General features: G+C 43.9%; 4 protein-coding genes and 3 long non-coding RNA genes across 22 annotated transcripts; 1 reads left to right on the forward strand and 6 right to left on the reverse strand.

The window, feature by feature from the left end:
- Positions 1-3,670: 3,670 nt before the first annotated feature.
- On the reverse strand, positions 3,671-130,749 carry WNK2 (WNK lysine deficient protein kinase 2). Of its 10 annotated transcripts, none has more exons than XM_064518883.1 (30): positions 130,406-130,749; positions 129,296-130,081; positions 83,600-83,772; positions 82,463-82,683; positions 78,425-78,582; positions 67,452-67,540; positions 66,329-66,548; positions 63,161-63,449; positions 59,365-59,561; positions 56,549-56,701; positions 52,095-52,286; positions 50,524-51,069; positions 47,607-47,918; positions 44,459-44,508; positions 41,575-41,740; positions 41,374-41,490; positions 41,050-41,217; positions 40,790-40,835; positions 39,509-39,625; positions 37,298-38,382; positions 35,456-35,528; positions 33,476-33,531; positions 32,716-33,398; positions 31,416-31,630; positions 28,973-29,185; positions 27,986-28,084; positions 22,918-22,962; positions 21,133-21,386; positions 12,698-12,809; positions 3,671-4,871 (listed from the first exon to the last, which is right to left on the reverse strand). In XM_064518883.1, the coding sequence occupies exons 2-30, from the start codon at positions 129,992-129,994 to the stop codon at positions 4,750-4,752; spliced, it is 6,870 nt and encodes a 2,289-aa protein (XP_064374953.1). In that variant the 5' UTR covers positions 129,995-130,081; positions 130,406-130,749; the 3' UTR covers positions 3,671-4,749. The 10 variants fall into 10 exon arrangements, with proteins under 10 accessions (XP_064374953.1, XP_064374957.1, XP_064374955.1 ...); XM_064518882.1 differs by lacking the exon at positions 3,671-4,871 and adding an exon at positions 5,689-11,336; XM_064518887.1 differs by lacking the exon at positions 12,698-12,809 and having other exon boundaries at positions 21,188-21,386.
- Positions 130,750-182,319: 51,570 nt separating this feature from the next.
- NINJ1 (ninjurin 1) lies at positions 182,320-202,702 on the forward strand. Its single transcript, XM_064518889.1, has 4 exons — positions 182,320-182,800; positions 190,573-190,807; positions 195,374-195,535; positions 198,959-202,702. Exons 1-3 carry the CDS (start codon positions 182,729-182,731, stop codon positions 195,526-195,528), a joined length of 462 nt encoding a protein of 153 aa, XP_064374959.1. The 5' UTR covers positions 182,320-182,728; the 3' UTR covers positions 195,529-195,535; positions 198,959-202,702.
- Positions 202,703-210,666: 7,964 nt separating this feature from the next.
- CARD19 (caspase recruitment domain family member 19) lies at positions 210,667-235,512 on the reverse strand. Of its 7 annotated transcripts, XM_064518891.1 has the most exons (7): positions 231,884-231,961; positions 225,188-225,346; positions 224,185-224,327; positions 222,493-222,646; positions 218,693-218,752; positions 216,556-216,627; positions 210,667-214,672 (listed from the first exon to the last, which is right to left on the reverse strand). In XM_064518891.1, exons 3-7 carry the CDS (start codon positions 224,293-224,295, stop codon positions 214,560-214,562), a joined length of 510 nt encoding a protein of 169 aa, XP_064374961.1. In that variant the 5' UTR covers positions 224,296-224,327; positions 225,188-225,346; positions 231,884-231,961; the 3' UTR covers positions 210,667-214,559. The 7 variants fall into 7 exon arrangements, with proteins under 7 accessions (XP_064374961.1, XP_025958619.2, XP_025958618.2 ...); XM_026102834.2 differs by lacking the exons at positions 225,188-225,346; positions 231,884-231,961 and adding an exon at positions 235,374-235,512 and having other exon boundaries at positions 218,711-218,752; XM_026102833.2 differs by lacking the exons at positions 225,188-225,346; positions 231,884-231,961 and adding an exon at positions 235,374-235,512.
- Positions 235,513-235,743: 231 nt separating this feature from the next.
- LOC135329586 (uncharacterized) lies at positions 235,744-240,671 on the reverse strand. The gene is made up of 3 exons (XR_010391146.1): positions 240,605-240,671; positions 237,601-237,674; positions 235,744-236,971 (listed from the first exon to the last, which is right to left on the reverse strand). It is a non-coding gene; the product is annotated as an uncharacterized LOC135329586 (long non-coding RNA).
- A 3,356-nt stretch (positions 240,672-244,027) lies between these two features.
- SUSD3 (sushi domain containing 3) lies at positions 244,028-276,357 on the reverse strand. Its single transcript, XM_064518895.1, has 5 exons — positions 276,228-276,357; positions 259,567-259,755; positions 257,900-258,047; positions 254,989-255,156; positions 244,028-244,688 (listed from the first exon to the last, which is right to left on the reverse strand). The coding sequence occupies exons 1-5, from the start codon at positions 276,313-276,315 to the stop codon at positions 244,475-244,477; spliced, it is 807 nt and encodes a 268-aa protein (XP_064374965.1). The 5' UTR covers positions 276,316-276,357; the 3' UTR covers positions 244,028-244,474.
- Positions 268,410-275,567, reverse strand: LOC112984755 (uncharacterized). The gene is made up of 2 exons (XR_003259578.2): positions 274,606-275,567; positions 268,410-274,508 (listed from the first exon to the last, which is right to left on the reverse strand). It is a non-coding gene; the product is annotated as an uncharacterized LOC112984755 (long non-coding RNA).
- Positions 276,358-279,867: 3,510 nt separating the features above from the next.
- On the reverse strand, positions 279,868-284,713 carry LOC112984754 (uncharacterized). Its single transcript, XR_003259577.2, has 3 exons — positions 284,552-284,713; positions 284,374-284,444; positions 279,868-279,938 (listed from the first exon to the last, which is right to left on the reverse strand). It is a non-coding gene; the product is annotated as an uncharacterized LOC112984754 (long non-coding RNA).
- Between the last annotated feature and the right edge of the window lie 3,645 nt (positions 284,714-288,358).

The following is a 288,358-nucleotide window of genomic DNA, read 5'->3' on the forward strand; positions in this document are numbered from 1 at the left end:
AAATACAGGGCTGTTCTGTCCAAAACACCAAGTGTGTTCGCTTGCCATTTCAGTAGTAAAAAGAACAACCCAGGTCTCAAGAGAAAAGCAGAATTGTCCCGTAACATTTAAATACACCTGAACCCTGTTTATAGCAGTCCTTGCCCAACAAAGCCCCGTGTGCCCCCATTTTTCTTTGCAATTTCTTTGCTCTTCCCTTGGAGACCTGCCACTGCCAAGGTTGGAGTCTCGGCTCCCCCGTCCGCGAGGCATCGGCACATGCAGCCCAGGGTGGAGGAGTAGGTTCCAGAAACTTAAGCCCTTTTCCTAACTGCATTTAAGGGGCTGATCTCAGGACGGCCCCCAGCGCTTCACTCTGGCTCCCTTTGCCGAGCTCCGGTGCCGCTGGCCCCGGCCACGCAGCCGGACCCGCCAGGCAGCAGCCCCAAACATCGCAACTCCAACCTCGCGCAGCGTTGGGGTACTTACTCTGCGTTTTGCGAGCAGATCTCCCAGAACAACCCGCTGGACGAGGCTCCTCGCTCCCGGGGTCCCTCTCGTGGAGCACGCGCGGGTACCGTCCACACGTACCTGCTTCGCGAGGGGCGGAAAGCCTCAGCTCCTGGGCGGCTCAGCCACCGGCGCCGGGTACCAGCGAGCTTGGGAGCCAGCGCTCCGCCTCGGCCAGCAGCTAACAGTGCATCGCATTCGCTGTGCTTTAAAATACGCCTGTATAGCAGCATGGCTGCGGGCTTGTACGCAAAGGCTTTGCTATTCCTCCAGCATTTCTGATAGCTAGCAGGAGTAGCCGGTAACTCTAACCATTTTTCCTGAAGGACTAACTAACTAATTTACAGGTCATAGTTGCATCTGAAGAGAGCCCCAAGGACAGTTTGAGTATGTAAAGATGCCCAGACACGTAACCCAGAATGAACTTTATTGAAAATTGCCCCAAGACTGGAGCTGTCTCACAGCTGGGTCTTGGGGATGTATTAGGTGGAAGAAACAAGGGGACTTCATGAAGTTGGTCTAAAATATAGCTAAATACAAGTTGTTTTATATTTTAGCTTTGTACAACTCTACCTAGACTTAATAACTATGCTGTCAATAGTTAGATTGCAATAAATCATTTATTTTTTCCTTAAACACTTGTTTCACATTCCAAGTCATTTCAGCAGACGCCAAGGAGTACTGTTCTCAGGGGCACGGTTATGCTTAAACCGAATGCACTGGATTGCTTTCATAGCACCTAGCATCCACGCTTAGAGACTTTTCTTTCTTTCAAGGTGTTTTTTCAGGGGGTGGCACACACCAGTACGAACTGCAGTGACTCACAGCTAGCGTGGAAGCACGTCTTCTGCATTAGTCAGACCTCCTGATACACAGCGAGATGGCAGAGGGGCCTGCAGGGCTTCCCAGCACGCCGAGCTGCAGCAGCCCATGCAAAAGCAGCAGCAGCACCACGTCTGGGCTCCAAAGCAGCATTTTCAGTGACACTACCCAGGAAAACCACAACAGCTTCAGCAGAGAGTTAATAACGTTAGCACAGGCAACACATATCAGGTATTCAGAGGAACTGTCTGGTCCCAGGAGATGGCGAGACCAGCTGCAGCTCTGAGCGGACAAATGGGGCTGCAGACGTTACCAACCCCTTGAAATGTTCAGGGGCGCCACGAGCTCAGCACAGACCTGCTTTAGGTGTCCCACCAGCTGGGACGGCTGTTCCAGCCAGGGAGCAGTAGCAGACAGACACAGTTAATCTCTCTCATCGACTTCAGTAGAGAAATCAGTTCACACGCCGAAGGAGGCCGCAAACGATTTGCCCCCCAAATCCCTCGCTAGCCAAGGTGGGAGCAGTGGGTCAAACCTGGCAGGCTCGAGGGCAGGAGAGAAGCCAGCGCCGCTGGCTCACAGCTGGGCCCGCACCGGCTGCCTACGCCACCTCCAAGCACCGTCCCACCGCTGCCCACGGCCGCTGCCCGGCGGCGGGGAGCTCAGCACGGGCGCGCGGAGCAAGTGCTCCCAGCCTCTGCGGGAGGAGCCACGGCAGCACCGCCGCACAGGCAGGCATTGCGGTTTAGTGCCGAGTTAGGGCTCCAGTCGTCTCAGTATCTCTCCTTTTCACGTTTGTGTTATGTTAAACCTTGCAATGGTCATACTCCTCTCCACGGGTTTCGATTAGACTTGAGCTTTGGTTTGGCTAAGCATTACTGCCAGGGAAAGCACGGAGAAGCACGTGCTGCCTGCTGCTGAAGCACATATGGGGAACATACCGAGCTGTGGGAAAGCAGCAACAGCTGGTGGCAGCAAGACAAAAACCACACGCTCTGCCAGGCCCAGCTACGGCACCTGGGAGGGAGCTGCGTTATCGAATGCCTGGTTCGTGCTACACACGCTTCAGAGCTGCTGAAAGCTGATGGGTCTTGGACGACACCCCCGGCCAAACCCCGCTATGTTGAGGCGGCAGCTCCGAAGTCATCGGCTGAAGTTCAACATTGCAGTACGCTCGGCAGGAAGCATTTCTGATCAAACTCTAAACCAGAACGTTAGCTTTGCCTCTAATAGATAGGACAACATTGGTCATTGCTCTGCAAGGAACAGAGAAACTTGAGATACCAGGTACAGAGAAAACCCACCCGAGCACAACTCTTCTTCCTTAGAGGATCCTGTTTGGTGGGTCAGACTAGAGGAGCTCAGCCACCCTCAGCACTTCCTAGGGCTTTCACTTCCAACTATAGCACCAGCAGCAAACACGTGGGCTGCACCCAAAAACCAAGCAGCCTTTTGCAGAAGAGATTAACTAAAGCTAGGAGGACTTGGCAGAGGGGGGAGCAACAACCATCTAGGCTTTGCCAGAATTTCCAGTTCTGATGTTTAATCCCAATATTATATTTAATCTGAATATTAATGGATTATTTTCAAAATGCTCATCTGGAGATGGAGGCCCATCGGCTTTCTGGAGTCTTATCCAGGGCCACGAAGGAGCCTAAGGGTTTACAGAGAGAACAGAGAGGTCAGAAAAACTATTAGAGGCCCAAAAAGCTGCCGGACAGCGAGGAAGACCTGGATCCTGGGAGCTCCACCACGAGATTTCCCTGGGGAAAGGAGCCTTTTCAACTTTCAGGGAATAAAAATACCAGGCGGCTGTGCCGTGCTGTGTTGCTATGATCACCGGAGCGGTGATTCATCGCTGGCGAAGCACGGCAGGGACACGACACCGGTCCCCCGTGCAGAGCAGGCTGGCGACTCCCACAGCGGCGGGCGGCAACTGCCGAGGAGGGAGAGGTGCCAGACCCCAAACCAGAAAATGAAGGGCACAGTGCGCAGTTGGACCCCCTATCTGCCACCCATAGGAAAGGGACATAAATGTGGCCCTTGCTACAAGCAGAACAGCCAACAGCAAGCAAGAACCTAGCAGCAGCTCCAGCCCCTTCACGAGCTCCCGTGTCCATGCAGGAGATCACTCCCACCGCCCTCGCCGCGGACAGGGCAGGCACAGCCGACAAGCAGCAAGTTAACCCAAACCTCCGTTTTGGCCCTGGTGTTTCACCTCCGAGCCTACAAAACGTTTGGGTGGCTCCTGAGCTCAGAGCAACACATCGACGTCAACCTGCATTCCCATCCTAGCTCACGAGGGAAAGTAACCTGACAAGTTAGAGCCTAGGTGGTAACGAAATAGTGAACAACGGCATCAAAATAAGATTTATTATTTAGAGCTGAGATTTGGAAGAGACAGACATAGCAGATAACAATGAAACAATATGCCAGGCTCCGGATGCGAGAAAGGAAAAAGACAATGATACTGAAAGGCTTATGGGGAGATATAAATTCATATTTCTCTGGTATCAAAAACAGAGAGCGAAAAGGTCAGAACATCATAGTCTGAAACTGCCTAAGGGGGAAGCAAATGAAGTCTTTGGGCGCATAGCAGCAGAAGGCTGGAAGAGTTTAGGGCCAAAATGTAACAGCAAGACCAGCACTCTTTCCTAGTCATTAGGAAAAGTGCTAAAAAACCCACCTGTCTAAAAAAAAGTTGAGCATAACTTTATAATGAATGATTACTCATGAGATTATTGCTACAAACTACTTTGTATGTCACCTCAACCCAGGAGACAGCTGAAACCTACCTTCAGTGAATCAAGAAAAAGAAATCTCCCACTACATAATTTTAGCTTGTTGAAGGCACTTTAAAGTCTTTTAAAAATTGCTCCAATTACTGACTCGTCTGTAGAAGGATTTTAGTCTTACATTTAAAATTAGAAGTGACTCGAGAACTGTATTTAACTCTGGCAAGAAAATGTGTCCACTCTATAAGACAAAGAAAGAGGAAAAAAAGGAAGTGACAAGAACGAGCTTGCTCTCCAGCCAAGGCTCTGTGGGTTGCTTTACTTGATTTAACCAGATTTAAAAGAGAGTATTATCTTTACAAAAGAACTGTTCTGACTGAGAAATTTAAATGGAATTGGAATTTATCTTCTACCAGAATCTGAATGCATGTGCCTAGCGTATCTTTTTGAAAACTACTTAAATTACAATTAACTGTGTGAAACAAAACACATTTGAAAGAATGCCTCCTACTCCCTCTTCTCGAGGAGCTGCTCACGGGAACCTGGCTCACAACAGAAGGGAACAATCTGGAACAAAATCCTTTTTCCCCCAAAATATTTTTCCTTTATTTTTGCATAACATTTTTGTATTTCCAACTATAAATAAAAAATGATTAGAAAGTTACAAAATTGTGTAGAATGGACCAGCACGGCACAGAACGTCTCACGCACGATAAATCATTTCCCCTCCGGCTCTTCCTCCTCCCCGGCTGCGGCAGGACCTGGCGCTCGGCACGGCAGCTGCGGTGGCCACGGGTCGGTCGCCGGCGTTCGCGGTTTCAGGATCTACGAGACAAAATGGCCGCGTGAGATGGCAGACCCAGCGCGCCGAAAGCCCTCCACGAGGACGCGGCCGCTGGCGCCGGCATCGCCGAGCCCTGGGCAGCCAGCGGCGGGGCGTCGCGCTGACGCCTCTGCAGCGCTATCGTCTGGGGAGCTCCTTCTCCAGGGCGCCGCGCAGACCCACGGCACCGCGCGAAGGCGTCCGCACGGGGCCCGCCGCGCTCCTCCCAAGGGAGATGCCGGCGCCAGACGGAAACGCGGCGCGAGCGCCCGGAGCGCAGCGCGAGGCTGAAGCGGCCGCAGCGCCGGGGCTGTCGAGTGCCCGCACGTCCTGCGCGAGCCACGGGTCCGGCGCGCTGGTGGCTTAGCGACATGCGCTCACGTCCTTCAGGCCCCGTCACAGCAACATGCATGCTCGTTATTGGGTCTGCAAGCACGCGTGGCTTATGCAATGGACAGCTTGCTGGATTTTTTTGGAAAAACTACAGTGAGCTGTTTCGAAGGTCAGCTCTTCGGAGTGGGGGACCTCAGGAAAAAGTGCATTGTGCAAAGAGACACTGTTTGCTACAGCTCCTGGTGGGTTTCCATGCTTTAGGCTTTGCTTTTATTAACATAGTCCCAATTTCCTCCCTCCTGTCTTTCCTGCTCTGCCTGTTCATAGCAATAAGTGCTTTTAATGGAAGCAAAATCGTGTTTTCACCATAAATCTCCCACAAGCTTCTGAGCAACAACACTTCTGCAAAGACTTGGACCCACCCCAGCTCTCAACAGCTGCTCACTACTCGCAACCACCGCTTGGCACAGCAGCTCGTCCCAGAAAAGAAAACAAGGCAAAATTAATGACCTCCAGGTAAGAGGGGAAAAGCGTGAGAGCGCAGTGGGACTGGCCCCTGGCTACATGACAGCTTAGCCACAAAGTCCCAAGCAGAGCGAGCTCCTCCGGTGACTGGCCCCTTGCAGGTAGCAGCCCGCGCGCCAGGGGCGACCTCACGGTTTGGCGGCAGTCTGCACTTTTGCGCAGAAACTGGAAGGGCCCCGTCGACAGCACTGCAGAGACCAGCGAACTCAGCTCTGCTAAAGTCTTCTGTGTGCTGGGGACAACTAGGGAAAAAACGCAGTTATTGCACAGAACGTCTTGTAGCCGCTGAGTAGAGAAGGCAATAAATGCCGAAAGAGGTATCCGATGGAGTTTATCTAATCAGATAGATAAACAAAACTGAATGCTGAAAAATAAGTTTCTACCTTATTTGCAGAGTAATTCCAAACAAAAACCATGAGTAAGCACTTTTTGGGGTATTTATGTCAGACCTAAAGAACATCTGTTTGAGAAGGACTAGCAGCCAGTTATTTCTTTTTAAACTTTCTAAGCTTTTAAAAGGTGTCAAAGCACCTGAATATCTCAGCAGAAATGATGCCAGATCCCCAAATCCCCAGCACAGCGGCTCAGAGCTCCTAGAGCACGGAGCTGCCGCAGTTGCCCTTGGTGGTGACGGAAGGCAAAGTACGGGGATCCGCTCTTTTCCAAGGGCGGAAAAAAATCCTGACTTTTCCTTCTGCCTTATATGACAACTTGCTAATGTGCGACTACAACAACATGCTAAATATATGCTGTGAATCCATCCAGTGGCACTACATCAAAAGAAATTAGTCCAAGTTTCTCTTGGTCACCAGGTTTTGAAAAAAACAAAAACTCATCGTAAGAACTTCACTGTTATAACAGAGGTTTAATCAATCTGCAAGGTCTTCTTCTATGCATACTGCTTGCGTACTTGTCAAGGGAAACCCAAAGCTCAGTGAGGCTTTGCGTGTAAGAGTGCATACTGAAGTTATGCAGCCTCTAGACTTCTTGTGGGGAAGTTATTTCACGGGAAAAATTTTATAGACAAATCTAGATCCAAGCATATCTAGCAGCAACCTTGAAAGTACACTTCAACTATCACTCTGAAAAAAAAGCAGAAGGGACCACATAATTTACAAAAATTACTGTCTGCTTGTATAAGCCCGTCTTCCAGAGGAATCAGTCACAAGTAATCTATTTACCAACACAGCTAAAATCAGCATCGCAGCACATGCAAATCCCTCTGAGCAACAGCTTCTTTCATAATGCAGAATTCGTAACCCGACAGCTCCTAGAAATCCACTTCGTTAGGCTGCACTCCTGCAACTTAGCTGCATCAGCAGCAGAGAGCGCACGATCGGGGCTGAGGAGCTGCCCTGCCTGCTGCCGCCGAAGGGGACGGCTCCAGGAACGGACCTACCTGAAGAAAGAAACATCCCTGCAATCAGAAGTCACTGACACGGGGAAGTCACAACACAGTCCACACCTGAGCAATGATTCGTTTCAGGGATACAGACTAGGCCCTAACTGCATTTACCACGTTCATTCAGAAGAAACAGTGCAAGCATCGGCCCCCCAGACGCCTCGCACAAATACTCGACTGAAGCTCAGCTCCGCTCAGCACTGGCCTGGCTGCATAATTACAGCCAGAGCCCAGCACCACAAAACCCAGAATATTACTCAAAGATTTAATAAATAATAAACAACGATGGCAAGAAATGCATATGATTATGGTTTTGCTGTTTTATAAATTCAATCCCATAGCAAGTTATTCATCCATCTGTCGTAACGAAGAGCGCCGGAGCCTCCCGTTGGCATCCTCTGCAGAGATCTCGCCCCTACGCCGCAAACACGCTCCGCTCCAGCACCACCATCCTCTTCCACAAACATCCCCCAGAATCAGGCAGACGGGGAGACAGGAGACCGCAAGAAACCTTACTAGGTTATTATTAGAGGTAGTCTTGAACTATTTCATTTGCAACTTCTGCCTCCAAGCCCACTCCTTCAACAAGATCTACCTGAACTGACCTCAGCGGTAGCTGGTTGGCAGCAAGCCAGAAAACTATGCAGGTTTTTGCCATATTAGTTAACATTTGAGATATCAATCTTGCTTAACATGACTTGAAACCTTTGTTTACTTTGGGGGGGGGGTGGAATATTGAGGTCAAATCATTTCAAAAAGGAGACCACTGATTACGCCTCTCCAAAGCCTACTTCCAACCAGTGCAGAAGGCTGGATGTTTTTCCTACTCAGCGCTACCCACAAGAACACGCACGCTAACTGAACAGCACAAACACACTGAACTCCGAGTCCACAGGGCTTTTCTGGAAAAATTGTGAATGTTTCTGAATTGAAAGTAGAGCACTGGGACCACAAAAACTACTTTAAGGGAAAAAGCAACCATTGAAAAAGCCAAGTTAAACTAATGACTGACTAGAACATATTAATGATTTCCCTCCACAAATATCAAATGGCAAAACCTGAAATTTGATTAAGAAATTTGATTTCATTTGGGAAACACTAGCATTTAGCATTAGAGACCTGTTCCCAAGCACTAGTATTTTTGTAGGACTGAAGGGACTGGCATATTTAGCCAGACGAGTGGCCCATTTAATCCATCATCTTTTTTTTTTATGCCAGCTGATACCAAATATTTCAGAGAAAAATGCAACTTATACAGCAGACAGTGAAGGAACAGGAGAAAAAGGAGCACTCAGCAGAGAGATGTAAAGTAATAGTTCAATAATAGTATTTACTCTTTAAAACTATAGAAGGAAGACCAGAATTAAATACACAGAGAAACTGCAAGGGATAGTTTTTGCACCATTGGCTTAAAGTGAGTCAGGGAGATTGGGCTGAGACTTGCAGGAGAGCATTAAGTGTTCAAAGTTGTCTCCCCGCGACGTCCTGCTCCGCTCCCTGCCCCTTGCGAGCCCTGCAGCGCACAAGCAAGCCGGGGACCGCGGAAAAACAGGCTGTGATTATGCATTTAGACACTATCATGATATACAGCAACTGGAAAGCCAAATTAAGGGGCAGATGGGCAAACTTAATTTGGCATTTCCTAAGTACTGAAGGTATGACTTGGCAGCTTAAAATGTTCTTTCAATATTTGTATTAAGTTCCTATCAATTTTTAAAGTTAAAAAACTGGGGACCTCCCAACTCCCTGGCCCTCTCTATCCCCATCAAAACCTCACATCTAATCATAAGGATCCACCCTGGTGCCACACAGGTCCTTATGGAGCTGCTCTGGGAATGTCAAGATGACACAGCTACAGGACACAGCCGTAGGCCAGCTGTTAAGGAATGGGGAAATTTTGTCCAGGGTGTTTCACACCTGCTTGCTAGACATCAGAGGAATATTCAGAGTCAGGAACAAAATCACTCCAGTTCTGGGATCTGTAGGGGAAGGGGTTTTGTGCACAGGCCCTCCTTGCTGTGCCCCCCGCTCCGGGGCTGCAGCACAGACCCCGCTTACGCCTCTCACCCCTTCTCCGAGCTACGCAGAAAGGTTTGGGCCCAGTTGTTTAAATCTGGCAAAACTTCCAGGCCACTGAGACCAGTGTTACATACTGTAGCATGCCAGAGCAAGTATTGGCACCTGCAGTACATATGCTTTTCTTTCTGAAGACTTTATATAAAACACATGCATGCAGCTAAATAAAATATCATAATCTCACTCACCAGTCTTATTTAAGTGGACTTAATAGAAATACAGATTGATTTTTAAGGAACAAAAAATGGCTCTAAGCATGAGGAAGATATTCAATGACAAACAGGACTTTGGAGCTTTTTTTTTTTTTTAACGTTAAAAGATGTGGGCAGAGCAATGCGGCCAGCACTTTTGCTCGAATTCTGCTCAAGAAGTCCCATTTGTTTCATCTCACGCCGTTTAATTGCTACTGAGGGTTGAAGCAGCCTTCAGCATGATCAAGGATAAGAACATGTAGCTTAAATTTAACAGTCAGAAGACTTGCAGCGACGATGGCTATCAGGGAATTAAAATGATGAATGCTGCAATGAAAACATCAACCTCTGAGCCTTTCTTTGGCCCCAGCACTAGCTAAAGATACAACAGTTAGGAATGCAGATGCTAGAAACGTGAAAGCTTCATTTTAACAGAGTAAATGAATATGCATACGTCTCAGAGTCAGAGGCGGCTCCTGCGGGCCCCACGCACCAGCACATCTCTACGCGTACCGCGCCACTCGTGCCCACGGCGTGTGCCCTGCCGCAGGCTGCCTTTGCATGGAAGCAAGAGACAGGATTTCTGGAGAACTGCAGCACAGATACGAAACCGTAAAACGTGTGCAGCAGGTACAGCAGAGCCGCGCGGGTTGGATATACGGACACGCAGAAGTATCAAACCTCCTCCCACACTCCCTTTCCTTTCTTAACTTCTGCAAGCCACATAAACCAAAGAGACTTCCAAGGGCGCACATAGCACAAAGTTACGTCAAGGCTGATTTTCACACCTTCCCTTCACCACGTTTCACTTCTGCCAGGACCAAGCTAAAAGGGTTTCCATAGCGCCCTCCAGCACGGGAGATGCACGGTCCACGCGCCTCCCTCCCCACCTGCCAGACTCCAGCATCCTAACCCGTGCCACCGGCAGTACTAAGGATACCACCTGCTTTAAACAGCCCCTTTAACGTTGCAGCCTGGTCTGCTGTGCAGCACCACAACGCCGGCAAGGCTGCAGAAGGCCGGAGACCCGGAGCGACGCGGCCGCCGGAGCGCTGCTTCGCGGCTGCGAGAGGCGGCGTGGCGGCACTACGGGCAGAAACCGGGCAGCAGCGAGGGCATCGCTCCTGCTCCTTAAACGCAAGGAAAGGAGTAAAAGGCAGGAAAACAAATGAAGAGTTACCGGAACAGCTAGAAATGGACACACTTCTATGTTTTAGAAAAACACTGTTTTTTTCGCACAGTTTTCAAGCACAAAATGTTTATTTTTCTTCTTTCCAATCTATACAATTTCTTGGGGTTTTTAGTGCCACTGGCTCTGTCAGTATACAAGGGATGGACTATACAACAGGCAATAGCAACATAAACTGCACGGTTCGGTGCAAGCTGAAGGAAAACTGGTGTGAGAACATATTTTCCATGGTTGCTCATACAGACATGAATCTAAAAAACCCAAACAAATTAAAGATACATGTTACAGAGAGCAGAAATCTCTTACTACAGTAAGTATTTTGCCCAGGCAGAAGACTCTGCATAATTGTCTATAAAATCCAATTCTAACTGAATTGATGGAATAATATATTCAAAGGGTACAAACAAAATAACTTAGACAGATATAATGCTCAAAATACAACAGAACTATACAATTCACAGCTTGGCAGCACAAGACACCTCTGCCCTTCCGCAGACAGCATCAAACGTCATTGCAGTAGAGATACAGAGCAACGTGCCTTCAGATTTGTCCGCCTGTTTTGTCACCGGTGCCTGTGAGGATCGCCCTTAGTGCTTCCCCGTTAAATTGAACTTACCATCAGCAAGCCCGGTGTAGTGGTCACCTTGTGCCTTTAGAGCGAGAGGTGCAGGTGCAGATTCTATGCACAGTAAAATGGGCAAAAAGCAACTTTCAAACAGGAGAGAGGTGTCCGTGCCACCTACAGTGCAAACTTAACGAAAATTAAAAAAGAAATTCAAACAAAAAGTGGTCAGACTCCAAAACTGAAGTGTTCATTGGTCATATAAGAAGAAAAATAACAGCTTCACATTTTTATTCCATTTCAGTGTGAATACTGCTAGCACTTCAGTGACAAAACACCATTCTTAACCGAGATTGCTGAACTGAAGGCAGAAGACATGCAAGTACTGTACTTACACGGTTCTTACAGTAACCCGGAGACACGTTCTCCTATAGTCAAGATTTCAGTTAGCTTTTCACTTATGAAACATGCATGGATTTGTAATTTAACTAAAGTATAAAAGCCCAGTAAGGAAAAGAAAATGTAAATCAAATTTGCTGCAGATCTAGAAGAAAACGGTGTTTGCCCGTCAGCTAGCTCCCTGTTACAGAAATGGGTTGCCACCTACAACAACTTTACCAAGGACTGCGTAACAGAGTGAATTGCACTGCCCAAAGCTACTACCTGTTCTTATATGCAGCTTACTTGGATCACTCTGCAAATGTGCATTTTGCTACTCCTTGTACAAACACAATTAAATTTAGGTCACTGTCTCAAAAAACCCCTCACCTCGCAATTTTAAAAGCCTCAGAAATGACAGTTCAATCTATGAATTAAAATAACAGCATTTACAGTGGAACAAAACCAATGAAGAACTTCAACTGTAAACCTTCAGTATCTTTGCAAATAAAAACTTTAACGCCCAAGCAGATTGTAAATAAAATACACCTTCCAAATATTTTTACATCTCTTTCCAGCTGGAACTGAAAAGCTTAAATTCAAGGCACTGTACTCCTGCAGGGGTTAGTACACTTTTCTAGTCATCAATTCAAGTACATTAGCTTTAAGGACTGCAAGTGTAAAACACCAGAACACAACAGAATAAAGTGTCTTTAGCAATGGAAGGAAGCAAATATTGCCGTAACAAACGAGCTATCTCTGTGGGAACGTCTCACAGCGGCGGCTGGATGCGGGGCATGGCTGCGCGTGCGCGGAGGCCTGACGTTGCGCCGCGGCGGACCCGCACCGCTTCCCACGCACGCGGCAGCCGCGGGGCCAAACGTGCCGCGTCACCGTCTCAAAATCATCGTTGCCCATCGAAAGGCAGCGGAGCTACGTCGTTCTCACGGCGGGGCCGGGCGGATCGGCCGCGGGCGGCTGCAGCGGCGCCGGGGGTGTCTGCGAGCGAGGCTTCCCCAGGGCCGAGAAGGGGGCAACGCGCTGGCCTCCCACCATCCCGCGCTGGGCCGTCGCGCCCGACCACGGCACGCCGAGAAGCGGTGCAGGGAAAACTCCTCCGTACGGACAGAGAGGCATCACGTAAGGTGTTACCGTGCCAGAAAGAGGAGTACCTGGCATAGGCACCGGCAGGGGTGGCGAAACTCCCGCAGTTAACGCAGCGGACATAGGACAAGAGACTGGAACAACGCACTGATTCCCCAATCCTGTTCTTACTGAATTAACCTACAAAAAGAAAAATAAAAAAGCATATTTCTTCTATTAATAATACCTATTGAGCTTCGATTTTCCTGCCTGACGAATGCAGTGCCATGCTGCTGAGCTAGGAGGGCCTTTGCAGGATCAGTCGCTCGCAGCGGAGCGGCGGCGGGGAGCGGGGGTCCCGCGTCAGGCGCGCTCCCTCCAGCGGCCAGGGCTCCGCACGGGCTCCGCCGCACGGGACGCCCGCGCTCGCAAGCGGCTCTGCTCACTGCTGGTGAGCTGCGGAGCGTTTGCAATAGTCCCTCAGCCTGAGAAGGCACGGGTACGTCGAGGCATCCTTGGGGTTTGGGCTGTTTTAAAGGCTAAAGTAAGAGTTGGAAATTAACAGCACAGGTTGATGCGGATGGGAGGGGGAGGGTGTCTTGAGTACAGTCTTAGTATTCACAGAGGCAGGAGACATCCTCAACATGTGAGAACTTAACACCATAAAAAAAGCCACAAAACACTTTTAATGTCTAAAGTGCACAAGTATCCCTCATTAGTGCTGGATCTTGTGCTTAAAAGATAAATGAAGCCAAATGCAGACTTAAACTAAATCACATATTGTACTGTACTTCTGACTACCCGATGCACAGCAAAAGGGGCAAGTTTTAAAATGAGCAAGTTTAAAAAAATTCTAGGGTATATTTTTGCAAGAAGTGGTTTGTGCTGGATGGTGCAACCTTGCTGAGCAAAGGACCAGGAGAGGTTTTCTGCAAAGGTTAAATATCCAGCCCTGCTCATCATTAAGAACAGGTTTAGGTAAGTCTAGATACCAGCAACAGCCCAGCTAGGCTTAATCCCATTGAAGGGGCTGCTGAAATCAGTTCCAGCTATTTTCTGAGATTCTATTAACATTCATTTCAGTTACTCAGATTTTGCACACGAAGGTCAGAGAAAGGACTCTCCTTTCCAAACACAGAGGACCGACGGGCTTCCAGAATTATAAGCTTAATAATACACACCACCATAACAATAATTATACAAAATGCTGCCTGGTTTCTCTTTGGATGGGGCAAAGAGGTTTTAGTACATTTTTAATCTCACACCATCTACAAATTCCTGCAGGGAACCCACAAAGCCAGCACCCATTCATGAAAGGAAAAAAAAAAAGTATTCTTTCAGTCTGGGAATCTCACGTGAAATTGATATTTCACATTAATTAAATTGGTATGAATGCGAAATTTAAGTGGAAGCATGAATGTGTGTGTAAGGCTGTGTGGAATGCTCACTCTAAGTTTCTGATTGTAGTCGCTGTTCTCAATTAAAAATAAAAATGGCAGTACCATTCTAGCATTTATTGCTTTGGGGTATGAGCCTTTGCTCCCAAGAAAATTCTAGTAAAATAGAGAAATATCCAGTATCTTTCTTTGCTTCACAGTCTCCAATTCTAATCTGAAACTTGAAGCTTATGATGATCATCAAAAATATCTACTCTGGTGCAATGAATTTAAAACCATTAATGCATAAGAATCCACCCAAATTAACAGCAGAAACTAAGAAAACAATGTTAAACACAAGAACTGAGGACATCTTTATAAGACTGTTATCTCTTTAAGCTGTTATTACACCTAACAACCTCAAAATGATGTTTTATACCAACCTAGACAACTGTAAGTGGTTAACACGGATGCCTTGCAAATGCACCACATTGAAATACATCATTTCCTATACAAGCAATAAGTTATAGCAGCATTTAAAATCATAAGGTGACACTTTAGCAAGTAGTTCTGTACAAAAATTATAATTTGGGAAAAAAGTTCATTGTCAATTATTTTAAAATGCTGTAAAACCTACACAATCCGTGTTTTGCTACCTCTTCATTCGCAATACATTACTCAATAAAGAAGCAGTTGTGTTCAAGGCTATCTATGTGGAATAAGGAATAAAGCTAGGAATAAAATTAATCATGCCCCAAAACCAAACATCACACAGATTATAAAACTTGGTAACGTTGTGACAAATGCACACGAATGCTTCCAGGTTGCTTCTCCTACCTTTGCTGCATGCTTCAAGTGAACAAATAAACACACGCTTTTAAGAGGCAACATGACTCCTAGCTCTTGCATTCCCCCCATATAGAAGTTTCTTGATCACAGTTAAAAAAGTGTTTGACCTTTTGACCAGCTATGATGAACGACAACCGCCAGAGGCTGACATAACCTGTTTCCTCCTGCACGTAAACACTGACCGAAGCGTCAGAACCCGCGGGCACCACCACGGTCCTCAAAACGGGGCACGAGTAGTTGTGGATTTTGCGGGTTTAGAAAGCTGTCAAGTCACTTTGTTCATCAAATTCAAAGCAAAACGCACAGACGTTCACGCAGCGACGAACAACTTTTCACACCCACAGCGGGGTCAAAGAGGAGGCCGTAACCAGAGCCGGCCCCAGCTACCACCTCGCTACCCCCCTCAGCGACCCCCCTGCCCTTGCTGCCAGCCCCTCGGCAAGGTGCACGCGCTGGCACTGGCTGATGATCCCAACACGCTCGTTCATTACACCACGGCGCTTCTTGGTCACGACAAGCCTTCAGCTGCGACAGCACTGCCTGGATTTTGGTGCTCTACCCACGGCTTGAAGGTAGGCACGAATCCCTTATTCTATACTGAAATTATTGTGGGAATTGAAAGCAATTGGTGCAACATCAGGATCCTGTACCAGCTCGAGCAATCAATGTCTGCAGATGAGTGAAAACCAAAAAGCTTTATAACAACAGCCTTCAGTCATAGAGGACGTATACATACATACACACACAAATATATTTTTATTTATATATAAACATAAATATATATCTCCAATTCTCCTGCAGGAGGGTAAAGCAGAAGCAGTGTTTTTCCTTCCTAATTGAACTCAAGGTGATGCAACACTACCAACGAGGAACGAGACCAATTTTCTGACTTTGCTAACTATGGATGGCATTACTTCGTTTTTAACATTTCAGTACTAATTTACCTCTGTTTGTTCAGCTCCTTGTCCAGACCTTTACTCAGTCAGCTCACCTGGCCTTCAGCAGGCCGAAGACATAGCCACAAATTCAAACTTACTGAATCTACCAAACGCACTGCAAAACTGGCATCTAGCATCACCGCGCAAGAAAGCCCACCGGCTGGAGACGTTTCCTAGGGATTTTTCCAGGGCTGGCAGTTGATGTTCTAAAATACACCAGTGTTGTAAGGGAAAGAAGTGAAAAACCATTCTCCTCTTTCCGTTCCCACCTCGAGCAGCCTTCCCTGGAGGAGCACTGTCCCCCTGCCCGCGGCACAGCCCCGCGGCGACACGCGGCCCCCAGCGCTGATGGCACGCACGGACAGCACGCTCGTCCGCCTGACCCAAGCGTAACCAAGCCAACACAGAACAAGCAGCAAAATACCGCTGTGACAACCGCCACGGGTGTAGGGAGAGCAAGAGCAACCTCTGGCACCGGCGGGAGACAGCCCTGGCCCCGGCGCCGAGCCTGCCGACACCAGCCCGCGGCGTCGAGGACGGGAGCCGCATCGCCCCCCTGCCACGCTCCTGCTGCCAGGCTTCTCCCTGCTGCCGTTCAGTCCTGCTCCCCAAAAGCCTCGTACGCAGGCATCTAGATGAGCATAATATGCACACAAACAGGAACCTCCTCAAAAACATGTAGAAATGAACCAAAACCAAACTGGACAGAAGCTATGGCTGTTCAGAAACAAGTATCTGCTCTTCGGACTCCCTTCCTTAACCCTCCACCTGCCACCCTGCTTTGCCAAGCTAGCTCGAACCTGCCGCCGCAGTGTTGCTCAGAGCCACGGCACTGTGAAAGCACATCGCTAGTAGTTATACGTTATTTATATAGGCCGTAAGTATGTGTATTTTTGTATTAGAACAGAACAAACCATGCAATTCTGCTGTGAAAGCTGACCATAAATACCACAATCAGTTCCAAAAATTCAGGATTTAGATTATTTTTCATTCGGCTACATTTTGATGGCTAGGCATTACTGTTTCGCCTTTGCCCGGTAAAACCATCACTGCAAGAAAACTGTCTGAATAGCCGGACAGGGTTAGTGCTGGCTGCCAACACGAGCCGGGCAAGGATGCTAATTCACCCCTCATCTTCCCTCTCACCTGTTTTCAGTTTACTAAAACCACAAAGTTATTAGGTGCTACTGAAGATTTGTGTACGTACTCTTCTGGGTTCCTGGAAAGCTATTCTGCTATTCAGAGTGAGAAGGCCGTACTGAATACCTTCAAGGACAGTTTCATCATATTTGCTTTATTCTTTCAATCCAGCGGACGTGGAGGACACAGTACAAGGTGTTAACAGTCCTTCTGCTCCACTTTCCTGCCCACAGCTCCCCCCAGGACGGCGGCTTCCCAGGCAGCCAGCTCATTAAAATCGAGATGCACCAAATGCAAACAGATGTGCGGCTATTACTGTGTCAAAGCCACAACAGAAAGCTGCATGTTTCACAGACTATCATATTATAGACTCAGAACATGTTTACAGCTTTTCCTTTTCTGTAATACTTTTTTCTTTAAAAGCTGTGGAGCCGTATAACAATATGAAGGACAGAAAGCGTCTTGTTGGTACACCCTTTTTTCCCAGACACCTCCAAATAATACCGTCAACTACAGAATCACCAGTATAGTTGCACACAAAGCAGCTCACGTTCCTAGATGTATGCCTTTATCGGTGGCACCCATAATTACCTGTAAGAAAGGGTTTCATCATGTTTTCAGCATGGATGAGCATGAGAGAAATTACTATTTTCAGGAAGTTTGGCTTCAAATTCTTCCTAATATCTCCCTTTGCATTTCAAACTACTGATGATCAGGATCAATTCACACTTCCAAGTTTAAACAGAATCGTTGAAAAGGAACATTTCAGTGCTCCTGTAATATAACTGGAAGCCTAAAGGTTCCCCCACAAACCCCTAATACGTATCAATCATAACTTGCAGCCAAACTGAGAGGCAATATACTTTTTTTTCCTGAAGGAATTCTCATTTCCACAAAACAAAGCAGAGTTTAAAAAGTCTTCACTTGCATCCCAATTATATTTATTGCATCCTATACTTTTGGTGATAAAAAGCAAGAAAATAAAATCACTGCAACTTTTTAGGCAGCTTATTGAGCACATAACCCATTTCTCTTCTGAGCTGATTTCCACCTCAGAGTAGCTGTCCTCCTCCCCCCCAAAGTTACCAATAATACATATTGTATTCACACAGCAAACAATCGATGGATGGTGGTAGAAGTGTCTCAGAAAAAAATGTGAACTCAGGAAAGTTAGTTCTCTACATTCTAGAGTGAAAGAGAAGACTTGAAATGAGTCACACAGCTACCCTACATATTGATAGCAGTAGCAGAACAGTAAGAGCAAATAAAAAAAAATAGGTATAAAAAACATAATTAGACCACATAACTCTACCCTACCAATAAAGATTTTTGCAATTTTTCATTGGCGTAGAGGCAGGAGGGGAAAAAAAAAAAGAAAAAGAAAAATGACCAACTCGGAGTAGCAAGCGGCCATTTGGTTTGCTGCCTCCTGGCTTGTAGCTTGGCCAACGCCAGAGCTAGCTTCTCACCCCAGGCAGACGTTGGTCGCCTACGTGACCTTTACGTCATATATAAGCACCCTGTGCAATGACAGCTCCACGGGGCCTTTTCTGTGATCAGCAGAGTATCATGGGACGATTTCCATAAACTCTCCTCCCATTCAGAAACATCTTTCCTTCCAATAACCTATAGAGGCAGCCTAGGAAGCAAAGGTACAAATATTGCCTCCTGTCCTTTATTTTCAATCATCACCGCGGACCAACACTAGCATCTCCTAAACAAAGGCAGTTTGAAGACATGAGACAACCTGTCCTACCAATTTCCTGTTAGTTTGTTCCAATGCTTACTCATCTGCGCTGTCAAAAAAAGAAAGGGAGGGAGGGGGGGGAACCCACCACATTTCCAATTTGTCTGGCCTTTATTTCCAATATAAAACACTGTAATAGCTTTCTTTGATGGGTGGGGAATCTGCCTAGTGCTCCTTGTTCTTTTCTTGCAAAGGTATTTTTATATTTAATCAAAAAGATGACTAAAAGACAGATTTAACAAGGACAGCCAGAGCTTTATATGCTCCCTACTGGAAAGCTATTTTTTCCACCCATTATGTGATTTTCTTTTCTTTCTTTTTTTTTTTTTTTTTTTTTTGGTCTTTCAATACCATTTTAGAACCTGGACTCAACACTGATTTAGTGCAAGTATAACATCTTCCCAGATAAACTAATTTCTCCAAGAGCTGCTGTTATTGGGCCACTTCAGGTCTCCCTTTCACACAACTTCCTTGCCTGCAGCCACAGCTCTGAAGTCACCCGTGGCAAATGCCGCGCCAGCTTTGTGGCCAAACATCCCAACGTGAAGTGGGCTAGGAGGATTCGCCATCCACCATTACTCCGCTCCTGCAGCCCACGGGCCCCCTGCGAGGGCTTTTTGCACAAAACTGCCAAGGGCAAACTGGCACAGCGCTGGCACCGGGGAGTCTCTGCCCGACTGTGCAGCTTGGCCAAGCACCACGTAGTGGCATCAGCAGAAGAGCAGGGTACTCAGTCCTTTTAAGCTCTTTGTAGATAATCTCTGCGATGTCTCAATCAGCGTTGTTAATTCCTTGGAACAACAGCTGTATTTCAGAAAGAAAATAAAGCCTCTCAAAATCAGCGTGTTAACACAAGGACATTTCTGTTCCTCTCACAGTGATATTCTGCCTTCTCCATGGGCCTTGAAACAGCACGCAGCAGAGAAACCACGACAACAGAAGATAAACCTTATCCCTAAGTTGATGCTATGACAGTTGATCTAGATAAGCAAAACGACCACGCTTTTCTCCAGAGTGCTAACATGCCCACCAAACACTTCCAACTACCGCAGGAGTCTCAGGCAGAAGAAATCCAGCTGCAAAAAGCACACAAGAAAAGGGGAAGAAGTGACTTAAAAGGAATAAAATCTGTGCCCTCACCATCACTTTCTCCAGCAGCTCTAGGAATCTTCCCGATCTGCACTTACTAGCACCTTCTTCGACTTACCCTGTGAGAACTAATAGGGTCTTAAGTAGATGTCCCTATGTCTGCAGAACATGTTTATACTATTTAAACCATTGCTACACAGAAGGACTATTTACTGCCAATTTTTCTTAATTTATGGCCACTAAGAGTTGATGGAAAATTGCTTAATTAAATTGCAAATGCTTTTCCCTGGGAAGTCAGTGACCTAATGCAGAAACCAGCAGGTACCAGAGAAGACACATTAGCGTAGTACCTGCTTCATAGGTCTCACCTCATGATCAACTGCAGAGCTACCACTGCTGCAGGTAGGCTTTTTCCCTTCTTCTACACTAAAAAGGGCAATTTTTTAAATCCAGGTCCAGTTATCTCTGTTTTTAAGGGATTACTGAACAGTCCCTTATTAATTTTATCTTCACTAGTTCTTTGCTTTTAAAACTCACTTATTTTCCTCTACTTTGGCTCAATTCCCATTCTTTGCAAAAATGAATCCAGCAAAAATGATTAGTCAAGGAATGTGACTCCATCTGTGAGGAGGAGGAAGAGGTCTGGGAAGCTGCAGGGCAGGAGAGAATCTCAGACCGAAATCTGGGACCTATCTTCACTCATTTTTGTGCCTGCCTCCATATTGTCACTCAGCCATGAAGACAAGCTCAAATGCAGACACAAATGCATGTCACAACCCTTTTTTCTACCACTGATAATAAAAGAGGGTGAATGGAGGCATTTCTAATTTCCACTTTGTTTCAGTTCATTTTCACCACATTTCTGAAGTGGGTGTTTTCATGAGGCAGATAGTCTTAAAGGTGCATGGGATTAGTACTGCACAGCCCAGCGTGCTTTTTGCACACCATGAGCAAGGGTGAGAGAAACATCCAGCTTTCCCCTAGCTTGCTTTGAAGCTTCTGCTAGAACAACAGCTTGCTGCCACCAAGCCACTATCCCTGCCACTGCTCTACCTGAGGAAGATTAAACATCAAAATGAAGAAAACTTAGAAGTCAAACAAGATATGGTTGCTAGTATGTATATTGCTGTATATTATTGGTAATGAGCACTTTGCAATTTAAAAATATATATATTTTACATATATATATTTCAGCCCATATATCTGTCAAGATTAATTCCAAAAGACAAAATTTTAAAATCTGTTTTAGTACTTAATGAAAAGAGATGGACATTTATATGAAGCATCTATCTGAAGCAACTTCAATTTACGTTCTCCAAATCTGAGTTCTGCAACGGCTTTCAGACACATAGCAAAATGTATGTTCTTCAAGGAGTGCCACTTACTCCACATGTCTCATTCTGGGTTTGCATGGGATTAGCCTTTGGCTCCATGTCTTGCCTTTTTTGGTTCTGCTTCAGTTGGTTTAAAGAGGGTTTTGTCTGTGCAGCTCCAACAGTTTTGCTTGTCCACTGGTCAACCAGCTTGTGAAGGTCGTCGGTGAAGGTGCCCTTCTTGTTGTTACTGTTGTTGGCCTGGACATGCAGGGTGGATTGCGGCAGGGGCTCCGGGCACGGTACCAGACTGTTCGTAGAGGATCCTGAAAAACCACACACACACAAAGCTGACAATAGCAACTCCATTTCAACATCTTGCTGCTTGAATAGTTTTTCATGTCCTGCAATTCAAATGGTGGCTTTTCTGACTTTTACCCCTCCCACTTCTTTCTACAGAACACCTTTGCTTAAAGAAATGGTCCAAGTCCAATGTACTCATATTTTCTGTTATATCACCTGAGCCACCAGCTGTTGTGCCCACAGCCTCTCTCTAGGTGAAATTAATGGCTGAGGGAAGGAAAGACCGTATTCCCATGACGCTCCCAGCATCAGACTTGCAAAGTCTCTTCACACAAGACCACCTCAAGAGAGCGTGAGGCAGTACGTGTTAATTGTTTAGAATTTCACTTGCTCAAATTACATGCATTTTAAAAATGAATGTTACCATTTATCTTACTTGCATGAGTTTACTGTCCTCCTGGAAAAGCTGAAGAAGTGTCACATCAGCTACAAGTACGGTTGGCCTATTATGCCTCAAAGGCTACAAAAAACTTACAGTCTCGCTCTATGCATTAAGAGCATTTACTCTGCCATCTTCATATTACTGAAAAAGATCAGGCCCGTGAATGTACAGAAGAAAGAGAAGAGAGGAGGACATAAGTGGGTGTGCTAGTTTCTGACACACAGATTTGGTATAGACAGACAGAAAGAGCATTGACAGATTTAATGTGCTCACATATTTTTAGAACAACTAGAAAAATATCTGTCCTATTCACGCATTGGTACCTACAAGTCTGACACAGCAAGATTAGCAATAAGCAGCAACTGGAGGTGCATGAACTCAACCTCAGCAGAAAATATAAAGCAACTTACTTATTTAACAAACATATTTGATATATCTAAATATTTTAAATAAAGACCATCTCTCCAAGCAAAAAGTTCATAGAACTGTAGTCAAATTATTTATATAAGCAAACAACACCAACATTCAAGTCTTTTTTCTGTTAATCAGTTTCCAGCCAAGAAACTCAGTAAACTTATTAGTCCTACAGTTACATAAAATATCTGAATAACCTTTAAATGATCATGCATTCAACCTGCAGTGTGCCTGCTAGTGAATCCTGCTCATTTCCTTTTCCTTTTTTGGGGGGAAATGGTCCAATGAGAAGACAAGTATTTTGACAAAAAAGCTCTTCAATTAGTGTTTAGCATTTCATGCATCTCAACAGGAACAAGATGATTCTAAGTTATGAATTCCTCCAGCTACAAAACTGCAGTCATGTAAAGCTGTGTATTTAACACCAGACATAACACTGATCCAGTTTTCTCGCCGCATGCGTGCACAGTCTCACACACAAAGAATACCACAACTGTCTTGCAGCATGCGTGGTTCCCGAAACATCACAGCACATGCATTATTATGAAGGAATCCTAATTTATATAGTCTATTTTCATATCTGTACAAGTGCACCAGCTCTATTTATTAAACAACTAGCTTTTAGTAAAAATAAACAACGCCCCCCAAACATCCCATGCCATGAAGGAAATACTGAGAAACAAAAAAGGGATAGTTACTACTACTGTGATCTTTGCCTAGACATAGTCGTTTCAAGGTAGACCCTACAAGGTAAAACAATACAAGACACACAGAGTTAGGTAAGACTAAACACGACAAATCTGATGGACAAGCTTCTGTACTTTTAAGCAATCAAAAAGTAGTTATTATGCAAGAAAGGACAGACAAAGTCAGCAGTTCAGGTGAGAAAAGGAAGTCTAAATAACTGGACAGCTCAAACCTTTATTAATGTGCAGCCATTCAGAAGCTTTAAAAAGTACAATAGCATGCCAAAAGCAAGGTCCCATGGCTTGAAGGTGCATTATTTTTTTTCCCCCAAATTGCCTTGGCTTCCTAATAGGAGATTTTGATTCCTACTCTATTTATGCAGGAAATGATGTCAATTCAGTTTGTGATAGGAGGCCAAAAATGCTTTCAGGAACAAGTCAAGCTAGTCTGGCTGCAAAGACAAACTGTAAAACGACCCCAAAAGTCCTGTTTTACAAGTCCAAAAAGATACATTGTTCTGCAGGTCTGAGGCCAATTTTTTTTTCAAACATTTTATTAGTAGGATTTGTGTCTAAATGTGAGATTCTGAACTTAAATTAATAGCAACCATGAACGAGTTTCCCTTATGTCCTGTCCAAGTGCAGGAAGATAATCCAGCAGAGTAGCTGAGTTTTCATTTAACCAAACTACGTGGTTTTTCATTATCTTGTTACATCTTTCATCGTTCGTTTAGGTATTCAGTTGGATAGACAGTATCTACAGTGCCAGCAGTGTACAGAGCGCCCTATTTGACTGTCAGATCTTGCCAGACATGAGCACCATTTGCTATTTGAGTGCCAAATTTCCTGAAAGGTATTTTGGACTTGGGTAAGAAGAATATCATTATGGTATGGGAGGAGATGAACATCTGGCATGGGGCATGGCAAGTTTATTGTGAAGAAGCGCTTGAACACATGAGCAAAAATCAGAGGGCTGGGCAAAAAACAAAATACAAAATGTATGTGCTTTTCCTGTATGGTAAACTGGTGTTAATATACTGTGCTACTGTGCCAGAAATGCAGCTTTAAACTCAGAGATTTCAGGTCCACGTTGACAGAGGCTCTGAATGAGTCTTCAAAGCAGAAAGGAGACATCACTCAGAGACTGAAGAAAATAGAGGAAAGGGGGGGAAAAAGGGAGAAAAATGTTTGTGTTTTGATATAGGTGGCATGAGGAGGAACAGAAAGATTGCTTTGAAAGATTTTTCTTATTATTTCATAAATATTTTAATGAAGTTGTCTATTCTGTGAAAATCAAAAGGACATCACTACAGTAATGTCTTACGCAAGTACGACCCAAAGTTTAGTCAACTCAAAGCCTACAATATGACAAATACAAGTCACATCCACGAGTGAACAATGTGTTGTGTTTTTTATATAGTTTTCTTGCATTTTTTCCTCAGTCATACCTTACTTTGCCTATTTCTAGAAGTAAGCTAGCAACTCCCACTATAGCTACATCAGGGTAGTAATACTAGACTGCTATTTTCTTAACTGACCTGCAGCAGTCTGCATGCAGCAATTGGTAGTTTTGGCACTATATGCATGCAAATGAAAAGCAACTGCCTGCAAAAAATAAAAGCAGGTAGCTGACTGCTGTACATCCTCAAAGGCACGTAGAAAAGTTTAATCACCAACCCCTTCCCGTCCTGAAAACCAAGTTACAAGCATATATGCACTTTGGATGCCAACTCCAGCATAGGGAGCCAGGGAACAATAACCCTGGTCACCTTTGCAAAGCAGCCACACGAAGGCAGCCTACTTTAGTAAAAATACTATGGAAGGATCAGTGGCCAAGAGGAGAGCTATTTCTTCCAAACTATATCACTCCAGCATTTTGCTTGGGAAATGACAAACATTATCTACATGGCAATATTGCCTAAAGTGGAGGCTGACAATCATCAGCTAAGATTTTTTTTTTTTGATTTCAATTAAAAAATGCACTTTACCATAAAGGCAAACCAAATCACCACATTAACTGTATTACTTCCAACAAAAGGTGTTTAAGAGTTGAGAGGCTACAGCGATGGACCATAAGTAATTAAGATTTGAAATCTAAGACTGTAATAGTTAAGCAGAGTGTTTTACCTCTGATTCCATATTTCATGTCTGACAAATTATGTAGCTATTCTATCTTACAGGACAAAAAAATCCATTGTCCCATATTTGTACTCTAACAAGCTGCCAAAAAGCTTGAAAGCTAAAATAAAACTGAAATTGCAATAAATTGTTAGACCATTTCCATAATCATGTATTCACATACAATAAATTAATTACTTCAGAACTGACAAAAATGGCTTGACATCAGATTACAAGTCTAAGCCAAATGGAGCTCCTGAAAATGTCAGTTATAACTAGTGCGAAATCTTGCCTAAGGTGCCCTTGCAGTTTAGCGAGTGGAAGGAGCTCAGGCAAAAATGATGCTGGATCCCATCAAGACCTTTTATTCCATGAAAAAGGCAAAGGAAAAATCAGCATTGGACCTGGGGATTGTCAAAAAGCAGTTGTGGGAGAACACTGTGAAAGCGCTCAAGTTTGATAGGTCTGGTAAACCAGGAAAGATATAGGAAAATCTGTCTTTAAAGCAACTGATTTTTTTTTTTTTTTTTTTTACTAAGAGAGAAGGTGCTAATTTGCCTGCTAAGACCCTACGCGCCTCACTGGGATTTCCAGCCCCCCCAAAGCACTGTTTGTCCCGAACCAGCCGTACGGATCCGGAGCAGTTCTGACAACCGAGCTCAGCTTTTCCCAGCACCTCTCCAAAGGAAACCGCGACTCGTGGCAGAGACCCGGGACGGGACTGAACTGCCGAGATTCGCCAAAGAGCTGCCGTGAGCTACCTGCCTTGGGAAGCCGGGTCCCGGCCCCGTGCCCAGCCTTCACCACCACCTGGCCCCAGAGCAGGCGCCCCCGAGAAAAGAACCGGCCGGCGTTCCCGTCCCCGCCGTTACCGGTGCCGCTGCTCCCACGGCCAGCGCTGCTCCGCTCCTGCCAGCCCCAACTGCTCCGTGCCCGCCGCCTCCGCAGCCTCTCGCACCTCGCGCAAAAATGACCTAAAATAACTGGCGATCCCCATCGAAACCAGCCTCACGCGGACAACTGTCTCGCGGCTCCAGTGATAGACGCTGCTTTAAACGACGCCGCGCTCCCCGCACTGGCGGGATCTTGGGCGGCTGCGTCAGCACTAGGGGCCTGCACCTCTGCCCTGGTCCCCGACGGCTCGGGGACGGGGAGCGCAAATCTCGTCTGCAAACACCTTGCCCAAAAGAAACAGAGAAGAGAGCGTATGGCCTGAGAACTGACACCAGTTAGTCGTGCTGAGTTATTTAGATGGGATGTATATTGAAATATTTACATATTCCCTTGGTTTCATTCACAATAACCAAGTACCCAAACATCTTTATTTGTTTATTTATTTTAACTCCCATCTCCCTGTCTTTTTACATCCTACTGAATAGTAATTTTGTGAAAGATGAATGCAATCACTTCTGGGAATTATATGTGCGGAGGAAGCAACTACTGTGTCCATTATAATACCAAATGGAAAAATCTGTGCATTGAGAATTCCTCTCAGGTTCTCAGAGAAATCCCTGACTGCAAAATTGTCTCAAGGCTTCAGCGGCTGTTAAAAACTTGCATGATAAGTTTAGTACACTGAGCAGTAAAAATCAGTCTTCAGGAACCTGGGTGCCTGGAATTTTGGAGACCTCAAAACAAAAAAATTTTTTTTAATATTGTTTATTTATAAAATAGAAGGAATATATTTGAGTGGTCTTGTGCCTTTGATCTGTATCACTTGGATAATGATGAGCAATGTATAACTCCAATGGGAGATCTGATATTAATGCAAATAAACACTTAATTAACCAAACATTTCGTCAAGAACATTAGCCTCACTAACGTTATATGTAAGTGGCCTATAGTACCTGTTCAGCACAACATATCTTTATTGTACAAGCAAAATCTGTTTGCCTAAAAAGCAGCATATAGGATTAGGAAAAAAGTGTCTGCATTTTTTAATTTAATAGCTTTATATAGTTTGGGTGAATTGCCAATTACTTTGAAAATCATAGAAATAAGGTACAAATAGCAGGTGCACAATTACTTAAAATAAAAAGTACTGGATCCTAGCTATCCGTTTTGAAGTATCATATAAAAATCTGATATCACTTTTTACTTCTTTATGTTTTGATGAACTGCTAATTGACTTCATCTCTGAGGTCACATAAGGTCATAAGAAAATAAACTGAGTGTAGTACTTCAGCCAGATCAATTTAGACAAAAAAGTTGATGGCACTCTCCTTTGGAGTAACCAGATCTTCCCACTACTTACAAGTGCATTAAGAAGAGCTCACTTAGCTAATTAAAATAAATGAATGGGGAAAAGCCCGCCTAGAAAACAGATTTTGAAAGAACTAGCTGGAGCACTATCGTCTCAGCATTTCCACATGCAAAGAGCAGGAAAAAAATTAAAGAAAATAGAGTGGATATAAACAGTACTGTATATTGTGTTAATACAGCCCTTGTATGGAAGTTATACCCTTCAGTGACCTTCTAGTATTGTATCAGCTTGCTACATGCATGTCTTCATAGTCCAAACATGTGTGAAAGAGACCATTCGTCTACAGAAGGATGGATTTCTTTTTGTTGTCGCTGGAACTGGGACAGCAGACATGTATATTTGCCACATTGCAAATAAAAAAATTACTTCAACATAAATCACATAAAGTACAAAAGCTTTGATAAATCCAGGGTAAAATTTACCATAAGGCTATATAATAAATGATGAGATCTTCCACACATGCTTTTGGTGCCCAGCATGAGCCAAAAGCAGTGCAAAAAAAGCTTTCATATGAAAAATTAATATAAATAAGGTGTGTTCATGATGATTACTTAAAAGAAAGAAATATAAAAAGAAAGAAAAGATGGTTCAGAAAAAGGGGCATCCTGCCAAACATATTAGAGATATAAAATATGAACTTGGAAAAAGGTGGTAAAAGAAAGATGAACTGTGATAAAATACAAAAGAACAAATACAAACAGATGGACAAAGACACAGGTCCACTGAGGAATCTGGTACGAGGTTTGCTACTAGATTTATAGGTCACTCTCTCAGACGTTTGGTGGAAAACCGTCCAGCCTGCAAATGAATATAAAGGGAAGAAAACAAAGACACTTATAAAGTACAGGTAGCTGTGATCAGATGTCCTATACCATCAGTCAAATCAGCTTTGTTAGTTAAACATCCACATCTCCATTTTAACTTTGCCAAAGAGGAGTAAGTTAATTGACCATAGACATAGGATGCAATAACAGCAGAAGAGGACAGATAGATATTTTGCAGATTAGTTTGGCAGGATGTGCAATGAGAGGAAGGTATTTTAATCATCATTATAACTTCCAATACATGTGGCAACAAGATCAGTCAAAGCCTGCGGAGGTGTGCACTGCACAGAAGTATCAGAAGTCAGGCCTGGGGCATGCAGCCCATCTACCACTCTCCAGGCATTTACCTGGGATACTAAGGTCATGCATGACCTTAACCCCTTAAATAATGCAAACATAACTTGGTCCTCAGCAATTTTCCGTACCCCAGATGGACTGATACTTTAGAGTGAGGAACTCTGGGTCTACCAATATCAAGGGGCTAAGAAAAAAGCAAAATGAACCAAAGGAAACAATCTCCTGTCCTTCTACCTTCCCCCCACCCGCAAATCCAGAAGGCAGACTCCAGAAAAGATGTCAGTGTAAAGTCACTGCTGCCAAAAATAAAGTGCATTTCCTTCCTAAAAACTAGTATGCTTTCTTAAGTGTTGACCCTTAACGTTTTGTAAAATACTTTATTTTGTTCTTCTGACAATACTGCAACGATATTTTTAAAGATAAGCGAGTACTTTGGGCTGCCAAAGGCTCATGTTTTTATATTGCTAGAAGTGAAATCCACTCCTAAAAGTTTAAGCATAAGGGAACCAAACTAATTTTAGCATGTGCTGGAAGACATGCTGAACAGTTGGTATGAAAAAATCACCTTGGCCAGAGCTCGCATTCACGTCTCCTCCTTCAGGGCCTAAGCCGGAGCAGATGTCCGAAGACAAAGAGGCTTTGACAGAGCATGGCTGCTGTGTCTGAACCGACTTCCCAAACGTGGCCGATGTAGAAGTTACTGCTGTTGTTTCGGGAGATCCAGATTGAGTTTTAGTTGTTTCTCTGTGGGGAGAGTCTTTAGCGTCTGACATATTACCTGAAAGAACAAAAACAAAAAACATGCATGCAATGGCAAATGCTGGGAAGATATTGAAGAAAATCACTGCCTAAAAATAATCATTAATTTTCCACTACAAGGAGCAACAGTTTAAAATTCTCAAGTAGAAGCGTAGACTTTAAGGGTAACCTACATCAGAAAATAATGTACACATACTGTCATTGATCCAGATTCTCAAAGAAGCTTATGGAGTAAATCTTTTTTTTATATGGTTTTTCTGCTTTTTTTCAGAAAGACTGAGCTGGGAACTCAGAAAGAGCACTGTTTAAAAAGAGCGAGATTTGCAGACGTGCCTTACGGGGACAATGAAGGTACAGAACGGCTGAGCAGACTAAGTAGGGTCGCACTCAGATGTCTAAAGTGAATAGAAGCAAATAAAAAGTTGCTGCAAAGACAATCAGAAGTTTTTCTTTATCTGTACTAGCTATATAGTTATATATAGATAAAGAAATAAACATATCTATACATAAATATCTGTATCGATACATCTATCTGTATATCGCAGGTTAACAGGTTTTAACATCAAAGTAATTCTGGAATTTATTCGCAATATGGATGATTATCAGCAAAGATTAACTAACAATGGGAATGCCAATTAGTGCACATCAATAACCATATCACAGATTGTCTGTCCTCGACCCCAGACAAAGGTTCTAGAAAAGCCAGAACTGCAGGAATCTAAGTAGTCAAGAACAAGTGAGACCCAGGCACGAATACAGACTCTCAGAGACAACGTGAACTTTACACAATGCCTCAAAAAATTGAGAAATAACACAAAGAAAACACATGAAGGAAAGCATGCACCAACGAAGCACTCTGATGGAGCAGATTTCTGTCCTCTAACTAAAGGTGACTATGGAAACACAGCAGAGAGGCAGGACACTTTATGCAGGGACAAGCTTGATCTGTTCAGAAATGAAGGTAACGTGTAAGTATGAGCTAAGACAGATCTGCGAGTGGAGACAGATAAGAGTGTTGTGAGTAGACAGAAGGGAAAAGGCTAGAGACAACCCAAGAACAAACTAGAAAATAGATGGACGTAGGATTAGAGACATTCAGAGTATCTTGGCACAAGGAAAGGAGGTAAAACCTGTGGAAGACAGCCAAGCTGTAGCTAAAAACATATGAAACAAGAAAAATCTGCTCTCTTATTAATTTCAATGACATTATCAAAAATAAAAATCGCACGTAGTGAATTAGGCTATTTTTCTTAATGTGACTAATGGTATCACTTATTATGTTAGTTATACATTCAAAAATTATTCCAGTGCCATTCTGAGTTTTCATTTAATTGCTTGAATATTGCTTCTGTTTCTATATGAAAGAATATTGAGATTCGAGGTTTCCCACAGAATATCTTGCCTCTCAATTTCTTTGCTTTCCTATCTTAATTGAAATTCTTAAACGCAAAACCTCTTAACCCTCCCTGTCTATAATTAAGACTGATATAATGAAATTTTAAGTGGCTCTATGATGCAGTGGCTTTGAAAACAAGACCTACCAGATTTGAAATACAAGGTTAATGTTGGGAATGCTACTACTCTTCTAAATAACAGAATGAACTAAGCTGAAAAAAAATATTCACATCTATTCTACATCCTGCAGAACTAGGCACTGGGGTTTATCAAGGTTTCCCATGTGAATTGCATCTTCATACTTTCCAAACAGATGACTCAAGACTGTTATACTGTTGGAGAATATTTGAAAAAATCTCAAAGCACTTCTGATAGTCAAAGCATCCATCACCACTTTGGAACTGCTTTTACTCCCATCCTTGGGGGGAGGACACAGAGCAAATGCAACCCAATCTTATTTACAGGACACCTTTTAGGAATAATAAACAACAACAAGATACAGCACACAATCAATATGGAATTGCAGTACCTAAGAAGTGAATACAAATATCAATAAATTGCATTTGGAGGAAGGATGAGAAAATGTAAACAGGCTGTATTCCAAATTAAAGTGGGATGCTGTTTCCCTGCCAAGCATTATAACTGATGCAGAGAAGATATGGATCAGCACTAGGCAGCTGTAACAAGATGGTCTCACAGGAAGCCCACTTCAAACACAGTCCACAATATGCAAACTTGAGTCACAGGAATAAAAACAATAAAGATTCAGTACCTTTCCTGCAGTCCTTGCAGTTACACAGCAGAACCACAACATACAAACAACAGGGGTAGGGAAAGCAACCTAATGTACCTACTTGTGCTTGATGTTCCACTCCTGAGCTGCTGAACCAGAGGGTTTAATAGTTTTCCACCTTTCAATTTATTTTTGCTGGTTCTTCGGCGACGGCCACTTGGTGGGGCTGAGTGCAGAAAGCCCAGGTTGGGAGGAAGGGGTTTCCCTAACCGAAGGTACAGAGCCTCTATCTCGTTCTTCTGTTGAGTCTGAAGTTCAGCAATTTCTTTCATATGTCTAAATTAAAAAAAAAAAAGAAGAAATAAAAGCACAAAAAACTTCTGCTAGCAGTGTATTTGATAAAGCACCACATTGTGATGGTATAGTTAGCTATAAAAAGAAACAAAACATTCTTCGGTTACACAGCAAGTCACTGCTCACCCAAGAGCATGCACAGCTATAGCAATTTATAACAATGGGTTTGGAGGAGCTCAGCATGAGGAAAACCAAATGTGCTTCCGCAGAATGGCACTAGAACATGGATCATCACCTTATGCATAATGCAGAGTGAACAGTGCCATAAAGTCAATTTAAAACCAGAACTATAATAATGCAAAAACAGATGCATCATCTGTTTTCAGTAAAACCATTACCTAAATTAAAGTTTGACATTTTGGTAAGACTGCAGTCTAATGCTAGTTTCTACTCATCATGTGCGAGGAAAGAAAGAACTGTTCAAATCTCTAAAAACCTAGCTCTTGGGACCAGCAGCATGATGGGCTCCTGCCAGGCTCACCCAGTCTAGCTCTGAGGCTGGGCAGAGGAGACAGGGCAGCACCCTGAGACCTGGTGTGAGGTGAAGTGAGGGGTTTAATCTAGCATCTGTAAAGCAGGCATCTACTTTAAAAATGACTCCAGGAACAGAGATGGGTCTGTAGGTCTGACAGTTTAAAGCACTCTTGCAGAGAAGAACAAGAAAGGACACTGGTACAGCTGTCTACGCACATGTAAAATCCAAATTATTTTTACACAGACTTAAATAGCATCCAGATTGGAACCTAATACTATATATGAACATACAACAAGTGTTAAGGCTTGCTACCCAATCAACATACTTTTCAGTAAGGAAACTGAGAGTGCAACTAAATTGGTTATCAAAAAAAGCTATTTTTGATTCTACTTATAAAAGGAATCAAGGAATAAAATTATGCATAAAATAATGCAGTGTGACATTTAGGGGAAGGTCCTAGTGCTGTTTAATTTTCCCAGCACCTATTTACTCAGTATTGCTATTAAAACACGCATTCACTTAGCATATGCGGAGATGCTGCGTAGGTATCTTAACACAAGCTATCCCAGCACTGTCCACAAATCCAACATACTTTTCTCTCAGATTCTGCAATTCTTTCTTCATGTCTGCATCTTCGAATTCTGAATCATTGTCACTGCTCATGTACGACGACTGCGAGTGGAAGGATGTTATGTTGATGGTAGGAATTTTTGTTCCCTGACCGTTAGGTGAATCAAGGCCTTGTAAGCCAGGTTTTCCAGATCTTTGCAGAAAAGCAGCTGCTTTTTTAATTAAGTCAGTGGCCGCACTACTGCTCGGTGGGGATGGCTGAGCAGCAACAGGCTGCCTGCGGAAAGACTCATCAGCAGAATCGCTTGAACCCTGGTCACAGAGGACGTCGACAGAAGAGGCTGTCTGCACGCGTCGGACAGCCGCCTTCAGGTCAGGGCTGGAAGGCAGCTCATCCAAATAGACGTCTGGGGGTGCGGAGAACCTTAAGCAGTGTGGTGATGCTAAAGTTAATTCATCTTGTGTGCTGATTACTGAAAACCTGCCAATAGTTTTGGCTGGTGTACTGCTATCATGAGTTTCAGCCTGTTTTCCATAGGAACCGGAGTCTAGAGAGGCATCCCTTTGAAGGTTATTTATCATCCCATCTGCTGTAGATATCTGCATTAAATTATCTGTGTGTGCAGATGAAGCTGTGGTCTTTGCCTTCTCATTTCTTTTAGAAGTTTCCATCTGCTTAGCCATGCTTGATGATGCAGATGCAACCTGGAGAAAATAACGGAGATTAATTTTGATAGTAACTATAACAATCAAACACAAAACTGCTCATAGTTTCTGGTTACCTGAGGGAGACCTTTCGCTGTAGCAGCAGGAGCTGAAATGATGCTTGTAGCTGAACCTGTTTTATAAGTTGGGGAAAAAAAAATCACATGTAGAAAAAAGCCAATATGTTTATTCTGGTAAACTGTAGTGCAATAAAGCGTAGCACTGAAGAATTATTTAAATATCAAGTCGCTGTAATACAGGATCTAGGAAACTGGGTTTTTTAAATGCGGTACACAATAATGATAACACAAAATATCCACAAGAAGGCACTCTGCTCAGTCTACTGATTCGGGCAATCCAAATAATAGTTGGAGAGGGAAATTTTATTAGCAGACTGGAAAATTTTAGGGAGAAAAACGGAAGGAGAATGATATCTGCATGGTACATTGGGTTCACATTACTAAGGTATTCTTGATGTCTGAAAAAAAATTGCACTAAGATATTCATGCACATAAAATGCTGCAGCTGACCACAAACGGACTGTTATTTCACGCCTTTCACTTGACAGTTACCTACACCAACAATTTAACGTGCCTGGAATGAAGCTAAACACCACACTGCTAAAAGCAGAAATTACAAGCTCAAAAGATGACCGCTTGGACCACAAAAGCACATGTGAAGCAAAATGTAATTGGCAATGTTCAAGACGACATTATTTAACAAACCGGACACTGTTTTTGAAGTCAAACCAATAAATGCAAGCTTTTCGGAAAGCTGTTTTCTTATGGCACATTACACAGAGTGAACATAAGGTAAAAATCTGTCACTTCATAGTTCTGGAACGGTGAAATATGTTAACTGATTTATGGCATCTAAGCCACATTATTTTAATGCAGAGTGCTACATTTTACTTACGTATTTTCTTCTTTTAGTGAGACAAACGAATGTGAAAAACCCACGCAGAGTTTTCCTTTCATATTGGCTTAAAAGCAGTGGACTCCAATGACACAAGTGCCTTTTTGACAATTTACACCATTTAAGGCCCCTTATTTCTCCTGCAAAAATTATATTTCTGTGCAGTTTGAAGGAGGCAGAGAACTAGCCTCAACTCCGCAAGGCCAGTCAGATTCTGCAGGCTGCCCTGATTACCAAGAATAATGTCAGGCAAAAGAGCTGCAGAAAAAGCAGGTTTTCCCAAAACAAAGCAGGACATCACACGCCCTTGACAAGGGACAGACTAAGTGTACTTGTAGTTCAGCCTTGGACCAGAGTAGCCTCTCAAAGAGGACCAGCAAAGGCAGAGCTCAGCTGTGCGAGCGAGCCCACTGCATGCTCCCGGCAACTCTGCTTTTGGGACAGACCAGTTTGAGGTACACACGCGCAAGAACGATCTGCGTTGTCGCAGAAACCTGGTATCCAGCTTTGCCATGCCAGCCTTAAAGAAATGATAGCCTCGCACAGGACAGCAGCAGCAGAGCTGCACGTTCCTCAACCCTTAAAACTTCGACGAGTTACACGACAGGTAGGAGGGTTCATTACCCATCCTAAATAGTTCCTTATGATGGCTCCAACTACGTTATTGTGGAAAGTGCCATCGTTATCTACAAGCACTGTAAGAAAAGTATTGTTCACTAGTTCTCCTGGGGACTCTCCTGAAAATCCCGCAGGCTTGCCCTGGAGGGGCTACCCCCAATCACGTTATTTCTGTCAATTCCTTTTTTACGCAGTTTGGGAAATCCAAGCAACTCTCTGCTCAGGCTTTTTAATGGCACCGGAAATCTGCTATTCAAAGTGTAGCAGACCATGTGACTACCCCATACCTAACACCATGGAAATACATATATTACTTGTTCATGGTTTAAAATAAATTTGCCTGTGAGGTAGTTTATTTCTGGTAATCTTGACAAAAGTGAGAGATTTAACATTTGTTATATGACAACAGGTTCACAAACACACTGTAGTGAACCAGAAGGGTGAGCAGAAAGGGGGCACGGGAGAAGAGGAGCATGCACTAGTGCAGACATCTCATTACAGTTAATCATTAAAACTAGTGTTACCTTTTCTGCTTGCTGACCCACCTCTTGCTTCTGAGGAATCAACAGCGGCGCCAGCGACCCCAGACTTTTCGAACTTTCAGTAAAAGGAAATAAGAAAATGAATTTCAGTCTCACATGCACAAAGCAGGAAGCCAACGCATTCTCACTCTCTCTCTGCAATCGCACGATGTGGGATATGAAACACTAACAGTGCTTGTGGAGCTTGCCTCAGTTTTTCCTTCAACTCTTCCATTTTTTTCTCCCTTGGAACGCAAAAGAGGTGGCAGTGTCACAGAGGGGACGACTGCAGCCTACGCTATTGAAAAACAGGCCCTGAATTATGTATTCCAATTTTGATTTTTGTTTTGCTTTTCCAGACAGACTCTACACTTTAATGCTCATTTCTTCAGAAATTCTATGTATCTCTTTTCTTCTTGGCACAAGTTTTAACAGGACAAATTCAAATTACTGCAAAGACATAACACCTTTCATAGCAAAAGAATTTTAACTGTTCTAAAAAGTCATTTATCATTACAAGCAACATGCTCTAATCATTCACTGAAGTGCTGCCATCTCTCCAGTGAAATACTGCATCTTTCAAGAAGTTTATACAGTTTATCCAGCTGACACTACATGCAACAGCTTCATCCTTGGTACTGCTGAGATAACCATCTTCAGAAATGCTACTTTTCAAGTAAGGTATACATTGATCTTCTAGCAGAAAGTGCTGCAAAATTTCTGATTTCATAAATTCAGCATTTTGTCTAAAAGACTGCAACGCAGGACTGCATTTAAGACAGAGTCAATAATGACCTAAGCCACCTGCTCCAGGAAAAAAGCTCAGCTTTCCTTTGAGGCCCCCCAGTGAAGTCTTACTCTGTTAAGTTCACGGGAAGACAAAAGAAATCATTCCTGGAAGCAGAACAAGCTTCTGCCTATAGTGTGTCTCATTTTAGCTGTAGCATTTGAACAAAGCAAAAGCTCTCGATGTGCTTATTTTATTCAGACCGACTTAGGACCAGGTATTGTGATCTGTGCCATTAACTTATATAGAGAATTGCTATGGAAGCATAGAAATCTCATTTTTTTACTACTGTAGTTCACTTTCAAAGTGACAATATAGGCCAGGTTTGGAGCCTAAAATATTTCAGCAACCTACTACGTATTCTAAAATTAGTTATAAATGCACAATAGGCAATTAGACATTATTGCTAACAATGTGATAATCAGTACTAAGCACAACTATTCATAGGTTATAGTCTGTCTTTAAAGGAGTTCTGTATAACTACTGTATTCTATCTCACCTACAAACGTGACATGTTTTTTAACAGCTTGACTGCTGCTATTTGAATTTGCTGCGGTGTGATGAAGGGGTGAAGACTAGCCAACTGCACACATGAACAAGCAATAGAAGATACAATGTCAGAGCCAGTGATCAGCCCAACACTACCTTCTTCATCAAAACTTGGAAAGAATACACTCCCTGAAGCCTTTTAAATTATTAAACTACAAAAAATTTTCACATCTCTGCCTTCTTTACAAAACAAATAGAAGAAAAGGAGAATGAATTAAAATATTATACTGCTTTTAAACTCAAAGGCAAAATTTAGCTTTCACTAGAAAGCGTTTCTGTAAAATGAGGCAGGATGCATCTGGCAAGGTAAGAATTAGGAAAACTTACATGCTGGAAAGCAGTCAGCACACAAAGGGTAATATACCAGGGAGCAGAAAAGTAGACTGTTTAGGGATGCAAGTAATCTACACATCTCCTACCACAGCCTCTTTGATCCTTAACTCTGCTCTGGTGCTGTCCATATCAGCTGCACTTAGGGGTGTAAAGGGCAGAGTCACTGGAGGACTAACCGGGATGGGGCAAGGTGAGATCTCTGATGGCACGAGTGACACAAATTGACTCTCAGCAGCTTTCACTTCCTGGCAGGTATCTGCAGCTTTAGGGGCTGGTTCTCTTAAACCCAACACCAGCGTGGGAATTTGATCTTCTGTAAGAGGCGGCAGGTTAAACTCGTTGTCCCCCTGTTCTAATGGGACAAAACTGTCTGGAGTTCCTGCTGATGCAGAAGAAGTTGGAACATATTCCTGGTAAAGTAAATTGCGTAACTTCTCATCGAGGCTTTTTATCGTGTTGTCAACAAAGTCTACCCTGGGCGGTCCTTCTCCGTCCGACTCCGCGGTGCAGGGCGGCTGCTGCGGCAGCAGCCCGATGCCCATGCCAGAGCAGGTGACCGGCTGGCTCTGAGACAGCAGCATGTGCTGCTGGGATGCCACCACCGACGCCTGAGTGGGACTCTGCAGCTGAGACCCTGCCAGGTTGAAGGAGTCGGCTGCAAGAGCTGCAGGGAACACATGGTTCACGAAGGGGGGCTGCATCGCCCCGGGCTGGCCGGCCTCGGGCAAGTGGGGGACTTGCGCTGCAGGCTGCCGCTCCAGAACGACGTTATCCGGGAGCGCAGGGAGCGGGCAGAGCTCTGCCGCCTTCGCGGGGACTGGCGGGGCCGGTTTGGGTGGCCCGACGCTGCAGCAGGCTATTTCCACGTCGGGCATGCACAGGCCCTCGTCCGCCTGCGGCTGCGCGTGCTGCGGGGGCAGCTGGGCATCGGGGGGCTCCTCCAGCAGGGCCGCGCGGAGGGCCAAAGCGCCGGGCGGAGCAGGCACCGCCGCCTTGAGCGGGGAATACTCCAGCTGACCTCCGGTAGCCGCCGCCTGCTCGAGGATGTTGGGAGCAGGTGCCGGCAGTGCTGGAGCGGGAAAATCCGCCTGGCTCTGTAAGGCGGCCGAGGACGCTGCAGCAGGAACCTGCGCCAGGGACGGAGCGGCGCCAACGGGGCTGTCGCATACGCTCGCTTGAAGAGGAAGCTGCTGACAAGGTAAGACACCAGGCGTATCTGTCATCGCAGGGTTCGCCGGCTGATCATCTGGCTGCTCCAGGTCTAGAAGGCATACGAGCATCAGCTTAACTTTTTGCGAGCCAAACGGAGTGAAACACAGCAACTGCAAGACTTCCTGGCTCATTTTAACCACAGCAAGACTTATGTCCAGCCTTAACTGATTAGGGTTTCCTCTCAGAAAAATCACCAATATATAGTTAAATTAAAACATTAAATTGCAGACTATGCAAAAATATTTCACTGAAAAGACATTGCTTATTGAAACAGCAGTGACCACAGCTTGAGCTGCCCGACAGCGTAGGGTACAGTTTTAAAATACAGGGACTTCTCTATAACTCAAACATTCCCAATTTTGCTCAATACCATACACTCACTTAAAATGCCTGACTCAGATTTGACATGAAAGAGATCTGCACTCATTTCGAGTAGTAACCGTTATATAACGAATAAGAATTTCACTTATAAATTACTCTGTTTCAACACTTCAGCGTAAACAGCAAGGCCTGGATTCCTCAAATTAGGTGAAGTCCCTAGCATGCAAGACCACTTGTAAAATAAATACAGTAAGGTCTAGGCCTCATGAAGCATATTGGTTTTTTGGATAAGGATGAGGTACTTTTCTGGATCTCAGGAGCTTTCTGTCATCAACTTCAAACTAGCAGCTGATAGGTGCAGCCCAAAGCCAAGGCAGACCTAGGGTAGGATTTCTTCCTGCCTTCCTCCACCCACCATAGCTTTCTAAGACAATGATGGCAGCAAAGAGGATTTTTTCTTTTTGCTAGCTTATTAAGCAATTACCTGAGAATTACAAAAGGATTTTTAGAAGCAAAAAGTTACTGCAGTTACTGCAGCAGCCTTTTTTGCCATAAAGCATGAACTATTAGTTACCAACTAAATATCAGGTAGTAGTATAGTAATAAACTGCCATAGCACAGAACTGGTAGATTGCAGCCCTCTGGAATCAAAATAACACTGAAGTGCCACTATAAGCATGTCTTCCTGCCATTATTAGGTAATTTATTGAATATTGCTACCCAAAGATATTCTTCATTCTCTTCCTCTGCCTAACCAAAGTGAAACAATCGCAATAAAATCACAGGAGAAGAGAGATGACAGAGCAACTTCTAAAAAAAAGATATTTTCTGAAAAATGTGAAGTTCATAAATACCTGGGCCTTCAGACTGCTGTGTACTCTGAGGAACTGGTGGAGAAAATTCTGGTGCATCAGTAGTAGGATTTTCCACAACAGGACATATAATAAACCATCTTTTTCCAGTATGCAAGACTAGAGATGAAAATAAAATGTTAACACAATAGTTTATACGCAATCCAGATCACCTGTCAAAACCTAGTCTTAATTCCTACATTAAGAAAATCAGAATTTCTATAGTTTTAACAGAAATTAAAACAATGGCTCCTATTTGAGTGTCATTCCAGAGAAGTTGCCTTCTGGAAGGGGGATAGTGATGCATTCTGGTTCTGCCACATATTTTAAGTTGCTTGCAAACTAGTTCTCAAGTGCTCATACTTTTAGAAGGATAATAGTTACATACACGAAAATTTTATTGCAGGTACTGTAAACAGTTTTCTCACAACTGAAAAATTCATTAATTTTTTGAAGTTCATCCAACTTAACTTTTCTCTGTAGGAGGTGTTATAGCTACTATTTCCTTCCTGGCATATGTAAATGGCAAAATAGAACTATACACACTTTGTAGCCTCCATTAATATAAATATAAATGATGTGTTAAAACTGTGTGCTGAGAAAATTATATGACTTTTATAGGCAACCCCTCCAGGTCTTTTGAGTTGAGAATCTAGTTTGGAAGGATCATCCAGTTTCTACACTTGCCAAAGAAGTTTTGATTTATTCTTCTTCCCCTATAGACATGAGGAAACACAAAGCACTATACTCAGCAATGTGAGTTTTCGAAACGATGCTTTCTCCAGCAGAAGTTTATGTCGTTCCACCAGCATACTAACGCAAAGTGCCTATTCCATTCCCTTCCATTTATCTGTAAAACCAGTAGATACACTTCGGTTCAGATGGCCAAGACTCGCTCTGGTAATACAGAGGTAGCTGAAACGTATCGGTTAGAAAATTCAATGAGATTACCTCAGAAATGCAATCTTTCAGCTCCCTTTTGCAAATGTAGTTATTGTTATGAAAAACGCGTATGCTTGCCTACACCTTTTCAACTTTTCCACCTTCCATTATCAGCTTGTGTGATTCAGCAGTTCCCTACACATCCCCACACGATAATTTCATCTGATTTAGGCCTGCAGTCCTTCCTGAAGGTTGCTAACAGCAACAGACACTGCTGTTACATCCCTAGATACGTTTCCAGTCACTGGTAACAGGTGGATGACTTCCTCCATATAGCAAACTTCTGCACAAACTTCTTCCTTAGAGCTCAAAATTAAGCTTGTGTTCAAAAGGCGCTTTTACCATTTTGTTGATACACAGGCGTCTTCACTTGAGACTGCCGCTTCTCCTATTAAAACACAAAAACAAGACAGAAGAACTAGTTGTCTTGGTATCAGTGCAAAAGCAGCATTGTTCCAAAGAACGGTCATGTTGCAAGCCTCAGCCGAGGAAAAGTATTACTCCTCTGGCTAAGAAACCTTTTATAATACAGGATGTAGAACTAATCTACACTAACTATATATCACAAAAAAAGGATTTAAACTCTATTTCACATTTCTTACCTCATTCACTTCCAGTCTGTCAGTATCTTGTTGGGGACTTGTCCCCTGATCAGAACTTCGTTCTCCTTCTGTATCTTCACTGAGCATATCCTCTGCTTTATCAATGATATCTTTCATTTGTTCAATAAATATCTCTTTTTCACTCTGCAATATGAATTCATTCTCTACCTATAAGTATACATAAAGAGCAAAACAATCATGTTGTGGTTAATGCTCAGTTCCACAGCTACCCAAAAGCTTGCAACAAGCGCACTTTGAGAACAAGTTGGCTGAAGCAATTCATTATGTTAAGAGACTTTGGGGAGCTGCATCACCAAGTCTTACCATGTAAGTAGCAATTTCCTCCGGTGCATCACCATCCAAATCAAACTTAAAAGTCACCATTTTGTGATTGTGTGTTTCAAGCTGACACTCCACCATCTTATCCCCTGTGTTACAGACCTGCAGGCAAAGATTAACAACGATCATTTCTGGCACCACCAAACTAACTCAAAAGTTACCCTCAGTCAAAGAGGCTGTACTTGCATTTAATATGGTCAGTTTTGGTCTGCTGGACTTTTCCTGGCGTGAACGAGCGCGGGTAGATTTCTTATGTTTCTTTGAAGGCTTTCCTTCTTGTTTTCCACTTCCTATCGCTCCTTCAAAGCTGTCACTCATTTCTTTACCTGAAGCAACATCTGGACTCATGTAGCTTTATAAGAGAAAGGAGAAAAAACAAACAAACAAGCAAAAACACCAACAGGATGGAGTTATACAAAGATAAGATACAAAAAAAACAGAGAATGCAAGAACACTGCATGTCTGTACTTCTGGCCCAAATTAGGGCCGCTACTGAAAGACGCTTGGTAAGGGAATAGAACTACTCCAAGTCGGGCACGTACTTTGGCTATCATGTCTAATCAGAAATGATCTATAAAGGTTTCTGTTAATAACAGTGAAAGTCCTGTCACTTGCAATACATCACTACATTCCCCGATCCCTTTTCTTCAGCGATCCTTAAAGTCCCTCTCCCAACTGCAAGGATTCCTTCCTATTTTTCTAAGCTTCAGTTTTCCCAATTCCCATCTGTTCACTCTCACAGCAGAAAGTCTAAATGTGGTCAATCTATCTTAGTCAGAGATGAAGGAAAAGAGTGAGCAGTTGGTACAGCCCCCAGTAAGATACCACGTCTCCTGTCCCTGCAGTTCTCAGGAATCTGAGAGAGGGCATTATGCCACGATCTCCCAGATGACCCATGTCCCAGCTAGTAACAGCACATTATTTTTAGTAACCAAAACACTAACTGCTAACTTTATTGCAATGTGACATGTACAGAAAACAAGCTTGCAAGTCATTTGTGAAGTTGCAGGAAACGTTCAGAGGTGCATAGTAAACATGGCAAGAAGAAACCTTGTAAGGTTGTCTAGTCCATTTATTACCCCAAGGCATGATCAGCTCTGTCTAAACCACTCCTGACAGACATTTGTCTAAACCAATCTTAAAAACCTCCTGTGAGATTTCATAACCTCCCTGGATAATTTATTCAAGTGTTTATATACCTGTACAGGCATACAATTTTTTTCAAGTCTGACCTATGGCTCCCTTGCTTGAATTTAAGGCCTTTACTTCTTGCTCTAACTGCACTAATCATAGGGAACAGCTTATTTCTATCCACTCTGCAGCTGTTTCGTATGTGCAGCTCTTGTGGTAGCAGAGGGAGCACATTTTGTGCACAGAATATATTCTAGCTCATACCTTTGCTGCAACTACCAGCCATTTTACTTCAATGCCTTGCCCCTCTGCTCTGTGAAAGTGCAACCCAACTCAAATGTTAGCAGTTACATGTACACCTGGAAAACAGAGACCTCCCTTTACGACTGTGAGACATGTTCTGACACAGACTCTTCATGTTGCCACAGTCATGACAGTAAGTTTCTCAAACACACCTCTGGAATAGGCAAATAAGAATTCAATAGATTATTAAATATCTGACATGCCTTTCTACAACAAATTAGATAGCTGTCTTCTCAGTGGGTGCGAGTGAACTCATTCCAACTTATTTATAGCCAGAGCTAACCCATAGCCAAAAAAAATTAGATTTCACTTCCCCCCTAAAAAGTGTAGAGGCTCACTGAAAGTCCAAATTGAAAACAATTTTCCCACTCACTTAAAACCTCCACCTTTCCTGGGAGTCATGGTATTTTTCCTTCACTAGGATGCTACTTCTTCTCCAGCAGGATTTAAAAAAAGGGAATCCTTAGGAAAGACGGTTCAATTTTAAGGTTGTAGGGTTGCATTCACACTTGTGTCTGACTGACCTTTTTGGTGGGGCAGAAGGAAAATCAGTAAGAGCCAGAAGCCTTCAAGTGCATAAACTTAGTTCATCTTGTCTACTCAGGAAAACAGAAAAGGGTCACTAAAATCCTAGCCCAAAGCACAGAATCCTGTAGCTTTACAATTAGTAAAGATGAATGCGGTGCAAGCACCTGCAATGGGCAAAGCACTCGGGTGCTGATGGATATACACTTTCATGTCCACTTTATCTATATCTGAGTGCTGAAAAGTCTGGCGCTCTGTTGCCGGGGGGTGGGAACTGTGGTGTGTTGGGGGGCAGCGTGCCTGGGGAGGGAAGTCCTGCCCCACGAACAGGTGCCTCCGTTCATCTCACATGCCTGTCAAGTAGCCAAAGCAGCGAGCCTTCCTCCCCAGGGCTCTTCCTCACCTCTTCAGGCCAACTTTGCTCCCTTCCTTTCTGCTTTTGAGTTTGGAAGTTGTCAGACCAGGGCTAGTAAAACTGAAGTTTGCTCATAATTCTGAGGGGCCTTGAGCTGGCTCTGAGTTACCATTTGTCATTACTTCCATAACAGGCGCTATTTGCGCACAGGACTGGCTTTGACTGCATGTTCTAACCCTTCTTACAATATCTTTAGAGTGGTTCAATGAACAACTCTCACCCGTACTGAACATCCCATAGCACACCTGGGGCTAGATCATTACAGAAGAAACTGGTACAGACCGTTACAGGGACAGAAGAAACTATATACCTAAATATACTAGTGTAGGATGTCTTTCTACAGATTCATCATCATCAAAATCTGGGACTGTACCACTTCAGTTATTTAACAAAAAGAAAAATCACATGCTGAAATGAAACTAAACCAGTCATTGTATACACATGAGGGTTAGGATATAGCACCCAAACTAAAGAATTAACAGAGCTGGGTGAGCTGAAACAGACACATTTCATACATAATAGTTATTTTCTCCCTAGACCTGCACCCTTCTGTCTCCCTCCTTTTCAGCTCCCGCTCTTCTCCTCCTCTCACCGAAGCCAAAGACCAGGCTTCTGGCTTAGTGCTGTAAAGAGAGAGAGAGGAAGAACAGCCTTCAGAAAGGAAAATTTCTTATGCCAAAGAGATTATAATGATACCTTTCACAGCTCTGTGACAGTGTCTGAAGTTTGTCCTGTATTGCCTGCTCCTAAAATATAAGGAAAAGTTATTTAGGTAAATATATTATATATGCGTACGAAAAACACCTTTAAGCAAGCTTTTCATTACTGAGGCTTCAGTAATCCTAAACTGTTCCGCTTAACATATTTTTAGAACATGAAAATGTCCCATTTTACCCTCTCCAGTATCACTTCTGTCCACAGCATCAGCATCTATGCACAACTGCTCTTAAGACAGAGCTCACTGACCTGTCAGTTCCCTTCTGCTGTCCCTAAAGCAGACGAGGTGGTAAAAGGAAAAGAATAGGTCCTCACCATGATGGAACAATGTATTGCATGGCCAGACCATGTATCGGCACCTACCTGATCTTGTTTCTTTTTCTGAGTGCATGTGAAGCGTAACCTAATCTGCTTTATCATTTTTTATAGTTTCCTGAAATATGCTAAGTATTTTCAGTGTGTTTAGCTTATTGAGAAAAATATCTTATGAACTTGCAAATAAAAGAAGCCATTATTTACAAACACAGCCCTCATACCATCTTCTCTTGCTTTCTACACAATAGAAATTTTCCACAAAAGCTTCCTCCTTCACTGACTGCAATGCTAGGCCAGACATCAATGGACTTTCTTGTTGTGTAGACCTGTTCTCACAGAATTTGAGCTGATGCTGCTGGCTCTACTCTAACCATCCTACCTATGTAGGTAACATACACAGACACAAGCACACCTGTATATGTATACACACACAAATACAATCATGCTCATAATTATATATATACACACACAGACATATATATATACACACACACATATAAATCCTACCATAGACTCACAGCTAGAAACAAGCCCCTTGACTGTTACTACTACACATTAATATCAAAACAATTTGCAGACTGGAGTTAAAAGCTTAGAGGTTAACAAGTCAACACCATTTACTGCTTATAACACCAGACATATGTCATGTGAACTTGACTGCAATTTCAACAGAACTGCAGAATTAATGAACACTGAGAACACAGACATAATGTATCTAGATTTTGGTAATGCACTTGATCAAGTGTCTTACAAAATCTCATTTGCCTGATCAATTCAAATTGATCTGGTTATGAGTATTGCCACACATTCAAACAAAAGATAGAGATAAAAATGGTATGGCAGAGTGGCAATGAAATGCAGTGTTTTCAATATGCAGACATGAAACTCTTCTTACACCCAAGAAAACCTTGGCAATATATGTCATAAAATCAACACAGGGGAGCACTTGGATCAGTTTGACCTTTATATGGAGAATCACAGTTTGATGCTCATGGTTTTTGCGCAAAACCCAGCTGTAACAGTCAACACTTAAGGTCCTTTACAGCTACCGGATTCCTGCGTCTCATGTAGCAGAGGGGCAGCAGAGGACACCACCTGTGCTCCCCAGGGGCTTGGCTCTCACTAGAGATTTTGCAGGTGTGAGGAGAGGAAAGAGGCTTCAAACACATCCAGCCACCTTACTCAAAATCATCAGGCTTTTTCCACTAAACACCTTTTCTACATCACTCTGGGAAGAGAGGATCAAACTACGATTTTGGATTGATTTTGTAAATTGAATGAGAGAAAGGAGTTAACCTACAGATGAAATATGAGAATGAAGTTAACAAAACAGTGGTTAAACGTTTCTAGGCATTTGATAAAACAACAGGGACAGACACGTGCCTCAGAGGGCACCGATTTCTTGGGTAACATATGACAACTTGTATCTTCCATATCACACTGCACTAGAGCAATGAAGTTTACTCATATTTCCAAAAACTCCTACTAGGATGGGCCTTCACCGCAGGCTGTAGGTTTGGCACCAGCACCAATTCTGGCACTGGAGCTGTGCACACAAAAAAGGTAGGTTACAGAAGAAATACCTTGAATAAGGGATACGTTTGATACTGAGGCTTACCCAGGGCTTCTACAGGTGAACTGCAGGCTAGTTCTGCTATTTCTGCTGCCTATACCTAACCTATAGGGGACAGAAATTCACCAGGCTGAAGGAAACAGCCTAAATCACAGTGTGATCAACTTCTGGCGAGAATCAGGCTGTCACTTGATAGAAGGGCAGGCAAAATGGGGAAGAGAAATCTAATTTGCTGTCAGTACTATTACTTAACATCTCTGGAAGAGGAGTTAAGATGTACATCTAATGACATTCACAGGCTGCATGGTGTAGGAAAGGGATGCTACAAGCACATGAAAACATAGGCAAAAAGATCTAGTTTGAAAAGATGGAACCTGTTACTTTGCGCAGGAAGGTACTTCAGAGCCCAAAGCCTCAAGAGGAAGCTGGAATCTGACAGCAGCATTGTTGAGGGACATTTCCACACAGAAGTGGAGATGATGTCAGACTTGTTTACTAAAATCCAGTACAAATGCCAAAACCTTTGGTTTGCTTTGTTTATGAATATCTATGACAGAATTGAAAAGAAGGAAAAATTCTGTAACATCTGTCAAGACTGAAGTTATGGGAGTGGAAAGAAAAGTCAAAATAGCAGACAGGAGCCACCAACTGTTTTATAAAGAAATACAGTAAAATGCATCTTGCTTCTACGACCACTAAGAATTGGTAATGTCTACAAATACTTGAAGAAACAAAAATCCCAGGACTAGACGAGAATTCAGGCAGTACAGGAGGATACAATGCTAAATGAGATGGGAATAAGGCTCAAGCTGAAGCGCTTGAAGAACTTTTACACATGAAATAGTTTCTTAAGGCAAATGATGTTGCACAATTGTTTGAGACATTTAAAACAAGACTGGACAAAACATGGATGAAGCTCCATAGAACAGTTCTTCACTGACCCATGGCACTTAAAGAATGTAACTTCTATTCCTGCTTTTATTTGTGCTCAAGTATGGACAAAGATGTGTTTGGTACTCAAGCTGACTTGTCCCCTTGAAGTAATGAGGCGGCAGGACATTTCTCAAGTAGTCAAGGTACAACATTTACTTTCCAGTTTCATCTGAAATAGCCGATTATTTGCTGATGCAGAGCTGTTAGCATCTAGGACAAACTGCTCTCTACCATGAGCATAGATAATCTAACTTGTGAAATAAGCCCGTGACCACAAGAAGGTTACTTAGGAGGAAACGGCTCTACCTCTTGAGATGGCTCTGTAATTGCCTGGGCTGCTGAGCAGGGCACTGGGAGCTGCTGACCCAGAGGCTGGGACAGGTCTGGCTGAAGCTGCAGAAGACCAGAAGGCTGCGGAGGCAGACAGTGATCTATGGGCACGGGTGGACTAGCTGTAGCAAGGCTGCCATGAACCTGTGAAATACTTTCTGGTGCGACGCGGGGAGGCAATAGTTCAGGCTGCAACTGCAAAGGTGGTGACATTACTATCGAAGGCTGCACAGGCAGTACAGGCACCTGGGCTCCAGTTTCCAAAGCATACTGAGTGTGTCCAGTAATCTGCGGTAACACAATAGACACCTATTAAAACAAATCTCTGCTCAGAGTGCTTGTGACCTATATTGATGACAAGGCACCGTAATTCACAGAAAATGGATTATCACTGTGTAGTGAGAGTATATTTGTGTGGTCTCCGATTGGAAAGGAAGCAACTTAGAGTTTAAATTTGCTTTAAAGCAATAAAATAAAAAAACAAAGTAGTCTTCCTACATAATTTTGAAAACGTGTATTGCTGAAGTGTTAATTAATTGGGAGAAACAAAACCAAATTTTGCTTAGAAATTAAAATCCTAGATGACGGGCTCATTGTCCTCAATACTTTGCTCTATTTTCAATGAGCAATCAGTGTCCACTGTCCAGAGAAAAGTATACTCTCTACCCATAATCTAAATTGTTTTTTTTTTTTCTTTTTTTTTAAAAAAAAACCCTGTAACATATATGTAGAACATTTAGAACCATTAGCTGGTATAGACTACATGATTAAGTGTTTGTTTTCTTTTTTTTTCTTCCTGAATATATACTAGCATCTTATAGAGCACAGTCTTCCCTTTAGTTTAAGCATTGAAGATACAACTTTATTCTTGAAATACTATGCACTAAGGCCCATAGCCTGCAAACACTTCCTTGTGAGACTTTAAACAGGTAAAGTTCCATTTATCTAAGTGGATTTCTTTAATGCATTAAAATAACTCATGTGCTTAAGCGCTTTCTGGGAACTAGACAGACAGTTGGATTCCAACTACCTTAGAGACTATATTGTTAAACTGCCTAACAGCCGAGTTCTGCGTTTAAGGAGAGAACATTCTCCTTTTAGCTACATTAAGTACTTATCTGAGGGGACCGAACTTATGGGAAAGAGGAAAAGGGAAGAAGGGAAAATATGGAATAAAAAAAGGCTTTTAGTACTAGTTAAATACTTTAAAAGACAAGTAAAAAATTATGCAGAGTTTTATCATCACCGAGAGATTCAGAATATACGGAAAATATAAAAAAAATCAGGACTCATGAGAATAGGGCCATACGATTTCCTTACTGTATGTTCTGTGAACATTCTGCATATGAGCCTAAATTATTACTCCAGGATTTAATGGGGATAAAAAATAAAAATGAAGTGTGGCTTGCAACACGTAACATAGTTACAAGGCTGCCTAAGTGGGGTACTTAGTATAACAATTACAGTGTGCATTGCAGAAGAGCAATGAAGTAATTTCCTCATCTTGCATTACTAAAATAATTCACAAAATAATGTTTAAATGAATAGTTTACCTAGGCAAGACTGAACATACAGGTGCAAGATATCAACTGCAAAAATAATACTGTACTGAAATTCCTTTATTTACATAAATACTTCTCAATTAAAAGTACTTTAAAAGACAAAAACACATTTCTGAATATTCTGAACTTCTCCATTTTGTTTGTATTAGCCATCTTTTATCTTTAAAAATATGATGTAATTCTTCTATAAATATTTGGTAAATAATGACTGCATCAGCACTATTTCAGAATACCAGTTCTTTGGTTTTGGTGTTTGCCATGCATGCTGCACATAACGGGCTCAATTCGATTCCCTCTAAAGTCATTGGGAACATTATGACTAATTAGCTCAACAGTAACTGTATCAGGCTCCAACTAGCTCCATTTTTGCAAACAACATTTCTGTACCAAATACACAGCTGAAGTCAGAAATTTAAATATGATGTACTATGTTAAAGATACCATGATATGGCAGGTTGAAATGCAATGTTATGAATTTCAATCTACATGTTATAGCAAACTGATGTAGTAGAATGCAAATTTTCAAGAAAGCCATTATTAACAAATTTAGTTCTCTCCCCTGCTTGGCTCAGGCTGCATTTCGCAGTGTTGTCATATCTCAAATGTGGCAATAGAAGTATTTACAGACTGTGTTAACAAGTCCTGAATCATTTCTCCTGTAAACAGTGCTAATATGAGCAGCTTTACTTTATGCCTCACTTCTTTTAAGGGGGAGAAAAGGTCTGCAGCTAGCACTTGTTCTTGACTGACAGATCTCTTCCAACCAAGCAGTTTTCTGGAGTCATTACTGAATGGTGATCTCCCTTTGCTTTTCAAAGCGCACTGTTTTTAAGCAGGTCTGTATCAATGCAACTGTATCAGTTCACTGCCTCCTGCCAGTAATCCGTGTTTTGCCATCTGCATATAACAATCTATGCAGCAGGAACCTACTGCAACACGGACACTCAGCACGACCTAAGTGTTACGGCCCAGCCTCTTCTCCTGCCAGAGGGCGGTGAGAGCTCACCCTTCCCGCGGCGCTGTCCTCTTGCACTTAAGATGGGAGAAGGCAGAGGACATTCAAGAAGCACGCTTATCTGCTCACTTTTCAAAGTCCACGAGATCATTGCACGCATCCACAGTATTCACTTGACACTGGATTAAGACTCATCCGCTTCACCTGAGCTCAGCCCTAGCAACCACCTCCAGCACCGAGGTCAAGAAGTCACAGAGCATCTGCAGAGCCCGCAGCACCACCCCCCGCTGTGCTCACCACGGAAGGAGCCCTGGCCGGGAGCGCCTGCGCACAACCGCCGCCCAGCATCGATACAGCCGAACGTCAAGCGGATTACCTGGTTACCAGCCCCAGGCGCAGACAAGGCCTGTTCTGAAGGATGAATTAGGCTGGGCTGGAGTGACTGAGGAGGTGGAGGCGGCGGCTGCTGCTGCTGGGACACCGCTTGCGTGCCCTGCGTGTGGTGGGGAGAGGGCACCTCGCTCTGCACCATCTGCTGGAAGGTGGCCGGGTACATCTGCTGCTGAGAGAGCTGGGACACTGCGTGGTGTGCTGGCAAAGCCGACACTCCCGGCGGAGCCACGGCCAGTAACGGTATCGTAGCAGCCGACATGTTTGGCACTATTGTTTGGCAGGGCAAGACCAAAGAAGCCACAGTTGTATGAGGAAGGTTCACTGCCTGCATGGGGAGGGCGGGGGAATTTGGTGCCAGAGGCAGAGCGGGGTTCATGGGGAGGCTCGGTAAAATCACAGCTGGAGTAAAATATGGAGAAGGAGCAGGTATAGGGGGCACATTTGCAGCAGGTATATCAGAGAGGTTTGGAGGAAGGTTGTCAAGTCCTGCCAGAGGAGTAATTGCAGGAATGACAGGAAACTGAGGAATCTGAAAAAAATATAATATCACATAAATTGCAAGTGCTTTCATTGATGGTACAAAGTAGTTTCAATTGCCATACAAGTATGTAAAAATCACCAGTGTCATGATGATAATTATGTCTGTTTGTTCATTTCCTGAGGTTTATAAACAGTAATACAAACTGATTTATACTGAAAACATTAGTAAAAAAGAAAGAATTTCAATGTTTGGGACATTGTCATACCTTGGGAGTTTAAAACTCTTCCTAACACTACTTAAGAGCCATCAAGCAACACAGTGACAAAAAAGTTGCTTTCATTTTGACAGAAAGGTACAAGAACCACATCAGGTAAAACAAAATTCTTTCATGCAAACTTCAATATGCCAATTTAAACCCCCGTCTTTAAACAGGCTGGCTGCAACCCAGGCAGCACAAGATACTCCATAAAACTGTTTTTAAAAGCAAAACCGCCCTGTGAGATAGCAGACCATAACTACTCTGGTATCTCAGAAGCAGCTTGCTTCTTCCTTATTGCAAAAGCTGCTTCACACCATGAAGACTGTCACCAGCAAACATACTAATAGCATGAACAAACCAGTCCAGACCAAAGACAGGGTCCATCCCTGCTACTGAAAATAGATACAGGGCTGAGAGCTAGGAAGGGGGATGGAGGGGTGATAGGCAAGGTGGTGAAGTTAACAGCTCAAGAACATAAAAATTGGGCAACCGCTCATGCTCTTAAGCCTGGGATGGGGAAGAGAGTATGCCATGGGGGAAGGTGCAAAAAAAATGCAGTTACTGCAATTTTGTAGCTGCCATTACAGGATTATCTAGGCATGACACAGAATTATTCACAAAGGATATTTTTGATTCACTGAACAAGAACAAATTCAAGAAAAATACAGGAAGTATGAAAAAGCTATATTCTTAGGGACTAATTAAATTGACATGCATTTAAAACAGCCACACAAAAACTGCAAATCATGCTCATTATTAGCTGGAAAGCTTTACATAAATGTATGTATTTCTACACAACTTTCAAAGGTATTACCTGGGAGGGGGCAACTGGTGGAAGCTGTGGTACAGTTGAGATCTGAAGTGGTTTCAGTGGTGTACTGCTAGCTGCCACCTGAGAAGTTTGGGGCTGATACTGGGGTAACAGATGGGTTGCAGGTGGGATTGGGCAAACAGGCTGGCTGGCAAGCACCTGCTGCAGAGAGGCTTGCTGTGACAGGGGTTGCTGCTGGAAAGAAAAAGAAAACAGAAAAAGGTTAAGGCATACCTACTGTGAAAGAGTCAGTTCACCTGGACATAGCATCCTCTTTACTTTCTAGCTAAAGTCAGCACAGAGCTGTTGCTTGGAGCAGAACTGGTTTACGAGAGAGAAGGATGCTGCTCATTTAAACACTGTGCAAGAGCCTGTGCTTAAAGCTCATTTAAATGTAAGATACATTACCCGAAAAGACAAATGCTAACTGTCTTGGAAAGGTTATTCATAACAACTCATTGGACTCTTCAAATCCCTGAGATTGTTCTAGCTGGCCCTATAAAATCCCTACACTATTGACTTCAAAGATTCCTCCTATGCAGATTATACCCAGGCTAATCTTGGCATTTGAAAGCTGACTACGTAACACAGTAGGTATTGAAATATACAACACATGATACAGTATTCTATCTGATCTGTAAATAAAACACGGTAATTACAGTGAAAGTTCTAGCTGGATCCCAGTTATATTTCTGAGGTGCTATAGTAACAACGTGGCAGCCGAAAAGGCAGCTTCAGCATTACAAGGGAAACAGTGCTCTGCTGGCCTGGCAGATTTTATACAACTGAAATAGAAATAACAGAAAAAAAAGCTGCAAAAGAGCTGACAATAATGAGTAATAGAAAGTTTCACATTTTCCATGCTAGTGATATACCCTTCTTTGGTCCTTTAATTAATGTTGAAAGTACTTAAAATATATATATATATTTTTAATAAATATATATAAATAAATATATAAAATAAATAAATAAATATATATATATATATAAATTTCAGAAGTGTGGCATTGAGGCACTAAGCTGGCTCTGGATTGACCTACTTGGGACCACAGGATTTATTGATTAGCTCAGGCTCTGTACCACATAAAATCTAATACCATGCCTGAAGTTCAAAAGGTCCGTCCCCCCCCCCCCCCCAATCTTTTCCACTTCCTAAGTATCATAATATTTTGCTCTGCACTTTTGCAGGAGCAGAATTCTTCAACCAGAATTTTTAGGTATTCATACAACAAAACTGTAGAAGATGAGTCAAGGAAGCAAAGAAGCAAGACATGCCATCCACTCTTAAATAGTTAAAACTCAACCGTGATTAGTAACAGTTTCCAACACAAGTATCAGTGAACAAAGGAGTATTTGGCCAGTAGCATCTAGTGTCTGGGGCTGAACATACTGGATTGCAGGAGCAGTACAAGGTGTGCTGGAGAGGGCACTGTGCAGGGACCTGAATGTCTCTGCACAGCATCAGCTCAGCTCCTGTGGGATTTATTAGTCCTAGCTGGGCAATCATCTCGCCGCACTGAAGACAAGACACTGAGGTGCCCCCGCACTGCGAAACACCGCGTGGCCCTGGCCCCCACGGGAGCAGAGCGGCCACACTCGCACGGGGCTGCCTCCAACCGCCCTCGCCAGCAGCAAAGCCAGCTCAGGACCCTGGCGTCTGCGCTGATGTTAATCTGCGGCTCAGACTGGCTGCCAGCAGGTAACTGGGAATCGAGCACACCGACAGGCTGCTCAACCAGCCCGCAGCTCGGAGTACGCTGCATTACAAGTACAAAGATTGCATTCATGGAGCTCAAGCAGTTTCCTAAAACTCCCATTTTCAACTCAACTTAGGTTTTACAAAATGTCTGTGATCTGGATGAAACATAAGGAGGGGGAAACACCCAGACAAATTATGCTAACTTAGCCTCATTATAACCTTGACGTAATAAATGATCACTGCATACATACTCAACTTGGGAGGGGAAAAAAATTGAGGAGATACAGTACTTGAGCCCGAGTGTCTGAGCCACAAATGTGTAATGATAAAAGATTGTTGCGTTTCATTGTTTTACAGACAATTTCTCACCTTGATTGCACATCTTTTTGTTTACATCCCTTATTATTTGTTTATAAAAGATGCAGTTTTTTCACTGCTTGTGGTACTGTACCTAGAGATCCTGGGAACACAAACTCTCCTGGAGCCAGGGATACATGTGTCTAAGGCACACAGGTGCTCTGGAAAATTCTGCACAGAACTATTACTATTTTATCTATTTATGTTGCTTATGTCTACAATATCATAAAAAAATGTCTTCTAGCTTGCTGGCAATTAAAATCCTAATTTTGTAAAGATCATAAGCATATACTTAATGCTAGACATGTTACCTAGTGTTTTACTGAATTTTCCCTTAAAGAATATGTTCTGAGATACTACAAAAGTGCAATCGCCATTCATATAACTTATTATCCAACTCAAAGTAGCTCTTCTTAAAGGCTATCAAAGGGGGACAAAAACATTTAAAAGTTCCTAAAAATTTTAAATTCCAGTTATAAAAAGCTAAACTACCACTAAACTACATCTCCCACCAGTACTGTGTGATCAACTCAGGTGTGTTCACATTGAAAACTATAGCATAATAAAAACTACAAACTGGACACATTATCTTCACGCTTCCCTACATTTTTGAACTGACCTGAGAAATTTAAGTATAAAAAGTCTAGTTTTGATCTGGGATTGTACCCTGGGGGCAGATTTATCCTTGGGGCGATTCCATTTAAAAGAAAGAAGTTGCCCCAGGCATGAATTCTGTTGAAGAGCTTACATCACATTATACATCTTAAATCAATGCCCAAAGGAAGTTAAAAATGTATGTATGGGTATGCAGAGAGAAAGGGAACTATATGCTTTGATTCATTAGAAAACAAAGACAGACTAGTTATTAATCCCAGTTACTATCAGGGAAGGAATTATTTCAAGAAACAGCCATGCTATGAGGAAAGGCCATGGAAAAAAATGTGAAAGTTAGGGAAAGATCCTTTTCCAAAACAGTTTTTACACATGGGAAAAAAAAAAAAACCCAGCAGATTTTGAACTGTCAGCATAAAGCTGTGAAAGCTCTGGAGGCCACTATAGATGTCTCTGCAGTGGCAGCAGTCCTAAATTTGCCTTAAAAAAAGTGTAACATTTTTGGCTGAGAGAACATGATGTGATATATCTTTGCCCATTAGAGAAAAAAAAATGATGTAAGACTTCACAAAAGCGTATGTTTTCGAGGAGACCAAATTACATGGTTTCTATGCAAATGCTTTCAGAAGAATACTGCGTATTAAAAAAAAAAACAATTTTGAAGTAGTGTCATCTGTGAGATAAATTTAGATAACTAAAAAGATAAGAAGCATGATATGCACTAGTCACAAAGTATGCAAACATTCCCCAGCTTTGTCAGCAGTTTCTACTGAAGAAAGCCAAGCTTTTCGTGGAATCTCAGAAATGAGCCACAAATTAACATGCTATATGGGCCTGTGGCTATGTTTCTTATAGGCTGACATCACCTTCATGCAAGGAAGCAATGGTAGCCTTAACAGCTGGCCCTGTTTGAAAGAGATGTTTTGTAAATACCTCTAAAGAGCAGACATTTGAGGGGAATATAATGATCCAACACACACAAAGAATTACTATTCGGAGACAATTCAGAGTTAGCTTCCTCTTTTACAAGATAAAGCTACTTACTGGATATTTACAGTGAACTGCATTTAACATACATGCACAAATCCTATTTTGGAAAAGGTGCTCAAGCAGCATTGCTGAGTACTTAAAGACAATTGATATCAGGCAGCAGACACTTTCTGACCTTTTAGGAACACTTTGAGCTAGAGGTGCCAAATAATAAATAGAACTAATTAAAAAAAATACTAGATTTCTCAAAGCCAAGATACTCCACTGACAGCAATGCAAGAGTTCAGCCCTGTACTGTTAGGACACAATGGAAGAGGAATCTTAAAACACACCAAGGCATTACTGGGTATCCAACAGTGATGCCCTAGCCCTATTGCTTGAGCCAAACTTTATTTGCTAACTTGAAAAGCCAAAAAACCGCCAGGGAAAACAGAGTAGGTTAATCACGTTGCTCCTCAAGTTTCTATTGTATTTCAGCTCCTCTCTCTGGACAGAGCTGGCAGCAAGCGCTGAGAGCAAGCTGCCGCAGACGCCCGCTCCTTCCCCCGTGCCCGCGCGCGGCAGCCCCTGCCCTCCCTGGGGACACGCCGCCCCACCACCCACGACCTGCTGCTGCACACTGGGACCCCCGGCCTCCCTCCCGCTGCCCTTGTCCCCTGAACCCTTGTCCCACCCCATCCGAGTCTCTAAAGCTCAACAGCGTCAAACGCGTCGCACCGACGACAAGCGTTGGCTCGAGCAGAGCACTGGCGAGGGCGGGCGTGGGGGAAAGGCGTTTCGGCGGCAGCCAGCCCCTCACCTGCTGGCTGGCGAGCACCGGCGGCGACTGCCCCATCGGCAGGGACGCCACCGTGGTCGGCTGCACCACCGGGAACGTCATCGCCGGCTCCTGGTACTGCTGGGGCCGCTGGGACGCGGCAGCGGCGGGGGCCTGGACCACGGGCAGGCCAGGCTGCGGGGAGGGAAAGGCGCCGTTTCAGAGACAAGAACAACCCTCGAGTGAAAAAGAGTCTCTACAACTGTTGGTCAAGAATACACTTTTCATTAGTCTACTCAATATTTAGTTCAAAGTGGAGGAAAAAGACATAACAAAAAAAGTTATCTGCAAGGAAGGGAAAGCTAATTATAATCTAAAAATATGCAAAAAGGTCAGCATTTCAACAGCAAATAAGACAACCAAACTGCACTGCATTTCTTGCTGGAAGCAAGCCCACAAACCAGTAAAACCACAGAAAGCACATACTTTCATAGAATATATTAACAACAAGCCATTAATTGGGTAAAACAGAATTTTTATCTTCAAAAAGATTTTTATAACTCCATAAAGAATCTGCAAAAGAAACAGGTAATTTACTTGAATGGAGGCCAAGAAAATGAATATACAAATGAGAAACAGAGTGGACGTCAAAACAAAACACAACAATTTAAAGGATAAGGCTTTGAACAAGACAGAGTTTCTAAAACTTCAGCTCAAAGTAGATAAATAGATTAAAAATAAATAGCATGCCAGACCAAGCTACATAAGCCTAGAACAAAAAATGACTACAGCTCCACTTTTGTGCTGCTGTGTTACCCTGGTAAATGATTTCCCAGATAAATATATTGATATTTATTTTTTCCTGTAAAACAGAAGGTTTTGGATGAGATTTGTTTGCCATGTTTGTTGGGATTTTCAAATCTTGGAACTGTTTACCTTTGATTCATAGAAAGAAAAAAACACATGGAAAAACCATCAGAAAACAAAAAGCTATGATGAATCTTCTGCTTACAAAGAAAAAGTTATCTTTCCAAACCCCCAATAAAGAGGAACATATTTAAGCTTAATTACTGAGATTCTATCAATGAAAAGAGCGAGTCTGCTCTCAGGCAATATGCCACACAGCTCGATCTAGTAAGAATTTCCTACCAAAGATGTGCCTTTTGAGTGCTCTCTCTGGACTTTAGTTTGTGCTTCATGCGGACAAGAAGTGAGGAAGGATGCATCCCGGCAGAAGTGTGCACACAGGGAAGGCGGTTTCAACAGTGGAGGGAGCTGGCTACAGATGCCAAGGATGGATTTTTTTTCCTTTGGGTAAACGGAGCCACATTTCAATGCATTCACAAAATATAGTTGATAATTTACTGCAGGCATTTTGGAAGATATAAGGGAAAACCAGGGAAAGTGAGGCACTTCCAAAGTACCTAGGGTAAATCTGGATCATGGAAGGAAACACCACTGGTCCCGGATTTGATTTTTCTTCTTTTAAGTCAAATAGGATGAAAGAAAAAAATTAACCTACCACACCATTACTGTCATTTTTACTAGGCAGGTTGCTTCCACCGTTTTGGGTAGCTGTAGTCACCAAATTGTTCTTCTCCGTCAGTGATGTTTTGCCAGGGCCCGTTTTATGAGAGGGCTGGAACAGTCCGGGCATGTTGGCTTCTCCACAATCAAAGGATTCGAAATGCAGGATCTTTTCTGCAGCTCTTGCAGATCTCATGTGAGAAGAACTGGTCTTTTGGCTAATTATGTACTGTAAAGATTCCCGCAACAAAGGCAGGTCTAAACTCCTGCCGCACGGCCTGCTTGCTTGGGGAAGAGGCCAAGACGCCGAGGTTTTTAGAAGTTGGCTACATGCAGAGTGAGCACATTTAACAGGCATTGAAACTTTCAACATTTTTTGATCTTCTCCAGAGTGAAATAAATGAGCTAAGCGTGTCTGATGACACCATTCGAGGAACATGAACTCAGTAGGGTTCGCAGAGTTCCCCAACGCCACCAGCCGCGACGTGCCTGCTTCCCCTTCGGCGGGCCGCAGCGCTGTGCCCTCCTCTCCGGGCCCTCCTGGGAGGGACACGGCACGTGGATCCAGAGCCACCGCTGAGTCGCTGTGGCGACGACAGGCACAGCGGACGCTGCCCGTCACGCGTAACCCGTGCGGGCTGAAACGGCAGCACTGTGCTGTTCCAGTTTCCGAAGGACACACCACGCTCATATCGCACCCCTCACTGGAATCACCTGAAGATCTGTGTTCATTTCCCTGCGCTTGTTCTTGCGCCAGCGACTGCATTAAACGGCTTTGGTCAAGGTTGCAACAACACGCGAACGGGAACAAGCATGAACATCTGACTGCATTACCACTGCTCGATTTTGGAGCCTCAATAACAGAAGTACTTTGCCGTCTCTGTGCAATATTAAATTCAAACCAAGGGCCAGAAAGGCAGTGAACGGCTGTTTGCCCTTTATCACAAGTGGAAGAAATATCTGCCCCAAGAGGCTCTTGAACAAATGAAGGAACAGCAATGCGTGACTAGATTGACAATAAACAAAAAAACAAAGTGGTTCTCAAACATGTGCATGAGTTTAAAATAATTACAAAGCTTTTTAACTCAAAGCACTATAGCTATCAGTGAAGCATTTCTTAAGAATGGCAACCCTAACTAGAAATACATGATCTATTAAACGCACATTTTAGATCAACTAGAAATACATGTACTAAGCAAGTCATTGGTAGAAACAGAGGGAGGAAAACATGAAGCAAGTCCTGGAATCCACACCTACTAAAAATAGCATATAAAGGAGTTTAATAAATATGATCTAGGACACAAAATGGTTTCAAAAGGTTTGAGACTTACTCCTGAGGGCTGCTGGTAGTGCCCCAGCTGCTGAAGGCTGTGGGGCAAGGCCTGGCTCTCACTTAGAGGTGGGCTATAAACCCGTTGAATAGCAGGAGGTATTGAATCAGGCAGAGATGAGTAGATGACACTTTGCTGGCTGCTTTGGGAGTCTGAATAAACAGTGGACCCCTGACCACTGTCAAATGTGCTGTCAGCTGAAAGAACAATATTTTTTATTAAGAGCTCAACAACTCAAAACGTTTAAGTAATGATTTTACACTAAGGTCAATGCTGGTTTATGTAACTGGCATTTTTACTACCCTAGCCATTCCTATTATATAAATAAATTATACAACACACATGCTATTTTCTACAAAAGGCACATACTGTGCTTTCTAAGCCAAAAACCAAGAGTAGTCCCTAAGGGTTTATATGCACAATGACATTTTAGGAACATTAATATTTGCTTTAAAGGACGTAATGTTGACATTAAGAATTGCAGACATTTTATGGATTTTGCAGGATGAAAGGATAGGAAACCCCACTTGTAATCTTTAGAGCAGAGCATGGAGTCTTCTGGAGTTAGCTCTTCTGCTGATGCATTCATTTTAACATCTATTTGATCAGTGGTGCTGAAAATTTCTACTTAAAATTACAAAATTCTTTATACTATATGCTTTTCTAGTTCATCAGATTCTAATCATCTTGAGTATACAGCTTTATGTCAGATGAAGAATAATTAACAAAATAATTTAATTGGATTAAGTGAAAACATACAGTGGAGAAACCACAGAAAAATACATTATGGATTTCTCAACTGATTTAAGTCCATTGCTGTGACACACAAGCGACACACAAGCTAAAAGAACACTATTTAAACGTGCCTACGAACAAAGGCCCTGCATTAGAAAGCTGCAGGTTTAGGACAGCATCCACTGTAAGCAGACTAAGCAGTGGTACAAAAACAGGTCCTATAGGAATTACAACTAAAATGCTCCCTCATTTTGTCATTTATAAGCTGGAAGTTTTAAGTTATCTGTACTCAACAACAAAATAACAGAATGAAATAAAACTGCTTTACATAAGCGGCTACCTCTGTCCAGGGTTTTAGTGATTTAGGAGTGCAATTGAGTGCTCTGTCAGTGTTTCTCATGTAGAGTGTGAGCCCAACTAATCTGCAGAATTGCACAGCTATGGGTATGGGGCAAGCATGCCATTTCTTGTTGAATGGAAATAAATATTGTAATTGTTTCATTGAATATTATAGGTTTAAAAAGGTCTTTTCAAGGCTTTTGAAGCCTGTGAAGTACAGGTGCACAGTTCTTGCGCATAAGCTGTTGCTTTTTCTTTTGAGATGGTCAAGACTGTAGCTCCGAAGTATCCAAAAGATAAATAGCTTGGAAGAGAGAATTAAAATTCATGACCCAAAGCCAACTGTAATGCAGTTAGTTACAAAAAAACCTTTAAAACTATATCTTAAGCTTAAACTATATTTCTTCTTCTGACTTTCCATCTTCTCTATTTTTCCATCTCCCAAATAAGATTTTATTTATTTGGATTTAAAATAACAAATATTTTCTTAATAGCACGAGAGATGAAACTTCGGAGTATTCATAAACTAATCTCCCAACTATGTTTTGCAAAATTAAACTCACTTCTATATTTATTCAATTCATTTACATAAAGAGCCAACATGGCCCTAATAAAAAGGTACGGATTTCTGTAGCATATACACTTTCATTTTATTACAAACAATTATTCAAGACCTCCAAGGAGAAAAGAGTATGAGTTAATAGCACTACAGCAGAAGCTGTGAGTCAATCTTAGATTTTTATAGAACATCATGCATTACATAGGTAATGAACTATTAGTTTATATTTCTACATTTGATCTCAGAATATTATATGAATTGATAGAGAAGTAATTTATAGAGGTCTTAGGCTCAATAGCTCTAAGCAAATGTTGAAAGACATGATAGTGAATTGTCAGACAACAGCAAGTATTGATTACAAGCTGAAGAGTAGGAAGGAAACTGGGGGTTTTATATTTAGTAGACTATAAAATTCTGCCAACTCATTAGTAACAGAATCATGGGAAGCAAAAGTACCCCTGGAAACAAAAAGAATCATAATCATAGGGTTTCTCAAAGGAATTAGATGGTATGAATTAAGTAGATGATATAAAAAAAATAAAATGGGATCAATTTAACCTCAGAAAAAAAGCTTTGTAAATCCTATAATATTCTGAACGTTATGCAAATATGGCCATTTCTTATATCTTGCAAAGGTCTGCTTTCTTGTAGAGGCATGCTTGGTTATTTTAGTATTCAAAGTGGCACTCTGTACAGCAATTTATACAATACCTGAGTTAAAGCTGTAGCTGTCCCTTTGCTAAAGGTAATGTCTATTTAATTTAAATATGCTTACATAAAAGTCCAGAGCAGTAAAATGGAAACATCATGACAATACTTTAGTATCAAAATACGTGCATCACATTTTGTTAGAAAAAAATGGCTAGAAAAGAACTCTCACTCAATTTCAAATCTTCCAAGCTAAGAAATATTTGGCAGCATTTCCTTGAAGATGTTTAAACTTTGCCACACATCAATCCAAGTATAAATAGATTAAAATTTCAATAGCACAGTGGAGCTTGACTTGCTGACAAAGGTTGATCTGGGGTGCAGAGACAGAGTCAAGTTATTTTAGATAAAGAAAAACACTGCTTCCTCCTGCTCTCCTGTTTGCTGGAGGCAACCCTGATTCTCGGAAATAAAACCAAGAAAAGCTCTGCAAGCAAAGCTACGTAGGGTCTTATTCAGAGATGGACCAAAATCAGTGCTGGGATTTAAAACAGAGATGTAAATCAACTTGTCTTGAAATAGCCCAGTGATCACTCCTGAATCAACAACCATCTGACTGTAAAGAGCTGGCAGGTCATAGGTGCGTAGCTATCCAGGCCTGGGGGAAGGAGAGAGCAACCACCTATTCCCACCTCGATAAAACAGGTCAAGTGACTTCCCTGCTTTGAGTCCACCAGCCAAGGGTGAGGAGAAGAGAGTGAAGCAAGGGGGACAGCAACAGCACCTGGTCTCAGGGACCCCCAAATATAAAGGGGCAACCCACATGGTCTGATGTTCCCAAGGCACGTGGCCAAACCAGAGTTGTTATTTCCCAGAAAACAGGGAAATCTTGAAGTACATTATGTGACATTCAGAGATTGCTCTCTTCTTTTGTAGATCTTTGCACAGCTTCACAAGAACAAGCCACCAAGGGTAACTCACAAATTGCAGGAAACTCTAGCATCTTGATTTCAGCAAGGACTGCTCTTGGCCAAACATCTCCACGTTGCCAACACCTTTTCAAAAGGTGAATGACAACAAAAATCTGTCACCATGATCAGTTTGCGCCACTTCTGCAAGTTCTGAAATCACGTCTTACGAAGCAGCTTAGTGGTGATCCCACCACCTGGCACATGGAAGTGAAATGTAACTAGTGTCATTTTAAGCATGTGTTTTTGTGGTCAGAAAGAGGTCTCATTGCTGTTCTATTTATAAATATGCTATGATATATTTATGGTTTTTGTATTTATTCATTTTATACTTCACTATTACTACTATTTTGAAAGGAGGAGCTTTCTCTATATATAATATAGGTTTTTGTGACATTATTTCTCTCAAAATTATTCTGCATCTTTCAGAGACGCTTTGAGTTACTGTGTAAAAACATGAATAGTCTCTCACTGCTGAGCTCAGGCTATTATTGATTTTTAACTAGGACATTCATCACTACATGCACGAAACAAACATGAGACTTACATGCAACAGATGTGACGCTGGTGGGCAGGTTTTGCTGAAAAGGGTGCTGGTCCGCCTCGGGCTCCTCCGACTCCGACAGGATATGGTGACCGGTGTGAGAAAGGTATGTGACTTGAACCTGCTGTGCCTGTGGCGCCTTCAATTTCTCCAAACATTCAGAATCTCGACGTTCCTCTGACTGTATCCTAGGCCAAATTCTCTCTCTTCTCCATAGTATTAATGCTACTCTGTCACGTATTGACTTCGCAACTATCTTGAGATCATTTTCATGAAAAAATCCAGAGTCAATCTACAGAGGAGGCACAAACTTAGCAAGATCACATGTGCATGGATGTGCATGCACGTGTGCATACACACATATTACTTGAATCACATATTACCCAAATCTCTTCTTAACAGATAAAACATCGATTTGAAATAACATGAATTACATGTTTGTTCCTTACAAGGACAGGAATTCAAGACAGGGCTTCATGGAGTTTTTAGGGAAAAAAAATCTGTCACTAATGCATTTTAAAACAATAGTAATTTCCAAGACCTGAATACATAATTTGATCAATATATTGACCAGTTAACATCCAGCAAGAAGAGAGTAAGTTTAATTGCAGATGGGTTCTGTTTCTTTTCACAAAGACAAACAAAATAGCAAAAAGAAAAAAGAAGCATCTTTGGAGAACTGTCTTTGAGCAACACAACTGGGGTAAACCACACTACCCTTAGTCAGACTTCATGGCCTTACCCTTTCCAGTATCCACAGCTCCCCAGATTGTGGGGCTTGATATCGCAGTAAGTCATGAAGGAAAATACTAACAGAATTTAGTCTCAAGTTATCTTAAAAGGTAAAGTCAGTGAGATATAGATAGACTTATAAAAAGAAAAAGTCTATCACTGAGCCAAATGCAGACATACAGACTGTTCACATTTGACTGAAAAGGGGCCAAATTTCCTCGGAATTCAACCCCTCAGCAGATAAAATGGGAGTTTGTGCTCCTTGTTTGCATGAATCTCCTAGTCATGCTCCTACAAAACAGTGTTCCTTGGACATCAGTTTAGTAATAACCTGCCACGGATTTGCCTGTTCTCCCTACATTACTACTCCGAAAACTCAACAAGCAGGTTTTACAGATTTGGAAGCGCTTATTTTCAACGCAGGAAATCTAAAAGTTCTTTGCTCTTGCCGAAACACAAGACTGTTTTACAATTTAGTTTTTTGCTGTAAAAATAAATAGAAAGGCACACAGCAGCTTGAGATACAGCCACAGATGGATGCTGGTATTTTCCACTGCCTACCCCCTCAGGCCATGCTGATGGTCCGGCAAGGGCTGACAAGAAGCAGCGAGTGCCTGGCGAGACGGAGCTCACAGCGTCGGAGAGCCTCGTGCGGCAGTCACTAACGTGGCAAGGAGCTGCTTCTCCGCAAAGCAAGGCTCAGCTCAGGGGGAAGGCACTGCAAACCTGTCATACTAACAAGTTTTTAAACGTTCTCGTTCCTACATCTCTAAAGGGAGAGCAGTAAGTGTTTAACAAAGACATGCTATCCTACAGTACAACTGGTTGTGAAACACCTGCAGGTTGCGAACCCACCAGAACATTTCAAGTCCTTTTCTTTTTGACAACATGCATTGTTTGGACAGGTTTGAATGCCCGACTACTAGAAACCTATCAATAATGATAAATAAATCCCTCTGTTCAAAAGATGTCCTCCGTTATTCTCTTCCGCAGCTCCTAATGCAACACAAATTTATAAAGCATGTGGCTTTGGCTTCATAATTCATAATGGCTAGAAAAGGTCATTTAGGGATAATTGTCCCCTTCCCTGCTCCCAAAGGCCTCAGATTTTAAAGGATTTCATATCAGTCACCTAGATAACTGTTAATCTAGGAGTAAAACACAAGTTTTAAAATAATTTGGCTAAGGTCAAAGCATCATAGTACCTTGGGTGCAATCCTTTTGCATATACTTTTTACGAGAATTCTTTCCCGTTAGAAACAAAATATCACAAGTACAGGCCAAGAAAAATGCAGAACTTCAGAAATCCAAATATTTAAATAAACATTGAACTATAAATGTAAAATATAACAGTAGGTTCTGCAACAATACACTGCTGAAAAAATATTGGATCTGCTGCAAAATAGCGACGAAAAGATAGACAAGCCTGAATTTCCCACATTAATTTTTGGGGTACATAAGTGATGAGTTCATGCATGGAAAAGCAGCTTTACCAAAGTGTCCTAAGCAGAACAGGGGTGGTAATGACATCATCATTATATAGGACCCCTTGGGATGTAGGATACAATAATAGGCACATTTCTGCAAGCAGAAGAAAATTCAGACCCTGGCTAACAGTTTACTGGTTCTTTGTTTCTGCGACATTAGAAAACCTTAATAATTGCAGAAAAGAAAATCTTTAAAACATGAGATCGAGGACTGTATCGTGAAACTGGAAGAAAAAATGGTTTTGCTAACAAAACTCCCAAGTTATGGAGATAAAATTCACCAAGTTAAATTCATCTGTTAAAAAAACCCAAAAGCTTATTCCTAAATCTTTGCAGTATGCTTGAATTTAGCTTCCTACATGTGTTTAGTGATTCAGTGACTGATGAGACTTTCTTCATCTACATTCTTCCTAATTTTCATTATGCATGAGTAATACTGATAGAAAAATAGAAAAACGTGTTTTGAAGAATTCAGTGCAGAGTATTTTTGATTGAACTTTTGAACTTTTCTACTTCAAGTTGCTATATGAAATTAAACACACTCTGAACAAATTTGAAGACATGCAACAGCTAACAGATACTGGCAACACATTTTTCAAAATATAATACTAGAAGAGACATCCATGGTCTCTAAGTGACTTCCTGTTTGAAATGTTATTTCATGTATCTGTTTCAATATTTGTAACCACTTTTTACAATTATTAGTTCTTCCCCATTTACCTTTCAACTTTTGATAAACAACTTCTTCAATTATTAGTTCATCTCTATTTACCCTTTCTCGCATCCATGCAAAATCAATGCAACCCGCTTAAGTGAGACACACTGAATCTTTTAAATGGAAAGTACTTTACCAGACTTCCTCCTGCTGTCCTTTGAGATTTATGCACTAATTATATATAAGTATATGTTTTTTTGTTTTTTTGTTTTTTTTTGCCAGGAGAAGGTATTTTACCATTTCTTGTGCAACATCATCAGGAGTTTCCTTCTCCAGATCAAAAGTAAACTCAATGGCTCCATTATCTTTGGGTTTTCCTTTCAGTTTCTTAGGATCTTCTACCCAGAGTCTTAAGGCAATAGAGGATTTCCTACCATGGTCTTCTTCTGCAAGTTCCACTCTTACCCCAGTATCTTCAGCAAAAAAGGCATGGCTTAATAAATCTTTGATTTCATATCTGTAATGGATATAAAGATTATTCAAATACTGCAAGTCTCAAGCACTTTCAAATAAGTTTGTGACAAGAAATTGCTGTTAAGGGCAAAAATATCTGCAGTATGTTCATCCATGCAAAATTTGTGTTTGTAGCAAAAAGTAGTAGCATTGCTAGTGTTACTGCTGAAAACCAGACGTTTCCTATTTCACAAAACTTCAGCAATATTCATACACCATAAGCATGTACAGAAACAAAGATTAATGCTTTGTTCAACTTTTCTTGAGTATCTGAGCTTAAGGAGTACTAAAAAGAGGCTTTCCTTTAGGTAGTCTGTTGAGGACCCTAAGAATCCTCTTTGTGAAAGTTATGAACTATGAAACACTAGGCACACTAATCTAGAAGAGACCAGTGTAAGAAGACAAAGTTTTAAAGCCAAAGCTAGAAACAAGGCCCAATTTGTCTTCATGTACGGAGGCTAATTATTGATGGAATCTGCTATGATGGCATGTGGTGAATCCTCTGCTACTTGAAACATTTACATGAAGATGAAGATCTCATTTTGGGTCAGTTCCACCACAAGTTGTGCTCCAGGCAGGACCTCCTGAGTGAGATCTTACAGACTGGTATGCTACAACATGCTCTCAGGTCCACAGCGACGCTTTCTGACCTTATTCTTTGCAGTTAAGAGACACACAGCAACTGTGTTCATTCTATCATCCTGACGTTTTATAGCAAGGAAGTAAGCAATCATTTATATTTGTATTTCCAGGTGGTGGGTGATGTTATTACACTTCACCTATTACGCAGGTGAAGTGTATTTTCTCCTGAACAGGGAAGATCCAGAGGCCAGAATGGAAATCCACAGACAGTTTCAATCTCTATATAAAAACTATTTAATAGAAAACATGATTGCTTGAAACAAACCTTTCTTCTTTATTTTTGCAAATGCACTCCCCAATTATCTCCTTAATTTCAGGATCAGTAACTTTCTCAAAGCTTGCTGGCTTTATACCCTAAAAAGGCAGAGAAAAATAATTCAGTTGGAAGACAAATAACATGATGTCTCTTAATTAAAGAGAATTTTACTACATTTTACAGAGAATTCAACCCTTGGAATAACCAATACTTTAAAGTTGCTAGTCTTAACTTAAAACTGAATTGAGGATTTAGGGCTACTATATTTCTAAATACCTTTGTACTTTGAAATAAGTGCATTATTTCGTACATGCAACTCGGCAATACACCATGCAAATCTCCCTTTTCTTTCCTGCTAACATTTTCAAGTCTTACCTCCATATCCTGCAGACTTTAAAGTTAGTATTCAAGAAACAGACACATCTAAATTCTCAAAATAATAATTTTCTTTGAAAGTATTCCTTTTTAATTTTTGTGTTTCTTGCATTTACTCTCAAAACATTAAATGAATAAACAAAACAATCATGTTTTTCTTCAAATAGCCAGTTTCAAGAATGAGTCAAAAATACCTTGGAAGACCAGACCAATGCAATATTCTATATTTCTGTTCCCCACAAATGTTTTGCTTTTCTATGTCCCCCAACACCACCCCCCAAAAAAACCAACCAAACAAAAAAACAAAACAAAGCAAGGGAGAAGGAGAATAGGCCTACCAGCTCTATGTTACTCTTATGTTTCCCCAGCATATTGTTCGAATCTTAACAGGACCATGCAACAGAGCAGGTGTAACCTATAAACTGACACAAACTAAGCTACACTTCCATGAAAAGCCAACATTTTTTCTGGGAGCACTGTTCACTTCTGGATTTGAATAGCTCACTTAAGAGCACGGCCTTTCAAGAAAAAAGAAACACCTGTTCAATGCAGAAGAAAACTCACAGAAGCAGAAACTGCTTCCCCACACACGGAGCTCTCACTCCACACAGATACAACAGAAAACATTGCATTTCTTCAGACTTAGGTGGGGTAGTTTCAAGAAACAGAGAGGATGTAAAAGAAATCCACACGCACATCCCAGGGCAGTCACAGTTCCTCTCTCCCTGCCTGCTAATATTCCAGGACCAAGATCTTAACTCAGCACAGCCAAGGTGTATAGCCCCTTAATTACAAAAACATGCATCCTGCCAGCATAAAGAGAGACTCTATGAGAAGTAGCATGCAAGTCTCAGGCTACATAAGAGTTTATATGTGTCATCTTCCTGTACATATAATCAAAATGTACTTAGAAAAATAATACCAGGAAAATCTGGAAAGTTTACACACAATGTGCAGCTGTGCATTTTCAATGCCTAGATTGACAAATTTTTCTGATGTGAGGCTGGAGAGAGGAAAGAAGGGATATTCACTGAGAAAACGGGCCATTCCACCATGCTCCTTGCCAAATGAGGCAGGAGCAACAAATACGCACTCAACATCTCTAACACCATTAACCCATTCCTATTTAGTTCAGTAAATGTTTTCCTGTAAGTACTCTTCAAGTGCATATTCAGTTGTAGAAGACAAAAGCATCAACACAAGAAGCCATCCTTTTTATTTTTGAGGTTCACTATAAATTAAAAACATGTTAACTCATTACTAAAAGTATATATACCTTTACCTACTAAAACAAGGTGTGTATGAATAAAAATTCGATAAAATGAATTTTGAAACAGATTCTGCAGATCACTTTAGGATGTAAGTGAAGCCAATAAAGGAAATTAGGTTTGCTTTTTTGCTTATCTAGAAAACAGAATCTAATTAAGCACAAAATTGAATGGGATTTAGATTTAACTCCATTCAGATCCTTTTAAAGTTTCACCCTGAAAGAATAATAATAATGACCATATAGTGGCAGATAAGGAGGCCTGTAGTCCTGAAGACTGGACTTTCAGCTCACCTGATGCTGCCTTGAATAAGAAATAAAATATTGCAGGAAAATGTCTCCAAGTCTTCAAGCACATCACTGAACTTGGTCTTGAATAAATTTTATGGGTGAACTTCAGTAAGGGTTTGCATCTCTCCAAGAATTTCTGAATATTCCAAAATCAGATCATACTTTTATCTTTTTATTAAAATTCTGTTGCCACTTCAGCCTTAGATTTAGACTTTACATTTGGCTCTTTCCTCACTACCTTTCATTTAGAAATTAAAGAAACCAACAAAAAACCCCAAAAAACATTTTTAGCATTAATCCTCTATATCCTAAAATCCTTAAAGCCATAATCATCTTTTATTTCAAAGACTAAGTTTCTAGTTCCCCTTGTGAGGATAACCTTGAAAAAATAAGTCAACATAAAATGACTACGAAAACATCAACTTTGAACTGCTTTTCTTCCCTCATATGTCACAGGGTCCTCCTACTCTCACCTCAGAAGGGTGGCCTTTGAGGATTCAATGCCACAATAAGCATACTGTATTTTGGAAAGACCCCAAACCAATTTGCTGCCGAAGAGCTGCTCTGCCCACGCTGCCGTGATGGGGAACCGCGTCCTCCTTGCAAGCCAGCTGCCTACAGCTGATGTCTCCTTTCAGAGGAGTCACCTATTCCCACCAGAGGACCATCTAGGCAACAAGACTGCTTATTGTAACGAACGCAGCTCTGCTCACCAGAAACCAGGCATGCTGTCTCAGTGCTTAGCCTGACTACAATATAATAAAAATCAAAAGAGGAGCAGCAGAAGAAACAGAAGAATGAAGAGATGCATATTAAAAGGCACCAACTAAACGCAGAAAGGAAATAGTCAACATGCTACAAGGGAGCTACTACAAGGCTGAACAGCTGAAAAAGAGCTGATAAGGTTTCCAGTATTTTAGCAGAGGTCTCATGTTCTCATTCTTTTAAAGTTGCACAATTTTTTTTGACAAATACTTGAAAATGCATTGTATGTCATAAGCTGAAAATCAGACAATTACAAAAAAACCCAACACATTACATACATATGTTGCAAAATGTACTTAAATTTCTTGATTTTGAAGGTCTACTCATGATTTTTGAGAACCAATTTTTATACTTTGAGACTAGCAATACTAAAATAGGTCAATATTCTTTAAATGAAGTGGTAGGAATATTGGAATAATAAAAAACTATTTTATATGCAGTGTTCAGTTTGAAGTCAACTTAGCCTTAAATTCTACCATTTCTGAATAATCTTCATCTTAAAAAGATGCATGAGGGTTATGCTTTCAGGATGTGCAATGTCATCTCTCATTAGTGCTTCATGTGGAGTTAGTATCCCAATTCTTTTTCCATAACTTCAAGAAAAGTAATCACTACTTCAGTAACCAACATCAAATATTTGGGGTCTTCAGATAGGCTGGGTAGCTAAAGCTACAGGAGGCTATCTTCTTCGCAGCAGTCTAAGGAAATCTGTTAATTCACAGTGGAAAGCAGTAAGACAAATCACTATACATTTTCAGGCACTCTAGCTTGCTATAGGAAACCATGAATTTCCAACTTAATGACACCTATCAGGAAGAATGTGTAATAAAGACCATAATCTGCTATAGCTCAGTGTTTACTGAAAAGTATCCCACAAACGTGCCTAAGTTTCAATATTAACTGAAAAAAATGAATGCATTAAACACAGCAGTAGAGGCTACTTTCACCATATTACCCAAACAGCTTTCTACTACCAGGCAATGTTTCCTAAGGAGAACATATTGCTTGCATACCTAGCCACTCAAGGGAACATGTCAGGTGCTTTTTATATTTACAGATTGTTTCATAGGAATTTTGACACAAGCTAAACATATGAGGCGCACAAGCAGTATGTAACATGTCACAGTATCTCTCAATTTAGTTTTTTTTAGAATTCATACGGATTCATCATTTAGGTGACTTGACCTGAACACTTACATGACTGGAATGGAGTAGGTCAGGACATGCTGGGCATCTAGAAATTGGGTTTGCTTTGAAAGGTTTCATTTGACACATCCCTGATAACTGACCTTGATTTTTGACCTTATAAATTGCTTCCATAATAGTGACTCCTACAAATGCCATTGTTGTTTCAACATCCTTTGAAGGAGTGCTGACTCTTCTCAAAACATCTATTGTATTAATCCACCAAATACCTGAATTATGAATACATGACTAAAATAAACAAGGACAAAATATGCACAACGAAGTACTAAATGGAATGGCTTTTCCAAAGCATTTTCCTCAAAACCCAGATGCTACAGCGTGCTTTTGCTCCTTAGTTCTCATTAACATCTCCAAGGCCGGCTCATTGTCCTGCTGCATCTCCTCCCCAGAGCGCTGTGCCACGGCGCTTCCAAACCTCCCAGTGATGGAGGGGGCTTATCTGAAACACATGTTTCTATCTGAAATCAAAGGCTCCATCTCATTCATTTATACAAAAGCCATCTGTCTTTTCTGAGCATCCCCAAGGAAACATTGCACCAAAAGTCAAAGTACATTGGCTAAAGCATCCTTTTCATCCACAGCAGTATGAAGACTGTACGGCCACCTCAAACAAAAGCGAGCACAGCAACACTGCATCTGCAATGGAGGGCTAGTTAGCTGACACAGGGTGAATAGGGATATTTTCATACAAATTCTTTAAATGCTAAAACCTAAGTCTAACAGCAAGACAAGAGAGAAGAGAGCAAAATCTTCCTTTCAAGAATCTTCCTCTCCACAAAGAGATTATTTACTCTGAATTCCTCTCCTCCCCAATCAGAACAACTCATCAATAAAATAAGAAGCATTCAAATAGTCTCCACAGCTTCTTTCCAAAGTGATTAGATTTGAAAGGTGAGTACAGTGCACTCCCAGATAAGAGAGTTGAGTCTACAGTCAGACACCTATAGGACAGTAAAGTTTTAACCTCCACACTAGGGTAAAAAAAAAGGTGAAGCTTTTTTTCAGAGCTCTAAGAACAGCTGCTTGTCATTTTTCCATCAGCAGAGCACACTTTTGAAACAATAACGCATGATGCTTTAAGAAAAGCACAGCTTATGCCAGATAAGTCAACGTTAACTCTGACTCATACCAATGGGTAACTTTTCTGCCTGCTTCTCTTCAGCCCGGCAGGCTGCCCTTGCAGCTCCACCTGCTCAGGACCGAAGTTCCACCTTCCACCCGAGCGAGCTCCCGCGAAACAGGCAGTTCCGAGAAAAGGGGGGCTCTTTTTCCAAAAGAGCTGAAACCTCGTTTCCAAGACTGAAATTCCACTCCACTAAACTGTTTCTGAAGTAAACAACGTGAAGGTAAAGTTCTCCATTCTGTCAGTGCTTTATTCCAGGACATTTAGCAGCAAGACCATTGTACGCAATTATAAATTCATGTTCTCCTGCAAAATGGTACATAGCCCTAATGCCCATCTATGAAGACTATCTGCAGATCTAACAAGGTATCTGAAATACACAGAAAGACAGTGTAATGACATTCATAATATTACTTGTCTGTTGTTGCAGTGCTACAGCTATGGACTTTATTCAATCTGTATAAACAAAATACATATTTTACAAACACAGAAAATATTCAACATATGCATGAAACTAAAATGCAAAATGGAACACTATAAATGTGATGGCCGTTTTAAATTTATATGTTTGTTCTGCTAAACCCAATGAGGTTTATGTATCCACTGAATCCCCAGTGTATGGTCTGCTGTGAATTCTCCAGTGCATCAATAAGAAAACACTGGACTGGAGCTGCATGGGAAGGTCACAGACTCTGATGTTCCATCACTAAATATGCCTATTGTCTACATCAAAATTACTTGGCAGAATGATTAAACACAAAAAAAAATCTGAGTAAGAAAAACTATCAAGTTATGCATGAAAAATGAGATTATAGCATCAGAACGAAGGTCACTGTAAATATGCTGACCAGGAAATCACTTTCAAGTTAACTGCAATAAATGTGGCTTTGACCTGTTGCTTGAAAAATATGCATTTTCTATTTTTCTGTTATATATCTTTTTATTTTTGCCATGCATGATTAAACTCAATAAAACCAGTACACTCTTTCGTTATCTTTTGCCCTTCATTTAAATTGCAGTGTGTGCTGCTGCAATAGGCCCCAACAAAGAACTTAAGAGCTTCACTTTCTCATTACAGATTCAATCACATACATGTTTCAGTTCCTTCAACTGCTCTTTAGAGTGTGACAAAAAGCATAAAAAGTCATTAGGAGAGGCCTAGAAGAAAGCAATAAATGAAAGCGTGTGAATTTACGCTCCAGGAATCTACATTGGGATGCTAAGGCTGCAAGGGCAGAGAGAAAGGGTACATAAGCATGTCTAATCTGCCAGAGAAATGAGACAGTTTGTGCATTTGGGAAACAGCTCAGGAAATGATGATGATTGCCATATTAGCCTGGACTATTATGTGCATACAGTTACACGTACATAAAAACAACAGCGGAAAATTAAAGCAGCAATGAAATTAAGCCATGAGAACAAGCTCAGACAGAATAAAAGGTCACCACATAAGTGTAATAAACTCAAAGTTTAATAAACTATAGACATGCATAATGCGGAATATCTTAAAACAAAACAATGGTGTTTCAGACAAGTAACATATCATTCTGCATACCGGTATCTGTTACCAGTGCATATGATTTTTAAAGATAGGACATGAGATGCATCTGAAGTCATATTAGCAGGCAAGAGCTTGACACAGTGTTAGGACAGGGAGTAAAAATGGTTGAAAAATATCACACTGGCAGCGTTAAATAATACACTGACCACAGGGGGTGTGCATCCCAGGGTATCCCAAAGTTGGGTTAGAAGCAGCCTAAAGAAGGTAGCTACTCCACCTTCACTAGCAAGCAATTACTGTCTTGATGCAAACACAACCAAGCATTGCCAAGCTCTCAGGTGCTATTAGCACCTCCAGTGGTTGCTGCCATGATAATGGCCCAATGGCAAGAATAGCAGGTTATTTTCTTTTATATTTAAAAAATAAAAGCATAGGGCAACTAGACACAGAGGTAAGACTTTTAAGTTACATTCACCTTCAATTTAAAATACTAGAAATACTGCTTACATTACTGGTGCAATTTCCCCCCCCCCCCCCCCCCCCCAAATAAAACCAGTTTCATCAAAAATTAGGTAAATTTCTTTCTCACTGAGAAGCTGATACAGCATTCAGGAGTGCTACACCATTGATCCCATCTATTTGGGAAGGTCAGGGCCAACTTTTGCTCTAGTGAGCCCCCCAAACCTCACGTACCTCTGGGAATAAAACTTAGTACAACTCAGTCTCTTAGCTTAAGCCCATGCTTTATTTCTGTACTATATTTCAGCACAGTGAAAACAAACCCAAGAAAGAGCTGCTGCATGACAACTGCAACCCTAACTCTTAATGAAAAGTGATTTTAAACTATGGCTTTTTCCTCTGTAAGTTGCCACCACTCCAAGTAACCAGGCAGACTCCAGCGCCTCCGTGATAGCTCCGGATGAGGACGAGGTCCAGGGACCCTGCACCCTAAATTCCTCCACTTAACTGCAGTAGCAGCTTCCCTCAGAAATAGCAGTGCTCCTGCTGGCATACTCACGCGGATCCCAGCGGTGTCCTTGGCCGTCGCCAGCTCTTCTGTGGACACGGCTTCTTGACAGAAGCGGTTCAGCCCAAGAGAGATTTGCCCTGGGAACAAGGACCTTCTCCAGGACTGCCTTGCTCCTCTCGCACCCTCATCAGAGAGGACCACCCCCTGCTCCTCCTCCGGCTCTGACAGCTCAGCAGCTCATGGCAGGCCACAGGGATTCTCCCCTCTCCACAGGGAGTTACTTAACCCTTTCCTTGTAATGACACTAATGCCAATTTTTCCATCTAAGGAATCCTGGTGCCTTTGCTTCCCCCACTACTGCCATGAGTTCATCGGAGGAGGCAGTTCACATGCCCTCCGTGTCCGTACCTACCAGGCTGGTACGGAAGCTCTGTTCCAAAGATATCCCCCCGTAGCAATAGAGTCACCTTTTCACAGTCTTTGCCTTCACAAGAATCATTACTTTCAAGTTCTCTGAAGTTGTTAGTATAAGACTACTTTTAAAAAGTTGTAATAAATTACCATATAACCCTTGGCTTTGTAAAGGTTAGTGCCACAGAATACAACTTGGCTCAGACTTTCAGTGCTTAAAAAAAGACTACTAATTGAAATGTAAAATCTAATTAGGGATCCTCTGACTAATCATTACTTTTTGCCATCTTGGATACTGTTTTGACAAATGAGGCTTAGGAGTCTCACGAAGTCTTAATTACCGATGCTCCATATGGCTAAGGGTTGCACGCATTCTAAACTGTTGCAAGGCTGCGGAGCAATGGAACACACAGAATAGCATTTATGGCTCTAAATATATTCACACAGACACACAGGTCACCTTAACTCTAGCTAACCATGATGGCAGCTCCCCAAACAAATTAGGCTTACGGCTCACACATACTTCTATCCAATGCAGCAGCTAAAACATATCGACTCTGCTTATAATTATCCAATGCAGCAGCTAAAACATATTGACTCTGCTTACAACTAAGTACCTAGATTACCAGACCAAAGAGGTACTCAGTATCACATTCAGGACATGACACCCCAGAGCCTGGCACTAGAACAGTCTTCCAGTGTCACCATTTGAAGCTTTAGAGTGTAGAGAGATTTCTTCTAAGCTACCTACGAAGAGAGTATTTAGAGCAGATATCAAGTACTACATACCTAAAAGAAGCCAACCAGCCATTTTGCCAAAGGAAGGAAACTTGCTTGCAGGGGAGGAACGAGTGAAATAACAGTGCAACAACAACAAGGAATGACGTGATACAAGAAGTTACCCTCAAAGGATTCAGGCAAACAGCTTCACAGAGCCACCCAGTGTATTTCACTTCTTTGAAAAGATGCAGTATGAGTTTCCAGCAAGTCCCATGCAGAATGGCTTGCAGTCAGTAAGCTAGCTGACCTGTTTCAGCATACATTTCCTTCCCTTTAGTCCCATTCAGAGTTGCTCCAGCTACTCGAGTATCAGCTAGCAATGAAGGTAGCTGCACTGCTGAGCAGCTTCACATACTTTTTTTTTTTTCTGGACAGCTGCAAGTTGAAATCAGCACTGTAAGAAGCTACCTAAAACCAGGATCACAATCTAGTGGGAAAAAATACAGCTTTGCCAAGCTACGAATGTCAGCTTGCAACAATTTACACAGAAATGAGGTAAAGCTGCATCCCTGCTCAGATGTGTTCTCCTGCGTTCAAGCAAGTCTTTACATATCGCATATCGCCAGCAGGAAATCCTCCTGCTTCTTGCGATTTGGACTTCTGCTTTTAAACAAAGACTTCTGAACCCCTTGCATCCTCCCTCCTCATCAGGCTCACGTCATCACACCTGGCTAACACAGCAAGCTACAACAAGAGCACCAACTTCCTTGCATCCTGGTCTTCAGTAATGGGAAAAGACAGAAAGTGAACAATATAAAATACATCTATAAATATGAAAATGCCCATAAAACCTCCATCTGGCACATGCAAGTGTTTGGGTATCTGCTGGAGGCATCTCTATATCCCGGGTGAGAAATTACTATGGAACAAATCAGAAAATACAGTTTAGACCTTGAACAGTGTTGGCTGACCACAATATTTACAGGACCATATTTGTACTAACATGATTCACTAAACCTGTTTGAGGTGGCAAGTGGCCTCAAGTACATTTCAAAATTGACCAGTTAATTTTTATCTGGGAAGATTTTCATCTGGTCACAAGCAGTGGGAAAAGGGCAATGCAAACTGTAATTTTGGGACCTTGCTTTTGGAGACTGAGATGGATTTGGCTCAACACATCTACTGTGTAGGCCTAACTACTCTTTCTTCCTTATAGATCAACAAAACAAAAGAAATGTTATCTGTAGTTAATTTTTGCAAATTCTAGTGCAGCTTTCTTCAGATGACTACCCTTGTCAGATCCCAGGTGTTCAGACTATCTTTTGGTGATGCATGAGGGCCAAGCCACACAGCTCACCATCTCCTTTTGTAGCCAGATCACAGATGGAAAGGAGTACCCAGTGAAGTTTCTGACAAACCAATCTGTTTAAGATAATCTATCCTGAAGAAACTGCTGTACTCTTCGTTTTACTTAACCACGTAGAGCAGAACATGACCACAGCTGCCAAAGCACTTGGCAAGCTCCATTTCTCTGCAGTCAGTGATTCTTCCACTGATTTGCAGTCTGATAGCATCTTACAGACTCAGGAGTTTTTTTTTTTTCAGGAGTCCCTAGAGCAGCTCATGTAGACAAATACATTTATCATCTGGGGAAGAGAAGGTATTTTTGGTGCTTTGGGTGGGGGAAGGGGTATTTTATTTGGTATAGAGATTATTTTAGATTGCCTTTTTCTCCAGCCTAACCTCACTTCTAAAAATGCAGCAGATCCATTTCCATGGTTTCTGTCTGGAGATTAACAGAGTTCCTAAATGCAGATAAAAAGCTCTTCTGGCTCCTACTAGAATTAAACACTAGTATCTTTTCTCCCTTCTATCTTCAGATCATTTGCTACACATACAAACTGCAAAACACTGCTGGAAATCTGAATCAAGCAGGAGGAGTATTTAGGCTGCAACATAAACATTAGTCTTCTTAGCTTTGTGGGATACTTAGTTATTTCTGAATAGTCCCCATTCAGGAGGCAAGACTAGGATGGAGATTTTCCCTGTTTATTCTTCCCCGCTGTCATGTACTTTTTGCTGATGGAGATAAAAATCAGCAAAAGATTACTAAAAATGTTTTATGCAGCTGCAGTACAGTCACATGAAATCCAACTGCAGAATTGTAAGCTTCCCAAATAAACCTGCAACAGTTTTCCACAACCCAGAGCAAAGACATTTCCATTTCTACACTACACTAGGCTTCTACCACACACACGACAGTCCCAACATGACAGTGAAATATTTTTTTAGACCTTCAGATTACAAAATCCCAAATTAAAGATGCAACTAAAAATTACAAAAGTTTACTTACACAGGTTACTTTTCGGTAAATTTGAGCAGCATTCTGGCATTCTGAATAAGGGTATTCTGAGGTAGCCATTTCCAACATGCACATCCCAAAAGCATACACGTCCACGGACTCATCATAGTGTTCCTCATACATTTCTGGTGCCATAAACTCTGGAGTACCTATACATGCACACACAAAAAGAACAAATACTTCATAAATTTTAAATGGCTTTAATTGTATTTTTTCACCTATAAAAATGTGCCTATTACAGCAGCATAAGGATGCATACGAGATTATTTCAAAACAGAAAAGTAACTAGAGTAAGGCTCAAGCATTCGCCAGAGAAGAAACCTGAAGTCAGCACACACACTTGCACACCTATCTCTCGCTGGTAATAACAGAGAAGAGGAAAAAACATATATAAAAGTTCCAAAAGTGAACAGGAGAAGTTTGAAATGAAATACAGCACGGTGCCTGAAAATACACTGGAAGTCTCAAAACCGTTCCTTGCTGTGGATGGAGAGGCACGTGTATAGGTCTGCGGTGGTGAAAAGGACAACAAAAACAAGCCGAAAGCTTCTCATTTGTTCTGAAGTTAATTTGCATTTTATTTTTCCTCCAGAGAGATAAGTAGCAACTACTCAGCAGACAGCACTTTGACAGCTAGTGCTATCACAAATTCATCTACAAAGTCACGCACAGAAGAACACCAGCATTAAACAAGATTCTGTCACTGGATTAGTGGGACAAATCAACAAGCCGACTTACAGAACAAGGTCCTACTCCACAGGGATCAGGGTGCCAGAAACTGATACAACCGGATAAACACAAAGTGAAGCATTGTGTTTACTGCTCCATTACGGCAAGCAGCAGCTTCATGACAAGCAGTCACTTACAGTGCCTGCAAACACTCCCTTCCATACAGGGCAGCGAGAACAAGCCAAAGTTTTACAGCATCAACAGCGGCAGAGAAACTTGTCCACCCGGCACACAGACTGGGAAGTTCAGTCACAAGAGCTGCTCAAGCCTTCGCCAGAGAAATCCAAACTCTGCATCCAAACTCCCCTTTCCAGAACCTTTTGTCAGTTTGGCACGTCTGTTAACAACGTGTGATTTTTTTTTGTTATGCCATCTCTAGCACCAGCAAAAGCACAACTCCAATTAAAATAACATATACCAGCAAAAATAGGTTTTGTCCTTTTATATATCTGGGGACCTGATGCAAGTTTTATTATGACAGCATAAGCTTTGCCTCTCAAAAGCAGGGTTTGCCAGTAAAACTCTGCTTTTACTCATTTTCTAATGTAGCACTGGCCTAACTCACATAATAAACCTCAGTTAAAGCATTCCTGCAACATTTGCTAAGCTTTGGGTCTTTCTTTCCCCTTGTTTATGTTCCTTCCACCTTGAAGACATTCCTTCAGCCTTTATAAGCCAGCTGGATCCATGTCATGAAAGCTTAACAGCAACTTCTGAGTTTAGTATCTGATCTGAGGCTTTTTCTGCCAGCTGCTACGAAGCCTTTGGCTGCTCTGAGGAAAGGGTTAACAGCAGCCAGACCCAGCAAGCTCTTCAGACCTGCTGCATTGTTTCGGAGCGAACCAGGCTCAGACGCAGAAGTGAATCTCATGAATTATGGAGCACTTAAGACAAATATGTTACAAATCTGAAAAAGTGATAGTGATTGTCTAAGCAGCAAATTATATTCTTGACACCATTTCAAAATACCATGAAAATGACATTTTTCACCCATCCCGGGGGGGTGGGGGGAGGAATACATACATAGAAGTATTCTTACCTAAACAGACCACATAGATGTACAGCTGCTTAGTAGCTATTCAATCGCTTTTTGCCAAACTAGTTCTGCACTGGTTTGGTTCCCTGAACAGACACGCTGCAAGGTCAAACGAGCATCAGGGCTGGCACAAACACAACAAGGGAAAAATTGGGCCGCAGCCACACTGACTTCACTCAGTTAAAACCAATATAGAATTACAGCTATTAATATTCCTTTAAGGCTCCTACAGCTATGGAGAAGGTCTGCTGCAGGCAAAGATAAGGTGGCAATACGGACAGGAGGTAGCAGAGAGCTCCAGGGCTGGCAAGACACAGCCCTCGAAAGCCTGGCTGGCTACACGGCTGCCGCAGGAGAAGCCAGATCCGGCAGCTGGCCCAGCGGCATCCCACTCCCCGTCCCGCTCTCAACAGGAGCGAAAAGCCGGTGGCGTTTCCTTCCCGCTTCTGCTGTCCTGCTTCTCGAGGCAGGAGAGACCTTAGCTTCTCACTTGTGGGGAGCAAAATGCAGTTTTTCCACACCGCAGTAAAGGCAGGCGCTGGCCCAGCGTCATTAGCAGAAACACTGGTGTCACCCTAATTCTTTCCTTGGAGCACCAGTACTCAAAAAAACAGTACATGAAAAAGAAAAAGTTCAGTTAGATTATCAAAATGAATACAGACAACTTGCCAGCAACATCCAGCACTTTTCATTATTGGATTTCTTTTAGACATGATATGAGCATGGTTTGACAACACTCTAATAACAATATGAAATTCTGTAAAATTAGTTGTTAGCACAAATATTATTCCCAGTCTCTGGACAACTGTTACACTGCAAAAAGATTTATGGGAAAAAGTACAGACCCTCAACAGAACAAAACAGTTATCAGCAGGTAAAACCAAGAGACTTATAACCAATATAAAACAACATGACTTCACTGAAATCAGCAAGGTTAAGCAGGCATAGCCCCAAATTTCAATCCTAGTTTGACTTCAAGGATGTCGGGCTCCTCATGTATAAAGGCTACTACTTTTGTATATAAAATTAGCAAACAAATATAATTCATGAGAACTTGAGATGCTAAATTAATTACTTAAACAACTACTTTTTGAACGATAGCACTATTTTTTATAATTAGGCAATATTGGTTATCACTACGAGTTTGCTAAGTTAAGCTATTATAACCATGAAAATCGCTCTTATCTAATTTCTATTTATAAAGTAAGCTGAAGGATGACTATGCCCATGGAAATCTTCCTCACTTTCAGCATCCTGTCTCAGGAATTCACAACTTCTTAGAAACATCACGTACCGACCAAGGGAGATTTGCTAAGGAAGCATGGAGGAGAAAATACAATATGTTGAGAATTCAGGAGAAGGAGATCGCACATGCTTTCCTCACAGATAAAGCAATAAAAGTTAACATTTGCAAGGAAATATCCTTCAGTAATCATTCAGAAAATGTCCTCTAATTCAACCAAAATCAAGTTCAAACACATTTAAATACTATTCTGGCTGAGGGAATACTTCTCATGTGGTACCACCTACGGAGATCAGCTATTGCATATTCTAGTGGAGACTTCTTTTCATTCTTTAGCTACTGATTTTTAATAAATTGCAGATGCTGTTTTGGTAGGACTCTGCCAGGATGAGATGGAGGCATCAGCGAGCCCTGCAGCTGCTGCAGAAGCAAGCTGTCCTGCTGATGGCCCAGGGAATGGGGACAGGCAGAGAGCCAGGCTCTGCAGGGCACTACCAGCAGAACAGGTTGCCCTTCCCTTTAGCAAAAGTCCCCATCCCTAACCCAGCATCACTGGAAACAGAAAACTTCCTCTCCTCTGGGGCTTTACAGACCCTTTTCTGGCATCACCTGGCTGGCGAGAGCCGGGCCTCGCTGCCGTCCCCCATTCTCTTTTCTCCTCTCCTTCCCCAGCAGCTGCTGAGCCTGTGCTCAGGGGATGATACAAGTTGCTGAGAACTGTTGCTGGCTCTTTTGAAGGACAGAGGAGGAGGATCTCTGAGTGCAAAGTAATATTTTAATAGGAAAGTACTTTTCCATTCTGACACAAAAGGAAGGAGAAGAGTAGGTCACAGTAACATTTCCTGGATAGGCTTTATAGATTGAGATTTTTACAACAGTATAAAGGAACTGTCACAAAACCACTTTAATCTCTGCAACCAACCTGCAAGTGAAAATAACACTGATGTGAAGTGTGAAAGAAAGGCAAATTAAAAAGACAACCACTATACAAGAAGGAAGCCAAGGAGAACAGAATGATTACCTATTACACTTTTGGCAAATGAAGCTCTCTTGAGGGTTGCCAGACCTAAGTCTCCTATTTTCACAGATCCAGTTGGTCCAGTAATAAAAATATTGTCACATTTTAAGTCTCTGTGAATTATTGGTGGAGTTCTTGTGTGCAAGAAAAGAAGACCCTTCAGGATTTGCCGGCACCAACTACGCAGGACTTTTGGTTTCATCACTTTAAATCTCTTCAGATACCTACAGTGCAAAAAATTCACAGACATGGATATAAAGAAAGCAGAAGTGATATAAAAGATACTAGAGGCTGGAAGCTTAGATGCCATAATAGCCACTCAGAAACATCAACAAATAGATCTTTCTAAAGAATTAGAACATTCATTTTTAGGGAGGAAGATAAAAAGCTTTTTTGGTGCAAGTCTAATATCAAAACTATTCACTTTATGCAGAGAAAACAGTTTGAATACTCTTCATATATTCAGATCAGAACAATACCAAAGTTTAATTTTAACCAGAAGATTTTGACCTCTGTACCATGCACCTGCATTTTTTGCCTTTATCTAAAACAATGATGGGGAGGGTACACTTGGAAAAAAATGTAAAACCTGCTAAAGTACTTGCAGAGCAGCACACTGGATATACGCAGTGATGAGTATTGCTCCCATTGGGGCTGAAAATCTGTTCCAGAATTCATGCCAACTACTTGATAGCAACCTTAACAAGATTGTCAGTACCAAAAGCTATTAATTAATATTCTTCAGTAGATAACCTAGAGCACTTTCTGCTTCAAAAAGAGATTCCCCTGTTCAAGTGCTACCCTGTCTGAATTTTGTAACAAAATATGCAAACACAAGCACAAAGGTGATCACAAAAATACATCCTGACAAATTAGACCATCACATGTAGGGGATGAAACAAAACAGAGAACTGCTTCCAGTTACATAACTGCAACAGAAGATTGGGGAAGAGAGATGGAGGCCAAAATTCTTCCTGTCAAATCCATGAAGTTCAAACACAGGGACAAATGACAGACACCAGAGAACAGTTCCATTTTTTTCTTTCATCTTGAGATGCCTTTTTCAGAATATGAAAGTAGGATTTTTCTAAAAATTTCCATAGCTATTCTTAGACTCCTCACCAGGAGCACAGTACTTACGTCTTTAGTGTTCCAGAGGTCATCAATTCAGTAACCAGCACGATACATCTTTTTCCTTTTACACAGGATTCCCAGAAGTCATAAAATCTTACAATATTTGGATGCTGTAGACCTTTCAACATCTCTGCTTCCTCTTTAAATCTCTGTCTCTCTACTTTTGTTAATTTTCTGTCCTATAATCCAAAATAAGACATTATTAGTACTGCATTGACAAAAATAAAATAAAGCCACTGTAACTTTATTGCTATGTTTTTCAGAATTCTAGATTTATGATTGTATCATGAACAACGCTAAAATCTTTTATATAAGCGATGAACAGCGTGTATTGAACTAGGGCACTAGCCTCAAGCCCAGTGTCAAAAAGACAGACTTGCCTCCAAACCAGAAACCATCTGTGCTATGCTACATGACAGCATTACTGTTCCAGGCAACATAACCATATCAGTATCTTGATGTATCAACATGCAGCTATTCACTTTTTGTTTTGGTTTGTGAGGATCGCTATACGAGAGATTAACACACACAGGACCTCATTTCCAGGTATGCAAAGTAGTCACAGCTAAGCTACTGCTTTCTTTTATGACTGTGAATGCTCAATGTTTAAATGACTGTATGTGTGAATTTTACAGTAGCAAACACAAGGTGAGTTCCCCTGAGTAACCACATCGGGCTGTTCAGACTTTTCCATTTCAGTCGGGAAAAATTATACAGCAGCACCTCAAAAATGAACCTGTCAGTTTTTCTACTCATCTACAGTTCTGCTTAATCTTACAGACTTTTATTTAAAATTGATGAAGGATTTAAAATCATCCTCTAGCCTTTTCTTTAGCCTGCACATTGGCACCATGGGAATATTTATTATTTTAGATTAGAAATATGAGGAATGTCACTTTCCACCAGCCTGGTTTTCCTAGAGAAAATTAGGAACATTTACTGTAAACTCCAGGCTGTAAATGAAACAGAAGTATTTAAGACCTAAGTAAGGCTTCTTTTCTTCAAGAGCTCCTCATGCCAGCAACGAGCATATGTAAACTCCAAAAACATAAATCAACCAAGTCCCCCCAAGTCATATTTTGTAATTCTGCCTCAGCTGCCACCTCCTTCGCTCTCCCAAGCTCACGGTTTGTAGGAACTCCTGCCAACCTTCCAGCGAGACACGCAGCAGAGTTTACCCACAGCCAAAACCCCACCTGGGAACAAATGACCCTCCTGCAGACTCCCACACAGGTGGGCTTCACCTGGAGAAGAGGAAAGGAGGTTTCTTTGTGCTACTTTTCCTTAGCATGGCAGCGAGCTCAGCCCCCCGAGCCCGGCCAAGGGGGACGTGATGTCCTTGCTGGCCAAGTGGTCATGGAGTTTAACAGAAGTCTCCTTAGCTACCTGCAGCTAATTAACACCTAAACCCTTACAAGAAAAAGGCAACAAAAAGCTCAGTCTCTCACACTATCGTCTTTATACTACATAGAAGAACAAAATGGCATGTGCCAAAGCACTAGGAATTTCACCTAAAACTGGACTGTGATGGTGTGGTCCATCTCCCACGGACAGTTATTTGGGCTGGGAACGCTTCAGTCCACTGTCCTAGAAATGAAGCTTTTTAGTTCTTTAAAAGGCACCATTGTGTAACTGTTCTTACTTAGAGAAATGAAGGCTCACAAATCACTAAAATTAATTAGCTCATTTTTTAACCTCAGACATTTTCCTTTTCTCAGCTAACTTAGGTATGTTTATAACAGCATCTACTTAGTGAATTAAATTGGCACTCAGCTTATTTTTAACTGAGATTCAGAGGGATAGGGCCACTGCCATTTTGAAACAGTCTGCCCTCATCTGTGTTTGCAAAGAACTCAATATAGTAATGAGAATTCACACGGCTGGAAACAAGTCAGCTTGACACAGAGATTTTCTGAGGGGAAGATCTGGGTTGAAGCAATTATGTTTTAGCTCTTCTTGGAAGACAGAAAAGCCTCCTTCTTCAGTGGCGCAAGGGGGGAGCATTCGCATTTTACATAGCTGCTGCTCATGGCAGTGTTTCCCCAAGTCTCCCGGCTGGGAGCAGCCAGGGGCTCGAGGGAGGACACCCGCGTCACGGGAAGGCAAAGGCACCCCTCACCCCGCGGTCTGCCGCGAGCGGTGGGCAGCGGTGCTCTGAGCTGCAGGAACAAGGTGGTATTTCTGCTGCTCTGTATTAACTGCATTTTTTGTAAGCTTTAAAAAAAAAAAAGAAAGAAAAGAAAACTGTCTAATGAGCCAATACAGAAAAGCCTGACAATGCTTTCAAATCCATCAGTTCTTCCCCTACTGCTGAGTCTCTCCTTAATTTAAACCTGGTAGAATAAATCAGACACACTCCTATTAAGGAGGAAAAGGAGCATTTCCTTGTGTGAGACAGGAAGAGCATAGTGTGGGTTAGCAGAGAAAGGAAAAGTAATACAGACCTAGCTCCCCCCCTTTTTTTAAAAAACTTTTAATTAAAAAGAAAATACTGTACCCCTTGACTCTCATTTCCAGATTTCTGAGTATTGTGAAAAATTTTCCACTGCTAATTTGTGAGTAACTTAAAATATCACCCAGACGTTGCAGACTATCACATCTGGTATCACTGGCTGCATGTGACAAGCACCAGACCATTTGGACCAATGACCAAATTCACAGAACCACAAAATCACAGAATGGTTCACGTTGGCAGGGACCTCTTAAGATCACCTAGTCCAACCCCCTGATCAAGCAGGGTCACCAGGACATGTTGCCCAGCATTGTGTCCTGATGGGTTCTGAATATCTGCAAGGAAGGGGACTACACAACCTCTCTGGGCAACCTGCTCCAGTGCTCAGTCACCCTCACAGTAAAGACATTTTTCCTCATGTTCAGACAGAACTTCTTGTGTTTCAGTTTCTGCCCGTTGTCTCTGATCCTATTGCTGGGCACCACTGAAAAGAGTCTGGTCCCATCCTCTCTACACCCTCCCTTCAGATACTTATACACACGGATGAGATCCCCTCCGCAAGCCTTTGTGCCACTGATCACAGCCCTCTGAGCTCTGCCATTCAGCCAGTTCTCAATCCACCTGCCTGCTCATCTAGCCCACACTTCCTGAGCTTGCCTGCGAGGATGTTACGGGAGACGGTGTCAAAAGCCCTCAGAACACTGAGATGGCAATCTGAACAACAGCGACAAAATGGTTGCAGAAGACATGTATATACATATTTTATATAAAATACAGACTCTTTCTCTGTAATTATAATCAAAAGGATAACCAAGCATCTTTTTCAGAAGAAAGTATTACTAGTACCTGGAAGGAGAGGCCAGGGCGGGGGTTCGGGCAGAACAGCCGCCCTCACATGCTCCCCATCCCCTCGAGGCATCTCCTGCACAGAAGCACCCTAACGCTTCAAACCAATCTTTTAAAATTCCACAAGGCTGAACCAGACACATGATTTGTTGGCCAAAGCGTAAGCACTTTCTGAAAGGGCTTAACAGTTGAGCTCTTTTCTACTCTGTGGCGGCAAGCACACTTCTGTTGTCACTTTAACTGTGTGAGTCAATGCTTATTCCAAACCCAAAAAGCCCTCATAGACATTTTTTCCCTACCATATAATCCACACCAGGCAAAAAAAGTTTTGTGCTATAGGTAAGGATCTAAGCTTCAAACAACTGCCTTTGAACAACAAAATTTTAAGATGGGGAACTGGATTCTTTGGAGAGGTAACGCCAAAGAAAGCTATTCCATTTAAATTGGATTTAAGATGTTACAACCCAAGCTTAACCCAATTTAAGATTGCATAACCCAAACTCAAATGAAATTTATGAAAGTCTGGAGATGAAGCAAGCTCTCAGATTCAGGCAGCAAGTCACCGGCCAGCATGTTGCCTGCAATGGAAGACACTGCCAACATCAAGCAGCCGAAGGAGGTGGCTCAGGGATGCTGCGTAGCTGCATTGCTCTACTCCTCTGTAGCATGAGGAACGTGACAGCAGTGTCACGTCCAGGTGACAAACAAGCTCATTGTTGTCCCACTGCTTTAATATCACTCTTTCTCTTCTGAGATTCCCCAAGACACAAGACTTGAAAGGAAAATCATGAAATGTTTTCAATGTGATTTCAACGACACCAATATCAGTTTGCAGGTATCAGCACACTTCATCTCCTTGTAAGGTGTCTGCACTGCTTGGCTCTTTACCACTTCACTGGGACATAGAGTCTTGGCCCTGGGGGCTACGTTGTAACTCCACTTAAAATAAATGAAAGCTTCTCAAACCTACTGAACAGCATCAACGTTTCTAAAGTAAACTTCAACCTTCAAAAGTTCACAGCAATCACACCAAGCTGGTTCAGCTTTTCCAGATTAACTAAATTTAAACAGAACCAAGCAAGAAGTGAGACAGCTGTTCAGTCCATGTTACTATTAAGAAGGAATCTATAAGTTTATCTTGTTTCTCCACCTTAATAAGCTGTAAAGAATGCCATAGAGAGCTTTTTCTCCACCTCTGCCAGGAGAAGTGGTCTGCTTAAAAGAATTCAGCACAGAATTTGTCTGTGGCAAAGACCAAAGCAGCGCTGAGAACACATATAGCAACCACGAGCTTTCCCACACTCAGAACCTAGATACATCAGTTTTGCAAACATACACACATTGCAAACTCAAAGATAAGTCTGTTATTTTACTATAATGACATAACTAGAACCATTGCCGCCACTAGCGGCAATGAAAGTATTGTGCTTTACAAAACGCAAAACCAAATTTACTCTTTTAAGCAGATACTTCCATACAGTGTACAAAGCAGAATGGTTTGAGCACCCTTCCCCAGTGCACCCACACGGGTCCGTGGTCAGCTGCCCTAGCCTGTGCTCAGAATTTACCAGTTTATCATTACAGCTACTCTGGGGCTGCTGCGGTTAGGTACTTACTGAGTGCCTCTGCAGGGTAAGCCACAACAGCGTGCGCTAGCAGCACAGCGCAGGCAGAGCATCACTGCTTGCACAGACGCTGCCCAGCCACCTATGCAGCTCCACAATTTAACCTTTCCTATAAACAAACAAGCACTAAATGGTTTGGGATTACACAATGTATCCTTCGCCAGGCAAGGCAGTCTGTAACAGACAAATAGTAGGCAAGCAGTAAAAGGAGGTTATAAATTGAAAACTTGTTTCTCTTCATTGACTTCCTTCACATCCCACCCCTTGCACACCAGATTATAACTGCACAGCCACTTTTAAACATCAAACCACTGAAAGCTATTTACTTTTTTGGGGAGAAAGAAAGAATTCCCCGTTAGTATTTTTTATCATTGCTCTTGGTAAATTAAACATTGATTCGGAGAGAGTTACAAGGGACTGAATAAAATGAAGTTTGTAGCAGGAAGTGACGTTACATAACTTTCTATTTGTAAATCTTATTTCTGCAAATTGGTCACCAGTCTAAGACACATAGGCTCTCTGCTTCACTCTGTTTTTCCCAGGCAGAGTTACATAAGCCTTCTCTTTGGCAATGTAAAATTTACCCCTTCACTAAGTTCCTTGGCGTTGAACAATAGCAAAGATTGGAACCAGGAAGAAAATTAATAAAATGAAAAGGAAGGCTTACGAATTACATTCTGGAACGACACCCAAATTAACAGCAGGAGCATGTTCTGTTAGTCATCTACAAGCATCATTTCCTCCAGGTTGTAACATATGGGCTCTGACTAAGTCTTTGTAAGTTATACAAGCAAGAGACTGGTTTTCACCTGAGTCTTTAGAAGATTTCTGAGAGAGATTAATCACTGACTTCAAGTTTCTTGCCTACTAACTTGTGAGTGGCTGCAAGGTTTGGGAGTGAACCATCATCACCCCATGAGAAAGGAAAATCAAATGAAAAGATAAAAATAAGACCACACAAAAGATTTTTCTTTTTATGTAGTAACGTGTATATCTATTTAAGAACAGGGTGTTTGGGGCAAAGCTGCTACCCAAGCTAGAAAGCTGTGTTGCTTCTGCAGTTTCACTGATTTTCTAAAGTTTCTCTGTTGAAAGTCTTGAATTTTGAGTAACATCAAAAAAAAAAATTTAAAATACTTTAACTCCTTTAAAAGCAGCACTGACCGAAGAGTAAATTCACTGTTGCTCTGGAGTGAGCCTTGGCCACGATGCTGCCGTTTTTGAACAATTGACTATAAAGTCCTCCCGTCTCACTCAGAAGACTGTCAGTGTTTTGAAAGATCCATCCTCAGCCTTGAAAGGTTCAGGTTGTCCATCCAGCGTGCTACAGCCCTGCTAAAGACATCTGAAAGCCCTCTGCCTCGTCTTGCCCACACATCACACAAGAGACTCGCCCCCCTCGCAGACTCCCCGCTGGGGGACAGAGGCTGCAGCAGAGCCTCTCGTAGGGAGGGACAGGCAAAACCCCTCCCTGGGATGACAGCACGAATATTAAGCGGCACTGTCTGAATGGGTCATTTTAACCTGCAGAGTCAGGCTTCACAAAGCCCTGGGAAAAAAAATTTGTTTAAGAAAAAAGAACACAACACAGAAAGAGAGAAACTAATGCCCCACCACAAAACAGGGAAGGCAGCAAGGACAGTACGTCTCCTTCCTTGGCACAGGACTTGGGGATGTCTTACCCAAACTTCTCGGCCTAAGGATTTCTTCTTGTGTGTCAAGCCGGCCTATAAGTACTGGTTTGTTTTAGAAATGCTAAAATTTACATACTTGTACTTACTGCTGGTTATTTCATTTTGCCTAGCAGGACAAAGTCCTCATTTTGGAACAGATTTAGGTCTGCCTGGTGAAGACATGAGACAAGTGCTCACCTCTGTCGCACAGGAACTGCAACAGGGGCTGATTTCAACTTTTACCCCTCTTAGCAATAAAGAGCAGAAATTAGAACTCAAATGTCTAAATCATTAGAATCTTGTTGTTTTTTTTTTTAAAAAAAAAGTGTGCCAAATCTGTACATTTGCTCATGCACTGCAAACACTATTCTAATCAGAGATCATCTTGAACTATGAAAGCAGTAATGGGACCCACTGGCAGCTTTATCTTAAACAGCTGAATACTGTTTTATTGCAGATTTATGAAGGGAAGAAGTGTGCAGTTCTGGTCTGCCCTACAGTCGTAAGTTTGAGAGTGAGATGCAGAGCTTGGTCAGAGCAGGCTGCACTCTCCCAAGACATACTGCAGTGTGAGGAACTTGCTTTGCTCCTACTGTGCGCTTAAGACACATTCGCTGGTACCTGTATATGACTGGTAATTTGTTAAATTCTGCATTGATGGTACTGCCTTTTCAGGCAAATACATCATAATTTTGGAAATGTTTTCACAGTAACTAGCAAAATAAAAAGATCTACCGGTAATGGAGTCCATATCTATGTAGGGCAGCTGTTCTGATCATGTAAAGTCATGGAAGGTGGTCATGCCTCACGCTCCAATTCAGGGCTGAAGATACTATTCACAACAAGGCTTGGTTTCAGGGATATTATGTGGTTTGTAAAAAGTGCAAGTTGTTTATTCCAAAACTCCCTTGTGTTTGGACAGAGAACTCCACACTACCTGTGTGGCTGGAGCAGAACCGTGTATTTCTTGAAGGAATTTTCTTGCCCAGCAATATTTTACATTTCTAGAAATTGATTCTCCAAATTCTTTTAGGGAACACAGTTTCAAAAGCCTTCACCACTGCTACAAAAGATTTGTCAGGGAAAAGCTTTCCAACAGCTAAACTTTTTTTTTTTTTTTTTTTTTTTTTAAAGTTAATCTTCATCATCAACGCTACATTAAATAATCTTTGAGAAATACTGGTAGAAATATATCACTCCTATTGGCTACTGAACAAAATATAGCATACATTACTATAAAATCTGATCTTGGCCATCTCCATAACAATTTGTAAGTTCTCCTATGAGCAACAACTACCGCTGTCAACAGGAATAACAATCTGGTTTATTTAACCTTTTGATACTGTAATTCAGAACCATTTAAAAATTCAAAGGCCTTAGAAATAAAGTTGGACAATAACACATTTTAGAAGAAAAAAATTAAAGCTATTTTGAATTCAAAATGAAAACTTCCCTCATATACTGCTATCACTCACTTAGTACCATCACTTTCTGATTTCACATTAAGGCTTGTCTACTATCGTCCACTATCAGAGAAATCCAGGATTTCTCCCAAGGGCAAAACTGGGAGCAAAAGCAGGCTCAGACATGCAGCAGCTTGGACTGTGAAGCGCTTGAGATACCACTGAAGTAGTTGCTCTCATGTACCAGGTCTGTGCCTTTATTGTTGCAGTACTCACATGACCTATATTATAAATTTTTAATAGCATCCAGGATCTTTTATTTCCACACACCATATACTCAATTACAAGCATCTGTCATTAAAAGTTGTCCTAAAGCAGAAAATCCCCTTTCTGTGAACAAACAACAGATACGCCGTTAGACAACTTGCAAATCAGGAAAAATATTTACAGCTTCATTACACATCAGCTTTCAGCCAACATTTTTTCTTCGCTAAGTCACTCTGTGAGGTTACAACCCACAATTTGTTAGCTATATTAGTGAGGCACATTGAGGTTGCCAGAGGCAACTCACTTACCAAATGCATCAAAAGCAGTCCTCGTCCCCAAAATACTCACAGTTCAGCGAGCAGGACCCCATTCTACAGGAAAGGCGGAGAGAGATTAACTTGTTTGCCGAAGTTATTATTAGAAATCTACAGAAAACTCAGCACTGAATCCAAATCTTTTTATTCAGATCTCGCACTGGAGAAAGGGCTGAGCTTCCTTTTTTGCTGGAGACAAGAACAGCTTACTACTTCTTAACTCAGTTAAGACACCTGTCCTGTGGTGGAGTAACAGTGAAATTCATACCTTCTACTGGCTTTAAGATGCTAAAAAACTTTTCTGGCAAGGTGCAGAAGGAAAGCGAACCAACATCTCACATCACAGAGCTCTATGTAAGAGTCATAAATACATAAGAAACCTAACACCTTTTGCAGAGGCTATGTTTTATTGATCAAAACCTTCAAACATTACCACACTTTGATAACCTATGGTTAAAAAAAAGTTTATGTCACAAGCAATTGAATAGATTGCAGGCAGCACCCCAGTAGCTCTCTTGATCACCAATGCTTCACAGGTTCCACTTTAGCTTGTAAATTTAGAGGAAATACCAGAAATAGTTCAGAAGGACTTCTTCAAAGGAAACCATGGAATAAATATTGGGGGGGGGGGGGGGGGGGGAAGCTGGACACACTCTGACATCAGACCAAAGCACAGGCTCCCCTTCTCAATGAACACAAAAGAAAATTAAAAAAAAACCTTTTAGTTAAACATACCATGAGACTCTATTTCATTATTTTCTGGAATTCACTTCTGAACTAGGGTTCATGAAAGTTTATGCAACAGTTTGTGCTGTTTCTAAAGAGCATTTTGCTTCACTTGCTTCCCGTCATCCATGAACACAGTATTTGGTCATGCAGAATGTCTCATACTGTGAGACATAACATCTCAAACAGATGAAGCCAAGTTCCCATGTCTCCTAGCAGGAGTAAGCTGAGTACAGACATAACCATTCCTACTTATATTTTCATTTCTAAGTGTTTTTAAAGAATACCATTCGCAGACTAGAAGACCCAGAAACAACACACAAATACCCCAAAGCACCTTGGCTGTCACCTTCATAATTATAACAACTGTGGTTATGAGAGACCTTGTTTCAGTGCTGGACTCACAAAAATGATGTGAGCCTTGACAGAGGAGGAGATGGGTCTAGCAGCGCCCTGGAAGCAGAAGGATTGCCTGCGGCTCATCCCTTCTGGCCCAGACAGCTGTGGCAGCCATGGGAAGAGCTGCTGCTGCCCCCAAATAGTCTTCCAATAGCTGAAAATGCACAAAATGGAAGAGAGGAGACGCTACTGCCCTCAGAAGGCTGCCATTTTCCAGGCACGGCGAGAAGGGAGAAGAGGGATTTCCAGGGTATGAAACTCCTGCAGTTTCTCCTTTCTGTGTGCAGCTGTCTCTGCCTTACCGCTCTCCACTGCTGGCCAGGCTGAAGCTCTTCCTCGCATCCCGCGTGTGCCAGAGAGGCCTCGCCTGAGGAGCACAGCCTTTCTGAGCCTTCCGAGACGAAGTGAAAATGCTGCTATTTTACCCCATGTTACCATTCAGCATGTAAGTGTGGAGGCTCACTTGGCCATCAGGCTTGCCAACAGGAATTAGCACAGCACAAAGAATTAGCAGAGTAAGGCAATTTTATTTAATTTGCCTGACAAATTTTATTTGACTGCTTCTTAAGCAGCATACAACCCTGTCTTTCCACCAGGCAAACTTCATTTTCCTTTCAATTTCACCCCATTATTTTACCATTTCCCATCCTGCTATAATCTATCAACTTCATACTTCAGTCTGGAAAACACACTTGATAAAGTGAGATGTTCTTACCAGTGAATTAATTATAATCTGCAAATAACCCGAAATAAAGAATAGGATACTGATCTACAGTCACGAGCATTCAGGAAAAATAAAACGCAGTAACCCAAATGCTGCTCCATAACGTGTACCTTTCAGCGTCTTAGGTGTTTTGAATAGCTAAATTAAGTTTTGTCAACTCATCGGTTCCAAATGTAAACCCGGTAAGACAACAGAAATGCATGCACAGGTTTAGAGTTGTATTTAAGCACCTTGTAAGTGATTAAGATTCTCTTTGCCGCGTTAGCAAAGCCAAGAACGAGCTAAAACAGATTCTTTTCTATTCAGTGACATTTGCAAAATGGAAGAACATAAGTAATATATAGAATGAATTTTAAACATTTTTACCGCTAACCAGTTTTTATCATTTATGAAATATTTTATTTCAGCAGAAGTAGTTTAAAAGGAACCGTTACCGTCAGAACTTATATTTAGCCAGAAATGCAGTAACAGCAAATATACTATCATGCTTTTAATGGAGGATGTTTAAAGTCAGAACATGTATTTTTTACCTCCAAAGTTAAGCCTCTGAACTGTGTCGCATTCATTAGCCAGTCACAGCTTTAGTCAGTTATCAGTCTTAGAAGATTCCCACTGAACAGGCCTTCAAACCAGGTCTCTAATTACAGACTAAGTGCATTTATTTCAGGAAACTAAGTAAAAAAACTTTCAAATTAGTAAGAGTAGAAATCCCATCACCACACCAGACAGCTAAACGAGAAAACTTTTAACAAGCCCCCCTGCAGCAGGCTCCGGAAACAAACACTTGCGGAGCTCTTCAAATCATCATTCTTGTGAAAAGAATAACAGAATCAAAGGTGGATTCAGTACAGCACAAGAAATGCCTCATGTCATGTAAACACAGAGTTAAAAGCCATTTCTCACTTGTTCTTATCTACCAAAACATCAGCAAAGCTGAGCTGAATCGAGGCAGGATGAATCCCAGGAACAGGAGGGCCGCGTCGCTCCGGCCGGGGCTGCACGGAAGCACCTGGCGCTTTCCCGAGGCCACGCGATCCCATCGCAGCCTGCCACACCAACTCGCACACCTTGGAAATTCAACACTGAAGCCACAGGCTCAGAGACATACCTCTGCTTTGCCATGCGAAATTCAAGAATAGCTGAATTATAAGTTAATACTGTTACTCTGTCAAAAGGCCCGAAAGCAGACTGGCTGAAAGAGCAGCACACACAGTGGTAGGAACCCCGAAAGACTGCTTAGAAGTACATAGAGAGGCTTAAATAAGGAGTAAGGGGCTAGATGCCCTGCCTCTCCTTTGGCAGCTCATACCATTCCCTCCCACAGAACTGGAGGGAGCAGGGGCATCTCAGCCCACGTCTGCGCAGAGCCTGCGTCCGTACCAGCCTGTCTCCGAGGGATGGGGAACGCTTCGTGCCACGCGCTAGAGCCAGGTGGCATCAAATACTGAGGGGACAGAGACCTACTCCATGACAGTGTTTGGGCAGACCCTCTGCTGCTGGCGTCCTCGGAGGCCTGTTTCAACCACGTATAATGCCATTTAGCTTTTTGTTTTTCCATTTTACAGAAAAAAGAACACAACTGATCTTGCAGCTCCTGTCTCTATAACCACCCCTAGCGAATGCAGCCCTTGTTTACCTGAACACGTATCACTTTGTTCCCAGAGAACAGTTGTCTCAGTGCACAGGACAGACACGGAAGAAACACTAAGGGCTGCACAGGCAGTTTTAAGTTTAGCATTTCATAACTTCTCATATATTTATTTTCATAAACCAAAACAGACTGAACAAGTGCATATGCGTGTGTGCTGAATCTAGTTATATTCTGGGAAAGGAATACAAAATGGCAAGACAAAAGAAGAGCAACAGCTCATTGCATACCACTTAACCTGCACTCCAGTAGTGGCTTAATGGACCCTGGAGAGAAACTTCTTTATTCCTCACTCACACTGTGGCCTGCTGAGTCACCCAGACCTAGTCCCCTCATTCCTCGGTGCCTAGCTCTGCCATCTGTGTCATACAGATAACCGATGAGGAGTTCTTCTGCAAACCCTGGAGATCTGGGGGAAAGAAGCACTACAGGTGTCATGGACTCTTCCTTCTCCCACATTCCTTTTATTTTTCACTAAGGACTTCTTCATGACTGCTTTTGGGGGGCTTTATTGGGAGAAAATATAGGAAGTTAATCCTTTAATATGCCTTGCTCTCTCTGTTTTGAAAAAAAGCTGGCAGATGGCTGTACTATTGCAAATACCCAACTTAAATTCTTGCATCCAGAAAGTCAAGAGCCTGATAGGTCTTGGAGCTGCCCCAGGAACATTGCGCTCTCGTTCCAGCCCAGCTCCGCAGGCCAACGCACCCCTGGAAGGCCTGCAGCAGCCTGGGCACCACCTGCTCACTGCCGCTCTTGCAGACACAAGATTCAAAAGAAAATATACATGGGAAGTATATAATGCAAGGATGAAGAAAAAAGGCCATCTTTTCTTCTATAATAACTCATGTAGAGACTGGAAGCAAGCATTTCCCGCAGTGTGCCTGCAAAGCTCTCGGACAGCAGGGATAGGGACCCTTTCCCACCACAAAGGCACTTTGCAGATCGGGGTATTCCTCCTCCTGAACACTCCCACAGTAATTTATCTGGAGTTTGGAAACATCTTATCTGGGGAAAATTTTTAAGTGCTGAAAAGAACTGTCACTTTTCTTGAATTCCTAACACCACTTGACAACCTGTTAGAAAACACTCAAAGGCAAATTCTGTACGCCTGGCCAGGATATATTAATCAAAATCCCCCGTAACGGTTACCAATTATGCTGAAAGCATCAGATCTGTAACAAAATGTTTCCTTTTTCTTTTTTTGTAAACCCTCCTGCAAAGCTGAAAATTCTGTAGCCTTGCCCCGAGAAATAATACTCGCTTGTCAGCTAAAACATACGAACAGCTGAAAAATTCAACTTCACATCTCTTCAACAGCTAAACATGAGAGCGTAACGTCAACATGGGTTAATGAAAACAGATCTTGGCTACTTTCCATTGAGATTATATGTTTGGGTTGATAAAGATAATAGCGTTGACATAATAAACTCAGATTTCTGTACTGCATGTGCCTCGCATTAAGGAAGAAAAAGGATGATACAGGAAAAAAAAACCACTTGCATAAGTTGATTAAAAATTAGGTAACCAGTCACAAAATGTAAACTACACATATAAAAATACATGCCCTTAATTATTTTCAAGAGGTTCTGCAGGGCTTAGGCCTTGTTTATAAAAATACAAATTATTTCATAGCAACAAGCTGAATAAAAGCACAAAATTACTAATAAATTTTACACTTTGAAAAGAATTAGGAGAGCGTTGAAACATAAAAATGACAAGTCACGAATTGAGATCCAGATGCTTGTGTAAGCTGAGTGCAAGCAGTCTAAAAATGCTTCACCGCTAGCAGGGTGTACAGCGCAGGCCAGGGACTGAGCGCTACGCGTGCAGGCAGGGAGAGACAGCCTTGCAAAGCAGCGATTGTAAAAGAGACACAGGGAGGTCACCGCAGACGAACATAGCCCGCGGCGCTGCAGTAATGAGAGGCTTAAATGGGAGCATCAAGCATGAAGAGTCCCCTGTATTTTCGTGTTGCAGAGAACATCTCCCTTCCTAGAGCACACTTCTCAACTTGCCCCTTAACATGGGCTTAGTTCAAAGATGGGCCACGAGAATCACTGAAGAATTAGAAATCGGCCCATACTGAGTATGACTCAAAGGAGTTCAATCTGCACAATTTATCTGAGAAAGGGTAGGGGATTATTTGCTTCACAATCCATATAAACTTAAAAGAAAAGCAAAGTTCATACGGGGAAAACTCTTCCATCAAACACTCAGTTACTGCAAGTTGCAGTTGGACAAATGCCCATCAGAAATATGCTTTTTTTCTTAAAGCACAGGGAACCACTGTGAGGTTGACGGCAGAGACTCCGTTACTGCAGCCTTTACCCTCAAGGTTGGACATTTTCCTAAACAATATGCTTCATTTCAGACAGAGGAACTTGGCCTTGAATCAGAGCATTTCAGTCAGAAGAACCTGGATGACTGATTCAAGGCCAAGGAGCCCACAGGAACGAGGGCCCAGAGGAGATCCGACTAGATGATTGCAGTGGTGCTTTCTGCCTTGAAGCCTCTGAAACTGTTACAGGCAGCGTGCTCCTGGCTAAGGTCTTAGAACACCAATCCAAATGCGATCAAATGCGAACGGGAGAGGTCAAGTTTTGGCTAGACAAGACCTCTGAAAACATAAAGTCAGCAGCACCAAATCTAAGTGAATTTAGCTACGCTGAGTGACAGGAGTTACTGCATTCAACCATGACAAAAGTTTGAAAACTAGGTAAGAGGAAAAAAACCCATTCCCTGAACCACATCTGCATTGGCCAATCCACAGTATGTCACAAGTCAGTGGGTTCCCACCACCTTATTGCAGCTGTTTAATTAGCTGGAACCTCTAGTCTGCCCAAGTACGGATTTTAGGAAGTGATGCAAGGAATGCTTCGTACACTATTTAACAAACGCCACCAAAACTTCAGAGACTCTACAAAAAGCAGTACCAATCAAAAAACTAGAAGGACAAAAATACTAATATTAAATAAAATATTAAATAATATAAAATATTAATAATTTCATAAAAGATATCAAGAATAGAGAGTTCCAATGGGAAAATCAGGATTAAAAAGTAATGTCTGGTAGTATGGGCTTCAAACTAAGATTTTATCAATTGTGATAGAAGAAGATACTGTAGATGCAGGGATGCTGTTTGTCAAAAAAGGCTTGTTAAGTACATTTATTCACGTGTATTTCCTACATTTATAAAACTCAGTACTAAATGAATTTAGCAAATAAAAAAATGTGCAAGTCATTAATCTATATCCGTTCTCCAAGATAAGAAGAAAAGAATGTAAATATCATAAATGTAATATCATAAAAGCATAAGATGCTTGGTCACATTGAACATTAGTGGTTTTTTGTTTTTTGTTTTTTTTAATTAAAAAGTGGTGTCTTAGGCCCCAAGTGAATTTATAATAGTTGTCAACAGTGCAAGTATTGGTGCATCCCAGAGCATACTTCCATTGACTAATACCAAAACACAGTAGTACTATCTCCTTTAAAGATTAGGTTGTTTCAAAGATGTCAGAAAGCTGCATTCCAAGAAATTAAGTGTTTGCACTGCTCTTTGTAAATCAAAGCCAGGGAGTGGAAAAAAAAAAAATGTTAACTGCAGGGCTTTTATCATGCCCTCACTAACAGTGCACAGACTCCATCTGGCTTGATGACTATGAATACCACAATATATGACAAGCTGTTTACTTCATACTTTTCAGACAGTAGAATAACTTCTCCTAAATTAACGCACACACAGAACTCCCTTCTTCCCCATCCTAACAATTCCCCTCCCTCCCCCCACACCCAAATAATTCCTAGGAGACCTGGAGAAAAGCTTCCTGGTTTCTAACCTTCATTTAATTAATTAGAAAAACATATAGATACCTTCCTCTCTTTATTCTCTTTCCCTCCCCCAAAAGCTCTGCAAACAGAAAAAGTGCAAAAGCAGGCTTTACTCCAAGTCCCTTACAAAGGGAATAGATACAGACAGCATTAATGTTGGCTATTCTGTACACTGTATAACGATAGATACCTATGCAAAGCAGATCAAAAAACTTTCCAATTTGGCTAGTGTTTTACTTCAGTACGCTAATTTTTACAAAGTACTACAAAACTGAAGGACCCACCCACAGTAAACCAAGACAAGTGTTTTCCTTCCTATACTAATTTCAGCAAATAAAAAGATTAAAATCTCTTTGAATGAAACAATAAAAAGAAAATACTGCATATCAATACCATTTTAATTTGAATGGCAACACCTGGTTTGATTCATTTTTTCAAGACAAATTGCATAGCCTACAAAACTCAAGGTCCCCTTCATTCAATGCATATTAAACAAAATAATTCTATATTTTACAGATTATGTTAGTGCTGTACACCTTCATGAAGGACTTATAAATAATTTTACACTTTCTCCCAAAGATAGATCATTACTCGGTAAAAGTTAACTTCCTACATAAGTTTTTACTATGCTGTCTTTTGTGTTAACTAGAAGTTAAGATAAATTAGTAGGGAACTCTCCTTAGATTTCATATGATTTTAAAATGCTTTATAATTATTCTTAAAACTTTCCAAAATCCAGGTATTTCATCTCTCCTTAGAGATTTGCCTATTAATAAAGGCCAATCAATATGCCCTTTCAAGACTGCAAATGCTGGTCTCTCTGAAGTCCCTATGGCTTGCACAGCATGAAAGCTTTTTCCTAGTAAGAAACAACAGCTTAATTACGAGTGATGGAGAACCAGCAATTCAAGCAAAACATTTGCAGCCACCAGCAGTAATGGACGCCCATTGTACGAACGTAAATCCTGTAAGTACGTTTCCCACAGTCCCCGGGATAAGTGACAGGTGAGTACACAGAAGGGCTTCGTTGGTCAACAAGTTATTGTTCAGTCATGGGGAAAATGTTACTTACACAGAAGAATGAAAGCACAGATGTCTGCAGAGTAGACTGGGAAAAAGAAACGAAGACAAAAGAATACAGTATTTAATCATGTACCAGAGGACATTACTAGTAACTGCCCTCACCCGGACAAAGCAGCATAGGATGTATTCTTGCAGGAAAACGTTCAAAACTTATTGAAATTTAAAGCAAATCAGACATCCTTAAATGACCCTATTTACCTTCGATCTTTTTCCAAAACATTCATTGTTTCAGTACGGCACCACTTCCATAACACTGACTTAGCTTGCCCCTTCTCCATGCCTTAAGCCGTAATCTGGTTGGCACTAGGCAGCCTCATGGTCCACTAATGCAGTGTCGCACCTCTCATCTCAGACCACAAAGCTATCATGATCACAAGAACAGTTACAGATGCAATAAAATGAGGCTTAGTCTAAGGATGGTAAAAGCATCATCAAGAATCATAGAAGTTTGCTGAGAAATTCAAAGAAACTGGTTAATCCTCTGCAAAACAGCACTAACAGTAGATTTCAGACTGCACGCACATTCATGATTCTCAATTTTAATATTATCATTTAAATGTGTTAAAATCCAGCTTTTTTTGAATTACATTTTGCTATTTTATTTCTTTACATATTTTCTATTGGGATTTTGTCAAAACCTGGATTAACACATGAGACAGCAAGGCAAAATGGGATAGGATGAATGAATCTCAGTCTAATTTGACTAATCAGTAGAGCGATCAGAAGTTTCTTGTCACTACTCTTGCCGAGTGAGCCAATTCCACTCCAGCACGGCTCTGTCGTCAGCAGCCCGTACACCTAGCTTCTAGAGCCTACCCTACTGCAAGGTCCAAAAGGACACTTAAAGGGTGCAGGATGTGCCAAACAGCAAAAAGGCACACTTGCTCTTTAAGCTTCCAAGCTTAATCAACTTTGGGTTGTGTTTTACGGTCCTCCTCTCCAAGTTACGCGAGGGAGAGGGATCGCCTATTGCAAGTCAGCTAGAAAGGGACAGCTCTTTCCCGATGAGGGACTCCCAACACTGCTTCCCCAGGGCAAGGTGACCCAACTCCTGTCCCCTCTCTGCTTGCAGGAAGCAAGAGGCAGATCTTCCCAAACCCTCCCAACACAGCCTGTGCTTTGCACTGAACCTTTGCCCTATTACTGTCCTCCCTGCTCTTCTGTCCCTGGCAGCACGGTGCCAAAGAGTGCGAGTTTCCAACATCATCAACACTGAGCTAACCACCAGCTTGCATGTCTCTCTCCCTCTGACTAGGAGCAAGCAGTCTGGCTCACACGCCCCAGATCACCCGAATACGGTCACCAGACACTTCTCTTCCACTATCCTATACTGCACAAATGCTAAAACAAAGTTTGAAGTAAAGAAGAAGGGAAGAGGATGGAAGATTGTGAGAGAAACGGTATTTTCCGTTTCTGGAAATGACTGCTCAACTCTCACGGGTTAACGCTCACTTGCGACTACCTCTCTCTACCACTCTATCTGGAGCCTGAAGCAATGGTTTTACCTAAATTTAGAATTCTGAAAGTTGAGTTAGGTATTACGACTTATGCCCACTTCCAACTAATCCATCTCACTTAAACCAAATGACCTCCCTTGGGCACTGCTGTCTTTTTCAAACCAGTCAACCTAGAAGAATAACTGCATGACAAATTCAGGTAAGACACCATGATAAACAGCACAAATAAAGCATGAAAATATCTTAAAAGCTTACATAAGAGGGCAGGGCTGTCTTTAAAACCTATCAATGTATTAAAATCAAAGGCCAGGCACTCATTCACAATTGACTATGCACGAGTCAAAGCATATGCTACAATTTTAGTCCATGCAACTTAAGTCAGAAACATCATCTTGCCCACTTATTTTCAGCTCATGCTGATAGGTATGCTAAGGAAAGAGTTACAAAGGAAGTTCAGAAAGAGACATCAATCATGAAAAAAATTACTAAAAATTACTGTGCAACTGAAATTGTTTATAGTAGTGTGCAAACACAGATCTCTATGAATGGATTTACTCTCACTGGAAGTTTTAAGTGATTGTGAGCCTTCATACTCACTTCCAGATGAACGCTTTATTATAAATACCATGCAGCACACTAGTGTTCATTTCTCAGCCACACAAGGACCACGAAGTGTTTTACAGATGCTAACCATGCCAGACATCACAATGTTTCAGGATGAGGCAGATGCAGCGAGAACCTAGAGGCGTTCCAGAAGTCACAGGAAGTCTGATCTGAACATAGGCTGTATTTTTGCGTAAGATTCCCATATAGGGCTACATACATGCAGTGCAGTTGGGCACAGCCCCCTGAGTAGGCCTGGGGCGTCCAGAACATGCTGGATTTATTGTGCGTTTGCAGACTAATACATGAACACTTGAGAGTTGATCTGAACATGAACAGTGGCTGCTTGCCTCAGATCGCTGGACGTCATGCAACAGAGCCCTCCTTTTTTTGACAAGACAAAACTTACAGATGTAAAAAGGGGACGTATCCTGGGAAACTCAGACACTTGGCAGCTCTTCTATTCTGCAGGAAAAAGTGCAGGAGCTCTATTTCCCTGCTTCTGGTGGTAACCATAAGTCAATGCTATAAATCATTACCCTGTTAGTACGCCAAGCAGCACCAGATTGGACACATACTTATTTGGCTTGTTTAACACCATCTGCCTTTATGCATGAAAGAACAGTTTGAGTCACATAGATGCTGAATTACTCTCCAGAAGAGCACTAGTAGAAGTGATTCATGCATTTATGAAGTAATACCATACATGCTCTGTTATCAGAAGCACAAGAACCCATTTTTGGTTAAGGAAACACTGTCAAGGTCCATTGGACTAATTTTATCCTCTCTTGACACAGAAGCATATGGAAAAATCATGCCATGAGGATTGGCGGTAATCTCCTAAACAGATGTTCTTGCCATAGGAAACATTTAGAAGGAAAGCAGGTGTGACTTATGAGACTGTCCGCACACATAAACTCTTCCCGTATCAGAAACACCCTTTCCATTCAGCTCTCTCACAACATCAAGGCTTTCAAAGAGAGAAAAAACAAATATATAACTTTACAGAAAGACAGTAAGGGAGAATGGCAAATGCACACTCGTTTTGTGTCCATATAGAAACAATTGTGTGTGTTAAAACAGTGCCTAATAAAAACAGCCGCAATGTTCCAATAAAGGGTTATTATTTCACAAAAAAGACTTCAACATACGATACTTCAGTAGGCAATTTAGAACTCATTCACCACTATAACACATCAGATCAGTTTCTCTTTTCTTATTACTACTGTCTCTCTTAACCAACCTTAAGTTAATAACCAATGATTTTCTTCTAGTCTATTTACTTGGGTGCTTCACTAAATATGCACCCAGTCAGTAACAGGAGACCTATTCTTAAAAGGTGAGACTTTGTGGAAAACCAAATATTAACTTCAGTGTTGTAGCCTGAGCCAGAAACTGTATTTTAATGCTTCATTTCTGTTGACAGTTAAGTGTTGTGTCTTCCTCAACTACTACCAAAAACCATCATAGCTGCTCTGCTGGTATAGACACCAGCCGTAAATTTTCAGATTACACTGACCAGAATCTAGCAAGCAGCCTGATACACTGTTCTCAGTAAGATTGTGTCTTTAGAAGCAGTGACCTTGGCAAATGCACCCAAACTCAGCATTTCAAGAAAATATCGAGAAAAGGCTGATATACAGGCTTGCCACGCGATACGCGGTTAACACCTCAAATTAAGTCTTAGAAACACAAACTGAAAAGCTTTTTCAAATCCTACTAAAAAAAAAAAAAAAAGCTATTTTAAACAAAATCAGTAAGACAGCAGGATGCGTTAAAGCCTGCAGAGAACACTACCACCACTTCCATAGCCATAAAAAGTTAGGCTGGGTAAACTAAGGATGACAAAATTAGTTCATGTACGTCCTTATCACTTTGGGCCGGAAGGCAGGCCGCAGGCGAACAGCAAGTCACGAGCAGCTGGGGTGCTGCCAGCTCTTCCTGAGGGTTTGGGTTCCTCCACTCCGAGTTGAACCGTCTGGAGGCTTCGTGACCTTGGCTGCTGAAGAGCCCAGTCCCCAGCACCTTTGCAGGCTGAGAAAGCCAGGCGCTTTGCTCGCAGAGAACACCATTTAAGTTAAAAACAGAGTTTATATATTCTGTGCTGGATATGCAACCAGATTGCATCGATTTATCTTTGCTCTCAAGTTCAAGATTCCATTGGTGTTGGACAGTTTGGGTTTTTTTTTTTTTTTTTTGTCCTCTAGCTATTGCCAAAAACCCCAACCTAAAGAAATTTATAACACAGATTAAATTCATAAGCTGAGGGCCTTCATGGCTTGTGAACAAAATGAGAGCCTTCCTTTCAGTCTTTTAAATGGGAAGCACGATTTGAAAAATAAAAAGCTTCGCTGTTACAGGTATGTTCAAAAAACGTCGATTCATGCAGTTGCAAACGTGGCCTAACAACTTCAGGATACAGCAAACCTTTAAAAAAACAGGGACCAACAGCAATAAAGCAGCAGTATGAGCAGTTACAAAAAGAGGATTTCCAAATTAAAACTTTTTAAATGTTTCTATCTCTGTATTTTCCATTTTATCCTAGTATGTTGCAGCTGCTGGGTGAAACCTGAAAACTTTCGCTAAAGGGCTTCCAAGCTTTTGGAAGAAGTCAAGCAGTAGCTCAGGCTCTTAGCAGAAAGGAGGATGTGTGCGTCTTTTGGAAACATCACACATTGGAACTTGCCTAGGTCAATGAGCCTTTTTTAATAGAAAGACACATCATCATCTTGTTCATAAATTCAGCAAGCTCCATCTTAAAAGATTTCTTGCCATGTCATCTTAAAGCAAAGCTGTACTAAAACTCTACTCCTCCTCTTAGTTTAGTTTATTTATGGTCAGTGTCTAAACTGGTATCTTCTGGTATCTAGATGTCATCCTTTAGCTTTCACAGCTCTATTCTTTCTACTGTGTTTGTCACCCTTTGTCTTTCTAGAGAGCTACTGCATTCCCTCTTCGTTTTCAGTTTGCCAGGCTAAACAAGCTAAGGTCTAGCCTCGTTTTATAAACAAGGCCCTCCATTCACTCGATCACTCTTGTATCCCTACACAACAAGCATTCTTCCTTCTTGAGGACAGCAACCACAACTCTGATTGCATGCTCTCTGCAATCCAGGCACGTCACTGCTTCTCTTATGTGCTTGATCCCTCCATATGTGAAACAGGGACAATTTTCCCTTCACTGGGCTATATTTGAAGTTGCACTATAACCATTGCACTGTGTGAAGCCAGTTCACACTCTTAATTAAATCAGTGCAAATATCATTTGCCACCAACTCAATTTAAAGATGACTTATGGGAGTTCAGTTTAGGTTAGCACCTTTACCAAGCTAAACCAAATTTATACAAACCATGTGCTCATTGAAAAAATAGCACTCACAAAGCTCACAAAAGTAGTATAAATGCAAGCCTCATAACCCTGAATATATGACCAACACCATAATGTAGAAAAGAATCAGAAAAAGCAGAGCTGGAGATAATTTGGAAACATCACTAGTCCACTCCCTTGCCCCAAGACAGAAGCAATGATTTCCAAATTATTCCTGACAGACTTGTACATAAGCTCCAGGGAGCCTCCCTAGGTAATCTTTGTCAGTGCTTAATTGCTCTTAGTCAAAAATTTCTCCTAGTTGTCCAACGGACATCTCGCTAGAGTATTATTGAAGAACAGGTCTCATGGAAGAACAGTACCTCATCTCAGTCATTTCCTCCCCACACTAGACAAACCTAGTTCTTTCCACTGCTCTTTACAACCACGTATTCTGGATCTAGAGTCACTGTTGAAACTCCACTCTGGATTCTAACTAATTAGTCCACATCTTTCTTGAAGTGAGATGCATGAAGTGGTTTCTACCAGATAGCATGCGGTTAGTTGTCCAATGGAGCCATGGGTTTTGTAATTAAGACAGGAAAAATAGGGAACAGTTTAAATCAGAGTTCATGGTACGCAACCCCACTGCTGATACATATCCCCTCTTTTGGAAGGGGTAGAGACTCAGTAGATTGAACAGATATTTCACAGATTCTTAATGCTAAAACTGAAAAAAAAAATCTGAAAAATAGATAGCATTTAAACGGTCAGCAGCCAGTTGAGATCACTATGACTGTCCAAACTTCAAGCTAATTTACTTCACTTGCGGAATCTGGAACATAATACTGCTCTAATCCACCTTCTAGAAAAACGTTAAGGTATCTCAGTGTACTTGCTCTGCCTAAGAACTGTGTGACGAGGCACCCCAACCAAAGGAAAATCCAGAAAAGCCTCTGGACATTGCAGCACTTGGAAAGGCTCATACATCTCAATTAGATGGCCTACTACAGCAATACACCAAAAGAGATGGTGCTGCTCATTCGCATCAGGCCATCTTCCTTTCCCAGTGACTGTGTTCACAAGTTTATCATCTGAACACACTCACTCATTCCCCGTTCTCCCCCTCAGCACCACCGCTTTGTACGTAACACGCCTGCTTTCAGCTCCCCACAGCGAGGAACAAAGCAACCTTGCATTTCTCACAATGGTAAGGAAGGAGACAAGTCAGACATGGAAAAAGAGCTTCTGAGATTAGGTGGGGGTTTTTTTGGGTTTTTTTGTTTTTGTTTTTTTTTTTGTTTTAAACTGATGGTGTTAACTCACACGAGAAAGGCAAAGAAGAGGGCTCATATCTCTTTCATGTTTCAATCTCAACTCATGAGTGAGAAGAAAAAGTAATTTGGGCATAATGTTACCCAGGGGGAAGAGATCCTCCAAACTCCATCTCATGTTGAAGAATCAAGCCAGCTTCAGCTCAAGTGAAAGAACAAGGACAGGGATTCAGACAACCCCAGCAGCAGCATCCCCGGCTCTGCCCTTCCTTCAGTATCACTCTCCAGGAGGGCTCCACATTGCCACCGACTTCCAGCCCCTGGGCTCAGCGGAGGACTTCGGGTCTCCCCCCGCCATAACAACCCACCCTCACTTACGCCATTCCCCCCACTCCTCTGCACCCGAGTCCCTGAGTCTCTCTTCTTGCAAGCTTACGCATGTACAATTTATCTTCTTTTGGAGGACACTTTGAGCACCTTCTGAATTTTCTGCTGCACTGAGACTGTATTATCCCCTCCCTCAAAAAAAAAAAAAAAAAAAAAAAAAAAAAAAAAAACCCACCACACCCTAAAACCCAATTGCTGCAACACGTTTTCCTTTTCACAGATTTCTGACAGTGGTTGAATTCAGTCTGACATCAGCTGGGTGTATATCAGGTTAAAGGCGGCTGCATATCCCATAAAGATAACACGCTCATGGCAAACCAGTAGGCTAGAAAGTTCTTTGTGCGTGAGCCATAGAGAGCTGTTGTCATCTGCGTGGCTCACTGCTCAAAAGCTGTTAACTCTTTCCTGAATAGCACTGTCCCTCAGCTGTGCCTGAAGAGCAGCAGGTATTACACACACCATTCCAGCTGCCGACAAACAAGAAGTCTAGAATAATCACATTCCCCTTGCCAGGTACAATGCAGAAACATTAGTATTACATGTTTGGCATGGCTTTCCTAATGAGGCACATTTTAGTTATCCTGATATTCAATAGCAGATAGAGCACCAGACAGCAGCCGTTGTCGTCCTTTCTATCCACATTATATAAGTGTACCTCTGCATGTGGACAAGTTTCTCCATCACCAGCTTTAAGTACATTCACAGAAATTTTCAGATGAAGGAACATTAGGGACTCACTCTTGTGAATCATCATCTTGCCTTAATACCACATGTGATCTTGTTTTCAAAGTCTGCATTCACCAATATGAACTATCCCACCCACCAAGAGAAAGTGCTTCAGAAGCAGCAACCCACACAGGGTGGGAAAAGAGAGTCAGCTTTTAACAACAGTCTAAACTGTGAAAGGATCAGGCAGTCAGTGGCATCAAGTGGCTTCCTGATATTCCCAGACACCATTCAGCTGTTTGTTATTTATTATCTACTCTGAGACAGAGCCGGATGGAAGAAGCCAGGCCACTTCCCCTGACTAGGCTTTGTTAACTGCTTTCACATTCAAGAGATTAAAACCATGTATTTGTAGTTCTATTTGTGAAGTTTGCTTGTGAATTATATCAACACAGCACAAACTAGTGCAACTCTGCTTCTGCCATGTTTTCAGCTTCAGTTCCTCGTTCCTTCCATCCCCACCTTTACCCTTTGTCCTCCCAAACACAGAGCAGCAGCACTATGAAATCCAGCAAGATACCACAGTTTCATATCCGAAGCAGTGCAGCACAGATGCATACAGAAATAAGCCTGTGTCAGATGCTACTCAATTATTCTCAGGCTCATTTCTGTATGTTCAAACCGGGATTTCATGCACGACCGTCAGACAGCTTTGCTTTTCGGAGCCATGGAAACTAGTGCACCACATGCCGGAAATTCCATCCTTTTTCAGCTCAATGTTGTTTTCAAAAACTGAGATTATTCTAATTATTAGGTTATTGGACATGCCACCAAACTGGAAGAATATTACTTCTATATAGATTATACATATAATTAAAGTGGTGCTAAATGGGTGCTAAATGTAGAGATGTAGAGACTAGTCACATTAGAACTAGTATTTTTATCTAGCTATGAAAACAGCCTTTTATTATTTTCAGGTTCCTGATGAGAGCAGAAGAGGTTACTCCCCGAGGCTGGGCTGCAAGCCACTCCCAGTGCTGCCCGCAAAGCGCCCCTGCAGTCAGCGACCTGCGGGAACAAGAGCACGTCCTTCCCCCTCGACAGGCCAGGGAACTAAATGCAGGGCTGTCGTCTAACACTGACCTCCCAGCTGAAGTATGCCAGTGACCGAGGAAGTAAAGCAAATGGGATGGAAACTCTCTGAATACTAGCGTATTGAGAAGGGAATAATACACATTACTTTCATATATGTTCATGTATTTTTATACTATACATGTATAGTTTTTATATACAATATAGATTTGTTGTTTATTTTACTACAAAAGGGAGAGGGAGAAGAAACACACACAAGTGCCTGATACGGGCTAACACACAAACATCACGCACACACACAGGCAGGCCTCGCTCCGGCTTCTCCCGCTCCCCGCCAGCGCTCGCCCGCGGAAACGAAGGCGGCAGGCGCCCGGGCTGCCTTCCCAGCGCCGGACGGCCACGTGCAGGACACAGGCCTTGCGGCTGTGCTCTCACTGAGCCCGTGAGACCCCCCGTTTCCAGACAGCTCAAGTTCACGCGTTTGCCTGTGCCAACGGGCAGCCCAGCTCTGGCGTGCAAGGTGGCAGGGCCACCAGGGCCCTCATGGTGACCACCAGTGACCAGGTCCCGCGGGTTCGGGCAGCTCCTGCTTCTCACCTTGCGGCTTGCTTCCCGTAACCAAAATCTCTGCATATGCACTTCCGAAGCAGCAAATTTCATAACCGATAATCTAACTAATCCTTGCCTTCTCGCCCGACTCCGCGCTTCACCTCTCTGCAGACCCTCTGCCTTGCGGTGGAGGTTGGTCTGGCAGAGCAAACCCATCTCGTCCTGCCCGCGAGCCGTGGCAGAGCGACCCTCTGCCCCGAGGTCCCCATGGGCACGCACCCCCAGGCGCCGGGGCGAACCTCGACCCGGCCTCCCTGGCTTCCGCCCTCCGCCGAGGGGCGGCTGCGAGGCTGCCTTGGAGGCACCGCGGCAGCAGAGCGAGCCAATGCGCGACCCGGGCGGCTGTCGGCGGAGCGGCCTGACGAGGTCCCTGCAGGACAAGCAGATGGCCCCTCTGCCAGGCAGCGGGCAGGCGCTGGGCAGAAACGCAGCCGACGCGGGCCGCTCGGACAGACGCCCGCTCAGCCTTCGCTGCCAAAGCTGCAGTTTGGAAGATAAAAACCAACACCTGAATAATTTCCTGCTACGCAAATCTCTCTTCAGCTGCAGCAAGTGAGAAATACTGTTTTCTTTTATCAAATAGAGTCTATTTAATTTTCTTTTCACATTTTTAACCTCGAACAGAGTATTTTTCATTAGCTGGAGAGCATTACACAGTACAGCCAAGCAGCATTACGTGCCTCGCCTTCTCTGTAACAACACTTTGATTTGAGCCATAATAATTTATTTATTATGGGTAAAGTTAGGAAAGGACCTACACAATTACATTTGTAGGCTCTTGGGAAAGAAATTCTGACACATCTTAACCTAGGAAATATATGAAAAACACAGATGCAGAGAATACAGGTGATCTCCAAAATACAGACATGCACCTAAATCCAGAACAAAAAACCTTTTCTTTTAGCCTCTGTTAAGTTATTCAAATTAACTAGATTGAAATAGTACTTGGAAGAAGTTATAGATAAATGTCTTTTCAGAATTCAAATATAAGTAAATATTTTTTGTGACATTAGTAAACTGTGCTTTGCACTAGATGCTCATCCTGAGGAATACCTAGCTGGGAACAAACACAGGAAGGACAGTTAGTTAACCTGGGCAAACTGGGACAGTCTGTCATCACTTACTTGAAACCTAAAAAGATCCTATTTCAGTTATTATTTACAGCTCAAGCACAGCTACATAGAAATTGCTGCCATAGTTTAAATTCAGCAGAGAATCATTCACTGCATTATCAGCAAGCCTGGAAATACAGCAACCACAGATAATTTCTTCTTCAACAGCAATACTAAGGATTTGCACCACGGAAAGAAAGGCACACAGCGGTACAGGATGTCCGAGACATCAGTGAGAGGAATAAACAAATAAAAGTTGCAAGATCGAATCAGTTGTTTACCTCCTAAAAGTTGTTGGATTACAGCTATTATTATCTAAAGGTTGAAACATCCAACTTGTCATTCTCTAGCAAAAGAAAAAACATGTTTAAAATCCACCATAGCGCTACATGTGTTATTTCAGGCTTGAAAAGAGGATGCAACTAATAATTTTCTTCTTATTACAGCTTTCATATGTTGGCTGCTGTTCCAAAGAAAGATGGATTAAATACCACTTCTGTTTGGTTGGCCTCCATATTAAAAGCTCTGTGATGACCTTTCATTCCTAATAGACTAGAAAAAAAAAAAACCCTATTAAGTACATTAGGTAACGTCTTGGTCTTCCAGAACAATACCCTGAAGAAAAATGGTTTCAAATGTAATAGACAAAAATAGGATAGGATATACACACAGAAATTAAGAGGTCTGGCCTGCATGTTCACTATTTAACTGTATCAGTGCAGTAGGTTCCTGCAGTACCTTATCAGCCTGTCTCAGAACTAACTTTCCAGAGCAACTACACAAACCTGAATGTCACAGCTTTCCAACCCGCAAAGCACAGAGGGGAGCCCTTGATGCTGTAACAGACCTAAAGGCGTCCTTCGGCCCGGAGCCTCGCTGCACTGGGCACACTCCCAGCACGGCAATCGCTGCCAGCAGGAGCTTTCAGCACAAACAGATAAAACAGTGAGTAGACAAAAAGGAACAACAGGAAGGCCAGGTAACATAATATTAAGAAGTTTCACATGGAGATAAGATTTTGCAACTTATTAAATACATGCAACAAATTTTCCAGAACCCTTGCAGGCTCAGCCCTTAATAGGATTTAATACTTCCTACTTTTAACGAAAAAGGAATGCCACGTGAAAAGGCTAGCCATAATCTGGGCTTTCTGAAAGCAGCCAGGAAATACAGCAATAGGAAATAAAATGCCCTCAACAATCGAACTTTCAAAAAGAAGAAAAAGGAGGAAAAAAATCCCCAGGGTAATTTCTTAATTATCTTCAAATTCACATAGCCATTTCTAGAACAGGAAAAGTTCAAGTACAGGAATCTGGGAATTTTCTTGCCAAATGTAAACTGAGACAAGGTTAGCCAAAGATATTATTCTCATCAAACCTCTTCTCCCCAGAAGTTTCTGTGGAAAGCATGTAAATTCCCACTCTAATAATATACATGTAAAAAGCGCATTAGTAAGACAGCATTTCAGGAGTTAGCTCTCAGCACGAATTACAGACTGCAAGCCAGCCACTGCCCCCGAGACACAACATGCATTTCCCACTCTGGAGAGCAGCACATCACAACATGTGCCAGTTCGGCTGCCTCGACTCCCTCACCCAACTATTATATCATATCCAGAAATTTTCTTTTCATCGCTTTCAGCTCTTTCAGTTATCCTGGTTATAAAAATACAATGTTTTAACAATCGGTTTATTATTTACTATTTGTATTCCTGCTAGTTTCATTTCAGCACACAGCTCATTCATGCTAAGTTTCTGATGGAAGGAACCTGCAGCAGATTACGCAAGGAGGTTCGAAAGGCAGCCTCCCTGAGAACGAATTACTACCAGCACGTTATACCGAGACCTTTGCTTCAACAGAAGTCTGGCTTTCATCAAGCTTCAGATGAGAAAGTTTTCAAAGATCACTCCCTCTATATTAGCACTCTGGTAACAAATAGTCTTTGATTTCCTGCAAGTATCATCCTTTTTCAAAAAAAGACTAAGAATATAAAAGTTGCAGCTCAAAAAGGTTCCAAGTAGTTAAATTCTAGATATCTAAAAAAAGTTGCTAAAAATTATTCAGCAAAGGACTTCTTGCAGGAGGAAGTATAGGATGGATTAGCCTTGCCAGCAGACTCACCTGATCATCCAGGAAGTCAATGGGTAAAATATCAATACATAAATAAATAAAGATCAGAATCTAGATATAGATTATCATCCTAACCCTTATAAAAACACCAGAGCATTTTTAAGATCAAAGAAAAACTTCTCAGTTACAAAGTGATTTACTTAAAATATCTTAAGGAATGTTTTTTGGAAGTGTGAATTAAAAATTAAAAAAAAACCCTAGAAATGCTAAAGAATAATATTCTGACTCCATTGAAGCAAAAGCTTTAGTACAGACTTCCTTAGAGCCACAATTTCATCTTAAAGATCGGATTTCTCAGCTTTCTAGCATTTCATGGTGTGATAGCTCATGATCAGCACAATCACAGCATTCCAAAGCCGACATATCAGTTGCGATGTAAAGAAACAGCTAAATATTTCCAAAGAGTATGGCTTTTGTCATTCTTATGCAAAACCATATCTAAGCACAAGTTTATTACCCACCTAAACCATTTCAGGTACTTTTAAAAGAAAGTGCTTGAGAATTAACAAGCAAAACAAATTTTTATTTTACTTTATTTTTTAAACTGGGCAGGCTTTGCCTACCAGAAGTATATTCATATTCTGCACCATTACCATTACACGAGCACCACATACTCTGCTTAATTTTGAAAGCCTGCAACCTTTAAAGGGGCTTTTAACAAAGCAGAAAACTTACTGTGAGATGATCTATTTAATAGTCTCTCAAATTAGGAGGACATAGAGCTTTTTATTTTCATGTATTTGTCTCACTTGTGCAAACATTATTATAATTCCTATTGCAGGTTTGTTTTTTTTTTTAATTAACTCTCAGACATACACACCTGCAACATGCAAAGACCAAGCAAGCAATCAGCAGAAGCTGTTGCTATGACTATGAAAGTAAACAGCAGCTCAACAGGTGAGAGAAAAGCAACCTAAATCAAAACACAGCCATCATTTCCCAAATGCTCCACTCCACTTGGAGGATCGTTACTAGATAGATCACTGGGCTACATGTCAGTCACTTAACAAAACTTAATGCTAAAAAATGAAGCCAGATAAGTGGCATAGCATTCCTTGAAACAGTTTCTTAAAGAAACATGGAATTACTGGATTTTTCTCTGAAAAGCAAGGAAAGCATTTCAGCATATTTTTCACCTGCACATTCAGGATTAAGCAGCCTACTAGCTGACTCCCCCCCCGCCCTCCAGCTGCAGCTCTCACAAAGTCACAATATTGCGGTCTGTTCTGCTTTGCTTAGGTTGCAGGTCTCTGTTGCGACGGGCTTGCACATCCTGCTGCTGTGCATTGGACACAGCTGTTTTCATCATCTTTCAGATAAAGAGCAGCAATTATTCCTTCGCTTATATGGGTCTTTCAACATAGCAAAAGAAATAATATTCCAAAGACCTGCCCTCATCACATCACCAGCAATCATTTTAAAAACAGGTAAATTGGTATACTGATTCTGGGCAGACGTAAGAACAAATGCTGCTGGTCCGTGAATGTCTTTACATCACAAAATATGCAGCAACCTTAAAACCACAGTTTGCATATAATACTTATTTCAACAAATGCATAACTCAATCAGGGATTTTAAAACTTCGGTACTCCTGTGACACTTGCTTATACAAGGTATTTAAAAGTAGTTTGCAGCTTTTTACCGCCCCACACACACTTTTTTTTTTTTTTTAATAGAGCCCATTAAAATGGGTGCACAGGCTTCATTAGCAATTATCCATCTTACTTAGATATCTTAGAGGTCTAGGAATAGTTAACATTTCAGTATGCTTAGGATCTCCTAGTTAAACCAGTCCTTCCATTTTCCAATTTGTGCAGTTAAACATTGTCTGCTTTGTCACAGATTATAGTTAATTCTGACCTTTAAATGTGTATCCTCTGAGAAAAATACACACAAAACTATCCTAAGTTGATGGACAAATTCAATACATGTTGTTCAGAATTATGCAACAATGATAAACAGTGATTTTTTTTTTTTTAAACTTAATTCATCCATGCTGGGTAGTTATTTTAAAAACAGGCTTCTGCTTGAAGCATTCTACTACTTCCTCCACATGGGTTACATAATAATACAGCAAATATTACACAAAGACACTTATAACAGTACATAAACATGATAAGTAATCTACATGTCTGTAAAATTTCACAGATGCTTTAGCGCACGCTGAGGCCTTTGGCTATTTTGCCAGGCTGTCAGTGCAACACGGAGCAGCCGGCCACCCCTGCACCACTGGGGCAGCAGCAGCCAGCTGGTGCAGAGGGACCCGGCGTTTCCCAAACGCCCTCCGCTCCAGCTCCCGCGCTCCGTCCCCACGAGGCTGCTCCAGACGAGGGGAGCAGCAGCCTCGCAGGAGGCAGATCGCGACATGGACTGCACCTTCCACTGCAGCACTGGTCCCCTGTTGCCGGGAGTCTGGCATCTTTCACAGACTAAAACTTACAAAGAGCACAAGAAAAGGATCAAGAGAAAACTTATCACTTCCCGATTTCTAGCAGCTGTCCAAAAAAAATTCAAAGGTTGTGTTTTGTTTTTAAGCCTTTGCTTCTTCAGGAAATAAGGCTGTAACGACGCAGCATGCGTGAGCGCACGTGAGTACGTGCGCGCACATCCATCTCCCCTAGTCTCTGCAACACGTTCAGACCCTCTGGCTCGTGAAGCACGGTAGTGACTCACACGAACAAAACATCTTCCAAAAGTTTCATGAAAATTGACAGAAAAGGGAAAGAAATTCTCCTGCTGCCCCAGCTGAAGGAAAAAATGCAGAAAGAGCACAATCCTACTAGCTGTAAAATCCACTTAAAAGTACATTCATGAACATCTGAACTGTGAAAGAAGCTTCACAGGGAGTTCACATCTTATTAGCTACCAAAGATTCCAACTACATGATGACTTTATTAGTTACACTGCTCACAGAAATACATATATAATGAAATATATGATATATATCTTTGAAGTACAAAAGTCACGGTTCGTTAGAAACTGTAGAGTTCTAACACACAAAGATTAGCTTTTTGGAGATGTTTTAATGGCTTTTTTCCCTTCCTCTAATAGATAACTCATAAAATACATGTGAGCTCCTAAAAATCAGAGGCAGCTTTACTATGTGCTTTTTCTACTTTCCAACCCTAAGAAAAGTTTTAGTATGGCTTAATACACAAATACTAAGTTTTCAGTTGCTTCTAGGACTAAAAGAGGTAATACAACTAGGATAGTGGACATTTCAGCATAAAGTGATATATAAATTAATTTTATCAAAAATTTTTTTAAAAGGCATTTTCAGTATGCATAGCTAAATCATTAACTGCAACCTCAGAATTAGGGTAGCTAAGCGTCAAGAGGGCAGGCAAAAAGATTACAAGTATCCATCACTGTTAATGATCAGAAGCTAACAGCTGCTGCACAGTAAAATGTTATGAAATGTCTTTATCTCATCTCACCAGATTCTACCTCCTTTTCCTTTGCTTCTCTGTAAATTCTGATCTTAATCTCAGACTATCACATCGCAGATCTTACAAATTGTAGTTTGAGTCCATCAGCTGAAATCTTGCAATACACAAAGCAGCCCTGCAGGTTGGGTTAAGGATAGCTAGACAGGTATCAGAAGTCTCAGCTGAAGAGTGTTCTCACCACACAAAAGCATCATCAGCTATCACAGCTGTCCCTGTGTCTCTTTGCTGGACAAAGCAGCTGCCAACAACACACCTGGGACAACTGGCAGATTGTTAGTTACGTGAAACAGCATCTACTGAGATTAATCATAGAAGATCGTTTGATGCAATTATGAGAAGAAAAGAACAGGAAATGAAAAAAGAGCAAGTGACAGGTAGACACAGTGGTGCAGAAGGTACTGAAGACCAGGACTCTGTCAGTGTAACATTTTTGGGGAAAAGGCAGAACCAAGAGGAGGAGGAGGACATGAAACTAACTGTTTTTAAAAGGCCACTGAAAAGCTTTTATAAGGCAGCATCCACTTTTAATGAAGCCTCCCCAACACCACAAAGGAATGCAGGAACTGAATGATGAGTCACCCTATAATCCCTTCCCTAATTTGTAACACAACTATATCAGCATCAGTCACACCTCTCACACTGACTCTTTGGGATCCACTTTCAGGTCTTAGGTTAGTAAGCTGTATTTTCTGTTATGCCCTGCTCATGCAAACCTAATTTCTCCAACCTCCCAGTCATCCAGTTTTAGTAACTCTCCATCTTCATGCTGAAAGATTTCCTCCCAACAAAGACAGCACTTCAGAGCAATATGTTTTATAAACTGCGCTGTTGTTCAGCAACATCACAAAAATAAAGGGAGAAAAACATAGCTGGAAAAATCTCAGTGGTAAATGTTGGTAAACACCCACAATCCCAATTTTTGCAACACACAAGTGTTTTTGTGCATAGACTCCATTGCGTCTCAAGTGTCTCACTTTATACATAAGGGTTTGCAGCCCAAGAAACAAAAGATATTTATAGACAAAGTATCCTTTGAAACCTGCAACTGAGCAATAACAGAGCTGTTCCCCTCACCCCCATACCACCCAAGAGATGGATCTAAAAAAAAGTAGACATATACTTTAATCAATGAAGTCTTAGATTTAATACATTCACGTTACTTAGAGGCAAATTGCCTGTCTCTAATAATTTACAGCTCTAGCGGTTAAAAACTTGTAATGCTAGCTTAATTTAAGTAAACATATACATCTGAGATCACACACAATTTATTTCAAGTATTAACTATTTCTCATAGTATGTGATATCAGAATTATTTCTGGAATCAGCAAGCACAGCTGCTTTTCTCCTTTAGTATAACAAACCTTTCATATTAACAGTCCACGTGTCTTTGTTCGTAGTATAGTTCTTGACAGGAGCATTGCCTTTGGCAGAATACTACAGAAAAGGGAAAAAAATTCAAGTAGTCAAGCAGTGGAAGAAAATCTCACAAAATATCTAGCTTTTATTCCAGAGACTGAAAAACATGTTGGATCTCATTTTCCCTCTAACCACAGATATTTGCTGCAAGATTACCTCCTCTGATTTTCCTGGTTTTTGGAAAGAAGGAATCCAGTGACAGCACCTACTTTCTCGTTAAGTGACAACTAGAAGAGGTATTGCCTGTCTCTTCCCTGCGAGAAGAGGACTGCGGACAGCAAGAGAAACACAGTAGCCCACTGCACAGTCGCTCGGCAGGCTGGCACCAGGGGTCCATCCCCAGCGCTGACACTGTGTCTGAAGAGGAACAAGAGTGACCAGCCGTCGGATTCGGGCTCCCCCATCAGCATGCTGCTCCGAGCTCACCCGGCCCGTGCCACTCCGCAGGCAGCATGCCCAACAGGAGGTGAAGCCTTTACAGAAGCTGGCCCTAGATGCCCAAATTCACCACACACTGCCCAACACTGGTCTGAAGCCAACCTCACCAGGCAGTCCTCAAGGTCTGAAATGAAGATACCAGGGCGAGTTTGCTATTTAAAGACAAAATGATTGTGGCGACTTGACAGTGAAGTGGCTCAGAAGCTCTCAGCAGCTTACAAGAATTTATAGCTCAAACTTGCTTCAGATAACTTTAGTCCAGTTCAAGGCCCTGTACACATCTAAGGACCAGCAGATCAAAGTTAGAAGCTTTCCTCCTGCTTTTTTTTTGAAGGAAGTTACAGAAAATGCCCATTTGTCTCCTGGAACAGCACTACGAGAATTTTGACTTAATAAGACCCTTACAATTAAAGTAGCTCCAGATCAGCCAATTATGTTCTCCCAACACTCACCCCCTGTGCCTGTACCAAAAGTTCCTATAGTTCACAGGCTTTAGGCAGGCTGAACTGCCAGAAAGACTTCTAAAACTCATCAAGATCAGTGAAAGATGTTATGCAAGTTATTACAACTTGTACAACAAAATTAGCAACCTGGAGGGAAGTACGGGCTGATACTATATCCCCAGAAGCATGTGCAAAAAAAACATGCAAAAGGAAAAACATAACATGACCAGGCAAGGTCACACACGGGCTATAAGCAATCATTCCAGTGCTTTCCTACCGACTCATTTTACCTAGCACCCTGTGGCTTGATACAAATGGTTGTATATTTTGTTTACTTTTACTACTAACTTTATATATGCACAAACAACATTAAGTACAGCCAAACCCACCCACACTAGTCGTGACTGCTGTTTGCCAAAGGACAAGATTAATATTCTAGTCCTCCATTAGTAATTGAAGGCAATATAAGCTTCTTATTGTAACTGAGAGAAAAGCAAGTCTATTTTATTAGTGCAACACTTGCTTTATTATCTGCAACAATTTTCAAAACAAAAGAAACATTGATAGAAAACAGAAACAAACAAGCGCAAATGCACAGAAACATGGCAATTTTTCTTAATTAATCAGCAAAACCTAGAACAATTTGAACAAATATTTGGAATCGATTTTACAAGACCTAGATATTATCCAATGTTTCAGCAAAGAGCAGTGCAGTTCTGCAGCAATGAAATACATCAGCTGGTATTTTTGTGATTCCCCTCCGCCCCCCTTCTACACTGTTCTCTTTTAATGGACCAAATTGATTCTGCTCAGTCGACCAGCAGAGCTGTTAGCTCCAGCAAGTACAGCGGGGCACTCTAAACGCTGCTTTGACTGAAAAATTCCAGGGAGCATCAGGAAAAGCAGTATTAAAAAGTTGCTCAGTGTATAAAAATCTAAAACAAAGAGCATAATTTTAATCCTTGAAGCACATGCTAGGGAAAAAGGAATGCATCCATTTTGGGAGCAGATTTCAGCAATAACTATTTTATATTTCTATTGCAAAATAAAGATTCAGTTCTCAACACAGAAGTGACCAACTGCTGCTTGTTCTTTTTAATAAAACCTCATTTTATATAGTATCAGCAATTTTTGGTTATTTGGCTAAAGAAAAGAAAAAACTCCAGCTATCTCTGCAGTCTTACTATGTTTTAAACACTTCAAACACAATAACAAGATATTTGGATGAGTACTAATAATACATGCATGGAGTACAGTATTACTGTACTCTGTACAAAATCACGGTATATTAAAGCCCATACGTTGCTAGACAGTTGACAAAAAAGGCAAGAGAGATACCTAAAAGCACAAACATAGCTAGAAAAGAAAGTCAGAATACATCATTGATACAGATTGAAGTTTTACTTCTCTGGATTAAGATGAAACAAAAAGCCATAAGTAGCATTCAGAAGAGCTAGACTACAGCCGGACTTTCAGAATCTGAGATGTGAGAACTGGTAAATGTGGTAACCACATTACAGCTTTCCAATTTAAAAGCATTGCAAAAGAAGACTGGCATGTAACAGACAAAAACGTCCATTTTATTTTGGGCTATTTAATAATTTTCTCAGAAGGATCCAAGAACCAAGTGTGTTTTAAGTTTGTTTAACCAAAAATTACACTGCAGTTCAAATTAACTTCGGTAAGGTGCTATAAAGATTCATGTTAGGATCAAATACTTCTTGAAGTGCGTTTAATTTTACTTTAAGAAGTCTGGAACGCAGTTTGGATTGAATTTACAGAGAACAGCCAAAGGAAGAAAAGAAACCTCACAAATGTTATTTGAGCCTGTGTTCTATCTTTTTCACTCAGAGTTCATGAATAAGCGTTTTGTCTCCCTCTGTAGCAAACAACTGAAGAACAGATGGTACTAGGCTTAAGTTACTCTTTCCTTGGTAGTTTAATCAACATGTATATTCCCATAATATGGCATCTCATTTTACTCATTACTCCTATTGCATATTTAACAACTATATTATACATTACATTGTATTAACACAATACTGCAAAATTATTTTGCAGTAAATCAGTTATGTCACAACACATCCAATCAGATTTTTATCTAATACAGACTAAAATGCACATGCACTTACATGGCAGATTCTGGAGACAGAGGGAACAAATTCCATTGGCTCCATAAATTTCCTGTTTTGGAATAATGCTGTAGCCATGATGGGGTTAGGCAGTATAAGGCATATTTAGTAGAGGTAATACCAGTTGGTCTAAGAACAGTATAGCTGAATTTGGAAAGAGGGGGAACTGAAAACCCCAAACATATAACTCCATTCAAGCCTGAAACAGAGCCCCTTCCAAAAACAAAAATCCAGATGAGGACAACTACTTGAGTCTTTTTACTTTTTTTTTCAGAGGTTAAGTAGAAGGGATATCACCTCACACCACTGTGCACACTGGCTGCCTGTTTAGAATAAGTCAAGTCACTGCTAACAAGCAAAATAATCTAAGAAATTTTTGGTGCAAATTCCTTGCCAGGTGATTCAGACCTCAATACCAGTCCATCAAACCCTAGGGAGGACAGCCAAGATTCTTCCTTACAAAAAGGCTCCCAAGATTTACAAAGGGGAGAAACATGCCATCCTGGGCTCTTCCAAACTGAGGAGAGTGCCCACTTGCTTCCAACACATTTCCTAAGGAAGACAGAGGCATTTAGTGACTTCCCATGATGACCTCCGCTGCTTCTATGACACAGAAGAACAAGCAGAAGGACTCAGATCTCATGCCTGCACCAAACTCTCAGTGGTTTTCTTTTGTTGTTGTTGTTTGTTTTTTTGGTTTTTTTTACACTGGCATGAGTGTCTGCAAGGAGAAATTCAGAAAAACAGCTCAGAAGCAATGCAGCATCTAATCCAACTTCAAGTAGACAAAATTCCCAAGGAGCAAGCTATTTTGGATAACCACCATGTCAAAAGGAGGTATGGAACTGATTTCTTTGGAGGACAGTGCGGTTTTTACTCAGGGATATGGGAAGCTGCTCATGGTTTCAAGATTAGTCCCTTCACACCACAAGGGAACTATCTAATACATAAAACAGGCTGTCTCTACTTTGTGGTTTATGCGGAAACTGGGTTTGGAGAGATGCGCATGTACTCACTGGGAAGAAAGGAGAGTTACGGAGGGCGGCAGTGCACATACTCTTTTTAGATATGGAACAACTCACACACTTTTACCAATTGATCAGAGCCTCTCCCATCTTATCCACTCCACAGAAGAAAAACAGAACAACAGAACTGAGGCACAGTAAGACTTCTCGGTACAACCCCCCCCCCCCCCCCAATATATACCAGACACAGAAGACAGACTTGAAAGATCATCTCCATCATCTTCCAATTTTTAAGATTGGGTTCAGACTCCCACCTCCACTGCAAGAGAGTCTCCAGACATTCATTGTCTAAGACAAAACAAGGAGTTTTGTAGGAGTTTCAGAGAATATCACCGTAAAATTCACTCCTGGCAGAAAAACAGGTTTCTCAATTCCAGACCAGGCAGAAGGACAACAGGAAAGAAGTTAATTAGTTCCTCCATTTCAGAGCTACGCAGAAACGGCAAGGTACCAGAGGAAGGTTGTTTCTAGCTGTGACACTAACTCCACAGCACCAAATATCCCCTTCCTTGCCAGATTAGGTTTCAGGCATAGGGAAATCAAGTCTCACCAAGACAGCATTCATGCTTTCTGCCAGGTTTCCACTTCTTCGAAATTATGCATTTCCAGATTTAACTTCAATTTCACATGTGCAAACCTGAACAAGTAGAAAACCAGTTCTGATTCTGCCTGACCATTTCAGATGCTCTCAAAAAATCGTCTGCATAAGCCATTCATATTTCAAAGCAATGAAGATGTCTCTTCCAGCACAAGTGCCAAGTGTCATACATCTCACATGCCATGCGTTTGGCTACCCTTTTCTTATTCCCACAGGCTGTCTAGGTATCACACATCAGCATTTGCCTTATGTTTATGCTTTCTGGCCAGTCAAAACTGCCACAGCACCTACTCAACATGCCGGCAAGTATCCTACTGCTGGCAACAAACAGCTACAAAGTGGCAAGCCACTTCTCAGCATACAAACCCAAATCTGCCGGTACAGCTAAGCTCCCGATGCACAGGCGGCTTATCAATACTTCAAGGATCCCCTCACACCCAGTCCTTACGCATCAAGGCTCTCTACTTCCATCTACCCACCCAAGAATCCCTCTTCCCAGCCTCTGCAGCATCTCCAATATATCAGATTATGCCAAACTCCCGGTAACTCCACCACCAACAGCAGAATTGCTATTGCCACCCTTATTTGAGTACATCATCACCAGAGCTACTGAGCTTTCTTCAGACCCCTGCTATACCCTGACCACAAAGCAAGGCAGCAATCACAGGCCATAAGTGTAAGCATGTTATACACATATTTAACAAGTCAGATTGCATATCAAGTGCAAGCATTCTCACTATTAAGATGTCAGCTTCTAATGTCAACATTTTTTCCTGTCGACTGTGTACAAAAGAGAACCAAAAGGATCAAAAATATACTTTACACAAAGCTCTTGTTTTGCTTTTTAAAAATCATTTCTTCCTATTGCAACAAGACCACACATACAGAGTGAAAGGCTTAACTAGAATTAAAAAGAGCATAGAACTACTCTTTAGGAAAAATGTATTCAAAAGAAAAAGGAGTCTCATTTGATTCAAAGGAAGAAACTGAAGTCTGACCCAGCTCTATTTCATTTACTGAATTTGAGAAGCAATCTATTAATAGTTCACTACCATATTCCTATCCAGCTTCTTCATGTCATTGAGACAGCTATACTAACAGACACCAGATATAGATGTGTTTTCATATTAACACTGTGAAGCAGAGCTAAACCAATTGTTAAAGTTTAAGCAGCAGTCACTGTTTCAAGAATTAACTTGAAACAGACAAAATTGGACTGAGAGTTAATTTAATACGAGCACATAGCAATATTAGATTCAGTCTTTCAGATAGTTTCCCTCCTTTCTTCTCCCCAAGCAGATTTTCTAAATTATTCTGTTAACTTACACTACGAAGTTTGCCCAGCGGATAAATTAGCTAGATGGATAGTAAAATAATCTAGTCTTTCAACATCAGATGAATACTGTCAGCCAACAAGGACACTATGAAAGCTAAACTAATGTACCAGTGAAAACAAAGAATTTGTTAGTTTTCCAGAACCTCTGGATTCTTGACATGGGACTGCCAGACATCCTCTTTCCACATAATTTAACTCTAATGGAAGAAAGGAAGACTTATCAGCTGGAGTACTGAAAGGGAACTTGCTTTAACAGTGCCTGTTTTATGGGCTTCCACTTTTAATAGCACAAACATCTATCTGCTCACACAAAAACATCTAAGTTATTGATCCTCTATGGTACTTTAAACAACTATCGCGGATATTGTAAGTTAAACCATGTTCTCCAACTTGCACTGAAATAAGTTAAGAAAAAGACTACATGAGCATCAAAGCATTTTCCCCTACAAAAGGTAACACATTTAGAAATAAACTGCATGCTTTCCTGCCCTTCCTCCATTCACTATCAGCAGGGAAAGATGAGCTTTTCTGTTCTCAAATGAGAAAATTTGCTTCAAGGAAACGTATCAGCATTAGAAACAAAAACTAGTGAGTTCACATGGGTCTAGCATTAACGGTTTAAAATACCCATTATCCCTCTTGCATTAAAACAAAGCCTAATCTCATCTTGTACTTCTGGAATATTCGCACCGTACTGCTGAAAACAGTTAGCTACCAGCTGATCTGGATGAGCCTCTTACCGAGGAGCAAAAACTAAGAGATAAAGGAAAAAAAATTTGCTGTTCTCCAAGGGCATTAACCTGTCCTTTGAGTTCTGAAGCCCGTAATGATACTGAATATGAATCAAATTGAAAAAGTGTTTAGAACTTAATTTTCACCTTTTAGAGCTGAGCCCTCAAAAGAACCTGGAGCTCCCAAACATCCTAGCAAGTTAAGATGTACAATGTACTGCTCCCCGCACCCCGCACCACCCTTTTTAAATTGCATGAAAGAAAGACTGGCAATGGCATAAAAGGAAAGAGCACTACAAGTGTACGAAGCATAACACTTTTCTCCTGAAAATACTTGTTTTTCTCTACAGAAGTATACTACAAGCAGCTTGGCCAAAAAGCCACAGGGGTGCGGGGGAAGCAAGAAATTGCCGCCCTACAACGGCACACCTAGTTGTGTCTGTTTTACCATCACAGTCCTTTATAGCACCTGCTGGCTAGTAGCCATGTGCAACTGCAATCAGAGCTCTTGTAGTTCCCTCAGTTTCCAATTTCAGAGATCACAACAGGCAGAAATTTACCCCTGCCCCTTCCTTCACTCTCGCGTAGCTCCCCAAGCATCGCTATAAAGTCCAATACCTTAACTAGGCTCCGGTGAGCACCCAGGACTCACAAGCACTCTCGCCTGAGCGCCTGGAGGCCAAGTGGCCCAAAGGTTTCTTGCAGTGGCCTCCAAGCACCAGTTCACGGACTTGAGAGCATGTCTGGGGTGACCAGTGCAAAAGGAATGGCTTCCCTTGCAGCGGGCACCAACAGGCGTTTCACGCCTCTCTGCTACGGGCACAGCGCTGAAAGGAAGAGACCGTCTATCCTTTCCACGTACTGAACTGAAACACAACGGAACAGGAGCCTCAGGGTTCAGAGTCAAAGTGAGAACTGAGAAGTACAGCGAGGCCTTTGCATTCGAGAGAGCACCGCATTAGATTTTTCTGCGGTTTCCCTACATGTTACCAAAGGGAAACGGGATAGGGATTTTGAAACCATGAGTCTATCTAAAAAGAATATCTGCCTTGCCAGCATTAGAAGGGCAAAAGCCTGTACTCCTTATTCATGACCCAACATTTTAGGTATGAGTACAACACTGAAATACTGTTTCTCTGAAGCCTCACGCAGCAATAGTATGTCACTAATTAAAATTAATTATAGGTGTTGAAAACCTTAGAATGCAAACCCTGCCAAACCGCAAAGGCGTACTAATCCTCTTCCAGTGCTTCAGGTTCAGGAGGAACAATAACTTATTTTCTAGTTAGAAAATGACTAAAGCTCTCACGTCTCCTCAGACAGGTCTAAACCCTAGATTCTCTTCAGTTACCAGTTGGATCCTACCCTAATCCTTGCCGTGATTTCAGTTCTGAACCCTACATCCATCTCTTCAGGGACATAAAACTACTCAACAAGAATGGCTCACAAGGTCTTTGTATGGCTGGACCAAAAATACAGACAGACAGAGACACACAGGCAACACAACAACTGGGCTGAAAAAACTGCTGAGCAAGGGCAGAGGATTAATGGCTGTGTAGAGCCTCCATACCGCTAGCCGCTAACTCGCGGGCGCTAAAAGTAACAAGCACAAGTGCATCTCTAGAAGAAAGTAAGGCTAGCTATAATTTTTCTGAAAAAGGCCCTGATTTTTGTTGGTGTGAAATTGTAAAGGAAGTCATTTTACATCTTCAGAAGCATGGTGATCGGGGCTTCCAGCTAGTCTGTTGCTACATGTATCCGAACTTAAAATTTCTACAGAGAAAGATACCAGTGAGGTCACATCTAACCGACACGGCATATATAGAATTTTTCAAAATGCTGAGAATAACGGATTGCTTCGCACCACCCTTAGACTTCCATGTTTCTGTAATAAAAATCCCTAACTGGATTAACAGAGTACTATAGAAGCCAAAAAGCAGAAGACCATATACAACTCTTTACATATTCTACTGGTTGCTTGCTTCTTGCAAGCCAATCCTAAAAGCACAGGCCTCATATGGTGATTAAAAACTTGTGTCATTCAGTTAGTTTTCAATCCAGACCAAAGTAATAGCTTTCAAAATTCAAATACAACCTCATGTTACCTGGCATTACCTCCAAATCTGTACAACTAATAGACACCAATGTTTAAAGAGAAACAGCAGCCCTAATGCTTCCATGGATTCTTACCAATTTTTCTAAGTTGCTGAGTAATAAATAAGCCTTCTCTCTAAAGTTAAAGGCCTAAAACAAATTCCATATTAAATGAAAAATGTTTAGTAGTAAGACCAGATTTAAACTGAAGCACATAATTTGTATTAGTTGGTGTTATAAATTGTATCAAATTATTACATGCAAGCCCTTGGACTACACTGTTAAAGATCTTTAAACTTTTAAATGCTCTCTTCCTGTACAGTTGGTGCAAGAATTTCTAAACAAGTGTAATTAGGAGCAAGAAAAACAATCACCAGTTAAACTTCACACCGCAAATTTCCCCACCCAATCTTTCTGAGCTTTAAATGACCAGAACACTGGAATTTCAATAGAATTTGTTCTCCAGTATATTTAGTAGTCTTCCATAGTTAAAGCTATTCTATTACAGAAAATACGTTAAAAATATCTGTTTCTATTCTCCTTCTAGAGCATATTGAGAAAATTTGGCAGCAAAAATGAATTCCTAATCTATGTGATTGCTCTGTTGTGACAGAATTTGCATGCACTGGTCAGAATAGACAGTTAAACAATATTGGCCTTTTTCTATATATAAACATTCCCTCAGAGATGATCTGAATTATTTCCTTAAATGAATTTCAAGCAACTGCAGTAAAAACCTTGCACATTCAAGATTCAGTCTCAAGCATAAGCCAGACAAAGACGGGGCCTGCCTGGCATGCTCTGCTCCCAGCTCCACTGAGCTTGCTGAATTCTCCTTTAAGTCTCCTTGGCAATCCTGCAGCCTCTCCCTCCCTTCCCTGCCGCCGCACTTGTAGGGTCCTCTCTGGGTCCCCTCTGGGTCCCCTCCAGCCTGCTGCTCCGTGCTGGAGGAGGGGTTAAACCTCTTGTGCACCAGTGCTCTGTACCTGTGGCTTCGCGGCCTTTTTAACTTGCCTGACTTCTATGGCTGTATATTTTGTATCAGTGTCTAATAAAAGCCAGCGAAATAAATGATCGTGAAGACTGAGCAGTGCTCCCTGTACTTCTTATTAAGGAAGCAACGTTACGGTGAATTATGAGTATATTGTACAATGAAGTCACTAGGGAATAAAGATCTGACCGTACATTCATCACTGCCTATCCCACAAAGTTGGGACTAATCTACAAACAGTTTGTGCCAACACAAAAAAAAAAAAAAAAAAAAAAAAAAAAGCAGCTTACTTTATCACAATATTTTCTTGCTATTCTTAAAATGTTCCTGCAGCCCATAAAGCTCAGTCATCCAGCACAAGTTTAGGAAACCAGGATTAGTATTAAATTTTCTAGTTCCCACCAAAATGATACAATAAACTAAGACTAAGTAATAGCTCAAGAAAAAAAAAGACTACGTTAAGATTTTCTTTCAAACATCCTATTCAAATGGCTGTTAACAACAGAGATGATGTAAGAAATACACACTAAAAGCTTCACAAAAAAGCTTGCTCTACTGCCATTTTCACAGAAATGAGAATATATACATTGTTAAAAGAAGGTGACAGCTATGCCCCAAAATAGCAAAAGACAGAATTAGATATCTAAAACTTTTTTCTCTTCAGATATTGTGGGATAAATTCACTCTAGAGATCCAGAACTTAAAACAGGTCTTTCATTTCAAATCTTGCTTTTAAAAGGTATTTGGCTACAAAAGACTTTGACCTAACTGAAGCACTAGTTCACAATATTTACAAAAGGAAAGCACTCAAGTACTTTCTGAGTTTTAATCCACTAGAAGCTTGCAACAGCCATGTTTTCAGAACAAGGGAGAGGGCAAGCACGGGGGAAAGAGACAGCAAATCTTCAGTCATTATAAAAATGTAGCATGTTTATATTTGGAGGAAATGGAAATTTCACTTCTGCAAAAGCTTCTTTTTATTTATTTATTTATTTTAATTGACCCGCTGCTCTACTCCTGCTAAATCAAGCTACTCCTGTCCAAAGCGTCAGCCTGAGTCGGCCTTGGCAGGGCGGGCGGGGGGAAGAGAGGAGCTCTGTTTAGCTCTTTTCGGCATGCTCTTGCACATTCAGAGGAATTAACTCGTGACCTTTTTACGCAGTATGACAGGTCCTACGTTGACATGGGAGTCTGAGCAGTCAGAGACCAGTGCTGCGAGGGTTAAGCCAGGGAGGAGTGTACATAAGGTGGTAGATTCAGAGCCAATGAAAATATTGTGCTATAGTTAGACACTGGATACTAAGCAATGGTGACTATAAAGGTTGCTCGAAGCTGAGCTCCTGTAGATGACACTAGCATGTTGCCCTTAGCTTCTAGGCTTACAGAGCAGAAAAAAACCGCAGGAGGATCAGCTCAGCTTACCTGAAGTTCACACCAAGCAACTTCCACCCACGTCTCCGTGTCCAGACCCTTATAGACCGTTTTGAAGGATCCCCTCCCGAGTTCGATATCAAACTTCAGGAACCTGCCATCCAGCGAGGTGGCAACCGCTTTCATATCGGCCTCCTCCTCAGGCTCCTCTTTCTTGGACTTGCCCTGATCTTTGGAAGCATCTGTCACCTCTCTCCTTTCCGCATCTCTGCCGGTCTCCTTCTGCTCTTCAGCCCCCGCTGTGCCGCCAGGGGCTGGCCCCGTCTTCAGCTCCTCGGCAGGCTCGGCCTCCGAGGATGCCTTCTCCGCCGCCCCGCGCCCTACCTTGGCCCTCTCCGCGATTATCCTCCGGGTTTTAGGGAGCAGGATAATTTTCCTCTGATGCTCTGACTCGGGAAGGTCGAAAGCAGGTTCCTCCTGGTCCGAGTCCACCACGCTCCTCCGGAGGAACCGCTGATGGACCATTTTGGGGTCCTTGGCGCAAGGCACGCGGAGCGGCGGGGCAGGGGCTCCCTCGGTTCCCGGCATTGCAGCAGCGTCCGCCCCGCTCCTCCTGCCGCCGACGGGCCCATCAATATTCATGCTCGTCTCCGCAGCCGGGGGAGCGCTGGGCTCGGCAGCAGCTGGAAACCCGCCACGGCCGCCGCCTCCCCGCCGAGGTGCCGCTCTGGCATCGCCCCCGGTTTCCATTAGATCTGAGGTCTCCGCGCCCGCCGCCGCCCCCGGGCCGGGGAAGTCACCGTGGTCCGCGCCCGCGCCGAGCCGCGCCGCCGCCACCTGCGAGGGACAAGGCACAGCGCAGCGCCCTGACGCACCGGCGGCCGCGGCTCTGCCCGCCGCCGCCCGCCGCCGCCCCCCGCCCGGCTCGCCCGCCGCGCTCCCCCGCCAAGAGCCATATTGGCACCTCGCAGCGGGAGGGCTGCGGCCGCGCCGCGGCGGGCCGGGGGCTCCCGGGGCCGCGCCGCGGCCTCCCCGCGCCGGGGGAAGGGCAGGGCCCCCGCGGGGGCTGCGGCCGGAGCGGCGGCGGGCGCAGGTGCGCGGCGCGGCCGCCTCACCTGCGGCGGGGGCGGGCAGGGCCGGCGCACAAAGGCGCTTACTTACGTGCGGAGCGGGGGGCTGCCGTCCTCAGCGCCATGGAAGGGGATGCGCAGGGCGGCGGGGGGAAGGGGCGGGTGCCTCTGCCTCCGGGTGCGTGTGCGCGCCGCGGGAGAGGGCTGCCGCGCCGTGCTGTGCCGTGCCGCGCCGCGCCGTGCCGGCTCCTCAGCAGCGGGGCCCCGCGGCCCGCCCCTGCGCGCTGCAGCACGCCCCTGCCCGCAGTGCCGGCCTCCCCGCGCCGCTCCGCTCCCGGCGGCCCCGGGCTGCGCCCCTGCCCGCGGCCAGCCCTGCGGCAGCCCCCATGGGCGGCCCCGCCCGCCCCACGGCCGCCGCGCCGCGGCGCTTTTGTCAATGGGGCGCGCTCCGCCGCCCGCGCCCCATTTAAGGCACCGGCGCTCGCGGGCCGCCAATGAGGCGGCGGAGGGCGGGGCCGCGCGCCCACCCCCACCCCCACCCCCACCCCGGGCCCGAGACAATGGGAGGGTCCCGGGCGCCGCCGCCGCCGCCGCCTCGCCCCGCGGTGCGGGCAGGGGCCGCTGGGGCCGGGGGCAGCGCCCTGCGCGGCGGCAGGTGCGGCCCGACCCGACCCGACCCGACCCGCTCCGCCCGCCCGCGCTCCCTGGCCCAGGCGCCTCCTCGGGCAGGCTGGCGCAGGGCGCCGGTCCCAGCCGCCCCCTGGGGCTGCTTTTGCCCGGTAGGGTCCCGCACGCAGCAAAGCGGAGACTGGTGCACCGAACGGCCAATTATTTAGACTTCCTACTTGCTTGTCATTTTTCAAAATCCTTCAGATGCAAAACACAAATTAAGAATAACTCAGCGCATCTGCTAATACAATCGAGCACCTTTCACCCCAGAACTGTTGATCTCAGCACACCATCTGCCACACAGAACCGGATTTACTTACTTTACTTCTTTACTGCTCGCAGGTTGGTAGCCTCCATGAATCATCCTGTGACTAAGGACCCCGCTGTGCAGTATGACTGACACTTGGTACTAGACTCAGAGAAACCTGGATGGATCTGAAGACCAAGCTCTGCTTCCCCTTAGGTCAGGTCTGAGATGCAGAACCCTGCTTTCTAAAGGCTCCGCCTTGCACTAGCCAGGACACTTCTGTTCTGCAGGTACACGAGGGGACTCTGGTCTCCACCACAGTCAAGCTTGCTTTCTTAAGTATTAAATTCACACGTACATGCATGCATTCAACATGTTTTGGTAAATAAAATGTAACTAACTAAAAAAAAAAAAAAGGTTTACCAGCAATTGTTCCTTGAGATTTCTGGATGCCACCAAGTTGACAGCCAGGCACTCATTTTTAATTAATTCATTTTTAATTAAGGATTATAAAAATACTTTTTTAAATAAGAAATCAGGTGGTTACTTTACACAGAAGCTCTGCTGTTTTCATTAAAAAAAAAAAAACAGTTGATGCCTTTAGTAATTCAGTGTTACAGACACATTCAGTCTTCCAATGGTTTGTTTCTTGAAGTGTTCAAACACAATACTAGTACCACTTGCAATTGTTGCATAAACTACAGGTTTGTATGAGCTATAAAATTACTGAATCACCTATTGTCAGTTCTGTATGTCAGGCTCTTCTTATGCTATGGAGAGTGGTTAATGGACAGAAAGCATTGTGAAGTTACCAAGAGAAAAGCAGGGACGGTGAAGAGGTCTGAAGCCTTCTCCTGGTTATCAGGTATTCTTGACCTAGAACTCCCTTCCCAGCTAGATAAATTCCCACTTCCATATAGAAAAACAACATTCAGGCTAATAAGAGAACTGAAAGTAGCAGCCAACATTTAACTCAGCAGGCAGACAGAAGAAAATGGGGAATAGTCTAGAGACAGCCAAATACCAAAATCAAAACAACAAAGAAACCACAATCAAGAAAAATATGGAAGAAAGGGCACCTGATTCAGCTACTTGCCTTTCACTGCAAGGCTTTTTTGGCCTTTGGAAGGCAAAGATCTAGACATTCAGATGAGGATCACATCAGAAACTAAGAGAGAAGGGATAGGACATCGCTGTCCTTTGCCCACTTTAATATTGGAAGTTTGAGATTACTCTGTAACCCTGAGGAAAAAGGGCAAAGAACCCTACAGCTGAGGAAGATTGAAAATTATTTCCCCAAAATAGATCTAGATCGTCTAGATTTGGAAGGATTCCCCTAGCCCTCCAACTGTTTCCTCAGTGTAGAAACAGTATTTACAAAACAAAACAAAACTGTTATCAACAAAGAAGAAAACTCTATTCCTTTCAACCTGTAGGAAGCAGCCTAAGAAGGTTATTACAGAGCAGAGCTTCAGGAGCAGGACCTGGACCAGGAACATAAAGGCTGCAGAGCTGCTTTGGGATCAGCAACATGGTAACTCCTTACCAGCCTCAGGCGTGGGGAAGCGAAGGAAGAACCATCCTCCACAATAGCTGAGTAACCTCTGGTATTTGTTGGGTTGTCCAGTTTCAAGACGGTTGCACGTGTCCAGTGCTCTTCCTGTGTCCATCTTCTTACTGAAAAATTAACACAATTTGCATGTCACAAACTTAACAGTGATCCACAGTCCAATGCTGTGAATTTGTTTACACAGGCTGCTTTTTTTTTAATATTACTTAAACAAAAAGCAAAAGCTTCTTCACACTCCCACCGTTTGACATTTTCTGTGCCGCTTTAAATTTGTTTAACGTATTCAACCGAGTAAGCTTGGATAGGAACATGTGTTTCTGTGCAGCATCAAATCTGTAAGGGGAGCACTGCAACATTTTGGCTTTATTTTGCATATAGGGCAACATTTCAGAGTGAATCTGGAACTGATACTACCACCACCAATAGTCTTTCCCAGCAAAATGATGCTCCCTAACAGATAGAGAAACATTATTTAGCCCTCAGGAAGTGCCTATCGAGGCCTCCCAGGGTGTTAATGGCCAGAATCCATACGGCAGCCGGCGACCCGTTCAGCATGCAGTTGAACGCTCACCCCTGTTCTCCATTTCAGCAGTCCCACAAGGGAGCTGCCGTTCAAATGCAAATCCCTGCTTGGGAAGGAGAGCTTGACAGCTACACAGGATGGACTCTTTGAGGCAACCTAAAGAGAAAGACTGACACACTATTTGTATCTATAATTTAGCCAAACATCCCTTAGCTGATTACAACAGAGCCCTACAAGCTCAGTTTCCACAACTTTTTCTGTTCCTGCCTTAAATTACCCAAAATGGAAATAAGCTATTGATTCTCTGGCTGTCCTGATTTCAGCTGTGTGCAAGCCAGTAGACAGACAGAGAGATAGATAAGGGCACACTTGATTGTCAAAGGGCATAGAAAAGGATAAACAGTTACAGTTTTCCTGACTGTTAAAGCAACATCAGAGCAACCTTGAAATAGATGCACCACTGATAGCAAGCTTTTATGCAGGTGGCTTTGTAAATTGTAGCACTTTTCAACAAAAAGATAGCCAAGGTGATACCTGAGACATACCAGTCTTAATCAAGCCTTTGAATTCAAGAACTGTTCTTGGTACATATGAAAGTCAAAATGTTCATCACAGTGGATGAAATTCTCCATGCAAAAAGCTGAACGAGCCGCACTTTCGCCCCTTCCTGCCCAGACCATGGATAGAGACTTCCCTTGACAAGCAGGTAATGCTATTTTGTCCATGACTCTCCCCTAACCAATCCATTGACTAATGTAAGGAACAATCAGCCACTAACTAACATAGAGCAGGACATCTTGAGAAAGTTAATAGCTAGAGTTATTTTTAAAAGGGAGGAAATAACCTTTTCTGCTAATAACAGCCATTATTTTCTTTCCGTATTTGTTACTTTGGAGCAAGAAAGTTAAGTCCAGTTAACAGCTTGACTTTCAGGTTCTCAGATACTGAGAAAATTTTATTTGTTTAAAATAAATGCTTGCAGTGGACCACAGAAACATTTTTATTGGCCTCCAGTCTTCTATTAATTTGTTTTTTTATAATTTATTACTTGATTAAAAATGGGTCAAACACCAATTGAGAGCTACTTTTGGTGCACTGAGGGTGTGCTTTTTCTACTACATATGTGCTAGTGCTACTGACCCTAATGCAGTGTTATATAATAATTGTGTTCTCTTTAAAAGAATAATATTTAATATAATAATAATAAAAACTCTGTTTCAACATCATCATCTCAATTACATCATTTGTGTTCTGTTCTAGCTATTTGTTTATAGATACAATAGTTCAAGTAATCAAGTTAAAACAAATTTATATTGCAAATACCTAAAAAATAACCCTCAAGTTTGTGTGGCACAATCACAGATGCTAATGGCAGATTCACCCAGCACATGGAACAGACCAAGCAGCAAGATGAAGTGGGGAAAATGTGCGTAACTCAACTTAGAAGTGGATAAACTCCATTTATCTTTGCTTGCCTTCAGGTGCAACACTAGTCACAATACAACGTATAATTCCAATGTACATGACAACTTTAAACTCAAAAACTCTTTTGTATTTTTAATTCTTGAAAATTTTAATAGTAGCTGATACATCCCATAACAACATGATGCCATAACATTATTAGATTCCTTAAAATAAACAGACTTAATGGGGTGCAGAAAAAACCTACAAAATGTAACCAAAGTGAAGCAGTAAAGAAACAAGTCCGCACAGTGCCAAAACTAGTGCCCCATTCATCTCAGTGACATGCCAGGCAATGGTAATTTAAGTATTAGGTTGTTTAACTATTTTACTCTTCATGTGATAAAAGAGAGGGAGTGCCTCATATCATCACAAATTACTGCAAATAACATCTTATTTTTTTGCACCGACAGTATCTTCATTGCTTCATGCAGTTACTCAGGTGTATTCCCCGCCCCTGTCCAAGAAATGGCTTTCCCCCACGAAGCTGTACTCAGGCCTCCCTAAGGGGCAGCTGAGCCAGCAAAATGAAACAGTGCACACAGTCATGTTTTGAATATCTGCAGGATTTACATAGAGCAGCATCTCACCGTGATGCTAATTCATCAAGGTGAGGTTTATTTTTTAGACAGGCAGACTATCACCTTTTCCATCCCAAATCTGACCAATGATTAATAGTTCGTTCAGAGTTACTGCATAATTCTAAAGTTTGTATTTAATTATTTATCTGCTTTTGATTCCTAGGAAATAATGGCTTTGAGCCTGCAATAAACTCAAATGAACTACCCAATTAATTTCCAAATGCCTCTGTGGCCATGAGTATCGCAAGAGTCCCAGTAGCATGTTGGCATTTTTTAAAACTCTCTCCCTCTTCTTGCACCATTTTCTATTACGAACCTTAAGTACCATAAAAATAAAACAGATGGATAAAGTAAAATAAGGATTCAAATCAATGAGTCAAATGTGGCACTTCATAAAACATTTGGGACTGTCCAAAATGTTAGTATTTCACAGAACAGAATCACAATCACACAACAGTTGAGGTTAGAAGGCACCTTTAGAGACCATTTAATCCAACCCCCTGCTCAAGCAGGGTCACCTACAGCAGGTTGCCCAGGACCGTGTCCAGACGGCTTTTGAGTATCTCCAAGGCTGGAGACTCCACAGCTTCTCTGGGCAACCTGCTCCAGTGCTCAGTCACCCTCACAGTAAACAAGTTTTTCCTTAGGTTCAGACGGACCTGCCTGTGTTTCAGGTTGTGGCCGGTGCCTCTCGTCCTGTCACTGGGCACCACTGGGAAGAGTCTGGCCCCGTCCTCTTTACACCCATCCTTCAGATGGTTATACACATTGATAAGATCCCCTTGAGCCTTCTCTTCTCTGGGCTGAACAGGCCCAGCACTCCCAGCTCTCCTTGTATAAGAGACGCTCTGATCCCTCAGTCATCTCTGTGGCCCTTTGCTGGACTCGCTCCGGCAGGTGAACGTGTCTCTTGTACTGGGGAGCCCAGCACTGGACTCAGCACTTACTAGGGGTGGCCTCATTAGCGGTGAGCAGAGGGGAAGGATCACCTCCTCAACCTGCTGGGAAAATGTTCATAACTATGTTCAGCAAGTCAATAATCTTTACTTCTAACTTTTTTTTTCAGCATGAAGCTGTATTTTATCAAAAAGTGAGTCTAATCCATTGTGTTGGAAAATAGGCAGATTTTTTAGGACATAATGGCAATACCTCATTGCTCATAACATAAAAGATAGGTCATGAGTTGTTCTACATTTAATAAGAACAACAGGTGCTGATCTCATCTCTGCACAATGCTGCTTGTTGTACTTAGCCCTTTGATCCTGTTTTTCCCCATGAATTGAAGAAGTGGTGAGAGCATATAACCTTACTGCACAAAAACCCCATTCCTTCAGGTAATAATCATTCAAGTGAATAGATTCATTTTACAAATGGGAATAAGAACCAGCTGTTTGATATTAGGAATGCATCTATCCATCTGACTAGTTGCAATGGCTGTAAACACACCACCACGACCAACAGTCAAAATTCTCAAGTATTTCTACTATGACATTAACTTGTACTAAAAACAACACATGCAAGGGTCAGCAACATAAGTAAGTAGTGTAGAGACTGTGGCACGCATGGATAGAAACAAAACAGCTGAAAAGTCAGTGTCTGTGCTCCAAACCGCCTTCATCCTCCACCCTCTTCATTAGAAGTCTCATACTTAGCACACTGGCACTTCACTTTTATGCCAAGGAATTACAGTGGGTAGAATACAGCACTAGCTGGCTAAGAGGTATCACCGCACAAACACACGGGGCACCAAGCCAGCTTAAGGATTCACAAGAAGGACAAAGAATTTTCCACACTCCTGAGGTGACAAGGGTACCTGACTTTTGGCCTTCTGGTACTGACTGCACTGCTGCAATACTACAAGATCATTATAAAGTACACAGTGATCTGGATAAAAGAGGTCCATCACTGCAACATGGACAAGGAGCATGAACTGTACAAGAAAGGTAGCCACATGCACTGTAAATGCTATCACAGCAGTCATCTGTAGTTGCTTAGTATAATTGTGCTCTTCTGTCTACTAACTCCCCTGCAAATGTCTGAAAAAGTCAGTCTAGGCTGTCTCCTCCTCCCAGGCAGAATTACTTGCACTGCTTTTTTCTTGTAATAAATACTAATGGACAGACACTGCACATTAGCCAACAGCACATACAGGCTAGAGGTGATTACAGCCAGCTCTGAATTGCTTTCAGAACTCCTCACCGAGGTTCGCTGTTCCTCTCACCCTCTGTAAAATGCCACACCTGAGAAGCACTGACACACTACCAGCGTTCAGTATTTGATAAATATATATGGTATATTCCTATGGTAAAAAAATTAATTCTCATCTGTCAGTATAGCATGACAAAAAAGAATCTGGAAAATACCTCTGTGAAAAGAAACCACACAGTCCCTAAGCCTTTCTGGCTTCCAGTTCCTAAGAGGAAATCAGAAAAAACACTGATTCTCCTAAACTAACTACACAGGAGGATCCCTAAGACCACAGAAAAGAGCTTCCAAAGGGTCCCTCTTCTTTTTTTCTTTCTTTCTCTGCTTCTTCTTTGACAGCAAGAAAGAGATTGCATTTCAAACTTCTGTTTCTCAAGACTCTACTGAGTAGATAGTAAGTGTCTTGCATTAGGAAGAATCACCAAGAATGACTGTTACAAGATACCTGCAAAAATAAATGCAACAGATCTCACTTTGGGTACCAAACTCCAAGGGCCGAAGTTCAGATTCAGACTTCAAAATTCAGTATCCCCAGACCATCAAATAGCATTCATCTGATAATGTTAATCATTTGTTTGTTAATTTAGAACAAAGAAAATCTTAGATAAGCACTAAAAGTCAGGGCTTAATGAGTTTTGTAGAGCAACTAGTTTATATTGCACAGCAGATATTTCAGACAATACTAGAGTCAAATTGGCATATCTTTGATTTCCAGATAGGCTCTGACTACAAGTGAGCTGAGTACATAATTACCCTAGATCCCAATTCTATTCTTATTGAACTGACTTGCTATTGATTTAAATGAAAGCAAGACTAGTTTGTGATAGAATCATTTCCCCTGTTTAACTGTCAATCTGCTCACTGTTCATGTTTGTTGACACAAAGTACACACTCAAACAAATGTGAGGTCTTTTACACACAGATGCATGTATACGTTTCCCTTATTACACAAAAGTCTATAAAAGAAGATAAAATGTAAAAGGTAATTTCCTAACACTAGTTTAAATGTGAAAAATTAACCATATATGACATAGCTCTACCCTTCTCTTATCCTGGAACTCATAAAAACCAAGATCCTAATCTGGTATTTTAACTTTTTATTTAAAAAAACTAAACACCATATATTTTACTGTTTTCAAGAAGAGAAGTAGCTAGGAATCAATATCTTCCTCATGAGAACTTAAGGTAAATTTTTGTTTTTATAACCATAGTGGGGATTTTATCAGCTCTCATGTTATACTGACAATTTATTATAAAATCTTATAGTAAGTCTGCAAAACAATGTATGTGATAACCTAAATCATTAAGCTCCACCAAGTGGCATAACAGAGAATGTATTAGCATAAAGCTAGAAGTCTATGCTTCAGAATGGTTTGAGCTCTGCTTAGCTGGCAATACTTAGGTATTTAGCTGCTTTTGTTTTCTAACTCATACATAGATGATGAACAGGACATTGAAGGAAAAACGTTGCAGTATAATTATATTTTGAGGGAAAAACTGCAGTATAATTATATTTTAAATAATATTCAGCTCTTGATGCTGCAAATACAAGTTTACTCATCCATCACACTGATTATGAGGTTAATTGTGCAAGTGTCACATTCCTGTGCATAACTATTTGCAGAATCAGTGCGTCTAAGAACATCAGGGACACAAACATCTGGTGTTATACATTTATATTCTTGCAGTGCCTAAAGAGCATTGGGCATGAAAAAAATGGTGTTGCCAGCACAGAAAACAAAGATGGCTGCTGCCCCGAAAGACTTCCAACTGTTAAATTAATCCATGTTCCTTTACAAAAACACTAGGAAAAGTAAACTGCATGCAACACATGCTAACAAAGGCAACTGAATACCACAGGCACTAACTCTGACTCTTCAGGCTTGATCCTCAAGGCAGAACCACATAACACTTTCAAAAGCCCCGCTCTGCCCCACAAGTTCAGACTGCCTTTTCCTCTCCAATTCACCAGACAGGTCTTCAGTTATAATTAGGTTGAGCCCAAAAGCTTCCCTGTTCTTCCCAGTTGCATCACCTGATCTGAAAAAGGCTACCATCTCCCCTAAAAAAACGCTTCATTGCACAAAACTCTGTTCTCCCTTGTGAAGATACAAAGGCTGTTACTTTTAGGTTCACTTAAAACCATGTTTAATATCAATGCTATCACAGTATTTTCCACGCTTAATGAATTCACTGAGCAATGCAATATTCCCCCAGAGCAGCATTTCCTGTGTCCTGGAGGTGCCAGACAGGAAGGAAGAGCCCTCTGTTCTTATTACCACACATGAAGAGATTGAGGCTGAACATACCACAGAAAAGCTTCCAACACCCTAGGACATGTCACATATTGATAATAAAAGTCCATTACGACTACTCATAATATTCTTATCAGTAGCGCATTTTTTTTTAAAGTGGACATGTGTCATCCAACTTATGTTTTAAATTCTGAATTGAGCACGGCAAACAAGTCAGATACGTCTTCAGTGAAGATGTGATCAGGGCACAGAGCGAGTGAGCACACTGGGAGAAGAAAAGCGGTAACTTTGGTTCATTGTGCAGTTCCCCAGGCAGCTGGGGCAGCATGACTGAGAGCACAGCCGCAGCAAGACGGAGGTGCTGCCGCTGCAACCAGTGGGCATCTCAGGACACTGGCCCACAGGGAGGAAAGCAAGGAGAAACTGAGAAAACACCAAAGGAAAAAAAGGGTGGACAAAAAGCAGGTTAAAGCACACAAAAGAAAAATAGGTAATGCCATCTCAAAGTATTAGGGGTAGGCACTACTAGAACCAGATGTGGATGTCTTCTTCTATCAGAGAATCCCATAGCTCCACCCTTTTCAAAAAGTTTCTCTGCTCATGAAGTATGTCTTCAATGTTGGCAAAAATATTAGAAACTCAAAAGGTTTTATGTTTGGGGATTTTTAAAAGACTGGTATACAGAATTTTTATAAACTGAGGAAACAATGAATGCCACAAAGCCTATGGATGAGAGTGCAATAACCTGAATAACTATCATGCTCTCCAGATGGTAGCCTGTTGAACCTTACCATAAGTCAAATTTATCTTCAGGGCTGGGCTAACTAAAACCACTTTCAAAACATGTTTCGATTTTCATTCCATATAATATTTTATCAAATAAAATATGGTCATCTTCATTTATCAGTCTCTTGTTAGCCAGACCAGAATGACTAAAGTCCAGTTAAATCCTATAAGCTATCTAAAAATAATACCAGATTTTAGTCTTAATGCAGGACAACGCAAGCTATTTTTCTTCTTCTCGTATACTACTTGCCCAAGTAATGTCAAGATTGACATTAAAAGAACTTCCCTAGCACAGAGAAAAAGCTATTACTATGTTTCCAAGGTTTAAAGATGAATGCCTTTTAATATAAAAGTTTCCTAGCAACATGTGTTCCTAGCCTAGACTGTATTCCAGAAATGGTGATGCTTTCAGAATTGTATCTATTCCTGTGTTTAAACTAGTCCTTATGCTATGTTGTTATCTTTACCTTCGCAACCCATAGTATCACAGAACAGTAGCCTTCTTTTCCTAGGCTCAGCTTCTCACTGTCTCCCATTTTGGTCTTACACATGAAGATATCTTCCCACCCTTAGCTAGTAATGTGTTTTTCCTTTCTTTCTCCATAACTCAGCAGAAGCGCCTCCTTGGTTCTCATTGATGTTGTGGGGATTATCAGTCTCCTGAACTGTAGTTCTGGAGCTTGTTATTTAGACTGTAAGCTCTCTAAACTACGGAGCTATTTTATCTGCATGTGTAAAGCTATGGACAACTTAAGAACGCTCCCACACCAAAGCCATAACTGGTGCTGTGGTCTGCAGCACCCCATTTTCGAATTTTCCTTATGGCCAGCACTACAAAGAAACAAGAGCACCTTTCACAATAGGAAGGAGGTGTTGCTCCCAGAGGCATAAAAACAGCAGAAGTTTTATCAAACCAGATTTTTAAAAGGATTAGGGAAGCACTAAAGAAAATGAAGATGAGACTGGCAGAATTTCCCAGAGCACAATTTCCTCATGATGGTGAAACAATAGAGAAACTTGTCATGGCCAAGGGTGACCCAGAAAGCAAAAGGATATCAGCCAGACATCAGTTTTTCAAACTTTATCCACCCCATGACAGAGCAAATATATGTAACACCATCTTTTTTTCTTTTTTCACTGTGTGACACCACATATTCATATATTATCCTTTAGCTCTTTTGAAAGGGAAGTATAACAGAAAAAGTTATGCCAGGTCACTGAGTCTTGAGGAACATCTTCTGATTCATTGGTGCACAGGCCTCCACCTCTCCCACTGAGGGCTCGATACAAGTGACAAATGGTTCTTTTACTTCCAAGGAACAGCACCCACCTGGGCCATCACACACCATATCCCAGCTCATTCCCTCCTATCAGGAGGAGGGCTTTCTAAGGGCACTGGTAGATCTTGGGGAATTAGTTACTGCTTGGGAGGACACCCCTTGCCAACTATTTCTTTGAGGAATCAGGCCCAAATGCCTGGACTGTAAAGTGAAGAAAGACTACTGTCTCCCTGACAACCTGAAAAAACACTAGAAAGAAAAGTAGCATATACTGATCCTCCACTGTGATCAGTGGATATTAGCAGAAAGAGATCTATAGGGATCAAGTGGAAAAAAAAATCAGTTTGGGGCTGCAGCCAACCTACTATTACACAGCCTTAGAAAGAGGGGGAGCATGCCTCACATCTCAACGTGGCTGACCTTGACAACTGGACAGTGGACTTCTGGAGCTTAAAATGGAAGTCCAGCTTTAATTTGTTTCCAGGTTCCCAGGGACACTTGAGGGCATGAGGCATCAAGAACTACAGAATTTGTAACGGCCAAATAATAGAGATCCTGGAGGGGAACGAACTTGTTCTAAGCACTTGGGATACATTAACGCATGGTGTCAGAGGAATACAAGGGCAGTGTGATTTGGGACAGCTCCTTGACAAACCAGCCTTTTCCAGCAGTTGGTCATAAGGGAAGAAATATTAGAAAATCATGCAGTTTGCTCTTTGCTTCATTTTAATTCCATTTACCAGCTGTAAGAAATCTCTCTATATAATACTTAGCCAGGAGTCAGACTGCTACAAGCACGCTACAGAGAGGCATACTGGAGTAATATCTGAGCTCCTTTAGGATCCCATTCTCACTCATTTGCTGTAAAAATGTACCAGTGAAGTGAAAACAGCAAGTCACACAAAAGCAAGGCTTATGCAGCTGACTTAGTACATTGTCAGTATTTTTGTGATACCATATGTGCTTTAAAATAGCCCTCAGCAGAATGTCACAGGACTGAATTATAGATGCTTTAAAGAACATTACTCTCAGTTTCCTAACTCCTTGTGTTTAGAAATTCATCTGTAATGTCACAGCATACCTCTCTCAATTTATTTCAATAAAAGAGCTGCATTAGCCCATTCCATTTAATGAACAAGCCTAATGTTAACTATGCCAGACACATGCATTAAGATGTTTGCTTCGGAGTCCATCAGCTGCTGCAGAGAATGCAAAACTGGAAGTTAATCACTCAGCCTCTCAGGAGACTAAGCAGGCTAAGGAATTGCCATAATGAAGGTACCTGACAGACCGAAAACCTTCCTTGGATTTGTCTGCTAAACAAGTGGTACCAGGGTTTTAGGAGCTACAGAAACAGAGGGAATATACTCCCTCTAAGGGCTATGGCAAATAATGTATTAACCTGCTTTCATTAGCTACCACTGCTATTAACTTCATCCATGTATTATGATATCTCATTGTGGAGGAGTCAGAATTGCCTAGAAAAAATTGAATTGAGAATTGAAATGAGAATCCAGGCATGGTACATGAGAAAGGAAATTCATTCCATAGGCTAACAGAGCTACAACTTCTTTTTCTTTCCTTAAGACATGTTCGAAGCCAAAATAACTTTGAGAAAGGGTCCTCCTTTGAATTCAGGGCTGCTGGAGGAACAAAAGGCTATGCATTTCCCTTTAGCCCCTGAAATCAGCACAAACACACCACCGTTTGCGACCTAGGGACCTAGGGACCTAGGGCATGGATTCCTTGACACTGAATGTTACCAGTCCTGAAACATTCTCAGAAGTGGCAGATTTGGACTTGGCAAAGAGCAGACATAATGAGGACTCCTTCGTTGAATGTCAGGGGTGTCTTGCCTTCTGCCTTTCTCAGAGGACTGGGCTGCAAAAGGAATCCTAGAGATTCTCTGTTTTTCCTGATTCCCTTCATTCTGCGTTTAAAGCAATATTTTTGCTTCTGGCTATGCTAGGGAGATACTCAGATAGGTTTTGACATGATATGTGCAGTACACACAAGCAAACCTTAAGCTATATGTTTTCATTTGGATTAGAGAGCATATGTTTCACACTGCCCTCTCTCCTTATCAGCTTCCGCATATATGGTACTTCACTTATAGACATCTGTCTTTCCACATATGTCACTGGCTCTGGCCCTAACCAGGCTTCTGCACTATCTTTCACATATCCTTATCTATCATATATTTCACTTATCATCACTTGTCCAGGGCAACTTCCTGCGCTTAACTTGCAGTCCTGCTGTGCAATTAGGGATCTCAGTGACTTTTCTCATTGTTGCTTGCAATGCTCTGATTTGTAGGGTTAAATAATTTGGGTAGAGAAAATCTAAAAGACATTGTTTCTAAGTTAAAAATCTCTACAACAAGGTGCTTCCAATTTTATGCGGGTTATTCAAAAGCTTTACCAGAAAGCCAAGATATGCAGCAGAAATGCCTGGAACCAGTTACTTCCAACTGTGTCCATAAACTCCACATAAATACAAAAACGCTGTTGCAGAACAGTGTTTGCAGTTATTTTATGCTTTCCCTTTATGGGATACAGGTACTAAGGAATGGCGGTCAAATATATGTTGGCTAGATATTGTCTCCACCATGGTTAATTGGTTAGATACACCTCACCATGGCCATGTTTGTGAAACCTAATTGACTCCTCTCTATTTGACTTTTTGCAGTCCAATGATACAGGACATTTTGAATCATGTTGTTCATAGAATCCAACAGAAGGAAAAGGACTTTCTTTTTCTAAGAGAAAAAACTGCCGTTTTCATGCTGCACTCAAGTGCTTTGATACTGAGATGACAGGCACCTTATCTAGATTCTATTTCCACATGCAATTTTCACCCAGCAAGAAGCCTTTAGGCTTTAGATTAGATCAGACAACAGTACGATTAGAAATACAGAAGGATATAAGCCATGCCATTTCTGATTACGGATTTCCCATTACAAGTTTAGAGGTCTTATTTCAGCACCATTTTCCATATTGTTTATATACAGAGTGAGACAAAAGCATATGTCTGCTCTTTCTCTTCTTAGTGCTATTTCATGCCCACCAGTAACTTGTTTCATGGCACACAATACATTAATAAATTTAAACCTTGTGAGGCCATATTTTTAATCCCAAGTGATGATTTTACATGGTCACCCCTGTGTGCTACCAAATGATCTTTACTAGGATGCAAATTGTGCAGGTGAGCAAAACTAACTTTCTAGCCAAATACATGCTTTACAAGGTACTGCAATACTTCAGTATGCAAGTGCACATATGGAAATATCAAAGATCTGGTTGGAGCTGGCTAAAAGCTTTCCCTTGTGGTAGAACGTGGAGAGAAAAAGCCATTCTAGGCCAAAGATTAGTCTCTCAAATTTATCTTCATAGTTACATTTCCATGGAAGGGCAATGAATATTTTATTAAGCCCAGGTCACTGCCTTTCAAATACGTTCCCTCGTTTAAGGAATGTATTACTTTGATCAGTTACTTATTATTTGTATTGTATAGAACCCAGTTGCCTAATTAGAATTGGGACTCAAATGCAAATAATATTGAACAAACATAGATAAGGATGATTCCAATCCAACAAAACTTGGAGCCTAAATATGGCATGGATAGCTCATGGGACAAGAAGCACACATTTTCTCCAATATTTGGTTATTCAGCATATTTTGTTCAAATGTTAACTGAGTGTTAGCTTCTATCTTGTGCCACATGCAAAACAAACAAATAATAAAGAACCCGCAGCCCAAGGAGTGCTGCCCTGCACATCTTATCACAGGCACTATAATGCAACAGACAGAATTTTCTAAGCTTATATTCCTTCTCTGCTTAAGTGTACAAGTTATCTACACTATTTCAATCAATCAGACACACTTAAAGGAATTTCTTCATAACTCTTAACTTCATAAATTCATACTTGCCTGTTGTCATACATACAGCTATTTATCTACACTAAATCCATTACCTGGATTTCAGCTGTGTTTTGCACAACACAATACTACCAATAATTTATCTTCCAAATTCTCCTAACGTTTGGTTTTCCTAAAATAAACTATTCAAAATAGGACAGAACTTTGAGTTCCACAAGCCAGCCTACGGGAGCTGTGTGAGGTGTCTCCTGGCACACTGTAATCTTCCAGTATCACGGACTCCTTGTAGCTGTTCGTAAGGGACTATTTCTGCCCAGGGACAGGAAGTCATCCTTAGCAGCCTGTGGGCTGTAGACAACTTGCAGTCATCATGGACCAGCCACTAAGGCTGAGAGAGGCCTAAAGGTCTCTATGTCAGTGTAGTAATTTTCCTTCCTACCATGTCCTGCACCAAATACTGCTCTAATATAATACAAAAATTGCACTCTAAGACCAAGTGTATCTTTTTGAGCACAATTTCACTGACCAGGGACAAAAACTTAACTCTCCAGCTCTGGTTTTTGCAGAGATTTTTGTTCTTATTTAGGTTCATGTTTTAAGCCTTCATTTCTTATTACTTGCACTCTGCGTTGCTCTAAAAAACTGTGATGAACTTGAGAAAAAGACAGTAACACATGCATTCATAATTTCCAATTTTCTTTACAATTTTACCAAGTATTGTTACAATTTTTGGAGGACAGCTCTTTACTGCTGTTTCTGCTCTCTCTGCAAACTGATGAGACAATGGCAAAACACTCAGCAACTTCAGTGGGAATAGGGCTGAGGACTACCACTGCAACAGGGCCCTTGTCATTACTAAGCTTCATGAACGTACCACACTGTGGCAGCTGAGAAACCATTTTTCTCATTTCAGCAGTCTGCATTTTCATTAATAGGCAGTGAGGTTATTCCTTGCCCTATGGGGCTGTGAAACTGTAAATAACAAAAAGAATAAGAATAGGCAGTCAGTCAAATGACAGAATATTAAAAAGGTCATAAGTAGTACACAATGCCAATATAATTGAATGCATGTATTAGAGAGTGGAATTCCAATAATAGCCTCCCAGGTCCAAGATAATAACAACATGAAAAAATAGCACAGAATGTTTAATCCAAGTAACAGTGAATTTGGAAATTACAGCAGTTTAAAAGACTGTTTTTTCCAAGACCCTAAATTCTTTTCCTAATGTAAGCTAAATTCTGTGAACGTGATCATCCTTCCAGTGGAGGTCTTAATGATATTCCAATATATGAGAATGAAGTAGAATCAGGAAAAGCCTGTGCTGCTCACTCTGACTCTCCACATCAATTTCCCATATAATGAGCTTTCCTTTAAACGCTAGCATCTAAGCTCTGAGAAACTCAGTAAATAATATGCACCCCCCTCAAATATGAAAATATACAAAGGACAAATCTCCACATTAGTATAGAATCAATACATATTAATCATGGGTGCAACCTCAGGGAAAGAGAGGTAGAGGGAGGCATGTAATTGCCTACTGGAGGGCAGATCAATGGCTTGCGAGTCCATCATCATGGGACGAACCAAGCCGCTGCGTCACTGATCATCTCAAACAATGTGCAGAGCATTAGCTGCCCCGGAACACGAGAACGTCTGCCGTAAGACTAACTCAGTGATTCCTTCCATCGCCCTCCCAAAAGGATGCCAGGTCTTCAAAGACTTCAAGCATTTGTGCTACTTCCATAACTGTAATGAAGCATTGTTATACTCCTAGAACTTCCATCTAAAACTATATTTAACCTTTCAGGGCTACTGCCAGAATATCATTAGACTGGGAGAAATCTGTGTTGCTACTGGAGACCAAAGTGAGAAAGCGATAATGCTTTCTGAGAGTACCATCTAACAGCATACTGTAAACATAGTCCTTAGCTATAACATTGACATCACCTGAAAATCACCTTTTTAACTGGAAAACCCCTTTCATATAGCAGAATTGGACAAGGAAAGTATGAAGTGTGCAGCTCTCACCATTAAATGCCCCAGTAGCAGGTTTTCAAAGTACAGGAATTTGTTAGCATATCACTGGAAATTAAGGAGAGGTCAATGTATTTCAGCACACACCAAAAACGTTAATCTATGATTTTCATTACATTGATGTGTAATAATTGTATACAGGGTGATAATTTCTACAGAGTGAATGTGCAGTCCTGTGCCAGACTGGGAGCAGAAGGCAGCTCAGCACTTCACTGAACTGGGCACCCAGGCACGGGGTCGAGGTCTACATCCTACCTAAGCCACTGACCCTACTTTTCCTACCAGAAGGGTCACTTATTGGCCAACCAGTTATATCAGTTAACAACATTTAGTGAAATTTAGAATACACAGCATAAATCATCAAAAGCACTAATTTCTAAAGGTGATATAAGTTAAAGTTGGCATTTCTTTGAATGGAAGAAAATACTGTGGGAAGCAAATATGGGTTTGAATGAGGATTCCTAGTTTTCTTCTGACCTTCCATTCTTTCTTAACAGGCACTTTAGGAGACATTATAGCTTGACATTTATAGTAAGTGGAATAATTAATGCTTCTGCTATTGCTATTTGTGAATGGTTTTTCATCATCTTACTAATACTTTATAAATGATCTGCTTCACTTTCAAATGGTACTTAATATTAACATTATTATTATTATTATTTAAAATGAAGCTGTAAACAAGGGCATAGTGCAACAAAACTAAAAGACCTCATGATAAGCTGGAAAAGTAGTTAAAACATGGGGCTTTCAGGCCATGCATCAGTAGAGCATTTTAGAGAGGCACTGCAATTAATTTTCGGCAGCATTTGACAATAGAGCACAGAGCATTCTTTAGTACCTGTCATTACAAGTCTGAACAAGCTTGAAAAATAAAATATTTTGTACAAGATTCACTCAGCATTGTTGTATAAATGTTTACCATACAAAGTTTTTTCAGAGAGAGGTGCAGATAATATTTGATAAGAGTTTAAATGAGAAACATTTGTAAATTTTTTTTTTCAAAGCAAAATCCTCATTCTTCCCTTTTGTGCATTATCCAGCTACAGTTGGATCTTTCACTATTTTATTTTGGAGGGCAGAATTGCTCTGTATAAAGCAGTAACATAATACCTCAGCAGGGAATTCTGCAAGATCTTTCTTTTAAGCATTCATATTTTCTAAAATGTTATTTCAGTTCTAGCAATAAAGTCCAACTTCAATAAGTAACTGAAACTACATCTGTGTTCATTAGATTGGACATCCTTGATCTGAACCACACGGGAATAAAAATATACCTTTATTCTCTTCACTGAACTCTGACAGTCAAAGTCAGCTCTTCCTGCTGATTTCCCTGTTTTTACAGTGGGATTAACTACTTTGTGCCAAATTCTGCTATCAGGTACAGATCCATTTGGATTACTTACTAAGTAATAGAACCAAAGATTATTTGTATCAAAGAAATAAACAGTTAGTTATTTCTGGTTCTATAGCTTGCATAGCATTTTTATACATATGACAAATAACTTTTTCATATTATATACACCCATGCCTCATGAAGATAAATTCATATATTTTTTCAGAGCACAAATATGAAAGTGAAAACTGTATGCTTAAATCCAGTTAAGAGCACTAGAATAAATGTTATCCTTCATTCGTATCCACTTTTCTTGCACCTGAATACCAATATCACTAATACCCCAGAGATCAGAGACCTACCCCTGACAGCTTCACATATCTTGTCAGCATATGTCACCCATCTGTCTGACAGACGCATGTTTCCTTCAAACTCTCCAAACTGCTTATTGCTGTAACACTGCGTAGGCATATACATCCATACAAGACCTCTTCAGAGCTACAGACACACATAATATCTGAAATGTTATTTACCAAAAAAGCCCAGAACAAATAATAATAATAAAAAAACCCCTTGAGCTGAAAAAGAAGGGTCCACTCTTCAGCACAAGAGCTGCTCAGCCATGTAGATGGCAAAGACTCAACCAGCATGTTTCAGGCAACAAAGCAGACAACATCAAGGACTCTGTCACAACAACAAAATCACCACCACTTGCAAATACGTCTTCCCAATATACCAAATACTAAATGATAACGAGAAGGAAGCACTCTTCCTTCCTCCCCTCAGCTCCCCCACCCAGGTATCAGCAGCCTGAAACACAAGGGCTGAGCTTGCTGAGCTACCCTGCTGATTGCTTCTCTGGCTGGGAAGCTGTTACATACATGTTACATCATGGGACGGTACCTCTTCCTGGTGTCCTCTTTGAGGGCTGCTACTAGTACAAAGTAGGTAAGGCCTATGTGGAACTATTCCTCACAGTTTTCTTCCGTATAAGGAACAGTCAGAGGAGCTTCACTGTTAAGCTCTTTCTCTACCACCTCTTCCAGTCCTCAGCTTTAGCAGCCTTTCCCCAGACAAGAGGCAGCCGTTGCTGAGGTGTCCCAGGCAGCTGAACAGGAACCTGCTGAGAAGTGGGAAATAGCCAGAGAACATCCAAGACAGTGCCGCTAGCTGCATGGATCGTATCCCAGGGCTGTGGTCCCCCCGCAGGGCTGCCGGGGGCTGGGGAGTAAATAGCCCCCCAAGAGAAGGGTGAAACCCTCGTGCTACTGACACTCGACGCTCGTGGGCAGGTTGTCAGCACCCTCACGGAGCCAGGCTGCCGCCAGCAGTGGGAAGGCTGGGAGGGGGCTCGCCAGGCCCTTCCCCCTGCACAGCTCTATGAAGGCAGGTGAGATTATTGCTCTCACACGACTATTTTACACATTACTGTTTTGCCAAACCGGGGAGTGGGTATGAGCTCACCAGAGGAGTGTTGCATACAAACCAGTGATGTTTGTAGCACTTTCAGAGTTACGACGAAATGAAAGCCCCGGGTTCTGACCTGCTACAGGGCTACGGACAGTTAACAAGCGTCATTCCCAACCACGGTGGCACGGGGCTGTGGGGATTCCCAGGGCTGGCACAGCAACGAAGGGAAAGGGGCTGGCAATGCCAAGGAGGGTGCCAGTGCTAGGATAAACAAAACCCTTATACAGTGTCTCTCTAACACAGATAAGAGAAGACCATGGAGAAAGTACTCCTGCAGTGCAACATACATGTCTGCAAGGACCTCTGCTTTAATAAATACCCTTATAAATGCTTTGCTAGCATTTTTGCAGGTAGTTGCACAATATCAACCTGATTTTTATCACAGAACAATATCACACAAACTTTGCAAAGCTGCCTGCTCAGGAAGATGCTATGTAACAGACCCTGTTTTCACGGAAAAGAAAGTAATACAACAGCAAAGGCTACAAACTTTTGCAAGCATGTGGCTATATTCAATACCTCTTACAACAACTTAAAATAGCTCTTTTTGCTTTTCTTTTGTCATAACAGGTTTCTTCATTCCCAGCCTGGAAGGAAAGAGTATATTCTCACTTGAATTATGCCCCTCTAGCAAAATGAATTATAAATAGATGTAGAGCAAGTGTTGCGGAAGTGGAGAGGGCTTTAAGCTTGTCTACCACATTCGGTTTCATAACCATGAACATGCAGCTTTCCAAGATTTAGCCCTCCTCTTTTCCATTCTTCTGACTCAAAAATAAGCCTATGTTAGATCCTTTCATAACCACCATATGGCACATAGCGAACCTTTCATATATTTGCAGTTCCTCAGGGCCAGCTCTAGAATTAAGAAACAAATTTATAAGGATGCTGGCTCTATGACAACCATACACACCATCTCAAACAACTTTTAGAGGCAAGTTTTTTTTCTAGTGCTGATAACATTTATCCAGAAAATATACAGCGTCCCAAGGCAAGTCGCTCCTCAGTGCAACTGTCCACTGCCTATCAGATTTGATGTCTTTTGATTTAAAATGTCTGTTCTTGCAGAAAAGGTGTGTAGAAGTGCAAGATTTTGCTTCATTTCTCTAAGCATACCTCTTTTATCCTCTCTTATTCATATTCTTCCTGCCCATCATTTTTCTATCTCATTTCTTACCTACTTTTCTCAGTGGCTTTTATTTCTAAAATCCTTTTACAAACAGAACTGAATGTGGTGCTCCAGGTAAGAGTGAAATGTTGATTCCAAATATCACATGATAACATTTGCAGTATTATTCGTCTAGACCTTTATCCATATTCTAACATTTTTATGGGATGACCAGCACCATATTCTGATCAATTTCTTTTAATTTCATCCTGGCAAGATTTATATGTGCTTCAAATTATCTTTTCCAGCATGGATTATTTTTTAATCAACATTGAATTATATCTACATTGTATCTAGGTTACTTAGGTTTGTCTGAAATCTTTAGGTTTTTTCTGGTCTTTCTAAATCTATAAGTATGATACTTATCTTTTAAAATAAATTTATTTTTAAAAATTGTAAGAAGTCAAACATTAACACATTTTCTTCTCCTCCCTGTTTTCATGGCTTCTATACTATCTTTTGTTCCAGACATGAGGATAATTAGTAATCAGTCTTTTAAAAGAATTCCGAATTTTGGAGTCTACTATTGTTGATGGAATGAATATTCCCATGCCTCTGAAGGCATTTTAAGCCAGCTGGAGATGAGTGAATTGGTGTGAAGAAATTAACAACTAAACTTCCCTAGAAAAAAGAGCAAAAATATACTGAACTTCAAGAAGTTAATTGATTTTTTCCCATTCTTCTGGAACCTCCTTGTCCTATTTGGTTTTGACCCACAACGGAAGCAGAAATATTTAACAGTAATAGCTCAAGCTGCCTTCTTTAAACCACTTAAATGTCAAGAACATGCTCCAGATTGTGCCGGCCAGTTTGTTTTGGGGAGATTTCTTCCTAACTTATTGCCTCAGGAGTTTGAGCCGAGCTTTTTCAAATATCTGATATGTAGTTGTCATTAATTACAACATAATTAAAAATAAATGAGGCTGCAGTTTCATTAAGAAAAAGGGTTAGAACAAACATGACAGCCTAAAATGAATCTACAGTGGATACAATTTAACCTCCCAAAGCCAATGGAGTGCTATGATGAAAATTAATTGAGCACTCTAAAAAGCACAGACTTCCTGGAAGAAAACTGGAAGTAGACACATCTTTAGTAACAAACTAGACTCTGGTAGTTTTACTACACACATTTCAGATCTTGGCTATGAGAAAGGGTTTATCAGATCACCTCCTCTAGCCTAGTGGCTTACTGCAACTTAAAAATATGCAGTCAGATTTAGATGCAGGGCTTGACCTATTCCTGCATAGTGCAGCCAGCTGGCAATACAACCCTGAGGAACAGGCTCCTGATGGCAGTCCTCTGGGAGCCAGGGATGTAAAGATTTCCCCCATGGGACTGACCCAAGCAAGGATGCCTGGCACAAAGGGGGACACATACCTCCAAGCTCCGCAGCATGGCAATGGGACCTGCTCTCTGCCGTGGCAGGGGGATGGCAGGCCCCACCTCACTCGCCCCGTGGGTGAGCCCTCCCAGGCCAGACACAGCAGTGCCACTTTGCCCAGGTCCCAAGATCCAGGCCATAAGCCTACACTCTGCAAGCTCCTTCTCTTTTCATTAGAGGATTTTTCTTTACGTTTTCCATTTGAGTGGTTCAAGCCTCTTCTCTGTAGTGGAAAAATATTGCTCAGAGCAAGCTTTCAGCAGAATAACAGAGGCATTTTCCTTTCTAAAGCACAAAATATTTCAAGAAACCCAAGACCTTAACAGCTATAATAAAAATGAGCATGATAAACTCTGTTATATCTGTGCATTTGTAAAATCATTTACAAAGTTTCTTATCATAAAATAGCAGGAAGGAAACATGTTATACAGACTTCTGTCAGTCACACAACATGTTTGTTCTCCACCGGCCTACACTTACTTCATCACTGCACAGGAAGTAGCCTATTTAAAGCTTGCACTGACCCTAGATCACTAGCAGCTTGTTCTTCATTTTCATGCAGAATAACCACAGCCAGAAGCTATAGGAGATGCAGCAGGGACTTGCAACCTTGCTGCCAAGTATTGTCATTCTATAGGCAAACATGGGCTGATTCCAGCTGCTTATTCTGGAGGTGAAGTTAATAAACACAACATCAGGCAAGAACAGCTTCAGACACAGAAAACTAAGGAAATCCAAATGGGAAATATCTAACATGGAGGAATAAAACCTTGGGTCAAGCTTTACACTGGGCATTATTTCTGCTGCCAGTACAAACATACTGTAAGAAGAAAGAGACAATTTGTGTGCTATCCCCAAGAGCTGTTGTTTTCTGCTAGAGTTGTATAAGGATTCAGACTGTCCAAAAAAACATTTTATGATGGCAATAATCTAAATAAATAGTGCACCACTTCCAACACTGTTCTGCTTTTAGCAGTTCTCTACCTTGCATATTTTCACTACAGCTTATATTGGCATGCAGCTCTATTCATAATTCATATTAATTTTCTTCATACCTTCATTTTGCAATAAAAGAGAGATTCTTCTTTCATTGTATATGCCAACCCCATGGAGAGAGTTAATGGGCCAGATTCCCAGAGAACAACCTCTGTCACATATCACAGCTGATGTATGAAGCAAGTCTTATTTGAGGAAGTTTCTGCTAGCTATGCTTCCTCTACCTGCATAGACCCTTCAACATCTTCTGAATGCAAGTTATAAAATAGCTCAATAACATATGTGCAAGTTAGATGAGGTTGCTGTATGTGTGAAATGACATCAGTGCTTAATTTGGTCTATTGCCTTTCCTGGAAGCTGCACTGCTCATACAGAACTTGATAGGCCTGAAAGACTAAATTCGAAAACATGATAGAAAAAAAATATCCAAATACAAACAGGTAAGAATAAAAGTTTAATGGCATTGACTACTCAAGTTCAGTTGCTCTTGGTCTGAAACTGAAAGATCTCTTTTGTCATGATCATAACCAATAATATCAAGCCACTAACCAATCAAGTATTAAGCCACTAACCAATTAACTGCTGATAAATTTAATTTTAAGACTACTCCCTTTTTTATTATTATTAAAAGATGACTACATTACCATGCATTAGATGGCAGAGCATAGCTGTCCTGATTAAAAAATGAGCAAGGATTGTTTTGTTACATTTAGACTAGACCAAAAGAGAGAGGTTCTGCCTATTTTCATTTCATTATTTCCTACTGAATACATTTTTAACAACAATGGGAAACCCCATTAGGGATATGAAGGGCTGTTAGCGGTTTCCCCTGAATGCTGTGACACTTCCAGGGTACTCCCAGTGATTCAAATAATCACTTCAGGATAAAGCCCCTACTTACTAACTAAAAATTGCTTAAGCAAAAGGTCCTTTTTGGGGTTAAAGTGTCTTGAAAAGGAAGAAGAGAGTAGTGATTTTGCCCAGCTACTCTCTAGGTTCTTACTGCAGGAAGAGTAACTGTTAATCGGCAGTAATGCTCCTAACAAGCTGGCTAGAAGTGCTGTCGAATCAGCACTTATTTCTGGTCACATGAGGCTCTTCTCACCCTTGGGCAGAACTGGGCAACCTGTGATCTGTCCTCCCCCCATGTCTGGGTGGGACTTTAAGGACATTCTTTGTTTTAACTATCTCCCTTTGCACTGCTTTAATTATCAGGAGGTCTCCCATGAAGCAGAGGGAAAACGCATTCTGCAGACAGAATCAGGCCTGAGAGGAAATAATTTAGGACAACATAGTTTCCAGGAGAGCAACAAAAAGCAAATCAGCCATATTCTTCTGCTGTTTCTGAGTTTCACTAGAAGTGTGAATATGCTATCAATGTCTAGAAGAGCGTGTCAGTCACACATCTTTAAAACAGAAGCTGTCTTTTCTCAAAAGGAAAAGCTGACACACCCCATAATAGTCTGACTGCTAGCCAATCTTCAGACCCTTTTTACTCAGCCTAGATTGATCTTGAGATTATATTTCTTCTGTAGGTAAAAGAATAGTTAATTTTTTCTTCCAGAGATGGCCAGAAATATGGATATGCAAGTAAACCAAACAAGTTGATGAATATCCCACAGCAACAGGACCACAACTTCACCTGCAGCTCACTGGTCTGAACCAGAACCAAACAGCTGGGTAGAGGGTTCACATGACTTGGGTGTCTTGTCTCAACCCACAGCCTCAGGGATGTTGGTCCAAACCACAAGCAAAACCCCTGTGAAGGGCACTCTTTGGCAGGAATTCCCACCCTGAGTAACCAATGACTGAATCAAATCAGTCTTCATGCAGTCGGGCAAAGTGGTAGAGGGACCCCTGTGTTCTAGCTGTCCTCCTCAGGTGTGTGACAGAGCAAGGGTTGCTAACTGGTATTTAGCATGCTGCATTTAAAAGTAAAAGCAGAAGAAACACATAAAAAGCCATATTAACTGTCTTTAAATGATTGCATCATGGACCTAGCAAAGCCTGATTTTGCTCCAGATGGTCCTTAGTAAGACAGTTACACCCTTACTGCCAACTCATGTTTTGGAGTTTGGCTCTCCTTTTATGCGAACCCTCTGACCTCTGAGAGGCCATGCACAGAACACACAGGAGGCAGCTTCACGGCAGAGCATTACTTTGTATTAGCATCAATTATATCATTTTGCTGCTGACAGATTCTTGCTTCCTAAACAAAAAGAGCAGCAAAAATGAAGAGAGTTTTGATAGCTATGCTTGTTTGGACTGTGATTAACAGGGCAAAAAGAAAAAGAAAAGCTTGTCTTTCCCTGAAGCACCATAACTTAACAGAGTTCATCCAAGGCAGTCACAATGTATTTAGACAAGCCACTACAGTAACAACAAAACATCAGCCACTTCAGAGGTTATATTTCCCAAGCAAAATAATGTCCCATCAACTTTAGCTGGATAGGTCATATTAAGAATCCAAAAGGTCTTAAATTGGATTAGGGAAAATTTTTACAAATACATTCTATTTTTAATGCAAACTCAAAGAAGGATTATAGAGGCATGTGGCAGATTTGAAGAATTGCACCAAGTTTTACTAGAAGTCAGAATTCAGATTAATTTTCCTGATCTGGATTAACTCTTTCAAAATTTCTTAAGTCACAGATTCAAACATGATTTAAAGAGATTTAGGGGCATCAACCTGAAATCTAGGTGGACACCTCTGTGCTCTCTCAGTGTATTCTTCAGGCTAAAGCCTTTTGACTGACCTGTTCAGCTGGGCCTCATGAGCATGGCTTTATGAGGACAGTACACATTCTTTCCTTCCCCGATGCTCCTTGTAGGAATTGCAGCACACTCCTTGTCACTTCTGCAGCTTTCCATTGGAGTCTGAGCCAGGCTCGAGTTCTGCGTTTTCTGAGATAAAAATAGAAAAAGTGACTTTGAGGGGAAAAACCTTTAGATCTAGTTGGAGACACGATGCTTAGCAACACACGGACATTTACATTTGTATCACCTGTAATGTAAGAAAAAATGACAACCATATTGGGGTAATAAGGATAAAAAAGCATGATAAGAGAGTCATTTAGTCCAGACCAACGCTCTGAGGCAGGCTTGTCTAAGCATATAATACTCCTGCCAAGCTACATGTTGTTTCAGCCTGTTCTTAAATGACCTCCAGTGGTGGATAATCCACATTTCACAATGCAGGCCAATGGCCAGGGCCTTAGTGGAGGATGAATCCCTCACACCAACAATAGTCCTTTCTGTTATGTTTTGGCAAACACAGAAAGGAAGTTGCTCGATTTCATAAATCAGGCTAATTCCTTTGCTTGGTCAGTTTCTTTCAGTGGAGCTTTGAAGATAACCAATAATTTCAGTCCTAGGATGGCATTATGAGCCATTCTCTGATGAAGGCATAATCAAAGACAACACTATAATGGGTTTTTAAATTGTTTCCCTTAGTCATAGGCTTAAAATAAAAAATAAAAAGAGGCAGAAGAAATAGTACAAGCATTAGACAAATGTAATAGGAATGCTTAGACAGTGTGAAATCCAAGGGAGAACATAATTACAGACCATGTTTCACTGAAAGTGTGAGTCACTGAAGAGGACTGAAAAAATGCTGTAAACTTACACTTTTTTAGCTGCTCGGCTAGTAAAAAAAACCCCAGTCTCTTCAAATACCTCTGATTCCTAAATGCAGAAATAAAAATAAAAGACCACATCCTCAAGCAGTGTAACAGAGTTTGCCAATTTAAACCAGCTGTGAACCTGCTGCTGCATCAGCAGAGCATACAGAATTCTAACAAAATACACCTGCAAACCCAAAGGATGCAAGAGAGATGCATATATTGGACATATGGCTTATATTCAAGTGGTGCATGAAACACATCAAGCTGGACTGACTGTGAACAGCCTCATATCCCAGCAACACTTTGTGTGTTATTAATCTTAGAAAGCAGTCAGCACAGGTAGTTTCAATAAAAGCAGATTTTAAAAGGCCATTTTTAACCACAGTACCCTTGTCTGCACCTCTAAGAAATCTTTGGAGGCTCAGTATGTCATAGCACATCGTATGTTCAACCTTGGTAAGTAGCTTTAGACTGAGACACCAGTTAGGTATGGCTAAGTCTACAAAGAGTAATATTTCAGACATGCATAACATCACAGAAGTATAGAAAACCAGCACGGTTTAGAAATTTTCCCATGCTCCTAACAAAGGGAAAGAATGAGCAAAAAATGACAGTATGCGTTGAGAAGGTGGAGGTCAAGGCAGCAAGCCTTTTGTCTAAAGTAAATAGCTGTTCGAAAACTCTGCCTGTATCAACACTTTCACACAACTGATGTTTACACCCTCAGTAAGGGAGTCAAACTCTGATGCTGCACTTCTGTCCTGGGTTGTGTGTTACTGCATCACAGCTCATGAAGCCACAGGCAAGATAAAACACTACAAGCCTAAAAACATTTCACTCGTGGCAAGGAGCAAGAAGTTGTTCTTGTGAAAGACGCTGCTCATAACAAACAGCAAGGCAGTATGCCTTACATCTACTCCATGCAGCAGTGGCTTCTGAATATTGCACATTCAAAAACAAAGCAATTAAAAGATTAGAGGTTTTTATACACACTCAGTTCATTTAAGTTGTATGAAAGGTTTCCTAGAAGGCAGTATTGCTAATATCTGCACTGGATGGCACAGACTGTTTTTCCTTGCTTGTCCTTGCTTCTTTGGGAGCTTTGAGCACAATCTCTTCTCTCCTCCTTTTCCTTAGGAAGCGCATAAGACATGAACAGACATATTATATTCTGTGCCTTATTCCAGCCCTCATGGTTGACCACCCTGCATATTCACTTCATGTTCTGAAGCAAAGCACAGGGTTAATTCAGTTGCTGCCAGACTGCTGGCATCTCTGCTGAGGGTTTTTGCTGGGGGTTATTTCAGTACATAAAGCTGTCTGATGCAATCTTGCAAATTTACATCATCGCTTGAAAATTATTCCAAAAGCCTTGCAGTTAGTCCACCATAACAGAAAAGTTTCTTGGGACTGCATCTTTTCTCTATCAGCTATGTTGCAAATTTACTCTTTCATGTGTACAACATACCTGATCAGACACAGAAGAGATGCTATAATACTAAACTGGAATGATCCTCTTTATTTCCAAACTGCAGGAATAGATAATATCACATAATTTGCTATAGTTCCATTGGATTTAGTGGAATTATGAGAGTCTTCTTCAGCAAAGAATCTGCTTTGTTATTATACAGACCAGAGACTAAGGCAGATTGGAACGGACCTCAGGGGGTTTCTAGTCCAATCTCCTACTCAAAGCAAGGTCAACACTGAGTTCACATGAGGTTCCACAAGGCACAATCCAGGCAGGTCTTGAAAACCTCCCGGAAGAGAGAGATTACACAACCCCACTAGGTACCTGTTCCAGTGTATAATTATCCTCACAGTGAAAAATATTTTCCTTATAAATAATTGGAATGTCCCATTTCAATTTATGACCATGGTCTCTCATTTTTCCATGATGCTGTTCAGTGAACTGGCTCCTGATAACATCCTCATAGGTGTTGGATGGCTTCTATTACATCCCCTGAAGCCTTGTCTTCTCCAGACTGAACAAGCCCAGTTCCCTTGGCCTCTCCTCATAGTTCATGTGCTCCAGTTCCCTGACCATCTTTGCTGGCCTTCACTAGACTCACTCAAATTTAACAATCTCTGAGAGGCCCAAAAATCCCATATGTGGTCTAATGAGTGCCAAGTAAAGGGAAGAAATCACTTCCCTTGACCTACCGACTATGGTCCTATTGACAGAGGTGAGCCTTCATTGCTGCCAGGCTACACTGCTGACTTACGTTTAACCTACTGACTGCCAGGATCCCCAGGTCCTTTTCAGCAGAGCTGCCACCACCTGCACTGTTACAGGGAATTAGTCCCTCCCAGGTGCAGGACTTTGTATTTAACCCTACTGCATTCACAAGGTTCCTGCTGGAATCCTCATGACTCTGACCTGCCTAGATTCCTCTGAAAAGTGGCCCTGCCATTAAGGATATCAACTGCTCTCCATAGTTTGCTGTCATATGCAAACTAGAGGAAAGTACATTGCATCTTCTCCTCCAGGTCATTGATAATGATATGAAACAGGACAGGTCCCAGCACAGACCCCTGAGGAACTCCACTTGTTACCTGCCCCAGGAAGAGTATGAAAGATTAACCACTATTCTTTGGGCCTGACAATCTAGGCACACTTTCACTCACCTAGTAGTCTAGATTGTAGCTACACTGTAACGAGACTAACACACATCCAGACCACAACTCCTTAAGTTTTTACTTGCATGCAAGGGTGCTGTGGGAGGCCATGTCAAAAGCCTTGCTAAAGTCAAGATAGGTGACATCTACTGATCTTCTCTCACCAACAGATCTAGTCATTTCATCACAGATGGCAATCAGGTTGGTCAAGCATGATCTGTCTTTGGTAAACAGGCTATTTCCAATCACCACCTTCTCATTCACATGCCCAGAAATGGCTTCCAAGAAAACTTGCCCCATGATTTTCCTAAGCTGAAGTGAGGTTGACTAACCTGTAGTTCCCTGGATTGTCCTTCTTGCCCTTTTTGAGGATAGGTACAAGATCTATATTTCTCAACTTGTCAGGAGAGCCCCTCCCCAATCTCCATGACCTTTCACAGGAAGGTCATGCAATGACATCAGCCAGCTCTCTCAGCACCCTTGGATGCAGCACATTTTGCTCAAGGACTCATAGCGGTTAGGATTTCTCAAGCAATCCCTCACTTGCTTTCCACTGCTGATAGTTCTCCTGTTCTGTGAACCCTTGGCACAAAGGCCTAGGAGACCTTATCAGTGAAGACTGAGGCAAAGGCTTGTATTGGGAACATAACTGATGAATGACTGTATAATATTTAAATAAGAAGAACTGTATTGTAGCAGGAGGAGAGAGCTTAACTAGTTGGAATAACATACATATGTATTTATCAACCTGTTTGGTTTGTGCAGCTAAACACACTAAAAAGAGTGGGACTCTTGATATCTCTGAAAATAGTCACTGCTAGCTTATCTGATGGAGCAGCAGCATAGAGCATAGTTTTCTAATGATCAGACAGAGCCTGCTTTTCTAAAAGAGCTGTAGAATACAGAAACACTTCATTTTTAGAACAGTTAGTCCCAGCCTTTCGACCCACACAGGACTTTAAGTCATTCCTGCTTTTGTTAATGCCAGTATTTAATCATGCCTTTAAGAGTCCCAGACTACGTCAGAAAAAAGTTTCCATCCTGTCTTTGTTTATTGAATAATGTTTGAAAGTTCATCTCAGAAGCCAATCACATGGCAAATATAAAACAACTACACTTTCTTAGCATCATCTTTCCTGAGTTAAAGCTGCTTAATGCAGCAGATTGCTGCTTACAATCTGACAAGCTCATTTATCATCAAAACTATTAAGATGTCAAGCAAACACATCACATAAATATGACTCCATCAAGCATCAAATGTTTCCTTCAGTAGTTCAGTAGTTCATAATTTACGTAAGATACAACACAGCAACAGGAGATGCAAAACAAGCTATATGCGAGTCAAATTGCTATGGGCAACACTTGTATAAATACATCAAAGATAAGGGATAACATATGTGCATTTGCACATAAACACACACGCACACACACTGGAGCAGCCTTAGCTGTAAGTGAAGGTAGCTACCTAAGGCACCATATCACTAAGAGGCAAAACAGTCCCCTTAAGGGGCTGCCTGGTGACTTGGCCTGTGCCTAAGGGTAACGTGCTGGATGAAGCAAATGGATATGGAGGGGAGTCAGCTGCAGAGGCAGAGTTGTGAAAAGAGGCTTTTCCCCACCACAGCCTGAGACACTAATCGGGTCTCTAATAACCCTCAAGGAAGGCTTGCAAGGCAGAAGAAAGAAGTAGCAACCCCAACATATCAGGTCCCCCAGCCAAACGTGCTTGCATGGCACAGACTCGCTCATAAGCCCATTTCTCACAAGCTTCCTGTGGCCCACTTCTGCCTAGCAGCTAAGATGAGTTTTAAGCTAGCTCTACATTAGCACAGATAACTACTTTTTTGGTAAATAATTGACGATATTAACACTAATTCAAAGAATTTAATTTTGTTGCAGAATAAGCTATTCGCTCCTTAGCCACATGCCAGAACTGGCTGAGACATCACAAAGGTAAATAATATAAATGCTGAGGCCATCTTTATGGAATTGCCTAGAGACGTCTGAATTAATATGACTCATCCTTGGTCTTGCTATTATGCTCAGTTAATTTTGTCCTCAATGAATTAACTTTTCATATAAAGAAGTTTACACTGATTTCATAATTATTGCTATTAAATCTCTACTTCAATGCCTCCCTTCCTGTCTATTTACATGGGTTATCAAGATGTACTGAAGCAAGTAGAGGACCAACCATTTTCAGGGATATGAAACACTGCTTGGGGTCTTTAGAAGATTCAGCACATACTAGCATGTCATCTAAATCTCAGATCTTCAGATCTATAAAACAGGGAAAGATCTGCTACAAAGGCTACCAAAGATTTACCATCTTCTTACCACCTTGATGTACAAATCAGCTAGCATGTACTGCGAACTCACACAATTCAAAATCTTAAAAAAGGTATTCCGATTTAAGCATCAAATGATATTCTATTTTTCCCTTGGCCTAAGCGTTAAAATCCATGGTCTGAAATTCCAGCTCCGGTAAGGTCAACAGGTAACACCAGCTTTAGGATTTCACCATGTCTCTCTTTTGCTGAGGAAATTGAAACAAAAAAACCTGTTGATATCCAATCACTTAACGGGTCTGTATTCCAGGTGGATTTACGTGGGCATTCACACACACGTTGTGTGTACATACACACACACACACACACACACACACACACAGAGGGTACCTACATAGATATACATACTGATTACTCTCTCAACAGCTAAAATCTTCCAGCTATCAGCAATAACTCAGAAACAGTAGTCGAATTGCTTTAATTAAGTCACTAAAGTTTAAGCAGGAGCTACTTTTCAAGATTTTTATTATTATTATGCATTCACTTTAATAAGTGTTGCAGAAGTCTCATGACATGCCTAGAAAGACATCATCATGGTGGTAAAACAACTTCAAGATGATTTTATGGAAACTAGTACTTTACTTTGTCCCTCAAGTACCATTATTCCATACCAATAATGTTTTTATACTCCAATGTAATTGCAACTCTGCAATGTTACTATTATTGCATTTTGATAACATATGTTTATCTATGCAACACAATGAACATATTCACTGTTAAAAGCCATGGCACAGTAATCCTATTCAGGGCAATTTTCTCCATAAAATTTGAGAAAATTGGAAATCTGATTTCACATATGTTCATTCCAGTGGCAAAAATTTTAATGCAAAGCTATAGAACAATGCAAGATCTAAAACACAATGATCAGTGAGACAAATTATAGATTTCTTTTAACATTAATATCAAACACCAGCTCTACAAACTAAGTATGTAAATGCTGCTACTGAAATGCAACTGCTTTCTTAAAATCTAATCTACAGATTCCCTCTTTGGAACATTATTAAATCACTCATTTGTGCTTCTGCCTAGCAACAAGCCTTCTGGTGCTGGATACTCTCAGGAGCGAAACACTTATTACAAAAAAGCATCACATCTTTTCATCTTCTGTTGGAATTTTTTTGCAGGGGGGTCCAGGGTAGTCCTACTTCAGATTTTCTTTATACTTGTTCTGTACATAGTGATGGGTAAGGCAGGTAGGCTATGGAGCTCTGTGCAGCTGATGTTAAACAAAAGGTGTTAAGCTGTATTTTTATGTAATGTAATGTATGTAATGTAATACTATAACTAGTACAGGTAAGTAATCAACTACTTCCAATTATGTTCAATGATCTCACTTGTATTTATTCAGCCACTATATATATTTGCCATATGAAACTTCCCGTAGATACCATTTTTAGGAGTTTTCTGTCATTATACAGTTGCATTCACAGCTCCACAGTCTAATACATGATGTGACTATGTTTTCTGGCAAAAGCTGTCTTTTAAATGATGACCAATACACCCTATGGCTTTAATTTATTTATAGGAGTGAACAAAAGCTTTGTGCTTTGAGAGCAAGTGTCCAACCTTTGCTCTCAAATTGCCAAAGGCTATCATTAAATTTTAATTGACAACCTGAATCTGCCCCAAGAGATATTTCCTCATCTCTTCCAGAGACTTGCAGGGTCTTGTTCCCTGGACCTAGCTTGCATTCACCCAGAGCTGAAAACTGCTCACAGGAGCATTAGGATTTTTGCCAAGCTTAATTCATACCCCAGCTGTAGAATGATGAATAACATACCCAACCTTTGTCTGATTCAAAGGCCCTAAATTTTTATATATGGATTAGAATACCTGAGTATGGCGTTCATTTCCCATGCATAGGACTCCCAGCAATCATCAGTCCAACATGGCCCTGCACTAACGCCTCCCACCGCTCCAGGCCGAACACAGAACTTTCCTGACCAGTCTCCACCCAGTCACAGATCTTGTCCGTCAGTGGAGCCACAGACGGGGCTTGGGAAAGCTCTGCAAGGGGAAGATCTTTACCCACCAAGCCTAAGTCCCAGCAGGGAGAGAGCTGCCCCTGGAACTTACCATTGTTTTTGCAGCTGGGGTTGGACCTGTGGAACTTTTCCCCCATCAAAAGCAGAAGGAAAGAACTTCAAGATGAGAGGACATGCTAAGGCCATTGGTCCTGTAGGTGTTTGCTTTACTGTTGACTTACATTCTGCACAAAAGCCACCACTTTCTGAGCTGTCCACGTGACCTTTAGGATGTCTCTTATGACTACACATTTACAGAGTCAAGCACTATCTCCAAGAACCACTCCTAATCAGACCCTGTTAGACAAAAGCACAAAGAGAGTTAACAGAACCAGCCATTATGGTCATTATCTATCAAGTATTAAATTAACAACTTATCATTAACTATCAAGTATCATGCTCATTATCTAAATGTGAGAGTATATGTATCTCAATACAGATCCAGCCATAGACTAGAATCACTGTTTCAGAACCAAAGATGGAGTATTCCTTCTACGCCCAACATCCACACTATGCTCCCTCTTCCATTGTGCACTCCTATTTCAGGCTCTAAATGGGTAATGAAAATTTAATTGGAACCAACACTAGCATAGGAAATTATGACAACAAAGTTGTTTACATGATACATACTGTAAACAAATAGGGAAGATCACAGAGAGCTATAATATTGCTTCAGGTTGTGTTTATATACTTCCATTTTTCATCTGAATATTAAAATTAGCTTATATTAAAAACTGCAGAGAGAATATGATACATATTGGCTGCAGCATGAGCTCTTCCCACAGCAAGCATCTTTTTCAGTAAAATGAATCCTTTTTCATATAATTGTTTATATAAAAATATCATCACTAATGGTGCTATGAAAAAGACTGTTGCTTGCCACAACATTATAAAATAATTTCTCTGCCTCCATGCAGGGCTCTAGCACAGTCACTATACACCGTGAGCATAGATTTGCCACTTTCATTTTAATGCACAGTTCTTTAATCTTAAAACAGCAGGTACTTTGTAAGGAATAAAAAAATCTGCTCTCCATGGTGAGCTAGCACATGTGTTCAAAAAGCCGTGACGGAAACATTTGCACAGAGCCTACAAAAAGGAATTGATCACTAAGCACACATAAAGGAACTGTTGAATATGCTCCAGAGAATTAAAGAGTAGTTAAAACACTTGAGCCAGAGAATAGAAGATCACAGAAAGACAGAACAGGTGAAATAGAGGCAAAGGGAGAGAGATGCAGACAGTAAGAGGGATACGCTACTTAATAACCATCATCCTATTAAAAAATGGTAATTCTGCAATACAGACTTTAAATATGTTTTCCTTCCAGTCAGGCTGTGAAGGTGGATGGGATGTATGACATAGGCAGTGTATTTTCCTTCTGGAAGCAGTCTAGTTCTCCTTCTTGCTAGTTTATTCCTCCAAAGGACTATCAGCCAGAAAGGGAAACCCACAGTTACAGATGCTAGGTAAACTGAAACAGCAAGAGGCAGGAAAGTTTAGTTAGGCAAGGTGGTTGAAAGGAGGTGAAGGAAATGAAACATGCAAACAGAGCAACCTAGGTAGCAGGAAACAAATGTCACTTTAGAGCTACACTTTTTTTCTTTTTTTTTTAGAAACAGTTATCTTCATTTTATATCTCTTACTGCAGTATTGCTTCATGTGGAAAGAAGTCAGCAAATGTTCAGTGGAGGATTTGCTTCAACTTCAGAATTTGGATCAGCTCACAAAAACACAGGTGACATAAAAGATGCCCTGTACATAAGCAATACAAGCAAGGTGCTCACCCATATATCTACTGCTTGGAAAGTAGCAGCTCCCCCTCCATGAGTTATTTCACTTTAAAAAATCAAACGTTTCTTTAAAGATCCATCAGAATGATTGCTCCGTTTCAGTGGGATTGCATTAGCGAGTCCAGGAATATTGTCTGTCAGCCACAACACACAGCTGTTTTCTGTACTAAAGTATTATCTAGCTAGGATATAAGTATTGGGTTGGGGAGACAGTTTATGTCTCTCTCCTTGGTAGTCTCTCCCTATATATATACTAGTAAGACAATACAGAGTTTTGTGCCTTCTTAAATCACTGGCACCATGAAATTACAGCAAAGTGGAAAACTTATCAGAGTTAGGTATGTCTGCACTTACTCGTAACTTTTCCCATGGTTGTTGGTCTTTTCAGTAACTTGCAGTTGCTTTTCATGTCATCTTTATTTATTCTGATTTTTATTTGAACAGAATGTCCCTTGGTACCCTTAAGCTTCTAAAGCAAAGAATACTGTATCTCTAAACCTGACTATACACATGGAAAGATCAAATACTTTTTAATCCTGCTCTCTTTTTCTTGAATTCCATTGCTGTCTCTAATGCTGCATAACAGGGAAACCTGTCCAAAAGCGTACACTTGTGACTAGACTCACAGGCGAGACTCATACGTTGGGACACTAACCCAAAATATCCCCAAATGTGCTGTCTACACTTCCGATCTGCCTTTATTAGGAAGCCTTTTATATCCTTTGAGTAATTGCTGAAGGCAGGTTTCAACATACTCTTGATTTCTGGCTTCTCTCTTGCCCTACAAACACTGAGAGCAGCTTTCTTGTCTCAGTGCAGACATCAACTCTTTGACAACGGCAGTAATGTCAGGATATCAGATGGCCCCTGCATACAAGCAGCTCATTGTACTTGTTATCCCCAGCCCATCCGAAGTGATGGCATGAGAGGTCCTGCAGTCAGGAAAGCCAGAGGCGCTCTGCAGCACCCCGTGTTCTTGCTGTGGAGCGGGAGGCCTGCAGAAGCTGGCCCTGCTTTGCCCTAGGGCAGTGCCCAGGCGGGCCGACTCCAGCACAGGGACAGCAGCGACCCCCAACCCTCCCCAGGCTGCAGATACCCTGGACCTCAGCACTGGCTCCCTGGGGGCCCTGCTCAAGACACCCTACTGGAAGCAGTTTCATGACTTTTTTTATTCCCAGCTACATAACCAAGGTTTAACTCATAACAGAATTCTGCTCCTTCCTCCAATTATGACTTTCAGGAGACACCTCTGCCAAAAGCTTTGTGAAAAATGCAAGTTAAACCAATTCATCAGCTTTATCAGCCATTTTCACATCCCTCCAAAGAATCAAAACTGGGTAAGGAACTGCAATGTACGCTTGGTTAAGTTGTGCTGTTTTGGCTCTATCAGGTTGTATTTTCTCAAGTCTCACATAACTGTTCCTAATTATACTTTCAAATAATTTCCTAAATGGAAAACAACACTGTCTACAGTGAGGGACACCACTTAAAAACAAAGCAAGTCAATTTATTGGAGTCACTGCCACAACACAGTGATATATACCAGTTACTTCCATCCTGTACAGCATCATAGACAAACTTACTCAGATCAGTGAACAAAAACTGCCCTTTCCTTTTGCTTATCAGATGCTTGATTCATTAAAAAAATCTTTTAAACAGACAAAAAATATTGCAGGATAGACAGACAGACAGACTGACAGACAAGCTTTGTATGTACTTACTGGATTAAATTGCCTTTAACGAAATGGAGCATTATCAATAACGGTAATAAAATCCTAGAAGCTGGTTTCCAATAATACTTCACATATGATAATGGCAATCTCTATTTCGCACTGTTTTCTTTATAACTCAGATAAATACCATCTTGTGGTGAGATGCTGACAGTGTTTAAGTGATTAAAACTGTGAACTCATCTTCAGACTTGCTCTAAAGTTATCAAAGAATGCTTAGTTCCTGGAAAGCCACTTTGAAAGTGCATTGGTCCCACTTCTCTCACCGAAAATGGAAGTAAATACCTCATTTAATTTCCTAATGACCTTGTTGTTCTTCCATCTCTTCACATGCAAACTCATACACATTTCTCATATTTTATTTTACTATGTATAATAGAAATTATTAAGTCCCTGTTAAGTCTTCACCAAAGTAAAAAAAAAAAATGTACTTGGATGTAAGTCTATCATTATTCAGAAAAACAGCTAAGAATCCTTAAAAATTTAATGCTTTTCTGAATCAGGGCACAAACATCCATCTTGGTATCTGAATCATATGGACTTTAATACCGCAAATGTATCTGACGCAAAGGTCTCAATGCTGTATCTTGCTGGAGTTTGAATTCTGGTCTTTTTAATGCAATAAGGCAAGGATTATTTGGAATGTATGTATAACCAGAACACAGGCATCCCTCAGACTGGGGTAAATTTGAATCCTCAGTTTTATACAATAGTTTGAGCTGATTGGTTTGGAAAACAGCACCAGCCTTTTCATCCTCACAAAGGTTTGCTGGGTTTTAAAATAATGCATTGTTAGGTAGGTGACAGACCAGCTGTAATTAAGTACTTTAGAGCAGTTCTGTTTCTCACACTGTGCATTTATGCCAGCAGCAGCTGTTTGAGAAACTACATATACAGAGAAATAAATACTGTTTCACCTCCCATTCAGCCAGCACCATTGCTGAAGTGCTTGCTGAGCAAACTTGCAACGTTACTTACCAAGAAAGTGATTAACCATAATTGCTGATAACAATTTAAATATTTAGTCCATTCTATAAACCAGGCCTTAGAACACTCAATAGTATATGATATAGCCAGGCTATGGAGTCCAAATTACAGATTTTCCTCCTCATCCTCCTGATTCATCTTTATAGGCTACAGATATCAAACAATGCAGCATTTCTAAGCTAGACTGAGACTTTATGCTTTCTTTTCCCCAAAACATAAACCTGGTTATTTCTGTCTGCATCTAGAAACTCCTACTTGGTTAAGCTCTTAAAAAAAAAAAAAAAACAAAAAAAACAAAAAAACACCACTTTTGAAAGGGCAAATTTCTATTCAGTATTTTGGGTCTCTAGTAGCAATACCTTTAAAAAGGTTCTGAGATTGCCCAGTGTGTTGGCATAAGCATCCATTATTCTTACATGCTACCATTAGAGCTTCTCTTCTGAAATAGCAACAAGTCCCTAGAAACGCAGCATGCAGCAATATCCAAACCACAGCTGCGTGGCCCCACCATTAGAACGCTCCCTGTCTCTCAGTCATTGATTGCCTCTCGTTTGTATCAACCCCGCAGAAAGGCAGTGCCAGAGAGAAAAATAAATTCGTATCTCACCCCTTCTGCTTACTTAGGAAGTCAGAAAAATGATTTGGTGGTACTCAAGTAAGAAGGAAATCCTCAGAAGGGACTAATGACTTCCCCTTTCACAGTAACCCTTTTACGATCCATCACACTGACTGTTAGATTTAGGGCATCACAGTTGGACCTCCTGGCAACCAGCTGCACTGCAGATGGGATTTGCATATAGTCCTACAACAGAGTTCTAGCCCACAGAATTAAATCCTGCCTGCAACCATGCCTTAAAAACTGCATTCCTGGGAACCAGGGAGGCTAGCAGTGAATGCAAATACAGGACTGCGAATGAGGAAATCCGGATCCTCTTCCAAGCTCTGAGGCAGCCTTTGTTTAGAGCCACTTGACCGTCCCTTAGGAACCAGACCCACCACAGAACTTACGTAGTGAAACACCTCCCCCTGAAGCACCTGATCCCAAAGCAGATGGGGAGATTCTGTGTTTGGTACCTACCTCGTCTATCAAAATGGGATCCGAAGCAGCCAGCATGCTGAGCTTCCTTTTGGAGCCCGCTTTCATCACAACACTCAACTTGCAAATGCTTTGAGCTAGCAGCTTGTCGTCCCTCTGCCCCCGGATGGGGTAAGAAGCTACCTAATTCCATTCAGGATCCATAGCCTAGAACCAGGGTGACTCTGTTCTTTCACAGAGCAGGGTAGAATTCTGTATTCTAAAATAAAGAAACAACGGTGCTACTCTCTCACACTTCAGTAGTGTAGTTGTTAGAGTACATAGCTAAGTTCAATCCCCTTTCCTGACAGAAGACATTCAGACCTGCGCCCCTAAGACTAACACTGGGTTTCCGGCCATTCTCGTTGGAAGAGTTTGCTGCATCAGGGAAAAAGTGATCTGGGCTTGGCTTTGCCTGTGCTCCGCAAGGCGCTCACGGAACAGCTCCACGCTGGGCTGAGACCCCGGATCTCCCACTCCGGGGCATGATTCCACCTGCTCTGAAGATGCACATGCTCTGAGGACGCATGGTGAACAGAGATCCCCAGAGCCCTCAGACAGAAGAATTACCAGTCTCTAGATTTCGGTCAGGCTTCAGCATTGAGCTGCTCAGTGAGAGCAGTTCTTGGCTTTTGGCAGAAGCACAACTATTGATTTTAATCTCCAACTATACATGGGTTTTAAAAATCACATTTTTGGATCTAAATCACATCTATCTGTGCCCCACTTAAGACATCATTTATCAGTTCTGGTTCATTCCCTCCATAGCTCAATATCTCAGTTTGCAATAATGGATTGATGCTTAACTTTTTCACATGAGTAATGTGAACATTAAACAGAGATGTTTACAACGCACTTCAGCATATAGCAGAAACTGAAACAGTACAGAAAGTTTTCGAGAGTCTCAGATGACTCAAGCTTAAAAAGTAAAATGTAAAATATGTGTCTTGTTGGGGTAGTAACACTAGAGATGAAGTCACATTTTCTCTATCTTCCTCACAAAACTTACTGCAAAAGCAGATACGAATGAATTACAACAAATTCCCTGTAAACACAAATATGTTTTTATATGTGTGGGCTATGTAACTGACATAATTGTGTTCTTGAGAGCTTTTTTCTTTATTTGATGATCCATCAGTGTCTTATGGTTTAATTCCCTGATTATTATATCCTAAGTCAAGGAAGATTATTCACAGCTAGTGCAATCATCAAGATTTAATAAGAAAATAAAGGCTACTCAGCAAACACCACAAAAAAAGCCAACAATAGGAAATAATTGCAAGCACAAGCACCTCACAAAGTAAAAACAGTAATACAGTACTGGCAAACTGTATTGGAAGTTTTTTGATATACTGACTCAAATATTCAGTCAATAAAAGAAACAAAAAGCCAGATGGCGCTGCTTTCTTTAGGCAACAGGTCTCTAAAAAACACATGGCTTACATATGCATAAATTTTTGAAGATAGGAACATATTTCTTATTCCAAAAGAAGAAACCTTTTACAATGTATTTCTGATAGTTTGCCAGGAAAACCCCCTACATAAGTCTCTGTTTCTGTAGACAGCCAATAATAGCATAACTGCAGAGGAGAAGGAGAGACTCCAAAGATCACAAATGGAATGAAAGGATCTACAACTTCAGCTGAAGCCACTCAGCACTTTCAGGTCTGAGTCTATTAAAAAGATCCTCATGTATCATACTTAATGGTTTTAGTCCAGTTTAGTCTATAGGCTGATTGTTTATCAAATCCCCAAACCTGTCAAGTGAGAACCTTCACTGTCAGTTCTAAAAGCAATGCCAAAGACTTAGATCAAGACCAACCATCTTTCTAAAATACTCACTCTGGTTCAACCACAAGCTACTGGGCAAACTAAGTGGTGCTGAGTGAAAGTCAAGCAAAATGATCACAATAGTCCTTTCTGGCCTTGAAATGTATATTCGAGATGGAATTTCCGTCTTACTACTTTAACCTGTGCCTCTCTCGGTAGTGAAGGTACAAGAACAACAAACAAATTGTGCAGGTATCATTTTAAATGACCCAGATCTAAAGATTTCACATGAATTCCTTCAACCCCAAGCCCCCTAATTATATTGTCAAATTTCTGGCTTTCCATAAAACCTCTGTGAACCTGGCAAAAAAATATGTGAATCAGATGTAAATTGATACATATGAGCATTACCACGACAAAGAAACCATAAATACTCTTTAAAAGGTTGATGAACATGAGCCAGCAGTGTGCCCTGCAGCAAAGAAGGCCAACAGTATCCCAGGCTGTGTTAACAGGATTGTGGGAAGCGATTATCCCCCGTACTCAGCACTTGCGAGATCACCTCTAGAACACTGTGTCTGGTTTTGGGCTCCCAGTACAAGACATGATAAACTGGAGTGACTCCAGCACAGTACCACCAAGATGACTGGGGCCTGCAGCACTTGCCCTGTGAGGGAGCGGCTGAGGAAACTGGGCTTGTTCAGCCTGGAGAAGGCTTTGAGGGGACCTATTAGCAGCCTTCCAATACCTATGAGGACTCCGCTAGGAGACAGAGCCAGGCTCTTCACAATGGTGCATCATGGGAGGATAAGAGACAACAGGCATGAATTGAAACAAGAGAGATTCAGACTAGATAGGAGCAATAACTTTTTCACAATGACGACAGTCAAGCAACAACTCTGACCTCAAAGCTGATCCTACTTTGAGCAGGAGGTTGGACTAGATGACCCCCTGAGGTCCCTTACAACCAGAATTATCCTATGAACCTAGGAACACATTACTTCCAGAAACTTTGGGAAGACTCGTATTAACTAGGCATTTGCCTAGTTGAGTTGACAATGAAAACAGCATCACTATTTGAACACTAAAGATGCATTGTGTTCCTTGTTGCATATATTAGTTACACTCGTAGCTTGTTTTGCAGTATTTATGTGCACATGCAAATATACATAAACTTATCCCATTGCACACAGTGGAATGTGAACTCAGTCACTGGACAGTCCAAGTAAAAACAAACAGGTTCCATCCCTACAGCTTATGCAGCCACAGTCATGGTCCTACTACAGTCTAAGAGCCTTAGTTACTTATGCTGACTGCTGTATTGCTGTGATATTTAGCAAGGATCATTTTTTTTTAAGAGACAGTAAAATTCATAAAATACCGAAGGAATTGGAATCAGCTGGATTCTGGCAATGAAGAGGAGTCTACTTTTCTGTTCCTCATTTCTTTCCTTCCTCTCGCCTGTTGCAGGGTAGGTGCTTCAGGGCCTCAGGAATTATTAGACCTCACCACTGCTATAGCAACTGCTCTATCTTGTGGGAAATTTTTCTTTTCTCTCTCCTTCCTCCCCCCTCTCCCTGTACATCTTGCAAGCTGAGAACTACTCCTAAAAGCATGAGTCTATGATACAAAAGAACCCTTTGAACAGCTCTTTTTTTAATAAAACTACATTTCAATAGAGTGCATTGTTCTATGAATTACATTTTGGACTAATTCCGTACGCAGAAACCTTTTCATTTAACCAATTATTCCTTTCATTGATTCACACTTTGCCAACTATATTTTTAGGGCCTGATTCTTCTCTTATTGACCCCAGTGTTGACAAGTGATGTAAGGAAATACAATTCAGATTCACACTTGTACGAAGTAAGGTAAGAAGGATGAGCAGCACCTGGCATTTTAAACAGATGCATTCTTTAGTCATGTTCACAGATAACACCCTGCCACCCTCTCTTTTAGAGCACTGCAGCACCTCTGCTGACAATATGCAGAAAATACTTCAGGTTTGCTTTTTCTTTAAACTTATTGTTCTGTAATATATTACTTACGAAACAATATGTGACCTTGGATCTATCATTCAGCATACATTTGATGAAAAAAGTTAAAATCAGTCTTTCAAAAATAAATGTACTTCTTAGTTTGCACATAGGTGTTTTTAAATCATTCTCCAACTATTTAATGTAACAAAAGCTATAAAAACAAGTTTCATGGTCATAAGAAGATTCTGTTGGCTAGAATAAAACAATGACAACTTAGTTCTGCTATTTAGATGCAACTGATTCCTAATCTCACATTCCTTACCTAGATGTAGATTCAGCATCTCTAAAGTCAATCAGCTGTATACTCTTCTGAAAACATAGCATGATCTATATGTTATTTCCATAAATGGCACCATGCAGTTGCATAGCTATACATGTATGCAAACATACATGTTTTCTTAGCTAGATGCTTTACCAGCTTAGAGAAAACATTAATGTACATCACAACACATTTCAGTTTAAAGGCAGTGTTCAAGCCAACCAGAACTCAGACCAGCATCCACACTGCCAAACTTGCAACTTTGTCATTTCAGCAATACAGTTTTTCAGCAATACAGTTTTTCACAACAACTTTTGCTCAAACAGAATGTGTTCTCTAATTGTAGAAGAGTGTAGAAATACACATGCTGTGATTAAAAATAGATGAAGTGATTTTACTGAGACTTTAAAAAAGGAGAAATTAATACATAGCAACAGACAAGCTAAGACATGTCAGCTGGAAAAGGTAAAAATTATGAAGTCCTTAAGACAGGACAAAAATAGGAGCTTGATTTCCTCCTCTTTAGTCTCTCATATCCACACACTTGAAACTTATTTCCTATTTTAAATAAAAGGCTAAAACTGGTTTCTCAGACAGTGTTGTGTGGTAACACTTCCTAAAGGGTGAATACTGTCATCTTACAGGAAATGCAGATGCAGCAATGTAAACACACAGTAAAGCAATCTTTACAGGATGGAGTTAATAGAAAGCTTAAGTCAATATTGTCAGACCTCTTTAGGAAGTGTGCACTGGAATCAGAGTACAGCAGAACCACCCGACAACCTGGCTGACTGCAATCATCCAAAAAATAAGAATGGATCAACAGACTCTCCAGGGAGGAATGTTAGTAATTTTTATAAATCACAGACTTTTGCATGATGGGCCAGGCTAGGGGACCATGCAGTTATCTACGTACATGTAGTTTGTAATTAGACATCACTCGGACGTGCAGCAGTAACCCTACACGGATTTCTTTGGCTTCCAGTTGATGTATGACCATGCCACTGCTTTGGGCCCCAGGCTGAAAGGGGACCCAGCCCCTTACGGACACCTCCCCAGGGCAGTGCATTTTGCCCATCCCTGCCCTGCCGTGGGAAATGGAGGTTGCCCGGCCCCTCTTCGCCCTAAAGCCAGTGCTGTCAGGCACAGCCCAACTAACAGCTGCCGGACAGTCACTCTAGCTGCTGAAATAAACTTCTGCACAAAGCAGTATAGAGCAGTTAAGAGGTTTATCTGAGTGTACAGCTAATTTTATGTGTACTGTGAATACAATGCACTGTAGGGAAATGGGTCAGTGCTTGAAGGACAGAAAGCCCAGGGGCAGTAAGCGCTACAGTAGGGGAGAGCTGTTTATGTAAGGACAGCTTCCTAGGACAGTGCTTGCTCTTTACTGAGAAAATTACACTTTTAAATGAATCAAAAAGTATTGTAAAGTTGAACAGCCTGGGTCAGATCCCTATCATGAACACCAGACATTCATACTGCACTGCTAAAGCATTTGGGTAGATGTTTCTGCATATTTCTAGGGAGGAGCTTACTCATTTCCTGCTGGCATGAGCCCAATGCTGCTTGAAACCTTCTTTTAAAAAGTCTGTTTCAAGTGTGCATGCGCCAGGCGAGCCAGCACAAGCAAGCCTTTTACTTATCCTTAGGTAAAAGAATATTTTTAATGATTAGTTTCACAGAATTTAAATCCAAAATGGACAACTGTAATCACCAAATCTGATCTTCTGAACAACAAAGGATGGAGATTTCCCTGTGTGAATCTTGTATTGAGCCCACAAACAATTCTATGTGGATAAGCAAAAAGTCTGGTGTCTTTCCAGAACCTTCTGTCCAGAAGTGAAGGACACCATCAACTATCACTTGCCTTGATCATTGGCTTTCCATAAAAGCTCATAATAAGTCAAAATATTAGGAGTACATTCAAGCCTTAATGTTGTTACAACCATCCACATACCTTGGTTCCTGAGAGCTGGCTGGCAGGCTTTTACAATGCTCTGGAACAATTCCAGCAACCGGCAACCCAAGTAAGCTATCATTACTGAACCTGAGAGAAAAGGATTCAATAAACCTTACCACTGTGTTATGTTACGGTAACTGTTCACTAAAAGTTTCTGAAGTACCAGAGCATCTGTTATCTGCCTACAGCACAGAAAGCCTTTTTGTCATGACAGGATGACACTCGCACAAATGTATACCCTCTTCCCCGGACACTTCTTGTGGCCCCCAAAAATCATCTGGTGGCCTGCTTCTCTGACAGGAGGTGGGCTACTACAATTTATTTTCAAATCTCAAATCAAAACTTTGACTTGTTTTCAGTTTATCTAAATCTATGAGGGAGTATACTCAACCTAATTCTCCATCAACAACCATCTCTAATAGAGGAGATGGCTGTGGCCATAACCCAAAACAGTTTTAGGTCTGTTTCTTCCTCTTCCCCACCAACACGTAGTTTTGTCCAGATATTAAATTTAAATTTTTTGCAGTTTGTGCCTGCTTCATAACCATGGTCACATTAGATCTGTCAGCTTTATCAGCCCTATATTGCTCCAAAGTAAGTTGCAGTTTGGAGGGAAATCAGAAATCTTGCAACATAAGGATTGCAACGTATCTTAGGGCTCTTTATTTAAATGACACTATTCATTCTAAAGATATATTAAAGATCTTGCGTATGTAAGAGGCCAGATCTAAATTATGTATCGTGACCTCAGGACACACAATGAACTACAATAGATTAACGCGCAGTATCATTTACATCACTGGATATGTCCAACTGCAGTGAAGTAATTCCATACAGGCACCATTCATAATAGAAAAAAAGTACCATTTTCATATGGGTTATGAAGTTATTTTAAACAGAGTGCCTTGCTGGGAACGAGCAGAAGGAAGCACGTGAAGCAGAGACTGATTTTGGAGAGACAAATGGAAGACGTAGGGAATTATGTAGTTTTGCTACTAGACTAGATGTTTGTCAGGCCCTGCAAATCTCCTTTGCCTTTTCTCCAAATTAATGCTTTGACTCTTACCACCCCACTTCATTTTTCTAAGAAAAGGGAAAGTGGGACAGATCTCTTGCCCTTAGCAGAAGAATATCCCTCTACTGCATCTTGTCCTGTCCTCTAAGGACAGCATCGTGGAAACTGCTCCTGACTCCCAGTAGCTCACATAAACATGAAGGGCAAGGATCAGGCAGGCAAGTTAGGACAGGAGATTAGAAGAAAACATTTAATGCAGTATTTGGGCAAAAAACATAAGGAAAAAAGATTAGTTACTTCCCTAGAATTCATACCTAGCAGGAGTCATGAACAATGAAGAGATCAGACACTACAGATACCTACCTATTTTTTAATGTTATTATTTAATTATTATAACATTATTTAATGTTATTTAATGCCTGAGAAAGTCAGGCATTTGGAGCAGAGACAAAGAACTATCTGAATAATGCATTTATCTTTAACATGATTTCTGTAACAACACAGTTTTTGGAGGGTATAATGCAAAGCTTGAAGAACTAACAGGAAACCAAAAAAGGAAGAAACAGTAGAAAGCAATGTGCTTTTGCTCCAAGTACTTGCAGTGACAGGACACATATTCACCTCTTCTAAACAAACAGAGTACAGATATCTTACAGTAGAGAGACAGTCTTTTTTGTTCAAAATAGCTGCCAGGGCAAGGAGCTAAAGCCTCATTTATGTAATAAGCTTAGAAGCTAGTAAAGTAAAGTAGGATGTGCTGAGGGAGGTGGAAGATTATAAAAGGTGATGCAGTTGTTACCAACACCAAATTTTGGAATTGCAACATCTATATCCATGTTAAACTGCTTAGTCAATCTCATTTCTTCATCACCAAGGCCGTCTTCTTAGACCCTTCGTTTATTTTATATTTTTGAATGACTGATCTCTGTTTTTCCCTTGGAGAGATTATACCAGATGCCACTTTGTTTACTTAAACTTGTGCTCTGGTTAGGAAGTACTACTTTGCATAATGACCTGTTTTTAAGGTGACCACAAATGTCAGGTAGTACTGTGTACTTTTCATTCTGGGCTTATCTTCAGACAGTCTCTCTGGCCCCATAAACAATATTCACTTAGAGAAAATGAATCCCTACATAAAAAGAAATACACACTTGAAATTTTAGTTAAAATACATAGTCATCCTTTCTAAGTGTCATTAGTGATCTAGGATCATTCTGTGCCTGTCATGTAATCATCACAGCAATTTCAAGAAAATCAGTTAATCATGATTAATGGCTTGAGAGACTGATACAGTCTGCAAATTAATTTCATGGTCAAGGTACAAAGATACAGAGCAATGGGACTGTTTTTTCTTGAAAACCGCCACCTGGGTTTCAGTGGCTATTCTGACAGTGGTGGTCCTGAGAAAAATTCTACCCTCTGTGTGCCCTCCAATATCTGCTCTGCATAATGTTTATCAAAAAGTCCTGACTCAGGCTCATGTGACACTTGCAGAGTTCCCATTTTGTAATGACTATGCTCAGTTCACAAACAAGCAAAATGACCTACCACACAGTATTTTCTTGCTGCTTCATTCCACGGCTGCAGACTGATGACATCATCATTCCATAACCTCTCTTGCCACCAGCTTGAGTCTGTAACTATCCTTCTACAGGGAGCATAGGGTCCTTTTTGTAAGCAGCAAAATATAGTGTTTTTCAGATTCACCGCGCAGAACTCAACTCAGGGGCCCAATAAGAAGAAAACTTATTGTCAAAAAATTGACAATGGGCTCATAAGCACAACAACATGCAGCCACAATTCTGGATTGACCATTTCAGACTGTATGTGAGTATTGGCTCACAGGCCATTTCATAAACTCACACTAGATTATTTCTCAGTTCCACTGAAATACACCCATTTCCCATAGGACTAAGAACAGGTTGTATTCACACACATCCCTTTGGCAGATAACAGTGCAATAAAAATCTGAGTCAGTACAAAAAGGAAGAATTCAGCACTCCTACTGCTAAATGTCACCTACAGAGAACAGATCTCCTCCTCTAATTTTCAGGATTAAGGGCAGAATTTTCTTCACTAGAGCCAATTAAACCTCTACAGCTGCCAACCAAATTTGTCAAAATGCATTTGCAAAGAGCTACAGAAGATGACAAAGGGACAATTAAAGACAGTAATATTTCTGAAAATATCACTGGACACTTGCAGTTGGAGAGGATTCTGACTAGCTTTTCTTGGGGTCTGAATGCTGCGGCAATTATGGACCAAGCAATTTAATAACTGTTAAAATAACTAGCAATGTGGCTGATAATGTATTCAACTAGGCTGGCCTTTACTTAAGTTCACTGCTACAAAATCAAAAATTGAGAAAAGTAATGTGCTTTTTCAAGCCTTGGGCTAGTTAGGAACTAATTCCAGAATAGTGTAGTACATAGCTTTGCTTCAAACTGCTCCAGGGTCACCTCATATTGTGCTGAGCCTTTGGCAGAATAATTGTGTCCACCCTGGCAAACCCTGGCACCACTTGAACAATTACTATGATGTTCCCATTCAATTTTAACATTGCAAGTGACAGTTCAACAAAGCATAGCTCAACAAATGTGGTTTTTTGGCTTATGTCCATTCCTTTTACTGTCTGCTCTCCTCAGCATAAGGGGAGATACAAATATCCCTCCTACTCATAATACATTGTTTCTTCAATTTGGTATGAATCCATAATAAAAAAACTTTGTTTCTCTCTCTAAATAGGAGTTTTCAAATCCACTGTGCTAAACAGAGACAGAGAAGCCCATCAGGAATCAGTATAGATGAGGACTTCCTATCAGGTCCAAGCAAATAAATGTTTTGCTACATTGCTTGCCAAGACAATAACGCTTGCTGGTGCATACTGTGTCAAGGAGTTTTTTATAAGCAGAAGGTTAATCATCAATTCAATACACTCCTGAGTACAGTTAAATACAATCTTCAGTGACCTTTAACATTATGAATGGAAGCCTAACGTGCTTAGTTTGTGATTAGCCATATTTGGGAGTCCATACACTTTTATGTGGACTCTAAAAATGTATTCAGTCACCAGTTAAGTCTGCTTTAGCAAAAAACACTGTGAACTCAAAAAATAAAATAAAATCAGCAACAGAGAGTCAGTGCAGTTTAACTCTGAGGTAAATATGAAATTCACCCAGTAACTGTTGCACGTTGGAGGGGTGTGCCTACACACTGCAGGGAAAAAGCTGCAGCGATATGGTATACTGTAATGATTTTCATTTGATGTCTCACAATACTTACATCTGTGTCTGTCTTTTAAGGCAGACACATTTTGTAGGGTACACCACAATCTGGGTCCCCATATATATCTTCTGGCCAAATCCAGACTGGAGGAGCTGCTGAAGTGAACTGCAGATCCCTCCCTCCCTGCACAACTGGGCTTCTTTCCCTCCTCACAGACAGGACATGGTCTTCGTGCACGTCTGGGAGATTCAGAGCAAGGGCTAATCCCCAGGCACACCTGCTATAAAGTGAGAACAGCCAATGAGCTCAGCTGTCCTTTCAGCTGCAGCCTCTTGCAACCCTGTTTATACATGTAGGTCCAACAGTTTTGCATTAACAATGCACTGAGTGGTACAGTTGGGGCTTCCTTGCACAGGAACTGCTTACCTAAAAATCCTTTATCTTGGTGACGAAGGAATAGATAGTAACACTTCTTCCTCATCAACTCTCTTTATATGAGCAAGGTCAAGCATAAGAGGGATCTATGCTTTAATTCTATTTAGAGAGTGAAATAAACCCATCAAGAAAAAAGATTCTTAACACAGAAGATGTCAAAGGTGTTAACCTGAGGAATACATGTTTGGACACCACACGTAAGAACAGACCCACTGAACTACTTCTATTTTAGAGTATTTTCAGTGCGGATGAGCAGTTCATTGCTAACCTTGCTATTGGTCACAAAGAGATTACATGTGGCCATATAAGAAATAGTTTACTTATTTTTTCTTAGTCTGAACACTGTTAAATTTAAATAGCAAAAGATTTGTTTATAGCAATAACATTTTAAAATCTATTTTAAATTATTCTCCTCTGTTTCTTACTTTATGCATTTGACTGCCTTTACTGTTATCAGTTATGTTGTTTCTGCGCATTTGAGACCGTTCCATGGATGTTCCATTACCATGACATCTCTACGTTAATTGTTTTTATGCACATCCCTTGCACTGGCACAGGTGGAAAAGTAAGCCTGAGGATGAAAAAAATAGGACAATGAAAACCTAGAAACACTGATGAGAGAGCACTTAAAAACACTCTATCTTTCAACTTTTAATTTTTTCCAATACTACTAGTTGATAGTTTTCTAAAATGCAACACTCGCATACTGTATTCTAGGGAGCACTGTAGATAACTGCTAATAACACAAACTATGATTCTCTGCCAACATTTGCAATTTGGCCTGAAAACCAAGTGACTGACTCTGAGAGGCAGCAACTCAAGCTGCCAGCTCCTGTTAAGTTCCAAACTTGAGAGGAGCAAAAAACTTGTCCCTAAAGCCAAATTTTGGAAGGAAACACGATGTTGGCCTTTGCGTGCGTGCCTGGCCCTCCTGGCAGGCTTTGTCTTGTGGCGAGGCCAGAAACCGCCCAGCAGCTACACGTGCAAGTGCAGCCCCCAGCCCCGCCGCAACGCTCGTTAAAACGCAGGAAATACCTAGCATAGAGACCACTTAGTATGCGTGTTCTGTAATTATTTTGCTGTTGCATGGAGTAGCCAAAAGCCTAAAGACAGGAATTTTTATCCACCCAAAAGCAAGCCCACATCTTTACGCATACCAGCGCTGCCTGTACTAGTGCGGCTGTTGCCGTGCTGCTTTTGCCTGCTCCAGCCTGGAAGAAATGAGTCAGGCCGATCAACTAGTCTCGGCTATACATCGCCTATCAACCCGCACCAACTAGCTAGCACGAACTGGATTCCCATGCTGCCCAAACACCGGCCCCTTTCCTCCATGCAGTGACGTGCAGAGCCCCGGGTGCCTCCTGCGGGAACTCCCAGCCGGGCCGCGCCGCGCCGCAGAGGAGAGGAGAGGAGAGGAGAGCGGAGGCGAGCCGGGGCGGAGCGGGGGCCCCGCCGCGCCTGCTCCTTCCATCCCGCAAGTCGGGGAAAGCTCTCCCCTCCGCACGCCCGCGGGCTGCCGGCGGCGGCAGCGGGCCGGGCCGGGCCAGGCCCAGCCCGGGGGCGGCCCCGCAGGAGGCGGCCGCGACAAAAGGGCTTCCCCGCGGGCAGCCGGCGCCGAGGCCGCCCCCGCCTCTGCGCGCCCCGGGGGAGCCGCCGGGCGCGGCGCCGACATGGAGCCGGCCAGCGAGACCCACGAGCTCAACGGGCTGGCGGAGGGCGCGCAGCCGGCGGCCGCCGAGCGGGTAGGGGCCGCGGCGCGGCGGAGCGGAGCGGAGCGGGGCGCTCCCTCGGGGCCGGGGAGAGGCGGGGGCGGGAGCGGAGCGCGGGCTCCCCTCACCGCCCGGGGCCACCGGCGCAACGGTCGCGGCGCGCAACGGTCGCGCGTCCCTCGCCTCAGGTCGCGGCCGGGGGCGGCAGCCATGGCATCCGGGGGCCGCGCCGCCTTGCTCCGCCGCCGGCACCGCGCGCTGAGGGGAGGCGGCCGCCGGCGGGAAGCGGCACGGCCGCCGGCTCCCGCCCGCGCAGCACCCGCGCAGCGCAGGCCTGCAGCGGCCGGGGAACCTGCGCGGTTTCCCCCGGGCTGGCGCGTAAGCGGTGCCCTCGGAGCCCCGCTGCGAGGGGAGGCGCGGGGGGCGCCCTGGTGCGTTGTGGCTGCCGTTAGAGACAGGCAGGTACTGAAAACGCCGTGAGGTCCCTGCCGTGAGGACCGCCCGGGACTAGCCTGGGCCACGGGACGCCTCCCCGCTCAGCCGGTGCCTGGGGCCGCTGCCGAGCGCCAGAGGTGCCGGTGTTCCCTCCCGGGGGCCTCCCGCTCTGAACTAGGCGCTGGAGGCTCAAGAAAATCTCCACAGAAGAACAAGTGCAAAAGGCAGATCAGTTAGAGGCCTGGGGGCTATCTTCCTCCCCCCAGTACAGTAATCCAAATAGCAAGGAAAACAAAAAAACTCATCTTTTTACTGCTCTAGGCAAAACATGACTAAAAAACAGTCTTCACAGGAAAGCATTTCGTTCCATACAGAGAAAGGACGTTTTTCCAAGCATGCCACTTATCTAAAAAGCTAAACTGGTGAAAGAGCATCTTTCATGTTGCTTTGGAAGAGGTTTACGCTAAACCTCAAAAAGCAGCTCTTATTCCAAGCCAGGACGCTGTCACACAGAAACTGTTATACTGAACCGCCTCCTACATCACGAGTAAAACTTTGGTTACAGACAGACCGGGCTGATTGCGGGGTGGGTCTGCCCTCCTTCCCTTCCTTCCTGACAAACTCTTGCTGACCTGACTTTCATACCAGAAGGACATCTGGTTTTAATAAATCCCCGAAAATACCTAAGAAGAATCAAGGCTGGCATACACAAGTCGAACTGAGAGGTTTCATTTAAGCTACTGACTTCCCAGCAATCCGTATCTTACACAGGCAGTCTTGATTGCATCACCATTACTAGAAACTTTTTTTTTTTTTTTTTAAATCTTGGTCTGTCCTATGAATAGTTCTGTATTTTTCCTATTTTGCTTCATCTTCAGTTGCATGCAATCATCATTTCATTACATCTTTCCCATAGAAGCTGTGCAAATCCTATGCAAATATGTCATACAAAGAATAAGAGGTTACACAATAGTTAGCACTTCTGAGGACTTTCCAGACACTTCTCCATTTTCTAAGAGACATAAAAAAAATACATATATGTGGTGAAACAGATAGGGACAGGTTTCTGAAAACCAGTTTTTGAATGGTAGGTACCTTAAAAATCTGGCCAAGTCCACAATTCACACAAACAAATGAACACCTCAACTGAGCAGCCAGCTGAACCTGGAGAGGCCACAAATCCACCCCCACCCCAAGGCAGTGCTAAGCTTAACTAGTGGTTTAATGTGTCCTCGGGGATAGGAGAAGAAATAAATAAACAAAAGTCACATCTCCTGAAAAGGTATACAAAAGATCTAGTCATCTGTTGTATAATGGCCATAGCTTAAAATACTCTTCTTCTAAAAGTATTTCTTTTCTTTGCATAATTTTTTCCCTATTTTTATGAATCAGTAAGATTTTAGAGACGGAGGGGAAGACTTCATTTCTGAGTGGCTATATATTTATCCATTACGTTTCCTACCTGTAAGTGATGGAGATGTGGACAGAAATTCACATCTATTTGGATCATTAAATGGCTGTATAAAGTTAGCAGTTCAATTCTGCAGCCATATGGCTAATCTTAGGAAAAACTAAAAATTGTGAAGTTGTGTTCTGTTTTAGTTCTACATTATTCCTTTTGGCAGATCCTTCTCTTTGATATAACTGAAATTTTGTGCTTTGTTGAACATGAAATTACCACTGAAGTTCTGGAAAAGTTTGCCATGCAATGTTTTCCTTAAAGATGAATACTTTAGGGAACTTATAAATTTATATTTTAAGCAAGAATTTTTTAGCATCTTGTTAATAGTTTCAATTAGAAAGACTGTTGCAAAACACAGTAAAAGAACAGCTCACTGTAAAATCAGTATGACTCAGTAACACAGCCTTATATTCCCTCATTATTACTAAGCATCTTTCCATTATTTTAATACTAGGACTGTCCCTAAATACAGGAATTTTGTGAAGCTTGCTCCATGGCATTACAAACCTAACAGAGGCCATATTAGTCAACAACCAGACCACAAAATTGTCCTATTTCACTTTGTCTCAATGCTATTCAGCTATGAAAAATGTCTATAAATTGCCATACAATTGCAGTAACCACTAATCTAAAATAGAAAGAAAACTGTATGCAGAATTAGAACAAGCCAAAAATTATCAAGACTGCATTTCAGAGTAAATCTCCTTGGAGGTAAAGAACCTTTCGACAGTTTAAGGACCGTATCGCTAGTCAGAAGCACAGTTCTTAGAAATCCTTCTTGAATATGTAAATAATTATCAGTGTTCCTTTCCCAGTCATCCCATTCAAGCTGTTGGTTTCCTGTATTTAATAAAGGCATTCTGCTGCATAATGATTTAATATTAGAATACCTTGAAGGTATTTAGTGTTAACACCTGTAATTGATATTAAAATGAATATTTGTACTTTTGGGGAACCTACATATGACACTCTGACCTGATACGCAAAAAATGTTGAGCTCTAGATTTTGCAATTGCAGCTGATATTAGCAGTAGCTGCAATGGTAAGTTTACACGAATCAAAGCAACTCAGGCTGTACTTCTGACTTACACTTTGCACTTTCTGATTTCAATGCATTGATTTGGGAAATTGGAAGTTCGCCTTACTGACCCCAAAATATTGGAGTTCTAGTGTGATTTAATAAGACATAACCAGTCTTGTGCTACTGCAGCTATCAGTTAATTTCATTTGCAAGAACAGCTGCACTGAATTTAATGTTCATAATCAAATCTGATCCTTAACTTGGAAGTTTCAGGATCCTGTTGGTTCAGGTAATATTTGAATATTTTACAGCTTTATTAGTTGTTAGTTTTTCTTTAAACCTTCTCTTTACAAAAACATGTGATGAAAGAAATTTAAGAACCTAAGTTCTAAAGAACCTAAGTACCTAAAAATTTGTACTCAAAAGACAAATGATTTCTTTCCTCTTGCATTCATTCTGAGGGACAGAAATGAACATCAGCTAAGTTTATATACAAATCCAGAAGAGGCATCATTTTCACTCGTGTTTTTTCCTCTCTGACTTCCAGGTGACCAGCATATCAAAATGCCACTTTAGCTGACACTTGTCTTGTCTGAACAGACTAACTGGTACAATTTGGGGAGACTGTCAGCAGAGAGGTCAAGTTTGACAAGAAAAACAAAATTCTTAGTCTTTTTTGTCAGCCTTTCAGCACACTAATTTGTGACTACTTCAGCAGTAACTGGTGTTTGAAAAATGCTCTATTCAAAGAGCCATGTAATTTTTCCACAAGGAGTAATTTACTCTGTAACAGAAGGCAGAAATCCTTACTCTTACAAGTCACTGTATTTAGCAAGATACCTTATTATTTGTTTTTGAATGTCTCTAGTTTCTGTGCTGTTTCTTTCCTGTTCAGTCATCAGGTGGTAATCATCCTTAGAAGTGATCTATGAAACTCAGCATCTAAGGACTTTCACCTTAGTGACTTTTTTTTTTTTTTTTTTAAGTGGAATTAATAAATCCTTTCTGTGTTGTGAAGAGACTTGCTTATTTTGGCAGTACCATTATAATGACTAGTAAAGCAAACAGTGGCAAAGTCTGTACTAATATAGTAGTCAATAAGACTGTGTATGGAATAAAATTCCACCCTGCTATGAAGGAATAAATGTTAGGTTTGATCTTTAAGCAGCAAAAAAGCACCAACTTCTGATGTAGCATCTTAGCTTTCTCCTTGCAAACTGCCTACAGTACCCTGGGGAAGGGGCAGACCCTGTTCCCTTGCAGAGACAGCGAGTGGTGCTGCCTCTGGGGACAGTGCTGTGTTCGTGTAGAAATGAGCTGTTCCACCAACAAGCTTCAGTCAGAGATACAGTGAGATGAGAAGGCTTTTGCCTCCTCTCCTTTTTGTAAATGTATAGACTAGCATGGCAAGTTGTTCTGCTCAGATGCTTTGGGGGAAAGCATGCCGTTACTGACACGAAAAGGCAGATACTGCAGTTCCAGCTACACTTGGCTCTTGTGCATGCACACGTGGATGCACATGCTGTCTTTCCTCAGTGACAGCAACTGTAGGGATCAGCTTATCTATACCAGAAAATTTGAATACTGCAAGTGCAATCAGCTGTTTTGTTTATATTGATCCTCATTTGGATGCACTTAAGATTCCTCATTTGGCACAATACATACCATGCTCTTGCTAAATGGCACGTGTAGGAAAAGCCTTAGTTTACATTAGTCAAAGAAAATCTCCAGCAGTTTCACTTTCCCCAGCTGCATCACTACAGGTGATAATAGTATAGTCACTAGTTTAGTACAGAAGATTGCATGTATTGCTATGTGTTTTGAATCTCTGTGTAACCATAAAGGCACATAAAGTTCCCATGTAATTTGTTGTACATGGCTGTCTTTAACCTGAGGATAAGGCAATAGCTCTTGTTTCACTGCCTGTCTGCATACAGCTATGTAACATGTAGTTTATTCTCCCCCAAAATGCTGCTGTAGTACTGGCTGCATTTGTTTTAATACTTCTAGCAGCTGCCTTCAACTGTTCTCTCAGAAAGCAGTGCTAGTCTGCATTTTACAGTTTTCCATCTTAAGAGAAGAAGCTCCATTTCCCAACCAAGCAGATGTAAGTGATTGTTGCTGGCATGTCCATGATTACAGGTTCTTTTTCTGACAGAAGACAGTGTCTCAGGCCAAGAAAACGCTCTGTACAATTGAACCAGCACTTCTCTGTGTGCCCAGATCTGTGTGCCTAGGTCCAGCTATGAACTGGTCTACTTCCAGAAGCGGTAGCTGAAAGCCTTCTCTAACAATGTAAAATACTGCAGTTTTTAGAATCTAAACATCCTGGACAAATCACTGAGTTGTGATGTCAAGAATAAGAAGTTTTGCCTGAGCAGCATTGAGTTCTATACTTTAAAAAGTCTTCTCTATTAGAGTTCAGAAGTGACTCAAAACCTTTGCTTCCACAACAGTTCAAACACTACTTCATTATTTCTGTGTGCAGCTTGACCATATGGAAATAGAGGATTAGCAACCAGCAAGGTCCTAAAAATGCAGCACTGTATTTTCCCAGGAAAAGAAAAGGTCATATCCTGCTGTTTACACAGAAACTGTCTCATGTCATGTAGTCACAAATGTAGCTTAAAGGAAGATGTGGTCCAGTCTGTTTACTTTTTTGCATAGTTTAGGGAAAAAAAAGCCACCTTAAATTTGCAGTCACATCCCTACATTGAGTGAAAACAAAGAAACCAGTTCTCATATTTTAGCTGCAGGCCCCTTCCACCAGGATTCAGGGCTGAGTTACAGCTACCTATGGAATATTTGCCTATATTTGTACCCAAGGGAAATTTTGAAGTCAGTATCTTTGGCTGGAAGGAGTTAATTAGCTACTAGACATAGAAAAATAATTCCTCTATTATGAATTTACTGCAAAAGAGATTATATTGCTCTCTCATGCTACTAGAAATAGTCTCTTTTAAACCAATGCTCAGAAATAAAATTCTATGACACACATCTAATCCCCCCTTTTACACTACGTAACCAAGAGTGGTTTTGCCTGTACAATGAACAGTGGAAAAATACTAGTTTGGATCTTTCTACCAAGTACTACCAGCATATATTTCAGGCTGCTTTACATAACAAAATGAATATGCATATGTGTTTTAATGCTTATGGTGGATGGTATACAGTGTTTTTTGTTTGTTTGTTTTAAAGTATCCAAATGTTGTAGTTGTTTAATGGGAGGGAGGGCGAGGGGGTGGAGGCGAGGAGTTGTGGGCAGACTCCAAAGCCTGTTAAGTAGTGTTTTTTGATTGCGGCATATAGACAAAGCCAAGTGAATACCTGGTTCTTCCAAGTGACCTCAGTGTTCGTTTCAGACCCATTCACTTTCCGCCTGCTGAGCCTGAGCAAACAAGGCGTCTGCACGAAGGCAGGATTACATGGTTTCATTCTTTCTGCAGAAAAAAAGTAGTCTGCTGCTGCCCCATGACATTTTTTTCTCAGGAAAATACTTCAACTGTGGCTGGTTTCAGCGTGTCTGGTGAAAATAGGTCAAGTTTGGTAGTTGGCTGCCTGGGAAAGACCTGCAGATGTGTTTGCCATATGCATAAATACCTGTCCTATTTAAAGAGACACTTGTAAGTCTGGACAGCGGCAAACCTGGCTTTGGAGTTGGAAATTTGATGGTTATTAGTGTTGCTGAAGAGAGTTAGAGGGCGTTTTCTGCATTTGAATTAGCCTTTAAAAAGAGACTTTCCTCACAGTATTTTCTGGCAAGTATGAAGACATTTATACAGTTAAAAGGTCTCTTAAGCCAGTTTTAAGAAGTCAGCTAGGACAAATTTACTTTGTTTTATGAGATGGAATTAAAATAAAGGCTACAAGTAAAAGAGAAGTGAGAATGAAGCTGCTAACCTGTTCAGAGACTAGGAAAGAAGGCTGCCTAATCTTTCTTCATCTAAAAGTTAGGCAGCTAAGTCTAGCCTAGTCACCCTCAGCTACATTTAACCAGTAAAGAAATAGGAACCCTGGGAGACAAGGCATCACATTACAAGGCAGGTCATATGCATCATCATCAGGAAGTGCTAGTTTTATTCATCCCTCCACATTAACTATACCTAGGTGCCTCTATTTGTGCCCCACAGTATGCAGCTGTGCCAAGTATACTTCCTCAGCAGCTTAGTTTGAGGGTTTTTGCCTCCCATTTGTTTGCTGGGGAATCCTGAAAAAAATCCACTGTTGGGAAAATGGAATGAAGAGTTACCCCTCTTCCTTATCCTAGCAACAGCAGCTCATACGATAGTTAAACAGAAAAACAATTCACTCTGCATGAACTTGGACAGTAGCATGGCAGAGTAAGAAGCAGCAGGAAAAGAGATCAATCAAAGCTCATACAGCTCATAGCCAAATCATGAGAGTTAGGCTCATGAGTGACTCAGTGACTATGTAGATGTGCAATGACATCTGCACAGGGTGAATTTAATGTAGTACTATGCATAACACATGTATTTTTAATTATACCTTTGAGACTAAAATATTTACAATCTGTTGCTTGCTTGCCTGTTTTACAGGTTCCCCCCTGCCCCAACTTTTCTCAGAGCAAGCTTTTCAGATTTTCCAAGCGTTCCTTCTCTCAGGATGGGAACATACCGACTGTTTGGCATGAACTTACAAGCTGGAAAAAGTGCATCTGCCAAAGTCTAGTACACTGTCTACTGCTGCTTTATCAGATGGAAGGCAGCAGTAACAATGAGAAGGATGCATAGATAGAGCAACAGCGGTACTGAGACTATTGATATTGTTACAGAAACCAGCTGAGGGGCTGAAAGTCATCTCTGGGTCACTATGCCAATTAATATAGATATCTGAGTAACCTTTTTGTCCCTCCCCTCCCAATTTTAGAACAGAATGTCACAGTGGTTTCAAAGAAATGGACCTATGAATTTCAACCACTATGCAAATAAGAAGAGTGCTGCTGAGAGCATGTTGGATGTTGCCCTGCTGATGGCCAATGCATCGCAGCTGAAAGCCGTGATGGAGCAAGGACCTTCCTTTTCTTTCTACATTCCGCTTATCGTTCTTATCAGCGTATCGCTCACACTGCAAGTTGTAGTGGGAGTGCTCCTGATATTCCTTGGTATGTAGCAACAGCAAGAATCATTGACATTTATTTTTCTTATAGGATAGAACCTGGATGTATAGATTCTCCCATGTATTTGTTTTTAAAAAGTTACTATATTTGAAAGTCTGTCTCAGAATTGGTTAAGGTTTTCTCTGAAGACCATAGAAATACTGCAATAAAAGGAGTAAGGACAGGTTTATGTGGAGTCTTCAGTTTTGATTAACTTCCTCATATTCATTTTCAAAGAGCTTGAATATTCTTCTTTTCAAATGGTCTGAAGGAGGAAGGAACATGATGAAATACAGTAAAGGAAATATTAATAGGGTAGATACAATCATGCAGCTTGCCCAGTTTCATAACACTGTTTTTGGCAAGACTTGTTACCTAATCCTATGACAGAAATTTATTTGCTGCATATCAGTAATAATATATGTAATATTATAAGAATATATTGTGAACCTAGAACTCTTTAAAATGGAAATGAAAGTTGAAATGTTCATGTTGTCATTGCACATTGTCTTCAGTGAGTTTGTATTTCTGCAGTCAAGCCAAAGATTTGATAACACAGGCTGGATAGTAATTAAAAAAAAAAAAGTGTCTTATTTTTAAATTTAGGAAATTATTCAAAGCAGCCTCAGTCTTTAGGTGAGGAATGGTAGAAGTGTACTTGTTATAGCCGATTTTCAATCCCGTGTTAAACAAACTTAAGCTAAAAAGAAAGCAACTTTAAAGAGACTGATGGATGAGCTATTATGCAGTTGCTAGATAAAAGCAGATTTACGTGCCCACCTGAAAAAATAGACTAACTGGAACAAGATTTCACTCTAAAAACATACCAATCTATTATGCACATACTATGCTATTATTCAAAAAACCTAAAATGAAATAACATATAATGTCAAAATACAGTCCAATTAGCTTCTTGGGCCTGTAAATAGATTGTCTCAAATTCTAGTAAAACTCATATTACAGTAATGCTTTTCAGTTTCCTTGATCTGTTAGAGAGCAAATGATCTAGAAACTTGTCATTGGGGAAAGCGTTTCTACTTTTACCAGAAAAAAAATGCAATACCTTTAAAATACATGTCAGAACTCATTTCAAGAGAATAAATTCAAACAGGAGTTCTGCTGATGCATGCTTTGGACACATTTAATAACGAGACAGCTGTAGAATCGGGTCCCTGCACCCTGTCTTCACTTCCCCTGTTTCTGTCTTATGTGTTGAATTACAGGACCCTTATGTTTTGGGAAGTGTAAGGCAGCATCTTTGTTGTTCTCAAAAATAGAGGTTTCACCATTTGGTACTAATATGTGCTATAAGGCACAAGAAACAACATTTACTAATAAAAAAAATAGTTATTTTTAATTGATGTTACTAAATTAGTAGCACCCATGTCCTACACCAACTGTAATGTTCGTTAGTTCTTAAGCAGAGTATTGATTTAGTTAACTACAGAACCAGGCTCATTTCTATAAAAATATCATTCCTAAACGAGTATGAATAACCAAAAAGTGCCCAACCAAAACTCTGAGGAAAGTGGAAAGACAGCACTCTTCTGGAAATTCAAGTTTTCTGTTTTGGCATTAAACAGGTCTTTGATACTTCACTTTGTTATCTTAACTTGCCTGGATTCCCCCCCCCCCCCCCCCCACCGCTTATGCTAGGCAAGATTTAAGAGGAGAGTTTAAAAAGGAGTTACCACTTTTGCAAAGTTGCTAGAAATCTGTGACATTTATTAGTAGCACCCAAAAATCTATACTACATGTTTTAAGAGGTTATCAGAGGTAGCTGTGGAATCAGAGCTGGTGCTTAGCTTTTCAGCATCAGATGCACCCCATTATCCTCAGAAATGATGGAGACCTTCACTGGTTGGAAACATCTATGGAGCGGGTTTTTTTTTTTTTTTTTTTTACTGATATGAAATCATCTATTCTCATAGCTTTTTTCAAATCTTTCTCTTTAAATTAATGACTCTTTCTCTTTAAATTAATGACTACTATGACAGATCTTAAGCACATATTAAAAGAAAACTCTGGAAGGGAGTTAGCCAGAGTTCACATATGGCACTTACTGAATTATAGGTGCCACCACTGGCTTCTTTGTTACTCTGTCAATGTTCCACTTTTTTTGTGAAACTGAAAAACAGCTTTCTGTTCAGGGAGGAAGTTCCCAAGAAGCAAGGATACATATGGCTTGTAATATTGATATGCAGCTGACATCCAGCTTTTTCTTTCTTACGAAAGAGACAGAATATAGCTGTCTCTGCATTTGGTAGAGTTGGCACAAGGGCAAAATCCAATTCCTGGCTCAAAAGAGATTCCAGACAAGGATTAGAGAAAGCAACCTGGTGATAATGGAGGATGCGGGGAGAGAGCGTTGGAAATATGAACAAACCACCCCATTTCTCAGTTGAGGGCATCTCCCTCTTGGTTGTTTCAGTTGTTTACAACCTAAAGGCCTGCTTAGGTTCCTAGTTGTTGTTGGGCAATAATTTCTCAGTACATGCTGACAATTACTTTTTAATGCTTGTTTCTGCCAGACGTTGCCAAAGTGGCTTCCACCTCTGTAATTTCTATCTTTGTCACACAGAGTGACAAGAGTACTCCACAGCCCCAACAACTAAGTATATCTAAGGTAAAGTGCACAAATCACTCGGCAAATAGTGCGATTTATCAAGAGTTCAGCCTGCACTCTGCAATTATCAGCCATATGTTTGGAGCACTGAGGATGACAAAGCCTCCAGTTTATAAGAGTATGTTGCTGGAGTGTTGTCCATCTCTGAAACACATTGTCTTGTTGAGCTCCAAGGTGCTGAAGGATATGAAGGTATGAAGATAAGAGCATCACAGCAATAACTTGCTTTTCACAATGTAGATGTGTTAGTTTTTGCCTGCAGGAACAGTGTGCCTTTCTGTCCAGCCAGAAAAGACTACCTCTTGCAGGATAACAAAAGTCCAAATGGAAGTCCATGCTACCACCCAGTTTCTTCCTTTAAACAGTTTTATCCCAGGAGCTACCAATTACCTACCTTTCCTAGCAGATATTAAAAGCATTTCCTCCTTCAAAAGAGCTTTTTGTAGTACTCAGCAAAAACCCTACCTTTGGGCCTCAACAGGTATTTTATCCAACATGAGGTCCTTCTCTCAGAGCCTCCTGGCTCAGCCCATTGTTCCTGGGGTTCTTCTAGCTTTTCCAGAGGCTTCCTCCAGTTTTTCTGACTTATTTCAGGAGAGCCCTACCAGAAAGGGCACGGTAAGACAGCTTGTATCTAACATAAAGGAGATGCTCACACCTGCTGGCAGACTCTTCTGTCATCCTCAGATACAACAATCTCCCAACTCTCGTCAGCATCAGAAACTCTTGGATGTTCCCTCTCTGGGGCTGGAGCAGCACTGAGGCTGTAGCTCACCTAAAGAACTGCTATGCCTTGCCAGCATCACACACACAGAATAGGTAGATTTAAAAAGAAAAGAGAGAGATCCTCCAGGTTTTAACCAGTGTTACTGATCATCCAAAAATCTTTATTTTGAGGAAGATGTTCAGCAAGCTTGTCCTTGGAGGTGATTTGGTAATCTTAACTTTTTGGAATAAGAAAAATAAAGAATGCCTTTATGTAGTTTAAGGCAGGATGGAATGATAGTAATCCAATCCCACTATAAGAAAATACTTCAGGAAAGTGTTCTTAAGAACATTTATTCCTAATGGCATCACCTTAAATACTGTAATCATGAAGATAGGATTACTGCAATTCAACTTGAAAATTTAGAGCCCTGTCTAAACTGACAAGCGGTACTGGTTTCTTCTAACCCTTATTTGGAAGAAGTGACAGCTTTGAAAGTGCCAGTTCTCCTTCAGATATGATTTCTTTTAATACACAAAACATGTTAGCCCACTTTTGCCTTTTTTTTATTAAATCAAGTCAGTGTTAAATGCTTGTCTTATATACTTAAGGATTAATGTTCTGTTTTATTTATTCTGCTTCATTCACATGGAAGTACTAGAATCCTTCCTGGTACCGTTAGGATGCCAACATGCACGTAGCTCCAAATGTTTTACAGACATGCATACACAAGCTGTACCAAGCAGGGAGTACAGCTAGAGAAGGGCACCAGTACAAAAATCCAGCACAGAAAGAGATAGGGCTATCTGGCAAGAACCTGTAGCATTTTAACTGTAGTAAGTTGAACTTCATTCCATATTCTCAGGGCTTCAAGCTTCAGGTATTCAAGACTGAATTTTTAAAATCCTTAAAATTTGAAAGAAACCCCCCCACCCACCCAAACAACTAACCTAGGTTTCAAGAGATCAAGAACACTGAAGATTCCTAGTAATGTTTATGTACCCGCTACTTCCCAGGCACTTCCACAGCAAATACAGATGCTAGCAGGCTGCTTGCGACTGAAGGTCTTTTCCTTAGCACTTTTGCTGACACTGTAGAATCTAACTTCCCTTTTAAGTATGACTGATACAAATAGCTTAGTATAAGAGAAATTGTTGAATTACATGAATAATGTACTTCTATTCTGGATTTTGAAATACGCATATAATTAAAGTTTTTTTCTTCCCCTTTCTCTTTGAAGTAAAATATGACCTTAACAACCCCGCAAAACACAGTAGGCTGGATTTCCTCAACAACCTTGCAACTGGACTAGTATTCATTATAGTAGTTGTGAATATTTTTATCACCGCCTTTGGAGTGCAGAAGCCAGTGGCTGAGTCAGCTTCAAGACAGTAAGTACAAGGTGAGTATGGTTTCTCTGCACCATAAGGTAGTAGGTTGTAGCATACAAGCATGCAGTGCTCACTAAGTCATGACTTTAAAATTTATGAGCTTATCTATACAGTTCCAGACTTCATAGATAAATGAATTTTCTTTAGACTGCTACAAAAGCAGAAGCTGCTAGGAAATATTAAGTTATTACACAGCAGTTTTGTAAATGCAGAGTTCAAAAGTTAATGACAGCCTCTTTTTCTGTCGGGGCCCCTGGCATGTTTCGCGCACAGGAAACGACAACTATCCTTCAGGGATACCCACGCCTTTTGCTCAGTGTCGACAAAGCCAGGAAGGGAAATAATACTGTTTTGCTTCCTCCACAAGTCTTTCCTTTTTTAAAAAAAAGGTTTGCAATATACTGCAGCTTGTCTGTTATGAACACTGAAGATTTAATCTTTATCCAAATAACTACTAGGACTTATTAAATCCAACCCATGGGATGGCCAAAAAGCCACACTACGTTCACAGAAGTCAAAGGGCTCCAAGTTGGAGGCTCTTCCCTTTGTGGGAGGCTGAGCTCACAAAGATTGCACTATCACTTTACTTGATAAATGGTCATTTAGACCAGTACTGTTTTCCTCCACCTGCACTTTAAAGATTACTACTTAAACGGAAGGGTAAATACAGGAATGGTGAGAATCAAAAACAGGTGTCTTCCTAGCATCGTAGCTCTGAAGAACAATTTGAGAGTAGATAAACCTAGAATGCAGGCTCATAGCTTAAGGAGCAGGTCATTGCTATGGTCCAACACCTGCCTTTAAAACAGCACTGCTGAGTCTGTGTACACCAGCGTTGCTCTGGCTCTTCCAAATCTCAAATCACTTTCGGAAGACCTGGTGAAAAAGGAATTACTTAACTTTCCTGAGAAGCCACAGTAGACTGGCTGCTACACAGACAGCCCATGCGTGTAACCTTATCTGCCTGGTTAGCTTCCAGATGAAGTCCTCCATGAAATTTTACCTGTTACAAAAATCAGTTCAAGGCCTTGAACAGAGAGACTTTCAGAGGTTATTTTGCTTGCTTTAGCAGTGCTAGAGGTTGAAGAGCAACTTGATTTTTGTAGCAGTTTCTCTATGAAAAAGGAAGTATAGGGCATCTAATCTGAAGATGAATAGTGCAGCAGAAATCAGTAACATAAACAGAAACCAGGCATAAGTCTATCAGGGCTCTAAAGAGGCCAGGGGAAATCAGTGCAACAGACTACTGGGGAAATGAAGAAGAATGAAATTCATTTCCTTCTGGGGGTCTGCTTTAACCAAATACAAGCTTTTTGATGCAGTAAGATGGGTAAATGCATGCAGTGTACAGACCCATGAAATTCTGGCAGTGAAACATACATATGGGTATCTTCCAGCCATGGTCTCTACAAATAAACTAATATATTTTCATTTAACAGTAAAGAACAGAGTCTCCGAGGCATTATCAAAATTATAGGTGGAGCATTTGTCTCAGCAGTACATACAAAAATAATACTGAGACACTAACAGAACAGAATTGCACTGCCATAAAACCAAGAGAACTGAATGAAGGATTATTGCAATTTGAGCTCTCTTCACAGGAAAAAATATGCACAATAGCCAGGAACAGACGCAGACACAAGAATCTGGTATAAGCATCAGAAATTTCAGATAATTTTGAACTCTGGACAAGGTGGCATTCCAGAATCCCAGCCACAGCTCTTTTTGCTATAGAGAAAGAAAAGCTTAAGGCAGAAGAGAGAAGAGGTTTTTGCTTATCACACCAGTGTATCCTGAGGAGAGAAGACAACTTGATGATCCAGTCCCAAGCCAGCTATTTCCCTGTAGAGTATAATGTAACAGTCTATTCACAAGTAAGCTTCTAACCAGAAAGCAGGTATCATACAGTGGGACAGAACTGAGGCCAAAAGGCATGAAATGCAACTCCATGCCCCTACTCTGGCGAGTAACTCCACTTCTCTTGCCTTGTTGGGCTATTAGATGGATGAGCTCACCTAGTATCAGATGCATGGCAGATGAAACGCTATTTCAGATTGGATGCTATTTCTGTAGCAGTCCTTGCATTCTCCCTGATGTCTTACTGATTCTGTCATGTACCAGAGCCAGCCCTGCTCCCTTTTAGATTTCTTACTGGCTTTTAAGAGATACCACTTCTAAGTGTTTCCCAAACACCATTCCTGTATTTCTCCATACACAACTTGGAACTAAACTGCTTTAAAGAAACTTGCAGCTCTTACAGAGCCTTCAGGACATCTGTTTCAGGCATTAATGCTGCCCAAAGCTGAATTGGCTTGTAATGTGCTGGGCTGGTTTCTGAACATTGCTATATATTTGCTGTTTAAACAAGTAAAGCGCTTCCCCCGGCAAATTCCTATCATCTGTCTACGGACTTTGCCCTATCCCTTGCCACTTACTTCCCCATGCTTCACACACATATGGGGCTAAGTTTATGGAAACAGCAGTGGTTTTGCGCAGTGCCTTACTGCCCAGCTGGCACCATCTGGCAAGGAGGGCTCCTCACACCACTTGTGCTGGAATTTCTTTTCCACTGTTCCTTCTACAATCCATAAACTCTCAGCCCAAAGGGTTTTGTGGTTTAATTACGGATAGAATTTTGGAATCACATGTTAGAAACCTGTGTTTTAGAAGAAAAGTCAGAGTTTGCATCCAACTTCTCTGAGATCACCATGACAGCATGATATAAAAAATTCTGCCCAGTGGATGGTAATAACTCAACATACAGCTGTGCACAGCCAGAGTATTTGTTCAAATATGTAAGCATGGTTGATATTTACTGCTGAAATTGCCATAATAAAATTGCAGTGCCACAATAAAGGACAAAAAATAGCTGGTTTGTACAACTTCAGGTAGAGGAAAGACCAAAGGCTATATAAAGCAAGTTTACATCTGTACAAAACAGTATGGTTTGTAAAGACAAACAGCACTTTCCTCACATATGCACATTTTCTTAATAAAGTGGCTGAATGCGCTGCCTAGAACCTGTGTCTGTTTAATCCAGACTTGTTAAATTTTGAAGTTCTGAATGGCTTGGATCACCAAATCTGTAGTTTGCTCATTTGTACATACCACCTGTGCTAGAAATAGCTGTCCATAATGATAACCTGAATGGAATTTGAAAAACAAGTGTCTTTTTTGCATTGGGCTTCAGCAAAAAATGCAGCCTCTGCTTGCCAAATGACAATTTCGTATTGAATGGTCTGTAACAGGAACCAGTCTGTTCATGGATCCATAATCTGCTTAAAGCCCTGAGAAAAGCAAGTGGCTGTTTTCCAGCTTCACCTTCACGGTGCACACTTTTCCGAAAAGAACTTAATTCCTGCTTTAAGGCAAATCTGTCATTTACTGTAATTGCTGAATCACTAACTTCTCAACGTCTTTGTTTTGCATTTCAGAGATCTGAAGTACTCATTTTCCCATGGATGCCATTTGCACTTGAGCCAGTTATACTCGGACACAGTAAAAAAAATCTGAAGGAGCTGGATACAGAGCAGCTTTCTCAAGTTTCTGTCAACAGACACATTTGTATGCCTAGAACTTTCCAGTGTCTTAATATTTCAACCTTTAGGCATCTAAGGAATGGTTGATTTTGACCCACTGACTTGACTTTTCTGGATTCTGGCATTCCAATTTTTGTATAAACTAATAATTTTTCAGAGAAGTGATATAAACTCATCAAACAGGTAAAAATCAACTGATGGTATCTACTTCACAGACTTCAAGACTTGCTATTTTCTGTGCCTTTCATTTCTGCAGCAATTGGACATTTCTAGTGTGGTAAGAAACTCCAGGCCCTCAGCTCTGGCACAGTCACGGTGTCCTTCATTTCACTCGGTTGGCACCTAGCCTGTGGTATTGCACAGCACAGCAGTGGTTTTCCTGCGCGCTGTGCCAAAATAGCTCTGCTTTGTTCTCTCTCCCTCTCCCAGTTCCACTCTTCAACTAAAGCAAAGACAAGACAAATGGAAACAGTAGACTATCTTTTGTCCAGCTTTGCTCACAGATAGTCATTTGTTTTGCTGCTTTGTCTCTGGACCACCATCGAAACTTCCCTGTCCTTCATGCACAGACACAGAGGTAACCTCAGCGCTCAGTTTCTTACCCTTATCTTCCGTGCAATATCCATAGTGCTGGAAAGCCTGTTAAAAGCATTGCCATTTCTAAGCCCAGCTGGAAAACTAGAGGACACAGGGTGAACTTTACTTGCAAAACTGGCATCAAGGGCTTGACAGCAATTCACACAGCAAATGGAAGATTCATCCCTCTGTAGCCTACTTTCTCCCCAACCCTCACTTCTGCAGCTGTCTTATGCTCAAGAGTTTATGGCTAATATCTTCATTAATTTATATCGATACAGAGATATAGATATATAGATACCTTCATAGATTCTTCAGAGTCTTACCTGCTGGCTCAGGGACTGACACTTTCTCTAAATACACTGTTGCAAGCAACAGTATATATTACTGTTTATTTCCAAACTATCTGCTCTCAGAAAAATCATAGTTTTCTAGAACGTTCTTACTTGTAGATACAAATTTGTACTAATACATTTCCTTACTGTTATTTTTTAAATGCTTCTTCCTTGTACATATTTACACAAGTATGCCTTCCACTGTGCAAGTTTCTCATCTCATTTACACTTTTTTGATAACATTGCTTTCCATATCTTCGTTTACATATATCATACAAGAATAATTAACAGAAAACAAATTAGAAACTTGTGCAATTAGTTAAAGCACAGGCCACATTTTTGAATTTTGTATTTAACCTTTTGTTGCTTCATTTCCAGCTTAACATTTTTCAGTATCTGACAAACAGTGGTTTTAATTGCGTATTGTACAGGTTTAAACATAATTCAGAACAGCTACTGAATGAGATAGTCAGGACAAGCTTCTCTCTCTCTCTCTCCTTCATCTCCACAAACCAGTGAGCTGCTGACAGACTGTTCATCCATACTTGTGTTACAGCAGTTTCAGTGCTGCACTGCAGTGAATTGCCTGGCCAAGGAGTAGTGCTGGAAACCTTAAGATTTTCTCCCCTTTTCAAAAATAGATGACTGTAGGCAGAGCCCTTCCAAGCATGATAGTTAGGTGTGGCTCAGTGTCAGGCTATGATCTTGGTAAGATCCTTGAATATACCACCTTTGTTATGTCAGCTTTTTATCCACTGGGATTATTTGCCCTGTCTGTACATCTGACTCAGCCTGCATTAGCTCTTTGGAGGCATCTACCTCTCTCCTCTCACTCTACAGGGAATTTAGTACCCAAGTTAGATGCCCAAAGTGGTTGATTTGTGTCATCCTAAATAGATGACCCTTCAAAAAGGTAATTTCTGAAATGCTCTGCCTTTAACTTAGGCATAAATCATAGTTTATCATTTTTTGTTTTGATTTTTTGAGTTGAATCATTTTGGATTGCTTGGGTAGCAGTTTTTAAATATTCTCTATCACGTTGTCGGGTTTTTGTTTTGTTTTTAAAGCAAGAAAAAATAGGGAAAGTGTTTCGGACTTAGTTAATCCCCTAACTTTTTGACTTGTCCTTAAGGCAGATGCAAATAGGTAAGACATACAGGCTCTACTGACTTTTATCCTGTTTATACTAGGTGGTGATTTGGCCCAGTTTTGAATATATCTTTCCGTTCCTATGCTGCTTATTGCCATGGCCCTCCCTTATCAGCATGATTAGGTTTGTCTTGCACCAAAGCACTTGCAAGCAGTCAGATGGACTGTGGTACAGCAATACCAGGCTGTACAGCAATACAGACATACCCTCCTGCTTCCCACGTATCTCTGCTTTTCATTAATTCCAGACTTAGAAATTCCCTCATCTGTTTCACTTGTTTCTTCATTTCTCTTCCAGTGCTTTGTACACCCTCCCTCAGTTCCTTTCCTACTTTACTCCCCTTGTTATTAGACCATAGTTTTTCAGGTCACTCAAGCGAACAAGCTGTTACAGTAGTTTTCTCCCCACCAAAATATAATCATTATTCTTACGTTGTTGTCCAGCAGAAACTACCAAGGCTTGTGTGTTCCATCTCCCAGTTACTTACGCTGTAGCAAAGGAAAAGAGCTCACTGGATCCAGAAAGCCAGGCTATGAAACATTAACTAAGTAATGACATATCTACTACAAACTCCAGTGGACTTTGTGAGACGTAGGTTTGGGGACATACAGGAGGGAAAGAAACACGCTTAAGCTTGAACACATTCTTGGGCGTCTAAAGCTGAATACGTGGATCTGCACTAAGGGGTAGGTGCCTGTTCCCTTGAAGTCCGTCAAAGCCTGGCTTAGGACGACAAAAGCTTGAATCCCATTTCCCTTCTGCCTCCTGAGCACCTGAAAGCGTGATGGCAGTGTCACAGCTGCGATACTCTTAATTTCTGAAGACCTGGTTGCTTCTGTCGACACTAACCACACGAAAGCCTGATCCTAAAGCCGTCCACCTGGCTAGGAGAATGTACTGTGCATTGGCAGTATTCAACTCGCATCTGAATGTCTTTTTAAAATAAAGAGAATACTGATTTATTACAGTATTTTTTTATTGTGATTAAATAAGATTTGCAAAACATCTTCAGACATGCAGTCTGTGTCTTAAGTCTCTGAAGCCTTCAGAGGTCATGCATTTTTTATCAGACGAAAGCATCTGCAAGTTGGTTCCTAGTATAAATAATTTAAGCACATGATTATTATTCTTTTAAAGCAGGTGTTTTTTAAAGAAATCCTAGTGATTATCTCCTATGGGCAGCAAACAAATGCATCATTTTTAAATGGTTCTTTAGTTTTCCATGCTTTTCCAGAGTTCTTGGTTCTAGGCAAACATTTCACTTACAAACAAGTCATCAATAATGAAGCAAGATGAATTTTTACTGGCTATCTCAGGAGCTGGTTCATACCAGGACATCACTTCTGTTTTGTAAGCTGCTGTGCGGGGTAATTATACATGTTGCTCTGGTTGTTTTTGTTAGTCCCTTCAGCATCTAGGGCGGCCTTCATTGAACTTTCAGTTTAGTTTTATTTACTTAAGCAGATGACAACAACTGTGTTTACTGAAACTGATTTTTAATGTATGTCTTCTAAAACTGGTCACTAGCTGAAGTTATTCTCCAGCTGAATATTACTATAAAATGGACTGAACTGAAAAGTGTAATTCTGATTACTGTTTTCCTCTCAACTATCACTCAGATGGTTTTCGTTGCTCATTTTAGTTTATTCTAACAAATCCTTTATCCTGTTTTCTGCCTTGCCTTCATGCAATTCATACAGAGCCCAACCAAACACACCTTAGCATATGCCCTGGTGGACTGGGGCATCCCTCCCTCCAGCTGGGAGAGCGAGCGCTCCGCGCTCATCCTACTCCTCCAGGACACCGCGCTGTTCCTGTGCCCTACAGGAAAGGTGTGCTGTCTCTTTAACTGTTCACAGCCGTAAGAAACTATCTCAATCATTTGAATATTTGCAAAAGAGTAATCTGAAAAGAGTGACAGTAACCAAACACTATATAAGTTTAGGTTATTTTCTGTTACCAAGAGTGCTGCCATTTCAAATTGTGTGGCTCAGTAAATGCTACACGCAGCACTTTACAGCATGCTTTTGACAAAAGCAAAAAAAGAAAAGAAAAATAATCCCCAAACCAAAAAATCCTCACACAATATCAAAAGCTAGACACTGTGCAACGGTGTAATTCTGTCAAGCCGCAGCAGGACAGGCTCTGCTGAGTGCACGCTGACTTGCTGCAGGCTAGTACGAACACCGACAAGAGAACCGATGCTGTATTTTCCTTGCATATAGCTCACATCTCAGGTTACCTGCACACTTAAAAACACTATTCTTCAAAAATAAACCCTGACATCTCCCGTAAGATCAGAGGCAGAGTAGGGCATATTAGAAGCACTAAGACTGAAAAGAAGCAGAGCCTCTTTCTCCTTATTTGCATACAAGGATAAGCAGCATTGCTGCTAAATGACAGTATTTGGTTTTTAAATAAATGATTTGCAGGTTATATAAATTAGCATAATATCAAAACAAAGAGTGAAGCCTTCTATCTTTGCATAGCCAATCCCACAGACCCTATGTTTCCATTAAGAGATTAAAAAAATAATAGTAATCCAAGAGCTTCTGAATACTCCAACACAGTTCTCCTATGTTTATAGAGGAATGATCTAGCAGAACAGACAGTAGTTCCATTTAATTCTTCAGAAAAAAAGAAACCAGCGTTGTCCCCATTAAACCAATACCCAGGAAAGGATACTGCAGAAGGATAGCATTGGTACCACATTTCCCTTAGAATAAGTCAGGAAACAGCTGGCACCCCAGATATCACCAGATGGTAATTATTTGAAGATTATTAGCTTCCAGTAGCAATAGCTGTGGCTAACATTGCTTAACTATACAGAAATTTCACCCTCGAAATACTCAGCTTCAAAGCATCTGCTCGCACCCTCGTTACAGATATGATGTTTTCCTTTGTACACCTGCCCGATCTCCAGGTGTTTGAGTGACTAGGGCACTGAAACACAGATCGGGCTCCAGCAATATTCCAGGAGCAGCCAAGTGTTTGGATGGATGCTTGTCTGCAATTACTCAGATACGCTGACACTGGGGTGTCCATAACTAGCATCCTTCCTTCCTGCCCCCCTCCCAAGAGGGGCTGAACAGCAGCTCTCCCTGCCTGAGCCTTCCTCTAGGCCTACGCTCTTCTCATTACATTTTCATGGATTTTAATGAGCGTCCAGCACTTCCCATACACAGCAGAATTTCTGGAGTTGTGTCCCTGCAATAACAAGTGCTCTCACTCGAGATTGTATTTGATATTATTTCCAGCCCTCTAGCCATTGTCTTACCTTCTGCTGGCTGCTAGGGAAGTTGCAGAGACTGCAAAATCAGCATGTTATGGCACAAGTTCTGCCTCAAGGAACGACCCCGGAGAGCAGGGCATGCATTTTGGAAAAGAGTTTACATGGTGCTGGAAAACTAGAGTATGCTCCCATTTGTGAGATAAGAGTTCAGCATTTCATTCTGATTCTAGAAATTTTCGCAGACAACTTCGCAGCATACCATCATCAAAAGTCTCAAAAAATAGGCAAGACCCGCCTCTGGGCTACCAATAAGCTAGAGCTAAATGACCACTCTGAAGCATGTGAAAGATGAGAGGGGTGACTGTGCCCCCAGCTTCCCTGACTTCGTCCCAGAAGGCTACGCTGTGAGGAGCGGGCTCTGCCCGCCGTGCTCGGGGGGACTGGGGGGACGCAGCCATGGCGGCAGAGCAGATTGTGCCAGGCAGGCGGTAGCCAAGAGCTTCGCATTGCAGCAGCAAGGGGAGACAAAGTTACTCCCCACTACTCTGGGCCTTTTCCTTCTGGGTACAGGACATATTTTAATGCCTTACTTTCTACACACACCCCGCTTGGTCCCATGCACAAAAGAAGGAAGGCAGTGATAAAGAAAAGTCATTTCAAGAGCAAGGCGCTCTGCCCACACGGCCCCTCCTGAGCAGGCCCCTGTTCAGCGGGCTGCCAGGGTGTTACTGCCAGAGCGGGTCTGAGGGCAGAGGACTCAAACAGGGAAGAGCACCGATGGCAGCTTGCTGGAAGCTCTCAGGTCAGGCACGAGCCCAAGGCTGCTCTGCAGCTCATGTCACAAACAGGAGTGCAGAACTAGCACAACACTTATTTTTCATTAAGACAAACAGCTTTGCATGCTAAAAAGCACACGGCCTCCTGCCTGCTCCCCCTCCCCAAAGGCGCACGTCCGCACGAGCAGAGACCTACCTTGCAGACGCAGCCACAGCCCACGGTGCTCACCTCGCCTCTCTGCACCACCGGGCCCCCCCAGCAGCACACCTCCATGCCACAGCTTCCTGGGGGGTGCCAAAAGCCAGAGCTGCCTTCCTTCCCACCCCAGGGGGGGAGAACATTTAAGCCTTCTTTTTCTCCAGGGCAGGAATCCCAAAGCCCTTTTCCATCCCTGAGCCACTTGATCTCGTTCACCCCCAGGCAGTGACCAGCCCCAGCCCAGCACACAGCTGAAGCACATGAAGAGCAGGGCAGGGGGATCCACGCTCGGTGCTTTAAAGGGGAAAGCCCCTCCGCCCTGGTGGTGTGTGGGGACTTGCTGTGGTCCAGTAGTGTTCACAGGTGATCAACAAGCCCACGGCAGTGGCAAAAGCTAAGAGAAAACATTGCTAGAGCAAGAAATAAACTCAGGCAAATGAGAGCAGCAACTGCGTGGCCAGGGCAGGCTCTCATCGCGGGCCGGGTTTCTGGTCCGAGGCTGGGCTAAATCCAGACGCTGCCGGGGCCATGTGTCAGCTCTCCCATTGAGGAATAGCTAGTTTTACCCTCAGGAGGCTCCCTGCCGTGGTTTATTCACTGTCTTATCGCTGAACACCGAGCAAAGCTCGGCTGCTGGGCAGCAAAGCACTGGCAAGTGGGGAGGTGGGAGACGGGCGCTAACCGATCCTGCGGCACTGGGGATGAGGGCAGGGGCAAGTGTGGAGCTAGCAGAAGTGCTCATGCTGTTAGGGAGTTGCTCACGGCTGTTTTCCCTCTTGTTTAGCCAAGAGAGATGTGCACAGAAAATGGGGTCCGGCGTATGCCGGCTTTTCCTCCTGGCACCTTTGCTTCCTTGCGTGAGTTTCCACGAGGGAGCGAGAGGAGGCAGCGACCTGGCACGCTTGACCTGTGTTACCCAACCTCCTAACACGGGGATGTGTGGAAATGACAAAAAAAACCAAAACGACCTTCTCTGCTACTGGACGCAGTGAGTTGTTTTGAACTCACTTTCTTCCTTTTCCACAGCTTATTGAAGTAAAGCTGTGGTTGCAGTTTCTTTTTTTTTTTTTTTTCCCCTTGGACTATTTCATAATGAAAATTGTTTAATAACCTGGCCTCTCTCCCAAGGCGAGTGCCACGGCAGACCTCAATAAGTGCAGAGATACGGCTGCAGAGCAGGGAGCCGCCGCGCGGGCCGGCTGCTGCCCCCGCCCCCCTCTTTTGATAGAGGTGTTAATCATTCAGGTGGAGGGTTGTAAACCTGGTGCCGTGGTACTAAAAGCCATACCAGAACCCCCTGAAACATTGCCAAGCATTTTTGCTGGTGCCAAAAATACATGGGAAGAAATCGGTTTCGTCACCAGCCACCATGACCCCGGCTTTCTGGCATCAAGGGTGAAAATAATTTAAACCATTGGAAAGGACTTATGGTTTACATTTGTGCTGCAACTGCGAAACCTGCGTAGCCATGTGTCTTTACCCGGGAATAGGCTAAGCAATGTAAAGTTTGATCTGGCAAGGCCTCTGGAGTTAGAAGCGGCAGGTTTGCAGGCCGGGTCTGTGAAGCGTGCCTAGGAAGCTGCAAGGGCTTTGCTCTGCGGCAGAAAACGGGAACCATCAGGCATGTCGGGTCTGACAGTTCCTCATACTGTCAAGATATATGAAAGTGTCATTCTGGCAAGATATATTTAATTACAGGCCTCTCTGTCGCTCATGGAGATTGAAGTTTGGGGAATGTGACTATAACAAAATCCAGTTGTATGAAACACACTAAGCAGGTCAGTGTGGGAGCGAGCGAAACCAGGCCTGCGCTGTTCAGCGCTCTGCCTCGCTGCCTGCCTTTACAGCCCGCGAAAGCACGGTCTTGCCGTGGCGATTAGACACCAGGCTGGAAAACCCCATATCCCGCAGCAGAGCAAGCTGTGACCCTGCTAGAGCTCTTCACACACCATCCCTGGGAAATATTGCTAGTCCAAGAAGTGACGGTCATCCAGCAAAGGTGTTGGCATCCGTAAACCTGCCGCTGGTCACTGTTGCCATTTTGCTTCATCTGAACGTGCCCCTCCGTTTTCGGAGGTGGAGGGTGGTGGGGTGATAAATCTCCTCCGTGTTGTTTCCTGTGTCGGACTAAACGGGGCCCAAGGGCCGGACTCCAGTCAGTGCCCCTGGAAACGTGCCTCCTCGTCGGCTTCTCTGACAGCCCGCTGCTCGTCTGGGCAAGTTTCGCTGTGCCCCGCAGCGCTCCCTGCCCCTCAGGCCGGGAATACGCTGAAAAAAACACATTTTCAACCCTTTCAGATAAAACTACAGTACAGTGATTTTCTTTTTAAATGCTCCTAACTGGCCAGCGAGTTTACCCGTTACACCCGGACGTCCAATTTGGCGGGCAGCTGGTGTCGGGGGGAGGCAGCCCGCAAAGCCGCGGGGAGCAGCAGCCGGCGCCCGTCCAGCCCCGCAGGCACGTTGCCGAGACGCAAGCGCGACCTCCAGCTGCTCGGTGCTCGTTTGTGCACAGTGCCCTGGCGTGCGTCTGGACGTGACGGCCAGTTCTGCTTTCTCCTTGAGCAGGAAAAAGCGTAAGAGCAGCAGACGGGGGGATTCAAGCTGGTTTCCCATTAAATGCATTTCCAAATTGCCTTTCCCGGGACATAGCTGTTACGTGGAGCTCTGTGCAGCAGCTATTGCTGCCGGTTCAGCGAGGGTGGGTTACGCCTCGCTGTAACCGGGAGCTCAGGCGGGCGAGGAGGCAGCTCTGTGCTCTACAGCCTGTTTATCTGTATTGTGAGACAAAAACGGGAAAAAGAGGCACTCAGCTGTGCTGGCGAGGAGCGGTCGCTTGGCTCTGACACCTGTGAACTTGAAAAATTTGTTTTGTTCCCCACTGGGCCAAGCCTCGCGCTGGAGGCGGTGGCATGGAGAGGTCAGGTTTTTGCCTCTTCTCCCTCCCCCAGAATGACTGGAATCTCCTTTGGACCTGGCAATCTTCCCCAAAAACGTTATTAAAAACAATACATCTGCACAAAAAAAGATGTTAGTCCAGGGAAATAACATCCCGAAGCAGCCGCATGTTTTATCAAAGCGCAGCTCTAAGAGAGCAATGAGCGGCCGTGCACCACGCAGCCCGTGCCGCCCGCCGGCCCGCGGGGCAGGGAGGGGTGCTGGTACGGCCCAGATTCAGAGGTGCCCCTGGAGCAGCAGGAGAGCAAAAAAAAAAAAAAAAAGAAAGAAAAAGAAGAAAAGCGCCTGGAGGTGGGAGATCGCATGCATCCGGCGAGGTGCCCCCAGGGCGAGCAGAGGCCAGGGGCGCGAGGCATCCCCAGCGTCCCCGGTGGGTGCGGGACCGCGGCCAGGCGCGGTGCTCAGTTCCCGCTGCTCCTCGCCCCGGCAGGTCAGGATATCGCCGCCTCGGTGGCGGCTTCTTCCCTCCCCCGCGGGAGGAGAAGCCTAATGTGGGGCAGTTACGGACCAGGAGCACCGGGGAGGCACATTTTCAGCCTCTGCGGAGACATTTTGAAGTGAGTTATCTCAGTGCGACAGCCCAAGACAGACTCCTAGATGCCCCCCTTTCTGCCGAGGTGCGAGCTGTGCCGGGCGGCACCGGCGCAGCGAGGGGGAGGCCGCGGGAGGTGTCTCGCGTCCGGATCTGGGGCCGCCCGTCGCCTGGAGCAATGGCAGCAGCGATGGCGGACGGGCAGGAGCAGCGGCTAGGTGGCAGGGACCGTCTGCCAGAAACGCCCTGCCGCGGTCTGCGCCGCTCCAAAACCCGAGGGATAGTCAAAAATCTGGGCTTTTTTTTTTTTTTTTTTTTTTTTTAAAGTGTGTGTGTTTTTCAGGCTGGTTATCACAGTTGGGTCCTGTAAGCTGCATTGCTTGCATCAGCCTAAACCCATGTGTTACAGAATGTATCGCTACCCAAAAATGAGAGGAATGGCAATAATCTCCAAGGAACCTGTGGATAAATACGTAGAAAATGATCCAAAAAGTCAATGTATTAGTAGGCATGTGAGGTCAGATATCACATCGTGGACGTTGGCCCCAGCCGAGACAACGGCTGGGGGGATCCCTGCCGCCTTGGACCACGTCCCCAGCCGGAGCCGCGGGATCTCCTTTCCTCCCCGAGCCCTCAGCACCGAACGGCAGCCGAGGGCTTTGGCTGTGCCCAGCTACCCCTCGCCCACCCCCTACGCTGAGCCCGATCGCTGCAGCGTGCCAAGCCGCGGGTGCAGACGCAGACGAGCCGTGCCGGACTGCAGCCCGCCTGCGCAAACGCGCCCTGCCAGGGCTTCCCCGGGAGGCCCCGGCCCACCGGGGCACTGCGGGACACTCCGGCCGCCTCCCGCAGAAACCACTCACCAAGCGCAAACCGAGTCTGAAAGGTTTCTGCTTTACTAGGCACGAGGTTATTAAAGTTTTACGAATAGCAAAATGTAAGAAAGCTTTTCCTTGCAACCATGGCATGCAATGGCTTGCGCTCCAAAATAGAAAGGGCAATTCAGGATTCACCTGAAATGCTCTTTTACGCACGCACGTGCACACACACGCACAGAGCCCAGCGGTGCTGAATTAAACAGAGCTGTGCTGCTGCATACCCAGCCCCTCTTCAGCCACAGGTGTCCTTTGCATTTAGCAGCAATAGCGTACCTACACAGTGGCCAACTTCTAAGCACAACCAAAAATACCCCTCCCCACACCCTATAGCTCTGCAGCTTTGTACTGAAATACCATCTTACACTTTGCACAAGGGCAGGGGTTGCTTTTCGGCAGCTGCCGTCCGTACCCAAGCAGCCTGGTGCCTCCACCTGAGCCTCCTCCCGTCGGAGCAACATGCTGCTTCGGTGGGATCCTCAATGTCCTGTCACAGCCCCCAGCGCAGCAGAGCCCTCTTCAAAGTTTACACAAAACCACAGGCCAGTGACGAATCTGTCTGCACTTCCTCATCACCTAAAGCCCATTTTTGTGTGGTCACAGTAACCCTTAAAACCACTCACGTGTGGAAGTCCCTTCGATGCAGGCCTCCAAGCAAGTCCGGACAGGCAGTGACTGATCAGACTACCACAGTGCTACAAAGTCAAGGCTTAGCAAAAGGACGCCCAGGCTTTGCACCAATGCATCATGCCTAATTGCATCATATCACTGAACAGAGAGATCACAAAAATTGCAAAGAATTTTGAAACCAAATGAAAAAGTTAAAAATCTTGCCAGAAATGACAAAGACAAACTATTAACCCTTGCACGGCAGGGAACGGGAGGGCGTCAGCAGACTGCCGCCACGAGAGGGCCAAGGACACTTCTGGAAGTCAGTGCAAAGCATTGAATACAAGAAACACAGCAGCAGTTTTCTCAGTACAGACTTTATTACAATTTAATTGCCAGCTTCACCCCATTAAAAAAACACATTCCATTAACTTCTTTAGGATTAGAGAAGACATACGCTAGGATAAATGATTATAAAACACAGGACCTGTGAAGTACAGCGAACTGCTTGCATTTCCAGGTGTAAGCAGCTGCACTGCTTACCCAGGTAAGGCATTGCATTTTTCTGGAAGAGTGTTTGTGCATACAGAACACCTGTGAAAAGCATCCACAACAGTAAATCTTGACCAAATGTATTTTAAGTTTCCTTTTATTACAGTATGAGAAAAAAACGCATCACAAATCAAAGAACCAGAAAGGGTGGCTTAGCCCTGGCGGCTTCACAACGCCAGGCAGCAGCGCTGAAGCAGCCCACCATGCTCCAGCCCGGCCTGCCGCACGCTTGCGGCTCTCGCTTGCTGGCACACAGTGCTGCTCCAAAGTGCTCCAAGTAGCAGTCCTGCTTTAAAGGGACTGGTGCAAATTCACCGTATGAGCTGCCACTTCGCTCCCAGCTCTCTCTGGGTGCAGACGTCCAGCCTGTCTGCCTGAACTTCTTCCAGGAGCAGGGCCACGTGCCCGCTCGCGTTGCCTCGGGGGCCGCAACATTGGCTCGCTCTTGAACCGCTTGGGCAGTAAACGCCGAGCTCTCCCCGAGCCGACAGGGGAGCGGGAATTCTGCGCCTAGCCGGGCTCACCCAAGACCCCACTTCATTTATTTCAAAGCAAGTAACACTGCTTCCCTCGAAGGACCTGACTTCCAAACGGGTACACACACGCTTCCCTGAGGAACTGAATATGGAGTTATCGCTGCATCTGCTGTCGGCATTTGCTGCATAGACTCACTTGCGGAGAAGCGTATTAAATCTTGGTATCCTGAAAGAAGGACCTTCAAAGGCGACAGCCGCCTCCCAACGGGCTTGCCTCCAACTCTGTTCTAGCCCAGAGAACCACAAAACACCGCCTGAACTTCCACCCAATTTCTTTAAACCCCTTTTGAGGAGCAGGGAAGGGCAAGGGAAAGGAGGGAAGGGAGCCCGGTCATCACTTTCCCCAGAGACTACATATTACACAAACCTAGGCACTGCCAGTTTTATAGCAAGCCTCACTCTTATTTTTTTAATCAGTAAAAACTAGCACTGATAAAGACACAAATGTTCTGGTTTTTGTGATGCTGGGCTGAATCTACGTCCAGTCTCCCTCCCTCCTCCCAGGCCAAACCAAGGAGATCTCCCCAGCAGCTTTTCTCCTGAGAGGCACCTGCATCTTGAGCACTTTCAAAAAGAGCAGAAATATACCATAGCCTTTACTAAACTTTCCTATTTTAAAAGCTGAAGAGAGCCGTTTGGCTCAAGGCACTGGGAGGGCCACGGCCTCCCGCACGGCCGTCGCGCTCCTGGGGCTGTGAGCGGCTTCGTAGGGCTGCCGGCAAGGCAAAGCCAGGCGTCCCTGAACCCGTACGCGCAGCAGAATCCGGCCTTCAGACTCAGTAAGGCACCGATAACTCCCGCAGGTTTCGGCAACGGCTCCCAGCAACTGACAGCCTGCTGTTCAGGGTAACACGGCAGACAACCCAAACAGAAAGCATCTGCCTCGCAGCAACAAGCCCTCCGCATTTGCTTTAAAATGAGATGCGACTCTTGACATTGCTCTGAACAGTGTTTTTGGTGTAAAATGAAACACTGCCCCTCTAACAAGGCTTCAAAGTTGGCTTCAAGACCAACTTGGCTTTAAAGCCCCTTTGCATCTCAGAAATACCTTTTTCTGCTGCCTTAAAAAGCCAGCTGCTGTAGGATTTGCGCAGCAGTGCAGAGTTGCATTTCATTTCAAATGTTATACATTAAGCGACAGCTTGCTGGAGCAAGTTGTTGTGACTTCAGACCCAGGGCAAGGCACAGAGGAAACACCAGAACACAATTCAAGCCCTTCCCCCCGGGCGGCGAGCAGCACAAGGGCCATCACCGTGCAACGGGGCAGCAGAGCCGCGGGGCGCCCCGCGGGCACCACGGGCCAACTCCACGGGCAACGCTTGCGGCTCTGCCACGGATTTCTCCCTGGTGAGATTCCCCATGGATACTAAATCAAAGGGATGCAGGAGACAGTGGGGTGGAGGCAGGGGAGGAGACACCTGAACAAACTGCGCTGCAGAGTGCTCTCGTGTTGCGTGTACGGCACTTGCATCATTTTGCATTTTGCGTTGCACCAACCTGGCTATGAAGCAGCTGAAAACATCCCTTGGCCCGCTGCTGACGGGGGGTACACCTGCGTGCACCGAGACCACCAAGCTCGCCTTAACCGTGCCGGTTCAGGCACCGCTAGCGGTGTAAACCCTGCGCCCCGGAGCCCGTCCTCCCCGGACCACAGGCCTGCCAGCCTCGCTGGTGAGCTTCGTCCTGGAAGGAAACACAGTCTTACAAGACGATTTGCTTTGGAGAAGGTGGTAACACTTTTTACAGTATGAATGAAATTCAAAGCTGGAAGATAATTTTCCAGCTGACTGTTTTGAGAAAACCACTTCAAATGACTTGGAGTGTCGCGCAGGACCTGTCAATGCACAGTGACCCGCGATGTAGCTGCGACTCGTCCAGGTGACCAGCTCCCCTCGTGGCATTAAATTTGATCTGGAAGTCGCTTTCCAGGGAAAGAACAGCCACAAGAGCCTTTCTCGCCAGGCGCAGGGACACGGTCTCCCCTGTTCCTTATGCGCTTACGGGAACTGAAGAACTGCCCACCGAAAATGCCACTGCTCACACCTGGTTCAGAAATCCTGGACCTCCAGCTTGGAGGAGGGAGCCCTTCCTGCTGAGCTAGGCAGCAGCACGACCAGGCTCGTGCAGCCACGCAACCCCCCATGCCACACTTGCAGTCCTGACTCCCTGAACCTCCCCCACGTATTTCATTCTGACACTGTGTGCTGAGAGCGGTTCCCGCAAGCTTTTCAGCTTTCAGCTCACAGAAGAAAACAGAACATGATCAAATAACATCACAAACAGCTTCAGACTCTTCAAGTAAACATACACATTTTTGGCCATAAAATGCCTCCACATCGCAGCACTTAAGTCCCTGCAAAGTATGTCGGATTACTTCCATTTCTTAGATACACGGACCCCAAAACACCTCACTGGAAAAGACTAAATAACCCTGAAAAACCTCCCTGGCAGTTTCAAGCGCTTCAGACCAGCCAGTGCAGTCCCTGAGACGGGCCACGGGCCGGGCTACGGTCCGCGCCAGCTCCAGCGCGCGCGAACCACGACGGAGGGCTCAGCGCGAGCACGACCGAGGCAGGCTGGGCTGAGCCACCAACACGAGGCTCAGGAAACACGGCAAGGACTCGGCACACACACGGGGACCTGGCACCGGTAACGTTTAGAGGCGCCGGTGCCCACCTGAGCTCAGGCAGCAAGTGTAAAGGCTCTGGACAAAGCAGACGATCCTGAGATGGAGATCCGTTTCTTAGTAAGGCTTTGAGTGCATGTGGGCTTTTTTTTTAAGTGCTTTTCTTAAATTAATTATCACAAAAGACAGACTTGCACTCTTTAAACTGTTGTGTTCCTCCATTCCAGTATAAAACACATATATGCAAACATGGCTTAAGACCCACAATCACTTAGGATATCATTTTAAAGATTGTATTAAAAATATTTTTATCCAAATGATAAATATTTTAAAATAAGCATTTACAAAAATAAATGGTCCATTCCCATAAGGAAGGACATATATAGTTGAGCTTCTGAATACATCTTAAGGCAACACAATTATTGATGAAGCTAGTTAACAAAATCTTTGGTATGAGAGTATAGTACATTAATATTCATGCACCGTTGTCTTCCCTTGGCAGGTATATACTGTACAGACAAGCGAAGAGGCAGCTCTTCCTTAATTCCTTGGTAAGTCTTCCAAATACAACATACAAATCTTTCTAACATGTCTTCCTATGATAATAGGAGAAAAGCCCAAGATTCTCCTGGCTCTTCCTAGGACTTTGGTATCTAAAAAATACGTGGGAGAAAGAAAGAAAGAAAGGGAAAATAGTAAGTTTCATTCCAATAAATAGCATCTGCAAACAAAAAAAAAGAAAACAATAAAAATGACTCTAGACGAAAGCCTGTTTCCTTCAATATTGTATACATCAACTGCCACGACAGGGTAGCAATGAATCTGTCAGGCCTGCTGCAATTTCACACACCTGAACGGGAGCTTACTGAGTTAGCCAAGGGGGCAGTTTTACACCTGCGTGTGGCACTGGCTAGTCTGAGCCTGGACTATCGCATCCAGGTCTGGTGGCCACATCTTACAAGAGACACTGAGGCACTGCACAGGTTCAGGAAAGAGCAACAAAAACTGGAAAAAAAAAAAACCAAAAAAAACCCCAACCCTGGAAAAAAAAAACTGAAAAAACAAGCCTTGGCCTTAGAGAGCTCTGGCTGCTGATTTTAGCAAAAAATACAGACTGAGAGGTGACTTAAGGCACAAGCACCTCCACTGGGAGAAAACGCAAAGTGTCAGCTGGCACAGACAGCCTAAGGGCTGCAATCTGGTGGAAAATGGAGTGACAAAAACGAAAGGCTGGAGCTGAAACAAATTCACCCTGAGAATACGACACACACTTTAACACTACGGACAATTAACTGGGGCAAATGATCAAGGAAAGTGATGGTGTCTCTGTTTTTTTTTGCATTGGGCCCCAAGTGCTTTTCTGGAAATGCTTCTGTGAAAAGGTGGTGACTGAGCCTGGAAATGGGAGGCGATGGCAGCTAAGGACACACACGGGTTAGCCTAGATGGTCTAACGGTTCCCCTTCAACCTTAAGCCCCGACTCCACGGAAAGCCCAGCTGAGGGCCTCTGGTCTGGGAACGAAGGGTAGCACGGCCCAGACTCCCACAACATGCGAGATGTCCGTGATGGTGGCTAAGCAAGTGGCCTGGACCTCTAGGAAAGGAAGCAAAAACATCACCCAGCTGTAAGCGCTACGACCAGGACGCGAGGAGCAGAAGGCTCTCATCCAGAATGGAGTTTGGCTGCTGCCCCACACGCCCCACGTGCAGACCAGCGCTTCCCATGGCACTGGGGGAAGACCCGGAGCAAACGGCCCCTCCGGCCAGCTGCCCTCTCCCCCGGGATGGCGCCCACCAGCACTGACCCCCTGGTTCCCTGTAGCTGACTCACGTGGACACATGGACAGGTTGGGCAGGGCCGGGCAGTTACTTAAATACCTGGGATCAGATATTAAGAAGCCCATTTGCTGCTTATAATTAAAGGCTCCAAGGGATGTACCCAAGTGAACCTCTCCGCAGTGGTTTAAAATACCATCTTCCCCCAAATTTTGGCTTAGCCTTTCCGCTAAGAGTTGACGCCCTCACAGCAACGCAGGGAGAGGGGAAGGGACGACTGGGAACTGGGGCAGCTCCTCGCCGTGCTGTGCGGGCACCCACGGAGGAGACCCTCCCCGTGTGCACCCACGGCCAGCACCGGAGCTGCCTGCTGCAGCTGCTGGGCTCAGCAAACCACGTCCCGGGCCTCACTCCTGCTCCAGCCACCTCCGAAGGACGTGCAGCCCCGAAGGCTTGGGTCTGTTTTCCTGCCTTCGCCTTATGACTGCTGGGCATCCTGACCCATTGCTATAGCAACAGGAGTTCACATGACTCCTCTCTTCAAAAAGAGCCCTTATTTGTGGCATCTTCCATAGGCAAACTATCCATTATTTATACCTCGGCAGGTCTGACGTGCAGCGTGTGCCCTAGCCTCATTAATGAATGATGACACCTTGACCCGCTCCGTTAAGTCAGTCACGTTGGATCAAGAAGCACAGTGCTCTCCCCAGGCACGTGCCAAAGTAAGGCAACCCAGAGAAAAAACACTGGAATAGGTTACCTGAGTCACAGCAGTACCAAAATAAGGCAAATCCTGCAGCAACGCTGAAACAAGCAAGGAAAAACACGGGACCTAGGGAAGACAAAAAAGGGAACATATTAAGACGGAGCACACGAGCGGGAGTTTGTCCAAGCTAATAAAACATCTACTGCTCTTCGTGTGCACAGCTGAGTGTACTCAGATGAAGCTAGCACAGCCACATTTATATCTGTTCTGCAGTTAACGTACTATAAAGTACATTCACTATACTGTAACTAGTTTTTACTACAGTTACTTTGACACCATTCACTATTCGACTGTCTAACTAGCTAAGCTCCTATTAAATGTAAGTGAAAGCTTCCTTAGATGCTTGTATATAGTCTAAAACTTTGTGCAAAAAACCCTTTAAATCTTACAACAAAATATGAATCGGATTCTTGGGACCCTACTCACACAATGTAGTATTTTACCCCATAAACAGCCCCCATGGGGTCAATGTACCGCCCATGGGGTAAGAATACATCATATGAGACTGCAGTCTCCTAGAAGTAGTTTTTTAGGGTTTTTTCCTCCCCTTTTTAGCTTTGTGCCTGTCTTCTTTTTCCCTAATAAGGGGAATTACTGCTCTCCACGGATCCTGCTGCGGAGCCCATGCTCTGAATTCCCACTGGCTTCAATTACCTGCTGCCCTCATTTTGCAAAGGGCCTGCAGGATCCGGCCTCACAGAAATAACTGGTGCCAGAGAAGTTAAACAAAGAACCGAAGCCAGACCCCAAGTCAATGCTAGCCATCAGCTCAGTTGTTTTGTTTGCAATTGGTACATAGGATTTTCCTTATTTTCATTAGCTACAGGTCTTATTTATTTAGATAGCATCTATGTACACATTTAGATAAAACAGAGCAGAGAAGGACTGTATGTGATTAAATATACAGATGTTCCACAAACCACACTTTCATGACAAAACCATATATTCCTGTTCCTGTTTACAATACTGATGGAAGCTGAAAGGCAGAGTGATTTGCAGACCCACTCACCTAAAGCAGAACGTTTCTTTAAAAGCGTCTGCCTAGAGTCACATGCAGGGTAATGAGGATGTTCAATACTGGTGTTCGATAAAATCTTTCCAGCTTGTACTTATCCACACACAAAACCTCACAGAGATTTACAGCTGCTCCTTTGTTATCTAATACACCGTTTGCATTTACTCCTTCGCTATGAATATAGTTACAATTAAACTGCATCTGTCAATTTAAGGACAAACGTGCTCCAGGCTGACAAATTGGTGGCTCTGACCACACGGACAAGGATGTTAAAAACAGCAGTGGAGTGAAGGCTTAGCTGCTCCTGCAGATGCAACAACCCAGGGAGGGCAGTGAGCAACTGAATAAGCTCCAGCCTAAGCCCAGCTCTTTCAGCAGCATGAGAAAGAATAGAAATTTCATTTTCTCATTTCCAAGCACCTTATCTGCTATGCCTGTGCTGTTATGCTGCAGTCAGCAATAGTGAGGTGAAATGTAATTTAGTTCAATATTCAAAGTAACAAAGTAAAAAAATATATATATTGAGTTAAACTGTGCTTCTGTCCCTCACTGAAGTCTTCTTTCAAGTGAAATCCCTAGAATATGCCCCTAGAAGGCATATTTCATATAAGGTGCTTTTATTCTCTCATAATAGAATCTAAATTTCTAAATGAAATACCAATTAAAACTCAAGTGATAAAATATTTCCTTATGAATTTTGAAAATTATTAATTTTTTTTCTTCAGGTAAAACTATCCATACATTCCAGCTCCAAATATCTTTTGGTGAATCAAATATCTAACCCTTTGTAATCTGGGCATTGAGAAGAGGAAGGGGGAAAAAAAAGCTTAACAGGTTCTCCCAGGGAAAATACATTTAAGTTCCCCCTTGCTCATCTTGCTTTCTGTCTCAGTTTTGTAGATATTGCTTAGCCTCTACAGTCTCTTGAATTTCCTGGCACTGTTTTCTTCAACAGCAGCTTGGTAAGTTTTCCTCTATTACTACCACTTAAACAGCAACAGTAAAGACATCATAAAACAAACTACTTGTTACATGAAATGCAATTACATGATAAAATAAATTGCATCTTAATCTGAAAAGCCATTCCATCCGGTGACACGGTATGCATTTATTTACCCCTGTCATTTAGCATACATTTCTCCTTGTCAGTGGCTATCTCTGTGGAATCTGTAGTTTCTAGAAATAAAAGCAACACAGCAAAAGTTAGTGCACAGCTCAGGCAAACACACATACATAATCAGCACATGCAAAATTGCATGAAGTACCACATTTCAGAAAAATACCCAATTTTGACACAAAATGTTAGCCACTCCTGAAAGCAAATTATTGCTATAGGTAAATTGGGATATATGCTTATTAAAAGACATAGTCACATAATCATTTGAATGCAATTATAAATAGCTCTAGCAACACATCTCTGGTCTGGTCAAGCACCAACCACATGAGTAACAGCAAGCATGGCAGTGCCCCGACTCAGACCTGCCGGGTAGCTACCGAGCGCTATCGGCCCGTGCAACGGGTTTAGAGCAGTCAAACTGTTTCCCAGCTGAGGAAAGCAGGAGTTGATCCTTCCGCAATGCCAGAAATTTTCAGTGCAATAAATACAAAACACTTCCGAACCAAAGTATGTGCTAATCTGGAAACGCTCCTCTGACTTGATGCATCACCATCCTTTCTATTCTCGAGTGAATCTCCGGGCATTAATATAGCTGGCAGACGAAGCACTTGCAACAGTCTGCTTGGCACAGGCTATTCATCCAAATTCTGCTCTTGGGCTAGTGTGTGTGCAGCTGCTTTCGAAGGCTGTAGGTCTGTGCGCTCACACTTGCCACAAACAATTCTTAGCTCTAGATTACATTTTTCTGCAAAATGAAGTAGAAAAGGAGGCTGACCCACAGAGCGGGGCGGGCGCCGAGGCAGCAGCTCTGCAGCGAGGCAGCCCCATAGGCTCTTCGCGGCGCTAGACAAGGCGCAGGCGGATCCAGGACTGGCCCACGTATTATTGTTTTTCCCACTTATGACCATGCCAACACACACGGGGCAGGCGAAGGGGAGCCTCCAGCGCTGTGCTGGGCAGCGGGACCGGCAGCAGCACTCGGGGGAGGACGTGCCTTTAGGCGAGGGATGCGGAGATGACGCCGGCTGCAGGAAACCTGGGCAGCACCGAGACCGGGTGGCAAAGGTTTTTCGAAGCTAAAAAAGTGAGCACTCCAAACGCGGCCGTCGACAGGACAGAACTGCAGCTTTTTTGGTTTATAACCGATGTCGCTTGCCGGCGTGCGCGGGGCCGGCGCAGCAGACGTGCCCAGGGCTGCAGTGGGGCAGGCTGCCCATGCTGGGGTGCGCGAAGACATCCTCCCCCCCGGCGAGGGGCCGCAGGCAGGTCTCCCTCCACGCTTTTGGCAGGCTGTCGCTGCATGGGTGTGTGTGTGCGTGGGGGGGGTTGCTCTGATCCCTTCTCTCCCTAGCCTACGCCACCCTTCAGAGAAATAAAACCACCTTCTGAGTCACGCCGGAGACGGGGATCGGCCTGGGCAGCTCCGAAGCGGTGCCGGCCGCGGGCCTAACCCACCCTCTAGTGGGAACGTGCAGACATGGCAAATGCAACCACCACTGCTGAACCTGGGCAAAGCGGGGGAATCTGGTTCTGGTGCAAGATTTAAAGTGGTTTTAAAAATAATTAAAAACAAGATTTTAAAGGTTTCCTCCATAGAAAATATTTTTCATCCATACAGCTGCATGTACTCCGTTACAGACCTCTGCCCTGGCCGGTTTGTCAGTGGCCTCACCAAAATCATTTTCAGGCGTTTATAACTGCTCTTTCCCATTCAATCTGCATTTAAAACACAGGCCCCGCGTTAGGAATTCCCTTTTTTCCTTCACTTTTACAAAATCTAGTGTCAGCTGGTAAGTGCTCTGAGCTACATTTTATAAAACTACTCGTACGAGTAACATTTGAGTAACACTAACATTGCACATGCTAAAAATTCACTTAACTGAGAAATAATGGCTTAGGCTGAAAAGGAAGCTTTTCTTGAAGAATAAAACTCTGGTTTTAGTTTAAAATGCTGCACGGGTGTTTATCAAGCAGCTGATGCAGAACGCAAACATTGGTCTCAGTTGCACAGCTCCTAGGAAGCAGCAGACACACTAACGCAAACACCGTCATTGCGTTAATCCCCTCTCACGTCAAAACAGGGGAACTGCAGCATCTCGTCCTGCCTTCGGCTGGGGAAGTCACTGCCCAAGGCGGCTGCCACCGCCGGGGAGGCGCGCGGGCCGGGAGCACGTCCCAGCGCGGGGCCGTCGCTGGGAGCGCCGGGGCCGCAGAGCGGCGGGGGGACGCCCTGGACGCCGCTGGGCGATGCAGCGCGGACGCGGCCCCGGGCCGCCTGCTCCGCACCTCCAGCACCTCTCAAACTCTTGAACCCTCCCTACGCTCTCGAAATTACACCCTTGGGGCCCACGGCCTGACTCCTGCAGCTGCTCCCCGCCGCCGAGGGCTCCCTGCGGCCTTCCCGGCAGCGGGCACCACCTCCTGCCGCCCTCCAGCTCCACCTCAGCAGAACGACAGCTCCAAAGACTACCCGGCTGAGGGGACGGCGGGGACGGCTCTTGCAAGGCGAAGAGCAAACCGAAAGCACGGCCTCAAGGCTGCTAAGGCAGGGCCGGGACCCGGGTGAGCGCCGCCGGCCCCCGCGCAGCCCAGGACGGTGGGGCCTCCCGGCCGTCGGGCGCCCGGGCTGGCTGCGCGCGGACCTTTCCTCCCAGAACAGGCGGCTGAGCGAAGCTAGACGATGCAACGTCTTCACAAGCAACGACAACTCTGCCTGCCACTTCTACTCCAGAAATAAAAATTAGACATTTAATTTTTCTAACCTATGTATTTCTGGCCTAACAGTTTGAATCTCACTGGAGTTTGACCTGCACGGCTAAAATTTCCCCTGGCACGTAACTGGGGAGCTTCTTGTAGCTACAGATCAATTGACTGGTGAAGCTGGTAGATACTTTATAAGGTCTCCTTAAACTACAGCCCCTTTGCAGCTTCATTAACTTAATTGCCAGAGCTTTCCCTCAAGCTTCTCACGTCATTTCAGTACGCTGAATGCCTGAACGTATTTACATATTTCCCATCCCTTTGGCACATCATTTTTTTCTCCAGCTAAATAAAAAATAATAAAATAAATAATAATTAAAAAAAAAAATCAAGCATTATCATCCCAAGGTGGCAGGCTTGATTCTTTTCCCTTAAGAAATGAGCTGCTTTGTAGCATAGAGAATCAAATCAGCTCTTCTGCAGTGCACACATATATATACACCTATGGAGGGAGGGAGGGGAGAGGGGCTTCAGGACCTCGTCAGGCCTGTCAGCTGCACAAAATGTGACCTAAGGGATGAATACAAAAGTTCATCACAAGGGCCTATAAACCACGAATGATCCAACAACATGTTCGCCCCATGTTAAATGCGACGCAACTGAGTGATTTAAGGAGCTTCTGGGCAAATAGGATTTTGAGAATTTGTTTCACAGATTTGAGGTTATTTCAATGTAATGCTCTTATTTGCTACAAGTCAGAGTAATTGCAGAGAAAATAAACAAGCTATCAAGGAGCAATGGTTAGTAAAAAGAAACTGTACTTCATATGAGTTATTTTTCTGAGTCCTACATGTGGTATTTAAATTGTATTTTAAAGACAGAGGCTGATATTTCAGGACCATCAGAGAAATTTGGACAGCCCATAGCAGTCAACAAATAACAAGAACCGTGCAGTCGAATCCCCTTACTGCTTTTTGAAATTTCTAGTCAGAAGGAATTAATGCATCAAAAAAATATTTAAATAAACTAAACAGAAAATGTCTCTGAAATGAGGTTTTATAATACACAGATGAAGAAATCCACAGGCGCCTCGACTTACTTAAGATTTTCCTGCTTGGCAGGTCATTATACAGCTGTTCGGCATTGATCTGCAGAGCCCGGTAAAACTCCTGGCAGTGTCTCTCGCCTTTCTTCTGAAGGTGCTTTATCAAATCCGAGAGCCTGGTGTGGAGCAACGCCTTCGGATTCCTGAACTGCAAGAGAGGAGCGCGCATCAGAGGACAGATTACCGCAGCTAGAGGTCAATCTCTCATCGCTTTGCAGGGGACTGAAGATTCAGGGCTGGTTTTACGTTGCTGAAAGAATGGGACAGAAACAAGGAGAACATAGGAAGCACATGCTCGGTACAGGTATCTTCAAGCCACCCGCCTCCACCCTGGAGACACTGCCTGACGGGGAGCACCTTGCCTCTGCCCTCCCCGAACTGCTGTTCCTGTCCCAGTGAAGCAGCAGCCCCTCCGCCTCTGATGTTTTCTCTGCATGCGATCTAGCTACTCTACAACTTGGTTCTGACAGCAAATAGACAACATCAATAAATACTGCAAGAAATTGTAACATTTTCAAGTTTTTCCTCAGTTTTCCTACTAGTGATCACCCCAGTAAAGGACTTCACACTGTTCATATCCGTCCCCGGTACAGGGGAGCTCATCACCCCAGGTGACATGTGCCGCTGCCTGCGGCACAGCTGAGGGCTGCACGCCCAGCGCATCGCGTGGGAAGGCTCCTCGTTCAGGCAACAGGGCAAGCGGCAGCGGCAGAACGTGCTTTTTCTATAGTCTAAAGTGATGAACATTAGGAGACCTGACGAGGAGAGTGAAAACGTGCACCTAGCCTTGTGCGCATCAAACCGATTCCAGCTGATTTGGAAAGTGTCCAAAAACAGTCTCAGCAAAGCGCTGTATTTCAGGCCAGCACAGCAGATAACATTAGCAGTGCACTTAGTTAGGATCAATTCCTTCTCGAGGGGGACAGCAATACAACACATCTGATCTAACACTCCTTATTCCAACAAAACTCCCACAAGGTCGAGTGTACACTGTAGAGTTGACAGAAATTTGTGGGGACCTGCAGGAAAGCAGTTTATTTCTGTCTGCAAAGTGTAGAAGTCACAAATGAGGTTCCATAAATTCCTGACCCATTTATTTTGAAGCTCTTAACGGGACGAGACTTCCTTTAATTGTGCACACCATGCTATTTTGCATAACTCTGTGGCTAGACTGGCTCAGCTGATGATCTAGCACAGATCTACACCACCAAGTCGCTGCTTGGTGGTGTTGCAGCTCTTACTCTCATTTGATTATGACAGAATTAGGCCCATTATTATTAATGCTAAAATACTGATTTGCCAAGACCCTGCTGATTTCAGTGTCTGCTCAAGCCCCAGAGGGCAAGCACAATACTTTCACTCTGCACAGGTTTAAAAGAACTTTCTGCCTAAAAACAGCTGCACCTTTTTGCAATCTTCAGGCCAAGGAAAGTGGTCTTCTTCCAGGTGGAGCCATGCCTCTTGGAGACGTGACCACCTCCGTCCCCCTCGCGCAGCTCCCAGCCCCATCACTGGAGCAGCTTGGACAAACGACCCCTTCTCCAACACAACTGCTCCGAGTTATTAAGCAGCAATTAAAACCGACAAAGCCCCCAGAGATAATTCTGTAGACACGAGTGCAGGCAGTATGGGCCATCTCCTGACATGCCGCTCCACACGGGGACACAGCAAAATTCATGAAATTACCTTTTCCGCTTCTGCGTTGGTGAGAATTTGGGGGTAGACTCTATTAAGCTGAAGAATGATTTTATCCACCACTTGCTCGTTCAGTCGGCTATTGCTTGTAAGAAAATACATGTCGTGTTGCAGCCGAATGCAGTACGACTGATCTAGGGGTAAAAATAACACAGAGAACAAGCCACAGTAATTAATTAGCAAACCCACTTTTAAGCTCTGTAAATGTCACTTTACCTAGCAGCGGTTAAAAACGGAAATATAAAATTGTTACTGTCATCTAACTTTTGAAGTCTGAACCACCTTTTAGGGAAATGCCGCACAGGCTCTCAAAGACCCATCCACTCCAGATCATACCCATTGCAACTCCCAGCTAGCCAGCAACGCGGCCTCTCGCTTTCCGAAGGGAGAGTGCTCTAAATAATTTATACCTCTCAAGCACCGATGGATACCTAACCAAACACAATCACTGCAGCCATTCGGCCCTAAAGCTGCCAAATCACTGAAGATAACTTTTCCACCATTTATAAATATGAAGTCAGATTACAGAGTTTAAAACTAAAGTGTTTTAGAAAATTTTTAACGTAAATAAGTGCTTTGCAGAGCGATGTCCGCTCTTACTTAGCGTTGCAAAAGGACACGTGTTTGGCCTCGGCGCAGGTCAGTGGAGCTGATACGCAGCGCCGGGCCGGGCCAGCCACAACAGGCGGCCGAGGAGCCCCAGCGGGTCAGCGCCAACGCGACCCGGTGCCCCAGCGCTCCGTGCTGCCTGCTGTCTGGAGGGAGGCTGCAGCAATCCGCGCGGCGTAACCTCCCCAGATGGAAATAGCTCAGCAACATCAGGAGCAACAGCTCTGCTAAAGAGCCACCAAGTCCTTTCAGGCAAACGGGAAGGGCTTTTGCCTCCGCTTCACCTGGGAGTGGGGAGAAAGAACATGCAAGAGCAATAACTCTCTGCTGTAAAAGTGCACTCAAATACACATACAAAGAAAACATCTTTTATATTAACACAGACCTCAGCAAATACACAAATCCGGATTTGCTTTGTTGTTTTGGCACCATTTCCAAATCGACAGACAATTTTGCAGTTCCCCTCTGAGAGCACCGCTTTCCCCGCAGCTCTTTGTGCACAGCCCCTATTTCAAACGCAGACGCACACAGGTTCCACAGACTGCTGCGGGAGAAGAAGAAGGGTCGTGACCACGTTTGAAACAAGCATCAAAACGCCCAGCCTACGAGAGTCTGCTCTACAACCATCACCAGCCAGCGTAAACCCTGGGGTACAGCACCATGTACTCAAGTGCATGGGAAAAACATCAGAATATTCCTCTGTGTAAAGCACACACACGTGTTTACAGTATCTGGGCTACCAGAAAATGCACAAGCAGCAGCACCTTTGTGCCCCACTATTTACAGAAGATGAACAAGAGGATGAAGGAAAAAAGCAAGAGAAGTTTGAGACAAGGCACAGCACCCATGCACAGCCCCTGCCCTTTCTGCATCGCGTGGGGTTTTTCATTACACTGCCCTTTTTCTGTATCTGTGCAGCATTAGTAGCGTTTACAGGGAAGGGTTTAGGAAAGCTTCCCAACACGATCATGATGGAGTAGCACCTTCCCTAGTGCCCGAGTCGCTCCTGTTCACATAAAACCACACAGCTATCGATAGTGCACAGGCAGGGGCAACTGCACAGGCCCCTCAGGATTCCTGTTACAGTCTCGCACTTTATACAGACGCAGTATTACTGCCACGTGTTCCCAGTTCCTGCTTTCTCACTGCTGTATCTCAAGGCGGCTTCTTAGTGCGCCGTTAGAAACGTCCCGACGTATTTGCTGTATAACCCCCTCTTCCTGCAAGGAGCTCCATGGTGTCTGAGTCAGGTCTGAAATCCAGCTTTCCTCTCTTAAATCTACTCATCCAGACATAGGAGAGGCTCAGTTGGGACCTCTGGGCTTCAGGCAGCAGGACACTGAAGTTGTCTCTCCATGCAAACGCCTTGGGGAGTGAAGTGCCCCGTCCCTGCTTCCTCCCTCCTTCCCTCTCCGTGCAGAGGGATTTCTCCTTCCTCCTGCTCCTCGCTGACATCACGTGCAGTGGCTGAGTTGCAGACTGCACGGCACATGCAATTCTGCACCTTCTGCAAGCTTTCAGTGTATTACATACATTAACCCAGGGTCTTACCGCTAGCAGAACAATTAAGCTTCAGGTATTTGCCTCAGCATTTGAATTAAAAAAAAACCTGCAGCAAGTTCTAAAAGCCCTGCGAGGACCCCATAAAATGAGCGTATAAAGTAAAATAAAATCAGGCCTGAGGAGTCATCTCCTTTCCTCCTCCCCGCTCACCATTACTGCTCCCTGGCCACCGCCGATGCCATGCACGCAGCACAGACACGTTTGCGGCAGTTACAGCAGACGGGTTAATTGGGACCGATGCAAGATCGCATTTCGGTTACGAGCGCTTTCCTGCCACGTAGGCACGGCCCTTCTCGCTGACAGGCACTCGTCACGCCGCTGCCAGCCTTACCGAGGGCCTCTCGCCACGGGGAACCCGCGTGCTCCCGCTCTGCAGACCGCGTTACGCAGCGCGAGCCGCACGGAGGTCGCTGGGGTGGCCCCGTTTCCTCCCCGCCTGAGCCAAAAGGCTGGAGAAAAGATAAGACGACGATTTTTTGCCTCTGTTTGAGGATACTGCTAGGCGATGCCTACCATAAACCCGTGCCTGGCTCAGCGCCAGGAAGCAGCTTTTCCTGTCCCGTGGGGTGCCCCATTTTTAAGCAGTATCTTTGAAGTCGCCTGCTCCCTGCCCCATTTCCACGATGACATTTTACCTGCCTGGATCCTCACCCCCTCCAAGTTACTTTCTTTCTGGCGTTGGGATGGGGTGCAAGGTTTAAACCTCCCTGAAGAGAGGTTATCAAGCTCAGCCCTAGTTCAGTAAAAGCAGACCAGGAGCGATTTCCAGTACGTCTCTCCTGAAATCCTGCCCCTCTCCCAGCTCCGAGAAATCTCTGCCCGACCCGCACGAGCGGCGACTGCGCCCAAGCGCCAGGCGGGCTGGAGACGGCAGCTTCCCACCGCGGCAGAACCGCGCTCCAGCGACTGCGTTAAAAAGCCAACAGTCCCAGAGGCTGCGACGCGGCGCCCTGCTTCGGGGCGATAAGGCTGTATCTCAACAGCACACGCGTGTCTGAAGCCCTCAGGCGCTGCTCCAGGACCAGCCTGCCCGGCCAGCAACTCTCACCTCCCTCGCGGCCGCCGCAGGCCCGTGTCCCCCCAGCGTCCCGCGGGGCCGGCTCCCGCCAACGGGCTCCGGGCTCCTCCCTTCCCCCAGCAGCGCCAGCGGCTTTACCACAGCAAGGACTTGCTCCCGTGCAAGTCAGCCACTTCTCATGCCACGGGTGATTTACTGTACAAACAGGGCTCGAGCCGCACAACAAACACGACGGGCGCCGCACCTGGGCAGGCACAACCCCAGGCACCGGCACGGGCTGGGGCCCAACGCTGCGGAGCAGCTCTGCGGAGAAGGACCCAGGGCGCTGGTGGACAAGCTGAACGTGAGCCAGCAACGTGCCCTCAAGGCAAAGGTGGCCAACGGTGTCCTGGGCGGTGCTGCCAGCAGGCTGAGGAGGTGATCCTTCCCCTCTGCTCACCGCTAACGAGGCCACCCCGGTAAGTGCTGGGTCCAGTACAAGAGACACGTGCACCTGCCGGAGCGAGTCCAGCAAAGGGCCACAGAGATGACTGAGGGACCAGAGCGGGTCTCATACAAGGAGAGCTGGGAGCGCTGGGCCTGTTCAGCCCAGAGAAGAGAAGGCTCAAGGGGATCTTATCAATGTGTATAACCATCTGAAGGATGGGTGTAAAGAGGACGGGGCCAGACTCTTGCCAGTGGTGCCCAGTGACAGGACGAGAGGCACCGGCCACAACCTGAAACACAGGCAGGTCCGTCTGAACCTAAGGAAAAACTTGTTTACTGTGAGGGTGACTGAGCACTGGAGCAGGTTGCCCAGAGAAGCTGTGGAGTCTCCAGCCTTGGAGATGCTCAAAAGCCGTCTGGACACGGTCCTGGGCAACCTGCTGTAGGTGACCCTGCTTGAGCAGGGGGTTGGAGCAGATGCTCTCCAGAGGTCCCTGCCAACCTCAGCTCTCCTCTGACTCTGTGACTGTGCTATCAGGTTCACTTTATCACTGTTCATGCACTGCCAGCTTTTTAATATTGAACACACCCATTATGTACATTTTAACAGAAACTCTAAACAAATAACTGCACAATTGTGGCTGATGTGTTTTCAAGTCTTGAGAATTTGGGGACTAGCTGTTTGGGATATTTTGCATATCCATCTTCTATCACACTGCCTCAAAGAGACTAGAGTTATTGCAAGGGAAATTTAAAATATTTATACTAAGGAGACTTTGTTTTTAAGCAGAAGTCACACCTGTATTATGAAGGAACAGTTGCTCCAATACCCAACTCTGGCCTAGAAAGTCCAGAGTAGCAAAACGGGGAGACGACGTCAATTAACCAGTTTGCAGAACAGCCTGGGCAGTGCCGGGCATTTTAACACCCTCAGAATAAATACACTTTCACAGCTCACTGCTTTACTCCAACAGAAAGGAGGAATCAGCAGAGGACAGAAAGAATCGGAAGGCCAAACCCTGCTAAGGTTTAGTCACAAAAGCAGGTCTATGGAAATCAGTAACAGAAACTGAGGGAGTGTATCACTGCTTTTGGGGGTTTTTTTGTTTGTTTTTTTGCTTTGTTTTAACATGGAAGAGAGACTGGCACAACTAAGATTAGATACTATTTCACTGAAGTTGACTGAGAGGTTGTTTATAAAAAAAAGATTAGTATTTTCCTTGCTCATAGCAAATATAAACTTGTCAAAAAGAGACAGGAAACTCGGGAATTGTCTTTAACAGTTGAGAACAATAAAGAGGAAAACAAGCCTAATACTTTTGTGCTATTGACTTACGCTTACTATACACTTAAGTTATGTTTGTCACACTCGAGCACTTCTGTCCTCTTACCGACGCGCAGCAGGCTGGTGGGCAACGCCGCGTGCCCGTCACGTTAACACACGGAGCGGGAACCTGCCCTCGCCTCCGGAGGGAAACGCAGTACCCGTCACAGCCAAGGGACGGCCAAGGAAAGCAAGAGACGACACGTCACCTGCAGCCAGTAGCTCCTCAAACAGAGACTAAATTACATAAAATCAGTTACGATAAATGCACAAGCAGCAAGTGACAGTAACGATGACCACGCACGTCATTTTTCACCTTCAGGTAAAAGCCACTGCCATCGTAGCCCATTTCAAAGCGACAGATCCCTCTGCCCCACTCCAAATGGGCAGTCAGGCTCCTGGCAGGAGCTGCCGGCGACCAGCCCTTACACTACACTGGCATGTTAAAGCTGCTGAAATACATCCTCTTCTTGGACATCACGAGACTTACCAGGAGCCTGGCCGCGTCCCAGGGTAGCGCGCCGGGCTGCCCGCTGCAGGAAGGCTGCCACCGGTGCCGTGACTCATCCCAGGGCCCTCCCTGGTTTAATAGCAGGGTTTGCCCGGGGCTGGCTCTCCCTCTTCTGGCCTATGTCCATGGTAACACTTGCTGCTCCCGAACGGCATCGCTAGCTATGGGCACAGCGCAGCTGATAACAGATAACTACCAGGTTATTCTGGCTGTCAAAAACTCCCGTGTAATGCTGCTGAACTGCTCTTACCGTAAAAGGCCCCACGCTTGGTGCTACCGCCTGCCGCTGGCTGCTGTGCCAGGGATACCCAGCGGTGCAGAGCAAACCCGATTTTCGTCTTTCAGCCCCTTTTACCCGCACCCCTCCACGGCCTGGTTTTGCTGCTCTTTTGGATAAAACTACCCAGCCCCATCACCCTCATGCTGGATTCTGGGCTGCCACGCGTGTTTATTGATCACATTAAATTAATAAACCCAGCTGTATTTCAAATTTGTAGGCCCACGATCAGCAGCTAATTAAAATATTTTTTGGAAAAGCAGTTACCTACCCAGGGTACTCGGGGCCAGGAAGACACAAGGGCATGAAGAAGCGAAACTCCTACGTACCCGGGTCACACCGAACCCCTGCTCTCCGCCGGCAGGTCTGGGCAACTCTCACGCTCTCCGGGCAGGGACCGGACAGCCGGCGCCGCTCTCCCTGCGCCCCACTATGGGAGGCAGCCGCCCCGCGCTGCTTGCACGCTGCCCCGCCGGCCCCGCTGCAGCCTCTAGCCGCACTCGCTCCCCAGTCCCGGCCCGCGCTCCGCCAGCGCCAGCACCAGTGCCTGCAGGCGTGTGTCCGTTTCCAACGGGTAACTCCACCAACACCCACCCAAGGCCCCCCGATACCTCCTCGGGCACCACTGTATCTCTGTGATGGTCTCATCTTCCATTTGCTTTCCCCTTAAAAGCCTCCTCTGATTTACCAAGCAAACAGGATAATGACAAGCGGATAAATTTACATACGGCAGGCACAAAACCCGATGCCTCTCTCCCACGCTCTCCATAGGGACGCACACAACGTGCAGACGTCGGCTCTGGAAACTGCAGCGGTCTCTAACGCGCAATGCAAACACAGGTTGCAACTTCCCCATAACGCTCCCGGGTGATTTGCATGCACTTTACAACCGCGGGCTGACGGTTAAACCCAGAGGCTGTGACCAATCGTCTGTGTACGTCCACGCAAGCTCCCTGCTGAAGGAGCTCAGGAAAAAGCTGAAAAAAAACTTAAACAAAATGCAAGTTTTTATACTAATTCAGTCCTTGGCTTTCTTCCTTCAACAGCCCAAGAAAGGCATGCTGGGGTTTTTTTTAAGAGAAGATCTGGCTGCAGAGAAGTGGTCTGAGATAACCAAACTGCACTGGTTACCGAACAGACGGCCTAGGAGGAGGAGTGCCCGTTTGTTCCTCTGGTTTGGAAAGGATGATGCAGAGCCTGAGACACCGTACGTCCCTTCCAAGCCTCAACCACACACCAAGCGCTGCTGCTGCTGGCATGTGCTAGCAACTGGGAATCAAGAGTCTTTCACAACAAATTCAGTAACTCACCTCTCTCTGAAATAGCTATTAAAATAGGAAAAAAAAGTAAATAAAATAGTGAACAAAATATTTAAATCCTCTTGATACTTGAACACGGTGCTGATTATCCTATGCACGTTCCCAGTCCTTTGACATTCATAGGAAAACTAAATAAAACAACTGGGCCTTTACGTGCCCCGGAAACCTCGCGCTGCAGCTACAGGAGCGACGCTGGGCACAAGCAGCACGGATTTCCTCGAACCGCTGTACGCGCTGCCGCCGGCGTGCTGAGGCGCGAGAGCTGGCGTGCAACACGCAATGCCTCGAGGCATCCCTTTGTCCTTAAACAGTATATTAAAAAAAAAAAAGGAATAAAGCGTATGCTTAATTGCAACCACGTGCCTGGCCCTGCTGAAGCCGAGCAACTGCCTCTGGCACCGGAGGGCGCAGGGCAGCAGGCTGCACGCGAGACCGCGGAGCGCGGTGCCCCGAGCCCCCAGCCCGCCCCGGTGCCCCGGGGGGACTCGCGACCCCGACCCCGACCCCGAGCCCGAGCCCGACCCCGCCGGGGGCTGCGGCTCTTCAGGCGGCCGGAGCGGGCGGCGGTGCTGCCGGAGGGCTCCGCACCCGCCGCCGCCGCGCTGCCTCCCCGCGGGGCCGCCGCCGCCGCGCCCGCACCCACCTGCCATGGTGCCCCGGCCCGGTTCGGCCCCGCCCGGCCCGGCCCGGCGCGGCAGCTGCCGCCCTTCCTGGTGCGCGGCGGGGCCGGGGCGGCCGGAGCGAGCGCCGCCCCCTCCGCGGTCCCGGCCCGGCCCCCCCGGGCGGCCGTTCAGCTGCGGCCCCGCCCCGCCCGCCTCTCCGCCAGGTTTTCAGACAACTAATTGCACAATTAGTGATTTATCCGAAATGGCATTTCTACCTTTTTTCCAGTACCCAACACACCTCCACAGGCACAATGCGCTTTTCGTGCCACAGAACCGTGCACGCTCGTTTAACCACCACTCTGACGTGTGAGGCAAATTTGGCCGATTCAGCCCCGAGGAGAAAGGACGACTCCTCCCAGCCGAAGAAACGCTGCCGGCGAGGCGTCTAATTAACGCGGGTGTATCGGCCCCGCGGGGAGGAAGTGCAGGGAGACCCGTGTGCTTCTACAGCTCCCGTTGGCGCAAAACTCCGCGAGGATTTAATTTCCCAGCGGGGGGTGGGGGACAATGTGGCATTCCTGGATATAAGCGCTGAAGGAGCAGACGCAAAGCTCAACCTTCAGTTTGCAAACTGGGATAAGCAAATAGATATATTATTTATTACCGCAGATATTTTTAACTGCAAAATCGAGTATTTTTTAACATATTGGGAAAGCTAGATTTCTAGTAAGCAAACATACAGGGTGATTTGTAATTACGACTTGTGCCAAAAACATGAAAATGTTTATAGCAAACAGGGACAGAAGACTTCTGAGGAGACTGAAGTTGTGGTAGGCAAGGCTGCCTTCAGACTTTTAGGCACAGCGCTTCAGCCCAGCAACCACCCTCGCAAGCCGCAGCCTTGCAGTCCACCAGCTCCGCAACCTCGCAGAGCCCGAACGGCGGTAGCACCCCGCGAGACCCATCCGCAGCATCCTGTAGGGATGAGGGCCCGAGCGTCCCCGAGCCTCTGCGCACGGCCTGTCGCGTGTGCGGGTGGTGGTTCAGCGAGGCACCTCCCGGCAAACTGATCCGGCTCACTTAGGTACCAAGTCTCCCCGCACCAAGCCGCACCGTTGCGCCAGGCGTACCACTACCGCATGGACGGCCACCGTGAGACAGAGGCGCGGGGGCATCGGAAAAGTTAGCCCTGTTTTGTCTCCAGGCCGTTTGAACCCAAATGAGTGAGAAAGTTACACCAACACACAGGGGCTGGTTAAAAGCTGGGAGTTGACATTTGAACTTGTCCCCTTAGAGACAACCCCAAGAGACTCCCAAAGCTCTTCTTCCCACCGTTACTTTTGCACCGGCTGGCAGTCCCTCTGCTCTTCCCGGAGAAGCACGTGTGGCTGGAGCAGCGTTTGAACAGTCTCGTTCATACGCGTGTCTAGGTTCGCATGACTCTCCAGAGCGAGCTGTGTTTAGTGCACCGTCGCTAACAGATTTCGTCTTGTGCTGTGAAGCCTAGAAGCTAGGCCAGGGCAGCGCGGGGAGCGCCAGGTCTTGGCCGAGCCCCCGGCGCCCCGCTGGCCGGAGAGCCGCACTCCCGCGGGCAGCCTCAGCTCCGGGCGGGTTCAGCGGTGACTCCTCGGCTGCTCACACGGGTCCCTCCCGCGGGGACCTCTGAGGGTTTGGCTCAAAGGCCCCGTCGTCGCTTCTGGACGTGTGGCCCAGAGGCTGGACGTCAGCGTGCCCTGCACGACATGCCGGGCGCTGCCTCCTTAACAAGCCAGGGACCCGAAAACCTGCGTTTACTCCTGCAAACGTCCATCCTTTGTGCTACGAATAAAAGCAGCTTCTTTATCTTTAGGAAGTGTAAGAAGATAGAAAAAAAAATCTCGTTCAGTTATTTTTAACATCTCAAAATCCCGTGGCCTTTACAGCGGGTCTCCTTGGGAAGCCGAGCGGAGTGTCAGCAGCCTCAGGTTAGTCTGTTTACCCTGTGGGATGCAGCTTTTCCAAACAACGTGAAAAATATATTAGAAAACAGATTTTTAAAATAATTATTGTTGCCCATAGAGACCCTGATCATGCCCGTATCAAAGTCACTTTTGGCAACGTGTAACAGTAACAGACACTGGCACCTTGTGGAAAGGAAATTGTCATTTTATGACTCCTTTCATCTCTTTATTTTTTAGAGGATTTCATGTGTTTATTAAACACCGCAGCAATAGCTGCCGCGCAGTAGTAGGGGGCACCAGCAGCATGGCACGCCGAGGATTCGTTAACATGATCGGTTTGTACCGTTGTGCATTCACAGCATCCCGTGCTCTGCTAAAAACGTCACCGGCATCGCTGTGAGGGTCTACGCCAGAAAACCGAAACCCTTCAACTCGTAACGGGACACAGATGGAAATCTGTAATACAAACTTAACTCTTAGGAGAGAGTGCTTCCAAGCACTGAGAGTGAAATGGAAGCGAAAGAGCAACGACTGCAGAGCGCTGCAGCGTACATCGGCACGCTCCTGGACACGGCTATTTTCGGCCTATAGACTCAGATAGTGAAACAAGAACCAAAGGTTAAATATATCGTCTCCTCAGGCCCGCGGCACGTACGACTGCTGTAACCTTAGCACGGGTACGCTGCGACTTACACAGCGAGCGCGGGCCGGCCTGGCGGGCCGGGGAGGGCCACAGTCCCGCGCACCACGGCCCGGGCCGCAGCCGAAATCCCACCCGCCGCCGCGTCCGTGCCAGTCGGAGAGCGGGGCCGGATCTGGTGTTCCTGCTTTCGCCAGCGCTAAGAGCGATGAGCTGCATGCGAAAGGCACTGGGACACCCGCGCGGGCTGCGCGGCAGGTCACGCTTGTCCTCGCACCGGTCAGAGCGCGAGCTGCGCTTCCCAGATCCCTCCCTCCCTGCCGCCGCAGGCACGCGCTATCGATGGAGCCCAATTATTTTCCAAAGCTGTGTGATTCGGTTGTGGTTTTTATCTCCTAATCCAGTGCATGCTCTCAGTGACCTGCCAAATACCGTTTTTTTTTGCAGCGCGTACAGGGAAGCCAGTCTATTTCCTGGCTGGGTAATCGCAAAAGCGACTACTGCTTCCCCCCTGCTAAACTGATTTGCTTTATTTAATTGAATTATTTTACTTATTAGATGCTACCCTTGTCACGGCAGCATCAGCATATAGCGTTTCCCTATTTCAGCTGTTGCTAAATCACAATATGATTTTCTTTATGTTCCCACAGCTGAACAGGACTGGATCTCTTTAGGAATAAATTGAACCCAGAGTGCAGGCAGCTTCCCAACAAGCCTTTCTTTGTGCGTAAGCAAACACAATGAAACACTTTCTGACAGCTCAAGTTACATCCTGAGCTCCCTTCGGCGAGTTTTAGCTAGGTTTTTTTCCCTATAAAACCAGACTCCAGGAAGGAAACAAATCGGCACCGCTCTCCCGAGCAGCCGCCCCCCACCCCGCGCCCCCTCCCCGTCCGCGCTCGCCGCGGGGGCAGCTCGGGGCCTGCCGCGCCCGCGCCCGGCACTCACGCGTGCGGTACAGCATCCTCCGCCGGCTGCGCCACCGCGGCCACCGGCCGCCCTCTGCGCGGCCACCCAAACGAAAGTAACGTCGGGCGGGCGGCGGCGCGCACGGCCCCGGAGAGCGCGCACGGCCCCGGAGAGCGCGCACGGCTCTGGGATGCGCGCACGGCCCCCGCTCCCCCGTGCCGGCCGCCCGCAGGCGTTTTGCCATTGCTTTTAACGGCTCAGCTGCGCAAACCGCGGCGTTCGTTTACTTAAAGTTATGGGGTTTGTTTTTGCGCTGATCCTGTCTAGAGGTGCATACGGCGTGACTGTGGTCTGCCGGTATCCTCTGTATTTTTGGCACACCCGGTGCTGCTGGCACACCCGCCTTTTGTTTCCTCGCTGGTCAGGAGATGAACGAAAATACTCCTCTGACTCCAAACATCTGCGAAAGCAGAAGGGCTGCTGCAAGTTCTCGGTTCCTTGTTCCAGACCCCGCTAAGCCAAGCCACTACGTATGAACACAACTGACTTGGGTGAAATCCCAGCCAGGTTCAGCCAGAGGGCTGGATTAGCCCTACTCGAGATTAATTTCTTGTACGTGTTACATACAAGTAAATCACACACGTAGAAGTGAACTACACACACCCTCATTCTGCGATATTACAACCTTCTCCTTGGACGTTTTTATTGCTTTAGTAAAACTAAATGATGATGCAGCTAATGGAAAGAATGAGCACGTCTCGTTCCTGGCACAATGGAAGGGCGGCAGACACAACCGGCCCTCGTCCGCTGGTCGTAAACCAGCTGGACAACTACAGCGCTGTCTGTGTTGGCTGCTAGCTTGTACATAGCAATGAACAGCCGGCTGCTCCTACACGTTCGAAACCACACTTAACTCAATAGCTATTCCCATGTAAATACAAATCCACATACACACACACACAAAATCCCACTCAACAAATTGTGGTGTTTTTTAAAAAACCAAAACATTGAAATTCTTTGAGGGCAGGAAGCAAGTGAAGCCACGTGAGCAGCCTCTCGCCACAACGGGTGTGCGAATAAACGCTGGCAGAGCTGGCAAACAGGGAGGCAGCAGAGCTCCAGGGCTGCTCTATCTGCCATGTCCTCCCCGGGGGCCGCGGCTCTGCCAGCGCCGGCCTCGCCCGGCCACCGCCGGCAGGACAGGACAGGGTGCACGGGCTGGTGAGCCGCCGGCGTGCCACCCACGGGCTTTCGGAGCTACAGGCCAGTGTCTGGGCATAGATCAGCCTCCAGCATAGAGGTGTGATGCAGCTCCCATGGGAAGCACCACTGTGGACATTTCCCGATAACCTTGACCTTGAAACACGTGCACCCGGGAATACGCACACACTTCGGTCTGGCATCAGGACCCGGCGGCTCCAGCCCCGCGTGGCGCCCTGCCGCGTCGGAGGAGTTTCATGTTTCCCGCAGCGCGGTGCCATCGCTGCGCTAGCACGAACCGCCAAGAGCGGAGACGGGCTTTGGGAGCGCCTCGGCATGCGGCTCGTAGGCGCTGGCTGCAGTGACAGTAAAAGCGGAATAACCACACGCAAGGCTTTCACCGACAGGCGCCGTAAACCATCTCTCTTCAAATAGTCCTAAAAAAGTAAGTTAAAAAAACAATCTGAGCAAATCACCTCCTGCTGATAGGGAAGGAGGAAACAAACGTGGTTGCTATCATCACTTTTAGAGGGAACGTGCTCTGGCCAGAGTTTGCACAGAACCGCGTGTTGCAGGGTGTAGCCCAGGATTCAGCCCTAAATCGGAAAGGTGCTCGTCCACCCCACAGCGGGAGCCTGTTGAACCTGAGCTTCCCTCTGCCTTTCGCTACGGCCAGCTGCCCCAACCCCCCCCCCCCCCCCGCCGGAGCTGCCACTGCTGTGAGACCGCGGCCCCCCAGCCCCTGCTGAAGCGTTTCAAAGCTCCCCGCCTTCCCCAGCTCCCGCAGCCTGCACCTCCTGGCTCCCCCCCAAGTCTGTCTCTTCCAGGCAGGAGCTTCTCCTTGCTCCTGGGCTGCTCGGGGAGGAAAGGTGCCCAAGGAGCCCAGAACCCGCGGACACCAATTCGCCTCCCTCCAAGGGTCTGCAGGATCTTTTTTAAGTGTATAACTTTAAGTACATACATGTGTCCGATAGATTTCATGACTGGACACAGAAATACCACAATTACAAGGGAAATTTTATGTGTTTATATAATACAGTTTATTAAAACGTCAGAGGAAGCTCACCTGGCCGCTGCTGGTGGTGGTTTGGCTCCTGCCCGGGCTCTGGCTGGTCAAGCCGTTCCGCGTGCGACATGAGCCTGAGAGGAGATGAAGTGAGCCCGGAAGCTGTTTCAAACCAATTTCGCTGATTTTTCAGGACTTCTGCAACCCTCGAGTTACCCTGCCCTCCCCCCAAAATGAAAAAATTCTTAGATTTCTCTGCCATCACTAGATGTGCTGGAAACAACCCAGTCCTACAAGTGCAGTCGGGAGCTGCCACCTTTCTGAAGCAAGTAGGAGCTGGCAGGTCCCAGCCCCGGCTGGCAGCCCCCGCCGGCTGGGCCCTCACTGTGGCGTTGCTTTGTCCTCTTTCCTCTGTTTTTTTTTTCCTTCTTTCTGTGGCCACAAGAGCTGCAGTCTGTATATTACAGTCATTAGAACATTTAAATTCTGGAGATGACTTGTAAACCGTACGAGATGCCATCAGGTAGCATTCCTGTGGCTCTCCCCTCTGCCGTCCACAGAGCACTTCCGAAATCCCCAAACAAAACACGGTGTGTATCACAGCTAAACCAACAACTTATTGGTGGCCTCTCAACACAATGACATGCTGCAACTGCAAACCGCCTCAGAAGCTACCAGCTGGCACGTCGCCAACCTGTCGTCTTGGTCCTTCCAAGCAGAAGATTCAATTAAAGCTACCATTTAATTAAAGTTATTAAAACGTGCATTGCGTATCAGTCTAAAAAAAAATAGTTGCACAAGCCATTTACATCTGACTGACAATAAGTAACAGTCGGTTCCTTTACTTTTCCCACTTCCAAGACATCACTGATGACCAGGATATTTTGATAATTGTCAGGATCTCTGCCAATGCCCCAGCTTCAAACTGTCAGTCATTTATATGCTGTTCTTACAGCCAGCGTCTGCTGTGGTCGGAGGAGTCCTCTGGTCTCCTCCGGCCCTCCCATGCCCCGCTGTTTCAGCTTTTGGATATCGGCCCCCTCCTGGAAGGTACCAAGGTCCATCAGTTTTGCATTCCCGTCTCTTTTCGGGACCCTGAATGTCTCGGATACAGACTGGCTCAGGGAAGCTTTGCACAGTACTCGCCCATAACCAAAAGTTAGATCCACAGAGGCAAAGCATGCAGTGGAAAACATAACTTTCAGATACTGCCAGGATGGTACCCAGGGGGCAGGTGCCCAGGAGAAAACCTGTATGTCCAAATATCCATTTAGAAAGCCGCATGAAAGCAATGGCCACTCTGTGGTAGATGCTCTGGTAGCCATGCCGAGCTTCAGTGCTGCAGCTGGATCAAAATGCAGTCTGGTCCTGTCTTTGAGCCGTAGTGGATATTTCAAGGTCGTACATACATTTGACAGCATCAGACAGTATTCAAGAATCGTGAGTCAGGCTTCCCCCAAATCATTACCATCAAAGAAACTTGCAGTTGGTTTGTTTTTTTCCTGTTATTTGACACTTAAGGACTGATATGTCTCCCTTCAAACACAAGGGCAAGACACCTATCTATTTTTAAATGGAAGCTGTGGTTTTCACATACGTACCCAACTCTACCATTTGCGGCTTCGTAAAATAAGAAATATCATGAGACTTGTGACAAAAATCACAGGCTCTGGGGATGCTGTGCGGTGTGCTATCGCACGCTAGAAGCAGCGTTCCCTGCGGGCGACGCTCCCGTAAGGGCTCGCTGCGGCAGGCGCGCGGTGCGCTGCGTCCCGGGTAAAGCCATCGGCACTGCCGCCGTTCAGGGCCCTGACGTTTCCAGCACGGCAAGTTCTCTTTGACTTGTTTCAAAGAATGAATTTTCACTCAAAAGAAAGTAAGGATCAGATACTTTCCTGTAGCAAATAGTACACCAGCCGGCTTAAAAACCATTCCCTGTTTAGTATTTAACGTAAGATCTTAAAAACTATCCTTTGGTTTTCTGCAAGCTTAACAACAGGCCAGCGCAACAGCCTCGGCGGCACTGCCTGCTGGAGGAAACCCTTGTAAAACACGGGGTGAAGGAATGAAAATAAGCAATTACTCTGGTAAAGATCACCTTGCCAGGTTTTTAATCTGTGAAGAATTATCCTACCATACCTACCATACTGCAGTGTTCAGCAGTTAACGCACAAGCCTCCATGCAGGGAAGGGGTGTCTTCTGCTTGTTTACACGGTTTATAGCATTTAACTTGTTCTTTAAGTGCAAGCCATCAGTTCCATAAAATACCCAAGGAAACCTCAGTTCCCTATAGCAGAAATGGATTCAAACCCATCTGAACTCCCTGGCTGGCAAACATTTAAGGGTTAACTTAATAAATATGAGTTTTAAATGTCTATTTGAGATTCTGGGTTGCTTTCATCTTCTTCCTGTGCAGCGCTCATTTTCCTTCTGAAGATAAATAATGTTTACACGAGCAATAAAACCCACTCCGGGGGTACAGCTACCATAAACCACGCACAGCCTCCGAGGGAACAGAGCCACAAATCTTGCAACACACTATGGTGTTGTTTCCTTATCTTGTTATAACTTTGCTGCCTTCTGTGTTAGACGCCTAAATAAATGACAGTAATGAAATGCTCCAGCACAGAGACAGTAAATTCACCGAGCTTGCCTGTTGTTTCCCACGGCCATCAATGTCCGTAGCTGTGAAGGCTTTGCTTTCCCCCCCGAGCAGCGCTCGGATGGGCCTCCTCCGCAGGCCGGGGTGCCTGGGCTCCCTCCCGACACGGACACGGACACGGACACGGACACCCCCACAAGGGAATTCGTGTCACTGAGGGGCTTGCAATCATATTGCAGCCTTTAAAGTCACACCATAAAATGAAAACTTCAGGGAGATGGGTCATAAAATCCAATCAACATAATCACACAAATGCAGAATAGGGAGGGAATTCGAAAGACCTGCAGCGAGGCATGACCAAGCCTAGGGGGGCCACCCTTCACCCATGCACCTCCCCTGCTCTTAAGCCTCCCCAAAGGGCGGCCCCCAGCCTCCCGGGGCCCTCTGCCTCGTCGCCCTACCTCGGCACAGAGCTTTGCTCGGTTGCAGATTACAGTGCATCTTTCTGTCCCACCCACAGCGGATACACGGAACAAATGATCTCCACCCGCTTTGTAAGAAGATTTCTTACATACTGGAAATACCACATCCCGTCTTAGTCTTCCATTTCCTATATGACACACACACAGAGCTGGTCTAGACTCTCCCCATAAGCCATGCTTCCTAAACCTTTCGTCATTCTGGATGATCATTTTTGTATTATTTTCTGTTAATCTTCCATCACGATAGAGACATAATATTACATGTAGAATAGAGCAGTTACCTCCTTGAAACTCTTTTTAATTCTAGGTGGAAATGTGCCTTCTTCTCAAATTAATTGTTTAAACATTTGTCCTAGACTCTATTTGGGTATCCAAGCACCATGTGCCTTCAGAAATCCTCTGCTTTGTGAGGTTCTCTCTTCTCCCCTTATTAAAGCTGGATTTGCCCTTTCCAATCTTCTGACACCTCCCTTGCCGTTCACAGTTTCCTGAAGCTAAACTGATGATGCTTCAAGCATTGCTTAGCTAACACCTTAGTACTTTAGGATGGATTTCATCAAGGAATCAAATTTATCTAAATACTTGTGATCTTCTTCTTGCCTTATTGTAGGCTGCAGTCCTAGTCCCTTTTAAAAATTTATTGCATTAACCAGTGAACTTTTCAGTGATGCCTGAACCAAAGTAGACCATAAGTGGTTCAGCCATCTCTGTGTTCATTTTTTTCCCCAGGAAATAACTTACCTGTAACTTTACGGTGTCTCTTCTAAGGTATTTTTCTCACTTCCTGCCTTTTATTTCCCTTGCTCACTGTAACTCATGTTACCTCTTACCTTTCTGATTGGGTGCAACTACCTTCATCTCATTTTATGCTACTCTGCAGTCATTTGCCAGATTTCTGTTTTTCTATAGATCTTGCTTTCTGATTTTCAAGTCCTTAAAGAGTTCCCAAGGCAGCTGTATCTGATTTTCGCTGTCCTCTGCATTGGGATTGCCTGGCATGCTGTTAGGCAGTCTCTGCTAGTCTCCTGCCAGCTCTCCATCAATCACCTTGTTTCTGCATATATCCTTTATACTTCTTATTTGAATATGATGAAATTTGCTTCTTCAAAGTCCATTTTCCTTATTCTGTGGCTCTTCCCCTTTCCTTTGCTTAAAATGTGATCTCTTAGTTTTACATCCATCCAAATTAAATTTCAATTTTGACTTTTAATGATTTTTTCCCTGTTAGAAGTATCTGACACCCTACATCTTCAGAAATAAAGCAGTCACCATCACCTATGTTCCAAACCCTGACAGTCTTGTACACTTTTCCAGCAGAGACCTAGACAAATAAAGTCACCCCTTATTAAAGATGGTTCTGTTATTTCCCCAAGTAAACGTCCACCAACTCCTCCTCCTCATGCACAGGCAGCACTGAACTCCTGGCAGCCCGTGCTCTGTCCTCTGTTGGCCCTCGCTCTGCAACCAAAGACACGAACTGATGACCATTTCACCTCGTCCTGATCTTCAGAGAAAGTAAAGTCCTTTTTCCACATGGCCTACCTGGAACAGGCTATGATCTACTATTACAAGACTGTAGTCCTTTTTGTCCTTTCATCATTGGTCTAACAAGTGCAAGTAATTCTTATTAAGTTGAAGTTTTAATTATGTGGAAAGACTAACGTCTTTGCATGTAATTCTCGGGTACCTGCCACTTGCATGGAAGCCTCTCAGATGTTTGGCTGTTTTTTCCAGGCTTCATTCCTCTCCCTTCCTTTTGTTTTTATTTTCATTCACCTGCGGACTTAGAGCACCGATCCTAGTCAAGCCTTCTTTCCCAGTCGGGATCCGAGGAGGCCTTCTCCCTGTGGGTGGAGCCCAGCTATCCCGGCTGTCCTCCCGGAAAGCACCAAGCCAGGCGAGAGGAAGATTTGCTGCTGCGACAGCTGGAGCACATAGACTTGTGCATCGGTTTCATATCCTTGCAGCTGGTTTTCCACTTGAGGGCACTGTGCTCGGCCCTCCAGCTGGCCGCTGCTAACGGCTGCCTCGTGCCTAGCCTTTCTGTAACGCACCTTCTCAAAAACTTCCCGACCCCTTCGCTTCCTCCCAAACAGCACCAGGGGCCTTGCGAGCCGCCCGAGGCTGCTGTAGATGAGCTGCCAGCACCTGCAGCCTGTGCGAGAGGACACGGAGTGGCGGCGTGCCCAAACCAGCACGCGGACGGGAAGCCAATCTCGTAAACGGGACTCGGGGGAGCGCGTGGCACGGCGGCGAGCGGGCTCCGGCAGCACGCAGAAAAATTGCAGACAACGGCCAAAACGGTTCGCAGCACAGATCTGTCCTGATCAACATTAGTTAATACTAATTTAATGAATTGAGAATGTGGAACAAGTGTGGAGAAGTGTATCCATTACCCTTTTTTCAGTACACATTAAGAGGCACATTGTACGGATGCAGATTTTTGTAGCACACAGAACTGAGCTTATTGCAAACAAAACGGTAGCTCTTTCACTGAGAAAACCACAGAGCTGAAGTTCAAGCACGTATTTACGACTTTTGCTGAATGTGGCCAGAATAGACTAGGGCATTTCCAGGCCTGTCAGCAAGCCACAGTGATTTGAATTTCAAAACTGAAACTTCAGAACTGAAGGTCTTAAGAATACACATGATTCATAATAAGCGGGACACAGAATAAAACAATTACTGGGGCTTGCCATAGGGTCGTATTTCCATCAGGACAGGAATGTGACAATACCCATTCTGTAGCTGATGACAGGGGACTAAGAATTCACCTTGAGCAAAAGCACTTCTACTGTAACTACAGGATGTACATGTGTACACATGTGTATAAGCAATGGAGTAAGAGCCTTATCAGTTACTTGACTGTTCAAAATGGAAAAAGCAAGAAAAAAAAGCATTTCCTCACACAGTGAACAGATTACTAATAGGAAAAGAAGGCATGTTTCCAAAAACTAAATCACCCCTCTATTTAGAGAGCTACTCACAGAGATGCTGCAATGATCGTCTGAGCCATACACATGCAGACGGGCTTGCCGGGCCGCCTCCGAGCTCGTCCTTGGTGCGGGGCGCGCGCCCCTCATCACGCTGCGGGAAGGCTGCTTTGCAATGACCCTATATACGAAACAGTGAAACATGCTGCGCCTTCCCGCGGGCGAGCCAGCGCGGCAGCTGCTCACCCTGCGGCCCTCGCACAAGCGATGGCTGGTCCGTGGCTACGTTATCCGGTGCGGCAAAGAGGCCCCGCAGGCAGTGCACCCCTCCTGGACCACCCGGTGCATGCGGAGGGGTGCCTCTCCTGCGCCCAGCCTCACGCGGCTCCTTTTAAGAAACCGATTGGTCTCTAAACACAGAGCAGATGAATCAAAAAATAAGGTCTTCCTTATACAAAACAACAGGGTCTTTTAATTAAAAACAAAACTTTATTTTAATTCTATCATACTAGTGTGCAAAAATATGGGGGATTTTTCTTTCTGAAATGTTTACAAAAAACATAGGTCAAAAGAAGGTTGCAATCTTATGAATGTGTAATCATCATCAGGGAGTTCGTATGAGGCAATTATACAAACTTGTTACCATATCTCTCTATATGTACAGAAGAATGATATTATGCTTTTGACATAGTCACAATATATAGCACATTGTAGAGAATGGCAATTGACTGCCACCATCAACATTCATTATTTTATTTAGAACAGACCTTGAAGCATTTCTTTTAAATAACTATCTTGGAATATATAAAATTTTCAAATCCCTATGAACAGTTAACTTTCTATGTTGTCTTTAAGGCACATATTTCTACCCAGATTTTATTTTGGTCCAGAGGAGCTACTGTATTTCAGACCGCCGCTACCCAGGTATCTGAGAGCTAGGTCTGTTATAACTATCCTTATGTCCATAGACTTCAACAACATGTATTGAATTCACTGCACACGCTGCAGCATTGTGTCCTGGCACAACCTGTTTCACAGGTGCCCCACTGCTCTTGTACAACCTGGGCGGACGATCGGTGTCCTTGCAACGCCCGGGAGCTGCCGTGTCCCGAGTCCACTCCTCCTGGAACCTGCAAGCGTGAAGGAAAAAGCGACTTGAGTTTCATTTGCTCTGCTGAGGACACAGAACTTCCCCTTCCTTTTTAATTGCACATCAGGCATTTAGCAGACGTGTGCTGCAACATATGGACTCGCTTCTCCTAGCACTGAAAACAGGTGGCAGCAACGGGGCAAATAATTATGTCTCTGTAAACGCTGAGGCAGACCTTGAGAAGGCTTGTGAGGTTGGTTTGTCCGGGTTTGGGGCAGATGTTACTGGTTTGTGCACCTCAGTTGCAATGCAAGGCTGTGCCGGCCGCAGGGGATCACTATGAGCACCCAGAGCCCGGTGCAGAAGGCAGCTCCCTGCTCGGTCAGCGGTGCCCGGGGGCAGGCACAGAGCCGGCTGTGCTCCGCAGCCGTGGAGGTGTCACCTGCTACCTGCAGAGCTGCCAGTGGTGCCCGCGCCGTGCCGCTGCGCCGCGGCTGGTGCTAGCCCTCACCGCCCAACCTGGCTGCGTGGCAGCAGCCGTCCCCCGCGGCCCTCCTCCCCGCCCCGGCCTTGGGGCAAGGGTGGGCTCTTGCAAACCAGCAGCTGCTGCACAGCCGCTGCTGGCATGCCGGGGTGGGTGACCCCTCGCTGCAGTAAGGCAGCGCGGGCGGTGTCTGGAGCCTCCTCCGGAGCCGGCGGTGTTGGCGGCTGAAGCCCACGGCCTGCGCGCCCAGCCCGTGCACCGCGGCCGTCCTCCCGCGCGGGAGAAGCCGGCCAGGACACGGAGCCTGCGAGCTGCAACCATCAGTTACGGATAGACGGCAGAAACAATCATGGAAAGGGCTTTTACGTGAATGTGCACACACACAGAAACGCACAGTGGAAAAACAGAAAATAAAAGTGTAGCTACTAAATAATTGAGGTCTTGCCATTGTGGTACACAGTAGATACACTGCAGAAACATCCTTAATGTAAAGGAGAATAAATCCTGCTCTTCACTGGAAAGCTGTATTACAAAACTATTTGGGGCATGAGCTGCAGTCAGATAGTGTAAAGGCATCTTAAACCACCGCTGCTTTTCATGTGAGAATGCGCCGTTACGGCCAGAGTCAGAGACCCGCTCATCACAGCTGTACTCAGGTGAGCAGGATTTACCCACTTTAATTTGGACAACAATACTCATCCATTTCTCCTATGCAACAGCCTGATAACTTTATCCACTTCATGCTGAAAAACCCACACTGTTTGAACCGTGCCTTATAATCTTCATGTGTCAACAAGCCCTCAGCTACCTCCGTGTTTGACATCAGGACACCTATCTCAGCACCCCTGTGGCTCTTCATCAACCATCACGGAACAGAAGCTACATGCATTAATGCTGCCAGTCTTAGCACCCGCAGGAAAACCTGACATAGTTGCTGCTGTGCATATGGTTTCTTAGTACCAGTAACTCAATTCAGAGTTGTTGAAGTGATAGACAATAGTTGCAAACTGAAAGCCAGTCCAAAAGAGCATGCACAGGGAGACAGATCAGGAGGAAGGCAAGGCGAGACCTCTGCAAAACACACCCGCTTCTGCACGGGATAGCCACAGTCCTTGCAAATAGCCCTGCCAGAGTTATACTTCAACTCTAGGTGTTTTGGTTATTGTGCAATAAACACAGCTTACTTCTGCAGCGCATGTAGCTGATCCCATTCTGACGTTCTCTCCTGCAAAGCTCTGCACCACAAAACTCCCAGTTACCCACCGCTCACCACCACATCAGGAACTCAAACTGGCTAAAACTGCAGCTAGAGGACAACTATGCTCCTGGCTAAGCAACGTCCTCCTCTGATTTCATTAACTGTCAAGCTTCCGTCTACTTAAATAAGTCTAGGATGAGGTGATAATAGTCACTCTCTACTAATTGCTGCTTTCAGATGCAGCACACAGACACACGGGATTTAACTGCTTCTTCTAGGAGGAGGTCTTCCTCAAGTTAAAAGCAAAGGGAGATCAACAAGGGAGGAGATGTCTTCATGCACAAAACCCTGTGAACATCAAAGGGACAGCGAATTCAATGGCACTCTATCTAAGCAATGGCTGGAAAGTGCTAACAAGAGGGCTGCAGAACTGACAAGGGATAATCGTGCATGCAGCGGGCTCTCTGAATGCATTGCTGTCGGCCAGACAGGGCCTTCAGTTTGCACTTTGATCCTCAGGAGCACTCTCCAATTCATACAAGTGCAGAACAAGAGTGACCTCTTTGAAGTGCTTTAACTTTCCTTTACTCCAATTTCCAGCTAGACTATTTCAAAACATCATAATGAGAAGATCAGAAAACCTTCCTGTAGTCTTACTTGGAACTGCAGAACCATCCAAAAATGCTAGATGATGAATGTCTTATCTAGGTGCATGAGACTACATTTGACAAGGGCAGATGCAAATAGTTTATATACTGGAGTGATGCTTTTTGGTTTGGTTGGTTCTGCTTTCCTCCTCCACTGTATTTCAGTTTCTACCACACAAGTAAACAGGAAACCTGCCCGGCAGCTCCTGAACAACCTAAGCAAACACAGCGCAACAGCCCCTCCGAGACAGCGCGAGGCCAGGCGAACACGGGCCGCGAGGCTGAATTCTGCTTCGTGCGAGCCGAGCGCCGCTGGTCCCTCGCTGGAGGGGAAACACTGTTCGCAGGACACGCGAGCAGCGGGGGAACGCGGAGCGGCCGCAGTGCTGCCCGACGCTGGCGCTGGCTTTGAAAAGACATTCTTATATTGGCGGACGGGAGGGGATTTTTGTGTTGCTCTATGTCTGGTGACTTTGTACAATGCTCTGGGGTAATAATGGAACCATTATGAAAACAATAACAGTGGCTTTATCGAAAGCACATGTTGCTGCGCACACACCCTCGACCCTCATTGCAGGAACAACTAAGCCGAGGGCAGAAATAGGTATAATTTAGCAGCCAGCTACTCTGTGCTTTGTGACAGGGCCCCAAGACGAAACCGCAGCTCGCTTCCCCTCCCAGATCTTTCTTTGAAACACGCGTATCAAAAGACACTGGAAGATTTCAGTCTCTGCGAGGTGGCGGTGGGGAGGGCAGATCAGAGTAATAACAAACTAGAGGAAAATAGCTCTATCAGGAGAGACGCTCAGACCCGCAGGGTGGGCCGATGCACGTGAAAGGCCTGAGAGGGAAATCCAGCCCTCTCTCCTGTGTCCTTGCTGGGTCTCCTCCCCTCCTTGCAAGGAACTGTATTAATTATGTACAATTGTACCAAACCGGTCATTTGCTATTTGCAGCCATTTCACCGGGTGCTTTTTGTACTGAAATACTAAACGCTATGGTGATGATCAGTCCTACATCCCCTCCTACAGCACTGGAAGGAGTCCACTGGCGGCCCTCTGCAATTTAAGTCTTGTAGCTGAGTGGAGAGGTCCACGTTCACGCCAGTGCAGTGACTCCAGAGCCCTGTGCAAAGGATCTGGCCTCTCAGTTGCATCCCTGGGCATCAGGGACCAGTAGGGCTGAGCTTCGCAGGGCTGAGTTTTCAGACAGACAAGACCAATTTCTGACAGCGAAGCTGATGATTGTAAAAGAAAATGCCCTGATCTTTGAGAGGGAGTGAAGTGCCCAGGTCTCTGGTAAGACTGCTCGCCTCCAAAAGCACCCAGATAAACCAGTTTCCCCATGAAAACAAACAAGAGGTTTTGCTCTCCGATAATCAGGATGACTTTGAGAAACAAACTATCCAGAAACTCAGCATCATGAAACATGGCAGGCCAAAACAGAATTTTCTTTACAGCAGCTCGGACAGCCTAGGAACAGGAGCAAGCACGACTTCCCTCGAAACTGCAGGTATGCCACAAAAAAAGAGCATGGCAGGTAAACCACCCCCTACCCTCCATCACGGGTTCAGGTGGGAGCACGGCTCCCGCTGCTGGGGTTAGAGGGAAAAAATGAGCAAAGACCTGTCCCTCCGTACAACCGATATGTTGTAGGGGGGGACAATGGTGTTGCAGAGCCAGTGTAGCCCTCAGCTGAAGTCCCAGCTGTCCTGTTAGCAGAACCAGGGAGCTGGCTCTGGGTGTACAGACAAGGTATGATGTCCCCTCCCAACACAAAGGCATCTTCAGCCAGGCTTGTGGCACTCGGACTTTTACCCTGGAAATGGATCTAATGAACATACAGACCCAGACTGGGCTCCAGAAGCACTTCCTGGCATTGCTAGATGCAGATCAGCCTTTGGGGACCTCTAACAGTCTTGTGGTAAGTCACTATTGTAGGAGACATTTTGCCCTCATCGTTCTTCTAGTGATGCCTCTTCTGGCTCTGCAGCCTCCTGCTGTTGCATTTTTACAGTTGTTCTGGGTATTCTGTCGGGGTTTTTTGTTCTACTTGTTTTTCCTACCATCAAGCTTTGCAGCAGCGTGCCTCTCAATACAGGCGTTTCTTCAGGTGTGCTCCCCTGTCAGCGTGGTAACTGCACCACACTGTCCTCCTGTAGAAGGACCTCAGATCCCCCAGCTGTTCAATCTCTCCTACTTATGAGGGGAAGAGCAGTTGGGTAAGTGCCCGCGGGGTGCAGAGGGAGGGGTAGGAACATAGCCAAGTGTCATCTCCCCTCTTGCCCATACTTCTGGGTGGCCGGCTGGCCTACTCCTCAGCAAGCCCGAGCAGACATGAACACTGCTTAGAGCAACATGAGTTTCTGATTTGCGCCTCCCCTGCAGCCCCTCATACAAGGTAGTAGAAAACGTCAACCATTATAGTCACTAAAAGGAAGAGAAAGAGAGAACACATTTGGTTTTACTGCGTAGACCAAAGTTACGAGCTAATTTCAGCAACTTTATTTATGGCTTCTTGGACTGCCTCAAAATGCCAAGTTGCCTCTCCTAAGAGCATGTTGGCTTCTTTACAAAATCTTTTCGCTTGGACATCTTTGTTGTTGGATTTTCCTCATATGCTTTTTGCCAGGTACACTGGTAATGTGTCTTGTAGTCTGAAAGGGCTCCAGCACAAAAGTTTCAGGCACTAAAAATAGCTTCTGTGGGAATACACTCGCCTGCGTCTCTGCAGAAGAGATTTTTTTCTCTTGATAATATGCTCCAGCTGTAGTGGATATCTTAAAGGAGGACTTAAACCTACTGAGACACGGGCTTTTCCATGCGGCTCACTCCCGCAGTCAGATCAGCTACTTCACAGAGCATGTTTTATAAGCTGGCCTAGAGCTGTGTGAAGTAATTCACTTCAAAACACTCCACATTGGGAATGCGCAACTTCCCCCAAATGGCTTCACACCAGCAAGAGAATCCACCAAATTTCTCTGCCACTCTTCAGATGTATTTCTGAGCTGGACTACTTTCTTTCTGGCTGTCTTATTAGCTGACAGAGGCTGGAAAGGAGTGCGTTTACAGCTGGCTTCAGTCCTCCCCGAGCGTGGAAAATACGAGCCCACCAGCTCTCCCTTCCAAAGTAACAGCACGCGCCCGGCCGAGGAAGCGCCTACGCCAGGACGGGCTACGGCCCGATACGCTGAAAACACAGCAAAAACAGAGGCCTCTTTAGGTGCGGCTGTTTCACACCGTAATTAGGAAGCTCATGCAAGTTGAGGCAAGCCCTGTCAGCTCTTCTTCTCACTAGCTACGTGTCTTTCTGGCGGGACAGCTCTCCTTCTGCCCCTGCTGACGTGCAGCTGCGCTGCGGGAGGCCCAGGCGGCAGGGGCCAGTTTTTGCTAACCGCCTTTGCGTGCCGAAAGCAGCTCGCTGTGCGCCCTCGCGGGGGTCGTGCCGGTTTCTATGGCGTCTCGCAGAAGCTCGGCCAGCAGGACTCCCCGGGATGCAGGACACTGCTGCTCCCGCCCGGGAATCAGACTCCCGTGCCGGTGCCTCTCCGCGCTGCTGCCGACAGGGCCCGGGGGCTGCACGTGCCCCATCGCCCCTCCGCGTGGATCCCGCGGGAAGCGGCCGCGCCGCTCACACCGGGCGGCCTCCCCCTCGCGCCTGGCCGTCGGCACCCCCGCTCCCCGCCGCGGGCCGGTTCCCTCCACGCCAGCCCTCGCTCTGCGGCTCCTCCGTCTCTCAAACACCGCCCGCAGCTGCCGCAGAAGGCGGCCAGTTCTCCTTAAGCTTCTCTTCCGTGGCGTTCTGCCCCGTGCCCGGGCTGCCGAGCACGAGAGCAGGGAGGCTCTTCCCCCCTGCAACTTACTGCAGCGCGGCCTGCTGCAGAGCCATGGGGGAAGGACAACTATTTTTCCATCAGAAAACAACGGACCCAACACTACCATTTACTGCTCGGGAACGCACCGATTTCAGGAAAACCCTGAACCCCAGAGCGGCGTTTCCAGCACCGGCCTCCCCGCGACACCGAGCGCCTGTGTCCGGGGCTCTCGGCTCTGAGACCCACGGAGAGGCGGCTCGAGGAAGGTCTCAGCCTGGATGAGCGATTTCAGGAGTCCTGGGTTCATTCTCACGCCGAATTTGGAAGACTTCAAACGTTAGAGGGAGCAGAGCGTAGTTTCCTGACGCACAGCAAAGCGCCCTTTCCCCGCGAGGGGCTGCGCCAGGGAGGCAAGGCCGCGCGAGGGCTCCCGCCCACAGCCCGCCTCTGCCCCGCACGCCGCCCTCGCCCAACTACGTGACACCGCGCCGCCGCTAATCTCCTTCACAGAGGGGACAGACCCCTTCTTCAGCTAATCTGCCCCAAACCCCTGCATCTCCCGGCTGCTTGCTATCTCGGCTCTGCGCGCTAAACTTCTGAGAAGTTGGGGAAAATAGGTCCCTCCCAGGGCCCCCGGCCTTGCAGCTGCCACGTGCTGCTCGGACGTTAGTCTGCTACTCTAATATCATAAAAGATCAAAAATGTGCTCTAAATCTTTGCATACATAAGAGTTTCTGCTAAAAATGGATATTTTTAATCTCTGTATGGTTCCTTATTTCCAAAGGGGAAGAGGTGGCATCGACTGTGACCACACGTTGCAGTTAATGACCCCAGGTATATGTGGACACACTTGTCATCATTTTAAAGGAATTTGTTCATGCACATGAGACGCCAGAATGGGGCTCACTACTAGTAGTGAGTAGTAGTTGTCATTGAAATTCAGCATTTGCTAGCAAAACTATATGCCTAATGCATTTGCTCCATGTTTAAAATGCCAGGGGAAAAAGACATCATTTTACGGCAGACAGGTCTAGAACAATAATAGAGCCTCTGCTGTCCAACATTATTGATAACTTTCATCCACTAGTACTGTGGATCCATATTCTGGCCCCTCATTACATCCAATTACCTCATCAGCGAACGAAGGCATCGCTTCAACAGATGATAGCTTTTTAATCCTCCATAAGTTATTCCATAAACCATAACAAACCTGTCTGAAAGAACTGGCTTTTTATCTTATTTGTTTTTAAAGTATTTTTGATTCTTAAAATGGGCAAATCAAAACATAGCTCTAAACCTATTTCAATTAAGTCTGAAAAGCAGCAAGACCTACATCCTTTTCTGGTCAAAAATAGGCTAAGATATCCTCAGGAGGGTCCTCCTAAAGGTTGGAGGAGTCCTCACTTTCCCAGCCACTTCACATGCTCCACGAGGAACCCGCAGAACTGTTTTCTTTAAGGAAGGGAAATGCTACCGTAAAACCCCTCTCTCCTTCTCAGATAAGGGCACAACTCATCCATCAGGCTTCCGTTATCAGGGAGGTTAAGGAGCCGGTTCCCATAGTTATGTTACACAGAACGACACCTACCGCAGCTCTGCTACGGAGGAAAGCATCCACACGGCTTCAGATCTCCTACCACGGGTTCAAGAAGTTTGCTGATTTTTCTCATGAAACAGGCAGGGAGAAAACAATCAGACTCCCAGGTTTCTAAGTACAATTCCGTATTAGAAAAATAAAATAAGATTTTTGATTTACTAAGTGTTCTAGTAATACATTCACAAATTCCTCCAAATGCAAATTCCCCCTAATACAAACCTTGGTGAAATTACCTTTCAGTTTCTTCATGACCGTGCACGCACACTTGGGTTCAAATGCCCGCAGCAGTATAAAGAAGTCTTCTTTCCAGCTTGTTTGCCCTCAGTTCTGCTGCTGTTTCCAGCCATACCAAATGTCCCTGTTTATTTCCGCAGACCATCAGAGCTATAACAGCTCTACTGCTACAGCAACGCATGCAGTTAGGGAATTCCTCCAAGCACAGGCTGCCAGACCGTGCCCTTCATGTTAAATGGAGAAAGGAACCACAAAACAAGGCAGGTAGCAAGCACACCCTTTCGTGTCAGCGGTCTCACAGCACAGGCCAGCTGCAGGTCCGCGCTTACCTAGCGCTTCCTCGGCACGGCCCTGCTGGTACCGGTGCGCTATGGGCACAGGACGGAGAGAGCTGGTCTAGCACATTACAGAAAAAATAAGCCTTGCAAGTGAAACATAAAGCTGACATATCACTTGCTGTCTTCAAGACCTGGCATGAAATATGTTAGCGTAATTTGCACCTCTCATGCAGTGCATATGGCCATTCGATAGAATTAAGCAGTAGAAGTGAGCAGCGTTTACAGCGTTGATTAAATGCATCTTATTTGAGTGAGGAAAGAGGATGTGCTACAAGCTGATAAAGGGTCAAGCTTTTTCCTAGAGCAATCCCAAGGCAGAGTTTTTCTCAGCATCTGTAACTGCTCCAATTCCCATCTAAGTGAGGAACGGCTACACTTTTGGCGCTGGCATGGGCATATTAATACACTTGCTCTTCCAGCTGATTTTTGCTCTAGCTAGTGATCAGCTGGGATCACACGACTTCTGCATCATGGAAATAAAGCGGACCTCGATGAGCAGTAGAGCTCAGGCACCAGGAAGGTGGGTATGCACACGGGGATTTAACACAGCATGCAGGTTGTGCGGTGTGGAAAAAAAAAAGAGCTCACAGGCTTCACTCCTCTTGCTCTCTTGGTTTCCCCACTGAAGTTTACCCATTCTCCACTATTTTAGAGAAATAATGAACTTGCTGACTTCTGGCCCCCAGCTGCTTATCCAGATGAATTGTATATTCTCTGCTACTCTCAGTTAAGAAAGGATGCACAGAATTTGGTAAACACAATACAACAGCTTCTGCTCGGTGGAGTGGTGCAGATAAGAACCGCGAGAGAGCTGGAGGCTCCAGCAGAGCCTCGACCTCTGGGTATAGCCCTGGTGTGTTCATCCACGTTAATTTAAAAGCAGATGACACATTTACCAAACATCAATGCTCCAGTAGATTGAAGTTGCTCAAAATTAAAAACTGGATCCTGAGTCTTCTGAAAACTTGTTTAGGATATGATCACCATTTAATTAGCTTTATACATCTTTCTGAAATCACCCAAAGCTAAGAGTTGATTAAACAGCCATCAGACTGTTGTGCAAGTGCTCCATTTGAATACCATCTCCAGCTGCGCTCTGACACCGAAGTAGGTTTATAACTTGCATAAAATTGTTTTCTGCAGGTAACCACTGCAAATCAAGACGCTGCTGTACACAAAAGCTGTACAAGCGAGCAGTGAATTAAAAGTAAACAAGGACGGTGCCGTAGATTATTGTATAGGACGACTGAGCAGTACGCAAAGGATAGCAAAGATGAAACGACATGTAATTGCATGGATAGCAGCAGCAACGAGCACGTTGTGCATTCGGTTTTCTACTTTTCTTTTGCTGACAACAGCAGGGGCAGCGTAGCACACCTGGCCGCAGGCGGAGGTTATTTTGAACTGGTACAGAAAATGCCCGGGCCCACCGTGCACGCGTCCACACCGCACGCTGCGCCTCAGTCCCACCTGGGCGCTTCTCAGGGCAGCGGGCTGCAGCGCAAGAGGGAGCAGCCATCGGCGACGGCAGCGCCGGGACTCCCCCCTTGCCAGCGCTTCTGCTGCGGCAGCACCTGTGTTTGCATCCCGCGGCGTTGGCACCGGACGCGCACAGGGAAGCCGTAATTCTCGAGGGTTTTTCCTGTCCCTGAGGGACAGGCGGCAACGCTCGGCGCCCACCGTCAGCCGCACCAAGGCCCAGGGCACCCGGCTGGCTCCACTCCGAAGGTTTTCAGGCAATCCGGCACCTTGGGACCGCGAAACAGTACGGAGCAGCCACTTTGCTGCTGTAATTTAACAAAGCCAATTAAAAACCTCTCTGCAGTTAACCCGGTGCCACCTTCTCCGCAGACCAGCCTTGGACGAGCTCCATGGGACATAGGCGACAGAAACCGCCAGCACCCGCCGCAGCCCCCCGACAGCGTCTGCTCTTCTGGGGCTCTCCTTCACCATGCACTTTTCCCTAATCCGCTTTCTAAAATCTGTTCAACAAACCTATTCAAAACCGCTGTATTTTAATAACCTTACCTGTAGAAGCCTTGGTTCTCATAGGCCATGTTAGTCACATCATCAAATATTGATTTATTCCTGAGTTTTTTATTGTTGTTGTTGTTATTTCTTCCCTTATAACCAAAGTAAGCAGCTTGCACGTTCTCTAGTTCTTCACTTCTGAGCTGGTACCAGAGCTGCACATCTCTGTGAATAAAGCAAAGGGTAAAATACATTACTATGATAAACAGTTGTATATCTGAGCTTTTATCTGACCATAGCCCTGATTCACTTAAGTTTGAGTTTAAATGTAAATCTATCTCTATTGAGGATAGCATCTAAACATGTGCTCAATTTCAAGTGTAAACCAAATTTCTGGAGACTTAAATATGTGCTGCCCTTAAGAGTGAGGCTTTCTAAAATAAGGGACTTAGGATAAATACTATTCTACAAAATAGTGTTCTTTTAAGTATCATCCAGCATTCTGCAAAAAACAACCTGGGCAATTTTCTTACGAGCACCTGTGCATAGTTCAAAGCACCAAAAAGAATGGTAATTATTTTAATTTAATTTGGTGGATTTAAAGACTATTCTAGAGCACCCTGTTAACTTAACCCCCATTAAATCCATTAAATCCCTCCGACGTGAGGATCCCAAGCCCCATGCAGCTGGGGTAACACGGCGCTGCATGCTGTCATTCCCCATCCTCTGAACATTTTCCTATAGTTAATAGGGAAAGGCATTTTTTCGTCCCTGCAGGGGACATGATTTTGTGTCCACTTTCTCCTGGACCTTTATTAGTGACACCAGATCAGGCCAGATATTGTTGCATGTGAGGAGACTACAGAGCATTGCCACTTTATGGAATAAATTACTTCAGGAAAAAAAAAAACATATTTGCTGTGAATTTCTGCAATACTGCCATTCCTAAGGGCTCAAAAATTGTCAGGCAGGTTTAAAAGACAAATTGACTTAAAAATGGAGGAGGCAGCTATTAAGCTGCCTTTTCTAAAAGCAGAGTTTGTTTGGTTGCCTGCAGCATTTCCTTTAGGAAACACACTCAAGGCACTTTTCACACTTCTCTCAACAACTCTGAGGGCCAAAAAATTTCTTTTTCTTGTTTTTAAGAGAGGTCTAGGATTTGCAAAATCACAGGCATTCATGCTGGCTGATGGGACAAGATTACACCGTGAGAGCTGGCGATGCTGATTTTCATGTCATCTCTGTCCTCTTAGGGTGCAATCCTGCTCCTGGGGAAGAAAGCGGCAGGGAAGGTCGCTCGGTGGGACACATGCTGCAAGGAAGCTGGATTAGGTGGAGATTTGAGGAACCTTTGTCCTCCATCGCTCCGAACACAGGGGTAAAATACAGGATGGCACGTGGTGAAAGCACTTCAGAGACCATCAGCCAGATACCTGGCAAGACGGGTTTGCAGACAGAGGTGATCTTTTTTTAGTAGCCCAGCTAAAACAGCTGAAGAAGTAGACAGGCAGACTTCAAAGCTACAGGCAAGATGAGGACATCACAAGTGCTGCCTACCTTTTCTCTCAGAGATGGTCTAACAGATGCTTATTTAACGAACCCTTTAAAAGTCATTCTCAGTTAGTATTAAACTATCAAACCCGTGTTTTTTGGTGAGAGAGAAAATATCAAGTCAAAGTCATGCGAAGTGCTAATGCTGACAAAATTCCTTTTAAAATAAAAGAAAAACAAGGACTTTGATATGAATAGTCTTATCAAAAAGAAAAGCAGCAATTTTAAAAACGCCAATCAACCCTTTCATTTCAAATATTATTTCACGCTAGCAGTGAAAACCTAATATTATGAATGACACCAAAAACTTTTTGCCTTACAGGATCTTTTCAAGGGAAAGAGAAAATTTGTTTTTTTTTATTCCAATCAGATTCTGAAATTACCGAATATCCCCCCAAAGAGGAATTCTGGTTCCTACACAGCTGTAGATAAAACAGAGCTAGGAGCAGAGACCTTCACACGTATCCTCACCAGCCTCCTTCCACTTTACCACTGCCTTGCCCGATTTCAAATACTTCTCTAAAGCAAGAAGAGGTTAGAAAACAACAAAAAGTGCAGCTTGCTGCCTTTACAGCAGACACCACAGAGATGGGGTGCAGATATGCCACTGACATCACGTGCAATTTTAGGAACAATAAGCAGGAAAAATGAGAGGGAAATGAAGAAAAGGCGCCTGCAGAAACCTTTCTGCAGCAGGTGAGTTAGACCACACGTTCTCAAGAACAACAGTTCATCAGCCTTAGCACACAGCCAGGTTTGGTCACTCAGTCACGCTTCACACTAAGTTTTTATAATGGCTTGGACTGGTAGATTTAATTCTTCCCATGCCTGTTTGTAATTCTGCCCAGGGTCTTGTGCTTCAAGCCAGCAGACAAAATCCTACGTCTTTCTGGCATCCTTGTTCATCACATCTTTGTGACAGCTTTAAGTTGACTTTGCAGGTGGTAGGGGCTTTGATGGTTTTGACATGAGTAGATTAATTTTCCCATCAGAATTTGATGAGAGAGAAGAGAGAGAAGAGAGAGAAGAGAGAGAAGAGAGAGAAGAGAGAGAAGAGAAAAGAGAAGATACAGCCAATCTTAAAAACTGCACTGAGAGAAAGACTGGGCCAGCAACTAAGACTTGGGATGTGCGTGCTCAGTTCCTGCATTACCCTGGGTAAGACCAGATCTGCCTAGGTCCACTTAGGTCATCTGATAGGAAAAGAAATTAGGTGCCCAAATACTCTTGAATTCCAAGTCTTTCCGTGCCCAAAGCCTAATCAGCAAATTAAAGATTTTTAAGTAATCAGCATCACTGTGGTGTTGTAAGCATCAGTTCTTGGAAAGGATCTTTGAAGCTCTCTGCTCTCACAGCCATGGGGACCATATGATGTACACAACTTTGTCATTTAAAAGAAAGTCTTTTCTTGACATACCTTTCAGTTCTCCTTCTTTCACTTTTCTTCACACACTTGATGAGACAACAAGTCAAAAAAGCCATAGACATCAGCAGAATGATGGCACAGCTCACAATGGAAGCAATCACTGCTACCTTAAATCCGAAAGTCTCATACTTTGATATGGCTGCAGCAAAGCAAACATAGAAGCAGGTTTCTAAGGTGAACATGTGAATATATCTTACATTTCCACCTAATCATGCTGAAACCTGCCCACTTCACACTTCTGCTAATAATAACTCTATGCACACTGTCGTGTTAGTATGTGTTCAGTTATCAGAGTTTCTTGGTTTCAACATAAAGCTATGCAGCCTCAAATTGGGCTAATCAAAAACCACCTGTTTACAAGTTATTAATGAATTGTTCGGAAGTATTTTACCACCACAATTAATTAAACACAATGCCACTAACACTGCACTAGCTAAAGAGCACAACTTTGTCAGCCTATCAAATACGAGTGAGCTACCAGACTCTCTTACTCAGTTGTTAACAAGGACAGGAGCTGCAAAAACAAATACTGAAAGGGGTAAAAGGGTTTAAAGAAGCCCTTTATAGCACGGACGGTTTTATATAATCACCTCCTATTTGGCAGGTAGTGAACAACAGGTCTTTCTCTTTTTTGGGAGAAGGAAGGGAAGGGACAGTATCTGCAGGGCTGAGTGTTCACAGTGATCCAAGGTTGGAAATAAATTATCCAGACAAAAGGAGGCATGGGAATGTGGTGTGGCAGAGCCAGCGCAGATCTCTGCCAACTCATTTTCAGCACTAAACACATCTTGCTTCAAAAACTCATCAACTTCTTCCAGCCATACAAACACCAGCATCAGAAATGGTTCGGCTGAGCTCCATAGAAAGCTTTATATTCCTACAACCTCTCAAAGGGAGCATTTCTCTCATTCCTTTTCTTTAATGGAATCTCTTAAATCAAAGATAAGAATAGCTGAGTCTGAGAAGGAATGGTAAGTGTCTAAAACAGCTATCCATCTACCAAATGATTTCAAATTGTACAAGGTCTGAGATCCAGACTGAGCTCCTCAGTTTTGAACACGACAAAGCTCAGAGGTACCATGCGTCAGAATTTTGCTTGGGCCTACTTCTCGTCAAATTACTAACGATCTTGTAATAAAAAAGAGGGAACAGCATGAAAGGTAGTTAATGTTGTTGCCATTCAAATGCTATTTGTCAACGTGATAACTTTTCCATGCAGCTGCCTACAAGCAACAACCTAATAGCACTTCTTAAATACCTCTGTGCTTTTTTACAGCAAAGTGTCTCCTGAAAAGAATGCGAGAGCAGAGAGTTTGCAAATATATTTACAAAGTAGTTGGTCATATCTATATGTTTTCTAAAGAACAGTACATCTTGTAGCTGGAGAGCCACATATATCCTGGGTACAACACTACTGGAGCCAGTGATGTGAGATCAGGCATAAATCTGGCAGTCTTTTCTGTGTCATGATAATTAACGATGTCAGAACACATATGGAGTGCAATTACAGCCAGTAGGGGCAACTCAGAGGGAAATTGAATTTGTCTTGTTCTTTGCACAGATGTCTAGAATTAACCCTCATGTTGTAGGAGATGCCCAGGGCACAGTAAATACAATACAGCCCAAAGGGAATGGAAAGGGCTTGAGAAGGACCTTACGCTTGCACGAGGGCACTCCCGCCGTCCACTGGGTAGTGTTTCCTTTCCAAATGCAGGTGATGACGCCCTGCCCCTCCAGCTGGTGCTCGGCAGAGCACTGGAACATGATCACCGTCCCCACGGCGGTGCCGTTGCCGTGAAGTACCTCCAGCGAGCCAAGCTGGGGGGGAACCACGCGGCTGCACTGCCCTGCGGAACAAGAACAAAGCAGGACAATGCAACGATAGAGCCAAAATCGAAGGCCCGCTTAAGTTGTTTTATTGTGAGCATATTTTAAATCGGTCCAAGTTAATGGGCAAAACAAATAACAGACCTCTGCGTGGGCAACGCTGGCTTCTCTGCCAAGCACCGGCCCAGGGCCAAACCCCCTCCAGCGCCACTCAGCAGCTCCAGTGCTCTGACCCACGGCACAAAGGGGGATTTACTCATCTTGCACCATTATATACTTCGACTGTTAAACATCAAAAGCTAAAAAAAGAAATCATTCTGTGAGCGGTTTCGTCTCCTATGGCTTCCCATCTTGTTGGACTCTGTGTGTTTAATTAAGTGCTCAAACCGGGAGTTTTTACATGCTGGGAGTATTCGTAACACATCTTCTCCCAGGCAAACTCTCCAAGATCTAATGGACTGATCTCACGCTGCAGCACTTCAGTCTACTTGGCAGTATATTTTCATGCCCCTACAGAAACTTCCCATCTTTCAAGAGTACTATATGGCTGTTAATCTTGGGTGAAATGAGCCAACAGGTTCAAAAGCCACTATAAGGGGACAGGACAAAGAGAAAATGGGAGAGAGAGGGAGAGAGATACCCACTACATTCAACTCATCTCTGTTTTCAAGTTACAAACTCTATAGTGTATTATCCATTTGTGACACATTTGTTCATTTAGCTTTTCTCTTTACATCGAGGGTTTCTAGTTCCTACAGTTGTTCTTTGAGCCATGGAGTTCGAGCCTCTCTCGGGAACCTACCGCTAGCCACTAACTCTATATTTTGGGTTTTATCGCCATAATATCCTTTGTTTCATATTCATTTTCAACATAAATTTTAAAGATCAGCTTTAGGACAACATATGATATTCTGATATACTTTACACACAACAAAAACGAGGGCATTTTTCTGTTCCTGTACATTTTTTTTTTTTTTTAACATTGACTGAGTATCAGCCCTTCTCCTGCCTCGGAAGCCAAGCTCCCCGTCCTTCCGCTGACTGCAGACGACTGCAGCAGGGCCGCAGGCTGCCGGAGTGGCACCTCGCAGACTGCAGCTGCGAGACTGGGGTGCAAGCGCCCTGATAAAACACAAGCAAATAAAGGAGGGAAATTAGGCTTCCCACACTCACCAGCAAAAAGAAATTCACGGCTTTAATAGCATCCTTGAGAACATTTGGACAGAATTACATGTTGACATCCAAACTATTTTATTAACAAAAAACTCTCCCATGGTTAACTAATATTAAGCTTTTGAGATTAAACAACAGAAGACAGGCTCACTACCTATCTGCAAGTTATGCTCTTAAAAAACCAATTCCCTAGAAAACAACACAAAGAAATCCCAGAAAAAGACCAAACAAAAGTCACAGTGACAATTACTGGTCTAATCTACTAAGTAAATACGTACTGATAACTAGCTTTAAAAAAACATGCCTTTTTTAATTCCATGCCCATTATTTCTATTTGTTCTGCCACCTCTTTCAGCCTCATACCATGGCAGTAATTTGCCTCAAAAAGAGCAAATATTTTCCAGAGGGTCATTTCCCTTGATCCCCTGTCCTTTCCTCCAATATCTGATAACTGGAACACAGTGAATATATGAACTGGACAACCTTCCTCCCCACTTCAGATGAAAAAAGAAAAGCTCAAACTCATAGTTTATCTTGTTTATTCATTCGGAGACTTTTTGTGAAAAATCATTTTCATAAGCTGCAAAATACCTACCTTTTTGCATTTTACACTTTCAAGGGTATTCTTAGATATCAGATCACAGACTTAGAGTTCATACCAGTGACACTTGCAGCTGTGCGAGATGCAGGAAGCAATTCAGAGCAAAATGCGATTCAAAGCGCATTGCCTTAGCCGGGCGCGCAGCCCTCGTTAGAGGCGTTCAGGAGACTTGCCAGTCGACCTGCAATCTTTATTCAGCCTTGACTCTGCAAAGAGTGGATAATTTGGCACTGGATTCTTTCTTTCAAGATATACTCCATTTAATCCAGTGTTGACCTTTTCTGAGTAATATATGCAGCTGTAGCTGGTTCAGACACTCTCTGCCCTTTCCCGCATCATCCTTGCCTATAATGATATATGTGGAGTAATTAAAACATTTGAATGTCAGCGACCTTGTCAGCATTCTTCCTCACCCATGGATTTTAAAATATTCTCATCACTTGGGCATTCACAAAGATTTCTAACAGCTTCTCCTTAGCCAGGATCCCATCAAGCTATGGATATTTCTCGGTTTGTAATGGCGTTATGTCATCTCTGAGCGGCTCATTCCCGCACCGAAGGGAATTGGGGCAGGAGCTCCAGCTCTCAAAAGCTTCTCTACTGCCTCGACACAGATGCGTAGCTGAAAATTCATCGACTGTATTTCATGAATCTGCATTTGGCCAGAATAGACATAGCCTTTCTTCCTCTTCCTAGAGCTTTTCAACACAATGCCCTCCTGCCAATGTCAAAAAATTAAATGCCTCACTACTTTTTCCATTTTATAGGAGCTTTTATCGAAATGCATAGATGGATTTATGCCAGTGTGAGTTTGTGAATTTTATCCAGGTTCAGAGTTAACATTTCTGGATCAGATTTGCCCTGATTTTCATCAGTAATGGTCTTCTAATAATTCATTTATAAATCTCTCCTGTGAAGCTCTAGCAGCCTGTGCTGTTAACAATCTATAATCTTTTTGCAATTATTTGTTCCACTGACTTTCCTACTATGTTAATTTTACCATTCCATCGCCAGAAAGGATTGTTTAGGTATGTTTCCATCCTCATATTTATATAAGCAGTTTTCTATGTAGATTTATCCTTTGAATGCTCTCTGGGCATGTTTATTTGACTAGATCTACTACCACCAGGAATTTTTGTTTTCAGCAGACGCCGGTGCTGAGGCTGCATCGTCTCCTGAAGTAAACTGTAAATAGTGCATACACATTTGTGCTGATCAGATTTACATCTTGAGTTATATTTATTTTCTAAATATCTAGATGTGTTCAGGTCTTGGGTTGCAGTATGTATTAGCACCCAAAAAAGCAATTTTGATTAACCCCCCCGTAGCATTGCTCCTGCAGCTTTCTCACAGCTGCACCGCACACCCCACACTCGTGCTTGGCCACCGGCACCCCAAGCTGGGAGGAAGGTGCAAGCAACTAATGGCCTAGCGCTGCTAAGTAGTTTATTGTAAGCATCAAAATTCATGATGCGTTGCTTAGTTTTGATTGGTTTCTTGGCATCACTCCTGGACTTGATCCGTGTCCCACAACCTCGCTCCCGTTATTCACAGCCTTTGCCTGCAAGCGCCAGGCTCACGGGCTGCTTGCACTTGTGGATATTGGCCTACAACAGCGGAGCTGAGGAAGAAAACTCACTCGCTGATGTATCCCAAGGGAAGCAAAGGCTGGAAATCACTTTTTTAGTTTAAATTCTGCCAGAAGCTGTGAGGACTTTTGCCAGTTCATTTGACGAACTGAAAAGGATTAACGCACTGCCCCTCCCTGCGCACCGGGCCAACGTGCACCTTTGGCTCTGGTGGGCCAAGCAGACCAGCAGGAATCGGTCAGCTTGGGTCAGGACGCAGAGAAGTGAACGCCTTGCAGGTCCTAGCAGGCATTTCTCCTCAGCTTCTGGTAACGCAAGAGCTGATTTGTACAAACTCATTTCTTAGTTTGGGTTCACACTAAGAGGATATCCAATATTCAAAAGGTATTTGGATCTGATGCTACTTCCTGGCAACACAGAAGGGATCTGTCCGTGGCAAAGAAACAAATCACCTCAGGTGACAAGTAACTGCCCCCATGAAGCCACTGAAGTGCAGTATACTCCACAACTTCCAATTCACAGAAGCCACTAGGTCCAAAATAGCCAAATACATAATTCCCAGACACTGAAAAATAAAGAGTAATATAAGAACTAAGATAAAATAATCCAAAATATCTCTTCTCATGCACAGCCAGGATTATCTTTATTGCAAAATCGATTTGCCGAAAGAGTTACCATATGGTTTCACCGTCAGCAAGCTGTGGATTTATGTTCTGCTGATAAGAAAGCAGAAATGAAAGAGCCATCTAAGAACACTTTTGTCTGTCGAAAAATTTCTCGTGCTCCTTCTCCCTCCCCGTGCAGGAAGATAGAAAACAAACATCTAATACATTGCAAAAGTATATACCAGAATGATCTAAAACACAGTAATAATTGCCTCTTACCGAGGCTGCCCCTCGCTGTTCAGGCAGAAACAGCCATGACGCTGCCTCGCTATTCCCATCCACATGTAACCCAAGCTTTTGCATCACTTATTGTTGACTTTTAATGCAACTAAAACATGCCATAATAGCCAGATGCCAGAAAGGGACAGAACATTAAGTTCTATAAGCCCTGAAGAAAATAAACACGCTGATGATGTTATTTCTGCAAGTCTATTTTCCTACAAAAGCACGCCGTACGAATTAGCGTCCCTACAGCCACCGGCAGAGCCTGGAGCACCGCAGCAGCCTCACAGCGGAGCTCTTGGGAGAGCTTGCTACGACGAAAAGAAGGGGAAAGAGGAGGGAAAAAAAACCCTGCAGTGAGATATGAAGTGGCGCAGACGGGGTAAAGCCGCTGACGTGAGGGGAAGGGGCTCCAGCGGCGGCAGCGCTTGTGCCGAAACGCGAAGGCTGAAGCACCGGAGACGGAGGCAGAGGCTCCCCGCAGCCAACTCTGTGCAGTGCCGGTCCCGGCAGCCGCGCACAGTAAAACTTTGAGCTACCTACAGGAAGACATCTGCCCGAGGATTTAGCCTAAAAAAAGAAACACGACCGTTAGTAATACGTGGGCCCCGCATCTGCCTAATTTCAGCATTTCCAAGTGAAAATATTCCATGTAAAATATACTTGTTTTCTACTGAAAAGTTGATTTTAAAATCGTTAGAGGGGTAACCCAATTTCTGGTCACTCTCACAGGCCACCACTGCACAATCATGAAAATGCGTTGCGAAAAAAAGCGCCTTCTAGCATTGACAACGAATTTCTGAACACAGCAAGAAAGGTCATCGAGGGAAGTTCCTCCTGTCCACGTTCGTTAGCACGCTGATGCCCAGGTGGTCTTTCTGCTCACCCCTGCGTTACAGCGGAAACCTTAGGCTCTCTGGCTCACGCCTACCATCAGTTTTGTTCTGCTGTCTGTTCTGCAGGTAAAACTGATTTTTTCAGCACACCGTGTGCAGCGTAACTAATAATAACGCAACACTTTGGCAGCATTGCTCCATGCAGCCAGGGCTGCAATTTTGCGCTGCCGGATGGCGGTGGCCCCTCGAAGTGCGGCTCCGGCTGCTCGTCCCGCAGAGCCGCAACCCTGCCGCAGGCTCCGGACACGCGCGGCACCGCACTGACCGCTGCGCAGCTCTCAACAGCGCAGGGCGCCCGGTGGCAGGTGAGGGACGGCAAAGCCTGCTTCGAGGTTTGATTGCGCCTGCTAGGGTAGAAAAATCATCAGATAGCAACGCCTGGCTGCAAAACGGTAGGCGCGCATGCTCCTGACCTCGGGGAGGGCAGATCCACATCTGCGCTAGACAAATTTGGTTCATCTCTACTTACAAGACTGAGCCTTTTTCTTTCCTCTCTCCCAGCATTTTTCATTGGGCTTTTGAGTTGCTCAGTGTAGTGAACAAGTTGTAATAAGATTTAGGAGTCAGCAAGAAACACTTCCCAACTCTACTCTGAAATACTCCCTGTCTGCACGGGCTGAAAGCGATTAATCCATGCCAAATCCAAGCTACATATCACCAAAACGCTAGATTAAGTTTTGGCTGGCAATATTTGCAATGCCTTCCTATTTCAAGCACAAATAATGTGTAGGATCGGTGTAAAATGACTCTTATTCATGAATTTTATGTTACTCTTTTAAGAGAGGATTTGTTCCAGTCACCGTACAGCCATCTCCATGATTGATTTTTTTTGCCAATTTACATCAAAGTCAGGTTATTCTCATCTGTAGATTTTACTCTTGGATCTAGCAACAAGAGCAATACTGAATATTTTTCTCCTTATGGGAACAATTAATTGAGAAATAAGAACTAAATGAAAAATGAGGTATTTGATGAAGTCCCCAGTAAAGCAAGAACAGATGGTTATTCTGCGCTTTATTAGTCTGTTTACCAACAGAATTGAAAAAGTATGTTATGACACTTCTGAAAAGTTAGTAATAGTATAACTTGCAGGAACAGAAAAGACCCATTAAACCTAAAGCAACTTAGAGGTACTCACCTATTCATCTCTTCCCCGTTACTTCCATATTTAAAAAAACATCGACTATGATATACAACATAATTATATGTTAAGGCAAACTGTTTCCAAATAAAAACTACCCGTGGAAGTAATGCCAACAGTTGTTTCTGTGACTGATTTAGTGAATGGGTCTGATACTGCTGTACGGTCAGCCATGGTCACCCTTTCGGTCACCCTTTTGGTCATTCTAAAGGAGATACGATGATAAATAAATTACGTATTTGCCAAATGCATGGTGTGTGCCCTAGCTGCTAGAATAAAGACCCCAAAGAGAATAAAAGGCCACCAAGTCCTGCCACCCGCCAGCACGCCGGCTCCAGCCCTCGCTGCGCTGGTCGCCAGAGTCCATCAGATTTCCGGAGAGGTCCAAGTCCGAGGCGAGACGTGAGCGTCACCCCAGCGGCTGCCACCGCACCGTCACAGCAAGCCAAGCGCAACCGGAGAGGCCAGAGAGACGCAGCGAGCAGAGCGAAGCCACTGAGCAACGCTCAAACCCGAATCTGAGACGCGCAGGTTGGGAATCCATTTCCACACCGCTTTCCTCCTCTCCGAGGAATAACGGAGATAAGGAGAGGATAAAAGATTAAAAAAAAAAGAAAAGGAAAAGGAAAAAGCCAGTTCCTTCAGCCTGGTCCTTTTTTAACCACAGGCACCCTTAGCGCAGCGTGAGCAGCCCCCCGACACCCTCGCTGGCGGAGCTGCCGCTCCTCGCACACCAGGCCCGGGAAGTCTGCAGTTCTACATTCTCAGCTTCCATCATCATTTTCCCCCAGCGCTCATGAATAACCCCTCACTCGTTAAAGCTGTGCAGCCAGCCGTAACGCCTCTGCCGACGGTGGAAGTGATACGTGGCCTCCATTAACCAGATGCTGTATTTTCTAACGGAAATCAGGCTGATCGGAAACGTTAAAATTTCTCCTTCTCTGTGACAGGGATAACAGGTTATCTCGGAATACTGTTCAAAACAGTTTTTGTTGTCACAATAAGTGCAAGAAAACAATCGCCACAAACTAAACAAAAATGAACAGCTACACTAGAAAAGGCCTGTTATTTCTGGAAATTCAGATTTCAGCATCCAGATTATTATTTAGCATCTTGTAAACACAGACCAAGCATCAACGGGCAAACACGCAGGTTTCGGTAGCAGCACGTCTTTGACAAGTCCTTCCTCACGCTCATCCGGGAGCCTGGAGCAGGAGGGAGCCGGCAGCCGTTTCGGAGGGCAAAACTTGTCAGTAATGTGAAATTCATAGTCCTCGCCCTAGCGCTCACAGCAGCTCTGCTCTCTACAGCGAGTAAACTAAGGACAAGAAATGAGGGGTGAGTGCAGCAGAAGGTGTGCTCCCCGTCGGGGCCGGCGGCTTTGCCGGGGATGCGGGAGGGAAGCACATGGCCACCCGGGCTGCCGGGAACCACGCCGCGATGTCCAGCAGCGCCGGCCGGGAACGCTCGCAGCATTTCCCACCAAATGTTTTATAACCAACTGCTTTTTGCAGCGCTAAAGCTGAACGTTTTCTCAGGTACGGATGGATTTTGATGGTGTTGCTGAGGGGCGTTTTGGGGGTCTGGAGAAGGCTGCAGGCACTTGCTTGTAGGAACCTGAATGGAAAAACCTGCCCCTTTTGCCTGAAAGCAGGTGTTTTGATGAAACTCCCGCTCTTGGTTTTGCTTCCTCTAAAATGCAGGAAAAAGAAAAATGCCAAAACCGTGTTGACCAGCCAGTTCTAATACAAACACCTTATCAGCACCGGTCCTGCCGACGGACCCAAGGCGAGGGCTCACTGGCACAAAACGCTCCACAGCCAACGGTGTGGCTGTTCACATACAAGATGTTTTAGCACCTCTGAGGAACCTGCCAAAACATATTGACCTTTTCTCTCTAGAGCAGATTTAGAGCAGGGTTCCTTTGTTTATTTTTTTGTTTTGTTTTGTTTTTTACCACCTAAGTGGATCAATTTTATATTTAACCCGAAAACAAGCTGGTCACAAATGCAACGTTTTCTGAGTTCCCTTAATAACTATAAAGATATAATCGAACAATTTAATAATTATAAAAGCTATCTTGCAATAACTAAGCATTTCAACAGATCATTGATAAACTGAGCAAGATTCACATTTTCCTGTTTCTCACACACGAAGAAAGTAAAATAGAGAGAAACCACTAGCAATGTTGTCCATTATAGTCTGAATCTACAGATATTGTCTAGAAATCCCTGATGCTTCTGGTGAGCCGCGGTGGGCTGTACAGAAGAGACAGGGGAGCCACGCGCTAACTAAGCTGAGAGCTTTAGGATTTAAAGTATGCAAAGGGTAAAGAACAGAAAATATTAATCTCAGCACGCACAATGGAAAAACAAGTGCGAATACGATGCCCTGGCAACACCGGCATTCTCCTGCTTTTATTGTGGTTTGCAAGAGTATATAATTTGTGATATACAGGGTGGAATGGCACTGCTTCGTTGAAACGCTGCCTGCTGGAGAAGCCAAAAGAAGCCCTCACGCTTATTTCCACGGGCGGGAAGGTGTATGTCAGACGGCCCGGGCGCTGTGACGTGCCCCCGCTGCCCGACCCGGCCGGCCAAGCCGGCCACCCCAATTCACAGCAGCCCTTAAAACTGTGTCACTCCCTCACTAGCGCACCAAGAGCAGGAGAATTGCAGGCGACCCCAGCTGTGCGTTTGGCCCCAGTACACCCAGAGACGCCCAGGTCTAGATGACCTGCCTGAAGCAACCACTGGTCCATCCGGCGCGCAGTCGGGCTTGAACACGCGCGGCGTCACCAACGCTGCAGGCACGAGCAGACGTCCCCGACGGGCATGCCCGCGGCCTCGCGCGCGTACGTCGCTTCTGCCGGGCTGCTCACAGCCTCCGCGCAGAGAGGAGACACGGAGAGGCGCCGACTGGGACCTCCACCAAAAAGTCCTCAGAGGGACCAGTGCGAAGGCTGTACAGCTGGCCAGAGCTGCTTCAGGAATCAGAAAATTCAGCCCCACAGTGAATTTTAGGTGGACTAAAAGTGCTTACTACTTGAGGTCAAAGTGCTCAGTTTGGGCCAAAAAACCCACAAAACATCGGGACTGTGTTCGCTCAAAACACTTATTTAAAAAGAATATGGAAACTTTTCAACTTTTTTTTCTTTGAAACTACTTTCTTGTTTTAAAACAGACCATTTAACGCAGGTCTGTTGGTTTTCCTTAGAAAGCTAAACACTCCAAGCAAGGAGCAATGCAGAGCAACCGGGAAGAACCATTTTCTCCTTTTCCCATCTAACTTGTAACACTTTAAATGTTGGCATTATTTGCCCAGGTCTCAGGGCATGTGCTTCAACTCCTTAGTTCTCTTAATTCTGACCCAGCGACAGCTGATGGGGGACGAGTATCACCCTCGTTAACCAGCTCCGATGTCCGGTTCATAACTCATGCTGAGTGTTTCCTAGCACGCTTGCAACAGGGAAGCAACAAACTAACTCCGTAGACCACTTATGTCACTTTGTGCCTCCAAGGTTGAGGGACTTTCCAACCACGCTGTTAAGCAACGCCAGCTTGAGTGCTAGAGGTCTTGCCTGCATCTGCTCCTCCTCGCTGGCCTGTTTTGGCTTCTGCGGGTTCCTCTTCTTTTCTAATAAGGGAAACCAAACCGGTTCCTTCCTTGCTTTGCTGTTTTAAGCTGCTAAACGCGCACCGCAGAACTGTCACCTGGCATTCACCACTGTCAGCAAGAATTTCTGTGAATAATTGATTTTTCCAGACAGCAGTCTGAAAGAGTTAGCAATAGCATGCAATTTATTATGGTGATAGAAATCACTCATGGACCGAGAAACTAACTGAACAGTCAGATTTAACAACCTTCTCTGCAGTCTTGTCGCTTTTTTCCCCTGCTCCCCTTTTCCTGCTGCTGCGTTCAGCTCGCACGTTTCCAGGCTCTCCCCGTCGCAGCGCGGGCACATGCCGCCAGGAGCGCGGCCGCTGTGCAGCGGGGGCACGAAAGCGACCTGTGGACCCGAAGCGTGTGAAAGTCACGCAGCGTCCCGGCAGAAGTCATTCGAGAGCTACGGATGATTAACGGTTCGAGTCAATAAACACCTGCTTCTGGCCTCCCGGGCCGTGGGAATTCGTGAAAGAAGACGTGAAGACTGAGGGGGACGTGAATATAAGGACACTGTGCTTACTTCTTCCATTAGAATAGTAAGTGACTGCAGGTGAGTTATAAACCGAATGACACGTGTCTTAAGCCAGTGGATCAAAGGACGCCAGCTCCATGCCCTTCACTGAATTGTACAACACACGTCTAAGAAACGAAGATCTGCATCAGATCCACCTTTATAATTCAGTTTCATCTTTGGCAACTTTTGGAAGGCCTGTGCATTCAGCTAGACTACCAGGCAAGGGGAGTCTATCATCCATATTTAAACTGAATGAAAAGCTTAGTTCCAGTCTGTATTAACAATTACGGGCCAAATACTACAGGTCTTTCTTGCCTATGCAAAACTGCCACTGGCTTCATGAAGCAATTCTTTTCAAGAAAAGAGAAAATGTGTACCCAGCCCAGGTGCCCCTTCTGCCCAACTGGCAAAGCTCCTCGTCTTGTAGGTCACTGTAGTTCGGAGAAGAAACTCTAGTGGGTGTAATTCTGCTCTTCTACACTAAGGCACAAACTTCTGCTCTCCTGACTGGGAGGAATCAAACAACTGAACTAAACGTCCTTGCTGATGGCACCTCTTTCCGTCACCCCAGCCCCAATGACCTTTCTGAACAGTTTCCAGGGCCACATGTTCATTCAGAAATTTTTGTACATCGCCCCTTTCCTTTGCCCAAGCTGGCTCTTCTCCATAGTTTCACTCCTCAGAATAATTCCTAACCAGAGACCTTCTGCTTAGGAGCCATGCACAACTGAGTAGCTCTGCATTCGGCCTTATTTTACCCCAGAAATCGTAACTTCATAATTGTCTACAACTACCTCAAAGGAAAAGCAAGCAGCTTCTCCATGTACAAGTTTCCCACAGCAGCAGAGCCGCTCGCGTTACCGTTTACGCTGCTGCGGCCATGCTGCCGTCCCGAGCAGGGTGAGGGGTGCTCTGCCAGCACCACCACATCTGCCTTTGGGGTCCTGCTACACCAGCAAAACCTTGCAGCTAAATCCAGCACTAGCTCAGCCCAGCCTGTGAGACCCTCAACAGATCCAGGCGTTGATTTATCTTGGTGACTGGTTGCTCATTCTGCAACTTCTCCATCTCACGCTGTCATCGCCAAACCGAACAAAATGCAAGAACAGCAGAGTTTCACAAAGAATGCAAAATCATCTCTCCGTCAATCTCCGCATCCACTGAGCTAGTCAAAACAGCTCCACAGAACAGCACAGTTGCTTATCTGTGACCGCACTTGAAAGACAGCGTGTCAATAAAATGCCTAAGTCTTCATGAGAGAGCTAGCAACTGTCCTACACATGAGCTTGTCTCTGTCAAATGATTGAAGGCAAAACTCTGTAGTGCTAGGCACACAAAAAATCAGCGCTAACCCTTACCAAATAAGCCAAGTATAATGCTGAGTTTCGCCCAGCTGAAATTCTCTTTGTTGTAGAGTTCCCAGCACGCGCGGGGCAGCTTGGCTCTCTCACGGGAGTCCCAGGACCTGCAGGCTCGGCTGTAGGGGAACAGCCAAACCAGCAGCATCTTGGTGCTTTAACTCTCCGGTCACCGCAAAACCACGAAGGGTGGGATTAGCTGTTTTGGTTTGGGTGTTTTTATATTTTGAAATTGACTTCCCATTTAAAAAATATTAACGTTTTGGTTCCCAAACATTCAGCTCATTTCTTTCTCTAGCTGAAATTCAGATGTCTAGACATAATTCATCTCCATAATGTAGGTAATTTAAGAGTATCTTGGACAAAGTATTGGAGAATACCGTAGGGAGCAATCTTGTACTGTGGAGGACTATGCTAGAAGACCTAATAACTCTTCTCCTTCTCTATTTTGTACTCTCCGAGAGTTTTTATGACAAGCACAAAAATCATTCCCTCAAAGCAATAACAATACTTGGTGCAAATGCATAACTACTAAGATCATCATCTTGCAGTACAGGAGATAAAACCAATTAGCTGAAATTCTGCACCTGTCACTTATTTTTATCTTATTTAATAAAAGGTTTCACTTTGATCTCATGGGAAAAAAGGGAAGGAGAAATAACCCTGAAGAAATTACAAGCCCATATATTCCAAGTTCTCTCACATTTTACCCTGTGGAAATAGAAATTTGCAATGAATATTTTCTTCCTCAGCCTAAAAGCCGAGCTGCATCTTGGGATCACAGGAAATTAGCTAAGAATTTCTCTGTGGCCTTTCTGCAGAGCAGCAGTATTCTTGGCTTCGAAGAACAATTTTGCTTTTGCTTTCCTGGAAGAGCAACTATAAGTTCTTAGTGACATGTTTTCACAGTTTCTATACTGGCAAAGATACAAATTCACTTCAGAAGAAAGTTGCTCTTTACAAAAGAGCAGACACCTTGGGTCAGAGCGAAGACGTACCTAGCCTGCTCTCCGGTATCCCTCGGAGGCCAGAGCAGACACCCAGAGAAGAGTAAAACCGAGCAAACACATTGTGATACTTTCCCAGAAAATTACTTTCTCCATCAAACTGCAGCTTACGTTTGTCCTAAGCCAGAGATGGTGTCTTTGCACTTAGTGGGGCTTGCTAGATCATTTCTTCCATGAATCGGTCTGGACGCAGCACTCGCGATGTCCTGTGGCCAGGCCCGCAGTCCTCAAGCACTCTCTCTTTTTCCTGGGTTTGGGAAGGCGGATGAACTGCAGCAAAGCCCAACGGGCCGCCCTGGAAAACCGGAGGCCCAGAGCCCCAGCCGCGGCGACCTGAAGTAATCTCACCCCTTTCTCGCTCCTTCCTCTCTTTCCTCCCCCACGCGACGAGCCGCTGGGCTAGCGGGAGCAGCTTCGGAGGCAGCGCAGCGGCAGGGCTGCCTGATGCTGCCCCGGTGCTCCGATTCGGGACAGGTGCTGGAGAGCAGGCAGCTGCCCGGGCCACCGGTTACAGGAGTGTTTCAGCGTTTCAGAGGCTTCCCAGCTCATACAGTGAAGCTGTTGAGAGACGGCCAAGGAGACACGGCCAGTCTGTCCACAGAGACGACCGCGGAAAGGCAGGAACCCCGAAATGCTGCTGTGACAGCAAAACGACCACGGCGCAACACGGGAAACGTCAAAGCACTCGTATAATTTAAAACGGAGCTGAAGGAGGCTTCTTCTCAGCTTCAAGAGACACTGGGACAAGTTGCGGCACCTCCCCTGCCCCATGCCCCGCCACGCGTCCGCCCCGCCGATGCGCAGGACGTATTAGCGACGCGCCGAGCTCCCCAGCGCGCGCCTCCAGCCGTGCCTGCCGCTTGCGACGCGGGTCTCCTTTCCTACGCCCGGAAGGCGTAATTCAGGCTGACTTGCACAATTCCTGTTGGAAATGCACTGCTGAACCCTTCCAAACTCAGGGTAATATAAATCTCCCTGCTTTTGGTCAAGGTGAGATTGTCTGAGGGAGAAAGCGGTCCTCAAAAGGTAGGTGGAATCAGAAAAAGCAGAGCACGTTTGAACTTCACAGCTGCGATCAGGTAGCCGGGAGCCCCTTTAAGGTTTAAAGATGTTAGGCTGTGCCAATGAGCTGCTTTTAACTTCCCTCTCTTTCACATATTAATTCAAATGGAAATTTTGCAACATTTTTTCCTCTTCTGCAGAAGGAACGCGTGAGAGCGTTTGTCCATGTAAATCATTTTTTACCACCTTATAGCTCACGGCCTCAAATCTCACAAAGGGGACATTCAATCAAGGCAGCATGAAAAATGATTATCAGTAAAAACAGGATACAATGAAAGATACTGTGTAACAGTTGCCATCAGCTCTCTGCAGAGGTCACTTCGCCTGCAAATGCTGCTGCATAAATAACATGGTCGCATTTTAAATTAAGTATCTTGAACAATAGTTTAATTTAAAATCGTAGAAGTACCCACAATTTCAGCTGAGTATCTAAACCACTCAGATTTAACAGCAACATGCTCACCTAAGGTCAATGTTCTTGCAGTAACAAAGTGATATTCAGCAAAGGTGAAACCCGTGCCGGTGGCGAAGGCCAAGACAGACCCCGCAACGCGGCGGGGCGAGGAGGGAGGAGAGGGGACGAGGGCGCTTGCCGGGAGCAGGACGCCTCGCCCAGGGGCTGGCACACCTCTGCGGGCCACGAACCGCAGATGAACATCCACGCCCTGACCTCGAGCAGTCACTTTCTGCTTCTGCGTGTCACCTTACTGAGACCTCCTGGCCTGCGTTTCGGGTGCAGCTGGGAGAGGGCTGCACAGTCGCCCCGAGGCTGACCCTGGCCACGCAGACAGGTCTCTCCGTTTCAGCCTCTCCGCAGGGTATCGCCACAGAGCCTTAACCAGCAGCTTCTTCAGCAACAGAAGAAACGTCTCCTTGGGGCTGCCACGACACATGAAATACTACATTCTCTCATTTTGACTTCAAAAATACAGATAGCATAAAACACTCCTGTTTCCTAGCAGTAGAATAAAATGACCTGGTTTGACCCAGCGGCAGGTTTGCAGACGTCCGAGCGATGACCTGAGCGTGGGGTCCTGGTTCCAGCACCAGGGGGTTTCTCGGTGGGGGCCACGTTCCTGGGAGTTTTGCCGCACATCTGCACAGGGCGAGACCGTGCGACGCAGAGGCAGCGGGGCCGCGGGCAACGGCAGGCCGTGCCGCTCACAGCCCCATCTGCCGCGGGCACAGCCCGCCCTGGGAGAGCGGTCCGACGCAGCGAATACAGGGAGACAAATCTATGCAATTTTACAAAAGAAAAAAGTCAATAATAAATAACACTAGCATCAAACTAGAGCAACAGGATCTATGTTTGCGTTGTTAGCTCTCAAAAAAAATTACCTAGAACTTGTTTCATATTTTTAAAATGAACTGCTCTATTAAATCTGAATTAAACGCACAGCTAGACACACTCAGTGGATGCAATTTAAAGCATTACAATACTGTTACCCTAAACATGTTTGCTCATTTCTATCAGCATAATAAAATTGGGTCATCAATGCAGTCTGCTAGACCCACGCCAGCAAATTAAACCCGCGGGCAGGAGGAGGTCACGACTCTCAGGAGTGCTCAGCACCGGTCTAGCTCCGCTGCCGCCACGGCCGCGCAGGGCTCCTGTGGTTTCACTTTGCTCCTAATCCCTCGAGCCTGGCACTGCTGCGACCCCGCAGCTCCTGGAGCCCCAGCGACTGCCGGTGACCCCAGCTCCGGGTCCTGCCATGCCCAGAAACACGCACCCCGCACGCAGCACGCACGGCCGGCGCGCTGGGCCGGACCTGCTCTCCGCTCCCATCACCACCACGTTAGCGGGTCCCATCAAAGTGAAAGAGATTTTGAAAGCATCTTATGATCCGTGTGATCAAATCGAGTGACAAAACCGAGGAGGAAGAGAGAGAAGAGGAAGCAAAAAAGCTTTGATTCATTTTTTACTCCGCTCCTCAGTGTATTTTACTCCGCTCCTCAGTGTATTACTCTATCCTGTTAAAACACCGATATCTTCATTTTCTGCTCAGTCAATTTATATTTGTCAGGAGATTATTCTCTTCGAGGACCAGTGGCTTTGAACACGCTACGCGAAGATACGTGCCGTAGTCCTCCGCGCTTTCAAACACCACTCGCATTTCACGTCTGTCCCAGGGTCATTACCGCGAGTCCCTGCCACCGCTGCGCCCCGCGCTCGGGGGCCAGGCGCGCTCCCCGCTCCGGCGCCCGCAAATCAACCCGGCGCCTCCTCTTTGCGAGCAGGGAGCCGGCCGGGCAGGGAGCTGCCCCCCTCCGGGCCCCCGCCGCGGGACCCCCCGGGCTGCTCCCCGAAACGCCGCGGGGGCTCCGGCACCGCCGCCGCCGCCCCGCCGGGGCTCGGAGGGCGCCGCTGCCCCGGTCCCGCTCCGCACCTCGGCGCGCCCGCGCAGGCCCGCGCAGCCCTTCCCCGCGAGCAACCGACCTGCCCCCCCCGACCCCGAAACGCCGCGGGGCGAAGCCCCCCCCCCCCAGCAGGCTGCAGGGCCACCGGGACCCCGCCAAGCGCTGCCCGGGGGGAAGGGGGGGTCCCAGGCTGGGGGGGCCCCGGCGCGGCGCTGCCCTCCGCAGCCGCGCTCCTACCTGCGTATCGGCGGGGGCCGTGGGCGCCGTCGCGGCCGGGCGCGGCGGTGCGCGGCGCCCCCAGCCCCGGCGCCGTGGCTGCCGGCATGGCCCCGGCCCCGGCCCCGGCCGCCGCTCCAGACCCGGCTCCGGCTCCGGCTCCGGCTCCGGCCCCGTCCGGCCGCGCCGAGCGCCGCGCAGCGCCGGCAGGTGCAGCCCGCCCCCGCCCGCCCCCCGCCGCTGCTCCGCTCCGCTCCGCTCCGCTCCGCTCCTCCGCGCTGCGCGCCCGCCCCGCCCCGCCCCGCCCCGCCCGCCGGTCCCGCGGAGCGGCACGCGAGGCCGTTGCTCTGCGCCCGGGGCCGCCGCGCAGGGCCCTGCGGCAGGCACCCCGCGGGCCGCCCCCTCCGCTCCGCTCCGCTCCGCTCCCCGGGGGCTGCGGCGCTGCCCGCGCGGCGGGTCGGGGTCGGGGTCGGGGTCGGGGCGGCCGGAGCGGGGCGAAGCCCTGGGGGCAGCGCGGCTCGGGCACCGGCGCCGGCAGCGGATTCGGGAAAGTATTTCGGAGGCTGTGTGTCCGGGCGGAGCAGGGGGAGCCGCTCGTCGGAGGGAGCTCTGCTTGGTGCCGCCGAGCAGATGGGCTGTGGCCCACACGAAGCGCTGCGGCTATTCACACTCGCTCCGCTTACGTTACCCTCTCCTTATTTTCTTTACATGGAATTAAAAAAAAATCTGTAGCAGCAGATTGGAGAGATGAAATTGCAACATGCACCAAACCCAAATAGACTGAAAAAAAAGTCTTTTAAGACTCTTCTAGCAGCATAAAGGGGAGGGGAGTAGCTACCCGCTGGTGGTGACACAGCCGTAACATGTTGCGGGACGTACCACTCTTAACCGGAGCTTACACGTTACCAGCGAGGCCCTAGAAAAAGTGTGGATTTAAAGGACTGCTATTTGTGTCTCTACACTAGAACACATTTTAAAAGTAATACTTGACAGCACTAATACAAAAGAGCAGCATCTCTGAAAATACTGTGAAAATACTTAGGAATTAGGCCCTAGTTTCCAATAATGCCAAATACCCATAAGTCTAACTGAAGTCAGCAGGAATTATAGCTCCCCCAATCAAATGCTTAAAGTCTAGCATTAGGGGTAGATGTCGAAACTGGACACAGATACTGAAGACACTGAAGCCCAGTTTCTCCGCACCGGACCCCTTGTTTAGCCTTCGGCACCCACAGCTGCTGTGCGACGCCAGCGGACGCTTGTCACCCTTGTGCGGGACGTGCGGATCTGCGGGATTTCCCTGAGCTCCCCTAGGGCCCCGGCTCTGCTCTAATCCCCGTTATTAGGGCCGGCTCCAGGCATGCCAAGGGCACAAGACTGCTGAAGTGACATTATCCACCGCCTTGCCGCCGACTTAGCCTAAGGCTGCAAAACCTGGCTGGCTGCAGAGGAGGGAGCCGCTGCCCAGCAGCAGCCTGGGCTTGGCAGCCCTCCAGCCGCAGCAGCCGGGGCCCTGGGTCCTTCCCTTCCCCGCCCCCGGGCACGGGCCTCGTCCCACCTCTGCCTTCCCTCTCCTCCCGCTTCCCTCCTGGGCTGCAGCGGCCGCCTGGCTCTAGCCAAGCCCCAGCTCCTCACTCCTGAGTTTTCTTGAACTTGGCCTTGCCAGAATTTCTCAGAAGCCTTGAGCTGGCAGTGCTGCTTATTCAGTAGCTCTTCGAAAGGAGGATAGTAGCTGCCAGCCGCAGGTTTCTGTTTTAATCAGCGAACGCATGCATGTGTGTTATTGCTGAAAGTCTCTCTCAGACTCAGCAATCAGGTTCCTGAAAGAAAAACTAGACCCTTTGAAATGACAGTGAAATAATCTTTAGGCTATGAGCACTGTTACTGGCCCCGGTTGCCTCCGAATCGATGGGGCGCCGCTGCCCAGCGGAGCGGGGTTTGCGCTGCCTCCCGCCTCCACGTTGCCCCCTGCCCGCGCGCCGGCCCTGGTGCTTGTCTGACAGCCGCCAGCGGGATGTGCAAAAAACCCGCTTTCTTGGCAGACTAGTTCTCCGCCATCCCAGTGTGTTGAACCGGCTTGCTCCGTGGCCAGCCAAACATCAGAGCCGGCTGAAGTTAAGCACTGAGAGAGCAGGAGGAGAGGGGAAAAGTGGGACCTTTCCTCTTGCCTCGTCAGGGAGCCGTTAACAAGACCCCCAACCACTCTGTGAAAATGTAACTTGAAGTCCTCTGCCCACCCTTCCACTACGGCAGTTATGGTGACTTCAGCCCCCCACGTGGCTCGCATCAGGCGCGGACCAAGAGACTACTTTTTTGGACTCAATGAAGAACTGCTCCGTGGAGCAGCTGTTTAAGGAGCCCACAAGAGGAGAAGCAACCAAGGGCACAAAATCTAGCTCGAATATTACCCCCGAGCCCCTGTTAGAGACCACAACATCCTTGCAAGCGCAGCAGAAGCCAGACAGTTCACTGCCGTTGTACTCAGCTCAGAAAGAGGAACCGGATAAAAGGCCTGTTAAAAACCAACCCATGGGAAAGAGCCAAGAGAGTTAAATCCTTGCAGGCAGTACAGAGACTGCTCGTGGGCACCAGCCTGGAGGCACAGAACCTGCTTATCAACAAGGGCTTGAGGAAGGTCAGAAGGAAGCTGGCATGACTGAACAGCAGAGGGAGAAGGTTATTAGAAGCAACTACGTATCCTTCGAAAATCTGAAGTTGTGCCCAAAGGAGGAAAGTAGAAAATCTGGCAGATTAAATGTGTGGCCAAAGAGTGGAAGAAAAATTTGCAAAAAGCATCAAAATGAACAGTAAATTCTTCTGCAGACACCCCACGAGCAGGCAGTCTGCCAGGGAACCAGGGGGGTCATCGATCAGGATATGAAAGAAGTACTCAGAGATGATAAGGTCGTCACAGAAAGGCTAAATTAATTCTTTGCTTACCATGGAAGCAAACAGGGAGGAAAGCCAGAATCCCTCTTCGAGGCGACTCATCTGTCCCTACTCCAAGTGTTGGTAGATGATATTAGGGAACACACAGGCAAAGGGCAATAACAAGTTGCTGAGACTAGGTGATATTCAGCAAGAGTTCAAAAGAAATTCAAGATGGAATAACCAAATTAATTTTTAACCCTGGTGCATAAATACTCACTTAAAATCTTCCTGATTACCCAAAGCCTGAAATATAGAAAATGCAACACCAGCCTTTTAAAAGTGTTTCTTTCAGACGAGACCTCAGGATCTATTGGTTGGTAAGTCTGACATCTGTACAGCCACAATAGCAGAACATTTATTAGCCAATAAAATCAAGGAATACATTAATACATTTAATAGATGGGGGAAGAGTCAACACAACTTTTATGACTGGAAGAAAGTTACATCTCACAAATCCCCTGCAGATGTTTAAAGAAGTCAAAAGACAAGAAGATAAGGAAAATCCAGTTGATACTAGCTATCTGGATTTTCAAAGGGCTTTCAACAAAATCTCTTCCCAAAGGCACTAAAGCAGCTGTGGTGTAACAGGAAAGGACCGTGCCCAAATAAAGAAGTGATTAAAAGATAGGAAGGAGAGGGCTGCTTTTCACAGTGGAGAGGAGGGATCAGGGAATGCCACAGGGATCTGTGCTGGGGCGCCGGGTTGCTCGGTGTACTCACGAACCATCGGGAAGAGGGGATGCGGAGTGGCAATCTGTACGGGGAGGTTCAGGCTAGGCAGGCTAGTAAAGGCAAGGTCACCTGGGAAGAAACGCAGAAGGACCTTCTGAGTCTCGCTGGCTGTGTGTTAAAATGGCAGCTGAAATTCAGTGTAGGAGACTGGAAAATGGGCAAACCCACAAACAATCACACAAAAATAATGGCCTTGGGCTGAGGTACTGCTCAGGGACTAGATCCTGGAGTTGCCATCATAGTCCTGCAAGGTATCGGCTTAGTGCTTTCTGCAGGGTCACGGAAGAGACTCATGTCCCGTAAAGCAATGCTCTATTTCCCCTCTCTAGTAACCCTGCGCTTTTTCCCAAGAGATAGAGCCAAACATTAGAGAGGTTTTGGATTCAGGATGTGGCCATAGTTCAGTAACTACTTTCTTGTGCTACCGTTAAATATACGCGCAGTGATATGGTGCAGCAATATGCAACCATGTATATCCCATCAGAACGGAGTCTGAAAATGTGAAGCTAATAAAAAGAGTGAACATTTTTGTTCCCTTTGTAAGAGAAATGAACAGTAAATACAGCGCGACAGGCCAAGCGGCACCAATATACATGCGGTTTTGCCAGTAGCCTAGAAAAACAAGCGTGCTGAGAACAACCATTTATGCCTTCAGTACAAGATAAAACGCTGCTGCGTACGCTCACACGCAAGCTATCTCCGCAAGCATTGCTCAGAGCTAATCAGCGCGGTTGCAGTTAAGCAGATGCGGCCTTACAAATTGGTGTTTGGTTTGGGATGTGGTGCCTGTGGTAACCTGGCATATGTCACGCTTTCCTTCCTAGCTTAATTTCTTAAAATTATAATAGAAGCAAATAATAATGATTCTATTTCTCCATTTAAATTGGTTTTGCTGCTTCTAAGAATGAGAAAACCAAATAAATGGTAAAAACATGCAAATCCCGACATTACAGACATGCACGCTGCACGGCACCACCGGGTCTGACAGCCCTGGGCACTGCTACAAACGCGCAGGAGTGTGCTGCGAAGCAGCCCGCGTTTCTCGCAGCTTCCCCTCTCCTTGCGCTGCCCACCTAGGCTCTGCTGTCCTCTCCCTCTGCTTTGCTCTGCCGCGTAGTCCCGGCACCTCTTCTGGTATTAACTGAACGCTTCCACCACCCTCGCCTGCCGTCAGGGGTTGGATGGTCTTCCCACAGCCTCTCCCCTCCTGTCCTCTCTGCACCCGGAAGCCGGGCTGTGCCTTCTGCTCCTGGGTTTCGGGAAGGGGCTCGCCCCCCCGCTGGGGTCAGCCACCCTGCCAGCGCGGGGCCCACCAACCCGCAGCCGCTGCTGCCCACCGACCTGCCTCCGGCACGGGGCAGCAAAGCTTCCATGAAGGGGGCACGAGGAGGGGCTGGTAGGGATTATTTTAAGAGGCACAGGATGGGAATGCATGTACACAGAGAGCGGAAAGGGAAATAATAAAGAACAATAGGAGGGACTGGGAAAGGAGAGACAGACAGCAAATAAGTGGATCTTTTTAAGGGGGGGGATCAGATTTTCAGGCTTCCAGCAGGACAGAGAAGTCAGAATAATCCAAGGAAAAGTGTCTGCCAGCAGGTTGCAGGGAGTGAGATGACGTCTCAACAAGGGAGAAGAAAAAGCGCTAAAGGCTTGCAACAAGTGGGATATATCTGCTGGGAACTGATGGCAGTTATCTGCAGAGGAGCTAAACCACAGAGCTGAGAAGTGTAGTATCCAGAAAACAGATAGAAAGCCTCCATGGAAAACAAGGCCTGGGGAGAGCCAGCAGAGCGAGCCTGAAGCAGAAATGTCCGAATTTCAGGTTCTCCCACACTCATCCCCTGGGAAGATGAAAACTTAGAAGTAAAAAAAAAAAAACTATTTGCAGTCCCACAGGACTTGAAACGGAGCTAAATTCAAAGCTGAATTCAGGTCGGGGCCCTTAATATGAACATCCCCAAAATCGGAGATATTCAGATATCAGGGTACTATCCACGCTGAGAGAGAGAAAGAGAGACTTGCTCTAACAAATAAGATTTCTTTTTCCTTACAGTTAAGATTTGACAGTCCCCCAAATCAGGACCTGCTTTTAAAGAAAAGATGCTGTGGGGTGAAAGGCATTAAGCAGAGGGATTGTATGGAGGAACAAAAATGAGAGTAAGCAGTGGGATTTTCCTCTCCACTTAAGACCTAGGGCTCTTGGAAAGCAGATCTGCTGTGAAAATCAGAGAGCTGCTGCTTTGAAACACCGGCAGCTTTGCACCAAAACACGTCTCCCACCGTGTGGCATTATCAGCCGGTACCAGGCTTCACGGGCCAGAGGGGAAGAGGGTTTGTTCCTCGGGGAGCACGACCCCTTCCCTCCTCGTGGGCTATCAGAAATGGGAGAAATCGGAGTGACCTGGCTCAATGACGCCTTTTAATAACCCTCAGGGTTGAGCCGGGTTTCTGCATTTCAAAACCCACGTCACCAGGGTGCTTGTTCCTCAAAGCTGCCTCTCCAGCCTCAAGACTAAGATACCGTGAGCAGATGTCGTGAGTTTAAGATGGGAAAGTTATGGGACACACTATACTAATGCAACAGGATAGAGAGTCCTGTGCCATAGGGAGTGTTTATGTAGGTTCATAATGGTATCAGTAGTAGGGAGATGGCTGGGTTTTGCCATGTGTACACAGTGCTGACATGTACACAGATAAACTGAAGGCTCGGGTGATAATTTTTAAATTACTCCCAAGAAGAAGGGCAAAGTTCATCCCCGTTATACATTAGTGAAAAAAATTTTAAAGTCGACAAGAGCTTGGCTTCAGCCTCCAGCTGAGTTTGACCCTATACATCTTAACCATGCAGGACATTTTTCACTAAGAGCGATTCGAAGCAAAGGCGTCAAATGTATTCCTGAATGAACTTATTTTGCTTAGACTGAAAATAAATGCACATTTTATGTCCTGTTTTTTCTCTTGACAACAAAAAAGTAGCCAAGACAGACAACAATATACTCCTGAAAGTTCACATTTGTATCAGCACGAACAAGCGCAGCAGTCATCACCTTTGCAAAGACTCGTTAAAGGAGTTATTTGCCCCCACAGGACTTATCAATCTGATTTCACAGACAAGGAAAGTAATTATTAGGATACTTATGCTAATTTTATTTTCCCACCACAAACTAGCCCCTGGAGTTACAGTCATCCAAAACACATTGTGTGATCTGGCAGCCCTCCAAACCCTGTTGACTTACCTCCCATAATTAGTACCTTTTATTTTTTCGTATCCACTCAGTCCCTGTTCCGTGATTCTCTGCGAAACCTCAGGTGCTTATTTTTAATGAGTACAGCAATGAAGCAAATATATTCCTGACACAAGCTGTGAAGAGGTACATCAGCAACTTCTGAAAGTGCAAGCTATACATTTGCTAGTGGCTAGAACAAGTCAAGTGGATCTACTTTCTCTCTGTTTATTGCTCTGTATAAAATACAGTTACACTTTATACAGGCAATTTTATGCAGGTAGTTTTCTATAATAACTATCTGTTAGAACTTACCATATAATAGTGTGAACAGAAAAACTATAGCTTGAATATTTAGCATGAAGCAAAAGCTTGCTCTATTACTGATGTGCATTGTTGTTAGAATTACCCGTGTATTAAATTATATTAACAAGGGCTATTAACTGAGACACTCTTGACTCTGGTTTAACAAAGAAATATTGTACCTCTAATAAAAAAAAAGAAAAAAAAAGACCAACAATCTTTCTGACACAAGTCTGCCAGCTGTGCAGTTTACAAAAAATATTCAATTCTCCAAGTCCTATCACTATAATAGCGTACTTTAGCTTATTGAGAATCACTGTGCTTTGGCTACAGCCCACCAATGGCTCCATTCTCACATAAACAGACAGACACAGCAACAGAAGTTAGGAACTATTCCCTGGGCATGAGTAAATGAAGCACCCCACTTCAGCCAGCACCGAACCGCCCCGCCAGGCACCCCGCAGCCCCATGACTCTGCATGAAATACAGAGCTTTATCTAGAGCACTTCAGGCACACCAGCGTGCATCAGCCCTTGCAAGCTCTCACGTTGGATTAAAGCTCTTTTAGAAACAACAGGCGCTTTACGGTCATAAACCCCAAAGAACACCCAGTTCCTCAGTCCCAGCTAGAGTGCGGAGTGGAGACACATACCCAGGAGATACAACCTGCTTGTCTGGAGACAACTCAAATTATTCATTCATTAGCAGCACAACAAGACCCCTTCTGCATGGTCAGGGAGTTTCTTTTGCCCTCTGATCACAGCTGACTAAACTGGTGCCTACCACCCCAGAAGTCAAATGGGAACCTGCTACTACCAGAGCAATGTAACGAGCGGATCTGCAAGTCATCACAACCTATAACACCCTCAGTCATGAATGAAGCGTTAAAACAAAAGAGGTCTTTAGAAAAACTTGACTGTAGCCTCCAGGAGGATGTTCTTGAGTTTTAAATAAAATAGTATTAGAAGACCCACCTTTTTCCAATTTAGTCTTCTTGATTGCAATCACGTGTCAGAGACCCACAGAACTTCAGGTAATTTCCAGACTGAAAAATTGAGAAGATGACAGCACATGAGAGAGGAAGCAGTGAACAGAATGAGATAATACATAAAAACAAGTTAATAAAACCAAATAATAAAATGAAAACTCAACTTGTCTGCTGAAGTTTTTTCCCCAAAACGCAGGAGATCTTGTTAACAGGTTAGCCAGCAGGAATGACCAACTCATGCTGGGCATTTCTCAAGACTCTGAAATGGTTAAGAAAAAAAGCTGTTGTGAAAAGGACAGAACTGGCAGGAAGAAGGAAAAGTTGAATTTCAGACAACACCAGGAATGAAGAAAAGCAGTGCCAATGCACAAGTTACTCAGTGGAGTGTTACACAGTCGGTGAGAACAGCAGATGACACAGCTGTCGAGTGCATAGCTGCGTAAAACTGCACCAGGCCCGCAGACCGGAGGATCCCAGTCACTTGGCCCCAGACAGAGAAAAGGAGGACTGACTATGGGAAACTGGGCATGATTTGCCATTTTATTACCTACACTAGGGCTCAGGCCAACCACACTCTGCTGTCGAGGTCAATGCCAGCTGGAGCCGGCTTAATAGCAAAGTACACAGGCAAATGTAAAAATAGTCTGTTGAATTTAAAAAGCACTGAGTTCAGGTAGCTACAGCTCGGAGGGCACTACCACTCCTGCTTACAAGGATTTCTGCAGACCGTAGAGCTTCATGGAAATATCTGTAAAAATTTGCAGTGTTCTTGAAGTTGTACAGAAGCTTTTCTGGTAAAAATTGTAATCCAGAATATGTCATTCACTGTCTTTTAACGGTCATGACTGCCTAACTGACAAAAGAAAATCACAGAACTTACTGGCATCTGATAGTCTGACCAGCTGTATTAACTATTGAAATGTGAGAGAAAAACATGAAAAACAGAAAGAGAGAGAAACAGTCCCAGGTACAATTTGTGGTCTATAATGCAAATGATTGATATCAGTGCTAATTAGATTACAGATAGGCTTTACTCTATGATATATAGCAATTGCAAGAGAGTTTTCTAAGCACAGTCAAGTCAGCTATCTGGATAGTAGAACACATCATTTTTTGGTTGTCTGCTTTGTTTTAGTCTTTAATATCCAGTACTCAGCAAAAAAGCAATACAACTGTGTCATATCTTTGGAGACTGTGTTCACAGTTGAGTGAACATGTCTTAAAAGTATCACGAATTGGGCACATTCCAGGCTATCCAGGCAAAATGACAAACTTTCCATTTAAAAACTATGTACAGTTGAAGTAGCATATTCATCTTTCTTTCTGCAGACACATGAATGACAAAGCTGAAGTTTTACGTACTGAAATCCTGGACTTGTTAAAGGCAATGGTATAATCCCGTTGCTGCGGGCATTTCTTGTCACTGAGCGCTTGCCGTCTACAGCCTGGGCCATTACGTCTGTGGAGTATGTGGAAACACCGTGCGTGTTCACTCGTTCTTACAAATTAACCATTTGGGTTCACACAGGTGCTTGCTCTCATAAACCAGGAATCCAGCACCAGAGTAACATGTTCTCAGGCAATAAGCTGGACACATTTATAAATAATCAAGCTTGTCAGATCAAAACCAAAACACTCCACATTAACAGAGAATGAGAACTCGAATCCAAAAGAAACAGTCTAAAGTTAATGATGCCAAGATCACAAAACTCCAGGAATCCTAAGCTTGTCTTTCTATTTCAACATCTATTTATTAAGTTGCTTTCTACCATGGGTTACGTTCTTCTAAACGTTTCCCCCATGCACATTGCAAGGTGTACTAGTCGGTTCACTATGGTGTCCCACCATAACACCATCACCACGAGGACCATATCATGCTGTTACACAATCAACGTGGATGGCAGGCAATTTTTAGTCTTGCTGCTGGACATAGACAAAATCCCAAGGTACTCTTTAGCCAGCAAAATATATGGTACCTAATGCTACCATGTGTTATCTCCGCAGGTGTTGTTGACCCATAACAAATAAGAAGGAAAAGAACTGCTGACTGGCACAGTGGCTTCACCTCAGGATGAATTATGACCTCAGACTGAGATCTTTATCTCCTAAATTAACTTATATTTAAAATAACTGCATAAAAGTGAATAAGCATAATCTGAAAAGAACTGTCAGAAGTTGCTTGTCAGACTTGTTGCTGCCACTGAAGTTAGAAAGTTAAAGCTGAAAAAAATAACTTGCTGCACATACTTGACCAGAATTCTAGACCCAATGGAGTTCAATGATGCTTCATTTTTTCAAATTAGCCCTCCAATTTAGGAAAAGAAAAGCTAGGAATCTGCAGACTAATGAAAGTAAAATGTAACCTAAAAAATAGAAGAGTACATTTGACCAAATAAAAAATTAAGGGAAGGGAACATATCCCCAAATGAGACAGTCCACAGAAGAGTTCCAGTGCATCTCTCCTCCTTGTGTTGTAATAGTGATTGAAGAAACCTCTATTCATTTATCCCTTGGGCAAATATTTCTTCTTTTGTTGCTTTCCTATTTAAAAAACACCTCTGAAAGAGCTCTTTCAGCTGTAACATAAGCAAACTTCAGCCACCTCCATTTACTCACCCCGTGACGGTCGTGTTTTGTGCAGAACCAGCAAGGAAGCCCTCGGTCCCTGGTACGATGCAAACACCGACGACGGCTGAGGAACACCTCCACCTGACTGCTCTAAATCAGAAGTCAGAGAGGTCTCCCTTGTAGCTAATTATAGCTAAAATAAGATCTAGAAGGGACTGACAGCATGGCCAAGAAAACACAAGTATATATCAGTTCTCGTATACTGTACCTGTGCATTTATCACCTGCTGCTGCCGCTCGAGGATGTCGTCGTCTGAGGGGATCATACAAACCACCAGCGGGTGCAAAACCCCCCGGGAATGAGGATGTTTCACTGGCTGTGGGAGCATTTATCCTTCAAGACAAGAGAGCTTCCCGCTATTACGCGAACGCTCGAGTACCAAGCACAAGCAGGAAATCCACTTCCCAAAGGTTTAGACAAAATCGGGCTGCTACGGGCGGAAAAGTGGATGGTTTAAACGTGGCAGCCTGCAGCCCCTCTGCCTCCTTGCCCCTGGCAGGAACGCTGCCCACAGAAGTTTCTGCGGTAGTTTTAACCTCTGCATTCAATATTTGGCACAAAATTCAGTGCAGCAGAAATGGCCAAATTACAAACCTTATGGTTCTCCTTGGAGACAAGAAGGGAAGAGAGGCTTTGCTCACTATCCTAGGCTCTAACCTAGGCTAGAAACCACATTTCTTCTATAATAGCAAAATTGGAGTCCTTATCAGCAAAACCTCTCTAGAGCAGGAGGTTTAATTTACATCCATAACCTAAGCACGCATAGTTTCTTTTGGTAATTTTAGCATCTACATCAGTAACATAAATATTTACTCCTATATGCCTGAAATACTAAAATTAGAAATGGATGAAAATTAATTTTATAGATAGAGATACACACATGCATATGAATCACATATCATTATCATGTACGAACCTCGCATTTAGATTAAGTTCAAAAATACAGTGGCAGTTTGTGCTTGATAGGTTTTTAACAGCCTAAAAGCAAATTGTCCCTCACTTTGACATGAATGTGCTGTAAGGTGCTGTTCTATACCTGTAATAAACAATAAGCTGGAGAGAACTGAGAGATTATCTCACTTTTTGTTAAAAAAACAAAGAGAATACAAAATGAATATTTTCCCAGAAGAGCTCTCTTGATTTTAACTATTTCCTTGCAAGAAAACAGACAAAGGAGAAATACATTAAAGCAAGGTCTGTGGGAGCTTTTTGTATTCGGTGCAGTTTTTCGGGAGCCCCAGGTGCAGCAGGATGGCACATCTGGAACACGCTCAAACAAAACGGGCTGTTTAGGATCGTTTTTCTTGCTCACCGGAGGAAAGAGGGCTGCAGGCGCTCTGCAC

This window comes from Dromaius novaehollandiae, chromosome 12 (assembly GCF_036370855.1).
Source record: "Dromaius novaehollandiae isolate bDroNov1 chromosome 12, bDroNov1.hap1, whole genome shotgun sequence".
NCBI lineage: Eukaryota > Metazoa > Chordata > Aves > Casuariiformes > Dromaiidae > Dromaius > Dromaius novaehollandiae.

Excerpts from the sequence above, each read along its gene's own strand:
- WNK2 (XM_064518879.1), bottom strand. The coding sequence starts at position 129,994 with ATGGAAACCGGGGGCGATGCCAGAGCGGCACCTCGGCGGGGAGGCGGC. Across the intron at positions 41,491-41,574 it reads CAAAACTGACCATATTAAAT|GTCTGTAACACAGGGGATAA; the intron begins GCAAGTACAGCC and ends CTTTGCCTGCAG. Across the intron at positions 35,529-37,297 it reads TCTCACCTTGCCCCATCCCG|TTCGAAAAGTCTGGGGTCGC; the intron begins GTTAGTCCTCCA and ends TTTTACTGAAAG.
- NINJ1 (XM_064518889.1), top strand. The coding sequence starts at position 182,729 with ATGGAGCCGGCCAGCGAGACCCACGAGCTCAACGGGCTGGCGGAGGGC. Across the intron at positions 182,801-190,572 it reads AGCCGGCGGCCGCCGAGCGG|AACAGAATGTCACAGTGGTT; the intron begins GTAGGGGCCGCG and ends TCCCAATTTTAG. Across the intron at positions 190,808-195,373 it reads AGTGCTCCTGATATTCCTTG|TAAAATATGACCTTAACAAC; the intron begins GTATGTAGCAAC and ends TTCTCTTTGAAG.
- CARD19 (XM_026102833.2), bottom strand. Across the intron at positions 222,647-224,184 it reads CCAACGCAGAAGCGGAAAAG|TTCAGGAATCCGAAGGCGTT; the intron begins GTAATTTCATGA and ends CCTCTCTTGCAG. Across the intron at positions 218,753-222,492 it reads GCCAAGCAGGAAAATCTTAA|AAACTACAGATTCCACAGAG; the intron begins GTAAGTCGAGGC and ends TTTTATTTCTAG.
- SUSD3 (XM_064518895.1), bottom strand. The coding sequence starts at position 276,315 with ATGCCGGCAGCCACGGCGCCGGGGCTGGGGGCGCCGCGCACCGCCGCG. Across the intron at positions 259,756-276,227 it reads CGGCCCCCGCCGATACGCAG|GGCAGTGCAGCCGCGTGGTT; the intron begins GTAGGAGCGCGG and ends CTTGTTCCGCAG. Across the intron at positions 258,048-259,566 it reads GGGAGTGCCCTCGTGCAAGC|CCATATCAAAGTATGAGACT; the intron begins GTAAGGTCCTTC and ends GCTTTGCTGCAG.